General features: G+C 40.4%; 3 protein-coding genes across 3 annotated transcripts; 1 reads left to right on the top strand and 2 right to left on the bottom strand.

Moving 5' to 3' along the window:
• Positions 1-30,152: 30,152 nt before the first annotated feature.
• Positions 30,153-34,081, bottom strand: LOC116507102 (1-acyl-sn-glycerol-3-phosphate acyltransferase epsilon-like). The gene is made up of 3 exons (XM_032215043.1): positions 33,760-34,081; positions 31,922-31,990; positions 30,153-30,216 (listed from the first exon to the last, which is right to left on the bottom strand). Exons 1-3 carry the CDS (start codon positions 33,976-33,978, stop codon positions 30,169-30,171), a joined length of 336 nt encoding a protein of 111 aa, XP_032070934.1. The 5' UTR covers positions 33,979-34,081; the 3' UTR covers positions 30,153-30,168.
• A 26,752-nt stretch (positions 34,082-60,833) lies between these two features.
• Positions 60,834-181,448, bottom strand: MCPH1 (microcephalin 1). The gene is made up of 14 exons (XM_032216569.1): positions 181,095-181,448; positions 179,074-179,165; positions 177,452-177,570; positions 173,854-173,938; positions 173,250-173,364; positions 171,638-171,778; positions 170,105-170,173; positions 165,307-166,260; positions 159,462-159,571; positions 158,016-158,053; positions 155,897-156,059; positions 151,721-151,798; positions 64,727-64,964; positions 60,834-61,896 (listed from the first exon to the last, which is right to left on the bottom strand). The coding sequence occupies exons 1-14, from the start codon at positions 181,126-181,128 to the stop codon at positions 61,835-61,837; spliced, it is 2,298 nt and encodes a 765-aa protein (XP_032072460.1). The 5' UTR covers positions 181,129-181,448; the 3' UTR covers positions 60,834-61,834.
• Positions 101,973-151,705, top strand: ANGPT2 (angiopoietin 2). The gene is made up of 9 exons (XM_032216570.1): positions 101,973-102,736; positions 127,053-127,208; positions 132,540-132,661; positions 135,903-136,135; positions 137,973-138,103; positions 140,642-140,743; positions 142,094-142,260; positions 144,480-144,610; positions 150,578-151,705. Exons 1-9 carry the CDS (start codon positions 102,446-102,448, stop codon positions 150,736-150,738), a joined length of 1,494 nt encoding a protein of 497 aa, XP_032072461.1. The 5' UTR covers positions 101,973-102,445; the 3' UTR covers positions 150,739-151,705.
• Positions 181,449-288,358: the final 106,910 nt, after the last annotated feature.

Here is a 288,358-nt window from a genome sequence, read left to right as displayed (position 1 = left end):
GAAAATCTTAGCAGGCAAGTCACAGCTTTCAACCTTTGAACTTTTCTAAACCAGCCAGATCCCATGGGGAGTTCAGGAGTTTTTATAGAGAGATGCATGTTTTCTCATGAGAATTTTGTTGGGAGTTGAGAGACTCGGAATTGAAATCAAGAGAGATTTATGGGGCTGCAATGAAACTATCATATCTTTCCAATAGTTTTATGAAGTTAGAGAGTGAAGTATGTGTTATACAATGGAGTCCAGCGAAAAGACAGGACTTGATTTGCAAAGATTCCAGCTGCAGACCCAGCCCTGGGCAGCAAACTCCATTGAATCCAGTACGAATGGATTTCTGGGAAAATTGACCACTTTTTCATCACGGTGTACAGAGAAGATTTGACAAAAAGAACATACATTAAATAGGTGGGAAAATTTGCTCAGTCCATCAAATATTATCTTGTTTTCGACCACAAACCATAAAACGTGTTTTCTTGCACTGCACTGCAGGCTACTTCAGCTGACTGCAGTTCTGCAGTTTGGCTGTTCAATTCTCACTGGCTCAGGGTTGACTCAGCCTTCCATCTTTCCGAGGTGGGTAAAATGAGGACCCGGATTGCTGTTGGGGGCAATATGCTGACTCTGTAAACCACTTAGAGAGGGCTGAAAGCCCTATGAAGCGGTATATAAGCCTAACTGCTATTGCTATCTATCTATCTATCTATCTATCTATCTATCTATCTATCTATCTATCTATCTATCTATCATCTATCTATCTATCTATCTATCTATCTATCGGATTGTTGGGGGCAATATGCTGACTCTGTAAACCACTTAGAGAGGGCTGAAAGCCCTATGAAGCGGTATATAAGTATAACTGCTATTGCTATTGCTATTAAAACATGTTTCTCCTTTCATCATCCAGGGAAATATAATATTCTGCCTTTTTAATATTTCCTAAAATATTTCATTTTTCTAGGAGAGAATATATATATATATATAACCTTGTAAAAGGTTCTTCACATTTCCCCTAGACTCTGTCTGTACCTCCTTAAGGGAGGTATACCTTCAGTAACCTCGCTCTAATAACTTGAAAAGTCTTGTGAAACATATGTAACAATACTTGGCTGGGTTTAACTAAAAGGTGATGTCTTCTTTCGGTCAAAAGGATTCAAATACAGTCTCAACACGTGCCAGCTATCCCAATTTCAATCCTCCTCTCATTCAATCTTTTAAATTCACCAGCGTTGACGTCATTCGAATATTGCTTTGATCCACTGTTGCCTTATCCATGCTCCGATGGATGGTCAGCCCTTACAAGATGGACTCATTGAAAGCGCTAAGCCACACGTCATGGTTTAAAAACCAGGATGTCTAGGATCACCCAAAGCACAGAGCCGGAAGCAAGGAAACCATGCTGTGGCTCAACATGCCATAGAGACCCACTCATCTGGTGTGTGTCTATAACCTTCCCAGATCTATTTTTACAGCTTTCAGGAATAGGCGGTTGAGTTGGGCTCATAGGGAAGCCCCTCCCGTCTGCCTCGCTGGAGACAATTTCTAAAGATCAAAGGTGCTTGGAGGAGGGGATGGGAAACTTTTCTTCCACGAACCTCAAGTAAGTTGATCTCGAGATCCAAGTGTTAGTCTTTTAATAAGAATAACAACAAAAGAAGCATACATTTGCTGGCTGCTAACTTTGTCAACTTCTACAGAACAGAGACGGCCTAGCAACCAAGCACCAGTCTTCATTTATATTTGCTTGGACCATGCCAGAAGAAACTGACCCTTGGATTTTAAGGGTTCACCGACAAATGTGCGCTTGACAAAAGCACGCCAATGAAACCACGGAGGAGAAAACCGCAAGTTCGAAATCACACCAACGAATGAGCACGGAAGCGCCCTGACAACAGCGCGCCGACAGAAGCGCACTCTAAACCCTAACCTTAACCCTAACCCTAACCCTAACGCTAAACCTAACCCTAAACTTAACCCTAACCTTAACCCTAACCCTAAACCTAACCCTAAACTTAACCCTAAACCTAACCCTTACCCTAACCCTTACTTTAACCATAATCACGCTTCTGTCAGTGCTCTTTTGTCGGCGTGCCTTTGTGGGTGCACCTTTGTGGGTGCTCTGTTGACGTTGCGGTTTTATCGCCACGGTTTTGTCGGCACACTGTTGTCGGGTGCGCATTTGTCGGGTCACAGATTTTAAGCATAAAGCAAGGGACCTTTCTGCCCTCAAATGTATTGCAACATTCCCCCCTTTCTCCAACACTGATACGTACATTCTTTCAGAAACTGATCTGTGGCCATCTTTAGTGCATTGAAGAACGGGGGAGACAATGGATTTTTAAATATGAATTAATGTTCAAACTGAATTGGTGGAAGCAGTTAAACCTTACTACCCTTTGAAAGTTATCCTGGAGAGCCCTCAACTGGTTTAAAACTCTGATAAACTAACTGGTTGGCTGGCTTAGAGATCCTTCCATTATTATCATTAAATTACTTAAGAGATTTGAAGCTGGGCTTTCTCCATCCAGGAGCAACCACTCAAACGATCATTAGCAAAGTTGGAAGGGACATTGGAGGTCTTCTAATCCAACCCCCTACTCAAGCAGGAGGCCATTTTGGACAAATGGCTGTCTAGTCTCTTCTTAAAAACCTCCAGTGTTGGAGTACCAGAAGTGGGATTCAGCCAGTTCACACCTATTCGGGAGAACCGGTTATTAACTTTCTAAGCAGTTCAGAGAACCGGTTGTTGGAAGAAATCTCCTTTTGGTTTTCCCCACTTTTCAGGGCTAATCCTCTAAGGAAGGCAGGAAGGAAACATTCTGGTGTTGTTTCTAGCCTAATCTTTATTGACCTGCTTACAGAAATTGCCTCTCCAGTTAACCCTTATTACATTGTAACAGCTAAGGCGAAGTGCCCATCGACCTGAGTGACCTTGAGTTGGCCACGCCCACCCAGTCACATGACCGCTGAGCCCCACCTACCCAGATGGTCATCAGGGCAGAGAACCAGTTGTTAAATTATTTGAATCCCACCACTGTGGAGTACCCATAACTTCTGGAGGCACATTGTCCCACTGATTCATTCTTCTGTCAGGACATTTCTGCTTAGTTCTAGGTTGGTTCTCTCCTTGATTAGTTTCCATCCACTGCTTCATACAATGCATCAACTACCAAGGGGAGTTTTCACTGGATTAGTGGAGGCACTTCAGACATTCTTGGGTGTGAGATCTAGAGGGTGGCACACAGCAGGGGTTTTCCAGATTTTTCAGGCCATAGTTCCTATTAGTCAGCAAGAACTTTTCATGGAATCCCCACTGCCTGCCATGCAGACACCCACAATGTGATTAATCATGATGAGAAGAAAGTCCCTCGGGAGAGATGGGGCTCCTGAATGTCCACTGGCCTTGCTCTTTCCGTCCTACTTATAAAAATGGTTAGGGAGGTTCCTGGATGAGTCTGAGTGAACTTTTTTTTAGCTATAATCTCTTGGGAACCTCAGGATTCTGCAGAACACAACTTGAAAACCTTTGGTAATGTAGCAACTTCACAATACTATCCAGCATACCAGTGGTGGGCCCGGCGTCCTCCACATGAACGTGTGTGGTGTGTGGGCACATGTGCGCAGCGCATGCATCTTACCATTCAGTGACACCTCTGTAAGACTCCACGATGCTCCAGCTGCTCGGTGGAGCGTCGCATAGGCGCTGTACACGCCATGCACATGCGCGGAAGCACCAAAGGGTTTAAAGACAGGTAAGGAGCGCGGCCAGGTGGATAGGCATACCTTCCGAGATCTGTTTTAGAAGTAAGTATGTTGCAGAACTTGAATTCATAACCAATTGAATGCATGAGCAGGGATAAAAGAAAGAATAATAATAATAATTCTGTGTTATGTAGTTTTATTCTTTTTGAGAGAAGTCTTGCCAGGAAAATTACTCAGGGTTATGATGATTTTATGGGGTGATTTTGCCCAGAATTTTTCTTAATCCAGACAGTCCCGTATGAGACGGGAGGATAATTCAAGAATACCATTTGCGCGTCTGACCCTGGAGACTCTCATAAAACATCATCCATATCTCAGTGAGACGGGATATCTACAAAACAGATTTTGAAATAGATAACTTAGCTTCTGCTGATGGCTTGCTGATACAAGGTGCTAGTCGTCACTTATAAAGCCCTTCATGGTATTGGACCTGGGTACTTGAGAGACCGCCTGCTGCCAATTACCCCCCAAAGACCCATTAGATCGCACAGGGTCGGCCTCCTCCGCGTTCCGTCTACCAGCCAATGCCATCTGGCTACTACCCAGGGGAGGGCCTTCTCTGTGGCAGCTCCGGCCCTTTGGAACGAGCTCCCCGCAGAGATTCGGACCCTCACCTCTCTCCAGGCCTTCCGAAAAGCCGTTAAAACCTGGCTGTGTCGGCAGGCCTGGGGTCGATGAGTTCCCTTCCCCTCTCGAATCGTGTGGCTGTTGGTTGTTTTTAAATGCCTTGTATTTGTAGTTTTTGTGTCTTTCCCTTTCCCTCCTTGGGTTTGTGCGCCACCCTGAGTCCCGCAGGGAATAGGGCGGCATCAGGGGTGGGTTTCTCGCCCCGTTCCAACTGGTTTGGCGGCGTACTCGTGCACACGTGCGGCGCGCGCATGCGTACTAGCGTCTGTGCGATGCTCCAGCTGCTCCTGGAGGATCGCGCAGGTGCTGTATGCGTCCTGCGCATGCGTGGAAGTGCAGAACTCATCAAAACCGGGTAAGGAGCGCGGGCAGGCGGGTGGGCCCTTCGCCATTCCCAGAAGTTACTTACTTCCGGGTTCGCCGCAAACCGGTTGAAACCCACCCCTGGGCGGCATATAAATAAAATGAAACTCAAACTTAAATGAAACTCAAACAAACCACGTCATTTATTTACCAGAGGTATCTACTTCCGGGTCCATGGCCATATTTTTCTGCAATTTGCAGGTTCTTGTTAGAAAACCAGTTTAGGATTAGGAATGGATGAGGGGGGAAAAGACCATTACATTTTTTTAATTAGTTTACCAAAACATAAAATACAAAGGGAAATAAAAAGTACTGGAAAACTAGGGGAATCCTCGGGAATGTGAAGGTCTAAATAAGCTAATGGGTGAGAGCAAAAAACCTGAAACTTAATCTAAAAAAGAAAGATTGAAGTACTGGTAGGCATTGATTTATAACAATTCACTAAGTGATTGCTCAAAGTTACCACAGCATACTGAAAAAGTGACTTATGGCCATTTTTCACATTTACGACCATTGCAGCATTGCAGGTCAAGTGATCAAAATCCAGGCAGCTTGGCAACTGATTCATATTTACGACGATTGCAGTGTCCGGGGTCATGAAATCACTTTTTGTAACCTTCTGGCAAGCAGCGTCAACAATTCTACAAAGCTTTTTGGGTGATTGTCAAGTAGAAATGTTAACATCTCTTAGATTGTCTTAGATGTTTAATGTTTTTTTTTCTTAGCACGTAATTAACTAATTTGGGACTGAGGAAAGAGTCCTATAAATCTTATTAATAAATCATTGTTTAAAGATGGCTATACAGATATAATATTATGTGGGCCTGTGGAGAGGAGAGGTGAGATAAACAGTAAATAACTTTTAGTCAACTATAATAATAACAAAGAAATGTTAATGGATAATATTTAATGATACATACAGGTGTGTTATGGGGGGGGAATGCTTAGATATCTTACTTAACTGAATTTGTTTCAGAATATGTCATAAAGGTGTAATGTTAGTGGAGATCTATTGAAACTGCAAACGAATGCCAGTAGGTGGTTCTGTTTTTAAATATAAATGATTCTAGATAAAAACATGTTTAAATATTGATAATCAAATGAGAATTGTGGTACAGGGATAGTAAAATAGATATTTTTTTTTCTTTCTTGACTTAAAATGTACAATTTGATTTAAATGAAGTATATGTAAGGATTGTGGAAGAAACGCACAGAATATATCTGTAACCAATCGATACGCTTTCTACAAGATGTAATGAAAGATGATTCTTTTTTTGTGTGTTTTTGCTTAACTAAAACAATAAAAAAAAATTATCAATCCCCCCCCCCCAATTCTACAAAGCTTTTACTTTATTGTCAGGGTTCCAAGTAACACCCCCAACGAAAGAAGACTCTGACACTTGAGTTTCCTCAAAGTTCCATTTTGTTGGGGATGTCATGTTGGCACATCTGGGAAAACCCAAATCTGAAAGCTTCCAGGTTTTCCCCACCCAAAAGAACGTTCAAGTCCCTGCCCAACACCCACATGTCCATCACAGGATCCAATCAGGTTCCATCCAAAACAGGAGATGCCTCCCAGTCCTCTCATCGCAGCTCCAGGGCCAGATGACCTTGACTTCTTGAGAAAGAATGTTATTATGGCTACACATATCACCCACACACTGTAAAATTCCCCTTCCAATTTTCCCACGGTAGAAAATGTGTCAAAAAGGTGGTTTCCAGGTCTGACATCTTTGGTGCTTCAGCAGCTCAAGAGACAGACTGGAGATTTTCTGGGAATGCAATGGGAAACTAACATAATTTAAAGCATGGGCTAAGGATGAGATGGGAGTTAAGGCTGGACATAAAGTTAAGTTGCCAGGGGTTCAGATGTTGCTACAAATTGCCAATGAGGAAAAGCTCTACACCTGACCACAGCAGATATTTCAGGGTTCTTTAACTCATTCAGAGAATCAGTATTATTTTGAAATTTGTCAAATTAGTTGGATGCCCAACTGTTGTGGCCCAGCAGGAGCCGTTGGAGCTGCCACCAGACTCCGACAGCGAGGGGCCCTATGAGTCGGCTTTGGAGGATGTGGAGGACCCTGGACAGGGTTCCGACTCCAAGCAGGGCGCAGAGAGGCTGGTTGGCCACCAGGAGGCGCCTGAGCCTTGGACCAGTGGGGAGGAGACAAGGGAATGTGATCCTGAAGTCATGCATTGGAGCAGTGGGGAGGAGCCAAGGGAGTTGTTCCTAGATGCCCGGCACTGGAGAGCTAATAGGCGTCAGGAACAGTTGCGCAGTTACAGGAGGTAATTGCACTCAGCTGGTGGTAATTAGGCTCCTCTCCAGACTATAAAAGGACTGCTTGTGCACACATGCCCCTTTTGCAGAAGTCAACGCATTAACTAATGTTGGAGAACAGTATTGTGAGCTTGGCAGGCTGGATTGCTGCCAAGGCTTATCTGTGCTGGATTGCTGCCAAGGCTTGTCTGTGCCGGTTTGCTGCCAAAGACCTGTCTGTGTATTAATAAATTCTGTAAAGTATCTTTGGCTTGAAGTGCTTTGGTGTGGAACGAGAGGGGTCAGAACCCCCAACTAAAGTAATTTTTGGGATTGTCTATGGGGTTTCTCAATCATCTAGGTCATGGTTGTCCCAAAGGTGCATTTCCAAAAACAACTGGTCTTTCTTGGGTTTGATTCTTTGAAAACATTTCACTTCTCATCCAAGAAGCTTCTTCAGTTCTGGGATTATTTCAAACATCCTTCTTTAAAAAAAATCTACATTCCATTTCCCCTTTCCTTCTTCTTCCCTTTATGAACATGTTTGGACTGAGCTGTCAGGAAAAAGCAAATTATGCAGCCAAATAAGTAAACATGAAATATGACATGAAATGTTGGCGACAAGATAAGGCAATGAAGATTAAGCAGAGCATGGTGTTCTATTAAAGAGTACAGTAAGTGCATTTATTCTTGGACAAGTCATCTATTTATAGAAGGACCATCTTCCTAATGGTCCTTCTGTAAGGTCAACTGTGGACATAGCACAGGCTTTCCACAAACACATTTTGCTAGATTCAGCATCCAGAGGCCTGATTCATGACAGGAATGAACTCCAGGACTTCATTTTTATATATATATAATACAGAGGTGGGTTCCTACCACTTCGCACCTATTCGGTAGAACCGGTTCGTCAAATGTACCGAACCGGTTAGAAGAGGTTCCACCAGTGGACCCAGAAAGCAGGCCACACCTACAGAAGAGGGTCCAAAATTTTTTGAAACCCACCACTGGTCCTTGGATACGATTATTCTACACTATCATGCTCCTATTTATAAAACTCAGTGCCTCTGTGAAAGGCAAGGATGGCTACTGCGTTTGTGGTGCAATCAGAACATTGCGTGTGTTGAAGTTGTTTTAACGCAAACCAAAGATGCCTTTTCAAAAACAAGTTGACATTATATTCTTATGCATGCCAGTGCTGTGTGGGAGGTAATTTAAGGTGGTTCTGACAAGTGTCGTCGGCATCTTCATATCCGGTCACATGGGTGCCAAGCCACTCCCATCCAGTCACATTGGTGCCAAGCCATTCCCATCCAGTCACATGGGTGGCAAGCCACTCCCACAAAGGAGGCCACACCCACAGAGTAGGTTCAAACAATTTTTGAAACCCACCACTGATATGATACCAGTATATCTGTCCAAGCATAGCTGTGACTATACAGTGTTGAGCACAAATGAAGTAGATCATGGCCCTCACTAAGAGTATTTAATTTTTTTTTTTAAAAAATGGGAATCACATATCACCTTATAAAAATTGTCTCCAAAGAAACCAAGGCTTGCATTCAAAACCGATCTGGCACCAGCAAAAATCGACTGCTTTTAAATGAAGGATGCATCTAGGCTAAAGTATGCAGTGTTTCTGCTTCAAAATCAATGATGTCTAGATCAGTATTTCTCAATCCTGGCAATTTTTAAGATCTGTGGACTTCAACTCCCAGAATTCCTCAGTATCACACTGGCCGGGGAATTCTGGGAGTTGAAGTCCATACTTCTTAAAGTTCCTAAGGTTGATGGTCTAGATCAGGGGTGTCAAAGTCACCGCATCACAGTGGTGTCATGTGACATATCGGGACTTTTTAAAATCTTTGCTCAAATGAGTGTGGTCCTGGCCAGTGTGTGATGCATCAGCCTGTGGGCCAGAAGTTTGACAGTCCTAGTCTAGATGTAAGTAAATCAATGGTAGATGCCAAAAATATTTTTTCAACACACACCACATTGTTGTGACTCAGCAGACGTCTTCTGTGAGTCTTTTCAGGATGCAAGATTAACTATGCAGCTCATTAGGGGCATATTCTGGGGATAAAAGGACGGATGGTGTCACGCCCTGGTTGCAGGAGTCAACGTTCCTTGGTTCGTTCAACATTGATTGATCATCGGTCGTGGTTTATGTAAGATACACTTGGAGAAGTGCTTTGTATTGCCGTAACCCTGATTCAAGGATACACTTGGAGAAGTGCCTTGATTGTAAGAGTTTTTGTTTGGTATTTTGTTATCTCGTTGGAGACTTTATTTACGTTATTTTTGGGCTCGCAGCCAGTCTGAGCCGAGAACTGATAAAGAGAGTTCCTTTTAAGTTGTTTGCCTGTCGTCTGTTATCAAGCCGAGAAGGGGGGACAGAACACCAAATGGTGCTGAAATGCTGTATGGGTGGTTCACAAGATCTGTCACTTCCGTTCATTTAATGAAGAACTAACTATCACACCATAAATTCCTCCAGGTTATCAATGATATTGTTTCCTTATGCTATTTTAAGTTATGGTATACCACTTTCTTCTTAATTAAATCCCTTCCATCCTCAATGGGCTTTTTCTTTCAAATTACTAGTTTTCTGTCTTATATATAGGCAGCTGTGCATGTACAAGTGAAATATTTTTTACATGTTATCCTTGTTCTTTGTCCCTAGGACAAAGATGCAGTTAGGATTTCTCCATATTCAACATAAGTTAAATTTTCAGATACAAGATGTTCTTGTAGTTACCAAATACCCTCATACTCAAAGGCTACTAATTATCCTATAGAGTTACACATCGTGTGGAAACAAGTGTACAGCTTATGTGTAACTTGTAAAAAGTAAAATATTTCCCAGAGCATCTTAATTTCAAGCACAATTTAGGACTGGCTGTAGATGATCAAGTTCTCAAACTGGTTTTTTTACTAGATGATATTGAAGATTAAGACCTGGGGTGGGTTCCAGTAGGCATTACTACCAGTTTGCTTGTGTGTGTGCCACGCGTGCATGCACAGTGCAATGCACACGCGGCACACACAAACACCCCCCAAAATAAGATGGAACTGCCGGATAACCGGTTTGGGGGCATGGCAGGCCTGGGTTGCTGCCAGTTCCAGCAACCCAGGCCCCCAAACCACTAATGGTTAAGCCGAACCAGTCCGAACCGATAGGAACCCACCACTGGTTAAGACTTATATACTATTAACTGAGGTTAATCTCAATATTTCTGGATATCTGTGGATTGAAATAGTTGTTTTAAAGGTATGGGCTTATCAAATTTTGCAAGCTAATAGTGAACAGCGCTGTTGCTACAAAATTGGTTGATTTTAAAAGGAAAAATATGGAACATTGCTAGGAATACGAAAAGCCAAACTTTAGATTATAAAGAACATTGCCAAGGTTGGGAAATTTCACTTGGTAGTGTTGTGGTCTGCCAGTGGCCAATGGAGCTGGCAGCAGATTCGGACAGTGAGGAGGTTGGGGAAGAACATGGGCCAGTCCTGGGGTCTGGGAAAGGCTCTGATGAGGGCTCTGTGTCGGAGGCAGAGAGGGGGCCAGGGCCGTCTGACAGTTATCAGCTGCCTTCAGAGTCAGACATCAGTGAGACAGGCGAACAGCTGGAGTCTGTTCCCAGTGTGCGCATGAGCAGATTTGCCAGATGAAGAGAACAACTAAAGAATAGGAGTCAACTTGGGAGTAAGGCCAGATGACGAATGGCCCCTCCCAGAGGAAACGAAAGAGGAGCAAAAGGGGAGTGGAGTTTGCAGGAGACAATTAGTTTGCTAATTGATTCATTGATTGATTTAATTGATTGATTTATTATATTTATATGCCGCCCTTTTCCCCCGAAGGGGACTCAGGGCGGCTCACAATTCAAATCAGGGAAGGGGGATACAGACAAAAAATAAAAGACAAAACATAACCATACATAATTTAAAAACATACAACAGTCATACCATTCGAGACGGGGGCAACAGCTCTTTAGCCCCAGGCCTGTCGGAACAGCCAGGTTTTAACGGCTTTGTGGAAGGCCTGGAGGGTGGTGAGGGTTCGAATCTCCACGGGGAGTTTGTTCCAGAGGGTCGGAGCAGCCACAGAGAAGGCTCTCCTCCGGGTAGTCGCCAGTCGACACTGGCCGGCGGATGGAATTCGGAGGAGGCCTAATCTGTGGGATCTAATCGGTCTAGTGGAGGTGATTGGCAGCAGGCGGTCTCTCAAGTACCCAGGTCCAATACCATGACTCTCCGAGACGCCACGTTCTGCAGATATCGGCCTGTCAGCTCTCCAAGCCAGATAAGGTCTGGGACTGTAAAATCCTCCTTTGAAAGACTTTGCTGGCTGTGAAGGAGCAGAATTCACAGTCAATTAATAAAAGGGTCGTTTTGTCGGGACAAGGAGTTTGCTGCATGCTCTCGGGAAGCCTCGGTCAGAACAGATATTGTCAACATTTTGAAACTACATGTCCATGGAGCTTCTCAGTCATCCAGATCATGGTTATCCCAAAGGTGCTTTTTCAAGAGGCAACCAGACTTTCTGGTTTTTCTTTGAAGATGTTTCACTTCTAAGCCAAGAAGCTTCTTTGAAAACATGACCCGACAAAACCGCACTGACAAAACCGCATCGAGAAAACCGCGACCTCAAAATTGTGCCCACAACAGCATGATTAGGTTAAGGTAATGGTTAGGGTTAGGGTTAGGGTTAGGGTTAGGGTTAGGTTAAGGGTTAGGTTTAGGGTTAGGTTAAGGGTTAGGGTTAGGGTTAGGTTAAGGGTTAGGGTTAGGGTTAGGGTTAGGGTTAGGGTTAGGGTTAGGGTTAGGGTTAGGGTTAGGGTTAGGGTTAGGTTAAGGGTTAGGTTTAGGGTTAGGTTAAGGGTTAGGGTTAGGGTTAGGTTAAGGGTTAGGGTTAGGGTTAGGGTTAGGGTTAGGGTTAGGGTTAGGGTTAGGGTTAGGGTTAGGGTTAGGGTTAGGGTTAGGTTAAGGGTTAGGTTTAGGGTTAGGTTTAGAGTTAGGTTAAGGGTTAGGGTTAGGGTTAGGGTTAGGGTTAGGGTTAGGGTTAGGGTTAGGGTTAGGGTTAGGGTTAGGTTTAGGGTTAGGTTTAGGGTTAGGTTAAGGGTTAGGGTTAGGGTTAGGGTTAGGGTTAGGGTTAGGGTTAGGGTTAGGGTTAGGGTTAGGTTAAGGGTTAGGGTTAGGGTTAGGGTTAGGGTTAGGTTTAGGGTTAGGGTTATTACCTTGTTTTTGCATTGTTTGTTGATGGCACGCTTTTGTCGGCGCGCTGTTGTCGGCGGCTGTTGTGGGCGTGATTTTGAGATCGCAGTTTTCTCGCCGCGTTTTTTTTTGGCACGCTTTTGTCGTGCGCGCATTTGTCGGTGAACCCTTTGAAAAAGCACCTTTGGGACAATATTGAAATTACAGTGAAGGATATCTTTTGTCAATGAAATAAATTACCTATTTATTGTGCATATATTTATTTATTAAGTATTATGTGCTTCCCACATTCCATCTGTCTCACTGGCACAGTCTTCGAGAAGGGGAGTTTGAATATAACCATCCCAGAATTGAGGAGGGTCTTTCTCTCCCTCTCAGTAACCCTGAGGGCTTACTCAGACAAGCATCAGATTACTTATTCCCACATGTTGCAAACAACTTATTGACCCTCTTAATTTAATTGTGCAAGAGTCAATATTTAACTGCCCTGTCTTCTCTGAAGGCCAAAGACATCAAGAAAGCAAGGTCAGCCAAGAATGTTAACACTTACTGCAACCTCTGTAACCTGGATGCATAAAACTATGCATAAAACTTTCTAGGAGATTTTGAGGTTGTCCTCAGACAAACTTTATATTGCTTTATGTTTTTGGGAACAATTCAGAGCACATATTTTGCTATCAAAGTGGTGGTGGTGGGGGACCAACCCACTCCAAAGATATTTGTTTACACCTTTTTTGGGGTGTCCTAGCCAAAGAAATTTAGTTTAAGAATGCTGTAATAAATCATCAAATGTGCCGCAATGTGTGGGCGTTAGTTATAATTGATAGATTTTTTAAAAAAGAAGAAGAAGGGGGGGGTTGGTTGATATTGAAACAAAAATGTTTGTAAACATTTGTAAATGTAAACAAATGCAGATCTCATTACATACAGTGCACCACAACATTCATAGAAAATATTAGAACTCAGGCTTCATAGACAATGGGTACTTATGATCACAATTGAGCCACAGATTTCTGTTGCTAAGTGAGATATTTGTTAAGTGACTTTTACCCCCTTTTACAACCATTCTTGTCACTGTTGTTAAGCGAATCACACTTCCTCATTGACTTTGCTTGTCGGAAGGCCGCAAAAGCGATCACATGACCTCGGGACAATTCAACCGTCATAAATACGAGTCAGTTGCCAACCATCTGCATTTTGATCAAGTGATAATGGGGATACTGCAACGGTCCTCAGTGGGAAAAATGGTCATATCTCACTTTTTCCAGTGCCATTTCAGTGTCGACTTCGAGTAGTCGCTTAATGAACTGTTGTAAGTTGAGGACTAACTGTACCGGAAAGTTAAGAGCCGAGGTGGCGCAGTGGTTAGGGTGCAGTACTGCAGGCCACTTCAGCTGACTGTTATCTGCAATTCAGCGGTTCAAATCTCACCGGCTCAAGGTTGACTCAGCCTTCCATCCTTCCGAGGTGGGTGAAATGAGGACCCAGACTGTGGGGGCAATATATGCTGACTCTGTAAACCGCTTAGAGAGGGCTGAAAGCCCTATGAAGCGGTATATAAGTCTAACTGCTATTGCTATTGCTATTAATGTATATGTTGTTAACAAGGATTTTTTGGCTTTTACTTAGAATTGCACATTTGCAGGTCATAAAATCAGAGTTCCCAAAGGTGTTTAAATTGATGTCTGCGTGGTGTTATTCTTTTCGTCCTAGTGGGAAAATCAAACTGATTACTCGATTACACTGCAATTCAACCCATGTCATAAAATTGGCTTCCAAAATGTTCAACCCAGTGCAGTGCCAGGGTTTTTTGTTTTTTTTTAAATATCTATGTACTATTTGCCATCAACTTTAGTGCAACATAACCCAGTTTTCCTCTGCACAATGTTTTCCAGATGTGGTCCAGCTTCTGCTTCCAGACCTGTCATGGGTCTTCTTCTAAGGTTTCAGAATTTTGTATGATTTCAATGTTTTATGATTTGGGGTTTTATCATCTTACTTTGTTTTATCCAATTTGGGAACTTCCAACAGAAAGTAGATTACGTGTGTGCATTTGCGCACAAGCAGATGTGTAAGAAAGAAAATGTTTCAGTGTGGTTACATTAGCTATAGTTGACGGAGAGTCATTATATGTAATTGCTATTCTTATTCCTCTTCAGATTCTTTTCTAAGTCAACCTAAAATTACAACAATTAACAGTTGCGGCTGAGTCTTTTTGCGTTTTATGAACATCTAAATACCTTAGTAAAAAAAAGGAAGGGGGCTGGTGAGCAAAATAAGGAAAAAGTTGAAGAGTTCTTGCATTTTCTCTCATTCTTGCAGTTTATTTATTTGATTTGTCAATCATTTACAAAATTATAGGTATAAGAATAAACACGATAAAGGGTAGGAAGGGGAAGGAGAGAAGGGAAAGGAGAGGAGGAAGGAAGGAAGGAGAGAAGAAAGAGAAGAAAGGGGGGTAGGAAGGAGGGAGGGAAGCAAGGAGGGAAGGAAGGAGGGAAGGAAGGAGAGAGGGAGAGAAGAAAGGAGGGAAGGAAGGAAGGAAGGAGAGAAGGAGAGAAGAAAGGAGGGAAGGAAGGAGGGAATGTAGGAGAGAAGGAAGGGGGGAAGGAAGGAGGAAAGGAAGGAGAGAAGGAGAGAAGAAAGGAGGGAAGGAAGGAGGGAATGTAGGAGAGAAGGAAGGGGGAAGGAAGGAGGAAAGGAAGGAGAGAAGAAGAAAAGAAAGGAGGGAAGGAAGGAAGGAGGGAAGGAAGGAGGGAAGGGGAGAAGGAGGGAAGGAGAGAAGGAGGGAAGGGGAAGGAGGGAGGGAAGGAAGGGGAGTAGGAGAGAAGAAACGAGGGAAGGAAAGAGGGAGGGAGGGAAGAAGAAGTAGGACCGTTGTAAGATAAGATGGATCTATGGGATGTTAAAAAAGCAATCTTCAAGTATATTGTCAACTGTTGGGAAAAATTGTTATAAATACATATTATTAATAACAGTTATGAGATCATATAATTGTGAATGTATATATGAAATTGATAAAATTAAAATAATTTTTAAAAAAAGAATAAACATGAGTATGAATGAAATGGGGACGAATAGATGGGGACAGTAGGACAGGGACGGTAGGCGCAATAGTGCGCTTGTGCACATCCTTTACACACCTCTTAGGAATGGGGTGAGGTCAATAATAGACAGTTTAAGGTTAAAGTTATGGGGATTTGAAGATGTAGCAACAGAGTCAGTTAGAGCATTCCAGGCATTGACCACTCTGTTGCTGAAGTCTTATTTTCTGCAATCAAAGTTTGGAGCGGTTTACATTGAGTTTGTATCTGTTGTGTGCACTTGTATGATTGTGGTTGAAGCTGAAGTAGTTTTCATTTTCTCAAGAACACGCCTGGCTTGGAAGAACAAGTAGCTATGTTCTTCAGCAATTTCTCACTGATATTTCCAAGATGGTCAGAAAATACCAGATAATTAACAACCATCTAACTAACTTTAAAAAATTAAGACTGCCCCAAAGGCCTTAGAGCAGTGTTTCTCAACCTTGTCAACTTGAAGATGTCTGGACTTCAACTCCCAGAATTCCCCAGCCAGCATTCGCTGGCTGGGGAATTCTGGGAGTTGAAGTCCAGACATCTTCAAGTTGACAAGGTTGAGAAACACTGCCTTAGAGCATGGGTGTTAAACTCGTGGTGTCACTTGCTGCCAAGTGACATTTTCTGATGTTTTTTCCCTTTGCAGAGCAGGGGTGGGTGTGGCCTGCCTGTGATGCATATAGCAATAGCAATAGCAGTTAAGACTTATATACCGCTTCATAGGGCTTTCAGCCCTCTCTAAGCGGTTTACAGAGTCAGCATATTGCCCCCAACAACAATCCGGGTCCTCATTTTACCCACCTCGGAAGGATGGAAGGCTGAGTCAACCCTGAGCCGGTGAGATTTGAATAGCCGAACTGCAGTCAGCTGAAGTAGCCTGCAGTGCTGCATTTAACCACTGCGCCACCTCGGCTCTTATATAAACCATGGGCCACCAGTTTGACACCCCTGCCTTAGAGGAACATTTTAGTTTCTGGGACCTGAATTACGAGATTTATTTCTGCTCCACTCAGTGAGGTTGAAAAAGGATGCAGAACATATCGAACGCTTAAATCCCTGTTCCTCAAGTACCTATGTAATTTCCTGACAAAATATTTGATTGGCCTTCAGAAGTTGTGGGGGCTCCAATCGTGGAGTTTATTTTTAAAAAAAAGGGATTGGACAACCATTTGCCTGGAATGGCATAGGTCTTCTGCTTGAGCAGGAAGAAGATTTATTTATTTTATTTTTTATTTTATTTGGTTTATTTGTATGCCGCCCTTCTCCAGGAGGGACTCAGGGCGGCGAACAACTCAGAGGGGAAAGGGAACATAAACAACAGTACACATAATTAAAATACACGAAAATCACACCATCATACCAGTCGAGAGGGGAGGGAAACTCATCAACCCCAGGCCTGCCGGCACAGCCAGATTTTGACGGCTTTCCGGAAGGCCTGGAGAGAGGTGAGGGTCCGGATCTCCGCAGGGAGTTCATTCCAAAGGGCCGGAGCTGCTACAGAGAAGGCCCTCCCCCGGGTAGTAGCCAGATGGCATTGGCTGGTGGACGGAACCCGGAGGAGGCCGACCCTGTGAGATCTGACGGGTCTTTGGGAGGTAATTGGCAGCAGGCGGTCTCTCAAGTACCCAGGTCCAATAACATGAAGGGCTTTATAAGTTACGACTAGCACTTTGAAGCGTATCCGGAGACCGATCGGTAGCGAGTGCAGCTCGCGGAGGATAGGTGTAACGTGGGTCTCTCTAAGGCCCCTTCCAAATCTATTCCCACGGATTAAAAAAAAGAGCTCTATTTCTTTGCAACAACATTCCAAAATCTTCTGAATGCTCATCATCTGGGAGCAATGAAGAGTACTTTGACTTACTACAATTCGTTCTTTCTCATCTCCTTTTATTGTTATTCTGCACCGTGGATGTATATGTAAAGTTCCTTCCCTGGGATAACCATCCATGAAGAGGATTGTACCCAACAGACTTCATACTGAAAGAACCGTATCTGTAAAAAAATATTGGGAAGAGCCAGGAAGAATGTGTTTCCTTATGCTTTAAACTAAAACTGGAAGGGGAGGGTGACTGATTTTTAGGATCATAAAGGCCAAGACAACCAATCAAACGATCAGATCGGGAATGGTGGGAAGGAAAAGGAACTCAAAACAGGAGATGCAGGAAACAAATGCAGGGTCATCCATAAAGGATTCAAATGTCTATACACTGATGCTCGAAGTATAGGAACGAACCAGTGGTGGGTTTCAAAAATTGTTTGAACCTACTCTGTGGGTGTGGCCTCCTTTGTGGGAGTGGCTTGCCTCCCATGTGACCGGATGGGAGTGGCTTGCCGCCCATGTGACCGGATATGAAGATGCCGACGACACTTGTCAGAACCACCTTAAATTACCTCCCACACAGCACTGGCATGCATAAGAATAGGATGTAAACCTGTTTTTTAAAAGGCATCTTTGGTTTGCGTTAAAACAACTTCAACACACGCAATGTCCTGATTGCACCACAAACGCAGTAGTCATCCTTACCTTTCACAGAGGCACTGAGTTTTATAAACAGGAGCCTGATAGTGTAGAATAATCATATCCAAGGACCAGTGGTGGGTTTCAAAAATTGTTGGACCCTCTTCTGTAGGTGTGGCCTGCTTTCCGGGTCCACTGGTGGAACCTCTTCTAACCGGTTCGGTAGATTTAACGAACCGGTTCTACCGAATAGGTGCGAACTGGTAGGAACCCACCTCTGGAACAAGCAGGGTGAACTAGATCCTAATACACAAGGGAATGTATAATATACAGGAGTTGCCTAAACTTGGTGGGATTAAACTCACGACTGAAATGTACTGTTGGGAGGATATAAACTATTCAAAGAAACAGATCTAATAAATGAGGAAGTGGATTTGCATTATATGTAAGAAATCACTATACCTCTACAGAAATGCATAAAAGAATAAAAGCCTCCTTGAATGCATATGAGTAAAAGGGAAAAAAGAATAGGTGTTTACTATAGGTCACCAACCAACCAAGCAGAAGAAATAGATAATTTTTTGGTGGTAGTCTGTTAGCTAAGTTGTGCACTGTGCAGGAAACACATCACAGCAGTAACTAGGGGGGGGGGGGGGCTTTAACTATCCTGGCACTAACTGGGAGACAAACTCTGCAGCAAGTGGGTGTATGTTTCCTGCACACCTTAGCTGAGTAGCAAAGACTTTGACTTACAACGGTTCATTTAATGACTATTCGAAGTTACAACGGCACTGAAAAAGACCATGCTTCACACTTCTGCCCACTGCAGCATCCCCGTGTGATTTACAGTCATGCGATCGGCTTTTGCAACCTCCTGACGAGCAAAGTCAGTGGGGAAGCCAGATTCACTTAACGGCGGTGTTACTAAATTAACAAGAGCAGTGACTCGCTTAACAAACGTGGTAAGAAAAATTGTAAAATGGGGCGAAACTCATTTAACAAGTTTTTCCACTTAGCGACATAAATTTTGGCCTCAATTGTTGGTCGTAAGTCACGGACTACCTGTGTTTCCTGTGCTTGATTGGGTGGCCTGTAGTAGTAGAGGTGGCGCAGTGGGTAGAGTACAGTACTGCAGGCCACTTCAGCTGACTGTTATCTGCAGTTCGGCGGTTCAAATCTCACCGGCTCAGGGTTGACTCAGCCTTCCATCCTTCCGAGGTGGGTGAAATGAGGACCCAGACTGTGGGGGCGATATGCTGACTCTGTAAACCACTTAGAGGGGGCTGAAAGCCCTATGAAGCGGTATATAAGTCTAACTGCTATTGCTATTGCTATATACCTACTGAGATCTAATCATACCAAACCGTATCCTGGCCAAGTAATCTGTCAGAAATGTAATCCTTTCTTGCTAAATTCCCCTGCAGCCTCATTTCACTGTGCAGGATGTTCCCCGTGTGCTTGGCTGACTTTGTGCAAATAGCTTTAAAACTACTTGGGAGTTATCTCGTAGAGTACAACCGCTTAACTTTCATTCAAAACAACGGAAGAAACTCCAAGAGGATGAAATCAAGAAGCTCGAGTGAACCGGCTCCTGAGTCTTTGGTAATCAATAAGGCAGCATGGACTTACAATTGGACTTACTCAATTGAATAAGACTTTATTTAAAACGTTAATATAAAACCTAGGAAAGAATTGGATGTGATGTGCACAGCAGGAGAGAAAAGCCACTGCATGAAAGTGCAAGAGTTTTTACACTTTAACACACTTTCATAGTAAGCTCACATATATCCACGTTTCCTTCCAGACTCTGTCAATAGCATCCTGGCAGTCCAGCCGCTTAAAAATAATAAGGATGACAATGTTTTCTGGAGACTTAGTTTTGGTGTGAACGTTTTTCCCAGGGAACTTTATTTCTTTAGAATCTTTTGCATCATAAAATTCTATTAGCAATCGAGGAGCAAGGAGAAAGTTTTTAAAAAATGAGATTTATTTCTCACATACTTTTGGTTAGAAGCTTTTATACAATTCTCTGGTTATTTCTGATAATTTATCGCACATACTTTCCTTTAAGAATCATAGCTTTTGGCCTCAAATTCTTTCTTTCATACATTAGGGATTGAATCTTTTAATCTTCATCTGCAAACAGCATACATTTTACTACAGTGTGCAATTTGCCCACTCTCATTTTTAGGGCTGTACGAAGCATTAAAAGAGGTGTTATACAAAGCAGTTAAGTACCTATGTAGCATCTATTCAAGCAGTCACAACCCGTGGAAGGAATATTGCCAGTTGTCTCTGTGTAGGCACAGACAATTTTGTTAGCAATTCTAATGACAGCACTAATTTTCTTAATGAAAGTAGTAAATAAATTTAAAAAATCAAATGCTACAGATATACCACCAGGCCTTTTACAATTTGACTTGTCCTTGACTTCAAAACAGGGGTGAAATGCTACCTGTTTGCTCGAATCGGTAGTAAAAAAATGCTACCAGTTCACCCGAACCGGTAGTTCTGACGATCAGCTGTGTGACAACCAGCTGTGCTGCATGATTTATATTGGCTAGAAAGCAGGAAATCCTGCTTTCTAGCGAATCTAAATCGCATTTTATTTACCTTTGCAGATTCAGAAAAGACTTAGCAATAGCAATAGCAGTTAGACTTATATACCGCTTCATAGGGCTTTCAGCCTTCTCTAAGCGGTTTAGAGTCAGCCAAGGTGGCGCAGTGGTTAAATGCAGCACTGCAAGCTACTGCTAGATCAGCAGGTCAGCGGTTCAAATCTCACTGGCTCAGGGTTGACTCAGCCTTCCATCCTTCCGAGGTGGGTAAAATGAGGACCCAGATTGTTGGGGGCAATATGCTGACTCTCTGTAAACCGCTTAGAGAGGCCTGAAAGGCCTATGAAGCGGTATATAAGTCTACTGCTATTGCTATTGCTATTGCTATATCGCCCCCACAATCTGGGTCCTCATTTTACCCACCTCGGAAGGATGGAAGGCTGAGTCAACCTTGAGCCGGTGAGATTTGAACCGCTGAACTGCAGATAGCAGTCAGCTGAAGTGGCCTGCAGTGCTGCACCCTAACCACTGCACCACCTCGGCTCTTTTAGCAATAGCAATAGCAGTTAGACTTATATACCGCTTCATAGGGCTTTCAGCCTTCTCTAAGCGGTTTAGAGTCAGCATATCGCCCCCACAATCTGGGTCCTCATTTTACCCACCTCGGAAGGATGGAAGGCTGAGTCAACCCTGAGCCGGTGAGATTTGAACCGTCGAACTGCTGATAGCAGTCAGCTGAAGTGGCCTGCAGTGCTGCACTCTACCCACTGTGCCACCTCGGCTCTCACTTCTTAATCCTTCTTTTTCAGTGCTGTGTGGTAGTGCCTGAGGTGCATTTGCACGCAAAGCAGATGTCAGAGCATTTCATCCCTGCTTCAAAACATTTGTGAAGCCACCTTCTCATAAACATTTGTTCTTCTGGAATGTCTTTTTGTTCAATTCATTCAATACGGATATGAATTCAAGGTACTAATTATGACCTTTAAAGCGCTCCGTGGCTTAGGCCCAGGATACCTGCGAGACCACCTACTGCCACCGGTAGCCTCCCATCATCCAGTGCGATCCCACAGAGTTGGCCTCCTCGGGGTCCCGTCGGCCAGACAGTTTCGGCTAGTGACCCCCAGGGGGAGAGCCTTCTCCGTGGGAGCCCCTTCCCTCTGGAATGAGCTGCCCCCGGAGCTTCGTATAATCCCCGACCTCCGGTCCTTCCGACGTGCCCTAAAAAGTTGGCTTTTCCAGCAAGCCAGCCTGGCCTGAACAAAACAAAACAAATTATTGGTCACTGTTAATTTTAATCGAACTTTTTAAAAAAAATGTTATTGTTAATCTTGGGTTTGTTCTGGACATTCTATTTAATTTTTTAAAAAACTTTTGTAATATGTATTTTTTTTTAATGTTGTATGCCGCCCTGAATCCTTGGGAGAAGGGCAGCATATAAATCCAATAAACCAAAACCAATATGGATAGGAATTTTTGATTTCTTCTTACAAAGAAAGTCTAAAATCCAGAGGAACATTATAAATTATAGTTATAACATGATTAATTTCAGTTATTTGCAAAATTAAAGGCAAACCTATTTAACAATCTTTAAAAACTGATCCATGTTACCTCCACTAAACCGATTAGATCCCACAGATTAGGCCTCCTCCGAATTCCATCCGCCGGCCAATGCCGACTGGCAACTACCCGGAGGAGAGCCTTCTCTGTGGCTGCTCCGACCCTCTGGAACGAACTCCCCGTGGAGATTCGAACCCTCACCACCCTCCAGGCCTTCCGCAAAGCCCTTAAAACCTGGCTGTTCCGACAGGCCTGGGGCTAAAGAGCCGTTGCCCCCGTCTCGAATGGTATGACTGTCGTGAGTTTTAAACCATGTATTGTTTCGTGTCGTTTTTAATTTTGTCTGTATCCCCCTTCCCTGGTTTGAGTTGTGAGCCGCCCTGAGTCCCCTTCGGGGGGAAAAGGGCGGCATATAAATAAAATCAACATTCAACATGTTTGAAGTCTGGATTTTATTTTTTTTACATTGATTTGAAACTGGTTTTGTAAACCACATGGATCACATAAGGCCAATCAAAAAGAGGCATAATCTGCACAGCTGGAGCAGCCTGATGAGTAGACAGGGCCCTTCTATGAAGCATCTTGTCAAGCGAGTAAATGTCTTGATTAACAACCGTTGGCTGCAGCCTGATTTAAGAGGCAGCCTTGAATTATAGCCCTTTATTGGAAACAACTATTTAATCTCTGGCTCTTGTATGACAGTTCATATGAATTATGCCTCTGCTCTTCTGAATCGGCTCTCGGAATCTTGGACTGTTTTGGGGCTATTCTGTGCACTGCGATAAGAGTAAACTGTTCCGGCATGTGTCTGTCAGAGATTCTGTTTTGGTTTGCATGCTTTGGCTGTTATCTCTTTGACCTTCAGTAAACTGAATTAGGTGGGGCAGGATGGCTCAACGGTTAAAGACACTGAGCTTGTCAGCTCTTGGTAGTTTTCATTATCTTTCTTTTCAGCATATGACTGTCTCTATGCGATTACTTTGGGCAGTACTGGATTGTAAAATTCTCCTTCTGGATAAATCACAAAATATATCTGTGGAATTAAACATATACAGGGCAGTTTCATTAAGTTAAACAATTCAGCCTTAAGATTGAGCTTCAATGGGTTCCACCACAAATCTGCGAAGCCCTTATCCGCGGAGACATGAGCGCGAAGACTAATTCGCGCCGTTCAAAGCGCTAAGGAAAAATGCGACCCTACCGCGATGACATAATCGCAGAGGTCAAATCCGCGCATTCCCAAGCACTCAGTACCCTAAACCTAACCCTAAACCTAACCCTAAACCTAACCCTAAACCTAACCCTAAACCTAACCCTAAACCTAACCCTAAACCTAACCCTAAACCTAACTCTAACTCTAAACCTAACCCTGAACCTAACCCTGAACTTAACCCTAAACCTAACCCTAAACCTAACCCTGAACCTAACCCTAAACTTAACCCTAAACCTAACCCTAAACCTAACCCTAAACCTAACCCTGAACCTAACCCTAAACTTAACCCTAAACCTAACCCTAAACCTAACCCTAAACCTAACCCTAAACTTAACTCTAACTCTAAACCTAACCCTGAACCTAACCCTGAACTTAACCCTAAACCTAACCCTAAACCTAACCCTAAACCTAACCCTAAACCTAACTCTAAACCTAACCCTGAACCTAACCCTGAACTTAACCCTAAACCTAACCCTAAACCTAACCCTGAACCTAACCCTAAACTTAACCCTAAACCTAACCCTAAACCTAACCCTAAACCTAACCCTGAACCTAACCCTAAACTTAACCCTAAACCTAACCCTAAACCTAACCCTAAACCTAACCCTAAACTTAACCCTAAACCTAACCCTAAACCTAACCCTAAACCTAACCCTAAAACAAACCCCTAAACCTAATCCTAACCCTTACCTTAATTGAAATCGGCTTTCTGCCGCGGCACCGTTTTAAAGCGCCCTTCTGTTGTCGCGCTGTTGTCGCGGTGGTGATGACGCGCGGTGATGATGTTGCGGCTTTAGCGACGCGATTTTATCACCGCTATTTTGACGAGCGTGGTTTTGTCGTGCCACGGCTTCAATGAGGTTGCTCCAGTCAAAAACATCTCCTTTTTTCTCCCAGCCCTGCATCGTAACACAATCACTTTGTGCTCCTATCAGTTCTCGCAAATATAATTTGTGAAAGGACATGGAGCTCAGCCAGGATTGCTGTACTAAAAGCAAAACCCAGTTTATTATATCAGGCCAATCGTCCATCTCCTGTAACATTTGCTAGTTGTATACTCTAGTTTAAACTAAATTTAGACTTTCTCTCTAAATAAATTTTGCTTAATTTCGGTTAAGAGGTGTTAGCCTAATTTTTCTATACAAACACAGGTGTGCATCTGAATATCAGGACTTTTCCTGGAAAAGAACAAATGTTGAGCCAAGGTGGTGCAGTGGGTAGAGTGCAGTACTGCAGGCCACTTCAGCTGACTGCTAGTTCAGCAGTTCAGCGGTTCAAATCTCACCGGCTCAGGGTTGACTCAGCCTTCCATCCTTCCGAGGTGGGTAAAATGAGGACCCAGATTGTGGGGGCGATATGCTGACTCTGTAAACCGCTTAGAGAGGGCTGAAAGCCCTATGAAGCGGTATATAAGTCTAACTGCTATTTATCCTTCCAGCAACTAAACCAAAAGAACTGCTTACAATACCTGCCTGACTTCGTGGAAGAAAAGTATAAAGCAGCATTTGATTCTGAAAGGGGAATTGACTCTTGAAGTTTGCGTTTGTGGAACCTGATATCACAAATATAAGCATACACACACACAAATACAATGGGGAGGGGGGGGAGAGAACATATATACTGTATAAAGAAGAAATAAAGAAGCTTACTGGACTTTTTGCTTTCATCTTGATTTTCATCTTGTTCCCAAGGTGGCGCAGTGGTTAAATGCAGCACTGCAGGCCACTTCAGCTGACTGCTATCTGCAGTTCGGTGGTTCAAATCTCACCGGCTCAAAGGTTGACTCAGCCTTCCATCCTTCCGAGGTGGGTGAAATGAGGACCCGGATTGTTGTTGGGGGCAATATGCTGACTCTGTAAACTGCTTAGAGAGGGCTGAAAGCCCTATGAAGCGGTATATAAGTCTAACTGCTATTGCTATTGCTATTGCTTTTCATTAAATCTGGCACTTCATTTCACGTACATTCCACTGTGCTACTATATAAACAAGTTGATTACATTTATAATTCTTAACGATGAATAAAGCAGAATACAAAAATAATAACGTAGCAGCATTTTACATGCTGTAAAGCAGCTTTCTGTGCTCTTAAATTTGGCTTTGCAACAACAGGAACATAAAGGTTTGTTTTTATTTTACAATATTTTTCTATTTAAAAAGAAGAAGAGAGAAAAAAGCGCGCATTTTAACCCAAAGACAGTTGACTCTGTGTGGATACGTCAAGGAAAATTTATCTAAGTCAAAGAGTTTCTCTTTGGAATACAAAGCACAGGGAAGTCCTCAACGTGCAAACACAAGTGAGCCCAAATTTTATGTTGTTAAGTGAGAAATTTGTTAAGGGAGTTTTGCCCCAATTTATTACTATTCTTGCCACATTTGTTAAGTTGATCAGTGCGGTTGTTGAATTAATAACTCAGTTGTTAAGTGAATCTGGCTTCTCCATTGGTTTTGCTTGTGTGAAGCTCACAAACGGACACAGCAACCGTCGTAAATTTGAGTCAATTATCAAGCATCTGAATGTAAATCACCTGACCAGAGGATGCTGCAATGGTCAGGTGTAAAATGGTCATAAGTTACTTTTTTCAATGCCGTCGTAACTTTGAACGGTCACGAAACTGTTGTAAGTCGAGGAGTAACTGCACCTCTTAGATCACTTATGTATGTTTCAGCAAACTATTAAAATCAATGTTCACTCGCTAACAATGGAAATGACAAGGAATGTACACGCCTTATTCCTGCAGGGCGCCATTTTTCAAATCATGCCCTATGTTGTCTCATGGCAAAATTTATGAGGGTGAGATCGAGAAAGTTAAAGTCCTGTTCAGTGGACGGGTTCACTGCTGCTCCAACCCTTTGGAACGAACTCCCCGTGGAGATTCGGACCCTCACCACCCTCCAGTCCTTCCGCGCCGCTTTAAAGATCTGGCTGTCCCGGATGGCCTGGGGTTAAGATTGTAGCCCCACCCGAACTGTGTGACTGTTGTGCTCTTTTTTTTTAACATGTTGTATTGTCTACTGTTTGTCTCCCCCGCCCCTTTTTGAATTGTGAGCCGCCCTGAGTCCCCCCAGGGAAAAGGGCGGCATACAAATAAAGGAAACTAAACTAAACTAATTTAACAACCGGTTCTCTGCCCTAATGACTATCTGGGTAGGTGGGGCTCGGTGGTCTTGTGACTGGGTGGGTGTGGCCAACTCAATGTCACTCAGTTCAATGGGCGCTCTGCCTTAGCTGTTACAATGTAATAAGGGTTAACGGGAGAGGCAGTTTCTGTAAGCAGGGCAATAAAGATTAGGCTAGAAACAACACCAGAATGTTTCCTCCCTGCCTTCCTTACAGGATTAGCCCTGTAAAGTGGGAAAAAAATGAAAGGAGATTTCTTCCAACAACAGGTTCTCCCAACTACTTAGAAAGTTACCAACCGGTTCTCCCGAATAGGTGCGAACCGGCTGAATCCCACCACTGGTCCTGTTATATAAGTCCATTTAATAATAGATTCAGTCCAAGTAAATAAAAAGTTTGTTGTGGATTATATACACTAAAGCATTTTTTAATGCTCTAATAAATATTTTGGAAGGGTTTCTCCAAGAAGAATAAAGAGAGAAGCTGTTGAGTTTTAGGAACACCGTTTTCATTTAAAATATTGTATACAATACGGATTTCATGAATACTGCTTTGCATAAGAGCTAATGCAAAGATTGATGTATTAGGATACAAAGAGTTAACATAATTTTTTTTATCACCAGGAGTAGCTGGGGGTCAAAAAGACTTTATTTCTTATTTTGGATTGTTGTTTTTTTTTATGACAGTCCCTCAGATGTTTTGACCAGTCACATTCTATCATGAACTGAGGTGGCGCAGTGGTTAGTGCGCTGTACTTCAGGCTATTTCAGCTGACTGCTAGCTGCAGTTCGGCAGTTCAAATCTCAGTCCAAACCAGGCTCAAGGTTGATTCAGCCTCCCATTCTCCCGAGGTGGGTAAAATGAGGACCCAGATTGTTGGGAGCAATATGCTGACTCTGTAAACCGCTTAGAGAGGGCTGTAAAGCATTGTAAAGTGGTATATAACTCTAAGTGCTATTGCTATCATTATGTTGCTAAGGAAGCCAAACATCTCATGCCAGCTTTATTAGTGTTATAGAAAGCTGTTCTGACCCACTCCTCTGTCCAGTAACGAATGCCGAGACAAGCTTAACTGGAATGTCACAGCACTTTATTAGCAAGAAACCAAAACCTCGGTGGCTGAAAGCCAAGCATAACAAACAGATAAGAACCTTGGCAGCAACTCAGACTTCGACAGATAACAGCTTCTCCAGCGTTAGGAATGACGTTGAATCCTGCAAAACCAGGCTCCTCCCAGTCTCTCTTTAAATACTATCTTGAGAGGACCCTAATTACAATCACCCGGGTCCAATTATCTTTGGTAACTGCATAGCTGCTCTCTACGTCGATCTGTCCGGCATTGCTGGGCATCCAGGACCAACTCCCTTGTCTCCTCCCCACTGCTCCAATGCATGACATCAGGATCACACTCCCTTGTCTCCTCCCCACTGGTCCAAGGCTCAGGCGCCTCCTGGTGGCCAAGCAGCCTCTCTGCGCCCTGCTCGGAGTCAGAACCCTGTCCAGGGTCCTCCACATCCTCCAGAGCCGACTCATAGGGCCCCTCACTGTCGGAGTCTGGTGGCAGCTCCAACGGCTCCTGCTAGGCCACAACAGAAAGCTATTAGGGTGAAGCTTCAACCAGCCTTTAACCGAAGCACTTCTTGGAAGCAGCTTTCTAAAGCAATGTCTCCACAATCTTCTCTGCTCATTCTGCCTTCCCAAAAACAAAGCACAACTGGAACATTATTCTGTGTATCAGCCAAACTTTTTGAATGGCAGTTAGACTAAATTGCCTTCATTGTGGAAAGCACCTCATTTTGGAAGAGATTAGCTGCCCCATAAACGTATACATCAAATATCAAGAATAAGCAAAGCTGTATCTGCTGGTCAATAATAAAATTCCGAAACAAATGAGAAATGTGAATGTCATCGTGTCATTTTCCCACCTCTCTTGCAAAAAAACAAAAGAAGGCTGTCAATTATTACTTTGGTTGAATCCTATAAGCCTGTCTCGTTCCAGCTATCAGTAAAACAGGGAAATTCCAGAGTTATATAGTCTTCAGCTCATAGAATTCCTATCCATCCCACTCTCACTTTTTCAGCCACGAAAGCATGAATATAATAATTTTTTAAAAACCCCAAATGACTCAAACTGTCGCCAGGTTGTTTAATCTGATTTTTGTGTCTGGAACTGGTAATCCGAAACACTGCACAGCTCTCTTAAAAGAAAAAAGAGGCATTAGAGAGGAATGCATTTCTTTTGAAGGGACTACAGGCAGTCCTCAATTTATGATTCGCAACGATTCAAAGTAACAGCGGCCTCTGAAAAAGTGACATATGACCACCGTCACAGTGCCGTCTCATATCACATGATTGCAATTGGGGTGTTTGACACCTGCTGAAGCATTTTGTGGTCACGTAATTTCATTTTTTTTTGTCTAGAACAGCAATTTTCTAATCAAATGTATCAGTAATTGTTTCCTCTTATCTTCGCTACCAATTTGGAACTGGGAGTGTGCTTCTGCGCATGCACAGAGATCAATGATGCTGGGGCAGGTGGGTGGAGGAGCCTCCCGCCACTGCTACCGGTTCGTCCGGACCAAGGTGAACCGGCAGAATACCATCACTGAAGTGTACTGTTTCCCTTATGCTCTGATTTTTTCTTCAGAGAATAGCAATAGCAGTTAGACTTATATACCGCTTCATAGGGCTTTCAGCCCTCTCTAAGCGGTTTACAGAGTCAGCATATTGCCCCCAACAACAATCCGGGTCCTCATTTTACCCACCTCGGAAGGATGGAAGGCTGAGTCAACCTTGAGCCGGTGAGATTTGAACCGCCGACCTGCAGATAGCAGTCAGCTGAAGTAGCCTGCAGTGCTGCACTCTAACCACTGCGCCACCTCGGCTCTTTAAAAAAAAACCAACCCTATATTTGATACATATATGCCATCACTTCATCTACTGTACTCTGTACAGAAGAATTTTTTTGAAGCAATATGAAACTGTTGTCAAAGAATCTTTTTTAAAGATCTGTTATTAATTTTTAAACGTTAACTTATTCCTCTGCCAATGATTTAGGGACCTGTTTTGTGGATCAAAACCAAAGCTTCAGATGTGTTTACTAGCGTTCTTTCCTTGAACTAACATTCTGTTTTTGCATATTCAGAACACGCACACATTCCACAACAGGATGTTTATTGGAGGTAGGAAATATACATTCCATCACAATTCTGTAATCAACTGTCACAGGGAAATTTTACTTGAGTGCGAGTGACATCACTACCACAGCATCAACAGGAAGAAGAGGAAGTGTTTTCGTGTTTATGCAGATCTGGCACAGGGTTCGGGCATAAAAATGAGAGTAAAATATACATATTACTTGGCATTGTAGATTTCTCATAAGCCAGTACGGTATTATTTCTTAAATACCAGCAAGCATGATTTCCAGCATTGAGTTATTAATGCAGTCACTGAGTTATTCCACTTGCATAAAAATATCTTTTTAAAAAAATCTGCACAACATGGTTTTAAAGAAATAAAAAACAGTTTTGTGTCATCATGTACTGTATTAATGGATTGTTTAGAAGATTAATATTCAGAAAAATTAAATAGATAAGGAAAAAATGCTGCACCATTGTTGTAATATAGTTCCTTGTGTAGGTGTGTGTCCCCCATGCCCTAGTTCATACTAGGGCATGCAGAGCCACGCTGAACCACACAAGAGAAAACAAACTCCTAAAACGCCATAACATCCTGATAGTACATAACATAACATTCTGAGATGTGCCCTACCATTGACGTCCAGGATTTGACCATATATAGACTGAGCAGTAGATTAGAAATTGTACTTTTACAGGCTGTCTTTACTCACATGCTATTGCTCCTCCTGCCTTTGTCCTATCTCAATAAAAGGGGCTCTCAGACCCCCAATCTGGGTCGCTCCATCCTGAGAAAGGTTGTCTCCTGTCTTTTCTCCCCATTGGCCTCATGGGCGAACCACGGGAACGTTACACACCATCAAATTCCTTTGTAGCTACAGATATAAGAGAAAAGAAGAAAAAGAATAATGCGGATAATATCATGCATGAAATCAACACTTCCATGTATTTTATAGTACACATGACCTCTACCATTTTGAGGCATGTAGGATATTAAGCTGGTAACAATCAGCAGCAAGTGGACTATCGGCTGTCAGTCAAAGTATGAAAGAGGATGTTGGGTTATATAGAACTTTTGATGTGATCAAACAGCAACATTTGATGTTCTCTACCAGTTTCCCCTTCTGGGAAAAAGACAAGAAATCTTCCATGCAGCAGCTAATTCTATTGAAGCTCCACAGGAGCAAGAGGGATACTGTGACTTCACTTATTGGCCAAAAGAATGCAGAGTTAAAAACTACAGGATTTTGAAAATGAATGACAGAGAGTTATAGGATAGTTATAGTTATTAATTTTTTTAAATCTTTATTTTTTATTCTATTCCTAGAATTGTTGGGAAAGGGGAGGGAGGGAGGGAGGGAGGGAGGGAGGAAGGAAGGAAGGAAGGAAGGAAGGAAGACTATAGAAATAGACCTATTGTGAATATTAAAATAGAGTCCTACTCTTTAGGACAAGGGAAGCCCTATTTATAATGATTAATCGAGTCAATAGCTTAAAATTGTGTGTGTACACACAATAAACAAACAAATAAACAGCCATGTTGCATTTAACAGAATTACAATAGTGCATTAAAATAGAAGAACATTGCTAGATTATCTCCACATAAAAGGGGTTTCATTATTTTAACCACTGCAATTGTAGCCTGCTACATGTATGTTTATAAATTTCAATCACTCTATCTAATGGAACTTTCATAGTTTACTGGAATGAAATCTGCCATCAAGTTTATGTTGAAAAAAAAGTAAGAATATATGTAAGTAAACAATTCATGCAGGATGAAAAATGGTTGTTTATAGTGATAAGAGATCTAATATGGGAATAATCATTTGAATCTTCCCAAGAAGGGGGATCACAACCCCCTAAAATTACAGATTATTTATCCTTATTAATATTGCTACTAAATTATATACCATTAAACAAACTGGGAGCATATTCGACTGAAAAGCAAAGCTGGGTTTTCAACTATTTTTCTACATTTGACCGCTGTTAATATTTGGGATTAACAAGTACGTTATAGCGAAACTTAAATCTGTATTGGCACTGCTATTTTAGCATGGATCTTGGTTTAATGATGGAAGCAAGCGATGGATAAAATTAGGAGGCACAAATGTGGAATGTACCCTTTAATTCTTGTCAAAATGTTTACAAGAATTTCAAAATGAGATGTTCCCTTGCGCATCACCAATTGACGTTTTCAGAAGCGTCAAGCAAAATTGTGTTATAAATAATCAATTATATTGCCATATTTAACATATCCAGCATGTGTTCAACTGTTTTGGTTTCATTCTTCTGTAAGATATCTCTATTTTGTTTTATTGACATTAATGAAATAGATGTTAACACTGATAGATATCTTACACGGGAATCCTAAAATGTTTTTGGTTTAGTGTTATTTAAGCTGATGATACAAATTTGCCTGGCTATAATGAATGCAATGCAGTTTACCTTCTAAATCAGACCCAGTCTGGATCCTATATTATTATTTTATTAGATCCTCCCATGCTATGTAGCTTATCAGGCAGCATTATAATTATTAATGTTACATAAAATGCCTTATAGAGAAACCAGCAATGTTCAAACCTTTACTTGATGATTTGATATATATACCACATTCTCCTTACTTTTAGGCAAATCACCATACAGAATTACCTAGGAAAGGAGAAAAAATAACTTTGTTATCTTAATTGTATAGAAATAAATTTAAAATCAAGCGTTAACTTTTGTTTCTTCTTTATATAGCCCGAAAGTATATACCGTATTTTTCGGAGTATAAGACCCACCGGAGTATAAGACGCACCAAGATTTTGAAGAGGCAAATAATTAAAAAAAAAGTTTTTGCACTCTGCAGACCTCACAAAAACACCCCGTTGGCTGATAAGGAGTCGAGCTGTGTAGCTCAATGGTTAACACATCTGCCTATATATTTCAATTCTTAAAGCTGGGTTATGGCATTACCCTATAACTTTGATATTCAAAGCCAAATTCACTTAACAAACATGTTACTAACTTAACTGGGGTGATTCAGTTAACAACTGTGGCAAGAAAGGTCGTAAAATGGGGCCAAACTCACTTAACAACAGAAATGTTGGGCTCAATTGTGGTCGTGAGCCGAGGACTATCTGTATTTATGCAAAGCTATTATACCCCTCTAAGAATTCACAGCTGATCTATTCCAAACGAGTATGGATAAAATACAACCTATGAGATACAATACTTCACTCTCAAGGTTGACTCGGCCTTCCATCCTTCCGAGGTGGGTAAAATGAGGACCCAGATTGTTGGGGGCAATATACTGGTTCTGTAAAGAGCTTAGAGAGGGCTGTAAAGCACTATAAACAGTGGTGGGTTTCAAAATTTTTTAGAACCTCTTCTGTGGGTGTGGCCTGTTTTGTGGGAGTGGCTTGCCAGCCATGTGACTGGGTGGGTGTGGCCAACTTGTAAAATGTGGTGAAACTCACTTAACAATGCTCTTGTTTAGCAACCAAAATGTTGGCTCAGAAACTCTGGCATTTCAAGCACGCAAGTCTTAAAGCTGTCAAATTACAAGACCCTTGCACCCCTAACCTTTTGGAAAAAATACCCCCAGGGGTGTTCAAACTAGACAGCTTTAAGACTTGTGGACTTCAACTCCCAGAATTCCTCCTCCAGTCATGTTGGCCCAGGAACTCTGGCATTGGAGCACGCAAGTCTTAAAGCTGTCAAGTTACAAGACCCTCGCACCCCTAACCCTTTAGGAAAAAAACCCCAGGGGAGTTCAAACTTGACAGCTTTAAGACTTGTGGACTTCAACTCCCAGAATTCCTCTTCCAATCACATTGGCTCAGGGACTCTGGCATTGAAGTGTGCAAGTCTTAAAGCTGTCAAGTTATAAGACCCTTGCACCCCTAACCCTTTAGAAAAAAAAAACCCAGGGGAGTTCAAACTTGACAGCTTTAAGACTTGTGGACTTCAACTCCCAGAATTCCTCCTCTCGCTCTTCATCTTGATGTGTGGACGGCCGGGGGAGGGGGATGGAGCTGGAACGGTTCTAAACAGCACCGTAGATTTGTGGAACCTCTTCTATAGAAGAGTTTAGAACTGGCGGGAACCCACCCCTGATTATAAAGTGGCATATAAGTGTTGTTGCTAAGTGTTATGGCTATCCTTGGTGGAGGAGAGGACCCTGGACCAGGGAGGCCAATGCTGGCTCTCTTCCTCCTGCCAATATTTGCAATGCTGCTGACTTTGAACTGAGCAAGGTAGGGGGACTCTGCCTCTCCCTACAGACCTTCAACTAGACCCCCCCCACTCAAAGCCTTCTCCTGGGGGGCTCCATTGCTGGGGGGGTCTGGGAAGCCTGCAAGGGCGTCTATCCCCATTTGCCCTCTTTGAGTCTCCCAGCCCCAGCGCAGCCCGTGCAAGCCGCCCTCCCTGCTCACCTGCACGCCGGTGTAGTTCTCGAAGAAGAAGAGCACCATGCTCTGGTAGAGGGTGTAGAGCCGGTCGTCCACCCGGGGGTAGAAGCGGGCGGGCAGCAGGGCCGAGAGCAGCCGCCAGGCCCCCCAGGCCAGGATGTAGGTGGGCGCGGTGCCCAGCATGACGGCGGCGGGCAGCACGTAGCGCAGCGAGTAAACGTGGAGCAGCGCCGACAGCAGCATCTTCTCCTCCTCCTCCTGCTCCGCGGGGCGCGCTTCGGCTTCTGCGGCTCCCTTAAGGGTCCTTCGCACCACCGGCGGCTCCGGCTGCTGCCCAGGGAGAGGAGGGGGACCTCCGCAGCCGAGGTGGAGGCAGCAGGGGCGGGTGGGGAGGCGGACCCCTCGGGCAACACTTGCCGCTGCCCCCCCCCCCCCCACCGCTCACCTTTTCCCACGCCCGGCGTCGGCTGCAAACCCAGCTCCGCTTCGGGCGTCGGGAGCCGCCGAGGAGCCGCTTCCTCCGCCTTTGCCTTTACTCCTCTCCCGCAGGGATGGCTTGTAGGTTTTGCAAAGGTGCGAATAGACGGCGGGGCCGGGACGGAGGGGCTCCGGCCGGCCGGCTGGCTGGCTGAACGGCGGCGCTGCGCCTCGGTCTTCGACAGGCGCCAAGTGCGGAGATGCGCGGCTCGGAGTTCCCTGTTGCGGCTCCCGGAGTAGCCGCTAAAGTTAGGTCAAAGGAGAGAGTAAAGTGGACTTTTAGAGTAGAGCAAAGCAGGAGGAGGGATTGGTAAACAATAGATTGGACTATTGCTTATTATTATATAATAAACATATATTTATTATACTGTATATTGTTTATTATTATATAGGGACTATTGCTTATTATTATATAATAAATGTATATTTATTATACTGTATATTGTTTATTATTATATAGGGACCATTGCTTATTATTATATAATAAATGTATATTTATTATACTGTATATTGTTTATTATTATATAGGGACCATTGCTTATTATTATATAATAAATGTATATTTATTATACTGTATATTGTTTATTATTATATAGGGACTATTGCTTATTATTATATAATAAATGTATATTTATTATACTGTATACTGTTTATTATTATATAGGGACTATTGCTTATTATTATATAATAAATGTATATTTATTATACTGTATATTGTTTATTATTATATAGGGACCATTGCTTATTATTATATAATAAATGTATATTTATTATACTGTATATTGTTTATTATTATATAGGGACTATTGCTTATTATTATATAATAAACGTATACTTATTATACTGTATATTGTTTATTATTATATAGGGGCTATTGCTTATTATTATATAATAAATGTATATTTATTATACTGTATATTGTTTATTATTATATAGGGACTATTGCTTATTATTATATAATAAACGTATATTTATTATACTGTATACTGTTTATTATTATATAGGGACTATTGCTTATTATTATATAATAAACATATTTATTATACTGTATATTGTTTATTATTATATAGGGACTATTGCTTATTATTATATAATAAACGTATATTTATTATACTGTATATTGTTTATTATTATATAGGGCTGCATTGGCAAACAATCGATACAAACTTAATGTAAACTGCTCCAAACCCGATTGCAGAAAATACTTCAGCAACAGAGTGGTCAACACCTGGAACGCACTATCTGACTCCCTTTCTACAGCCTCTAACCCAGGGGTCTCTAACCTTGGCAACTTTATGACTTGTGTAGGAAATTATCACCCAGCCCTCTCCCAGAGAAATGAAATATCCTAGGAAATATTGAAAAGGCAGAATATTTCTCTGGATGTGAAAAGAAAGAATCATGTTTTAAAAGACAGAATAGCTGCCTGTAGCTTCCTGCTCACCCCCACTTTGTCAATCAGCCATTAAAGAAGGCCAAGCTAGTCCACTTTACATAATAAAGGCATCTCCACTTCAGCTACAGGAAAGCATGATAATATTGGCCCCAACTGACCACACGGCATCTGAGAACTCAACCAAACCTGGATTCAAAACACAGCCTGGAGAGTTGCCCCTGCATAGCCCCATGGGAGTCTGACAACCAATCAGAATACATTTCTTACACAGGAACAGGAAACAGAAAGGTGGGACTGAACAGGTTATAAAAAGCCTAGCAAGCCCCCCACTCAGCCCTTCTGTTCTTCTCCACCAACATTGAAGCATGTGGTCACCTTTTCTGCTCAGGGCTCAAGCCACGTGGCCCTGTCCACCAATAAACCATCTTTCCAAGCAGCCTCCATGTCTCCAGTGTCTTCTTCCACACTTGGAGCTAAACCCAGAAGGACATTTCTTTCATCACTTGTGCACTTCAACTCCCAGAATTCCTCAGCCAGCGCATGCTAGCTGAGGAATTCTGGGAGTTGAAGTGCACAAGTCATAAAGTTGTCAAGGTTGGAGACCCCTGCTCTAACCCTCACAGCTTCAACTGTCTACCATGGACCTCACCCCATTCCTAAGAGGTCCGTGAAGGGGGCGTGACGGTGCACCAGTATGCCTACAGTCCCTGTCCTCATTTATTTGTACTTAATTCCTTTGTTCATGTCCATGTTTTATACTTATACCCGTTATCTTGTACATGTTTGATAAACCAAATAAATAAAATAAAATAAAAGAAGCTAAAGAACAACAGTGAGAGGGATTTCACTATGATGTACAGCTTGTCCTCAGCTTCTTCGTTTAGTGGCTGTCCCAAGTTACAAGAGTTGCAGGAAAAAAATGGGACTTAATCACTGTTCCTCACACTTATGACCGTCATAGCATCCCCACGGTCATATGATTAAAATTCAGACGCTTGGCAGCTGGCGTATATTTAGGACAGTTGCTGCATCCCAGGGTTAAGTGATTATTTATTTTATATTTATTTGTTTATTAAATTTATAGGCCGCCCAATCCCGCAGGACTCTGGGCGGCTTACAAAATGAAAGAAAAGAGAAAATGAAAAAATAAAAAATAATTTAAAATTTGCAACACGCATTCGTTCTAGTCGGGGCTGGACCTTTAATAAGGTCAACAGCCCCAGGCCTGCCGGAACAGCCAGGTTTTAACAGCCTTCCTGAAGGCCATGAGAGTGGGCAAGGTCTGGACCTCTGGGGGTAGCTGGTTCCAAATGGTCGGAGCAGCCACAGAGAAGGCTCTCCTCCGGGGACCTGCCAGCCGGCACTGACCGGCTGACGGCATCCGAAGGAGGCTCACCCTGTGGGATCTTATCGGCTGTTGGGAGGTATGTGGCAGTAGGCGGTCTTGCAAGTACGCTGGTCCTAAGCCATGTAGGGCTTTAAAGGTAATGACCAACACCTTGAATTGCGTCCGGAGATCAATTGGTAGCCAGTGCAGCTCGTGGAGGACAGGTGTAACATGGGTGTACCTCGGTACACCCGATATCGCTCGCGCGGCCGCATTCTGGACTAACTGAAGTCTCCGAACGCTTTTCAAGGGTAGCCCCATGTAGAGCGCGTTGCAATAATCCAGCCTTGAGGTGACATCATCTGCAACCTTCCCAGCCAGCTTGGGACACGCAGTGAATGGGGAAAGTCTAATTCACTTAATGAATTTGCTTAACAACCATGGCAAAAAAATAAATAAAAACAACCATCATCATTAGCCGAGGTGGCGCAGTGGTTAGGGTGCAGTACTGCAGGCCACTTCAGCTGACTGTTATCTGCAGTTCGGCGGTTCAAATCTCACCGGCTCAAGGTTGACTCAGCCTTCCATCCTTCCGAGGTGGGTAAAATGAGGACCCGGATTGTTGTTGGGGGGCGATATGCTGACTCTGTAAACCGCTTAGAGAGGGCTGAAAGCCCTATGAAGCGGTATATAAGTCGAACTGCTATTGCTACTGCTATAAAATTGGACTTGACTTACCTAACAACCAACTTCCTTAGCAATGGGAATTCCTAGCCCTGGCATTCTGAGCTAACCATGGCTCAAGTGCAGCAAAATGAAAGAGTAAGAGAGCCCATTGGCATTGAGGGGAAAAAAATAAAATAAAACGTAGGCTAGATGAGCTAATATTTGGGGTTTGGTTTGGTTTTGGTTTTGCCTTTATTTGTATGCCGCCCTTTTCCCTGAGGGGACTCAGGGCAGCTCACAATTCAAAAAGGGAGGGGGAAAAGACAAACAATAGACAATACAGTATGTTAAAAAGAACACAACAATCGTACAATTCGAGTGGGGCTACAATCTTAACCCCAGGCCAGCCGGGACAGCCAGATCTTTACAGCGGCGCGGAAGGACTGGAGGGTGGTGAGGGTCCGAATCTCCACGGGGAGTTCGTTCCAAAGGGACGGAGCAGCCACCGAGAAGGCCCTCCTCCGGGTAGTTGCCAGTTTGCACTGGCTAGAAGATGGAATTCGGAGGAGGCCTAATCGGTGTGATCGAATCGGTCTAGTGGAGGTAATTGGCAGTAGGCGGTCTCTCAAGTACCCAGGCCCACTACCATGAAGGGCTTTATAGGTGATAAGTAGCACTTTGAAGCGCACCCGGAGATCAACAGGTAGCCAGTGCAGCTCGCGGAGGATAGGTGTTACGTGGGTGAACCGAGGTGCACCCACAATCGCTCGCGCGGCCGCATTCTGGACTAGCTGGAGTCGCTGAATGCTCTTCAAGGGCAGCCCCATGTAGAGCACATTGCAATATTCCAGCCTAGAGGTCACAAGGGCACAAGTGACTGTTGTGAGGGCCTCCCGGTTCAGGTAGGGTCGCAACTGGTGTACCAGGCGAAGCTGACAAATGATGGGGGGGGGGGGGAGGATTAGTATCTTTCAACCTAATCCATGTTACGAGGTTATGAGGCTAATGCTGAGAAAATGTCAACTACATCGCTAACGGTCCTTGGTGGAAAGGAAAGACAGGATATAAAAATGTGATGAATAATAAACTATCCGTGGAAGAAGAATCTCAGGAAATGCCAGTTACATTTTTCCCTTGAACATTTTGGCTTCGACGCTGCTAAAAAGCCAGTTGTATAAATTGTTCAAGCTGTGATCGTCCCCACAGTGATCCCCATCTGCTATAAGAAACAGTGTGGCATCTACACAAGCTGAAATTTCCAGAACCAAGTGGACCGTGAGTGACACAACAGCTATATATTTGAAAGCGTATTGATTTCCTTTTTAAGATGTAAGACGTGGGTGCGGCTTTAATTGCCTTACTGCGGCTGTCTTATGTAAATTCTCATCCTCCAAAATATGCAGGATCTGCAATTGAAATTCTGTTTCATCTGATAGTCCTAAACTGCCATGAAGCGTACATGTAAGCAGGACGGACAAAAACTGATCAAGTTCCCTCAGAGAAAGTAGCTAAGAAGGAATCAATTCTTTTAGGAAACGAAGAGAAAAAAACCTCTCACCTGAATCAGATAAAAGAAGCTGAGCCTGAAAAACCCTTCCCCAAGTCTCACCAACCAGAACAGGGGGATAACTTAGGGGGATAAAAAGGACCCTGAAGCCCACAACCTCCAAGTTGTCTTTGTACACTAAGTGTGGATGTGCACAAGTATGTGAAAAAGCAAATAGATACACATTGTAACCAGTAATGTTTGCTTTTATTTTAAATTCATCGGGTCTCCTTTTATTCTGAAAAACTATTTGTGCCTCAATGTTCGGTTGAAAGTGATTTCAAATCACTTTCAGCTGAACACTGAGGCACAAACAGTTCTTTAAAATACAAGGAGACTGTTGTGGCCCAGAAGGAGCCATTGGAGCTGCCACCAGACTCCCAACAGCGAGGGGCCCTATGAGTCGGCTTTGGAGGAGGTGGAAAACCCTGGACAGGGTTCCGACTCTGAGCAGGGCGCAGAGAGGCTGGTTGGCCACCAGGAGGCGCCTGGGCTTCGGACCAGTGGGGAGGCGACAAGGGAACGTGATCCGGACGTCAGCAGTGGGGAGGAGCCAAGGGAGTTGTTCCTGAATGCCCGGCACCGGAGAGCTATTAGGCGTAAAGAACAGTTGCACAGTTACAGGAGGTAATTGCACTCAGCTGGTGGTAATTGGGCTCCTCTCAAGACTATAAAAGGACTGCTTGTGCACACGACCCTTTTGCAGAAGTCAATACATTAACTAATGTTGGAGAACAGAATTGTGAGCTTGGCAGGCTGGATTGCTGCCAGGGCTTATCTGTGCTGGTTTGCTGCCAAGGACCTGTCTGTCTGTTAATAAATTCTGTAAAGTATCTTTGGCTCAGAGTGCTTTGGTGTGGGACGAGGGGGTCAGAACAGAGACCATCAGTCAAACCTGGTAATATACATGTAACAGTAGATTTGGGGGAATGAAATTAGCTATAAAGCAGTGTCGGCGAACCTTTTTGGCACCGAGTACTGAAATGGGAGTGCGTGTGCACAACCAGCCACCTGGCTTTCCAGTTTTTGGCATGTATGCAAGCATGAAGATTAGCTGGTGGGCATGCATGTGCATTGGGAAGATTATCGTCTGGCACAGGCACTCCAGAAACCGGAAGACCAGGTGGCCAATGCGTATATGCACACCGGAAACCGAAAGAGGTGCTCTTCCTATTTCCAGCACTTCTGTGTTGTGGCCCAGCAGGAGCCATTGGAGCTGCCACCAGATTCTGACAGCAAGGGGTCCTATGAGTCGGCCCTGGAGGATGTGGAGGACCCTGGACAGGGTTCCGACTCCGAGCAGGGCGCAGAGAGGCTGGTTGGCCATCAGGAGGCGCCTGAGTCTTGGTCCAGTAGGGAGGAGACAAGGGAGTGTGATTCTGACATCATGCATTGGAGCAGTGGGGAGGAGACAAGGGAGTTGGTCCTGGATGCCCGGCAACGGAGGGCTAATAGACGTAAAGAACAGTTACGCAGTTACAGGAGATAATTGCACTCAGCTGGTGGTAATTAGGCTCCTCTCAAGACTATAAAAGGAATGACTTTCCACACGCTCGTCGCAGGAATCAACGTATTTACTAGAGCTGGAGAAGCTATCGTGGCTAGCTTGGCAAGATGGATTGCTGCCAAGGGCTAGTCTGTGTGTTAATAAATCCTTGAAGTATCTTTGTCTCGGCGTGCTTTGGTGTGTGAAGAGGGGGGGATCAGAACACTTCTGCATCCATGAAGACCAGCTGGTTGGTGCGCTGGGACCTGGAAGAGCAACAGGCGACGGCTTGTGTGCCCGGAGAGATGGCTCTGTGTGCCATTTCCGAAACACATGCCATAAGTTCGCCATCATAGCTATAAAGAAATTAAAGCTAAATCTCCATATAACAATTCTCTACTAATATAATGAATAAAATTGGCCCTTCCCTCTTGCCCCGAGGTAAAAATTTCAATTGCTTTGACCTTCGGAAGGACAAAATATGAAACGGAGAATCTATTCAGGATATTGTAACTGTGCAGTTTAGATTATAATTGTGAAGCTCTACATCAGAAACCATATTGATGTAGAGAGCATTTTATACTTTTTATTGCCAATACATGGAAAGGAACAAAACCAAGGAACAGGAATATGATAACAATGATTTGTATCCAACAAGCACCATCCCATTCATATAATTCAAGTTGCAATTTAATCTTTTTTTTATTAATTACCACAATGTTTGCTTAACTACTGCAAAAAAAAAAATGCTGAAAAATGTGACTTCTTAACTGCAAAGTTTTATGACTGTATGTCAGAATTCAATTATGTTCCTACACGGAGGACTACGGTACTTATAGTATAGTATTGAATGGGGTGCCTTACTGCACACATGTTGCACCTGTTCTAAAGGATTTGCAATACTTACCAGTCTACTATCAAATAGGTTTTGATGTGATGATGGTAATATTTAAGCTCTACATGTTGTTGATTTTATTTATATGCTGCCCTTTTCCCCCCGAAGGGGACTCAGGGCGGCTCACAACTCAAACCAGGGAAGGGGCGATACAGACAAAATTAAAAACGACACAAAACAATGCATGGTTTAAAACACACAACTGTCATACCATTCGAGACGGGGGCAACGGTTCTTTAGCCCCAGGCCTGTCGGAATAGCCAGGTTTTAAGGGCTTTGCGGAAGGCCTGGAGGGTGGTGAGGGTTCGAATCTCCACGGGGAGTTCGTTCCAGAGGGTCGGAGCAGCCACAGAGAAGGTCCTCCTCCGGGTAGTCGCCAGTCGACACTGGCCGGCGGATGGAATTCGGAGGAGGCCTAATCTGTGGGATCTAATCGGTCTAGTGGAGGTGATTGGCAGCAGGCCACATACACACACACACACCCCTTAGCACCTGAATGGAAGGATACAAATCTACTTGGCAAATAGCAAAGAAACAAACCTTTAATTAAACCAATCTCTAAAACATCTGTACTATTCTGGGTAAATCTTGTTCTCTGCACTATAATTTGTACATTGGCATTTGGTGGTCGGGTGAAAATAGGGTTTCTTTATGTAGCCTTATGCAATCTGAGCTGCAAAATTATTGATGGCTATCAGAAAAGACATAACAAAATACTGTAATGCAGAGGTGAGCAACCATTGGCCTTTACGACCCGTGTAACTCCAATCAGAAATTCTGGGAGTTGAAGTCCACAGGTCTATAATGTTTTTCTACCAAAGAATCTGGATTTTTGCAATCCAGATGTGCTATATTGTTTACTTTATGCTAGACTTCTGAAATGACCATTCCTTCTTTGGAGAGTTTGAGTTTGAGTTTGAAGTTTATTTATATGCCGCCCTTTTCCCTGGGGGGACTCAGGGCGGCTCACAACCCAAGGGGGAGGGGGAGACAAACTTTTAACATATAAGACAATACATAATTAAAAACGCAACATTCATACCATTCGGGCGGGTTACAGTCTTAGCCCCAGGCCTGACGGGATAGCCAGATTCTGAGGGCTGTGCGGAAGGTCTGGAGGGTGGTGAGGGTACGAATCTCCACACGGAGATCGTTCCATAGGGGCGGAGCTACCACCGAGAAGGCTCTCCTCCGCGTAGTTGCCAGTCGGCATTGTCCGGCAGATGGAACTCGGAGGAGGCCTAATCGATGAGATCTAATAGGTCGCGTGGAGGTAATTGGCAGAAGGCGGTCTCTCAAGTGTCTCCCATTTTCTGCAGGATATAAATTCGCTATTTCTGACCGGAAGCAACTCCTCATTTCTGCTTTAAGTAGAGTCACCAGATATCTGAACAGGGAACAGAAGTCATAGATAATTGGAAAGGAGGACAAAAGGAGAAATGGGGAATAAATTAACTGTTTAACTTTATTGGCACCTGGGACAAAAATTGCGGCAAAAAATAGCTTAAAAAGTCTACTTAGATCTACAGGTATATGTAATTTTCCCTCACCAAATAAACCTTTGGAAGTCAAGGATGAAGCATTTTGGATAAAACATTATTCTAGCTAAAGCAGCCTTCTTCAGGCTCTAGAGGTTTCCAATTAGGTCTACAATTCCCAGAATTCTTCAGCCAATATGGCATAAGTGCTGTCCTGGGAATTACTGGGAACTGTAATTCCAGCACATCTGGAACACATGAGACCAAGGAAAGCTTCCTTAATAAATGGTGGCGGTGGTGGGGAGATAAAAGAAATATATTAAGTTAGGGATAAATATTCTATTATTATTTCGGTGATGCAACTGAAATTTATTTCTTGCTTAATTCCAATCAGTTCCCCAGGAAGATTATAATTTACAGCATTTAGTATTTTCAATTAGTTTTCTGCTTGCAAACAGTCTCAAAAAGATTTCCATGTTTTTCTAGCTATGAAATTCATAAATAGAGTAAGAAGTTAGACAGCGAAATTATATTCCAAATAACCAAAGTAATTGAGTTAGAATGTAAATATGTGCAGTGAGTTTGAATGTGCGACTGAATGCCCTAAATCTCGTATTCTCTATGAATTTAGCCGTACATTTTTGTTACTCGCCTAATATAGATTTTAGTAATATTGCTCTCATGTAACTCCCAAGAGTATTATATGAAAGGAAGTGGAGAATGTTCTTTCTAAAAGCATGAAGTGGGAAAATTTCAACTACTATTTATAGCAACATTTAGGCTGTGGAAATCCCAGACATTATCTGCCTATTTATAGTGATTTTTTTTTCCCCAGTTGAAAACAAGTTGCCACAGACGTACTGCACTTTTTATCAGTCGTTTAAAATTTATAACCTTTATGTTTGAAGAATAATAAACTCTATGAAACGAAAGAATAACGTTTTGTGATATACATCGTTTCATACAATAAGTGTCAATGTCGCACATGTTAAAAGACCCGATTTCAGAAGTAGGAAGTCTGCTGATTCCGGACTCGGGGAAGGGCACTATGGATATGCTAGCCGTGTATCATCTGATTGGGGGGGGATATTCATTTATATACAGTTGTTACACCTGATTCCAGGGAGTCCTGCTAGTGGAGAAATTATGGGACTTTTGTCATGTGACCTTTAAACTATAACCGTCATGTGGGAGTTTCTCTTTTGAATGTTTCAATCTCTCCCCAGCTGCTGCAATTTCTCATTTCTTGGCCGTTCCCTTGAGCAACTCTCTTTTTTAGGATTCAAGCTATAGACAGGTAAGGAAACAAGGATAGTTGCCTGTTGTGGCTCGGTATGAGCCTTTGGAGCTGCTATCAGACTCTGACACAGAAACCTCCTGTGAGTGGTTTCAGGATGCTCACAGGAGAAGATAACAAGCAGCTGGGGCTCGTTAAGGATCTCCTCCTGAAAGACTGATGGTGCCAAGCCCTAGTTGCAGAAGTCAACGTTGGTTCGTTCAATTCCGTTCTGTGCCTGTCCTAGTCAAGTCTCTTGTTTGTTTGCAATCATCGAGAAGAAGGACTTGGATAAGTGATTTACTTTATATACACCTGGTTTGCTGTGAGAGTTTGTTTTTGCATTTGCTGTTTAACTTTTTGCCAGAGAATTTATCTGTTGTTTATTTTGGGCTCGCAGCCAGCAAAAGCCAGGACTGATAAAATATTTCCTTTGAAGTTCTGTCTGTCTGTCGTTTCTGAACAAACAAGGGGGTGGGTCAGAACAGTTGCCTGGGTCACTTCAGGATTTCAGCAGAAGAGAACTGTACCTTCTGAATGGATTATAATCCCAGAGGAGAACAGAGTGAAACTCATCTGAAGTTTGTCTGGGCTAGTGGTGAGAAACCAGGAGCCTGAGAATTCTAGTTTATCCTTAGACATGCAAGTGACTTTGGACCAGCCACTCTCAGTCCAATAAGAGCCGATGTGGGGCAGTGGTTAGGGTGCAGTACTGCAGGCCACTTCAGCTGACTGTTATCTGCAGTTCAGTGGTTCTAATCTCACCCGCTCAAGGCTGACTCATCCTTCCATCCTTCCCAGGTGGGTAAAATGAGGACCCAGACTGTGGGGCACTGTTCCCTCTAAGGTGCGCGCCTGCGCGGCCGCGCACGTGGCAAGAAATCCCCGCGCAGAAGTTTCTAACTCCCGCGCAGAGATTTCTACCAAAGCAAACGTGGGGAAGTCCTTTGCAGGCGGCTAGAACTGGCCGCCCGCAAAGGACCTCCCCAGACTTGTTTTGATGAGCAGAGCATGGAGCGACTGACGGTAGTTTGTGCCGGCCGCAACCCCTCCTGTTCCTCGGGGCGGCGCTGATGTCTCTCTTGCGGGGCGGGGAGGTGGGAGGAGAGATAGCCAGGGTGCATGTTTGGGTCTTTCTCCCTGCCTCCAGCTCTGAAGATAAACAAACAGCTGCGGCTTCCCAGCTTCCACCCTTCCTTGCGCCTTTTATTACTGTGCGAAAAAAACCTATTACAGTTTTACAAACTGCAATCTGTGGGCTGGAGGAGAATTTCTGCTTAGCTCAGAGGGGGCGGGATAGGGGTCGAAGGGGCGGGGCGAGGGTGAAGACTGGGCGCTATCATTGGCGGAGCGAAGGTACCATCCGTTGCAGGTGCAAATGCTCGTTTTGCCCGGCGCCGCTTTTGCTCCAGGAGCACCGCCTTCGTGTCCTTTGTCCTTTGGGACTGTGGGGGTGAGAAGCACGAGGGGAAAAGGGCGCGAGTCCCTCGTGAGTCTTGCTGGGGCCCTTGGCGGAAAGGGAGCGGGGTCCGAGCCTGTCGCTGCCCAAACACGCGGCGATCCCCTTCAGATCTTCCCCCAAAGCTCTATGGGGCGAAGATGGAAACGATCAGTAGCCTCGCAAGCAAAATTAGCGAGGAAGGCATCGCGGTGGCTGCATTCACACAACCGGGGTAACCAGGACGTTTGAGCACTACCATTGCCAGGTTGTGGGCAACTTCTCCCTAGGAGCCCTCCCTCCCTCCCTCCCTCCCTCCCTCCCTCCAGGGCCCCCGGAAGACAACAAGGGAACAGCGCTCTTTTCTCTCTTCTTCACAACCCGAACCTGGTGGATCTTGTAACTTGACAGCTTTAACACTTGCATGCTTCAATGCCAGAGTTTCTGAGCCAACATGACTGGAGGAGGAATTCTGGGAGTTGAAGTCCACAAGTCTTAAAGCTGTCAGGTTTGAAGACACCTGGGGTTTTTTTCCTAAAGGGTTAGGGGGGCGAGGGTCTTGTAACTTGACAGCTTTAAGACTTGCACGTTTCAATGCCAGAGTTTCTGAGCCAACATTTTGGTTGCTAAGCAGGACCGTTGTTAAGTGATACTGATATTATAAAACACTTTTAATTAAGCGGGTACCTTGAATAAACATAACTTTGAGTTTCAAATAATACTGATTTCGTTGTTGTCTTAGGTGACATCTGTGAAAAAAATTCAGGTGCTCAGGCATGAAAATGTGCCACTCAAACACTATGCTTTTCCGCTCACACTGAAAAAAAATTGGAGGGAACATTGCTGTGGGGGTGATATGCTGACTCTGTAAACCGCTTAGAGAGGTCTGAAAGCCCTATGAAGCGGTACATAAGTCTAACTGCTATTGCTATTGCTATAATCCATCTCACAAGGTTGTTATGTAAGTAGAAAGTTGACCTTGCCCAGGCATTACTGTATTTACAGTGCAATTTACTTCATGGTGTGGCTGTGAGCATAAAATGGGACAGAAAGAATACTATTTTGAGCTTCTTAGAAGAAGGATAAATACGCAAATAGTAAACTGGTGCAAACCAATGGAGTTAGTACATGATTGGCCATACTGCCCTGTTGTGGCCCAGCAGGAGCCGTTGGAGCTGCCACCAGACTCCCACAGCGAGGGGCCCTATGAGTTGGCTCTGGAGGATGTGGAGGACCCTGGACAGGGTTCCGACTCCGAGCAGGGCGCAGAGAGGCTGGTTGGCCACCAGGAGGCGCCTGAGCCTTGGACCAGTGGGGAGGAGACAAGGGAGTGTGATCCTGATGTCAGCAGTGAGTTGTTCCTGGATGCCTGACACCGAAGAGCTAATAGGCGTCAGGAACAGTTGCGCAAGTACAGGAGGTAATTGCACTCAGCTGGTGGTCATTAAGCTCCTCTCCAGACTATAAAAGGAATGCTTGTGCACACGCCCCTTTTGCAGAAGTCAAAGCAGGAACTAATGTTGGAGAACTTTATTGTGAGCTTGGCAGGCTGGATTGCTGCCATGGCTTATCTGTGCTGGATTGCTGCCAAGGCTTGTCTGTGCCGGTTTGCTGCCAAGGACCTGTCCGTCTGTTAATTAAATGCCGCAACTTATCTTTGGCTCGGAGTGTGTTGGTGTGGGACGAGGGGGGTCAGAACACTGCCCTATCTCTCAATCCAAGCATTAACCAGTGTCTATGGTTAATCATTTGCTTTTGAATTGAGACATTGGAAAAGACTCTTGAGAATCCCTTGGATTGCCAGGAGAACAAATCAATTAATCCTAGAGGGAATCAACCCTGGCTGATTTTTTTTTTTGGAAGGACAGATACTTGAAGCTGAAGCTCAAATACTTTGGCCACCAAATTAGAAGAGAGGACTCATTGGAAAAGACCCCTGATGTTGGGAAAGACAGAAGACGAAAGGAGAAGGGGATGACAGAGGACGAGATAGTGTCATTGACACAATGAACATGGATTTGGATGCACTCTGGGAGACAATGTTCAGTGGAGCATTGCATGCTGTGCACTGGCTGCCTATTGGTCTCCAGATACGCTTCAAGGCGCTAGTCGTCACTTATAAAGCCCTTCATGGTATGGGACCTGGGTACTTGAGAGACCGCCTGCTGCCAATTACCTCCACCAGACCGATTAGGTCGCACAGAGCAGGCCTCCTCCGAATTCCATCCGCCGGCCAGTGTCGACTGGCGACTACCCGGAGGAGATCCTTCTCTGTGGCTGCTCCGACCCTCTGGAACGAACTCCCCGTGGAGATTCGAACCCTCACCACCCTCCAGGCCTTCTGCAAAGCCCTTAAAACCTGGCTGTTCCGACAGGCCTGGGGCTAAAGAGCTGTTGCCCCCGTCTCGAATGGTATGACTGTTGTGTGTTTTTAAATTATGTATTGTTATGTTTCGTCTTTTTATTTTCTGTCTGTACCCCCCCTTCCCTGATTTGAACTGTGAGCTGCCCTGAGTGCCTTTCGGGGGAAAAGGGTGGCATATAAATATAATCAAATCAAATCAAATCAATCAATCAAATCAATCAGTCCATGGGGTCACAAAGAATTGGACACAACTTAGAGACCAAACAACAACAGTCATTATGATGCTTTAACAAGAAACTATTATTGGTCAGAAATATACCATCTGGGCACATTGTCCCCTAAATCCTGAGGGTACTTCCCAAGTTCCCAGCCTCTATGAGAGGAAAGAGAAATGATTAAATGGAATCAACATATAAAATGCATTTAATGTTGTTTTAATTACAGGTTTTCATCCTGGCCCCTCCAGCTTTTTTGGCAAGACTCTACGTTGTTTTTTTGGAATGCATCCAAAGACCGAATAAAACCCCTGGCATCAAAAATGTTTAATGCCCCTAATATAAATAATTGTATGAATAGTAAAACAATGTGGTTTCTTTAAAAATAACATTGCCCTAAAAATAACATCACCTATTTTGTACCGCTTTGTATTTACAGTATTGAATGTTCTTGCAGTGTGTTATTATTTTGTGTTTTTAAATAATTTGCTTGATAGGCTTTTTTTTAAAACAAGAAAACAACTAAAGAAAGAAAATCCATGGTATAAAATATATATGGGTGAAGTCAATTACATCCTAAATATATATGGGTGAAGGCACCACATGAAATTTTTACTTTTCTCTTTTTATTTTTAATGCAGTTCTCTAAGCTTTTAAAATATTAGAATGCTACTTTTCAGCTATATTATATAAAGATTATTGTGTTGAAATCTGCACTGAAGTAACGTATAATGATTTACATAGTAAAACATACAAACCAGTGGTGGGTTTCAACATTTTTTCGAACCTACTCTGTGGGTGTGCCCTCCTTTGTGGGAGTGGCTTGCCTGCCATGTGACCTGGTGGGAGTGGCTTGCCGGCCATGTGGAACGAGCTCCCTGTTGAGATCTGGATCCTTACTACCCTCCCGGCCTTCCGCAAAGCCACCAAGTCCTGGCTGCTCCAACAGGCTGGGGGGAGCTGAGAAGCATCTACCTCCACAGAAATTGTGAATGTTGGTTTTGTTTTTAATATGTTGTCTTTGTCTCGTTCCCCCATTTCCCTTGTCTTTTGTGAGCCGCCCGGAGTCCTCTGGGAGTGGGCGGCATACAAGACAAATAAATAAATAAATAAATAAATAAATAAATAAATAAATAAATAAATAAATAAATAAATAAACAAACAAACAAACAAATAAATAAATAAATGTGTTATCTCTCTCTCTCTCTCTCTCTCTCTCTCCTTCCTTTTGTCTCTCTGTCCCTTTTTCCTTTTTTTCATCTCTCTCACTTTTTCTTTCTTTTTTTCTTCCTTCCTTCCTTTCTCTTTCTCTCTCTGTGTGAGTCTCTCTCTGTGTGTGTGTCAGTGGTGGGTTTCAAAAATTTTTGGAACCTCTTCTGTAGGTGTGGCCTGCTTTCCGGGTCCACTGGTGGAACCTCTTATAGCAATAGCAGTAGACTTATATACCGCTTCATAGGCCTTCCAGGCCTCTCTAAGCGGTTTACAGAGAGTCAGCATATTGCCCCCAACAATCTGGGTCCTCATTTTACCCACCTCGGAAGGATGGAAGGCTGAGTCAACCCTGAGCCGGTGAGATTTGAACCGCTGACCTGCTGATCTAGCAGTAGCCTGCAGTGCTGCATTTAACCACTGCGCCACCTTGGCTCTTCTAACCGGTTCGGTAGATTTGACGAACTGGTTCTACCGAACTGGTGCGAACTGGTAGGAACCCACCTCTGATACAAACTTTACGAAAGCACATCACATCTGGAGGCACCAGGTTGGAGGACATGATCATTCTGACTAGTGTCTGAAATAAAAATTAGCTAGAACTGAGCCTTTAATTTGAAATTCCAGAAACGAAACTAAGTCAGAGTCATCATGGTAAATATTAGCCCTCCCATTACCAGCCGTGCACGAAAATGTAGTACCATCTACACATCCAGTGCTACTTGCACATGTAGTATCTGAGTATCTGGAGTCTCATCCTAATGGGACTGGTCCGTCCCATTCACTTCATCAGAAGAGGTCTACTTTGTATCCCGTCTGCCAAAGAATTTTGGCTGGCATGGACCAGGAGAAGAACTTTATTTTACTGTGGTCCCCACCTTCTGAAATATTCTACTACAGGTGAGGTGTCTCCCCCCGCCCACCATTCTCCTGACTTCCCAGAAGGGCCTGAACACCTGGTTCTGCTAGTTGGCCTGGGGTCCCAATAAGGGTTTGCTACATTAGGGGTGGCTGAACGGGAGAGAGAAGATCCCAACCCCCATGTTGCCCATCCTCTCAGTTTTGTTAGATTTCTATGTAATCCTTTTAATCCTTTTGTATTGTGGGAAGTTACCACCCAGCCCTCTCCCAGAAAAATGAAATATCCTAGGAAATATCGAAAAGGCAGAATATTTCTCTGGATATGAAAAGAAAGAAACATGTTTTAAAAGACTGTAGCTTCCTGCCCATCCTCACTTTGTCAATGGGCCATTAAGAAGGCCAAGCTAGTCCCTTTACATAATAAAGACTTCTCCACTTCAGCTCCAGGGGGGGATGGGATTAAAGCATGATAATATTGGCCCTTTACTCAACTGACCACATGGCATCTGAGAACTCAACCAAACCTGGATGCAAAACTCAGCCCAGAGAGATGGCCCTGTATGGCCCCATGGGAGTCTGACAACCAATCAGAATACATTTCTTACACAGGAACAGGAAACAGAGAGGTGGGACTAGACAGGTTATAAAAAGCCTAGCAAGCCCCTCCCTCAGCCCTTCTCTTCTTCTCCACCAACACTGAAGCATGTGGTCACCTTTTCTGTTCAGGACTCAAGCCATGTGGTCCTGTTCACCATTAAAACCATCTTTCCAAGCAGCCTCCATGTCTCCAGTGTCTTTTTCCCCACTTGGAGCCGAACCCAGAAGGACATTTCTTTCATCAGTATTTTTTAATTTTTAATTATGTTGTAAACCACTGATATATTGCAGTTCATAGCAGCAGCATAAAAAATAATTATTCTAACATCAATTCAATACAAAAAATTGTTCAAAACTTTAACAAGCCTGTTTTGTAAATCCTGTGTAGGAAAGTTTCCCAGATCAGCCTTTTGATTTGTGGTTTGTGTAGCCCTTTTAACTACAAATATATCGGCTAGCTTCATTTATATATCCAGTGTAGTATCTTTTTCCATATCATTTTTGTACCCTGTAATTTTAAGGTCCATTTTCAGATCAGTCTCAATCTTGTTTGATAAAACTTGTTCCTCTTCCATAACATATTTTAATTACAGTCTAGAAACAGACACTCTTTAAATTCTGGGTCCATTGCTCAAAAATATCCTTCAATACAAAATGTTATTTTGCTCTATTCTGTATTAGTTAAGTCACCTTTAAGTGAAGTTCTTCTTCTATAATTGTATTGTTGTTTCCTCTGGTTCCCTCTAGTGACCAACCTTCAAAGTCCCATCCTATCCTTTTTTAAACAATTTCAAAGCAAAAAACATTTTTTCCCACGGGAAGGTGGACAACTTTAATTCCAAACTCTTATTTCAAATATATCTGAACCTTTAGTCTGTTTGTAACTTTCCAAAATCAAACCTCTAACCACCCTTTTGCTGTTTGTTCTAGTTTTTTAATTTTAAAAAAACCATCCTTAAACTTGTATTTAAATTGTCTCTCGCTAAGACTCGAAAATAATTTACCCGGTGTTATCAAATGTGTTGATACCGAGGTTCTTAATAGATGAAAAACAATTACAAGCCATTTCCCAGTGATTAGGAAGGGAAGTATATGAACCACGGTCCTTTAAAAAGACGCCCGTGATGTGAGTGAAAAATGACTTTTCTCGGCCAAATCTCTAAACCTGCCAGAGACCATTGTCTTGAAGTCTCCTTGTGAGGACCATCTGTATGGAGCAAGGAGGACTCAAATCCTCTCCTTGTCTGCAGACCAGTGGTGGGATTCAAAAAATTTTGGAACCTCTTCTGTAGGTGTGGCCTGCCTTGTGCCACATAGGGCATTAAAGGGCAGTGACGTGCGGTGAGGTTTATAGCAGGTGAGGCACTGACACAGGGGTTTCAATTTTTTTTAGACTTGTGGAATTCAACTCCCAGAATTCCACAGCCAAGCATGCTCAGTTCCGATTTAAAGCGACAGCATTTTCCCCCCTTGCCAAATAAGTTTTCCTTCATTCTTTTTCTTCTCCCTTCCCCGCCCCCTCCTTCCTGTCTCCCTTCCTCCCCCCCTCAAACAGACACACGCACACAGAGAAGTTAGAGCCCTCACTCACTCACTCACAAACACAGAAGTTGGATTGGATATATTTTCCAATGGATTGAAAGCAGCTCCTCTGCCATAACCCCGCCCCCCATTCCCCTGCTGCCTTCCGATCCGAGCCTTTGATTGCAGGTGGAGCCACGTTGCCTTTTCAAACTTGTAATCAGTGAAGCTGGGCTTATATACTTTTATCCGTGTGTGTGTGTTTGAAAAGGCAACGTGGCTCTGCATGCAATCAAACTTTTGGAATTCCTCCCCCCTCCCCACACACGCACCTTTTCCAGCTGTTTCAGAGAGGATTTCAACTCTGCTCTTGCCTGCCCTCATGAAAAGAAAAAAAAATGTAAAAGGAGAAAGGCAAGAGCTCTGAGGTCAGACTGAGCTCATTGATCCCAGAGAACTCTAAAAAGCCTCTAAAAAACGCCCTCTACAGGAGGCGAGAGAACCACGTGCCTCCTTTGGATAAGGAATTTTTTGCCTTTTAACCCTTGCTTAACTCTGCTCAAGTGCTCCTAAAGATAGAGTAAAGGAGGCACGTGGTTCTCTCGCCTCCTCCTGCAGTTAAGCACTAAGCAGAGTCCTTCACTGTGACTCTGGCAGCAACTACCTCGGCCTTTTTCCTTTTACATTTCTTTTTCTTTTTCATGATGACAGTGGTGAGGCCCTGCCTCCCCTGACTGCACGCCCCTGTTAAAGGGGGTGGCCAGCATCTTCAATTGCACCCAGAAAGAAAATGGAAGCCAACGCAGCTTTTGCAACAGAGGTGTTCCATGGGCAAACCTGGAGCCTCCATTACTGTGCACACTGCTGCATTCTGAACTAGTTGAATTTTCTGGGTAGTCCTCAAGGACAGCTCCATGTGGAATGCATTGCAAGATTCAAGATTTAATGAATTTGTATGCTGCCCAATCCCAAAGGATTCCGGGCGGCTTACATAAAAAACAGTTTTAAAAATACTAAAAAATTTAAAATACAAAGACAAAGCAAGTTAAAAGAACACAACATACACTCAACCTTAGTGGGGCTGGAACTCAATCAAGGGTCAACAGCCCCAGGCCTGCCGGAACAGCCAGGTCTTCGTAGACTTTCGGAAGGCCGAGAGAGTGGGGAGGGTCCGGATCTCAGGGGGTAGATCGTTCCATAGGGCCAGGGCAGCTACAGAGAAGGCTCTCCCCCGAGGAGCCGCCAGATGACATTGTCTAATCGACGGCACCCGGAGAAGGCCCATCCTGTGAGATCTTATCAGACGCTGGGAGGTATGTGGCAGGAGGCGGTCTCGTAGTAATCCAAATGGGTGACCAAGGTATGAGTAACGGTTCCACCACAAAACCGCGTCTGACTAAACCGCATCGCTGACATCATCAACAGGGCAACAACAGCACGGAGACAGAAGCATGCTGTAAACCCTAACCCTAAAATTAACCCCTAAACCTAACCCCCCTAAACCTAACCCCCCTAAACCTAACCCTAAACCTAACCCTAACCCTAACCCTTAAGCTAACCCTAAAGCTAACCCTTACCTTAAGTTGAATCGGCTTGCTTTCAAAGCGCTATTCTTTCTCCGCGCTGGCTGTTGTCGCCCCGTTGATGACATCAGCGACGCGGTTTAATCGGGCGCGGCTTAGTCGAGCGCGGTTTTGACGGGTCACAATGAGTAACCATGAACAAGGCTTTCTAGTCTATGAAAGGGGGAATTAATGCACTAGATGCTGTTTAAAGGCCCTCTGAGCCACGGCTGCCATCTGCCCCTCAAGCAGGAACTGTGAGTCTAAGAGGACCCCCAAATTGTGCACCTGCTAAAATTCAGAATCAAAGATTCTGAAGATGTATCATCTATGACTGACAGGAACTGGTCATGGGAGAAAGAGAACCACTGTAACACAATGCTTCCCATTCCCCAGCCACTAAGGCCAGTCCAGGACTTAACATCTGCTTTCTCTAAATCATTAAACGCACCATAATCTTTCTCCCATTCATATATTTCTGCTGGAGAACAAATATCCAGGCTGCAAAAACATGTGTAGAAATAAATAATGGAGAAAATAGAAACTAATGACCTCACTTGTTTTGGGGCGATTTTAGAGAAGATCGATGTTTACAGACTTTGCAAATATGATCTCATGTCTACCCTACGGTACAGGACATAGGATATTTATGTCTAAATATCAAATGAACAAGCATACTTTATACGGAGGAAACAGCCTGGACAAAGGTGAGCGAACTTCCTTCTTAGAGATATGTCAAAGATTCTGCTAGCATCAGAATTTCAAAATGCACAAACTCACATACGATTTTCAAACAGGTTCCACCAGCCTAGCGCTTAGCAGATTTTGCCTATCCCCGCTGCTCTCTGGGGATGATAGGAATAGTCTTCAAATATATCTGGAGAATATCAGCTTGTCAAAAGACAACAGCTAAAAGTTTGGATCACTGGGGTTTTCCCCTGAAAACTTTTAAAAAGTTTATGAACTTAACACTCACTACACCAGTGTTTCTCAACCTTGGCCACTTTAAAAGTCCTGTGGACTTCAACTCCCAGAATTCCCCAGCCAGCACAGCTGAAGTCCACAGGACTTTTAAAGTCGCCAAGGTTGAGAAACACTGCACTTACACAGTTCAGGCATCGATTAGTTTGTGTCTTGGTCTAGATTTCCACTTCTAACTAAGGCAGTAAAAAACACACAAGACTTGCAACAGGGTGGCCGTAACGAGAGGGGTCAAGCACCGCATCTGTTTAAAATTTCCAGGCTTTATTCCGATAAGCATTTCCTGATTCATTGTCAATTTAAGCTAAATTGGCACTGAAAACTATCATAAAGACAAATAACTTCCATCCGGTGCGGTTCCCGTGAATGTGATTGAAACATCCGATTCCTCCTCCTCGTTTGACGTTTTCAGGCAGGTACGGGGAACTTGAAGGCAATGGAGATTTACTGGGAAAAGATATAGTATGATTGAAAATAGCCTAGCTAGGGAGGTTACACCAGACCCACCCACTGGGAAATTTTATGAATGCATGCCTCTCATTCAGAAAATATTGCCTATAGCAGGCTTGCAATGAACAAAATAAACTCCCTAATGCTAATATAACAACATGCAGATAGATCTATATGTTGCAAGGATCTTAATAATAACCACCTGTGCAAATAAATTGGCTTCTGAATTTTTCATAACAATGCTTCTATATTCCCAGAAAAGCTACTGTTAAATTCAATGATTTTCTCCTCTCCCAATAGTGTTACAGGGTACGCCTCAACTTGCAACTGTAATATCAGCCCCAAATTTCTGTTGCTAAGTGAGAAATTTGTTAAGTGAATTTTGGCCCATTTTATGATTTTTCTGGTGACATTTGTTAAGCAAATCACTGGAGTTATTAAATTAATAATGCGATTGTTAAGTGAATCTGGCTTCCCTATTGACTTTGCTTGTCAGAAGATTGCAAAAAGGGATCACATGACCCCAGGACACTAAATGTGAATCAGTTGGCAAGCATTTGAATATAAATCAATAGCAGTTAGACTTATATACCGCTTCATAGGACTTTCAGCCCTCTCTAAGCGGTTTACAGAGTCAGCATATCGCCCCCAACAATCCGGGTCCTCATTTCACCCACCTCGGAAGGATGGAAGGCTGAGTCAACCTTTGAGCCGGTGAGTTTTGAACAGCCGAACTGCAGAACTGCAGTCAGCTAAAGTAGCCTGCAGTGCTGCATTTAACCACTGCGCCACCTCGGCACATGACCATAGGGATGCCGCAATGGTGATAAATGTGAAAACTGGTCATAAGTCATTTTTTTCAATGCTATTGTAACTTCAAATGGTCAACTGTTGTAAGTCGAGAACTATCTGTATTTGATCAGAGGGTTTAAGGAATCTAAAATGAAGATACACAGTGTTAAACATTTTTTTTTTAAATATGGCTGCCCATTTCATGAAAAGCAACTCTGGGCGATGTGCAACAGTCCAATAACATAGTAAAACTACAAAACATGATCTAAAACCATTAAGGCATTTAAAAAAACCTACAAAGGCAAAACTAAACAAAAAAAAAAGAAAATAAGAGGAAGAGGAATATTAATAATAAGGGAGCCAATTCACTAGTTCATCTGTTCCCTGGATCCCAAGGCTTGCTGGCAAAACCATTATATGGTTCAGGTAATTTTGGTAGTTTCCGCTGGCATTCATCCAAGATAAGAATTTCCATTTTTTCCCCCTAAAATAAATGGCTAAAATCTTCCTATGCTTTAGGAAACCTACTGCAGATGCTGCCTGGATTGGCACTAGCAGAGTTTACTAATTTGTTATCCACCTGGAGGCCTCTGTAACGGAAAAACTATGGTCAATATAGTAAATGGAATGTGAGCTGTACCTCTTATCACTAATTTTGCCAGCAACCATCATCTGGCTGCCCATTCGTTTTTATTAGTAGCCACTGTGGTTAGTTAGTTTATAAGAGCCGAGGTGGCGCAGTGGTTAGGGTGCAGTACTGCAGGCCACTTTAGCTGACTGTGATCTACAGTTCGGCAGTTCAAATCTCACCGGCTCAAGGTTGACTCAGCCTTCCATCCTTCCGAGGTGGGTGAAATGAGGACCCAGACTGTGGGGGCAAGTTGCTGACTCAATTTGCTAAAAAAATCTGTAAACCGCTTAGAGAGGGCTGAAAGCCCTATGAAGCGGTATATAAGTCTAATAAATAAATAAATAAATAAATAAATAAATAAATAAATAAATAAATAGTTGGCTTTAAAGACCCATTTTGCAATGAAAGAGACTTCAGGGCAGTCTGCAAAATTCAAATGGATTAAATGCCTTTGTGCAAATATAACTCCTTTATGTGTATGTTGACATATTAATACAGTCTTCTAATAACAGTTCCACTTTAAAAAATCCACAGTTGGAAGCAGAAGGTTAATATAAATGCCTTCAACTTTTATAGTATGATTTTTTTTTGGTGGCAAATTACTAGGAAGCACTGAAATATCATAATGCCATAATGCTATACTTTGTGTAAACCAGAAGGTTGGGGGGGGGACATTTCTATTTTATTGAAGCAAAAATGTTAATAGAGTCCCAATGTGAAGCTTCTTATGGGCTTGGAGTTATACAGGAATTTAATGGGGACGCCTGGCTTGGCAATAATATGTGTAAACAATGATCTTGTCATAGTAGCTGAATACAAAGAGAATGATAATCACCAATGTGATATGACAGCAAAAAAAAAAGGCAAATGCAATTTAGGATGAATCAATAAGGTATCATTTTCAAACCATAGGAGGTAGTAGTTCTATCTATCCTTCATTTTAAGAATCGTGCCCAGTTCTGGCTTCATACTTTAAGCAGAAGTGGTATTTAGCAGGTTCTGATCAGTTCTGGAGAATCGGTAGCAGAAATTTTGAGTATTTTGGAGAACTGGTAAATACCACCTCTGGCTGGCCCCACCCCCATCTATTCTCTGCCTCCTGAGTCCCAGCTGATCGGGAGGGAATGGGGATTTTGCAGTAACCTTCCCCTGGAATGAGGAGGGAATGGAGATTTTTACAGTATCCTTCCCTTGCCATGCCCATCAAGCCAAACCCACCAAGCCATGCCATGCCCACCAGCCACGCCCACAGAACCGGTAGTAAAAAAAATTTGAATCCCACCACTGACTTTAAGGCAGGCATGTCAAACTGGCGGCCTATGGGCCAGATGGATCACGCACAAGTCACGCCCACCCCCGCCCCACGAAAGGGAAAAATATAGTGAAACATCACGTGATGGAAACGTGACCCCGTGAGTTTGACACCCCCCCCCCTGCATTAAGGATTCAGATGAATTGAAATAGGTTGCAAGAAAGGCAATTGTAATTAAGGAGGGGTGGAATCAATGACCGGAATGATTCTTCCCCTACAATTTCATGGATCCAAAGATGTTTGGATGCGCTCTACATAGGGCAGCCCTTGAAGAGCATTCGGAGACTTCAGCTCGTCCAGAATGCAGCCACGCGAGCGATTGTGGGTGCACCTCGGTACACCCACGTTACACCTATCCTCCGCAAGCTGCACTGGTTACCGATTGGTCTCCGGATATGCTTCAAGGTGCTAGTCGTCACTTATAAAGCCCTTCATGGTATTGGACCTGGGTACTTGAGAGACCGCCTGCTGCCAATTACCTCCCAAAGACCCATTAAATCACACAGAGCAGGCCTCCTCCGGGTTCCGTCTACCAGCCAATGTCATCTGGCTACTACCCGGGGGAGGGCCTTCTCTGTGGCGGCTCTGGCCCTTTGGAACGAGCTCCCCACAGAGATTCGGACCCTCACCTCTCTCCAGGCCTTCCGAAAAGCCGTTAAAACCTGGCTGTGTCGGCAGGCCTGGGGTTGATGAGCTCCCTTCCCCTCTCGATTGTGTGTCTGTTGGCTATTTTAAATGCTTGTATTTGTAATTCTTGTGTTTCCCTTCCCCACTTGGGTTTGTGAGCCGCCTTGAGTCCCGGTGGGAATAGGGCGGCATATAAATAAAACGAAACCTGAAACATGTTCTACAAATCTCTTTTCTGCAAGGGCATTTCACACAATTTAAGTGAAACCCAAGGCGCTGCCCAAGAGGTAGAATATAATTATAGCCGAATTATTTTACTGCAGAAGTATAGGAATTGACTTGGTACCCTCGCATTTTCCCAAATTTTCCCAAATTATCTTATTTTTGTCCATCAGGCTATAGTGCTTTTAAAGGACACTTCCTTTTAATTAAACCTTTCCTATATATAATTAAATTTTAATTTAATTTAATATTCCCTGTATGTCAAAGCTCTGTCCAATTTTGCTGACCGGATAGCCAACCCAGTACTAAACACAATGATCCACTGGCTGAAAATTTTTTCAGCACTGAACAACAAGAATGCTTTGCAGCCCAAGGTAGCTGGTGAACATTTTCTGGAAGCAACTAGGATTAGGCCTACAGAATCCTTGCACTGGAGGCATTTAGGGAATACTGGTGGATGATCTCAGAATTCAGCAAAGTATCCTGAAAGAAGGCAGGATTAAACCATTTTTGCACGGTGGCAGGAAAATTACAGCATGCTTGGAGTCACTTAGGAAAATTACAATCTGCTTGGAATCACCGGGATATGAGAGCTTCCTTTTTCTCGGCCAGTAGCTCTGCATACCTTTCCGGAGATCTACTGACCCTGCGGTCAGATCCCACTGCTTTCCAGTGAAAGTCAAACGTTTGAGCTGTAGATGAGCAATGTCAGTGCTCAGAGCCTTTGTATGTTTCTCTAAGATAGAGATGAAAGGGCTTTTCGTACGGAGCAGTTTAACATCAACAACATTCAAACATATTACAGCTAATCTTTAATTTACAACCATAAGTGGCCATTCAGAGATACAATGGCACCAGTGGCGGGATTCAAATAATTTAACAACCGGTTCTCTGCCCTAATGACCAGCTGGGTAGACATGGCTCAATGGTCATGTGACTGGGTGGGTGTGGCCAACTAAACTCACTCACATCAATGGGCGTTTTGCATCAACTGTTGCAATGTATTAAGGGTTAACCGGAGAGGCAGTTTCCGTAAGCAGGGCAACAAAGATTAGGCTAGAAACAACACCAGAATGTTTCCTTCCTGCCTTCTTTACAGGATTAGCCCTGTAAAGTGGAAAAAAACAAAATGAGATTTCTTCCAACAACCGGTTCTCCCAACTGCTTAGAAAGTTACCAACCGGTTCTCCCAAATAGGTGCAAACTGGCTGAATCCCGCCACTGAATGGCACTGAAAAAAGTGGTTTATGACCATTTTTCACACCATTGACCATTGCAGCATCCTCTTATGATGGATGTGGTGTCCCAGGGTCACCATGATCTTTTGCGATCTTCTGACAAGCAAAGCCAGATTCACTCAACACCTGTGTTACTAACTTAACAACTGTAGTGATTCACTTAACAACAGTGGCAAGAAAGGTCATAAAATGGGGGGAGGGATAGTCACACAACAACTGTCTTGGTTAGCAATGGAAATTTTGGACTCAATTGTGTTCATAAGCCCAGGGCTATCTGTAGATCGCTAGTTTGTACAAATACAACTCCCTGTTTTGTGAATGGAGACTTTTTTTTTGCGAATGACTATCATAGAAAGATACAAAAGAAATCCACTTTGTCAGTACCTTTTGACCACTCATGAACACTTAGAGAAAAGGGTCTCGTCGGAAGCTAAAATCAGAGGCGGTTTTATGCCTAAAACCTAAATTTGCAAAAGTTTTAAGTTTCCTCAGCTGAAAGCAACAATGGACAGACGTTAGCTTTCCAAATACCTTGTTGTAAATATCTTTATTGGCGTCCCACTGTAAAATGTGTTACACATATGCTTTATAAAAATGAACAGCTTTCCCTAGAGAGTCCCCTTATACACAATTTTAAATTTAATTTCTATAGAATTTATGAGAAAACTATTTTGGAATGTTTGGTTACATAAATTAACGATGACAGGTTTTTGTGTGTAAAAACATTTATGAGAGCTAAAAGACCACGATAGAAAAAAACTTTTAAACTTAAGTTTAAACAGCGCTATTTTGCTGTTTACTGGGAACCATGTGTTCACATGTCACTTTTTATTAAAATATTTCTATTTCAGACCATGATATATCGCTGCTTTGGCAGCAAGTTACTTAATAAAGGGGTTCATGTGTTTGTTTATGAAGGATGGGTCTGTTTGTTAAGTAATCCTCAATTGGCATTTTGCTGAAAAGTTCGTAAAGAGCAGTAGAGAAGATTTTCTGTTTATAAAGAGCTTTTTTTTAAAAAAAAAATAGTCTGCTTCATCTATTATGTCTTCACATTTTATTAGCTTTGACTTAATATGTATCAGATAGATCTATTTACTTAGTGTAAATAGCTTAGTGTAACATCCAGTGAAATAAAATAGTTCTTTAGGTTAAGTACAGTGGATGAAATCAAACATTACATGAGCAGTTTCTATCCACGTGACATAGTTTCTGCTCTGGAGGTTAAGGGATCACAGGAGGAATGGGAATTGTCTCAAATTCTAGCTCAGCTGACAGATTTTTATTAAATGTGCTACTTAGTGCCTGTTGACATGGTATTTTTTGCCTAGACCATGTTCTGGGTAGGACTGTGTGTAGATTTTAGAACTGCTGTTCCTTCCCTGTTTCAATATTATCCTTGTTTTTGCAAAACATACATTTAGCTTTCAACCTGTTCAACGCTCACAAACCTAAAACACAACAGTATTAATTGTTCCATTTCTTAGATGAAACCCACAATTTATAGCACTAATTGATCCTTCATGCATATTTAAACCGTGTTCTGAAACAAGTAGTTTTCAAGTGGGCAGATCCTGTACTGGGTGATGGAATCTGAAGAGAGAAAGGAAGAATGCAATTTAGAATGGCAACTGAATCAATAGATTCACAACTTTTACAAGAAAGCAGTTGCACTAATATTTAAGGTGTTACTGCTTAATGACGTCATCTTTGAAGCATTGATTTCTACTCTTTATTCAATCCAGAAAAAGGTGGATTGCCTTTTTAAGTCTTCCTGCTGTTAAACCCGCTGGTTGAGCTTTCAACAGAACAGAAAACAAACAGTTTAAGATTTTAAATGTCTAGACGTTTCAATTTTAGCAATAAGTTGAGAAAAAAAAAATCCTACTCCAAACTGTTAACACAGGAATGTTAACCAGTCCAAAGCAGCTTTATCTGGAGATCTTGCCATTCAGAAGGTGCTGTAATTTATCTTGTTAAGAGTAAGAGACAAGACATTTAACCCACCAAGGCATTTTATGTCAGCTCACACACAGCCTCCTCTCCACCTTCTTTGGCGCTTGCAAAAGCCAGAAGTGACACTTCTTCCCACCCCAAGATCTGAACATTCTTTATCTATCTATCTATCTATCTATCTATCTATCTATCTATCTATCCATCCATCCATCCATCCATCTATCATCTATCTATCTTTCTATCTATCATCTATCTATCTATCTATCTATCTATCTATCTATCTCTATCTATCTATCTATCTATCTATCTATCATCTATCTATCTATCATCTATCCATCTATCCATCTATCCATCTATCCATCTATCCATCTATCCATCTATCCTATCCATCTATCCATCTATCCATCTATCCATCTATCTATCTATCTATCTATCTATCATCTATCTATCTTTCTATCTATCTATCTATCTATCTATCTATCTATCTATCTATCTATCTATCATCTATCTATCATCTATCTAAAAATGGCGGTGTGTGTGTGTGTGTATGTTCCAGCATAACTCTGGAATGCCTTGAGCAATTTCAACCAAACTTGGTACACAGATGACTTACTCTCTGGAAAAAAGTACTATGAGGGTAAGACACCCCTAACAGCCCTAGGGGTGCATGTTCTGTTAAGATACAGCTTGTTGTGCTGTAAAATGGCTTCTACTGTACTGCCGTAAAATGGCTTCTACTGTACAGCACAGTGGAGTTGCCATAGTAATGGCTTCACAGTACTCCACAAGGGGGCTCCCTCTGGTAAGGGGGAAAATCCCAACATTAGAAATTACGTTTAGTCTGGACATTTCCCCCCTATAAATAAATACCCGGGCAATGACAGGTTATCGTCTAGTAGTAAATAATACTACTTCACACATGGTTTTGTCTTTCATTTGTAGATCAGGCAAAATTTGGCACGGATGCTGCCTTTTTGACTCTGTTTAAAACCAAAACAGAAGACTAACAGTTAACTGAAAGTAGGGTTTGGTTAATCTTGCATGCTAATGAGTTTGGCTTGGATGTCAAAGAAGATCCTATATTCAAATAATAATTAGGTCCTGTAATCCGTTTCCTGTAAAAGCAACTCAAGGCTCTTCTTGGCCGTGAGTATAAGCAGTGCGGAACTTCACTGGGGCATTTCACTTTGACAAGTTTGATCAAAATGCCCTTCTGGAGCAACACTCTCTTTTCAAGTGTGGTTTCACAGCAGCTGTACCGCTAGAATGCTAAAAGGCAGAACATCATACTTTCCTAGGACTGTAACTCCATGGTGACTTGGACAAATGTGACTAAAAATCAAATCTTCACTGTCTCAGTGAAGGAAGCCATTTCCATCACTTGTCCATCAGTCACATTGGAAGAGATGGCACAGAATTTATATCTATTTCTGCTTGAGATCTGTTGTGCTCTCTTTCTTTCTCTTTCCTTGCATAGAGACACTTTTGCCCTCTGTTTCTCATGCTTCCTTGAACCATAAGTTGAAGGCAGTTACATGTTTACATTCTCTACATTCCTGCTCTGAGAATCTCCCTGGGAATCTCCTGCTTTAACGCAACCTTGAGACAGAAGTCCTTTTCTATCTCAGCGAAGTGGCCACTCAAATCAGCTTTGCTTCACTTGGACATTTTGCTCTAGGGCATTGAAATGGACAAAATTTTCAAGTCAAGGCAACGCGTCAGATTTGAAGCATGGGAACATCTGAGACTGAAAAGACCCTACTTGGGTCTATGGGTGACATGGGAAATTCTAGAGTAAGTTTAAATTGTACCAGGAAACAGACCGTAATTTGCCTGATTATGGGAGCAGAGAATAATGTTGTATTAAAAAAAATCTTATTATCTATATCTACGTACGACTTAATTGTACACACTTACAGTAGAATATTTGGCCACAGACGCTCAGAAGCGTCCACTCAACCCTTCCCTTCTTTATCTGCCAATACAGGCTTGGAATTTGTTGAAGGGATATGTGGAACAAGGTGTAAAGAAAGGGAATGTGAAATTCAGGAGAGAAAGAAGGAGGGAAGGAGAAGCTACACTACACAATGACAGATTTGCTTCTGCAATATTGGAAGCCATGAAATTTCTGGTGCATGGGTTGAGAACGGCAAGTTTTTACATGCTAATGTTAATATTGGTTAATGCTGTAGAGGCCCATACATTGATTTTTGGAAACACAATCCTGAAATTAAGATAATTCTCACCCCTAGGCAAAAGAAAAAAAAAAAACCTTAAACATATTCCTTACCCCAAAATCTCCTTTCCTGTATGCCATTAATCATAGGAAACCTAAGATGATCCATTTTAAAGATCAATTATTTTGGAGAAAAACAATCTTCCTTTCAGAAAAAAAGTAAGGGTATAAAAGGTATATTTTAGAACGCATACAAGTTATATTTTAGAAAGTAAAAATGTGATCTCTTACCTATAATCCATTTTTCTGATAAACATTGCATATCCACATACTTTCCAACTTTGCACTGTCCAATACAAATTTTAGCTTGACGGAGAGTTTTACATACTTTTCCTCCACAAAGCTGAACCAGCTCACAGAGCTTCTGATAGGGAGGCTGGCTTGTGTGAGATATGAACATTACAGGTTGATTGGCAAACAGTTTTTGATGCACTTTTTCTTTTAGAATGTTGTGCTGAAATCGGGAAATCTGTTTGCAAAAAGGGAAAATAAATAAGAAAGTGAATAAATATAATTTCACCACAGGATGAAGCATTTGGTTTTGGGAACATACTGCTATATTTGACAATTTGCTTGCATACAATTTTTCTATTAGAATGCCTGCTGCTTAAAAGTTAGTGTACGGTTATAATAAAACATCTAGTTGCATCATGAAACGTAGCAGACTTAACAGCCTTAATCTGAAACAAACTCTTACTGCATCAAACCATTTTCTGGGGTTGAAAAATATATTGAATCATAAACCAGCCAAGCAGCTTGGGTTTACACAGAGTACTAAATCACAAATAACTAAGATTTAAAATAACCAAGTTTCACAATAACTAAGTCTTGAAATAGGTAGTTAAGCATGTTGCCTAAGTACAGCCATTTCTTAGATTTCTTCTAGCTGTGAAATAATTTGTACTCAGTTACTGCCAGCTTCTTGCTCCTTTGGGAATTTTTAAACCGAAAGCAGGATCATATATATCTCTTAACACAGAATAACGAAATGCACAACAACAGTTGAATTCCAGAAGGGCAGCCATCTCAAAAGGCAAACCTCAGTTATATTTATTCAGAAGAAAGGCCCTTATATTTAATAAAGTTATATCTAGGTAAATGAGCAACGTGGAAGATGGATATGTAAGAAGTGGAATAAAAATCTGATGATCAAGCAATTTATTTTGATAGGAATGTTTGTACTTGCAACCTTAAGCCATCAGATGTCTAGACTTATTAGGTCAGATGAAGGAGGCTTTTATTACAAACAGCATATTCAATGCCTATGATAATTAAGCAAAAATGAAACTGTAGATGAATAGGATGGAGAGATCAATAATATCTCCCGGAAAGGATGATATGCCACTATAAATGGTTAATTACGCATGATTACTTTCCTTCAATACTCTTACTTATCTCTCATTAATATCAAGAGAGTGGTCTTTATTAAACCCACTAATTAATACAAGGGTTGGGCAAAGGCACGTGCAAATTTAAGAATAAATCAATGGAAATCAAGGGAACTAATCAATGGATGGATTTCAAGAGGATTAACGAGGAGATGAGTAACTGGTTTTCACCTAATTACTATATAAAAAGTTGTGATACAAATTCCCTTCCATATAGCAATAGCAATAGCAGTTAGACTTATATACCGCTTCATAGGGCTTTCAGCCCTCTCTAAGCGGTTTACAGAGTCAGCATATCGCCCCCAACAACAATCCGGGTCCTCATTTTACCCACCTCGGAAGGATGGAAGGCTGAGTCAACCTTGAGACGGTGAGATTAGAACCGCTGAACTGCAGATAACAGCTGAAGTGGCCTGCAGTACTGCACCCTAACCACTGCACCACCTCGGCTCTTAGGCAACTGTGTGCTAAATGTGACCATTCACCCTGGTATGTCTATTTTCCTAGTCTTAAGAATTTTGTTTTTTTCCAGATAGAAATTGGAATTATGAGAATCCTACTCCCCATCTAGCCCTCTAAAAGGATACAAGTTTATAGCATCAATGATTAGATCATGGCCCGCAAATTTGTCTCTTCATATTTCACGGGGGGAAAGATAATGGCACTAACACTGAAGGGATCTGGTGACCAGGATGGAGTGGCCTTCCAGAAGCTAAACTGGTCTGGCCTCTGGTTGGGTGACATATGGAAGCCCTACGTGACATGGCCTTCTGCTCTTGGATGGAATAAAGGCAGGATATGAACCAGCAAAATGCCATCAGAATTCACAAAACAGGAAGTGAGTCAACGTTTTTCAGGAGTCACAAGACTTGTTTACATTCAGTTATTGTGAAGCAAAGTAAAATAACTTTTGGAATTTGATATAAACTGTGAATAATATCATAAGATATGCTGTACTTCTTTTCCAAACAGGCAACGCATAAATCTTTATAGCTTTATCTTGGCATTTGATCCATCCTAGCATATCAGTTAATGTACTGTATCTGACAGAGGAGAAAGCCGAGTTCACGTCAACATTTGACTGTTGAACAGGGGACGACTTTGGCTTTGTCACTGTCTCTTAAACCAACACAGGATTGTAGTGTTGGTTGTTCAGATAAAAGGAAGAACCTCTTGCCAAGTGCACTAATCTGTGCTTTGGGGGAAGAAACAAGATATAAAAGCAACACTAAAAAAAATTAAGTGATGCTTAGTTTGTTGAAGAATTTAGTGACTGTTGAACAGAGGTGGGTTCCTACCAGTTCGCACCTATTCAGTAGAACCGGTTCGTTAAATCTATCGAACCGGTTAGAAGAGGTTCCACCAGTGGACCCGGAAAGCAGGCCACACCTACAGAAGAGGTTCCAAATTTTTTTGAAACCCACCACTGGTCCTTGGATATGATTATTCTACACTATCATGCTCCTATTTATAAAACTCAGTGCCTCTGTGAAAGGTAAGGATGACTACTGCGTTTGTGGTGCAATCAGAACATTGCGTGTGTTGAAGTTGTTTTAACGCAAACCAAAGATGCCTTTTAAAAAACAAGTTTACATCATATTCTTATGCATGCCAGTGCTGTGTGGGAGGTAATTTAAGGTGGTTCTGACAAGTGTCATCGGCATCTTCATATCCGGTCACATGGGTGGCAAGCCACTCCCACAAAGGAGGCCACACCCACAGAGTAGGTTCGAACAATTTTTGAAACCCACCACTGCCGTTGAAGTTAAAATGGCACGGAAAAAGGTGACCTATGACCATTTTTCATACTTAGGACCCTTGCAGCATCAATCTGGGCCTCAATTGTGGTCATACGTTGAGGACTATCTGTATAGTGAACAGATTGCCATTTTAAATTTGCAGCTGTTGTTTGGACCTCAGTGTTTCCTTCCCCTCCAAGACAGCTGTGGATGGGGAAGGGAAAAAGAAAAGTCTCGGAGTCGGGGAAAAAATTAGGGCCTTGGGAAAGGGGCGCCGGCCTCTGTAGAAGTCTTGCAAGTCAATTAGGCCCACAAGCGATTTCTTCCCCGTGCTGAGCCAAATATTCTAGCTCACATGTACTGTTTTTTAACGCTAGAAGTAGGACCTCAGGATATAGATGAGACAAACTTCTCATATAACCCAAAATAGCTTATTTGTTTTATTTTATTTTTACTAATCTCTCATGCCACCCATTGAGGTTAGCAAGTAAAGTCCAAATGAAGAATAACAACCTCCACGGGATATAAATCTAGCCTGGCCATATCTAAAATTAATAATCAAACCCAATTTTAAAAGACCTTGTGCTAAAACCGTCCTGTCGTGGTTGATAGCGTGGAGCTCTAAAGTTTCTAATCTGAAGCTGATTAGAACTGACAAACTCTGTTTGTGTTCAGGTCCAGCAGAGTTTGCGTTTGTTACAAAGAGTTTACGTTAAGCTTTAACTTGATTGTAATCCCGCTGCTTTACACATTTTTGAGAGACATGATTTAAAGAATGCATTGTAGTCCTGCTTGTTCTTTAAAGCTTATAATTGCTGAGGCTATAAAGAAAAGCCATTCTATGCCCGCTGTGGTTCCTATTATATTAGAAATGAGCCTAAATTGACAAGAAAACTATATGAAAAAAAAAGCCTGCTATTTTATAGGTTTACAACAATCAAAATCAGCCAAAACTGAATAGTTCAAACTGTGGAAGCCAAGTTACGTGTTATACTTTTAAATGTGTTATTTTACCTTATTATAACAAATAAAACGTGGATTATCTGAGGTTTGGACTGTTGAACTTCTTTCCAAATGCAGTGTAGATAAGGGTTATTTTGCATTTTTTCCAGTTTGTAGAGAAATAATTCAAATGTAAGCATATAATATATACTTGATTTTACAAAAGATCATACTGTAAAATCAGCGGGATGAGGTCTGAGTAACATATTTGAATTGAGGGCTGGCTATTATATTAGCAGCAATTGTTCCCCCATTGGGAATATATATGTAGAGAACTCTACGTTTTCATGAGAACCTGCAGCTGGAAAGGAAGCTATCTTTGGTCCTTTCCTCATCCTTCATTGTGCTAACTTTGTACCTCCAAAGATGTTTCTGAAATCCACAGAAGTGTTTTCTCAGAGGTATTGCCACCATCTGTTCAAATGCACTTAAAAATAAGGCTTGCAAATATCCATATAAATTCCTTGATATAAGTCGTTGGCCCCCAACTTTTTGGGCACCAGGGACTGGTTCCTTGGAGAGAGGTTTTTCCATGGACCGGAGAGGGGTGGTGGTCATGTGCTGCCTATATCCCGTGGATGGGGTTTTACTTGTTTGCATGGCTCAGTTTCTGGCATGCTGTGGATTGGTGACGATCCACGGATTGGAGGTTGGGAATCTCTGATATAAACAATGGAAGGTAGTATCCAATGTTATTAGTATGTCCTTTTTTCATAAAAGGTTTCCCTTGTCCGGTCGTGTCCGACTCTAGGGGTGGTGTTCATCTCTATTTCCTAGCTCAGGAAGCTAGTGTCATCCAAAGAACTTCTGGGGTCATGTGGCCAGCATAACTATATGCCACGGCGCATGGAATGCTGTTCCCATTGAAGTGGGATCTATTGATCTACACAATTTCCATGCTTTCGAACTGCTAGGTGGGCAGGAGTTGGGGCAAGTAACAGGAGCTCTCTCCATCATGCAGAAGTTGGGTCTTAAACCCGAGCTGTCAGCTTTCCAGTTGACAAACTCAGTGACTTTAACTGCTGAGTCATCACACCTCCCCCCTTTTCTCATAAGTTCATATACCGTATTTTTCGGAGTATAAGACGCACCCTTTTCTTCAAAAAAGACGCTGAAAATCTGGGTGTGCCTTATACACTGAATATAGCATTTTTTGCCTCCTGAACCCCCTTCCCCTCCCTGAAATGGCAGTGCATAGCTTGTAGGAAGCTTTTAGAGAGTTCCTGGGGGCTGGGGAGGGCAGAAATGAGCAAAAAACGGCCAGTTTTTTGCTCAATGTTACCCCCCCAACCCTAGGAGCACTCTATAAGCTTCCTAAAAGCTATCCATGCCCTTTTTGTTGAATGAAAAAGGGCCAGTTCATGAAAAACGGGCTATTTTTTGCCCCCCACCCCTAGGAGCACTCTGCAAGCATCCTAAAGGCTATTTGTGCCTTTTGGGGGGGGGGAGGGCCCATTTTTGGGAGGTTTGCAGAGTGAAAAAACTTTTTTAATTTGCCTCTTCAAAACCTTGGTGAGTCTTACACTCCGGTGCATCTTATACTCAGAAAAATATGGTAATTTGGGATTATTTCATACTGACAAGCATCTTGAACAAGAAACTAGAGTTCTCAAGAGCTGATTGCACTATAACATCCAATCCAAAGTAGAGAATCAATACTTTCTTGCACATATACAACTAAATAGTAAAATAGTATAGTGAAATCCAATAGGCTCCATCCACAAACAGAAGAATGTCTGCTGTTTTCTACAGGTTCCTTGTCTTACCTGTTGCCCAATAACTGAAGGAGTTGAAACTCCCACCCAGTCCCTACCTTTAAGGCAGCAAAACCAAGAATTGACAGGTCCTTGGATCCTCATTCTTTCCAGCTTCATTTAAACTTGTTGGCTCTTTTTTCAGTTTTCCCTTCCTCTCTCTTTTATGAAAGAGATAAAGAACATGGAGGCACATCCAATGTTTGATGACTGGCATCCCAACCCATGTCATCTTGTGGCTTGTCTCATCCCTTTGTAGGCATTTTCTATGAGCCATATTTTAAAGAGGCTAAATGTTTAATTTCAAAGAGTTTAGATTAAGCCTTAGTGGACACATTGGGATTTATATTTTAGTAGACACATATAGGATCTGATTGATGATTATCTGCCATCAAGTCATAAAAACTACCAATTACATAGACAAAATTTCTCCTTTACAATTTATTAATGGCCTGGTTTCTCTTATCTTAATGTATGTTTATCTCTCTCTCTCTAAACGGATTATTTATCTAAACAGGATTATTTACTGTATTTATTTGTTAGATTTTTATTCCATTTTTCATTCAGGAGCACAAGTGGCATACAGAACATTTCCTTTCTTCCAAATTTCCTCATCACCGGCTTGTGGTGTAAGATAAACTGGAGCAGAGAGATGGACCAAAGTCATAGTAAACGTCCAAGGCTGAGGATGGACTTGTGACTGCTCGAAGTTACAATGGCACTGAAGAAAGTGACTTTGTGACAAAATTCACTTAACAACTGCCTTGTTTAGCAATGGAAGTTTTGAGCTCAATTGTGGTTGTAAGTTGAGGACTGCGTATATTATCCTGACTTATATACCACAATTGTCTCTAACAAATGTTCATACCGTATGAGTCACAGCTCAGCCAATTTGTCGTGGGTTACTACAAGTATCTTTTAAAAATCTTTTTTATGTTGTACTAATGCATGTAAGTACCGTGGCCTAAAACAGGGGGGGGGGGGGAAATAAAATGCTGACAATGTGACGTAAACACAGCTTTGCAGATAAACCCCAACTTCTCTCACACACTGATAAGAAAAGTTAATTTCTGCAATTGTCTGAAAAGCAATGTTCCGTGGGAATTTTGTGAAAAGGTTTGGCAGATGAATCTGTTTTTTGGCAGATGTTCAAATTTATACTTGAGAACCACTTTTTTTTCTGCAGTGCAAACATGGTGTCCACCAGGAATAACACTGTGCACCTCTGTTCAAAACATGAGTAAGACAGAGAGCAGATATGAGCTTTATATTAAAGAAGCAAAAATGCATTAATTATCAATTAATAGCTATTTCATTCAAGACGAAAATTGTTATTTTGATTATAATGGTTGGTTGCATAGTCAGCCAGGTATTTAGACCAGATTTGATATCTTTGTCCACCTATCGAGGCCTTCCCAAGGACCTTGAATAGGCAGATATTGTTTTGCAATAAATGAGGCGTTTTCTGAAATAGCTGAATTGAATTACAATTGGAGCAGTGTTTTTTTCCCCTTTCTTGCCCTGAATGATCTATTTCTATTAGCGTTTCAGTTAACCATGTAAAGACTAGGTCAGGAGTCTCCAAATGTGGCCATTCCAGGAGAATGGCCGGAGAATTCTGGGAGTTGAAGTTTATGGGTCTTGTTGCCACATTTGAAGATCCATGGGTTAGGGAAGTGTACCGTGGATCATAAAGCATTACACTTATTTAACATACCAAATGTTATTTTCTTCCCTCGTCAAATAATAAATGTGTCCTAAAGTATAATTTCTGTTTCTTTTTAAAAAGCATCTCTATCAAAACTGACATTTATATTCTCTTGCACGCAGTGGGCCTGAAGGAGACAGAATTCACAATTAGCAATAGCAATAGCAGTTAGACTTATATACCGCTTCATAGGGCTTTCAGCCCTCTCTAAGCGGTTCACAGAGTCAGCATATCGCCCCCACAGTCTGGGTCCTCATTTTACCCACCTCGGAAGGATAGAAGGCTGAGTCAACCTTGAGCTGGTAAGATTAGAACCGCTGAACTGCAGATAACAGTCAGCTGAAGTGGCTTGCAGTACTGCACTCTAACCACTGCACCACCTCGGCTCCTCCTGCTCATTCCAGAAATGCCACTTAAAACAGCTTCTAAAGTGTGTGTAGAATCATCGTGAATGTGTACGTGAAACATGAGTTCCATATAAATGCATATGAAACCTAGATCTGGGGAAATTCAAGGTGGAAGGATTCCCACACTTGAAATCAAATTGTCCTAGGTTTTCTGCATTAAAGCACATTAAAGCCACCTTTTGCAATTGACTGATGATGAGTTTGTCAATGCCAATGGTGTTCAAGTAGTGCTCCAGATATTTTGCGATTGTACCCAGGGCACTTATTTATTTATTTATTTGTATCCTGCTTTTATTATTGTTAGAAATAACCTAAAGCGGCAAACATATCTGACACACCTTTCTCCTATATTCCCCACAACCCTGTCAGGTGAGTAGGGTTGAGAGTGACTGGCCCAGTCACCCAGCTGGCTTTCATCCTAAGGTGAGACTTGAATTCTCTATCACCCGCTTTCTAGTCTGATGCCTTAACCACTTAATCACTATTACTATTGGTACTGTAATTGTTTACTTCTGCCACAATCATTCTATTTCTATTTGAAGTCATTATATTTTGTGATTTTCTAGAAGCCCAATCATTAGCGCTGATAATGTTGCCTAATTTGGGCAATGAAGTGTCTGCAAGAAAACCACCAAGCTCAGAGAGCACCAAGGACCCCTCAACTCAATTATTCTTTCCCCATTTTTCTTGTTTAGTTCCTCGCTTCTAAGCTACCAACTTTACTACTGAGGGGAATGATATTAATAAAATATCTGATTGTAAATAAGAGAATTTGTAGCAGATAATACTTTGATGGATTCCAAAAAGCTCCTAAAGCAGTGTTTCTCAACCTTAGCAACTTGAAGATGTCCGGACTTCAACTCCCAGAATTCCCCAGCCAGCATTCGCTGGCTGGGGAATTCTGGGAGTTGAAGTCCGGACATCTTCAAGTTGCTAAGGTTGAGAAACACTGTCCTAAAGATTCTTTTATGGAACTATTTAGTTCTTTTTCTTTCAGCGATTATTGTAGACCCGTGATGGAGAACTTACGGCTTGCGTCCTGGAAGTGTCACGCAGAGCCAATATCTCCAGGCACACCAGCCGTCGTCCGTTGCTCTTCCGGGTTCCGGTCTGCACATGCGCGCTGGTTAGTTGGTTTTTGCATGTGCATGTATGCCAGAAACCGGAAGACCTGTTTTATAGGTAGGTAGGTTGAGCTGCTCTTTTGGTGTCTGGTGCTCCCCCACACGCATGTGTACGCTTCCGTTTCAGCACTCGGTGCTGAAAAGATTTGCTAACACTTTTAGACTATTACTGAAACTCTCCTTGGAGCAAAGAAATACATCTTATTACAGATAACCTCTACTGTATATTTTGCTCTCAGAAATTGCCTGTGTACAAAATACATGCTTTCCCATTCAAGTAAAAATCCTTCTTGTTTTATAGGTAGGTAGGTTGATTGATTGTAGCAGACAGAGATCTTATTTTAGACCAGGAAAAAAAGGGGGGGAAGAAATCGCCCTCAAATTCATGGAACTAATTTCACAATTCTTTGGATTACAGTAATATATATTCTGGGTCAGGGTATAATGTGATCTTTGTCTCTGCTATACTGAACATTATTTGGATGTTTACTAGTCAGCCGTACTGAAATAATCTCTATTCCAGGAATAACAGTACATTAACAGTATCAAATGGATTTCTGAACCATAAGCCTGGCAAAAAAATAATCCTCTGAAGATTTCTTCTCTAAACAATGCTGCTAGTTCATCATAAATGGTCATTTTTGTTTTATTTTGTTTTATTAAACAAAAATGTGCATTAGATCTTTTCTATCTAAAACAATCTACAATTACTAAAAGCACAGAACATATCCTTTCTTTTTTAAGTTTATTTTTTTTCTGTTTTAGTATATTTTATTTTCATTTTCATACACTCACACGTATACACCATACAGTATTAAACAATAATTGCATCAATTCCCCTTGTCGACAATGCCCCAGAAAATAAAAGCCCAATATACCTCTTCCATTCTCCATACACCTCTTTCTTCCACCACCACCCAACTTTCTATCTTCCCTCCATCATCCCCCTCTACCCTACTTCCCCTCGCCCTCTACCACTCCTCTCTCCAGATCCACTCCCCTCCTTCCCTTTTGCCTTCCGCCCCCACCCTCTCTCCCATCCCTCTCTACCGATCTTTCTTCTTTCCTACTCCTCCTCCCCTCAGTGTATTTCCACTATATGTTAATGTATTTGGCTTATCCTATTTTTAAAGAAAAATTAGAGAAAAACAGTATACATGTGAAGTCACATTGCATTGTGATCTAACACATCGTGTCTAGCCTAATATATATCCCTCCCTCCCTCCCCCCTCCTCCTTCTCCCCCCCCCCCGACTTCCCAGAACCCGTACATGGTATAGATTTTTAACAAACACAGTCTAAAATCTATTGAGAAAAAAGAAATAAAGAAATTAATAACATCTCTACATTGATCTTAGCTTCTTCTTGCTAAGCTAACTTTAAACAATTTAAATCATTCCTGATCTTAAGCATAGGCTAACTGGAATTTCTTGGTCCCATATTTATTTTGTATATAGTCAATCCATTTTTCCCAGTCTCGTTTATATCTCTCATTTGAGTGATCTTTAAGATATGCCGATATTTTAGCCATCTCGGCTAAATTTGTAACTTTCAATGTCCATTCTTGAGTTGAAGGCAGGTCTTCCTGTTTTTTAAGTTTAGATGAGTTGCTGTGAAGGTGTCCAGCAGCACCTCAAAATGTGGCAAGCATCATATGTGTTCCATCTACCAGAATGATTGACAGGCTTTACAATAACTTTTGGGAAAACACTCAAGCTTCTCTTTCACACTCTGCAGCTTTGTTCAACCTGTTTAAGACAAAGTATACCACACTGATCTATCTTCACATTTCAGGTAGATAAGGCTTAAGACTGAAGCAGTTCAGGTTCTCCCCCAAATAAAGACCTTCTTCTTAAAGCTCTATGACTGATGAGAAGAATCTTCATGATCAAGCATCCTATTGCTTTAAAGATACTGAAGGCTATAAGAATACCTTCAAAGATGATGTTCGAATTCTTTTTTCTAAGCTAACCTTGCAAGCAGTGGAGACGTTCAGAGCAGAGGTGGGGTCCTACCAGTTCGCACCAGTTCGGTAGAACCGGTTCGTCAAATCTACCGAACTGGTTAGAAGAGGTTCCACCAGTGGAAAGCAGGCCACACCTACAGAAGAGTTTCCAAAAATCTTTGAACCCCCCCCCCCACACACAGACAGACTCACAGACTCACACAGAGAGAGAAAGAGAAAGAAAGGAAGAAATAAAGAAATAAAAAGAGAAAAAAGAAAGAGAGAGAGATGAAAGAAAAAAAGGAAAAAGGGACAGAGAGACAAAAGGAAGGAAAGAGAGAGAGAGAAAAAGAGAGAGAACACATGGCCGGCAAGCCACTCCCACCAGGTCACATGGCCGGCAAGCCACTCCCACAAAGGAGGCCACACCCACAGAGTAGGTTCGAATTTTTTTTGAAACCCACCACTGGTTCAGAGGATTCTAGAATCTGTATAATGCTGGCATATTTTAGAACAGTGGTTCTCAACCTTCCCAATGCCGCGACCCTTTAATACAGTTTCTCATGTTGTGGTGACCCCCAACCATAAAATTGGCGTCTCGGTTCCTAAGACCATCTAAAATATGTGTTTTCCGATGGTCTTAGGTGACCCCTGTGAAAGGGTCATTCGACCCCCGAAGGGGTCCCGACCCACAGGTTGAGAACCACTGTTTAAGAACATAAAAGTGTGCCTAAATTCCACATAACAAAGCTTATGACTGTAGCAGGTTACCTCCTGCTTAAAATCGAAATTTAATAAATTTGTATGCTGCCCAATCCCGTAGGACTCTGGGCGGCTTACAGAAACAAGATAAAAAATTTAAAAAAATTAAGAATAAAAATACAATTATTAAAATTACACATCATCCATTCTGTCTAGGTGGGGCTGGACATTGGTCAACAGCCCCAGGCCTGCCGGAACAGGTGGCTTTTCGGAAGTGTGAGAGAGTGGAAAGGGTCCGGATCTCTACGGGTAGGTCGTTCCACAGGGGCGGCGCAGCTACAGAGAAGCCCCTCCTCCGGGGGGCCGCCAGTCGGCCGACAGCACCCGGAGGAGGTCCAACCTGTGAGATCTTGTTAAAAAATATAAAAGGGTGCCTAATTTCCTCCTCATTTCTCCCCAAATGAAGATAAAACTTTTTTTTTTATGGAGAGAATGTGGTTATATTCAAGAGTGGATGACTCAACTAGCACCTGAGAATTTTTGTGTGTGTGACTGTTATTAATGGATTGCTGAACTTCCTGTTTCAGCAAAAATACCAAACATGTTGGCTTTCCTTTACAAAGCAGCTATTACATCAAGCCCTGTTCCTACCATTTCAATTTTGTCTGGAGTCCAACGTTTTCTTTGGCAAATGTAAAAACGTTCTAATTAAAGTCCTCACAAAAACAAGCATCATTCATCGCAGACATAGCAAACATCTGAAGAACATTGCACTGCCCGATTCTTTTACTGGATACCAAGAGAAGGACAAGACCATTGTTATGCGCCTGCTCTAGAGGGATAGGCTTGCCCCAAGAGCAAATTATTTGCAATATGATTAATTTCTCGCTACTCTCTTAATTTATAGAGCTGAATAAGAGGCCATCGACAGGCCTCAGTTCGATAATAGGAAATAACAGAGAGAGGGAAGAAGGCAAAAAAAAAGGGGGTCATAAGGCAAAGCTCTTTATTGCATTGTGTTGCAATCTCTAGAGTAGTGTTTCTCAACCTTGCCAACTTGAAGATGTCCGGACTTCAACTTCAGCGAATGCTGGCTGGGGAATTCTGGGAGTTGAAGTCCGGACATCTTCAAGTTGCTAAGGTTGAGAAACACTGCCCTAGAGATAATGCCACCTCCACTATTTTGTAGGCAATATCTTTCCCTCACAAGTTTTCAGCATTTTGTTGTTGTTGTCCAAAACCATGTTTTGTGTGTGGTTAGAGTAAAAAACCTGCTATCTTGGTTACATAGTGTGCTTGTGGAGAAATAGCATTCTGAACATATAAGGTAGATGGACTCAGAAATAGACTCGGTAATGGCTAGTAAATAGAAATTCAATCCAAATCAGAGGTCTTTAATAGCAATAGCAGTTAGACTTATATACCGCTTCATAGGGCTTTCAGCCCTCTCTAAGCAGTTTACAAAGTCAGCATATCGCCCCCAACAGTCTGGGTCCTCATTTCACCCACCTCGGAAGGATGGAAGGCTGAGTCAACCTTGAACTGGTGAGATTAGAACCGCCGAACTGCAGATAACAGTCAGCTGAAGTGGCTTGCAGTACTGCACCCTAACCACTGCGCCACCTCGGCTCTTTACAAGGTCCTTAACAATCTTTCCTACATAGTTCACTACTTGAATATGCAGATTGATTCAGTTTTGTTATGAAAGTTAAGTGATGCCAATGCCAAACAGACTTCTACCAGTTTCAGGAGAGACTGGGACTGAAGATTATTTCCCAGAGGGAAACATTTTTTTTAAAAAAATGGAATGGAATCCATACAATGTATTTTCCAAGCAGGCTTTTCATTTTGTCTTGTGGTTGAAGAGCCGAGGTGGCGCAGTGGTTAGGGTGCAGTACTGCAGGCCACTTCAGCTGACTGCTATCTGCAGTTCGGCGGTTCTAATCTCACCGGCTCAAGGTCGACTCAGCCTTCCATCCTTCCGAGGTGGGTGAAATGAGGACCCAGACTGTGGGGGCGATATGCAGACTCTGTAACCCGCTTAGAGAGGGCTGAAAGCCCTATGAAGCGGTATATAAGTCTAACTGCTATTGCTATTGCTATTGAAGATAATTAACCAAGAGGCGAGAGAGATGCAACAGGCAAAAAGGGATCAACGCTAGCAACCTATATTGAATAGTTTTAGGAGTGGACACAAAGCCAAAAAAGTGTTTTCTTTTGAACTTGGTCAAAGACTTTCAAGGTGACTGAGTACTGTGCAAACAAAATTCAAAACTTCTTATGTGTTTGGTGTTTCATCAGAAAAAAAATCAAAACTTTTAAGACATTTGAGTCAAGCTGAATATGGTTCATTTAACAGAAACGGCAATGGTTGGAATTGCTCATGATTTGCTGAGCTTTAAGACTAATATTTGTTCATCAGGATTGGCATTGTTGGACTTCTCTCTAGCTTTGGACACCCTCAATCCCCAATTCTATAGCCCTTCTCAAACTCTTTAGCTATTGCTGATTGTTTTCCCCCCATCAGGTTCTCCCCTATCTATCCTGTTCCATTTTTTTGCCTACGTGGCATGATTCTTTTTTTTTTAATTTATTTTTTTATTTTATCAATTTCATATATACATTCACAATTATATGATCTCATAACTGTTATTAATAATATGTATTTATAACAATTTTTCCCTACAGTTGACAATATACTTGAAGATTGCTTTTTTAACATCCCATAGATCCATCTTATCTTACAACGGTCCTACTTCTTCTTCCCTCCCTCCCTCTTTCCTTCCCTCGTTTCTTCTCTCCTACCCCCCCTTCCTTCCCTCCCTCCTCCCCCCTTCCCTCCTTCTCTCCTTCCTTCCCTCCTTCCCTCCTCTTTTCTCCTTCTCTCCTTCCTTTCCTCCTTCCTTCCCCCTTCCTTCTCTCCTACATTCCCTCCTTCCTACCCCCCTTTCTTCTCTTTCTTCTCTCCTTCCTTCCTTCCTCCTCTCCTTTCCCTCCTCTCCTTCCCCTTCCTCCCCTTTACTCTTCCCCTCTTCTTCCCATTCCTCCCCTCTTTCCTACTCTTACATTCCCTCCCATTCTTCCTCTGCCTTTCCCTTTCTCCTATTCCTCTCCTTTCTCCTCTCCTTCCTATCTTTCCTACGTGGCATGATTCTTATTCCCCTACCTTCCAATTATTTGTGAGTATACTTTAGTGCTTAGTTTTAGGTTCATTGATATTTATTCAATAATTGCCTTTGGATTGTATGACTTCTCCCGCCCCCCCCCCCCCAGTTTAACTATCCTAACTATGGCAACACTATCCAGATATATTCTGCTCCTGTCATAATAAAAAGCGGCATCATAGCCACAACAACATAATTGGTGATACAGATCTTACTTAGTGTAATCATACTTTAATCACAGATTGGTGTTGCCTTGCCTGGATTATTACAGCAGTTTACTTATAGAGTTTCCTGGGCTTAACGTTCAGGACCTCTTCCAATTGATCCTTATGTTTATTTTTCTCCAATCTTTAAACTGGTTGGATTTTGAGAATATAATTTTAAACTTTGAGTGTTGACTTCCTGGATCCCTTGTATAGACTACCCTAGTCATCTGAATAATTTGATCCTGCTTCATATTCTGCCCATGTGGTTTGACTGCGTAATCCGGGTCGGTTAATTTTTGTACGTTAAAATGATCACTTCAAGTTTGGCTTTTTTTCATCTATCACCTTTGGAATACATTCCATTTAGAATTGTAATTGGAGTTTGAACCCCTGAATTTGTTTTTTAAAAAAAGGATGAAATACACTTTTTTCTCATTAGCTTTATGAGGGTAGAAAAATAACATTGCTTAAAATATGGGTGAATGTGAATAGGTAATGGTTGGCGTAATTGATCATTGTACACTTTTGTTTATATTTCATTCATCCATTCATCCATTCATCTATCTATCTATCATCTATCTATCTATCTATCTATCTATCTATCTATCTATCTATCTATCTATCTATCTATCATCCATCTATCATCCATCTATCTATCATCTCTCTATCTCTCTATCTCTCTATCTATCTCTCTATCTATCTCTCTATCTATCTATCATCTACTATCTATCTATCTATCTATCTATCTATCTATCTATCTATCTATCTATCGATCGTCTATCTATCTATCATCCATCTATCATCCATCTATCTATCATCTATCTATCTATCTATCTATCTATCTATCTATCTATCTATCTATCTATCTATCTATCTATCTATCATCTATCTATCTATCTATCTATCTATCTATCTATCTATCTATCATCTATCTATCTCTCTCTCTTTCTCTCTCTCTCTATCTCTCTATCATCTACTATCTATCTATCTATCTATCTATCTATCTATCTATCTATCTATCATCTATCTATCATCTATCTATCAATCATCTATCTATCTATCTATCATCTATCTATCTATCTATCTATCTATCTATCTATCTATCTATCTATCATCCATCTATCTATCATCTATCTATCTATCTATCTATCTATCTATCTATCTCTCTATCTATCTATCTATCTATCTATCTATCATCTACTATCTATCTATCTATCATCTATCTATCTATCTATCTATCAACTATCTATCTATCTATCTATCTATCTATCTATCTATCTATCTATCTATCTATCTATCTATCTATCATCCATCTATCAATCATCCATCTATCAATCATCTATCTATCTATCTATCTATCTATCTATCTATCTATCTATCTATCTATCATCCATCTATCTATCCATCTATCTATCTATCTATCTATCTATCTCTCTCTCTCTCTCTCTCTCTCTATCTATCTCTCTATCTATCTATCATCTATCATCCATCTATCATCCATCTATCTATCATCTATCTATCTATCTATCTATCTATCTATCTCTCTCTCTCTCTCTCTCTATCTATCTATCTATCTCTCTATCATCTACTATCTATCTATCTATCTATCTATCTATCTATCTATCTATCTATCATCTATCTATCTATCATCTATCTATCTATTTATCTATCTATCTATCAATCATCTATCATCCATCTATCATCCATCTATCATCCATCCATCTATCTATCTATCATCTATCTATCTATCTATCTATCTATCTATCTCTCTCTCTCTCTCTCTCTCTCTCTCTATCTATCTATCATCTATCATCCATTTATCATCCATCTATCTATCATCTATCTATCTATCTATCTATCTATCTATCTATCTCTCTATCTCTCTATCATCTACTATCTATCTATCTATCTATCTATCTATCTATCTATCTATCATCTATCTATCTATCATCTATCTATCTATCTATCTATCTATCTATCTATCTATCTATCTATCTATCATCTATCTATTTGTACGATTTATAGGCCGCCCAATCCCAGAGGACTCCGGGCGGCTTACAATGAAGGAAAAAAAGAAATAATAAAAATGAAAATAAAAACAGGTTAAAAACAACACACATACATTCGTTGTGATCGGGGCTGGACCTCAACAATGAGGTCAACAGTCCCAGGCCTGCCGGAATAGCCAGGTTTTAACAGCTTTCCTGAAGGCCATGAGAGTGGGTGAGGTCCGGATTTCTGGGGGTAGTTCGTTCCAAAGGGTCGGAGCAGCCACAGAGAAGGCCCTCCTCCGGGGAGCCGCCAGCTGACATTGTCTAGCTGACGGCATCTGAAGGAGGCCCACCCTGTGGGATCTCACCGGCCATTGGGAGGAATGTGGCAGTAGGCGGTCTCGCAAGTTACATTGTAGTGCTGCATTGTCTTATTACACACTAACTTCTAAAGTAATAGATTTGTAGCCCATATTAAAAGATGCCTACCAACCAAATTGCATACATTTGGGCATTTTTAAAAATTCCACATAGATAAATATGGAAACACACTACTCTTCTCTCACCAAATCAGATGTGTTGGTACCTGTTATCAAAAAACCCTCCACATCAGAAGGGACAAAGGTCTTTTCAGTTTCTTTAAGTCACCAACCAAGACATTACAGAAAAGGAAAGCAAGCAGTTTTTTTAAAAAAATATTCTTTTCCATACATCTCTCTTGACAAATTTCCTTATGGTTTTTGCATTTTCAGCTTGGTATTTGGGGGAGTTTTTCTTTCTTTTTGCAGTCTGCTTGCCAGGTGCAAACTCAGCAAAAGCAATTCTTTTTTCCCCCCTTTCAAGACATTTCTGCGTGCACTTGAGGTGGCTGCTGGCTGTCAAAATGGAGAGAGACTGTTGACATTTCTCCATTGCATGAATAATGTTAACACTGCTACAAGACACAAGAACATTCACCTCAAACTCCAGTCAACCGTTCCAAGACTTCACTAGCAGTCATTTCCACCATAGCTGGAGGTGATGCAAACTAGCAGGCAGACAGTCTTTTGAATTTATAAAACAGCATCCACCTACCCATCCATTTATATGAACTCATAGCAAGGTTTTTCAAAATACAGCAGTTTACTGCCTAGCTGACAAATGAAACAGCTGCAAGCCATTTTCTCGATAGGAATGTGCTTCCTTTCCCTTAATACTCCATTCCCACAACATCCCCTCATCTAATCTAAACCAGTAGCATCAGGGACCTAATTGGACCCTACTACAGTACGAAGGGGGATGGAAAAAGTTTGGGAAAAAAATCCCAGTTGGAAGTCATGGAACAACGGCCCAAATTTGGTGCCATGGCCCTAACACAGAGATGATGCCATTCAAAAACAAGATTTGTTTCACATTTGGAAAAAAGCAATGTGTTCTATCGTGACCCGACAAATGCGCGCATGACAAAAGCGCGCCGACAAAACCGCGGCGCTAAAACCGCAATGTCATCAACGTGCCGACAACAGCGCGCTGACAGAAGCGCGCCGACAGAAGCGCGATTTAAGTTAAGGTAAGGGTTAGGTTTAGGTTTAAGTTTAGGGTTAGGGTTACAGCATGCTTTTGTCAGCGCGCTATTGTTGGCGCGCTTCAGCGCTCACTCGTCGGGCGCGCTTTAGAACTCGCGGTTTTGTCACCGCGGTTTAGTCAGGCGCGCTTTTGTCGTTCGCCCTTTTGTGGGTGAACCGTGTTCTATTGCATATAGGTAGTCCTTGACTTATGACTGTGATTGAATCCAGACTTATGGCATAAGTCGTACTGGTCGTTAAGCAGGTTGTCATGTGAGCAACTTGATTTTATGACATTTTAAAGTGAATCCCATGATTGGTAAGTTAACACAGCGGACCCATTGTCTACAATTTTTGCCAAAAACTAGAAGTAAATGCTAGTTTTTGGCAAAAAACATTGCAATTAGCCGATTGTGAGGTGTTGCAAATGGTCATAAATGCAGGCTATTTTTTTTTGGGGGGGGGGGGTGTCTGTCTGTTGTAATTTGAATAGTTGTTAAGTGATTGGTCATAAGTGGAGGGCTAATTGTACCCAAAAGGAAAAATACACACGTTGCTTTATGGTCTATGTTATACTCAAAATAACCATTTTGAGACTGAGGCATCTGAAGAGCAAAATGTTTTGCATGTTCTTAATAATTGTAACCAAATGTTAGTGCTACCATTATTATATTTAATATGCTAATATAAAGTATGTAGGAAAATATAAAGAAAAACGTTTCGACATTCCTCCGAATCTGTAGGGATTTCTTTTTAGGATGAAAATGTAAATAAACAGCAGACATTAATCTTTAATTGCAGTAATATAGCCTGTGCAGAATACAGTTCTGTTTTGGGGACATTCTTCAGTAATAACAAGCTAGAGAATTTAGGGAGCATATGCTTTTTGTCTTAAGTAAAAATTTGTCACACGGTTTATAATATCTAATAGTGTACGGAAACAATAGCAAGTCCTTTTCCTATCTAACATTTTGAACAGCTGCACCTGGAAACATAAAAGCAGGATTCACGGACAAATATCTTCTTTGTTTGGAAATGTATAAAACTATAACAATCTATTATACTGAGGAACCACACTGTTAGTTTAAGTAGGAGGGTTTTTCTGGATCAAAACGATAAAGCTGAAAAACAAACTCCAGTGAGAAGTGGCTGCCCAAATGATTACTGGGGGTGCTCATCCTGCATGTTTATTTGGAAGCAAATTCCACGTTATTAAAGATGTTGATTTTCAAAGACATGTGCAGAGGATGCCTTAATGCTAGATTCAACACCTGTTGAGTGCCAATCAAGAGTAGAATACATAGATAACCTCGAAGAAGCTTTGCAGAAACAGTTAAGGCAAAAAATAAAAAATAAAAATCTCAAACTCTATAACTCAGTTGTGGGAAAGCTGGAAGCTAGAGCAAGAGATTTCAATATGGCTGTCAAGCTTTTTCCCCCTGTTATCCCCTACATAAGAACATAGCATTTCTTTATTCCTTGCACTATTTCCTGATCTGTGCCCACTTCAACGGACTGACACTTATGTAGTTTTACCCAACATTATTATAAAATTCTATTACTTAATGTGTGACCTGGTCTTATATTAATTTTTGCATCAAAAGATGCATTAGGGCTTATTTCAGACAATGTCTTATTTTTGGGGAAATATGATAGAACTCCTTGGCTGGTTGGCAGAAACTTCCTCATTATTTTGTTTTATTTATTTAACAAATGTGTATATATCTACCTGTTCTGACCCCACTCGTCCGATACCAAAACACTCCGAGCCAAAGATACTTTACAGAATTTATTAACAGACAGACAGGTCCTTGGCAGCAAACCGGCACAGACAAGCCCTGGCAGCAATCCAGCACAGATAAGCCGTGGCAGCAATCCAGCCTGCCAAGCTCACAATACTGTTCTCCAACATTAGTTAATGTGTTGACTTCTGCAAAAGGGGCGTGTGCACAAGCATTCCTTTTATAGTCTGGAGAGGAGCCTAATTACCACCCGCTGAGAACAATTACCTCCTGTAACTGCGTAATTGTTCCTTACGCCTATTAGCTCTCCGGTGCCGGGCATCTAGGAACAACTCCCTTGGCTCCTCCCCACTGCTGACATCCAGATCACACTCCCTTGTCTCCTCCCCACTGGTCCAAGGCTCAGGCGTCTCCTGGTGGCCAACCAGCCTCTCTGCGCCCTGCTCAGAGTCAGAACCCCGTCGAAGGTCCTCCACATCCTCCAAAGCCGACTCAGAGGGCCCCTCGCTGTCGGAGTCTGGTGGCAGCTCCAACGGCTCCTGCTGGGCCACAACATCTACCTATCTACCCAAGGAACTATGGGTAGCTGGCCTGAGAGACAGTGACTGGTCCAAAGTCACCCAGGTGGCTTTCATGGGTAAGGAAGGACTTAAACTCACAGCGCCCTGCTTTATAGCCTGTTGCCTTAATCACTAGATCAAGGTGGCTCTAGTTTAGTGGTGGAAGATTCAAGGGTGGGTCTCAGACAGATCAGCTCCTTGTCCTGCAAAAGAAGCTCTTAAGATAACAGACATCAATGTAACCACTGGAATCTGGCCATGTTGGCCTTGAGTTTCATCCTTCATCTCTTTTCCAACTCTTGCGTGATTACAGACTTTCTGCCACCCATTTCTTGGCCTTAGATGTTGAAAGCACTTGCAAAGTATAGATACTGGTTGATTTGGTCTCGGATTCCTTTATTTCTGCATTTGCCAGCTTCAGCCCTCACTGGATTCAGCGTAGCAAATAAAATCAATTAAGCCTTTACCATTTTGGCTTTTTAGGATTAAATCTGACAGCTAATTTAAGAGCTCCAAAATCCTTATTCCCCCCCCCCCCCCAAAAGCTGAAGTGTTATCATTTTTATTGCTGAAAATAGCATGCCAAATGAGTGATAAGCAGGACCCAATAAAGATTCCTAAAAAGCAGCCAGAGTCTAACATTGACAAAATATGATTTTTCTCTTCTATGATACAGGGTAACTATCTATAGTACATTCTACAGACTTGTTTCTCCAAGTGTTTCTGTCATCACTACAGTAGATTGTGTGGAAAACACGATTAACAGGACTAAAAAGAATATAAAATGATATAAAATGTAAAAAGGCCCAATCTTCATATCTTTTGAGTCAGAATCTTTTAAATATAACCATGTTAACATTGGTAGCTAACTTAATTTCATCTCATTTATATTAACCTTAGAAAACAATGGCTTATCTGTAAATAATGTGCATACGAGATAAGCGTGGAACTGCTTTCATATAATGAACACTCTGTTTGTCAAATTAAATAAGGCTGTTGGATTCCAGTCTCAGAATGGCACATAATACCAAAATAGCTTAAACTGTTTTTGTTAAAGATTTATACCTTGCATTGGTTCTGGGAAGTCAGGGGGGGAAGGTTGGGGGGGTTGGGTGGGAGGGAGCGGAGTTTACTAAGTTGGAGGAGGAGTGTTGGATTTTAAGGTATTATGATTGTACATGTATACTGCTATTTTTTCTTTTTTATGTATATTGAAATGGAATTATAAATACCATCAACACAAAAGGGAGTTTGCTCAGAAGCTGAAATACACCAAGTGAATGAGAGGAAGAGTGGGAAGCAGAGGAGAGAAGAAAGATAGGAAGAGAGGGACAGGAGAGAGGGTGAAGGGGGAAGATGAGGTGTATAAGGAGGAGTGGTAAGGGGAGAGAGGAGAAGGAGAAAGGAAGGGGAAGTAGAGTAGAAAATGATGGAGGGAAGACAGGATGTAGAAGAGTGGGAAGCAGAGAAGAGAAGAAAGGTAGGAAGAGAGGGATAGCAGAGAGGGTGAAGGGGGAAGATGAGGTGTATAAGGAGGAGTGGTAAGGGGAGAGAGGAGAAGGAGAAAGGAAGGGGAAGTAGAGTAGAAAATGATGGAGGGAAGAAAGGATGTAGAAAGGGAGAGGAGAGAGGGGGAAGAAAGTGTTGGATAAATATGGTGTATGGAGAGCAGAAGAGCCAATAACTGTTTTTTTCTTTTTTTTTCTTTTGGTAGTTGATGGTAAGATGAATTGATGTAATTACTTAATAATACAACATGATATTGACTATGTAATAGTATACATGTGATTATATGCTATGAAAATGGAAAATAAAAAAAAATTCTATGCAAAATAGCACAAACAGTGAAACAATGAGGAAAGAGCAATAATGTCTGGGCGGTGCATATTTAAACATATAAACATTTAATATGCATATCCCCATAAGCCATCTACCTTAGCCCAAGACCTATGGGAAAACCTATTTAAGTTTTGATTGAACAAGAACTGAATTGAAGCCATGAAGTCTCTGTGGAGATGCCATTGCAAAGACAGATACTGCAACTGAGAAGGTCCGATTCTTGCCAACTCCACTTGATTGTATGTGACGGGCTGAAAATAGCAGGGACAAATGGTCACTTTAGGGCCAAAGATGAAAATTCTCCAGGATCTTGTGAGTCAAATATTCAAAACCACTTGATCCTGCTGGGGTTGATCTTGAGTCAGGAACAGAGCATTGATAACAACATTTTGTTAGCCCAGGATCAAACTGATGATATTCAATCCCAAACTATTGGATGACCTCACCCAGTAGGAATTCATTATGTACCAGCCTGGTGTTCAATAGTACTTGTTGGTGGCCAACAAGTACTTAGGATCTGATGATCTAGGGTTGAATACAGGGAATCCTCATCTTACAACAGTTCATTTAGTAACTGTCCAAAGTTACATCATCACTGAAAAAAAAGTGGCTTATGACCATTTTTTCACATGTATGACCATTGCAGTATCTTCGTGGTCACCTGATCAAAATTCAGGCAACTGACTCACATTTATGACGGTTGCAATGTCCCAGGATCATATGATCACCTTTTGCAAAATTTTGACAAGCAAAGTCAATGGGGAAACCAGAGTCACTACTGTGCCACTAAGTTAACAACTGCGATATTCACTTAACAACTACGGCAAGAAAGGGTTTTAAAATGGAGCAAATCTCACTTAACCAATGTCTCACTTAGCAACATACATTTTGGGCTCAATTGTGGTTGTATGTTGAGGACTACCTGTATTAAAAGTTAGAAGTGGGTCTGCTTGTAACTATCTTGCCCTACCATACCATGTACAGCCTGCTGTTAAGATTCCCAGCATACCTTCCTCTGGCACCCAGGACTTTAGTGCTAAAAGTATAAAAATCCATATAATAAAAGCTACTTCTAATAATACGCATAAGTAGACGTTTGATATATTACATGTATGCTTTTATTTCTTCAACAAGCCAATATTCCTGTTATGGAAAGGTTATGGTTAATTGCATGTCAATTACTCTAATTAATTAGAAAAAAAGTGTACCAGTTCTCTGTATTCAGCACCTTAGCAATCAATTAATATTTATAGCCTTTGCCTGAATATCAAAGTTTATTTTCTAAACTCACATAAGAAAACCGCTTATCTACAATCTAATTTAAGGAATTTCAAGCATCAGGGTTTTTTAAATTGCAAGTTCTTTGTTCAAAGCAAGCTCAATACTACTGGATTTGATTTTATCAGATTTTTTTTTAAAAAAAACTACTGTTTTACAAACAGGAGCACCGCTGATAATATTTTAGAGGTTATTTACAAATTAGCCGATTCTTTTGATCAGTGTTTGTGGCTAGTTATTCAATGAAGGTCAGATATAATTTTGAAGAAGAAATAAATATCTGGAGATGGGAAAGGAAACTATTTAGTTATTGTTAATGTTACTTTTAATGTTACTCTTAATGTTTTTGTATTTAATGCTAGTTGTAAGCTGCCCATTCAGAACAGTGAGATGTAAATTTGATGAATAAATATATACTTTAAAAAAAAAAAGACTTCCATGCAATTGGGGTGAGGCATACTACCTCTCTGGAATCTCCTCTCTTATGTTTAGAGTTTAGAGTTTTATTGATTTGTATGCCGCCCACTCCCGAAGGACTCCGGGCGGCTTACAATAAAACAAGGGAGGGGGGATAATACACAAACAACATATTAAAATATACAACAGTCACAATTTCCGAGGGGCTGGATATTTCGAGAGCCCCCCTGCCTGCTGGAGCAGCCAGGACTTAACGGCTTTGCGGAAGGCCGGGAGGGTAGTAAGGGTCCGGATCTCCACGGGGAGATTGTTCCAGAGGGCTGGAGCTGCAACAGAGAGGGCTCTCCCCCGGGGAGTCACCAGCCGATTCTGTGATTCTAGATCCACATATTCCTTTTAGCCACAAACGATTGTGGGGAAAAAAACCCACCATCATTACTAATGAGATTCTAAGATATCCCTTTGCAATCATCTTCCCATTCAGTGCTATTCAACGCAACAGGTTTGTTAGTCATTCAACAATTCAGTTCGGCCAACCAGCTGGGGTGATGGATCTAGGTTATAGGAAATGCATTCATTGTGAACAATACACTAATAGACATCATAATCTACATCAACACTCCCTACAAACATTCGGCTTTCATTTCAAAAGGGGTTAACGTATGACTGCCCTTTTTGTGTGCGAGGGAAACAGATGTCAGGAACTAATTACTTTACTCTTGCCATAAGCATCCTTTTGCTCTAGAACGGTTGTTTATTCCTTTCATGCAAGTTCTCACTTCCTTTTCAATTTTTTTGTGACATCACTTTTTAATGAGCTGCATGACTCCAGAGTTGAGGTAACGTGTATTTATATCCACTGATGAATGAATATCAGCTTAAAACAGGTGGAGAGTTCTTATGGATGAAGTATGTACGTGTGGGAGGGAGACTTCAAAGTCAAAAGTAAGAGTAAACCCTTAAGAGGGTTTTGAAAAGACACACTATATATGCCTGTGAACAATAAGGCATACTTTTTTCTCTATAAATCAACATAACCGTTAGTAGAGAAAACATGATATATAATAACTGTAGATTAAATCAGTGGTTCCCAAACTTGGCAACTTTAAGTGGTTTAAGTGGTTCCCAAACTTGGCAACTTTAAGACTTGTGGACTTCAACTCCCAGAATTCTCCAGCCAGCAGAGTTGAAGTCCACAAGTCTTAAAGTTGCCAAGTTTGGGAACCACTGGATTAAATCACATTAACATGACTAAAATGTCTCTGTAAGACGCACTTCATACCTAATTCTGGACAAAATTACTACAATAGTAGTAATTGAGTAGCAGTAATCATTATCTCGGGAATTTAAAACTATTATACGTGATAAGTCCTTTGAATATGTAATATGGATATATTAAAAATATTCCTAAAATGTGTCATGGCCTTATTTAGGTTATTAGATCTGGCCTGAAAAGATTTGTGCACTTACTAGAGTAAAGCAAATAATTTCATAAGAATAATACTTCCTATATTTCAGTAGAAATTATAGTTCTTTGCAGCCATCCAATAATCATCTAGATTTTTCCCAGGCAGGATCTAGTAATTTGACCTCAATAGCAAGAAGTAAAAGTGTTATATTAACTGAATATAGCCGAAGATTTCCCATTATCAAAAATAAAAGTTACTTAAAGATAGGAAAACTGTTTCAAGCAAATAGTATTTCAAAAACTATAAAAATACAAGGAAATAAGCACTTTCATTGTACTCTTTCTACTTGTGGTTCGGTAATTGCGACCAACTGAAATCCAAAAAGATCTCATGGCTTTCAACTGGACAAGGTTTGATTTCCTGTGAAACTAATGGGATCCCCAAAAGAACACAATGTTGGATGGATAACTGTCAGATTTAATATTGGAATAGATATTATGAGCACGGAAATGTACAAGCACATTCCTTGGTCTTGTTTTAAATATCAAGCATGTCCTAAAAACGGAGCTTTTAGTGGCCCCCCCCCCCCCCCGTGCTATTTGTAGCCTTAAATTATCTTTTCTTTAACGCTGTAATAAAATCCCAATCCTGATCTAGCAGGACGAAAAGGTCGTAGAAGGAAGTTCAAAAAAAGTTGCTTGAGATTTTCTGTTTTGGTTTCATATGTTTTGACTTAAAACTTAAATACTGAAATAGATATATCTCCTTACTAATCTATTTGCTAATCTTATAATTTCTTTTTTAACGTCTGAATCCATTAAGGTTATTTGAGTGAAAATATAAATGTGTCTTTAGTAAAAAAATAATTAAGCCCAAGTCCATTAATCTGGAAGATGTAGAGGTAAAGAAAGAGAATGAAAAGAGCAAGAAAAACCTAGACAATAAATAAATAAATAAATAAATAAATAAATAAATAAATAAATAAATAAATAAATAAATAAATAAATAATGGGGTGAAATATTGTATTTGGAATGTACAGCAAGCCATCTGAGATTCCTATATGAGACAAAGAGCTTAAATTTTAAATTAAATTAAATAAGGAAAACCGATTGCTATAAAGGTTGAAAAGATTTCTTAGCAAGTAATTTTTTTGGGAAGAAGTTTTCTGAGGCGATCAGAGCGAAAGGTCTAATTTAGTCCGTCTGAACAATTTGCAGCATAAATGAACCTTGACTGGCAAGCCTCAGGCTTATATTTTAACTGTCAAAATCCTGGTTCAGAGACCACCAATAAAGGGAGATGAAAGGGAAATAAGCAATTGCTTTGCTACGGCAAAGGAATGTGATGCTGTCGAGAGAAGATGGGAAAAGGAAGCAACTAAAAATAAAGAGTGAGCCGAGGTTACAACTGTTGCTTTTCTCTTTCTCTTTCCTTTTGTATCTTTACTTCTTTTGCATCTTCGGGACCCGACAAATGTGCGCCCGACAACAGCGCGCCGACAAAACCGCGGCGATAAAACCGTGACGTCGACAGCGCACCCACAAAACTGCACCCACAAAAGCGCGATTAGGGTTAAGGTAAGGCTTAGGGTAAGGATTAGGGTTCTTACGTTGTTTTCGCGTTGTTTCTTGATGGCGTGCTTTTGTCGGCGCAATTTCGACATTGCGGTTTTCTCGCCGCGGTTTTGTTGGCGCGGTTTTGTTGTGGGCGCATTTGTCAGTGAACCTTACATCTTTACTTAGAAATAAATCCCTCTGTGCATAGGAGAGGGGTCTACTTTTTTTCCAGTGGTTTAAAAATCAGATTGTAGTATTTCACAATCAGAAAACATTGTTGCTATACAGGCAGTTATAAGCAAACGACCAAAGTGGAGCATAAGCATTAATTCTACTACTGTAACACTCTATATATGGGGCTGCCCTTGAAGAGCACCCGGAAGCTTCAATTGGTCCAGAATGCGGCTGCGCGGGTTGTCATGGGGGCACCTAGGTGCTCCCATGTTACACCCCTTTTAGGTGGCCTGCACTGGTTGCCGGTTGTCTTCCGGGTGCGATTCAAGGTACTAATTATGACCTTTAAAGCGCTCCGTGGCTTAGGCCCAGGGTACCTGCGAGACCACCTACTGCCACCGGTAGCCTTCCACCGTCCAGTGCGATCCCACAGAGTTGGCCTCCTCGGGGTGCCGTCGGCCAGACAGTGTTAGCTAGCGACCCCCATGGGGAGAGCCTTCTCTGCGGGAGCCCCTTCCCTCTGGAATGAGCTGCCCCCGGAGCTTCGTATAATCCCCGACCTCCGGTCCTTCCAACGTGCCCTAAAAAGTTAGCTTTTCCAGCAAGCCGGCCTGGCCTGAACAAAACAAATTATTGGTCACTGTTAATTTTAATTCGATTTTTTTTAAAAAAAATGTCATTGTCAATTTTAATTGGGTTTGGGATATTCTATTTAATTTTTTTTAACTTTTGTATTATGTGTTTCTTTTAATTGTTGTACGCCGCCCTGAGTCCTTGGGAGAAGGGCGGCATATAAATCTTAAAAAAAAAAATCAGGTATTGTCATTCATGCTTATGACTGAGTAGATGGAAACAAAAAGCAACAACAAACAAACAAACAACTCTTGGAGAAGAAATTGCTCTGCATACCAGCTGCAAAAACCTGTAGGATTCTCATAAGCGTCAACCCGGGATTGTGAAATATTTTGGACCTTAATTTCAGGAAACCCTGACCACAAATCATGCCATATTGTTCTATATTTTTTCACTAGGCTTATGCTTCCTCCTCGCAAGCCAGAAATTTTTGCAAAAAAATGTTTTTCTACCTGCCCATCAAATAAGACTAAAGAGCAGGAAATTATAAGTGCTAACAGGTTGCAAAGCTTTTATTTTATTGTTTAGCATTATCTTAGGCCTAGCTACCTAAATAATTATTTTTTCTCCCACTTTACTTTCATTGTATGGTTATTGTTGTGTATGATATCTGAAGGAAGAACTTCAGATTTATATTTCATTCAGTATTTCACCATGATGTTCTAGTTAGGCCTAAGATCTTTTCATATTCCTTTTCCCTAGGTTTTAACAGGTTGTCTGAATGGGGTGTGTAATTAAAAGGCTATCACAAAAGTGTGTCTTACTTATTTTACCCAAGTCATGAAGGGGAAGTCACTAGAGAAAGCAATTATATTTGGAAGAGTTAGTGGCAAAAGGAAACCAAGCCATTGAAGAAGACAGTGACTGGACACCATCCAAGCTAGTACTAGCCAGAGCATAGAACAACTCAAAGTAGTAGTGCAAAGATTGGAAGATGTGGAGAGACCACGCCACAAAGTCACCAAGAGTCATACATGACTGAATGGATAACATCATCAATACTCCGAGGAAAGAACATCGATTGCTTGCAATACATCTGGAAAACTGTACTTTTCATCTTATTTCCTTATTTCCTTCCGTTTCCTTATGTCCTTATTTCCTTACTCACCCTGGACCTCCTGGCATTTGACTAAGGGCCTCTACAGTGATGGTGAATGGCTTCAAAAGAGCAATAGCAATAGCAGTTAGACTTATATACCGCTTCATAGGGCTTTCAGCCCTCTCTAAGCGGTTTACAGAGCCAGCATATCGCCCCCACAGTCTGGGTCCTCATTTCACCCACATCGGAAGGATGGAAGGCTGAGTCAACCTTTGAGCCAGTGAGATTTGAACCGCCGAACTGCAGACAACAGTCAGCTGAAGGCGCCTGCAGTACTGCACCCTACCCACTGCACCACCTCGGCTCTTATGGCAGGGGCCCACACTTTAAAAGGAATAGGAATTTGCTTACTGGATTACATTTGCCTCTTAAAGCTAGTGACTATCACTGCAAATGCTAACACAGGCTTCAAACTATTAAGACAACTCAATAACACCCACTCTACAAGAAGCAACTCATATCCTACCCAGTAAAACAGGTCATGTACCAGGTTGGCCTAGTGCTGGTGGGGAGGGGGAGAGATCCAGTTTTTTCAAAGATTTTTCCAAATTTTGTAAGACAGGCATGCTGAGTAAATACTTTCTTTTCTTCTTCCGAAAAAGGAATAAATTCTAATCTGTACTTTGAACACAAAATGGGCTATCTTAAATTGGTCCCTGGGGAGAAGATTCCGTCTTTTAGTACACAGAATAGACTGTCTGTGGGTGCTGGCTCTTTCCTGTGGCAGGGGTGTCTGGCTAAAATAACAGGGAAATGATGTTGACAGACCCGTCCTCTGATGTTAAGAAGTTACTCCTGCTGCTACCAACGTTACGTGCTAGCTAACTTTAAAATTAGCAATGAAGTTCCAGACTTTAGACAAACCTATTTTGTTTCAACATCTTACAATCAGTGGCCTTTCAGAAGATTCTTTCCGTGCAGTAGGTTTAAATTCAGAATGCCTGTGTGGTTTGTCATTGCTCTTATTTCTGGTGATCAGATTACCTTTTAAATAAGGATATCTTTAAATAAGCATCATCAGAAAGCATCTATTTGGGAAACCGCTCCATTGCCTCTGCATGAATATCTTAATTACCACTTTGTAATGTGTGGATAGTGGCATAAGAAATCACATCCAGGCTCTAATCAGTTTGGGGAGTACTTGGCGTTCTCTGAACTTAGATGTTTTCTTGCAGACATTTCATTACCCAACTCGAGAGCATTTTCAGTGCTACCTAGCTACAATGCCAGCACTGAAGATGTTACTTAGTTGAGTAACGAAACATCTGCAAGAAAACAGTCAAAATCAGAGAGCACCAAGGACTCCACAGTTCAACCCTGAACAACAAATATTCTCTTCTAATCAGTTTCTATGCATATATAGACATTAAATGAGCAGCATTCTTCCGTAAGCATTCATAGCTAAATGTTCTTTCATTTCTCCATCTGCATCCCTACTCATGGGATCTGAGCACAATCATAAGCAAAAATAGAATTCCGTATCCACTGCAGATATTCTACAAACAGTATATTCATTTGAATGTCCAAAATATTAGCCATTTATACCTCTATCTCATGAACTGAGGGAAACAAGAAAAGTGATAACCTCTTTATGAGGCTAAGTCTGCTTCAAAAACGATTTGGATGAAGTGCTACAGTAATTCTCTCCTATTCCTTAAAAGTTGCATTAACTTTAATAAGTTGACTCCTTCAAATAACAATATCTTCAGCTCTAAAATGTCATATTATTTTAATAAAGTGTGGAAAAGTACCGTGCTGTGCTTGTGGGAGGTCCAAGTCACTACTTTTCAAATTCTTTGAAAAATGTGTAAAGCCCTAGTATTTTTATAAAGATAAATTCTAAATGCTGGAAGATACCACCAGCATTCCCGAAAACAGCTACTCATTTGCTGTATGAGCTTTCAGAGATAAGATATATTTTAAAAAGAAGCAAGTAATAGCTATATATGCATACAGTATAATATTTCTGTAGATCAGTAAGAAAGCTTCCATGCAAATAAATGTAATTTTATTTAATGCATTAATGGCATAATGAACATTTCTTGGATGATTTCTGTTCATGAGGTTTCTTCACAGAGAAATAAGAGCGGGCACTGTTTATGTGGGTTCCACTCCTGCCTCATGATTCTAAATAATATTTTTATTAAATAATATTTTTATTAAATAATAATAATGAAACGTAACATAACATATCCACCCATCTGACATATTCATAACCCCGGATGGCTTTCAACCCTAAAGCAATTAAAAAGTATAAAAACCAGCATAAAAACTCCTATCCCCCAAATATCCCCTCATATCCAACAATTTTCCTAGGCTTCAGGCATATTTCCCTTGCAAGGAAGAACCAGGTTTTCATTGCTTTTCAAAAAGGCTAAGAGAGCAGGGGACTGCCGGATCGGGAGGCACTTCAAACGGTCACTCACGCCCTCGTCACCTCAAGACTTGACTACTGTAATGCGCTCTACATGGGGTTGCCCCTGAAAACTGTTCGGAGACTACAACTAGTCCAGAACGCAGCTGCGCGAGCGATACTGGGTATACCAAGATACACCCACGTTACACCTATTCTCCGTGAGCTGCACTGGCTTCCTATTGGTCTCCAAACACGATTCAAGGTGCTGGTCATTACCTTTAAAGCCCTACATGGCCTAGGACCCGGATACCTGCGAGACCGCCTTCTGCCGCATACCTCCCAACGGCCGATAAGATCACACAGGGTGGGCCTTCTCCAGGTGCCGTTAGCCAGACAATGTCGGCTGGCGGCTCCCGGGAGGAGGGCCTTCTCTGTAGCCGCTCCGACCCTATGGAATGAACTACCCCCAGAGATCCGGACCCTACCCACTCTCATGGCCTTCCGAAAGGCTATCAAAACCTGGCTATTCTGGCAGGCCTGGGGCTGTTGACCTCAGGACTAAGGTCCAGCCCTGACCATATTGGGTGCATGATGAGGTTTTAATCTATCTTCTCTGTTTTTTTTTTAATTCTTTATTTGTAAGATTTGTTTCTCCTCCGGGATTGGGTGGCCTATAAATCTATTAAATACAATACAATACAATACAATAGACCCCAGTGTTTCACAATGAAACTATGCATAATGATAGTAAAAAAACCCACCCTAATTTATGGACAAAAACCCTTCCTCCATTTTGTCCACAGTTAAAAAAAAACAAAAGCCAATATTTAAAACTACAATAAATGGCAAAACCGATCATTTAATATTTTTCGGAGCAGTCTCTTTACAAGCAACCACGAGCGTGTGAACCCATGGGTAACAAGGACTATTTGTACTTTTACCGTAATAATAAGTAATCAAGCTTATTTTGGATGCCAAGCAAAACACCCGAGTCAATTATTTAGCGATTATGCAAACACTGCAGAAATTAAACTTACAAGGATCATTATGTGGGTTTATCAGTGGCATATTGGCTCATAATAATTTGGAGAGGTGGAATCTTAGGAGACTTCCTAGCAGTGTGGGCGAAGAAGTACATTTTAGAGCATGGAGACTATGGCAAAGAATTTATCTTCTGACTGTACCAATTTCACCACAGCGGCTCCTGTGGTTAAACTGTATTCTAGGGCTATGTGGGAGATTTCAACTATTCTCCTTCCTTCAATCATTCAATAATGACACCAGTGAGAAAGCAACTGTTCTGGAGGCCAAGATCCAATTAGTGTAACAAATTCAAGAAAGTATAGTTATTAGCAGAAAATTTAATATAGTTGGCCAACCAAAGTATGCTTAATGGAGTATGTTGTCTAAACCAGTGGTCTCCAACCTTGGCAACTTTAAGACTTGTGGACTTCAACTCCCAGAGTTCCTCAGCCAGCTTTGCTTTGTCCACAGGTCTTAAAGTTCTCAAGGTTGGAGACCACTGGTCTAAACTACGGTAGCATTATTGGAACATTTTTTGATTGCTGCTGAGAGAGAGAGAGACAGAGAGAATATGCAAAGTATAGAAAAGGTGTCCAGGATATTCAATTAAATGAACAATTAAAAAGGAAAATATATATATATAGTCAAACCAAGCTCAGGTGAGCACCATGTTCAGTGTACCTCATCATACTTTTCTACCTTGCAAATCACTCTTGCTTCCATCACACTCAAACTCTGCTTCATGTGTTACCTCTTTGGTCTTTAAACTTTTCACCTTTCTCCTAATAGCAATCTCATCAATTCCTCCGACCACGTCTTTTGGTCTTTGTTAAGCTCTCACACCATTTCCTTTCCTCATTATATATTTGTTTTGTGATTCAGCCCTCATTAATTCTCCCTATATGACACACCACTGCAAGATATTTTTCCTACTACTCATCCAATTCTGAATTCAATCCACATTCATCCCGCATTCCTTCATTACCGCTCCTCTTCTGTTTTACCACACACTTCAGAAGTATCCATTGCAATCAAACTTAATCCTATGTTTCTTGGCAATCCTATTTGTTGCCCAATTTGGGGGAAGGTAGGCAGGTCCTCATTGACATATCTGGAGTTATTTCTATTGTTAGGCAAAGAACTGGGGGAGTCCCTTGTTAAGGAGATGTTAAGGTCATCAGGTTGATTGAGGATGAAACATTGAGGTTCCTGTAGGTTCCATTTCTCTTGTTAGGGCTGCCCTTGGGTTGGATTGGGAGGGGGTAAGCAAGGCTTCTAGTCTTTAAGAGCCGAGGTGGCGCAGTAGGTAGAGTGCAGTACTGCAGGTCACTTCAGCTGACTGCTATCTGCAGTTCGGCGGTTCAAATCTCACCGGCTCAAGGTTGAATCAACCTTCCATCCTTCCGAGGTGGGTAAAATGAGGACCCAGATTGTGGGGGCGATATGCTGACTCTGTAAACCGCTTAGAGAGGGCTGAAAGCCCTATGAAACGGTATATAAGTCTAACTGCTATTGCTATTGCTATTTAGACGGAACTCCAAGGGAAGTTGTCTGGGAGAAAGTGAAGGAGAATCAATTTACTGGAGAAATATGACACAATGCACAAGATTCAGGGCAGAAGAACCGGGTGCCTACAAACATCAAAGGTAATAGAAGAGGCATCTACAGACTATCACTAATGTCACAAACTTGAGCTTGCAGGCTTGCAAAACAGCAATTACTGACAGATTGCAAATAGCAATAGTAATAGCAATTAGACTTATATATCACTTCACAGTGCTTTACAGCCCTCTCTAAGCAGTTTATAGAGTTAGCCTATTGTCCCCAACCGTGACCTGACAAAAGGGCAAATGACAAAACTGCGCCCAACTAAACCGTGTCGCTAAAACCGTGATGTCATCAATGCGCCGACAACAGCACGTCGACAACAGCGCATCGACAGAAGGGCGATTTACAACAGTGCGTCGGCAGAAGGGCGATTTAAGTTAAGGTAAGGATTAGGTTTAGGGTTAGAGTTACGTTTAGGGTTAGGGTTAGCGTTACATTTAGGGTTAGGTTTAGGTTTAGTTTTATAGCGCGCTTCTGTCACCGTGCTGTTGTCGGCGCGATTCAGGCTCATTCGTCGGAGCGCTTTAGAACACGCGGTTTTGTCACCGCGGTTTAGTCGGGCGCGGTTTTGTCCTTCGCCCTTTTGTTGGTGAACCGTCCCCAACGTCCTCATTTTAAGAACCTTGGAAGGATGGAAGGCTGAGTCAACCTTGAGCTGGTGAGACTCGAACTGCCAAACTGCAGACAGCCAACAGTCAGCGCCCTGAAGTACTCCATTCTAACCACTGTGCCACCATGGATCATGGTACAGTATCTATCATGTCATGAAAAGTAGAAGCGATTGAATAACTGAGCAACAATTAATACAGTTAAATTGATGACTAGTCAAAAAATGTTTGTAATAAAATACACCTCCCTGTAATCTTCCACTACAGCCCAACTATTGGCTAAAAGGGAAGACAGCTTCCAACCATCCTTTATCAAATTATGCAATTTTATTAGGTTGCTCACAAAGATAGGAATTACTTATGTACAAGCTTGCCCAGGAATATGCTCAGGAATGGGCATCACTGAAGAAGGATTTGAATAAACATATGCAGAAGAGATGTCTACATCTCTTCAGGTTCAAAGGCATAGACATACTGCTTCTTCCCTTCCCTTCCTTTCAGCATACCTCTAGGGATCAATGGGAAGATCTGAAGAAATTGAAATGAATTCAACTGAACATATTTAGGATCTTCCAACTCTGATTAGAAATTCTGCAATGCAGAAATACAGGCATCACACACAAGGATTCTGGGAGCAGGCTTGGTGTGCTGATCCCACCACTTCCTCATATATATATTACAATCCCATTTTATTAACACTACAAACTAGGAACTTTTAAATATTTCTGAAAGTATGTCAATGGGCCATATAAGTCATTCCCTCTTTCCGTTCCAGATTTTTGTTATTTTTGTTAAGGACGAAAAAGAGTCTTAGAAAAGTCTTTTGTAATTTTTGTATACAGTATGTATTACGGCTCAAACCTTATCCTAAATAATACGATGCATGAAGTCAAGAGATATTGATGTCTGAGGTGGAATTCCAAAATACTCTGAGGAAGCCTTCCCAGACCTTGGTAGTTCCCAAATATATTGATTCAACCTACCAGAATTTTTAGCAATAATCATGCCGTCAGAGGAGTTTCTGGAAGTTAAAGGCAACACCGTACATCTGAAGAGTGATTGAGATTTAGAAAGCTTGCCCTAAGAATCAGAAGTTATTGAAGGTGATACATCTGGTTAGGTTAATGCTGACTTAAGAATTCTGGAAATTATAGCCCCAAAGGCTACGGAGGATATCCAAGTGAGCAAGATGGTAAAGAAAAGAAAGTCTGACTTTTTTCTATATTTCTTCTAAAACATTTTTTTACTAAAATATGCAAGAGGAAGTGGAGGAAGACAATCAGTTCTAACAGCTTCTACATCATATTAATTTTAGGGAAAAGTTTAGAAGGAAAAAAAGAGACAGAAGCGTATGGAATGTTATAAATAATGTAATTTGTAACCCTATGGTAACCTTTCACTTGATTTTTTATTTATTTAAGGCATTAGAAGGAGAGAGGGGAAAGGGGCACGGAGGATTTGGAGCGCGGCTGAAGAGAGAAATCCTAAAGCGTCTGTTAGTATCTGGGATGCCCACATGGTTGGTGACCAGGGTACCTGGGGAATCACCTTTTTACAAAGGTCTCTACCCAACCAACTTGACAGATGTTGACAGATCCCATCAGCCAGAAGGTTGGCAGATGGGAATGAGAAGACAGGGTTTTTGGCAATAACCTCTGCTCTATGGAACATCTTCCCTTCAGAGATTAGACTGGTCCCAAATCTTTTGTAAAGCTCTAAAAACCTGGTTATGTTCCCACGCCTGGATTGTTGAATGTGTGAAGAACCATTTCCTGGTTCTATAGCTAACTGGTTAAGTATCTTGGCTGCTATGTATATTTAACCTGGATGTTTTCGGTGTTTTTACTGTTTTAAAATGTTTTTGATATTTTAATTGTAATCTATTTTTGTGAATTGTAAGCTGCCCCAGAGACTTTCTTTAAGAAAGCTTTGGATGGCTGAAGAAATTGATTGATTGGATGAACGAATGAATACATATTTGAAATATAGGATCTCTACATAAATAGGCCTTCGTGAGTTGCCTTTATAAGAGATGGGGAGGAGGGGAATTGGAAGAAACAAGGGAGATCTTCAGCATATGGTTCGTTTCTCCTAAAATTAACTCTCAGCGTTCTATATACTGACCTCTTAAAAGCAGTAAATGGTTTCTTAATATGCTAGGTCAAATATTCATCCAATTCTCTTCCACAGCTAAAGGGAAGTCTGCTCTTGTCGGAAAGAAGGATTCCATTTACACAAAATGTTAAGGAAATCCCACAATGTCGGCAGGATGAAACTCAAGGGGATTTTTTTCCCATCTTCCCAAACCAGACAGAAAGGAATGTTATGTGACTGCTTCTAAAGTATCGAAAAGCATGGTTGTCTTCTCGCTGTAAAACACGCCCTACATTAAGAGAAGGGTTGCGTTACGTCTCGGGGTCTGTGAAAGATGTCGCAGACCCTTGACTGAGGAAGTTTACACTGCCCTTTGCAGCTGATCCCCTGTTCCCCCTGGACAGATTTCCTGCCACTCAGGACAGGAATAAAACAGCATGCTCTGAACCGTCATGCTGCCTTCCAAAGCAGTCCTCAGCAGAAAGATAACACAGACCCGCAGAGAGAGGAGTGTTTGTAGCTGCCCATGCCTCCTGAAGCTGTCTGAGGAGCACTTCTGAAGAGGAGAACAGCGGACTGCTGGTGTACCTACAACATCTTTGTAAAATCTATATCTCTGCGTGGAAAAAAAATGAAAACACAACACCTGAAAATGGAGCACAGATCGAGCAACAGCTGAGGAAAAGAGAAATCTGCCCGTGACAGTTTGCTTTCAGCCACGCTCGGGGTGGGGGAACGCAGGAAGAAAGCCCTTCGCCTGTCTTTGCACATGTCACCGGGGTGCTGATTTGACTGTTCAAAGAGACTCTCTGGATCCATCTGGATCTTTGACAAAGTTCAGCCGGCTGATTCTTTTTCTCCCCCACTTACCAAGGAGAAGATGAAAGTGCCTCTTTGTTTTCTCTTGAGCTGTAATCTTGTTCTAATAGCAGGCTACAATTCCTTTAGGAGAAGCCTGGAGACTCTAGGCAAGAAGCAATACCAAGTCCAGCATGGACTGTGCAGCTACACTTTCCTTCTGCCCGAGATGGACAATTGCCGGTCTTCCTCCACTTCCTCGTATGTCTCCAACGCTGTGCAAAGAGATGCCCCGTTGGAGTACGATGATTCCATCCAGAGGCTTCAGCTGCTGGAAAATATGCTGGAAAACAACACTCAGTGGCTGATGAAGGTAACAAAGAATGATCTTTTCTGCCCTGTGTAGAAGCTCACGTTGAAGAGCACTAATGGGCTTTTCTGTTATATTTCAGGGCAAAGTATTCGGATATTCTTAGTGAGCAACTTTGCCAACAGTTAATAACATTGCATGTTGTCACAGGCATAAGGAAAAAGAATGCAGAGTGAGGAAGCTTATTTCCTGCACAGAGTCATTCATCGAATAATATATTTTAAAATGTTATATATATATATATATATTTTTAAAAAGCTCTGATAGAAGCCTTGTTGCACGTGTGGGTATCTGCATACCTCCATGCCCCTGAGTTATATCTGGCATCACATTTTCAGATATTCGGTTCCATTCAAAATTTAGTCCCGGTTAAATTAGATTTGGATTATAAGCAGGTTGCAAATGGAAAACCTATTAAAAGCTATCTCATGTAGTGAAAAATCAGCATGCAATCCCCACTGATGTGAAGTGAAAGCGCAGTACTTCTACCTGTGCACCAGTTGTAAGGAATGAAAATCAACTGGGTATATGGGGTTAAAAAGCAAGACATGTAACTTCCCTATCTGAGGTTCAAAAACTTTTTGGGTCATAATGTCCAAAATATGAATATCATTGACCATGTTGTGGAATAACAGGTCTATGAACTACGTAATCTGACAGCGACGTTTTAATTTCCTATGCTTGACAAGTAACTTAAGCAAAAGACGATCCCTTTTCAAGGGATACTTACTGAACATTGAACTATATTCTTCTTTTTGGTGAAATAACATTGCGTAGTGAGAAATTACATTTTCTCAGGCTATATTTTTATGCCAGTAACTCGTCTGGTTGAATGCAGGGAAAATGTGAAGTATGCATAATAAAATAGATGTAAGAACAAGGTTCCTGCATAAAAAAAAATGTAATAATTATATGACTAATACTGAAGATGTCTGTTTTACAGCGAGGTTTACTCCCAGGTAGGCACTGATGTCAACCTAAATAAAAATGTGTGGTCACATGATATCCCATGTGCTTTAATTTTAAAAAAAAGGAGTCAGAATTTTTTCAAAACTAGACACTACTTAGGTGTCATTCCGCAGAAAGTTTAATAAGAATTCTAATTTGCTGTTTTATTAGAGTACATTTCTTCATATGTTATATAGAAATCTGTAGCTACACCGTACAATACTGTAAAAGCATCACACATCATTTAATTTAATGTCTAACGGTGTCTGTTTGAACTGTGAATGGCAATTGATAGCTGCTGTAGTCAACGTGCATACAGGAACTGAATTCTTCATGTCTTGTCAAATCAGCTGACTACTGTGTGATGTGAAAATATAACTGAATGGCAACACTGATATTTAATGATGTGTAATAATTAAGCATTAAAGTGTTGCGGGTTGTTTATTTAATAGTCTCCTCCTATACTCGGGAGGAATCCCATTGCAATGAATGAGATATATTCCTAAGCAACTGAGCATTTTGATTGTACCATAAGCTGTATGGTAGATACAGTACAGTATAGTGGAAATGGCAGAGATCAGCACCGTTTGGTTAAAAAAGCAGACTAATGTACATTATTTTTAGGCTTCATTTTTAAATACTAATGTTAATTTCAAATGTGGTCTAACAACATAAATCTTAAAAAAAAAAACACCAAGGAAATTCTGGGTTACATTCAACATTCTCACAGTGCATTTGTCAGCTGAACAAAAAAAACTGGATTAAAACTATTTGGATTTAGCTTCCATTATCTTTGCTTTTCGCTTGTAAATCTCTCTGAAATTATTTATGGCCAGTAAACTTAGCAAAGCCATGAGAACTACAGTCCTACATTTGGAGAGCCACCTTTCCATTTCTGACATTCAGTTCTCACAATTTTTTAGCTTTATATTTGTTTAACTTAGCCTTTTGCAACCTTCTGATCTCTAGTACGTACATTTAAAATCAACACTTCTATTCCAGAAAATCTGATTAATGTAGATTTCTTCCTGCTTTTGTAAACATTAGTTTTGTATTGGGAGAACAAGCACTTTTTACTACTGTCTACATTGAATTCTTTCTAACATCAATTATCTATAACAGTTTTGCTCCTAATGTTGCCCGCATCATCAGGCGGTATTGCATTTCCCATCTTGAATCAATCATCAAAAGGAAGTGTTATGTTTCTGAATGGACAGTGAACTGTCTGAATGGAAGAGACTGAATTCACTATGCTTGCATTACAATAGAAAGCTGGACAATGTCAAAGCTACATCCTGGATACTAACAGAAAATTAACATTTCACAAGTTCCTGGAAAACTACAATCGCGCACTCATGTTCTTACAGTTAAAATGAGATTACTATTATTAGTACAAATGTGTGTAGCCTCTTTTGAGATCTTGCCAAAAAGTACTAATGTTTCTGATATCTTATTAAAACTAAAAACTAGCTCACAATATATTTCAACAAATCTCATTTTGGGATAAAGATAAAATATATGGGGCTTCTAATCCTCTGTACCATACTTTTTTTAAAGTAAAAATCCTGGAATTTCTGTATTAGCCTCACCAATTTTGCCAAAGAATATTAAAATTTTATACTTAACTGTATCTAGGTTAAAATTTAATGTTAAAATTAAATGGTATATAATATTTACCTGTTTCCCAATCCTAACCCCAATTAAATCATCAGTTTTATTTAAAGATGAAAGGTAGTTATCCAAAATTCATTGTTCATTTTAGGGGCTGTGGTATTGCAAAGTTTGAGAATCTCTGGTGTAGGTTAAATAATAACAACTGATTAATGAACGTCTAAAACAGTTAACCAGATAATATAATTCCATTTCTGAACTCAGTTGCAAGCTATATTGTTTTTGTTTTTTGTTAGTTGAGAAGTCGTGTCCGACCCATTGTGACCCCATGGACAATGTTCTTTACCATCCCCCGGACAAGTTATATTAGGTACTAGAAATAGAAAACTAGGGAATCTTTTATATTTAATAAATATTCTATATGTAATAAATATTCTGCAAGCAGGTACCAGATCCAATTTTGCAGAAACAGTTTAACCTATTAGATAGGAGAGTAGAAACAGTTTAACCTATTAGATAGGAGAGTAGAAACAGTTTAACCTATTAGATAGGAGAGTAGATAGCTCCAATGACTTGGTAGCAAAAGTGTTCCATGGTAGGATTTTGAAGTCATCAATGGAAATAGTTACACTTCAATGAATCGTGAAAAAATAATAATCCAAGATTATGCCCAGGCATAAGAGCCAGCCAGCTTGCCTGCCTATCTATCCATCCATCCATCCATCCATCCATCCATCCATCCATCCATCCATCCATCCATCCTGCATAAGAACCATTTTATATTTTATTCGTCTATAGTTACAGGGTGGAAAAACAACATTTGAAGATCTCTCACATAGATGAAACCTACAGATTTTATGCTGTACCTATCCTGATTGAACTGGCTAGCATTTTATTTATTGAATGGTTTAATTGGTTAACTCCATATGTTAGTCAGATATTTAACCCACTCATTAGACTGAAATAGTAACGAAGTATATGGAAATTTTTCATACTGCTTATTTCCACTGCTGATTTCACATGTGCTAACTTGCCTTATCTCTGATGTCTGTATAATCAGTGAACCAGCCATTTGATCATGCAGGGTTCTGGATCACCCAAGTTTTCACACAGGTACTTCAAATACCTAGTTTTCCACACTGCAAATGTCTATACTGAATATATGGATATTGGTAGATTAGCAGCAGGTATGATGTTGGGGATTCAGTTTTGCTAGCATTTAAGCATAGATTCAGCTCAGAGCATGTTAGTGAATTTAACAGAATTCTGCTGATTTGTAGAAGATTCTACTTGTTTTTAAAGTTCACTTTATCTCCATAATGCACAATTGACCTGGCAGTAATCCTGGCAACTTGTGAGCTATACTAGTTTTTATTTATGATTATTCTGCCAATTGCACTGAAGTATTTGCAAGAATGTTCTAAAGATCTTTCTCAGAGAGAAACAACATCTAAGGAGACCGTGAGACCTGCTTTAACTTTCATTCATAGTTTGTACATGAGGAATAACAGGCATGTGGCGTTTATTTGATTACCAAGGTTAACATTCTGGGAGATCAACACATACTTTAGAAAACAGGCTGAACAACTGCTAGCTTGTTGCTTCAGTCATATTGTTGGGATGCAACCGTATGGAGCCGAACATGCAATATTCTTACTAGGGTTAATTGGCAATATTGTCTAGATGTCTCTCAATAGTTTCATAGCATTTTTTTTCTTGTGGATTCCCGAATCCTAAAAATATTGTACTGATTTATAAGTGTTTTCAGTTAAATGGTAGTTGGATTTACTGCAAAGTGGCCTTTGGGTCACTAGACAATGAACTTGCCAGGACAGCAGGTAGGGCCAAAGCAGAATTTCCTTCCTGTCCTCTAGGTAACCTCCCCTTCAGCTGCAAGATTTGTGTGTTATTTTCACTGTTAGTGCTTAGAAAATGCGTAATACAACTAAAAGAACTTATCCAACTTATTTGGACAAATCTAAATGAATGCCACAGTATCATTCAAGAGAATGGAACGCCTGGTGTTTTGTGCTTGGTGCATTTCCTTCCAATATCCTTGGAATATCCTATTCGGCCATCTGATACAACTTGGACATGGTTGGGTATTTAGAGATGAGAATTAAAATTGAATTATGTTGGCTGCTATTTAGACGGCAGATGGAGTTTGTTGACAAATTTGCAGGTGTCTGCCTTACTGACTTCATTCAAAAAATCAGAGGTCAATAGTAGGATGACAAGGATGAATTAATTCCTCACCTACTGATCTCTGCATGCCATTTTAACTGATGTCACAACTGGAGGAAATGTGATGATGGGGCTTCCGTTGATAAGTTCTCCTGCATTTGCCTATGCTGTGTGTCTACAAATAAGTTAATCACTGGTGTTCTTCACTTCTCTGTAATCTGCAGAAATACCTTTGGATACAGTTTCCACTGTCCCCAAAACAAATTATGTTGGCTTACTAGTTGACTATGACACTTGTGGATCCCTTTATGTATTCTACAACTATTGTTGGGAGATTTCTGCCGAGGTTTCAAGCCAAGTTGCTTGCCATTGTACAGTAACTTCTTGGCTCTTGAGCATCCAGATGCAGCATGCTGTTCTGAGCACCAACCAGTTGATGGAAAAAGGTGATTTTGACCACCTGAAATAATTCCTTAAGTGAGCTGCTCAGATTAACTGGAACTGATAATTGGATTGGATTGGATTTATTACATTTATATGCCGCCCTTTTCCCCGAAGGGGACTCAGGGCGGCTCACGATTCAAGTCGGGGAAGGGGGTACAGACAGGGGATAAAAAAAGACGAACATAACAATACACAATTTAAAAGCACACAACAGCCATACCATTCGAGAAGGGGGCAAAGCTCTTTAGCCCCAGGCCTGTCGGAACAGCCAGGTTTTAAGGGCTTTGCGGAAGGCCTGAAGGGTGGTGAGGGTTCGAATCTCCACGGGGAGCTCGTTCCAGAGGGTCGGAGCAGCCACAGAGAAGGCTCTCCTCCGGGTAGTCGCCAGTCGGCATTGGCTGGTGGATGGGATTCGGAGGAGGCCTAATCTGTGGGATCTAATCGGTCTATTGGAGGTAATTGGCAGCAGGCGGTCTCTCAAGTACCCAGGTCCAATACCATGAAGGGCTTTATAAGTGACGACTAGCGCCTTGAAGCGTATCCGAAGACCAATAGGCAGCCAGTGCAGCTCGCGGAGGATAGGTGTTACGTGGGTGAACCGAGGTGCACCCACGATCGCTCGCGCGGCTGCATTCTGGACCATCTGAAGTCTCCGACTGCTCTTCAAGGGCTGCCCCATGTAGAGCACGTTGCAGTAGTCCAGTCTAATAATGGCCCATACCTGGTTGGTCCTCTGATAGAAACTGATTAACTGGACTCAACCACCAACGGGAAGATAGGAGATATGCTCTGGTGGCAATTTGAATCTAGGAAAGCAACAAGAGACATTGTGAGCTTTGGGGATAGATGCATCCCCACGAATTTAATCTAGGCAAGCCATCATTTTCTATAAGCATGTTAGTTTTATAACTGTTCCTCACTTCTCTGTAATCTGCAAGAATACCTTTGGGTACAGTTTCCACTGTCCCCAAAACAAATTATGTTGGCTTACTAGAAGATCAGTTTTATTACCTTCTGAATTTTTTCTACATGTCCTGCAAGAAATAATATGTTTTTTTTCCTTTTGTGTGTTTATTAGGACATGTCTATGAAGTACTCAGTATAAAGCTGTGATTTTCCAGGCAACTCTGATCTGGGTGTTGATCTTTGGTAGATCAACAAAGCATGCACAGATGTGCATATCCTGAATTGTCAGATTATTTATGAATGTAGCCATCACTTTTGGTATAAACACTCTAGAGATTAATACCAGAACAATCTGAAGGGGTCTGAACTGAAATTGATTGCTATTATAAACGATACTGCAGAAAATTATAGAAATATGGAGGTATGTTTCCGACACGGTCTACCAGTGCCACAAAATTGGTCTACTGTTGCTCTTAGTCTCATTCTGAAAGTTCTCTGTTTGATGAGATGCTGGATAGTCAGAATTTCTTTCTAGTTCCAGCTCTTTGTGGGAATGACTAAAAAATGGAGAATACTTCTGAGAAAAACTGCCAAACAAAAAGGGGAAGATATCCTGCTTCGGCTCCAAAAGACTAGTTTGTCCAAAGTAGGACAAAGACTACTTTGTGGTCCCTGAACTCATCTTTCTTATATGACATAAGCAAGACCTTTTTTTTTGATGATCTCTATTAGCACTGGATCTAGTACCTCACTCAATAGTTAGCAACCCCTTTCCAGGAAGGGTTTCGATAAAAAACTTAGCTTTGGACTTGTGGTCTACTTCTTCTTCTTTGTGCCACAATTCCTGACAGACAGACATGCCAGATGCCATGAGAATTGGATGATGTATAAAGATTGCAAGATTGATGGCAGACTCCACCTCCCTTCCCCCTCTTTATGCTCTACTCTTTTGGGGTTATCATACTGATATACAGTAGTATTATCTCTGTGTTCCTTTGTCATTGTTTATTTAATGTTCTATTATTTTACTTCTGTCTTGTTTACACTCCTTTCCTTTTCCCCCCTTTTTATAAACTAGACTAGCCCCATGGTGAGATAGGCAGCAAGTAAATTTAACAAGCAAATGCCACATACCTCCCAACGGCCGATAAGATCCCACAGGGTGAGCCTCCTTCGGACGCCGTCAGCCAGTCAGTGCCGGCTAGCGGGCCCCCGGAGGAGAGCCTTCTCTGTGGCTGCTCCGACCCTTTGGAACCAGCTACCCCCAGAGGTCCGGACCTTGCCCACTCTCATGGCCTTCGGGAAGGCTGTTAAAACCTGGCTGTTCCGGCAGGCTTGGGGCTGTTGACCTTATTGAAAGGTCCAGCCCTGAGTAGAACGAATGTGTGTTGTGAATTTTAAATCATTTTTTTTATTTTCCTTTTTTCTTTTTCCTTTTCCTTTGTAAGCCGCCCAGAGTCCTGCGGGATTGGGCGGCCTATAAATTTAATAAATACAAATACAAATAAATAAATGATGCCTATAAATGAGCTGACTCACCAGTGGGTTTTTTTAGCCCTTCTCTTATATCCCTGGCCTTTTTTGACTGGAAGGCAGGTACTGTATCTGTATTATTGAAGCTTTTCCCACAACTGAAGCACTTGTTGCTGTCCTGATTACTAGAGATACTATGGTGGATCAGTATGCTCTCACTCGGATCTATGAAGATTGATTCTTTTTTTTTTTTGGCACTATGTTCATGGAGGATGGTGCTACAAAGTCATCTGTTCATTTGCCCTCCAAGTGGGAGAATAATTTGGCATTGCCTCCATTTCCTTATTAGCTGCAGCTGGCATAAACATTGCCCCTTTCTTTAAGGAGCTTCTTATCATCTTTGGAATATGGGATTTTAGAGTTTAGAGTTTTTAGAGTTTTATTATTATTTATTTTATATATATATATATATATATATATATATATATATATATATATATATATATATATATATATATATATATATATATATATATATATATATATATATATATTATTTTCCAGGTGTAGCTGCATTTCTTTAGAAGGCAGCGACAAGAGTGAAAGGGTTTGAGAGCAGCAAATGCTTTTTTGGCCATTCCTTCCTGCCAGTAGAACAGTTAGACAAATAGTATCTTATTGGCCCCATTGATTCAGTGGTCATGAATGGCCGGTTGGAAGCTCTGCCATATTATTTTACTGGATAGAGGGTACAAATAAAGTCTGTTCATACTGTATCAATGACTATTTTTAAATCAGCAGAGTTATGTGACTTTGGAGTACAGAAGACTCTACGCCTAGAACAAGTGTTAGAGGGCATCGAACCTTAGCATCCTCATTACACATAGTGTCAGAAAATATTTTGCCAAGTGTTGGAATCCATTCCGTGTGTGTGTGTGTGTGTGCAGGGCGGGTTTTGCCTGCCTGAAACACACACACACACACACACACACACACACACACACAGGGATGGAGAGACATCGTACCAGAAATATCTTTCCGACCTAAACGGTCAGGACTCATTACGCAGCCTCATGAACTATGTGAGCCAACTATTCCCACACCTGCCCCTTCTCCCCCCTATGCCATGCAGCTTGTAACTTTCTATTCCCCGTCTCCCCTCCCTCTGCTAGGTTGTAACTTTCTATTCCCCCTTTGCCCACCCTTTGCCATGATGTGATTTTCTTTTGGTTTATTTGTAGAATGCTGTGAACTTTTCATTAGTTTACTTGTACCGTGTGTGATTATATATGCCTTCTGATACGCTTCTTTTGATGACGCTGTAACTAACTTTTCTAATAAAAGAGACCTTCGATGTTCATTCGAAGCTCGCTCATCCCGAGGAATTCTGTCTGGTGTTTTCCTTTCAATTCGGCCAAGGACACATGAGCGGCCCTCCAGTGTGGCAACAACGCCGCAGCCAAGGACAGATAATAGGCAAGTATTAAGTAACAAGTTGAGAGGAATTCAGTATAAAGGTAGAAGACATGCCTCATCCACACTTCGTTGCATATTTAAACCTCAGTTTTCCTTCTAAAGAAGTTAGGAAGTAGGGAAGAACCTGGAAAGCCACTGCAAATCAAAGCAGACATTACTGGGGTTAATCAATCATTGGTCTGCCTCCCAGGGTACATTCATCTGTGTTCAGAATGGCATACTTCTTTTTCTACAAGTTGAGAAGATTTAAATGTTGCTTTTCCTTTTCAAAAATATGAATAAATAACCAGGAACGATGTGTTTCTCTTCTAATAAAACACAAAATGATTTTATCAGAATTCCAGAGGGATAGCTAGGTTTGCCTGTTGCAGCAAAAAGGCCATTCTTCTGGCCCTCTGAAAGCACATGTGCTATGATACAGCAACTCCATGGGTTCTGCCTACTTGCATAGAAAAGTAGAACAACATGTTTCTAATTGTCTTTTACATGCTGAGGCAACTGGAGTGGTGAATGAATAAATGATTATATATATAATGTGTGTGTTGTATTTGTGCTGATAAATAAATAAAAGGAGACTAGTATAGATCTATTTCAAGCTATTTAGCTCTCATCAGCTAGCCATACCCTTACTGGGATTCGAACCTGTGCTGTATTGCATCTTAGGCAGATGTGTTAACCACTAAGTCACAGAGTTCGACTCCTTATCAGCTAAGCCAGGGTGATAGGTATCTAGTTAGAGTTATATTTGGGCATACCAGGGGTTGTAACTCTGTAACTAACTAACTAACTAACTAACTAACTAACTAACTAACTAACTAACTAACTAACTAACTATCTCTCTCTCTCTCTCTCTCTCTCTCTCTCTATATATATATATATATATATATATATATATAATATTTGTGCTGATAAATAAATAAAGGGAGACTAGTATAGATCTATTTCAAGCTATTTAGCTTGATATATATATATATATATATATATATATATATATATATATATATATATATATATATATATATATATATATGGTATTAAACAGTAATAGTAATCAGTAGAGTCAGAAGTAAATGAAACAGTACTATTAATAAACATTTTGCCTTGCAGTAAGATTTGTTAAACTTAATTTAATGGAATAGACAGAAATGTTAAATAAAGTGTACAGTATGTGGTGTTTTTTTTAAAGAAAAGGTATATTTATTTTTTATTTAAAAGATGCCCATTACAAAAGTTATTTTGGATTATGCTTATTCCCATCCCCCCCCCCCCCGTGGTTTGTAAATTGATGTAAATTAAGCAAAGGGGAAAAAATCCAAGCCTTTCAAATCCTTTAATATTGTAATGATTATGTATCATACATATGATAGTTATTAGACCTGTTATGGTAATGCTTAACAGAAACTGTAGATTTTGTCTGGAGCTCTATGCTGAAAGTGAAAGCAACCAAGTCTGACTTATTTTATTCAAATGTATCGTTACCTGATGAAATCACAAGACGAGATGAAGGAAACCCTGGGAATGGAAGATATTAGCCAGGAGTGGATTGGAATTGGTGTATCTGAATGATGAAGCAACCATGGAGTTAGTCTAAATCTGTGTTTCTCAACCTTGGCGACTTTAAGTCCTGTGGACTTCAACTCCCAGAATTCCTCAGCCAGCTTTGCTGGCTGGGGGATTCTGGGAGTTGAAGTCCACAGGATTTAAAGTCACCAAGGTTGAGAAACACTGGTCTAAATAGAAGTGGATGTTGGAAGGCCCCGTTTGATTCTTTTCTCACTACTAATCTATGGTAAAATTTAGTTCTCGTGATATTAATATGTCTTGCCTTGATAGCAATATATTTCCCCCTTTGGCTAATAAAATACAACATCAAAAGAATCCTTTGAAGATGTAGATTAGCCAATACAAAACCAATAGCAAATATTTAGAGCTCTCTTAAGAGAGAATATATCATCAGATATATTTACCTACACATTTCATATTAATGAAACATGATATTCTACCCCTGTTATTTACCGTATGTATAAGTAACTTATAACTAAAGATAGGCATGAATTAAGATTTATCTAGTTTTTAATCTTAATTCTTTGGGCAGTAAATATGGTCCCATATATTTCAATGCATCAGCCTCTGTCTTTATAACAATGAACAAGCAGCTTTATTCAAAGCGTTATTTGTCTCCTGCTAGATCTGGATGTGGTGTTTATATTCTCAAGTAAACCAAATGATTCTAATGATTCTTTTCTTAGCCTGTTCAAATAGTTGATGGATTAAATTCAAGACACAAACCAAAAAGGACAGATACACTTAGTGCGAGCAAGTTGCTCCAAATTTCTCTAGTATAAAAGCCTCCTTCATATTAGAAAACAGATGTCTATCCTTAGCAGAAACCAATGTACATGGAGATATTTCTCATTAGCTCATGTGGAACTTTGTCATGCAATTATGAATAGTTCTGAACTGTTTGAAACAGGAGCTTAGCATCTTCTGATGTGTTTTCATGGGCTGCAAGCTGGGCTATTCTTCCAGAATACATTATTTCTGAAATCAATTTACTTCATAGTACTATTTTATTTTTTGCTGGCTACGGCAATTAGCAGAAGGGCTACTCTTTGGAAATTATAACACAAGCAGTGAAAAATCAAAAGTACTAGTTTTTGCAAAATCCAAAATACTAGTTTTAATTGCTATGTATAAACGAAGAAACAATTCCGTTGCTTTCAACACTAGAATGTTAGGCTCATTAGTTGAGACCTTAAGGATATAAATGTTCTCTGCAGGCAGCATATAACCCCAAATACCTACATATATGAAGGCTAGTGCTTCCAATTAGATATTAGAGCTTGTATACAAAGCTTCTAAGCATGAGCTAAAAGCTTCTCTGGGGATATTTGATTATAAGATTTTTGGTCAGTTTCTACTGACTTGCAATCACTTGTATTCCGTGACCCGACAAATGCGCGATAGACATATGCGTGCCGACAAAACCACGATGTAAAAATCGCGCCCACAAATTTGCGACGTCAAAATCGCGCCGACAAAAGCGCAATGACAATAAATTCAAAATTTTTTTAGGGTTCGGTTTATAACGTACGTATGCGCAATTTTGTCATCGCGCATTTGTTGTTGCGCTATTGTCAAAAATCAATTAGCGATTTTGACGTCGCAGTTTTGTCGTCGTGGTTTTGTCGACGCGCAGATGTCTATCGTGTATTTGTCGGTGAAACCTGTATTCCCACAAAGCTACTCCAGAGGTCAGGGAATTACCTAGAAAATGTATCCCACAGACTATCTATTCGAATATTATACTGTTGTAAATAGTACAAAATTCTGCAACAATCCAAGGCAACAAACTGCCAATTCCAAAATGCCATCCAAATCCTTATGGCAAGCTATATTTAAAAGGAATTAAGAAGACTTATATTGAATTACTGTAACACAGTTTTCATGATAGAATGTACTGAGATAAATTTATTGCAGACTTCTAAAATGCTTGAATTATGGGATTGGGATTCTTTTTTTCTTTTTTTTTTTGCAGTTCCATACAATTGTTATTTGCACAGAATTCTCTTTTCTTGGCCTTTTTTTAAAAATTAAACCAAAAACAAAATACTGAGACAAAAGAGAGAAACTTTCATTAAATTAAAAGACTGGCAAAGAGCTAAAGGAGGTCTGTACGAGTCATGATTCTCTGTGAAGACAATGGACCAGGGGCTACAAACACTCATAAACTGCCTCAGTCTACTTAGCAATATGCAAGTCTTATGATTAAATCAACATACTAGGAACAGTCTTTGATTTGTTTCTTCTCAAACAGAAGTAAACGAGGTCAGAAGGCATGAAATATCAGGCAGACGGGGCTCTGACTGAACGATGGGACAACAAATATAATAAAGAACGCATTGCTCTTTATTCTGAAGTTTCGCCCGCCAGGACAACTTGAAAGTAGGCAAGCAAGAGATCAAGAGAAAAGGCATGGGAAAATTGAAATAAGAGAAGGATGGTGGACGGGAAAACAAGGGAGAGTGCCGGGCACCCTGTAGGACAGAGCACAAGAAGAGGATGTCATGGGAGGCAGCAAGAAAAGAAGAACAGAATGACTTGGGGTAGAGAGAGTTGAGGAAAGAAGGAATGATCAACTGGACGCTCCCCACTGTACAGAGGGGACATTTCTAGCACTTGCACTTCACTGAAAGAGACCACTGAAGAGAGAGGGAGGAGGTCAGGGGAGGCTTCTCCCAAGAGTCTGCACAGCCTAGCAGCGGCGCCTGCCTCCTTTAAGAGCAGAACATAAATATAAATAAAATATCCATATACCACCTTATATTTAATTGCTGCACATTTTAATTGTCTCAGTTTGCCTAGGCCAGTGATGGCTAACCTTTTTCTAAAGGTGTGCCAAAATTGTGTGTGGGCGTGCTATTGTGTATGCCCCCCACCTGCGCATGTGCACACAACCCCCCCATGCACGTGCGACACCCCCCATGGGGGAGTTTTTGCCGTCCCTAGGCTCTGGAGGCTTCCTGAAGCCTGGGAAGGGCAAAAATGGCCTCTTCAGGTCCTCCAGAAGGCCAAAAATCAACTGGTTGGTGCGCGCATGTGCGCCACAGCTGAGGGGTGCCATGCAAGAAAATACGGCTTCACGTGCCATAGGCTCATCATCATGGGCCTAGGCTTTCCCTTGAGAATGCTATGGAGCATGGGCTCTCTTTTTCCTTTTGTAATCAAATACATTGAATTTTGCCATTTTTCTTGGTAACATTTAATTTTGTATTTGCAAAGCACCTTTGGATGACTAAATATGCAGCAGGCTTAAATCATTTTATGAGCACTGAAATCTGTCTTGAATCTAAGCAACACTTTAGAAACAGGCCAGAAATTGTATATGGAAGGCATAGCACAAAGGCATTAAAGACATTTAAAACAAACTACATAGGAAACATCTATGCAGATTGTAAGATCTGATGACTGTGGAAGAAGAAGCAATTGAGATAAATTTAAAGCATATCAAAATATGGACTTAGTACTATTATTAACATAAGGGTTTTCATTCTTGGTTTTTTTTTTGAGTTTTGATGGTCTCTCAAATTTCATTCAAGCCAATCTTTTATTGTTATGAATTAGCTCATTCATTTTACTTGAGAAAAACGTCAACCACTATCTATTTGATTAACTATTCAGCACGTTTAGTTGTATATATTCTGCACACTAATGAGGTACAGGCAGCCCTTGCTGCCTGTTAAACAATTATTCAAAGTTATAAGGGAACTGAAAAAGTACTCTTAGTCCAATCCTCGCAGTTATGACTGTCGCAACGTCCCTACAGTTTTGTGATCAATGTTGTGTGCTTCAGTCAGCTTCTGACAAGCAGAATCAATAGAGAAGCGGGCAATAAAATCACAAGTCGTGGTCACTTACAGTGAAATATGCCACTATTGAACAGGTGTGAATATTATGTGTTTGTATGACTGCTCTTTAGAAGGCCAGATCCTGAAGATAAAACTCAAATACTATGACTACCTAATGAGAAGGGAGGACTCAATGGAGAAGAGCCTCATGCTGGGAAAGATAGAGGGCAAAAGAAGAAGAAGGGGACGGCAGAGAAGGAGGTGGCTGGATGGAGTCACCAAAGCAGTAGGTGTGAGCTTAAATGAACTCCAGAGGATAATAGAGGACAGGAAGGCCTGGAGGAACGTTGTCCATGGGGTCGTGATGGATCAGACACGACTTTGCAACTAACATAAAAGTTAACGAAATAACTAACTAATACTTCAAAGAGAAAGATTGTAGCACCAATAACTCTTTATGTGAAACTGGGAAGGAAAGATCTTTGTACGATAGGGACCACCACAGAATTTGCTTTCCCTGTTAAAAAATGCATTCTGCCAAAAATATACAACGTGCCTACTACCAAATCCAGGAATCGTTGTTACGTGTTGTATAGAGAAAGCTGTGCAGCTAATGATTTGTAATACTGGAGACAGCATAATTGTGCAAACATTTGCTAATGAAATCCAATTCTCATTTAAGGGAAGGTCATTTAGCTTTCAATACATGGCATATGCAAAAAATACGCAGTGAAGATGACATACTTGTCTGTTAGGAACTGCTTGATTCTCACAGTATTTTGTTGAAGGGAGAATATAAATGACACATTCTAAATGTGTGGAATGCTGTGAAAATAGTGTAAGATCATGATTTACCCTATGGGTCCTGCGTTAGAAGACTCTTTCCAGTTCTTTCTGCCTGACACCATTTGAGTGGGTCAAATCTGTCAGCAGAATTGAATTGCGAAGGGTGTGTGTGTCCTTTTTCTTTCCTGGGGGTTGTTAATCCTCCAGGCAGAAAATGGATTGGGAAGTCACTGCTTGCCGCAGGAAAAAAAAAGAAATAGGGAATTGTGTTATCACTTGTGCAATACTGGATTCTGAACCATAATAGCAATAGCAATAGCAGTTAGACTTATATACCTCTTCATAGGGCTTTCAGCCCTCTCTAAGCGGTTTACAGAGTCAGCATATTGCCCCCAACAACAATCCGGGTCCTCATTTTACCCACCTCGGAAGGATGGAAGGCTGAGTCAACCTTGAGCCGGTGAGATTTGAACAGCCGAACTGCAGAACTGCAGTCAGCTGAAGTAGCCTGCAGTGCTGCATTTATCCACTGCGCCACCTCGGAAGTGTTCCTGTATAAAATTGCTTTCTATTAAAATCTATGGAGGCTACATTATTAAACTATTTCCCATGGGCTGTTGAAATTATTTTGGCTCGATGCTCAATGTAAATTTTGCTTTAACTCTGCTCATCTTTTTATTTATATCCTTTTATTTCAAATACTGATTCAGATGAATGTTATTGCCCTTTCTGCATGAACATTCTTTTGATTTCAGAATTCACTTCTAGGAAGATATAACATATCTGTTTATTCCGAAGAAATGTACAGCTGGTGAGGAGTTCAGTAAAATACAAGTGGTTTATTAAATTTGTTGGATACTATCTTGGTTCAATTGCTTTCTCAGAAACTTTCTCAGTTTCTCAGTTTTGAGATTAGTGCTCAGGTTATTGCAAGTTCTCATTTTTTAACAGTTGCTGGAGATTATGATCCTGATAACCAAGAAAATTAGCGAATGATCATAATTCCAAACTTAACCAGTGACACAATGACATTGTTCTTATTTCTTGAAAAAAAAACCAGCAGTGCAATATACACTTTCTCAGCATAGCAGGGATAAAGTATGAAAAATGGACAGAAGTTACATTTAGCATAATAGATTGTAGAAAATATTGATGAAGGAGATTCATATTAGATCAAAACAAAAACCCATTTACTCCATCCCTATTCTTATTTAGTTGTCTAGCATATTTTAGGGAATACACATATTTTTAAAGATCTTTACGACCTTTAAACAGTTTTGTATTCTGACATTTATTGCATTTTGATTGTAAACTCCCCAGTGGCACTTGTTGAAAGTGATTGTGTTGAAAGACAAGTATAAACAGAACAAGCACACATACCTCTAAGTATGAAAGCTTAAGAAACTCTCATGGTAGCTTTTGATCTACAATGAGGACAATTGTTTTGAGTGAAAACCACCATTTTCTGCTTCAGGCAAATATTGCTAGTGGCGGTACAAAACCTAATAGGTTTGGATTCACCCAGGATCCTTGTCCATAAGGCCCAGGATGGAGTTGTACCAATTATCTAGAATCAGGAAAACCAGGCTAATTTTTAAAAAGCCAGTGAGAAATAAGTTGCTATGTTTGACTTCAAAGGCAGTAACATTCCTTTTCATTACGCACACAAATGGTTTTCATTAAATGAGATTTCTTATCTTGCAATTTTGGTTCCCACCTCTACTTTCAGGAGGGTTTATGTGATGGGCTTCTTGTTCTGACTATTCTCTAATCTCTCTCGACTTAGCTGGGCTTCATTTAACCACTTTCACCTTAAAAAAAAAAATTGTTGACAGGAAAAAGAGATAAGAGAAGCAAGCTTAGCTGGAGGTCTGGACTGACAGGGCTGCTCACAGCAGGCTGTATATAAAACTAATACTGTAGGCTTCCCAAGCATTCCCATCTGCATTCTCAAGAGGATTGTTTTTTCTTGACAAACAACAGAAATCTACGGGGACTTCCTGCCTGAAATATAAAAGGCTGCAAACCACTTTTGAGTCTTTTCCAGACTCTAATTATGTACTTGGTATAATGCCTTTTCATTTTCCTGCATATTCAAAATATTTAAATCCTTTTTACTGGAATCATGTTTTTAAAGAAGTTGTAGACGGGAATAAATTCTAAACAGTCAAAGAGCATAAAACAAAAATGGGAAAATAATATTAGTTTTCCCAATCAAAATGATTTGAACGTGCAATCCTTTGAAAGTTAGTTTTATACAGAAGGGAATCTGCATGAATACTGTTGAATTTTGTAATTGTTGTATATTATATTGATTTTTTAAAAAATTCAGCGTTCAATTACTGGGAAAAATAATGTAAGGCACAATGACGTTTACAAATTCTGTGCCCTGGCTTAAATTAATTTTAACTCAGTGATGTGTCCTGTTCTTCTGAAACAGCAAAGCTAAAGGGACCATCACAACCTTTTCCTTTTGACTGGAATCAAATGCGGACCTTTCATAATTTAAAAATACATATTGATCTTCAATGATTAGAAAATAATCAAAAGGATATATTGAAGAGAAATGTCAAGAAAATATATTGAGGATAATTATTATTGTGGTGCCACCTGAATAATTATTATTGTGGTGTTACCCGAGCTTCTTTTTTCATAGCAAATTTTTGTTGGCTGCAGCTGCAGTTAGAAAAGTTATTTCTAAAATGTGGAGTTTCCATTTAGAGCAGGTAACTCAAAAATACTGAAGCAAGAACTTTTGACAGCCTAAGAATATGTTGAGATAAAGTGGTTGATATATTACTTCTGTCAAAGTAGTGCAGACATGCTGGAATTAGTGCCATAGAACAAGTGAGAAAGACAGAAATAGCCACGATCTAAATCTATGGGCATCTGACACAGTTTTCCCCATCTTCTCCTTTATTTGTCAATCTCTCACAATAGAAGCTGATTCACTTTTCATATCTCAAATTCATATCTCATCTCGGAACTTCTCAAGCCAATACATTTCTTTAAGGCAGGTTGCATAACAAATCTCTGGTTTTCAGAAAGATCTGTTGCCCGTGTGAATTTATTCACGGTGGTAATGCTTTGCAGCTCTCTTTTTTTACATTTCCAGAGCCACTAATTCCCACACTGTCTTTAATATTAGAATCTTACAAAAGGAGTCCAGATCATACATTTTCCTTTGGAAGTTTAACAGCAGTATAAAAGAACAAAATGTCACATCTGCTACTGCTCTGTAAGAATCTTAGAAGGCAAATTAGGCTGAGAGATCAGGTCACATAGAGACTTTGTAGGTAAGTGGGGATTTGAATGTAGATTTTCCTATTCCTAATCCAACACATTAATTGCTCTACCCGATGGAACATTGGGAATTTGCACTTAATTTGTCAGTTGTAAGATGACTGCTCTCCAGTTCTTAACTGGACAAGAGGGCATGTGGAAAACAATCATGCTACTTCTGGAGTTAGACCAAGGAACAGGCTCTCAAATCAAAAAGCACGGAGAGGGTATGGGTAGGGACGGATCAGAGAAAACGGGGAAAGCATGGTAAAAAGCTCTCCCGTTCTGTAAACTTTCCTGATTTTGACTTCCGATTCTGTTGCACATGTTTACACTTACAGCTTCTCTCTCTGGGATTTGCATTAAAATAAAATAAACAAATAAACTAAAAAGCAAACATTGAAAGAAGACCAACACGTTTCAAATTCTAGCTAGAAGGGATTGCAACTATTAATGACTGCTTACTGATTTTACCATGATAATATAATCCTGTTAAGGGCTTGTATATTCTGACTTGAAGATGTGATTGACACCAGGCTGGGAATGTGGGAACTCTCAGGTTTTCCTCATTTGTGGGATAGCTGAGTCCAATAAAAACATTTCTTGGCCAGTAGGAAGCCTCCATTTGTTAGAGGAGGGTGGAAGAAGATGCCAGGGGCCTCCATTTCTTATCGGCTATTTATGAAAATCATAATCTGAATGTGAAATATCTTTTGTTCTCTTTTGTACCACAATCACACTTTTTTTTTAATTGAATTTTTTTTTAAAAAAGCCTTTACAAATGTTTACCTCCCCCCCCGAACCCCCCCCCCCGGGCTTCCCAGAACCAATACAGGGTATAAATCTTTAACAAACATGTTCTAAAATAAACTTAAAGAAAGTTAGTATCATCTTTCATTTGAGCTTTAACTCCTCTTTTGTTAGGCTAACTCTAAACAGATTATATCGTTCCTCGCTTTTTCAGTCATAGACTATCTGGAATTTCTTAGTCCCATATTTATTTTGAATATAATCAATCCATCTTCTCCACTCCAGTTTATATTTCTCATTTGAATGGTCCTTAAGATATGCTGATATTTTAGCCATCTCTGCTAAGTTTGTTACTTTTAATGTCCATTCTTGAATAGTAGGCAAATCTTCCTTCTTCCAGTATTGCGCCACCAACAGTCTTGCTGCCGTTATTAAGTACAGAATCAAGTTAGTCTCTATAACAGTACAATCAGTAGTTATACCTAACAGGAATAACTGAGGGAATCACACATGGTTTTTGTGGGACTATAGGGAGCTGCACCAATTCATAAAACTGCTAAATTAGACAAGTGTCCTTATTGAAAGCGCATTAATTATAGGCTATCACTCCAAATAGCCAAACATCCCAATGTCAGAACAAGTTCCAAATAGTTCACTGGCTTTGCTAGGAACACCATGGCCAACAAATAATTTGGCAAATGAAAGCTAAAAAAAAAGGGGGAAGGACAACCAAATATAGATGCATGGGAGATTATGACATGTTCACAGAAGAGCAAAACTGTGAGCATCCATCAGCTTGGAGCTAGGCAGTTCTAGTTGAAGAGAATCATCTGGAAAAATGGTACAATTCCTTTTAAAATGATTATTTTTGAGAAACATACCTCGTTTTAGCAGACTAACTATTCATAGCCATTCTTACTCTGAAATAAGTCTTGCTGTGATACTGTAGATGCACAATCTTGTTTAAAAATGTAATTCCCTGTGTGAGACTTTTTAAACTTTTGGTAGTTAACTTTTTGTTATCTATTGGGAACTTAACCCCCAGCTTTGCATAAGAAAAAAAAGAAGGCAGCAGAGAATGCTTTGAGGTTATATTAGTATTATCCAGACCAAAACCTGAAGGGATTGTAAATTCTTATTTTCTAAATCAAGATTTTATAAGGCACACAACTTGTTTATATCCAGTAAATCCATGCTCAGCTTGCTGTATCAAACCTATTGCTGTAGCACACTCTCACAATATACAACTCATCATAATAATATATAGAACAATGTTAACACATTCATATTTTTACTATAACCTTTGTTCAAGTGCTCTAAAAGTCGATCCAAGGAGAGACCAAAAAACACATTCTAGTTCTTTCAAAAAAGCTTTTTTTAACTTCTTAGATAAACCTGATTGGCAAGGTACTAGGGGCAGTCCAAAGTCCTTGTCATGAATACTGCTCTGATTGTTAAGTGTTTCTGATTTAAAAAAGCCTTCATCCAAAGAAACACCCTTCTAATTCTGCTGTGACAACCACAGCCTTTTCTGACACACATAGTAGAAGATTATTTTAAAATGCTTAGACTTCTGAAGCAAGTCTATTCATTTAGACTATATAATAATTTATATAGTTGCCCGTATTACAACAGAGACTATTACAATTGACAAAACACAATATAATAATGATATTAGTTTGTAACATATGCCCAGGCCTAAAAATTAAATATTGATTCACACAAATCCAGCAACAATAGATCTGATCATGCTGTCACTATCAGCAGTGGCCATTCAAAGTGAAAAATTTCATTGCACCTGGAGTCTGCATTTACAGGTAGTCCTTGCTATAACAACCATTCATTTAGTAACTGTTTGAAGTTATGACAGTTCTGAAAAAAGTGACTTATGACCGGTCCTCCCACTTACGACCATTGCAGTATCTCTGTGGTTCCATGATCACGATTGCTTAGTAGCTGTCATGCATTTATGATGATAGCAGCATCCCATAGTCATGCTTGGGATAGACCCATGTTTATCATTCAGTTAAAATTAGGGAATAACAACAATAAGAAAAGCACACAAAAACTCAAAGGGAGGATTTGATGGACCACTAGGACTTTTTCTGCCATCAATTTTCAATGTTTCTATTTCTTTTCCTTTTAGCTTTATCTCCCCATTTTTTGTCATTCAGGTTTCTTCTCTCCACATTCATTTAATCTCCATATAGTCTCTATGGAAAAGCACACACATGTTGTTTGAATACATGTACATACAGTCCCAAATTTGCTATCCAAGACAAACAGGAACCCTAATTCTTCAAAGTAGATTTCTTAGTCTTGGCCCCGAGCTGGAGATTGAACAACTGATTTCATGTGAAGGAGTGAGATTTCAAACATGACTTTGAAAAGCCATCTGACAGCAGGAGATCTACTGTTCAAAGAAAATGCAAGCTTTCCAATTGCAAACTCTTTGGATTTTCTCTAGTTCATTGCCTTCAGGCCACAACCTTTTTTCGGTGTAACTATATATTAATGTTCTGGCTAGATATTTCTTCTACAAAATGATTTGCATCATGTATTGTAACATTTACATATGTTCTTCATAAAGGGTAGCATTTAGCAGGCAAAAATGGAGAATTCCATATAATGTCATTACTGCCAAGTACAAAAGTGCCTGGTGACATTAATAAAATACTAAGTCTTGTTAAGGAGGAGGTTTAGTTATTTTGCACTGAAGTGGAATTATAAATCACATAGATGAAGAATAAGTAAAAATATCTGGGAAAGCACAGCCAGTTTGCTAGTCTAGCATTTGATTTTTTCCCCCCTGTGAAATAGATGTACACCAGATTCAGGAACAGTCTTATTTTAAAGAGGAACTGGCAAATCTTTTCTTTTCAAATGATGGATGAATGTCATCGAGACTGGTGCTCAAGGAATGATATTGCATTTAGTCAAAAAGTATTTTTATATCTTTATTAATTATATGCACTCTTTTCCCCACAACATTTAAATCTTAGGCAGAAAACACTTTCCTGAATCAGAGCTACATTTTACAAATATACACACCTCCTTTGAAAATGAGGGGGCAGAGGATTCTATTGTAGGAGGATAGGGGAGAAGATGTTAATCTTGGGAAAAGCAGATTTGGGTTGGTAATTAACATAAAACAGATGTTTTAAGCTTAGTGGACACCTTTTAAATTAAATAACATTTAATTTACATTTTTGGCATTTGTCATGAAGTGTCATTGAGGTGATTGTTGTGGGCCTAATCTCTAGGCCACAGACTACACATTGTTCGCTCCTTAAATTAAGACTAAATGTCTCACTAACGTTCTTCCAAAGAGAAACAGTCAGGTCAGAGAGTTTGAATTTATTCTATCAGGCAAAATTCAAAGAAAGAATTGATGAATGTTCAATGATGATAAAAGTAAGTCATAGGAAAAAAAAATGGAATTAATGCTGATTTCTTCAAGAAGATTGTAGATAACATTAGTTAGGGTCTTGGTTTCAACAATGCAAGAAAATTCACAACTCCTTACAGCCACTTGGTTTTGGGCTAGGATGAAAAAAATTCAGACTTAGATACTGAAGCTCACAGTATAGATTTGGGCCTATCAATCATTCTTTCACATGCCAAACCAACACACAGAATTCTTATAGGGGGGACGGACACACACACAAACCACACACACACAGAGACACAAACACACACAAATAGATGTAAACAGAAATAAATGTGATCATAGGAATATTAAAAAATAATTTGTATATTTATTGATCAAATAAAAATACATATGTGCTATTATCTGGAATAAATACAATTCTCAATTTTAAGAATAATTGAATCTGGAAGATCCAGACAACTCTACCTGGATGACTGAGAATCTTTGTTGAAAATTATTGAATTAAGAGACTTAATACATCTGGAGGGCTAAATTACATCTAAATTAGGAAGGCTGATTTGAGGAAATAAAATTAGAGAATGTTCTCTATTGGGAGTGAGTAGTGAGTTGAATATTGTATGGAAAGAAAAAAGGAAGGGACATAATTTAAAAAAAATCAAGAATTATTTCCTATTACGAATTAGATTTTAACTATTTTTTGAGTTGAAGGAAATTTAATGATGAAAGGTGATAAGAAATCCAACAACTGAAATGTTGACTGAGGACAATAAAGTTTTAAGGCCTGTATTAGACATAAGAAAAAGGGACTGTGAGAAAATTAATTTTCAAAGAATTTGGGATCTATAAGAAAACACCCCACCAAGCAATTTTTAATATAAACAGCGCCTTTAAAAAAAAAACATTAAATCTTGGAATATGATGTTGGCCACACATGCTGAAACATTTATGAGAACGTGACCCAAGATAATTTTGAAATAGTTGTTATTTTGGCATTCTTTGAAGAAAGATATTGTTTCTCACTCTTTTTATGTTTTGTTTGCCTGAAAGTTGAGTAACAACGTACAAATAACATACCAGACTTCTTGTCTAATCTCAGCAACGTAGGTTTGTGATATTCTTACATATTTGAACTTGATTCAGGAAGATGACTAAATTGTTGAGCCTTTGTCTAAATTGCTCTCGTCTTAAACAAAATGCACAACGATCCAATGCCACAAAAGGTGACAATAGTGGGAAGCATCCGGGTAGATATATACTCTCCAACATCACATGGACAAAAAAGGGACACACTTGTATCACAATGTTGAGTCACATCATACGTCGTATCTAAACTCTTTTCATCATTTACTTTAATTCCTTTAGACAATCTGTCTCCATTTTTCTTAAGCAAGAAATGATGATAAAGAGTTTCCTTGAAAGAAGACCAAAATAATAATTAATGTTTAATAGTCTATGTTATATTAGAGCCAACAGTATTTTATTTTAATTTTATCTCTTCTCTTTTTTATATTGGCTACTGGAAATACAAGATGTACTAGATTTGGCTCAGGAAGATTAAGGATGAAAGTCAGTTTGTGTGGTTTACAACACACTTCCCCATTTGGTTTACCTTTTAAAACAACAACAACAACAACAACAACAACAACAACAACAACAAAAAAGAAGTCAAAACTGTGTCTGGATTGTAAGGTAACATATCTTCTCTTTGTTCTATATGCAGATTGAGAATTATATCCAAGATAATATGAAAAAAGAAATGGTTGAGATTCAGCAGAATGCGGTTCAGAATCAGACAGCAGTGATGATTGAATTGGGCACAAACCTATTAAATCAAACAGCGGAACAGACCCGCAAATTAACAGATGTCGAAGCACATGTAAGTACAAGAGCACTTATGTTTTGCCAGCTAGAGTAATATTTTTGCCCTGAAAAAGCATTTAATCTGCAGTTTCATGAGAAACGTTTGGCTAATACAAAGGAAAATGCTCAACCTTGGAAAAATAAAACTAATGAATTTGAGAAGACTGTAATTAAATAATCTTTCACCTCTCTTCTTGTATACATTCCAGCATTGGAAATATTAGACTGAGCATCTGGCTCAGAATAAACCATGTTTTTTCTTCCTTCCCATATAATTTTATATACATATAGAATGTGTGTAAGGCTATACTAATACTAGATTACTAAACTCAGTTCAACTGTTCTTTCCAAAATCACTCATTCCCTTGTTATGAGAGAACAGCCTCAACTGGGTTCATATGAGCATTCACTGAAATCTTTTGCCTTGATCTATTTGCAATTGAGTTGGAAAGAAATGATGAATTGTTAATTTTAATCTAGTTTTTAAAATTTTATTGTTAATATTAATTGGGTTTGTTTTTGGATACTTTATCCAAAAGTACGGGGGGGTCTACCCCCAGAGATCCGGACCCTCCCCACTCTCGCGGTCTTCCGAAAGTCTATTAAGACCTGGCTTTTCCAGCAGGCCTGGGGCTGTTGACCTCTTGAATGAGATCCAGCACCACTAAGGTTGAGTGCATGTTGTGTCTTTTTAACTTGCCTTGTCTTCTACTTTTTAAACTTTTTAGTGTTCTTTTAAATTGTTTTTATGTAAGCCGCCCGGAGTCCTTCGGGATTGGGCGGCATATAAATTTATTAAACATTAACATTTATTTAATTTCCTTTTAAACTTTTGTAATATGTTTTTTTTAAATGTTGTACGCCTCCCTGAGTCCTTTGGGAGAAGGGCGGCATATAAATCCAATAAACAAACAAACAAACAGACAGAGAAAAGAATCTTATGTGTACGTGCCTTAGAAAATTAAGGATTGTGTTTGATAGCTGCATGTCAGCTCTCCTCCATTAATTAACTAGGAAAGAAAGACCACCGGACTCCATGTGTGGAGAATCAAGTGTACTTTTACTAATTAAGAATGGTTAAAAGGCAAAGCATAGTGAAGTCTGATTAATTAGGCGCGAAAGCAATTGATATATAGAATAGCCCATTCCCCACCCCTTGGCATCATAGTCTCAGTCCAATCATAAGTCTTCCAAGCGTCAGGTGTGAGATAACTTCAAAAGGCATCACAAAGATGGAATGTCAGTGCCGTTAGTCCTGGCGGGAAACACCCACGCATGCGTAGTCTGATCAGCCGGTGAACTCCAGAACATTCCTCCAGCACAATGAGTAACCCCTCCCAAATACCATGCCCTCCCTCCCCGTTTCATGGCAGCTGAAGCGATAGCAAAGCAGAAGCTGACATCGCAGCATTAACAGTGGTTGGATTATGAGCAAAGAAACCTGGAAGTGAGCAAGAAGGATCTGACTTAACATCGAGCAATGTCTAATAAAGGCATTGTACATTACTGGAAAATATGACTGTATTCTACTCTTAACATCAGTGCAGCTTTTGAGATTTTAGCCCTGGAAATTGTCTCTCTGCTTATAGAGCACTTTTGAAAATGTTTCTTTGAGTCTCATTTTTCTTAACATAAAAAGGAACTGAAACCGAAGAGACACTGACTGGAACCCAAATCCAAATACAGATTTTTTTTTAAAAAAAAATCTGCTACAGCCCCTCAAACAATGCAGAAGCAAATCGTAGAGGGGCGCAAATTATGTGCTTTTATCTAAGACATCGTATGTGAGGAAATTGGGTAAGCATTAGTATTTCAACAGTTATGATTTAGCTGAAGAATAAATGAAAAGAGTAAACTTGAGTGGGAGAAAGGTTAGGGGATAACAGGAAGTGCCAAGGAAAAATAAATGGTCACATTTTTTCAAGTTGATGTCCAAGTCCCAAATCAATTGTGGTTCCTTAAAATTCCCATACTCAAACTCGTTCTTTCTCTCTCTCTTTGTATCCCTTCATTAGAGATCACAAGTCAAATTTCATCCAGAACTGTGGTTATTATGGAATAACCACAAATGATTGCATTTACAGAACAAACAATATAGAATTCTTGAAATAATAAATTCATTTGAAACTTCTTACATACCTCACGATAAATGAAAAATGTTCGCGAAGTATTAGTATCCAGCTACAACTGTTTTTGAAACATTTATCTTGAACAGGGAACCAAACTGTTTTGCTGACTGTTTTAAAAGAGCAAAATTTTTGAATGCTTTGGAAATTTTTGTATAATTTACAAAGCATAGAACACAAAGCATTCGAAACATGATGTAAAAGGAAAGGGAAATTAAACTACAGATGGTTTTTCAAATGTTTATAGGTTCTTTTACAGACCAATTTCTCCAGAAAACAGAAGATTCCCATTAACTAAATCAAATTTTGAACATGATTTAATAAACATAGTAAGTTGGTTAACTAATCAGGAGTCTTCAAACCTGTTTATTAAAAAAAATAAAATTCTCAGAATCTCAGTTCAAAAGGCAAAAATGTAGTGATAAATATTGGCTGCATTAAGAGTGATTTTATAAGTTACTTCAATATCCTTCTGACATGACCAACTTAAAAGATGGTTCAGAAACTTCCATAAATAAAGACCAAGTTTTATAGTGTTTCATTAGTTGTCTGTTTCCTTCTAAGGATAATGTAAGCTATTGATTCTTGCTAAAATGGCCTGGGCCACAAATAGTTGAAAAATTACTTCCTCTAGTATCTTGGCCTTGGTATAAGGTCTTAAAAAAAGGGGAAAAAAAGAACCTCTATATCAGTCTCCTTATCCTTTAAAATCTGAAATGCATAGATACAGTATAGGAGATACGTACCTTGCTCAACAGTAGTAACTGTGAGAGGGATGTTGGAGTCCTAGTGGGCAACCATTTAAATATGAGCCAGCAGTGTGCAGCAGCTGCAAAAAAGCCAACACAGTTCTAGGCTGCATAAACAGAGGGGTGGAATCAAGATCACGTGAAGTGTTAATACCACTTTATAAGGTCTTGGTAAAGCCACACCTGGAATACTGCATCCAGTTTTGGTCACCACGATGTAGAAAAGATGTGGAGACTCTAGAAAGAGTGCAGAGAAGAGCAACAAAGATGATTAGGGGACTGGAGATATGGACATATGAAGAACGGTTGTAGGAACTGGATATGTCTAGTTTAATAGAAAGAAGGACTAGGGGATACATGACAGCAGTGTTTCAATATCTCAGGGGATGCCCCAAAGAAGAGGGAGTCAAGCTATTCTCCAAGGCACCTGAGGGTAGAACAAGAAGCAGTGGGTGGAAACTAATCAAGGAGAGAAGCAACTTAGAACTGAGGATAAATTTCCTGACAGTGAGAACAATTAATCAGTGGAACAGAAGTTGCCTCCAAAAGTTGTGAATGCCCCAACACTGGAAGTCTTTAAGAAGATGTTGGATAGCCATTTGTCTGGAATGATATAGGGTTTTCTGCCTACGAAGGGGATTGGACTAGAAGACCTCCAAAGTCCCTTCCAACTCTGCTGTTGTATTGTATTGTATCTCTTAGTGGAGTTTTTGCAAAGATGTTCTTTTTCTCATTGGAGAGAGTGTTTCACACGTTTATGAAATGCCCTCATGAGATGACTGCCAGATACTCTACTACCTATCAATTGAGGGCATTACATGATTTACTAATGTAAAACTACTACTAGTTTTACATAGTAAGTTTATTTTTTTTCTTTGCATTTGTCTTATGCCACATAACACCCGAAATCTGATATCAAAACAGACAATCCTAAGAATCTTTAAAATAAATAAATAAGTAAATCTTTGCCAACAATTTGGAAATACACTTAAGTGTGAAATCATGTCCTGAATGATTGTTCAACTTGAAGGATGTGAGTAATAAATTCATCCTGCCAACTGAAGCCAAATCTTGATGAATTAAAACTTTAAAAAAATACACAGTGAGAAACACAATAAGAACATGTAGCAGAATAGAACGGAAAACGAAGCTTCACATGACAGTTCTGTTTCCTCATTCTTAAAAACAGATGTCATTCCTGAGACTTAAAAAGGGGGTAAGAAGCAGTCATTGAAGTAGCATATTAAAACCGAAACTATGGTGTCATTTTGGCAAAAAGGAACATGGATTCTCACTGCATGCACCCATAAAACTTCTCTGTGATTACATAGAAAAAAGACATTCCCAATATTGTTTTTTTAATAAAAATTTTAAAAAACAAACTTTTACAAATATTTACTTCCCACCCACCTCCCTCCCCCCCAATACAAGGTATACATCTTTAACAAAAACATTCTAAAATAAGCTTAAAAAGAAAAAAAAGTTAATAACATCTTTCACTTGAGCTTTAACTCCTCTTTTGTTAGGCTAACTCTAAACAATTTATATCATTCCTGGTTTCTTTAGTCATAAGCTATCTGGAATTTCTTAGTCCCGTATTTATTTTGAGTATAATCAATCCATCTTTTCCACTCCAGTTTATATCTCTCGTTTGAATGGCCCTTAAGATATGCAGATATTTTAGCCATCTCAGCTAGGTTCCCAATATTGTTTTTAAATAATAAAGAGGAATGACTTGAACCATGAAATACTTGATGACGTAGAGAAGTTGATTTTCTACTGCTGATTCCCAATATTCCCTTTCTAAAATCTCATTTAAAGCATTTAAAATAAGAATTACTCTGCAAAAGATAGAGGTTTGACATTATCATCAGGATAGAAATGACCTTTTATTGACAGAACATTGCAAGCACAGCTGAGTTCAGCTACATTTGGGCAAATGCTTTATCTCAATCTATAATTTGGAATTCATCTTAATCACAGAAACAACTGAAAAGAAACTACAAAAGCATTCTGTTCTAATCTACTAATTCGCAATCAACTCAGAAATGGTATTATTTCACCAATACGATCATATGGTTTTGGTTGTGGCTTTTATATCCCACTCTTTTTTCACCTTTCAATGTACGATATTACATGGAAGGGTTTCCATTCATTTTGTCACCCGTGAGGTAGACTGAAAAGTGTCCTAAATTAATTCATATCAGAATTAACTTACTGTCGCTTCTACATATGCTTTTGGTTGTGTATGAGACCCTTCCTAAAACAAAAGTTATTACAGGTGGAACATACTTTGGCTGCATAAATTTCATGTATCTTTATGACTGTATAGCAACACACATCTCAGAAAGTGTTTATTTTCTGCTAATTTAGGTACTTTGGGATTATATGGTAATTATTTTTACAATATTGATAGTCATTTATTTCAAATGATCAGATATGCTTCATTTTTTTCCCCTCCTCCAAATGTAGGTGTTAAATCAGACAACACGCCTGGAGCTTCAACTGCTGGCCCATTCTATCTCAACTAACAAACTAGAAATGCAGATTTCAGATCAAACCAATGAGATAGGTAAACTGCAAGAAAAAAACAGGTAACCGTTTTTTTAATTGACTCATGAATATAGAAATTAATTTATCGTTTTCCTACAGGAAGTGTATAGTTAATAATATTCTCTAACATTACTTTCGAAAAGAAAATGAAATAAAAACAAAACTGTATTTAGCTCAATGCATAAAAATAGGCAAAAACTAAAATAGATAATAATTTTGTGTGCGTGTGTTCACTGAATTTCCATCAACGCCAAAACATGAGGGATTTTTTATTACCAAGCCAACTATTTTGTGGAAAACAATTCACATGTCCCTAGGTTTGCTTAAACAATCTAACAGTAAGGATAAATGGATTTCAATTTATTTTACAATGTATTTTCAGTTACAGATAATCCTTGACTTACAACCGTTCATTTAGAGCCCAGGGTAACAATGACACTGAAAAAAGTGATTTGTTGTTTTTCATACTTATGACGGTTGCAGTATCCCCATGGTCACGTGATCAAAATTTGGGCACTGTGCCAGGGTCATGTGATCACCATTTGTAACCTTCCCAGCAGGCTTGTGACGAGCAAAGTCAATGGGGGAAGACAGATTCACTTAATGATTGCACAATTCACTTAACAACTGTGCCCCCCCCCAAAAAAGGATAATGGAGCAAAACTCACTTAACAAGTGCCTTGTTATTAACTGAAATTTGGGGCTCAGTTATGGTCGTAAGTCGAAGACTTCCTGTACTAGGAAACACCCCCCCCCCCAGTTCTGTGAAATTAGTAGAGTGATTTCATTGTTAGTTTGGAAAACAATAATAGTAAAACATTCTTGAGTGAGATACTTCCTTAACATGGTTGTGGCGCTTGCGTGTTCTGTGGAATTGAAGAACTATGTCGGACACGCATTCCTATTGGATAGATCTCTTCAAAGAAGCCAAATGAAGAATGTCACTCCCAAGATGGTAAGATGCAATTTAGCAATAGCAATAGGAGTTAGACTTATATACCGCTTCATAGGGCTTTCAGCACTCTCTAAGCGGTTTACAGAGTCAGCATATTGCCCCCAACAACAATCCGGGTCCTCATTTTACCCACCTCGGAAGGATGGAAGGCTGAGTCAACCTTGAGCCGGTGAGATTTGAACCGCCGAACTGCAGATAGCAGTCAGCTGAAGTGGCCTGCAGTACTGCACTCTACCCACTGCGCCACCTCGGCTCCTACAGAAACCTAAAAGAGATTGGCCATTGCCAGGTTTAACAGGACCCCCCCTCCAAGACTTTGAATTCCTGAACATCTGGTGAAAAATGGGCTACGGGACTGACTGTCGGCTGAGCAACTAGGGCCAGCAGCTGCAGGGCTACGGAAGAAAAGGTGCTTACCTATCGTAAATATATAAAGATTGAAAACAAAAAAACCCCTGATCTGTTGTTACAAATCAACAAGAAAAGGATGTCTGAAAAAAATATATGCACCAGTTCTGGAAAGAACAACATCCAGAGTCAGAAATAACAGGACAGAGGCTAGCAGATCAACGTCAATTTATAAAACAAAATATTCACAAAAGCAGAATTGGAAGAACTGCAAAGGTTTACCCGGGGCAAATAAAGCGAAGCCTTGCCAAAAGTAGCTCAGACTGTACAGGGGGAGTCAGCAGTAGAGGAAGCCAGCATATTGAATAGTTTTTATTTCCAAACTAGGCACCATTGCTTCTGCCTTCCCAGAAAGAACAAAGCTCTCTCTCTCACACACACACAAAAACATTGAAACAAGGACTAACCGAGCATCCGAAGAGCCCCAAAACAACAGAATAAAGTTGCCTACATCGAAGCTTGTTCCAAAGGAAGAGCTAGCACAAAACGCCAATACTGTAGTATCAAACATTGGTATTGGTATTGGTATTTTATTATTTGTATGCCGCCCTTCTCCGGGAGGACTCAGGCTTGAATACCATAATAGTTGGATATTATGAGAGCAATTGTGTAGGTAGTGTTCTAGGTAGATAGGGATAACCATTGGCACAGGACCTTTAGGGTAAGCATATTTTTGGCAACCAAGGCTATATTAGGCAGGGCAGTGAAGGCTTATATCATATAACTGGGCATGGCTCAGATTTTAGCATGATGCAGCTGTTGGATGGTGGTGGAAAGTTTTAAATTGCATTGGATTGTGTTCAATCTAGCACCTTAAAAATCAATCTGAATCATGCTGATTCAAAGTGTTCTGTAAATTGCAGAGGGAGGGAGGGGGAGAGATAGATAGATAGATCAGCATGGCATGTGGTCTCTCCTGTTGACTATTTTAGAGGCATCCATAATGCTAAAACAGAGGTCCCAGGTCATTGAAAATATTCTTAATAGGTATCAATATTGACCCAAGCTCAACTGTAGTTATCTGGAAGTGGCGTATACTGTACAGAGGTATGTACATATAACAGTTCTAAAGTTGCAGAACTTAAAGAGATCATTTTGGCCACTTCATTTCGCAGTACTATATTCAATAGACTTGTACAATCAGTACTCTAAAACAGTGGTTCTCAACCTTTCCTTCACCACGGACCTCCTTGAATTACCTTAAATCATAAAATTTCTTCAAGCCTTTGTGGATCCCCTGTGACAAAAGCCCCCACCCCTGTCCATGGACCATAGGTTGGAATCACTGTTCTAAAGCATTCTCATCTAAAAGAGTTTATGTGTCTCGGAGGAATACAAACCTCGGAATTTGAATGCAGAATTCAGTGTCCTGAAAACTTTACTATTCGTTTTCTAAAGTATCCAATGAAGCAGTCTTTAGAGACAGGAATTTTGCATCAATATATATTCCAACTTTTTTTCCATTTTTCTATTAAGATCAGCATAAATTATACAAAACAAGAACTATTGTAGATTTACTGCATATTAAATAAAATAATACATAATTGTCTTTATTTTACATATGTTATAAAGTTCGAACATAACATTTTATTTTTCTCCAGAATAAAACACATAAAGCACTTTGGATCACACTGTTGTGGTATCTCTCCTTTATTTGGTGGGAGGAGGGAAGAATCGACAATGAAAGAAATGATGAATTCAAATGATCCCAGTAACTAGGATCTGAGTTTATTTTGCCCCTGCTAATAAAGAGATGTTATATATGGGGGTGGGGGAAGCAGGATGTCATTTCTGTAAGTTTTGATCAGACTCTATATTTGATCACCATGGGCACTTTCACTAGCTCAGATTCATTTATTTATTGGATTTCACGTGCATAAAATATTGCAATAACCAAATTTGATTTTTCTTTTTGCTAGCCTTTTGGAAAAAAAGGTCCTTGAAATGGAAAGCAAACACGTATCCCAACTACAATCAATGAAAGAAGAGAAAGATAAGCTTCAGTCACTTGTTACTAGACAGAATTCCGTAATAGAAGAATTGGAGAAACAGTTAGTCAACGCTACTGCTAATAACTCATTCCTGCAAAAGCAGCAACATGATCTGAGGGAAACGGTGCAAAACCTGTTTGCTATGATTTCTACGCCACAATGTAAGTAAAAAAAAGGAAGACGGGGTGATTATTATCCTGATGATGTAGAGTACACAGATGCCATTCTTGGATTGCTAGACCAGTGGTTCCCAAACTTGGCAACTTTAAGACTTGTGGACTTCAACTCTCAGAATTCTCCAGCCAGCTCTGCTGGCTGGAGAATTCTGGAAGTTGAAGTCCACAAGTCTTAAAGTTGCCAAGTTTGGGAACCACTGTGCTAGACAATTGAAGACATTTCAATATCCAAACTAGGTAACATCATCCGTGGGTAATGAAACATATGCAAGAAAACAACTAAGCTCAGATAGGATCAAGCACCCCTCGTTTCAATTCTAAGCTGCAAATATTTTCCTTAATTGCTTTTGGTTAACATTTTCTGTTCCCTGCAATTTCCCTCAGCTTCAAAATCTTCCTTTCCCACAGTCACCCTCAGTTTCTTTCTTAATATAAAGCCTAATTATATCACATTTGTATTGATTTGGGAAAGTTTTATTCCCTACCTATTCCCTAGCCGCATGTTGGGAATAAAGGAAGGATTAAGAGTGGCCAAACCACCCTGAGTTTGGCACCAATGTTAAATCTTGGGAGTCCGCTTCTATGTGTGGGTGTTAAACCTCATACCATACTAATGTGGAAAAGAGTAAGTGGGTCACTCAGAAGGACAGAACAAGCTCTAACACTATGAGAATGTAACCACGGAGGGCTGAATTCTGCCAAATGCAATTATCTCTGTTCTCCAATATCAGAATTAATTGTTTGAAGAGTCAAAAATGATTCTTTCTAGCTTTGTGTGTTTCGCTATTTCAGCACCCTTTCGAAATAAAATATTTCCTCACCAAAAAGATATGCTATTTTTTTTTTGCCAAAATTACTTGACTAGGTAGTTAAGTCTAATAGATGCAGATATTGAATGAGGATCCAGAATTCAGCAGGAGGGAATTATCAGCAGATGTATGGCCTCTTGTAACATCTGATCCATTATAGAAATCTTAACAAATGAAAACCACAATAGTCAGCCGGAACTAAGCAAGTTCATCAGTGGCAGGGCATCCTCAAAATATAATAAAGATATAGTAAAAAAGAGAGAAAAGTGTGATCCAAGTTTGTCTGCTTTTTACATGGGATGAACATGTGACATGCATAATAAGCAGGTAGAGCGTTGTCTGCATTGCCATGGCTACCATCTTGATTTTTTAAAAATACCTTTCCTTAGTGGGCAAGGAATGGTGGGCAAATGATTTAGGGCAGGAGAGCAATGATATAGGGGAGCAGAATATAAGAAAACATTCTGAAGGAAGGTAGATCTGATTAAATGACAATCTGAACAAGAACTTTCCACCGGTTACCACATTGTTGAGGATCTGGCTGGTCTTTATAAGCATTCCACAATCAATTCATAAGATATTTGTTTTGTTTAAGGAAGTTGATTCTGTCCAATTAAGCTTACAGCTTTAAAATAGTTTGAGAACTTCTGAAACTGCTAATGTTTTTGCTGATGTTATCTCTTAAGTAGCGCACAAACAAGTAAACAAGCCATACTGGCTTTACTGCGATGTGGAAAAAATATCCTGAACATTTGCCAGTGTCAAGAGGGCTAAGTTCTAATGATCAGAGAAGTGTGGAAAAACAATTAAATGACTGGAAACAAACTTGTATTGAAAGGAAACTAGATTTATAGACCTTACTTAAACAGTAAACAGATTAAAAAGGCTGGAAAAATGGTAGAGATGGGGCAGGTGGAGAAAATAGTATATAGATCAGATCTCCATTGCAACTGAATTTAAGAGATTTTTTTTATAAAAGCTTTCTTAATATGTTTTTGCATTTTGCTTTTTAGCATCCAAGAATGCCTTGGTCCCGGCAAAAGAACAGATCAGTTTCAAAGACTGCTCAGAAGCATTCAAAATGGGGTTTACAGCAAGTGGTATTTACACCTTACTTATATCTAACACAGGAGAAGAAAAAAAGGTATTACACTCTCTCGGCTATATTAATCAGAATGGGAAACGCTTTCAGTATCAGAAACATTTTTGTACAAGTTAGAAGTTGTATAAGTTAAAACACTTAATTGCTCAGTTTTCAAGGTTAGAAAAAGGAGAATCTTACTTTCAGGTAAACAGAACATATTGAAAGTATTATCTTAAGTCCAGTTCTGATCAGAGATGCTATCTTTAGCATATAGTAGAATATGTCAACCTTATGCATTTCAAAGTATAACTGGGTTTTTATATTAGCACTATACTCATATATATATATATATATATTAAAAAAAAACTGTTTCAAAGTGAGGTCAATGTTAGGCCAACAATTAGGCAGGATGATTGATGGGACAATTTTTATTCCCAGACCTGCTACATGAAATAGAATGATTTCAGTGTTTAGACTGCCATCACCCGCTTTATTTGCAGGAGTTTAATGGATTATCCCAGCCTTAGGAGTGTAATCCATCAAACACTATTACCACTTAGCCTTCATTAATTTTGATGCAACTTGCCTGGAGTCCCACGTACTACTCCCGGAAACCTGAAGCTCTGCAGAAACAGTCCTAGGGGATTTCATTCTGCCCACCATAACGCCAGAATTACTGTCATTACCTTTTTAGGGAAAATATTGACAGCCTTTTTGTAAGACGGGGATTTACGGTGCTATTGATGTTGCTTTACATTTTATTTTGGGCAGAGAAACAAAATTGCCTTTTATTTGCCAGACTTCAAGCTGTTTATGTTTTGATCTTTTCCTGTTAATGCACACTCTGGCCTCTCGAGGGACTTATAAACACCGCAGCACAATGAACGTTGCTAATCTTGTTTTCTTCCCCCTGCAAGCTTTCATTAGGAAGTGCAATGCAAAGCTGACATGAGTGCTTTCTTGTTGAAGATATACTACTGTGATATTGTTAACATCATCTTGCTTTCCCTACTTCTTGCATTACAAAATAATGGCTAAATCCCTTGTCTTTTTTGTATGAAACTCACGAAGACGTATAAATGGTGCAACGTGAGTTTGTTCTTGAAATGGTTGGCCTGTATGCCTTTCACAAATACCTCAAGATGCAGAAACTGTTAGCTCTGTGGGGTGGAGGATTACTGTTGAAAGGTGTTCAAAATCCAATTGGACACCCACCCACCCACATTCTGTTATAATGGACCACATTTACAGTGCATTCATAAAGGATTCAGACCCCCTTCACTTTTGTAAATTTTATTATGCTACAGACTGATTCTAAAGTTGTTGAAACTCATTTTTTTCTCTCTCAGTCTACACTCAATACCCCGTGATAAAATGAAAACAGAATTTTAGAAATGTCTGTAAATTTATTAAAAAGGAAAAAAAAAATGAAATATCATATTGGCATAAATGTTCAGACCCTTCACCCAGTACTTTGTTGAAAAACCTTTCGACAGCAATTACAGCCTCGAGTCTTTTTGAGTATGATGACAGGCTTTGCACACCTGCAAAGTTTGGTATAGTTGTGAATGTTGTGTAAAAGGAGGAGACCCTCTTGCACTTTTCAACTGCTAATCAGGTCTTTTAATAATCAAACAATTCAACTCTAACCAAAAAGCCTTATTAAATGTAATTCCTTAAATATCTTGTTAGAATTAGCAATGTATTTCTCTTTTTTTGGTCACAAATTTTTATTAGTTTATCAAAATATAAAACACAAAAACAAAAAAAATGAAAATAGGAAAACAAAGGAGGAAAAAGGGAGGAGGAAAAAGTATAGAGAAAAAGAAAAAGCATTGACTTCTGACTCTTTGGCATAGCAGAATAAGTAATAACGTACAAACCACAAAGTTTTTTCTACTTTTACGTAATAATATATACTCGCTATTTCTCTATCAACAAAGTTATCAGCAAAACCCGAATCAAAGTTTCGTTTTTTTCACCTCGAACACAAAGCCCAGAAGCGAGAAATGGATTTCTAAAGATAGCATGCTTTATATGCCATTATATTACTAATGGAAAGCTTAATTCTACGGATTACGCCTGGTAGACATTCCCCCAAAGGAAGAACAACAAGAGGTTTCAAAAACAGAAATGTTTTTTCTATTATTTCAAAAACAGAAGTGTTTGGAGAATCAAAACTGGCAGCAAAATACAGGATCTGCTTGATGGAGAGCTAGACAGCATTCACATCACTTCAGGAACATGTTTTCATTATATGTGCTCATATAAACAGACATAACACTACAGGTCCTGACAAAGTTTCCTAGTACTGTTCAAACTGAACACAAAGGGAAAGCTGACTGCTTGTTTGCATGCAAGAACTGGTGGAGTTCATTGCCATACTTATACTGTCAGTTCTGTTTCTCTGCACAAGGCAGAACACTCAAGTATAACATGATTATGGAAATTGCATTTTTATATCACATGGGAAGTAAAAAAAATAATGAGTAAGCAAATTTTCCCTCCCATAAATAGGCATGGTTTTGTTAAATTTTTTTAACTTGGATAAAAATCAATTACGTGAGTAACAATTTCTATATCTATGTCTCCTGACAGACATATTGTGATATGGAGACGGCGGGAGGAGGCTGGACAATTATTCAGCAACGCTTAGATGGCAATGTAGATTTTGACCGAACGTGGGCAGAATATAAAACGGTAAGAAGCAATGTGATAAGCTTTTGATTATATATCTGAATATATATCTCCTTGGTGGTCTAAGTCAGTGTTTTTCAACCTTTTTTGTGCAAAGGCACACTTTTTTCATGAAAAAAATCACGAGGCACACCACCATTAGAAAATGTTAAAAATTTTTAACTCTGTGCCTATATTGACTATAGGCGGGTGTTTTTCCCACGGCACACCTTACACTATGTCACGGCACACTAGTGTGCCGCGGCACAGTGGTTGAAAAACACTGGTCTAAGTGACATAGTCTCACTCTGTTCAAGTTATAGTTTTAATTTTTTTCCCCAGCATTAACATCCAAGAACTTTTTTTTTTTTTACTAAAGAAGCCAGAAAGTTAAGCCTTTTGCTTGTTAGGCTATGCAGATAAATATTGCATTCAAATATTCTAGACTGGGTATCTCAAAATTCTATCATTTATCCAGGGATAGGGTTTCTTGAATGCGGTCACAATGCAGCCTTTTACAGTATCTTCATTCATTTGCAAATATGTGTATGTGTTTTAAAAATATGTAAATAAAGGACTACAGTACCAATGCACAACAGATAGTATTCCCCTTTCAGATTTGTAGAGGACCCATCCATGCTAAAAAATTCATACACTGATATTTTCAGTATTTATTTTCTCTCTTCCTCTGCTGTCTCAATTGAACTGCTTTTATTAAAAAAATTGAATAAAGGCCTAATTTCCCCTATTGCTTCTACCAACTTGGATAAACGTAGCTGAATTATATCTACCCATGCCCTGTGTTTTCCTTGTTACTGGACTTGAGTACTACCACCTGATTGTTAACAGCTACTAATAATCTTTTGTCAAGACGTATTGTCTCAAGCAATGCCATCTGATGACATAGCTTAAAACTTTGCAGTAACAAAATCGGAGGAATCCCAAGAATCACTTCAACCATCTCCTTCCTACTTACTATTTTATCTCACTAAAACTTGACTACTATTTTCTATCTATGGAGGAAAATACATGTGCTGTAAAATGAAACATAGACTAGAATAAAAAATAATTTTTTAAGGGAAAAAATGAAACATTTCATCTGTTGTACATAGATTGTCTATTAACACAATCATGTTTAATTTACAGTCATTTAAAAATATGTATAACCTTTTTTATATCAATTTTCTCGAGAGCGAAACAATTAATGGTTCCACTTGGTTCTCCCATCTCTAAATGTGTGTTTGAACAACTTCACTTTCCCAAATGGAGAAATTCAGAGGGTTTGACTCAATTCAGATGACTTATTAGTTTTTTGAAGTGCTGACATCAGAATGAAACAAAACAATATATTTAAATATCTAATTTGGATTACAGGGATTTGGGAACCCCTCTGGAGAATACTGGCTAGGAAATGAATTGGTTGCTCAGCTAACCAACCAGAAGCAGTATGTTCTGAGAATACAGTTGAAAGACTGGGAAGGAAATGAGGCATATTCTTTATATGAGCATTTTTCCTTAGCAGGTGAAGAACTAAAATACAGGTAAGTTAACACAAACAAGTGCAGAGTTGTTCTTCTATGGTATTACTTAGTAATTACATTAATTCCATTTGCATGCTATACTTGTGTTATGCATAGAAGTAGGAATGAGGGTGATCTGTTTTGTGGAAAATGTGTAAACATACCTATCCTGTATACCAGTCCTCTACTCAAGAGCTTGGCATGATTATTTGTTTTAAGAAAAGTTGAAGGAGACAGTTGTCATTTCACCTATCCTTGGTCATTGGTACAGAATTTTCCAAACAAAACCACCAGCAATCAATATTTTGAAAAGTCCTTTAAAAAACTTACCTTTGCATTTGCATCAACAAGGGATTTAGAGCAGTGTTTCCCAAAGTGTGGTACACGTACTCCCAGGGGTACGGGAAGAGTTTGGTGGGGGTACACGTTGCACCGGAGTTTGGTGGGGATCACGTGGGAATATCACAACAGGAGAAGATATCTTTAATGTTATGAATACATTTATGCAAGAGAACAAAACTGATTGGAATAGATGTGTTGGAATAAGCACAGATGGAGCAAAAAGTATGGTCGGAATTAATAAAGGACTCGTTGCAAGAACTCAAAATGTTGCTCCAAATGTCATATCCACACATTGTTGCATGCACAGAGAGGCTTTGGCAACACGTAAGATGCCCGCTGATCTACAGAAAGTTCTGGATGAAAGCGTGAAAATCATTAACTACATTTTTTTATATAGTTATGAGGGGTACTCAGCGTTTTTTATGAGGGGTACTCAGCGTTACGAAAATTATAGAAGGGGTACACATATGTCAAAAGTTTGGGAAACACTGATTTAGAGTATTATGATAATGTTAGTAAGTGTGCTACAAACTACACTTATCACAAAATAATTATATCAGCAATTCTTGTATATTTTCATATTAAATTAACTCTTCCAGGAAGAGACGACTGAAAACAGGAATATAGCTACCAGATATCACTAGATGAGCTTTATGACTAAGAAGCAAAATTAAAAATCAGTTTTACTGCAACCTAACTATTTCCTCGTCTGGAAATAGCTGGGTTGTATAACAGAGCTTATGTTCATGAAGGCAATCTTTGCAAAATAGCTTATTATTCCAAACCTTTATAACAGTGTTTCTCAACCTTGGCAACTTGAAGATGTCCGGACTTCAACTCCCAGAATTCCCCAGCCAGCATTCGCTGGCTGGGGAATTCTGGGGAGTTGAAGTCCGGACATCTTCAAGTTGCCAAAGTTGAGAAACACTGCTTTATAATATTAACAATAATTTCTACACATACACATGCAAATACACTTCCTTGTAAAATGTAACCAAATCTCCCTGCTCCTCATCCACCACCTTAACCTCTTCACTCTACTTGTACAGACTTCCCCATTTTCATATGTAAAGTCTTCCCCATTCTCCCATGTATTGTGAACCTTAGTGGTCCTAACTGGAAGTTGCTTTGTGGCAAAGTGGATGGCAAATGAATTTAATATAGAGCCGAGGTGGCGCAGTGGTTAGAGTGCAGTACTGCAGGCCACTTCAGCTGACTGCTATCTGCAGTTCGGCGGTTCAAATCTCACCGGCTCAAGGTTGACTCAGCCTTCCATCCTTCCGAGGTGGGTGAAATGAGGACCCAGACTGTTGGGGGCAATATGCTGACTCTGTAAACTGCTTAGAGAGGGCTGAAAGCCCTATGAAGCGGTATATAAGTCTAACTGCTATTGCTATTGCTAGTAATAAAAAATAAATAAATAACCAAAGAAATATAGGTCACTGATTTGATCCACTCTTCTCTGCTCTCACTTTTGTATGAATTCCAAAATGATAAAGGATTGATACGATATGTATAAGAGGAACAAAGTAAAATCAATTATAAAAGTCTTTATCAGTAATTTCTTATGTATAGATTTCAAAGTGTTTTCCTGTACAGTATATATATCATTTTTTAAATACAGACTTCCATAAACAACTGATTTAAGATTTATTACCTCTAGTTATTATTGTTGCTATTTTAAAGCTAGTTCAACAAATATATTAATCTTTTTTTTTTCACAATAACATATGCTGTTGACAAAAAGTCCCTGGCATACTCTCCAAAAGGCAAACCGTAGATTGTTAACCAGAGAAGGGAACAGGATACTTCTTGGAAAATATTTCCTCTCTACAGAAAAGCCAGTGCAGCCACTTTAAGCTTGCTAATAATTTGTTTCCCATTTCGCTTGTCTACAGAATCAACCTTAAAGGGCTTACGGGTACAGCCGGCAAAATAAGCAGCATCAGTCAACCAGGAAATGGGTTTAGCACAAAGGATGTAGACAACGACAAATGCATCTGCAAATGTTCACAAATGTTAACAGGAGGTAAGAGCGGCATTTTCTCTTCTCTTCCTATTCTCACACTTTTCTATTTCTGTTGGCACTTTGTTTATCCATAAAGTAAAAAGCAGATACATTTGGCCGCGCCAGCTGTTATAATAAAATGGAAAGATCAGAATGACTTGTGTAAGTAAACTAAGGCAAATCTATCAGGATACTATATTAGCAAGTTGCAGTGTTGGGCATGGTTAGTACTTGGATGGGAAACTACCAGCACTAGATTGGGAAGCTGAAAGACTTCCCAGATGCAGTGGCAAAAATCTTCTGTACTAGGCAAAGAAAACTACACAGACATGGCTGTGAAGATATCAGGAGTCGCGCTCCACCAGAAGGAGACTTTTTGTTTAGACCAGCTCAAAACATTATAATTGAAAAAGTCATTTTTCAATATCTACTCTGGAGCAGTAGAGAAAATCTGAAAGGATAAAGGAAGAGGCAAGCATAGTCTCATCAGTGCTGTTTTCACTCTCTTGCACCAACGCAAGACTAAATCACAGCACGATACCACGAGAATGTCATCTAAGATACAGAGAAATGACTCAGGAAATTGGTGAGAATTTAATGAGATCTCAGAATTAGCACACTGGTCCTGGCTCCCTGCGTTACCTTCCACATGACTGTCTTTAACGAGATCCATGAAACCCCACAAAGGTTTCACATCAACATCAGCAACTGAATGAAATGCAATGAAAAATTAAACTGATTTGCTTGGAAAAAGTGAGGGCAACAATATAATCTGGGAAAAGTACAGATGTTTTATGATCCTCTCTACTCATATTTACTCCACAGTATTTCTATTAAAGAGTTAGAGCCTAATGTATTTAACTGATGGGTGTTTCCCCCAAAATAAGACAGGGTCTTATTTTCTTTTGGCCCCTGAAATAAGCGCTTGGCCTTATTTTAGGGGAGGTCTTATTATTTTTGAGGTGCAGGAGACAGCGAGCATGGTCACCTCATGGCTGCTGCTGTGTTGCAATATTTTTGGAGAGGGCTTATTTTAGGGGGAGGACTTATTTGAGCGCATGTGCTGAAAAACCCGATTGGGCCTATTATCCAGGGAGGTCTTATTTTCAGGGAAACAGAGTAGTACTTCTAAGATTCATACCAGCATTTCTCCGAATAATTGTTCAGTTAAATCTTTTGGAACAGGTTCTGCTGGAATTGAGGGAAGCCCCCTTATTTTAGTTTACAAGGATACTGAAGAGCTATCTATGCATTCAAATTTTTAGTTTGGGTGTTTTGTTTTTTTCTTTTAACAAATTACACACATGATTTTTAATGTTTGTATATTCGTGCTGTGAGTGTACAGAATAATTTGGAAGTGGGTAGCATATGAATTGTTCAAAACTAAAATAAAGAAGAAATAGGCGGCTGTATTTTCCATAGCAATATGGGTGATTGGGGATGGTGGGCTAAACAGGCATTTGATCTAATCAAGAAGATTGCATTTTATATTTTTTTACAAGGAACTAAGCCAAGGGTTCACAGTCGTAACAACTTTAAGATGCATGGACTTCCCATGCTGGCTGGTGAAATTTGGGAGTTGAAGTCCACACATCTTAAGATTGCCAAGATTGGGAACCTCTGAACTAAGCTATATTTATAAAACTGGAGAGGGTGCTATTACGGATAGCAATAATAAACAGACTATAATTCTAATATGACAGAGCATTTTTTTTTCTTTTGATAATTGTTAATGCAGATTTTTTTGTATTATGTTAGTACTGTAACATGAAAATCAACGGACCAGTTTGGTATAGTCATTAAAATACTGGACTAGAAACTGGGAGAATCAATGAGTTCTAGTACTGCCTTAGGCACAAAGCCAGCTGAGTGATTTTCGACCAGTCTTTTTTTCTTCTTTTCTTTGCCTTTTGGATTATTTTTTTACATTTTATTATACTGTAAGCATCTTAAAAAAATAAAATGAATATATATCTTCATAAAAGAAAGAAACTACCGCTAGTGATAATTTATTTATCTTGATGACTTTCATAGAATTCTTTCTGAGATTTAGACAACAGATGGTATCACTGCAGATGTAATTTGGACTCATACAAACCATATACTGTATTTTTTGGAGTATAAGACGCACCTTTTTTCCTCAAAAGAGGAAAATTTCTAAAAAGAGGCTGAAAATCTGGGTGGGTCTTATACATCGAATACAGCATTTTTTGCCTCCCGAAGCCAGCTCCTTCACCAAAATGGCTGTGCATAGCCTTATGAAGGCTTTCAGAGAGGTCCTGGGGGCTGGGGAGGGCAGAAATAAGCAGTTTTTTGCCCCCTCAGCCCCCAGCAGCACTTTATAAGCCTTCATCAGGCTATGCATGAAATTTTTTTGACAAAAAACCAAGCCATTTTTTGCAAAAAATGGACCATTTTTTGCTCGTTTTTGCCCCCCTCCCAGGAGCACTCTGCAAGCCCCCCCACGGCTATTCATGCCTTTTATCTGAAAAAAATATTGGGTCTGTTTTCATGAAAAACCACCATTTTTTGGAGGTTTGCAGAGTGCAAAAATCCCCCCCCCCCCGATGGGAATTACATTGATCAAGTGCTGTGCCAGCAGAAACGAAGTCTTAAGGTTTGTCAGCATTTTCTCCAGCACATGGATAAATACACCTGGAAACATCTACCTACCTGCCTACCTATTCTCTCTCCCTACCTATCTATGGCATTTCTTGCTTTCTATTTCTTTCTATATATCCCTCTCCCTCCCTCCCCATACTCTCTCCCTCCCTACTGTATTTCTCTCTATATATATTCCTCTACCTACCTACTCTCTCTCCCTACCTATCTACTGTATTTCTCTCTCTCACTATTTCTCTCTCTCTATCCCTCTACCTACCTACCTACACATTCTCTCTCCCTACCTACTGTATTTCTCTATCTATATATATATATCCCTCTATCTACCTACTCTCTCTCCCTACCTATCTATGGTATTTCTCGCTTTCTATTTCTCTCTCTCTATCCCTCTCCCTCCCTCCCCACACTCTCTCCTTCCCTCCCTACTGTATTTCTCTCTATATATATCCCTCTTCCTACCTATCTACTCTTTCACTCCCTACCTATCTACTGTATTTCTCTCTCACTCTCTCTATCCCTCTACCTACCTACACACTCTCTCTCCCTGCCTACTGTATTTCTCTGTCTGTCTGTCTATCTATCTATCTCTATTTTTCTCTCTCTCTCTATTCCTTTATCTACCTACCTACTCTATCTACCTACTGTATTTCTCTTTCTTTCTCTCCCTCTACCTACCTACCTACTTTTTTTAAAAAAATTGCCTCTTCAAAACCTTGGTGCGTCTTATACTCCAATGCGTCTTATACTCCAAAAATACAGTATATTATTTTTCATAATATTTTTATTAAAGTTTACAAAGAAAAAAAAACAATACAAACTAAGAAAAATATAAAAAGCAAAAAAATAAAAATAAAAAGTGTGTACAAAAAAAAAAACAAAAATAAAGAAAAAAATCATACAAAAACAATTTTCCTTTTCATCAAAGCAAGTACAATCAATTTCTGTGAGTTATTGCTTTCCCTGATAATTCTACACAATATCTTTTTCCCCATATCTCATCTCTTATCTCAAAATACATTATAAAGCCTTGTTAGTCAACCCAAATCAGTAAAAGTCCATTAAGAGTTACCAGGAATACAACACATATATTTTAATCTTAACCAAATAAAGTAGTTTTATGTTCCTTTATTTTATAAGTTAGCAATGAACTAAAAAGTCTCTTCTTCCCATATCTTACCTTATATATAAAGAAATCTTTAAAGCTTTATCATTCAGTTATAGTAAAGAAAAGTCCACCAACAACTATCAGAAGCAACGTATGTTTTTAACCTTAATCAAATAAATCAATTTTGTATTCATTCCATCTCCTTTAAAGACTCTTGATATTTAGTCCCTTTAGTGTCCTAAAAGTCAACTTTGTACCATTTTGCCTGATAGAAACTCCTCTATAGGTTTAATATATCTCTTTTGTAAATCCAAAATAAGAAAGTTTTCCATGCCATTCTGATTAATAATGCTCTGTCCCCTTTCATTATTAACATATCATTTGTATAATTTCATTTGTAAATCCAGTGTAACATTTTTTGTGTCATTCTTGCAGTCTGTCATTTTAAAATCCACTTTCAGAACATTTGAATTAGTTCTAGTTTGTTTTATCCAGTAAAATCTGTTCCTCTTCTATATTATTTCTGAATCCATTTTTATAACGGCACACAATTTTAAGAGTAATTTGTGATTGCACTGTTCCCAAATATCCTTGAATTCTTTTAAGATCAGATATTTTTTGCTTCATTCTATATTAATGTGTCCCTTTTCCTTTAATTATAGTTTTAGTTCTTTCTGGCTCCCTCTGGTGTCCAACCTTCAAAATCCCTCTTACCATTTGTTTTTATTAATTTATTATTTATTAGATTTTTATCCTACCTTCATTACTTTATAAGTAATTTAAGGCAGTGAATATACAGAACATAGCACTCCTCCCTTCTTCTCTTTTCCTCATAACAATAACGCTGTGAAATGAGCTGGGCTGAGAGAGAGTGACTGGCCCAAAGTTACCCGGGTGGGTAACTTTTCAAGACTAAAGTGGGACAAGAACTCAATCTCTCAGTTTCTAGCCTGGTAGACCAATCTGTCTCTAAGCAACAATTTCTAATGGGAGACTTTCTTACAGTTAGTTTCAAAATATTTCCCCTTCATTCATTTAGAACTTTTTGAAATCAATGTTTTTAATCACCCTTTTGCTGTTTATTCAAAAATAAGATTTTTTTTAAAAATCCACGCATGAAACTCTTGTCATCAAGTTTAGGAGAAAACTCACCTGGTGTAATGAAACTTGCCTTTCTGAGGATTCTTCGTATCAAAACAATGCATTAACAAGCAATTCTGAAAAATGATTAGGAAAGATATGCAAACCCATTGTCCTTTTGAAGGCCCTGAACTGTGCTTTGGACAGATATGACTTTCTTTCAGCTCCCAAAGCTCTAAAACTGATCAAAGATTTGCTGTCTTACAATTTCCTCATGAAGAGCCATTGTATGGATCACGTGTAGGCAATCCTGGTCCTCTCCTTGCTCCAGAGGGGAATTTCAAATAGCAATCCATTCACTGGCTCTTCGCTGTACTGCAGTTATTGGTTTCAGTCCCGCAGAGAGTTTTTAGTGTGCCATGGCTTCCCTGGAAGTCCCCGGGAAATATTATAGACATATTATGATTTAAAGCAGGGTTGTCAAACTCAAGCCCCATCTGGCTCACGGAGTGCTTAGATCTGGCTCACGGGGCCTCCGCCAGCAAAAATGGGAGCTCATGAGGGCCACATGAAGGTCCTCCTAAGCTCTGTTTTCGCTGGCAGAGGGTTGCAGGAGGCTGTTGAAGCCGAAAATGGAGCTCGGGAGCCCGCTTTCTCTGGCAAACCACCACAGGCGTCCCTGACATAAATGACATCAAACTGGCCATGCTCACCCTGGCCATCCCACTCCCCCCCCCCCGAGGTCACACACAACCCTGATGCAGCCCTCAATGAAATTGCGTTTTACGCCCGTTTTAAAGAATGTTCAATTTTGGAGGCCTAGATACATTCACTCTGCTTAATTAGCCGAGTGCTTACAGTCAATCACCATACAATGTAGCTCATTTGAGGCATAAGAGATAAGCAAGGATCAAGGTGGCTTCTATAATACCAAACACTGGTTTTACGTTGCCTCTTTCACAAGGCTTTTCATGTTTAGCCCTTTAAAATGGTTACTGTCGGAAGGGTGCTCTGAATTAGCAATTGGAAGGTGAAGATGAGATGGCAATGTGGGAAAGATGTCAATTATGTGTGAATATTCTAATTAATTGTTTTAGAAATGAAATTGTATGTCTAGTTTACAAAATATAAATATGTGGATCTGTTCCTCTTTCCTATTTCCTTTTATTTTTATACCACAGGATGGTGGTTTGACGCATGCGGGCCCTCCAATCTAAATGGTCTATACTACCCACTGCGACAGAACACAAACAAATTTAAAGGGATTAAATGGTACTACTGGAAAGGAGCAGGCTATTCTCTAAAGGCCACAACTATGATGATCCGCCCAACAGATTTCTAAAAAAAATCTACACTTTGATGTTGGAAAATTATGTTGACATAATTTTAATATACTCTGACAATATGGATAAACTACGAGCAATTTTTCTGCCTGAACAACTTGCATATGCATCCTATAGGAATCAATGCTTCTACTCCTGATTTCAGCATTTTTTGAATTTCATCACAGTTCAGTCATGTAAGAAGAAATAAAGCAATAAAGATTTTAAAGTAAGAACATTAGAAGGATTCTGCAGGACCTCAAGAACTTTGTTTCCATGAACATTTATGAAGTGGGTGCATAACTGGAACTGTGAAATATATTGTATCTAGATTATCTAAAATTTCTTCAGTCTTAAACATTACTTTATATCTTACAATTGAATTATCAATTGCTATTTTAAAAAGAGCACTGCTTTGTAAACTATATTGTATCTTATTATTCATGCTGTTCCTTGTAATTATGTAAATATTTTGTAATTAATATCTATATCCAGATTATTGCCTTTAGTAGTCAGATATTCAAGGATATTTGGTAGCACATAGTATATTTAATAAGAGTGTATAAAAATATTTCTATATTTTACATGTCTTTTCTTTAAAATCCAATACTGAGTATATAACAGACCACTATTTTTATACCTGGCATATCAGATATTTTGTATAGGTATTCTAAAGCTTGAAATACCTTTGCAATTTATAGAACTCTACATGTGAACTCAGTATAATGTATAAGAATATTGGACTGTTGTTTTTTCTTCTTGTTCTCTGTTAAAATAATACTTCTTAATTATAATTTCTGAGTATTTTGGACAGTTTAAAAGATCTGCTTCTATTTACTCTAATTTAAAGGGAAACCGATAATTAAAAGTTTGAATATCTCTTGAGGAACATTGATTTGGGATTAGTTGATATACATTCCCTGTGAACTTTCTCCATTGCTTATATGACAATCAAATCATTTTCATATTCTATGATAAATTAAAAAGCAAAATGTTACTTACAGGAGCTGCAGGGAAATCCACTGACAATTCAAATGGCTCTTCAGAAATCCAATAGCCATATTCCAGAGACCACAAAACCTAGGTCAGTGATGAAACCACTGAGAATTAATAGCTCTATTTGAATTGTGTAAAGTAGCCAGTAGTAGGAAGATCATTAACAGTGGAATAGTTAGCATATTCAAGCTCTGTTTCATACAGCCCACATAACTATGATTTAGCTGTACACTGTGTACAGCATATTTTGCTTTAAACCTCATCAGAGGTTTAGCCCATAAGAGAAAAGGATTCTAAGTTTGTGGACAAAGCTCGGCCTTAAAACAGATGTTTAAGGACATAATCAACAGTGTAGGGAATTTGAATATATTTGTATGCTTGGTTCAGTCAACAGACCTTAATCACACTTAATCACAAAGCTTTTTGGAAGCAAATTTGCTGCATAAAGAAACAGGAAGTGCAGCCCCAATGTTCAATGTTGTTTGAACCATCTGAAGTTGTCAATTTTCTTCTTTATTAAAATTTCCTGCAGTAGCAAATCTATTCGTCTCAGAACAGAATTCAATCAATAAAACAGCAGCTTTTAGAATATATAGGATCAGATCATGAACTTGGCCCCAGAGGGTTGTGAAACAGAACATCAAGTTGATTTGACAGTTTTGACTAGATGAACAGGAAATATTTGAGGGAGCTGAAAATCTTAACTTGCTAGTTGGTAAATCAACCTGCATTAAACTACTGTTCCCGTGCCATCAGAGAAATTGATTAAAACCACATGTATCCAACGGCAAGACTATCAATACAAATGTTTTTTCTTATATAGCCCACTCTATCTGCCCCAAAGTATTCCTCATGAGTGAATTAGAGGACTTTCCAAGTCTTTAATCATAATGGATACATCTAGGGAGGAGATCTGATGGAAACCAGAAATTTCTCAGTGCATAGGTTGAAGTGCCGCCCACTTTTCTCACAATTTCTTTAGACAGTTGCCAACATTTATAACTGCTTGGCCTAAGATTAATTTGTTCTGGAAATTGCTAATTTGCTACAAAATAGTTCCTTCACAGAACAGTTGAAATACACGATATATATCTCAATAGTCTCTCGGGGATAGGGCGGCATACAAATTGAATAAATCCAATCCAATCAAGAACAGTATTTCTTGTATGAATCTCTTTTAATAAGTTCCAGATTCTCCACTCCCAAATACATTCCTCAGTGCTAAACTGTACATATGCAAAGTAAGAGAAACAATTAATGCTGTTCATCATTTGATCAGTGGTCAACAGCTGGTTCAAAACAGTGATTTAATGTGCCCAGTCCCGGAAGGAACATTACAAAGAAACTATAACAAAAGATCAAAAGAAATGCAGTTTAAAACCAGTCAATGACTTTTTCCACAGGAACAAAATGACATCCTCTGTGGTTATCTACTTAAATGTGCCATTTCCTCTACTAGCCCCTCTTTCAAAAAATATAGTTTAAAGGGTGAGTGTCCTCTTTCATATTTTTCACCTGTAAAAATATTTAATACTCTTATTATCAGAAGCAAAATATTGTCAAACACTTGCTGCATCTCCTTATATTTCCCATCAATTCATACTAGAATGAATGGCCCAGAAGCATTAAATATTGGATAAGAAACTGAAATATTCTGCATATAATCTTGGTGTGGTTTTATATATATATGTATTGTGTCACAACCCCTGGTATGCCCAAATATGGGAGGAAGCCTACTGCTTCCTTTCTCTGTCTATCGGCTCATCACAAGAGACCATCCAGTCTGAAAGCCATTATTTTTACTGTTGCCTTTGTTACATTTGTGTTGCATTTGTGCTGATAAATACAGGGAGACTAGTATAGATCTATTTCAAGCTATTTAGCTCTTATCAGCTAGCCATACCCTTACTGGGATTCAAACCTGGGCTGTATTACATATTGGCCTAGTGGCTAATACAGCTGCCTAATATGTAATACAGCCCAGGTTCGAATCCCAGTAAGGGTATGGCTAGCTGATGAGAGCTAAATAGCTTGAAATAGATCTATACTAGTCTCCCTTTATTTATTTATCAGCACAAATGTAACACACAGACACACACACAGTTATATACATATTCCTTAACTGCAGTATATCAGATGACAAAGTGTTTATAACATCTTAATAGAATTCTAAGAGGTAACTTGAAAAACCTCTCTTAAATTCTTTCCTCCATCATATTTTGGGATCAGCTGCCAGGAAAAAACAAGGCAATATGCTTTTCCTCTCAACTTGGCTCTAATAGAAAATATATAACTTATTGGAATAGATACATTTTCCCCCTGGGTTTTATCACAAAATCTCTGGGACCTCTCTCCATTCCACTTGAAATTAAGTTTCTCCCTTACATCCCTAATATCTTATAGCATGACTTCTCCAATACTACACATTTTTATTTCAAAAGTTGTCAGCTCTATATCTTGTGATTGGATCATGTCCCTTTAGAACAGTGTTTCTCAACCTTGGAGACTTGACGTCCTGTGGACTTCAACTCCCAGAATTCCCCAGCCAGCACAGCTGGCTGGGGAATTCTGGGAGTTGAAGTCCACAGGACGTCAAGTCTCCAAGGTTGAGAAACACTGCTTCAGAAATTCCAAGTCAGTATGGATATTAGTAATAAGAAACTTGTTAGTGAGAAAAATACTCAGCTTACAGGTAATACAAATAAAATAGGCAAGGCAGAATTGAATAGGTTAAACACCACACTATATAGTCCACCTCTTAAAAAAAATAAAAGATCAGCTACAGAAAAGTTGCAATTTAAAAATTATGCAACATACAATAACGGACAGTGTGACCAGTTGTATTTACAATCCTGGTTCAGGAGAATCTGAATGCAGATAATTTCTTTGAATATGATTACGGAAAATACGATCCATCTGTGAGACAAATCCCTTGGCGTTAAAGGCCTTCCTGTTTCTGCAGCTGCACTTGATTCCTCCCCAGTCTGGGAAAGATATTACAACCTTCTGCTTCTATTACTTTGAAAATCAATGTGTATACTTTGGATACAAGTCTATCATTAATTTGAGTGCCTGTGTTACTGTCTTGTTTCAGTAGATATTTTGTAGAAATGGCAGGAAGGCTAAATCTCATAAATAAATACATTTTCTTTACAGGCAGAAGAGGGATTTTCAATGATCATACACCAAGTTGAAAATATAAACAAAGAAGGCATCCAGTTGTACATTTTAGTAGCCAGTTTTGGAGCCTCAATTTTATTTGTAAATTAATAATCCAAGGAACATATATAATCCAGGAAAATGTAAGCCAGCCTTTATTTTTTGTCAAAGAGGTTTTCTTATTTCCTCATATTTCTTGTACCTCCAGTATACTTTGGCCTGAGAGGGGGAGAACAGAAGAGCTTGAAGGATCTGTTTAGGAAAAATATATCTGGATTTTAGCCTTTTAACTGCAAAATTATTCTAGTGCAGAGGGTTCTCTCTAACCTTGTTTATGAATTACCAACATTCAGAATATTTTTATGAAAACTGCTCTGGGCAACCTGCAGTCCCAAGTTTAGAGCTGGCACCAGGAAATTTTTCCTATATTTGGAGCCTCTTCTCTCCATGACTGATGACAATTATAGGATAGTTTTCCAATCTTGCGAATCCATGGATATGAATTTGAATGCCTCAGTCCCATCTACAAGTATTCATGTGGTCAAATTCACTTTGCAAGCTTTCCACCATCCACAGCAATGGTGGCTTCCGGATTCCGTTACAACTTCTGAATGTGCATGGCGGAGCGTCACACAGGCGCTGTATGCGCCGTGCATGTGAGCGCCGAAGAGTTTAAAGACAGGTAAGGAACGCAGGTGGGCCCTCCGGAGCACCATACCCAGTGCTCCGGGTAGGCTCTAGTACGCCCGTACTGGGGTGTACCGTCTGCAACCCACCACTGATCCACAGAATGTGAAACGTGACCAAAATATTTCACACTCCTGGTTTATAGGAAATATTCTATTTTTTTAAAAGGTGGTAAATGTGCATTTATATGCTTATTTTTCTGTAAAAATTAATACTTAATGAACTTATGCAATCTTGATTAACAGGAACATGTTAATATTTCACACTGTGTACCACATATATTCATTTACCATTAATGTCACCAGATAATGAAAAAAGAATTACTGTATTACTTACCCAATCATAACAGACAATCCAGCAGCCTCGAGCAATTCCCATAAGTATATTTAAAGTCCGTCGGGGGCTCCCTGCAATTACATGACTTGTATTTTTGCATACTTCATTAGAAGTCAGAAAACCACCCAGCTTCTTCAGCACCTGCAGGGTTATTTTCTGCATCCTTTAAGAAGAAACAGAGACCAGACCTTAATAACTTGTTACACTTCTACAGAAATGATTAATTTGATAGTTACAATATAAACATTATTATAAGAGGTACCTACAAAAGATTAAAATGCCCAAAAGGTATGTTTATTTTGGGTCTACTTCATGGAAAGTAGACTGACCTCAGCAATGAACTATTTCTAGCTGTAAAATGGAGTTTGGGACAGCCCTATTTGATGTTGAGATATTTCTAATGAGGTTGGAACAGATGTTTCAGGAGTCAGAATGCTCCTATCGTTGAATGTTTTGCACATATTTACTTAATCAGGGGTACAATAAAACTTCATGGTAATTTATCACCTTCAAGCTAAACTTATATCTCTTTGAAAATGAATCAAATCTGAATCTAGCAGCCTACCTATTATCAAATAAGAATTAGATGACACTCATCTTCTGAAAGCTATACTGTTTTCCGATAAAGATTCTGGATCAAATTCAAAGTCCTAGTTTTAAATCAGATGGCTTGGCTTCCATGTGTCTCCAAGTAGAAGCATCCTATCCATTATAAGTAGTACGCAGCTCTCATCTATTCTCCCCAGGAAAGAATGTTTAAGGTGCTCATTTTCATGATGCATATTAAGGGGTGGTGGTCTCGAGATTAATGTTTCTCTCTGGAGGAAATAACACTCTCCTGTTGGCGTCCATTTTGCTCCCATGGGAAAACCATAAAAATGGTAAAAATGGTATTGAGAGAACATGTGGGATTTGATGGTGACTACTGAGACAGGATAGCAGAATGGTAGATGCTGTTATTAATTTGATATTTGAATTGTGTGTGTATGTATGTATGTATGTATGTATGTGTATGTGTGTATGTGTGTATGTGTGTATGTGTGTATGTATGCATGTATTGTGTCACAACCCCTGGTATGCCCAAATATGGGAGGAAGCATACTGCTTCCTTTCTCTATCGGCTCATCACAAGAGACCATCACGACAGAAAGCCATTATTTTTAATGTTGCCTTTGTTACATTTGTGTTCGATTCCCAGTAAGGGTATGGCTAGCTGATGATAGCTAAATAGCTTGAAATAGATCTATACTAGTCTCCCTTTATTTATTTATCAGCAAAAATGCAACACACACACACACACACACGAATTTCATTTACATAAATAAGCTGTCTTATTCCATACGGCAATTTGAAGCAGAGTTAATAAGGAACAGCACCCAGTGAATGCAGTTCTGAGTAAGCATGCATTATTTCATCATACAGCAGATTGTAAAAAACTTGTTCTGTTTCCTACATATAGTATCTCTATGCTAACAATATTTTACTCATTCCTCTTACATAAAAATGATTTCAGGTAATTAAAATTATTAATATGATGTGTTTTAAGACACTTAGAAAATGTATACTAAATATCCAAAGCAGGGGTGGGTTGCTGCCAGCATCACTGCCGGTTTGGGGCGGGTGTAATTTTGCGTTCGCGCACTCTGCGCACATGCAGTCAACCATAAATAGGTCTGTGCATGCGCAAAATGTTAAAAAGGAAAAAAAATGTTCTGTGTATGCGCAGAACTGAAAAACAAGATGGGAACACGGGGAACCAGTTCAGGGGCATGGCAGTCTTTGGTTGCTGCCGGTTCCAGTGATCCATGCTGTCAAACCACTACCCATTTGGCTGAACCGGTAAGAACCCACCACTGATCCAAAGCTAATTTGAATCCTAGGGATTGAAGTCTGTCTATGTCTATATTTTTCTGATAGTAGCATACAAATATAAGCTATTAATGGAAGTGTTGTTTCCCAAATGTTGCCAAAGGCCTGTATTAGAGGCCACATTGGCTCAGATTTTAGGAAGTTGAAATCCAAACATTGGGGGATACTAGACGAAGAAGGCAGTTTTATGGATGACAAAGATATGAAAATATATGTACATAGAAACATAATCACAATACCTGGTACTTACTCAGGGCTCATGCTTGTCATGACTAATGTTCTCAAAGGCTAAAGATTTAAAGAAAGAAGGAAAAATAAATCAACATATTTGTTTGTCCAATTCTGATGAAATCTAAATCCTGCAAAGATTAAAGCTTTTTCATAGATCTCAACATTTAGAAAGCAAACTGTAGCTTCTTGTCGTAAACACACTTGCATGAAGGAATCCTTTGTACACATGAAGGGTATCTTCATTTATGGAATTCCTGAGTAGTCCTCAATTCTCTGCTGCAAAGTTAGAGAGGGTACCACTGTATATCTCTCATTGCTAAACATAAAAAACACTTCTATGATCCTTGAACATATTTTCTTCAACATTTAGTAGGGAAGAAAGAATGTTGTAAAAAGAGTGTATTATAAAGATGGCAGGGTCACCTGAACAAAAGACTATTGCTGGAAAATAGCTTTGATGGTCTAGTACTTTTAATCTATAGCTATCTAAGATAATTCAACATGAGATTGCCATGCTTTAACTGCAAATATTTGTGTCCACGATTTACAGAAAAGATTCACCCATTCTAATTGAATATTCTAAATGCATCAAATAGAATTGGCTTTCTGAAATTTGTAAAATCTTTCCCCATATGTGAAGCTCATTTTATTTTATTATTGTAAAATGATGCGCTATATCTTCCGTAACTAGACTGCTGAAAAGCTATACAGAATTCAGTACATGCAAATTATAGACATGGCATTTCTTCAATAATAACAGTAGTTCTTCCAACTACTCAAAGAATACAATGTTCTACCTAAACACACTGCTTAGATTTCAACCATGTGGAAAGGTCTGTATGGTAAATAAACAGATCATTTGATTGACCTTGAGAAGAATCCACATACTACGGTAGAAGACGAAATGTCTTGTGACAGATGCTTCTTAAAAATTTGATGCTACTCATTGGAGAGTTTAATGAATTTTTGTTTCCATGAATTAGACAGGAGAGTGAGTGGATGGGTGAAAAGACAATCTTTAGTTTAGGTGAAAACCCTCCTGCTATTAAGGTGGCTGACGATGGCTCTGAACACTCCAATACTTGACTTACAGAAAAATAAAATGATTATAAAGTATAGGATCCATTTCATGGCTGTAGCATGGCACACTGTGTTCTGCTAAATCAAATGTTGGTTTTACAAATATATTTATCCAGAAAACTTCAATTCTAAGAATATGTAATAAAATGCTGCAGAGTTCAGAGTAGCTTATCCAATCATGTTCTCCCTCTGGGTAGATTAGCTATGCAGTGGTTTGCTATGATTTTGTGTCCACTAAACATTAGATTTTATGGTTCCCATCTACATCGGCAGAATGTATGGTCGGCCCAGACCTGACACAAAAAGACATCACTGAACCTGGGAAAAAGAATAAATGATAGGCACTTCCTTCTGCTGGTCTTACAGCCATCCTGTACCAACTCACCTTTTCAATTCTCCTAGTCATCTTTAATTTCCTATCAGGCTCATTCACATGGCTCTCCAAAGGTTCACAAGCAGTGTTTTTGGCATCAGTCGTTGAAAATTTGGCATTATCTAAAAACCAGATCCATTCAGAATTAATCCTAATCCATACTATGAAAAATGTAAATGCTGTCCAGGTATTAAGACAATTGCATTGCAATTAAGACAATGCATTGTTGCTGTATATTTTTCATAATCAGGCACAGTTCCTTGTTTTTTGTGTTTTCTCTACATTGTATGGCTTCTCTAAAAAAAGAGTACCGTATTTTTCAGAATATAAAATGCACCTTAGTTTTGGAAAGGAAAATAGGAAAAAAAAAATTCTGCCTACCAGGTAGCTTCTGGCTAGCATCCTCAGCCTGGTCAGCTTCAGCACATAGGTTTGCTGGTTTTGAGAGCGCATGCACACACTTTTTATCCTCTGGTTGGGGATAAAAAACAGCTTCTAAAGCACAGCTGATTGTCGGAGAGAGAAGCAATGAGAAAAGCTGGGGAAACCCGGAATATTGCTTCACTCGTTAGTGCCTTATTAGGACTGGAAAAAAGCTTAAAAAAAAAATTCATTCTGAGTATAAGACGCATCCAAATGTTCAGCCTCTTTTGGGGGGGGGAAGTGCATCTTATACTCCGAAAAATACAGTAATTACAGTTCTAAGTAAACATTTTAAAAATCATTTTAGATATGTAATCTCTTTCAAAAAGTCACCTTTCATATTGATTTTTTACAGATCCTAATTTGAATTTTAAAAATGAATATTTCCTTTTATTTATCTTTATGGCAAGCAAACCAGCAGAGTTTTCCACAGATTGCACCAAGATTATTCTCACAGTTTATTACATCTTCAAAACTTTTCATGGCAGAACTCTGTTAGATTTTCATTCTGCAACTTTACACTACTAGAAGCAAACTCCCTTGAAATTGAAACAGCAGTGACGGACAAAGTATTTTAAAGTTGAATTGTTTACAGTTCAAAACAACTATTTAGATCTTTCTGGAAATGTTTCTGTTCAGTTTCAAACCAAATCTACTTCAAAGCAACTTATTCAGAACATTTTATAGAGCTACACACCTCTATAATACATATCCTTCACATGTATTATTTGAATTCTAAGATGCCTGCTCTTAAATTCATACTTGGTTGCTCACTATCTTCAGGCCATATTCAATCTTATTTCCATCAACTAACAGATAAAACATAATTATTACAACATGTAACATGACAGTAGCCTGAGCTTTATGGAATATATAATGAAGTCTTTGGCTGGATGGGAAAAACTGCTGTGAACATCAGATTTCCTGATATAAGATCTCTTGGCACAAAAAAGGGAGGTATGTGCCCTAATATACCATGAAGTAAGAAAAGTCACTCTACTCTAGCTATACTGTAGATATTTTATGAACATATCTGTAGTATTGTTAAATATCTATTCATACCTATGAATATCATCTCGGAACAACTTTTTTTAAAACTCAAATATGTATTAAGCACTTCTATAACTACCCTTTTAGGCTGCAAGAAAATGGGGGAGAAAGAAAATAGGGGAAAAAAGCTTATATTTTACATGGATATTCTAAGATTAGGATGGTATAAATGAAGGGATCACAGCCAGTGAAAACAATATCAGTACTATGGCATTTTCTAGGCATGATTTGGCCACATTAACTTTTAAGAGTCTATTTTGGAATTGCTTTCCCAAACTCCAAGTATACGTTGATTTTTAATGCAAATATAAGCAAGCTTTAAACACTGAGATATGCTTCACCTCTACAAGAAAACTCTTATATAAAAACATAGTTGTTGATAAAGTGCTAAGCTGCATCTGGGAACTGGCGTTTTTCAAATTCTAGCCAAAATTTGATATTAACACTGTGCCAAAAAGGAAATGCATTATTAATCCTTTAATGGGACTTTGTAATATAAAGAAACATGGAAAAACATGTCTCCATTGCTGATCACTATAAAATGTGCCAGGTAAGTCTCTTACAATCAACCTTGGTAATGGCAACTATAGCTAATGAGGACATTTAATTCACACATAATCTTGTGAACTGATACTAGGGCAATGATGACAAATAAATGACGTGATTTAAAGTCCTACTATTGTGATTAAAAGACTATTAGATTAGAAATGAAAAACCTAGACTCCAGCAGGCCCACAAATCATGTACAGATGTACATATTAAGTTGTAGTTTACTGAATTTGATATTACATTGACTAAAAAGTACATGCTCAGCAAATAATGCTACATGTAGAGTAATTAAAATGGCTTATCATAAAAACAGCAGTACTTCTCTCCCAATGCATGATGCGTTTTTTTAAAATATCCAGAGCTGTCCAGGAAAACAAATCTATAACATAATTGGAATTTAAACTTTGGCTTCAGTGATTATAGAACCCATTGCCCTGGATTTGCTGGTAGTAAAGACAGCATGTACATTCTCTATAGTACAATAATGCACACAGTTCAAATAAACACATTTCCCATCTATACTTTTATTAATGCAAAATATCTAAATAGCAATACACTACATAGAAAATAAATCACATTTTATATCCAAGTAGATATTTACAAAATATTTATAATAAATTTATAAATGAGTTAAAATATTGGTGCTCCTGGTAAGGAAATAATTTATATTTTATGCCCAGACTGCATAGTAACACATGTATTAACCATGCAAAAAATAGTTCAGAAGTATTGCTTTAAAATTTGCACAAGACACCACTTCTCTACTACTTATTACAGAGCTACAGTATCTCTCCCCCCCTCCCCAAGTTTCTATAGCCTAAAAGAAAGACGTGGCTGCTTTAACAACCAGATATATTATGCTTGTGAGAAGCCTGTCTTAATTTTGTTTGAAACATGAGCAGCAGTATTCTATCTTACATATGAGATTCCATGCAGTCATAATATGTATATTAGATCAAGTATTACATATACAGAATGGAGCTCTTCTGCCACTCCTGGTTCTGTGTATTCAGTCCAATATAAAAAGTTACGTGTCTACAATTCTTCTAGAATGATATGTGAAGAAATCCTGAGGTCAGTTTTTATTACATTAAACTAAGAAAATGCATCTAAAGTAAACACTATAATCCTGAATGATTATTGGTTCCTATACTGACCAGAATAAATGTATTATTTTCATAGTTAAAGGTTACAATCAGTGTAACTCATAGCAATAGATTGACATTAATAGATAAAACAACCAAGTTTTAATTTCCATATGTAAATCAGATTTCAATTCTGACTAACCTTTGGTTTTAGATGAAATAGAACCTAGCTAACTGAAGACTCATATAATCCAATCTGTACTTATTAACTGATCTATGTCAAGATCCTGAGTTTAATTTAGTTTGAATAAACATGCACAGAATTAGACTATAACATTACAATCTGTTGTAGTCCTTGGCTCAGTTATGTGGAAACATAATATATTTCAACACATAACACTAAATTTTGCAGCCCGTGGAACGCTGAGCAATCAAGTGCATAAGCAGTGAAGAGCTTTCTCCTTTAAAGGAATATCACCAAATAGATATGTTTGACAGCAAGACTTTTTTTTACCAGACTCCAGAAATCCACCTGAAACCTGATGTCGCTAATCTAATTATTAAACGCTTCGCATCTCTTAGACAAAGATTGAATATGAAATGAATTCTCCAAAAGCTGAGAATGCTACAGAATAAAGCTATCATTTTATAACAGAGAACCTACTTTACCAGTTAATTCCTGCAGAGAACCAAGATCATTCAATATGTAACTGAATCAAAAGAATACAGTAATTCTTTTCAGTAGATCGTGCCTTCATATATTTTTATTGAAAATTATTTAAAATTTTATTTTACTTTCTGAACATCAAATAAGACTTCACCATAGTTTGTGCTTCATACATCTATACACACACATCTTTCTTGAAATTAAGGCATTGTAAGACACTGTATTCACAGATCATTATTTTAGATGCATCAACAAAAAGACATTGTTATATTTAGGAAGCCAAACATGAGTTATTCTCATAATTTATTTAACATCTGTTAAAAATAAACCTGAAATTTTTGTACATAACTTTTTTCTAATACTTTATAAGTAGATTTTATAGAATGAACCTTTTTAATGAGTATTTTAAGATGCAGAATATATTTACTAGACAGCAGCATTACTATTGTAAAAAAAATCACATCATCAGGTATGCTTTCCAGTAATGAAAACCTCATTGAGTCTACAGACATATTAAGCCTATACTGCCTTTGTTTCAGTGATTTTCAGGAATAAAATAACAATATTCACAAATTTTCAGTATACTCATTTTTGAGATTCTTAGATAAGATTTTAAGAATTTAAAGTTAGAATTTCTAATTTTCATTTGTTCAGCAAAATGTCCATAAAACTTAAATGTAGTCTTCTTCATATGAATTGTCCTTCTTTTAGAGCTGTAAATTTTCAAACTGTATTTTTTAAAAAATTTCCAGTTAATAACTTCGTGGCTGCAGTAAAATTTTGCTATACTGTATTTCAAACAGGTACTTTAAAATTCTTATTAACACTGGTTAAACTGTGGCTACATGGGGAACCAACATGAAATTATATGGATAAAATATTAAGTATTCAATAATATCCTATCATCAGACACATATAACAATTTTTCACTATTTTTTTCCTTCCGTATATTTAAACTGTATCTTTGGGTTTTTTAAAATAAAGTTAGAAAAATATTCTATACATAGAATAAATATTTTTATGCATAGAGTACCGTATTTTTCGGCGTATAAGATGCACCAAGGTTTTGAAGAGGCAAATAAAAAAAGTAGGTAGGTAGATAGAGTGGGAGAGACAGAGAGAGAAATACAGTAGGTAGGTAGGGAGAGAGAGAGAGGGTGTAGATAGGTAGGGAGAGGGATAGAGAGAAATAAAGTAGATAGGTAGGGAGAGAGACAGTAGGTAGGTAGATCGAGGGAGAGAGAGAGAGAGAGAGAGAAATACAGTAGGTAGGTAGGGAGAGAGAGGGTGTAGATAGGGAGAGGGATAGAGAGAAATACAGTAGATAGGTAGGGAGAGAGACAGTAGGTAGGTAGATCGAGGGAGGGAGAGAGAGAGAAATACAGTAGGTAGGTAGGTTGGTAGATGTTTCCAGGTGTATTTATCCATGTGCTGGAGAAGGAAATCACTGACAACTTGCAGCACCTAAGACTTGTTTCTGCTGGCACAGCACTTGATCAATCTAATTTTCATCAATCACTCTAACTAAAGAGCTTTCTGAAAGGGGAAAAAAAGTTTTTACATTCTGCAAACCTCTCAAAAACGGCCTGTTTCTTTAAAAAAAAGAGGCATGAATAGCCTTGGGGTGGCTTGCAGAGTGCTCCTGGATGTGTGTGGGGGCTTAAAACGACCAAAAGAATTGCATGCATAGCCTTATGGAGGCTTATAGAGTGCTGCTGGGGGCTGGGTGGGGCAAAAAACGGCCTATTCTTTGCTCATTTTTGTCCGCCCCAGCCCCCAGGAACTCTCTGAAAGCCTCTATAAGAGCTTTCTTGCACATCCATTTTTGTGAAGGGGGGGGGGGGGGCTTCAAGAAGCAAAAAAAATGCTGTATTCGGTGTATAAGATGCACCTAGATTTTCAGCCTCTTTTTTTGAGGAAAAAAGGTGCGTCTTATACTCCAAAAATACGGTATTTCCTTTTTCTAAATGAGATTCTAAAAATACCTCTGTAGTCAATTATATTTTAGAATGAAGGTTTTCAGACATTTAAAATAATTCTGGGTGTTATTTTGCTGGACAATTATCTTTCAATAACAACTTACCAGCTGTAGAACTGGTTGTGATCTGTTCCCGAATGTTAGAATTTAAAAAACAGTCTGTGTTTCCATTTTCAGTGTTTGATGTACAATTTACACCTGTTTTTCTCCTTTGAAGAAATGTAGATAGCTTGGGCTCACTAACTGCATCCTCAGTAATTTCAGTCACTCTTCTCCTCTTTCTGTTGTGACTTGTATTTCCTGGACTAGAATTTTGGCACATACCTTCTAATTTGCTTCTGGGAGAATTATACTTAATTTCCTTGTCATTCTGTAACTTTTGCTGACATGGAAGAAGTCTTATTTTATTAGTAAAGTTAGAAGATGAAAAACAATCTTCAAAAGAAGGATCTTGATCTTTAGCAGACTTAATCGGAGTAAGCAATGCAACTAAGAAATCATTCTGAGGTTCTTTATCATGTGATATAGAAGACTTCAGTCTAAGGCTTGATTTCCTTCTATATTTTCGTTGTTTGCAAAGAGAAGAGTCTTTAGTCGTTACTGGAATATCAATTAGATTAACTGAAGAAAAGTCATTCTCAGAACTGTTGATATTTTCAGTAAATTCACAATGGACCAGATTTTCAACAGAAACTGAATGGTCCACATTTTTCACCTGAGGAAGGGGATTATCAGCAATGGCTAAAAACCAGTCAATACCATCTTTGCATTCTGGAGTAGAAGGCATATCAATTATTGACTTTTTGACAAGGAAATCACATCCTTTGTCATTAGGTAGGATTGAATTTTTATGTAAATCTTTACCACTCAATTGCTTTAGGCCTGTGTGTTGAGAGTCACTTGGGGAATCAGAAGAAGTATATAATTCAGCTCTGGAAACATCCATCACATTTTCAGTATTAGCGAAATAGTTGATTGATTTCTTTCCAAGGTTCTTGGTTTCAGGACTTCCAACCAAATTGGCAAAACTTGAATTTAAAAGGTGATTATTCTCAAGTTCTGTAATCAGAAACAATTCATTACTGAAAAGCACATCTTATTTTTTAAAAAAGTGAATATGAATAAAAAAAGTAGAGTAAAATAAAACATTTGAAATGGACTACCAGCAAAGAGAAGGGAAATGGCTATGCATACATATACAGGTACTTGGGAACAGAACATCCCCTGAAATATTTCTACAAGGTTCCAAAGATATAACTTGTTCACTGGTTTGAAGAGAGGTTCATCAAGCACTCTGGCATACTTGTGAAATTCCCTTTGCAAATATTTTGTCAGTAAAAATAAGATTGTCACATTTGATTTGTTCTTCCATACTTTGGCTACTCTCAAGTAGAAATTAAGGGACTCATAGTTAACGTTCACCACTTCTGTGGAGCATTAGTGGGTGAATATTACATTATTTACATTAATTGTTTTTCTACAAAAATAAAAGTTTTCTATGTAACTGTAGCAGCATATTTTTGTTTGAAATAAGCCCAATTAGTCCTGAAATATTTTTGTTTGAAAATCAAATATATATCGATATATTTAATTAAAGACAAGGGATAACGATAAGGAGTTCAGCATAATGAATTGAATCATTTATGTAATTTTATCAACATTGCAATAATTTATGTAATTGTTTTTTAAAAATTGAACAGCTGGGACTCCTCCCCAAGATGGCTGTTGAATGGTAAAAACTTTTCTTTTTCCTGCCAATGATTTATTGATTTTGCTATCAAAGCTGGTTCTTTGGCAATGCTGTTCCCTGGATTTGAATGGGAGCACTTAGGAATTACTCAAGATGGTTTTTGGATGGTTGTGTACCCATTTGAGAAAGGAAGTATTGAAGATTCCAGTTCCCTGTGGGAGCCGGGGGAAAGTCATCAGTCATTCATCTTTCTCTGGGCAATTCTGTTTTTTTAAACATGTCTGGGTTTTAACTTCACTTTATGAAGCTTTTGTTTCCATTTGCTTTCTATTTTTAAAACTTGACTGGCTGGTTGAATGCAAAATTACTGTAATCCCATTGGACTTCATTTGTTCTCCCTCCCCCCCCCCTTTTGTTTTTGTTGAATAACTTTTCTCTTCCGTTAGGAAAACATGGCGTGTTCCTGAGTAGTGAAAGTGCTTTCATTTGATTTTCATCTACATTGGATTCTCACTACATATTTTTTTTCATTTTACCAATTTGCAAAATGTTTAGAGGTTAATTTTTATTTTAATTTTGGATTGAAATATCCAGAAAAACTGTTGTTTCTTTTTCTATTTGTTCACTTTGAAGAAATATTACTTCAATGCTTGTGTTCTCTTATCTATGGTTGCTAAGTTACATAGAACAATAATGTATCAGATTACAGATAAGTAAATGTGACTGACATCTGAAAAAAGACCATTTGGTAAAAAAAGTTTGATGAAATGATAATGGCTGTGGAAAATATTCAGATGCATGTAGCTCTAGATAAATTACTCACAAAAGGAATGTGATCTGAAAGCAGCAGATATGGTGGACAGAAATATGGACCTTACAGACTTAGAACTAATTGCACATGCCTCCTGAAGTTCAAGCCTGCATTTTTTTACAACAGCAGAAACTTGACTGAGTAAAGAAGAGATAAAATTGGTTTTCCCTAAGCAGGAAAAGGTTGGGGACACATTTCACTGGAAAACAATTTCATCTGGACTTTTTTGGGAAGATTGACTGATTTTGGAGATTGGATTACATTTAACCCAACAACAATTGTTAAGAGATGGTATTAAGAACAAATGTGGATATTTGAACCAGGACGAACCACAGTTAACTTCTGATGATTGGGATAAATAAGATTCCATGATAAATTTTCTACAAATTGATTACAATAAGAATTGTAATCAGAAGGTTTTGAAACTTCAATTTATTAAGTTTGTATGCCGCCCTATTCCCGAGAGACTATCTATTATTATTATTATTATTATTATTATTATTATTATTATTATCAACTACTTTGTCATTAATAGAGTATATATATGACAGATTAATAAACTTGTAAATAGATACAGCAGCTTTTCAAAAATTGGTGTGTTTCACAAGAGGTAGAAAACTGATGTAATATATTAATCAGTATTCAATTAGAGGGGATAATATGTGTATTATGTTAGGTTTTCAATATTTTTCTGTTTAATTTGGGGGGGGAAGTTTTGTATTTGCATTTTTTAAATATAAACTTCAAAAAAAAATCACCATATTTTTCAGAGTATAAGACGCACTAAGATTTTGAAGAGGCAAATTAAAAAAAAGTTTTTGCATTTTGCAGACCTCCTCAAAATGGCTCGTTTTTCACGAAAACGGGCATGAATAGCCTTTAGGCTTGTAGAATGTCCCTGGGAAGGGGGTGAAATGAGCAAAAGACACCCCATTTTTTGCAAAAACAGGCCTGTTTTTTGTCAAAAAAAGGGCATGCAAAGCCTTTAGGAGGCTTATAGAGTGCTGCTGGTGGCTGGGGGCAAAATTGAGGAAAAATGACCAATTTTTCGCTCATTTCTGCCCTCCCCAGCTCCCAGAAGCACCCAGGAAGCCTCCTAAAAGCTATACATGGCCATTTTGGGGAAGGGGCAGGATTTCAGGAGGCCAAAAATGTTGTTTTCAGTGAATAAGACGCACCCAGATTTTCAGCCTCTTTTTTTGAGAAAAAAAGGTGTCTCTTATACTCCGAAATATATGGTATAATATGGTATAGGTATACAATATGTTGACAGTGCCACCAATTGTTTTCTTGTTTACATGACCCCATACGAAATTTATTAATACAAAGGTTAGTTATCTGAATCAGAGTAAACTTCCAGTTTCAAGCAGTCTTGGGTTCTAATTGCCTATGGTTACATAATGCTAACAATATGTTAATGAGACAAAGAATTAAGGGCTTTGAAACTGGCTTATGCCTATACTATAACTAATTTGTTTAGGTTCGTGCATACAAATAATGGTGACTTCAGAACAGAAACTTCAATTTTCCTTCCTTCAACCTTGAAGACAGAAGAGAAGGAACCAGAAAAGCCAAATAATTATTTGCCAATCACTAAACTATGCATATTGTATAGAAAATAAGATCAGCTTAGTTATTACACTGCTGTAGATTGTAGATTATTCAATTAAATTTGGATGTTTTCCTTGGTATTTTGATATTTTAAAATTATTCTATTTTAAAATATCTTTAAATGTTTGTAAATAGCATATTTAAATGTTTTTATATATTTGCAGATTGCCCTAGGGAAGGAACATAGTTCCAAAACTCATTGGGCAGAAATAAGACACATATCAAATAAATCTCCTTGACAGTCCATGAGAACTGCTTTCTTTTGTCTAACCCTGCCGTTAATGTCGTCCATCTTTTTTTGGTGTTCCTCCAAACTGGGCAATCAGTTTCCATGTTTGGATAAAATAGGAAGCTTTAGTTAGCTGAAGAATGTGAGTGTAATCATTCCGCACCATGAAGAGAAATAGGGAGAAAGTTCTGTCCTATATGTCTAAATGGTACCAAGATTTAAGTCAAGAAGTGATTGCCAAGACATCAATTCTAGATCAGCAATCATGATCCCAAGAGTTCAAACACAGAACTGAAAACACATGTCCATGTTCTAATAATTATTGTATTAGTAGTGCTATTTTTAATAACAATACTAGCAATATCAAAACAATAAAACATACTAGGAGCACTAGCACTGTTTACAGCAGCATCTTTCTTCAATAAAATATTCCATAGATTCCTTATCTGTTAAGAGAGCACTACAGGGTCATTCAAAATATTTATTTTGTATTATCAATTACACATAACCGCTGGATATTTTTGAATGACATTTAGATTTTATTTCTAAAGTTTTGTTTTACCTGAAGTCAATGTTGAAGTTGTAGATACAACAGCAGGATCAGCGTCAGACATCTGAGATAACTGTGAAGCTAAAATATGAATTATTAGATTTATGTTGGGTTAGCAATTTCTAAAGGCATTTAAGGCCAATATTAATATGTAGTTTCATATTCAATAGAGTCAACATTTCATTACAGTGCTTTTATTATTTTGGATGCTTTAGTATTAAAAATCTACAAATTCTGAGGATTGCATTAAGCCATCATACTAAGCAATGGTTAAGAGTTCAGCACGCTATAGCTAGGAAAATATCACACAAAAGAAACGATAAGTCTTCAGCTTAATATATCATCTGAGTGATACATCTCCTCTAATCAAAATTGTCAGGGTTTTAAAAATATTTATTTACGGCTACATTCATTTGTTAGCTTGATAAATTCCGATTTCAGGTCAATAAATTCAAATAAAGTCCAAAATATTGAAAAAAAGCTTTTCCATCCCAAAGATTGTATTGTTCAAGTTATCACGGAAATAAATAAAAATTCTTTCTCAGAAATAAAGAATTTTTTATTTTCAGACCTTTTGCAAAAAATTTTAAGATTAACAATATGAACATTTTTAATGCAAAACAATATACTACATTTCCTTTGAAGACATTTTAACAGATGAAAAGTGCAGTCACCTTCCCCAATTTATAGCAAACATACATGATGCCTGATATAAATGAGCAGTAACAAAATTCTTCTAATTGTCAGATACCGAATTTAGCCTTTCTATACTTTTAAAAAAGTATATAGTTACATGAACAAACCACATCTATATTTTAATACTTCTCTATTTTCCTATTTTCTTCTACAGTGTTACATTTTCTAATGTTTTTACAGCACTTATGATTTTTTTCATAATGTCTGCTTGAATACATTTATAGTATTCCTTTAAATTCCATTCTTTAAAATATCAATATAATTCCATTTAACTATCTAAAATGTATAGAATTCCAGCATTCCCCCACTAATGTTTTATATAAAAGCTTTTCAATAGTTTATTTCTAATTTCCATTTCTTCTGTTGAGAATTTCTGGTTTTTCATTTTATTAGAGTAGTGGCAGCCAGAACTAAAGCAACCTTTATTTAATCAATCTATATAGGCAATCAGTTCAACAATGACTTTGGACAGTGATAAATCTATTACATCCACCCTGTGTCAAAAATATATGTTTGATTATAAAAACCAGTAACATTAATTTGTTAGGTCTAAAGAAAAAAAACACATTCCAGCATATGGTTATCCTATTGTTTCAGAGATTTTATTTATAATTGTTCAAATAATGACTGAAGCAAGAGACCAAAGTAAGTCTGAGGGGAAAAATAAGATGCATTTCTTCATGAATAATATATAGATTCAATTTCATTTTAACAGTCTATTCTCTAACAAGGATGTGAGGATGGGAAAGGGGAACATTGGCAAATGGAACCAATACTGATAAAAATCCAGTGATAAAAAGAAAATCTAATTCTGCATCCTACAAATGGAACACAACATTTATATCATACCAGTAGGGGAAACATTTTCTCTCTTCTCCTTCATGTCCTTTATTCTTCTCTCCATTACACTGCACTGATACTTTATTTTACTTGCTGGGCTGTACACCAGTGAACCATCATCTTCAAATAATAATACTGGTATGTCGGTTTCTAAAAATCAATATAATTTTACATTTATGAAGAAAGAATATATACAATATTTTGAAAGGGTAACATTTGGAGCTTGGACATTATTGTAACATTCTGAAAGCTTAAAATTAACTTAAAAATAGATCTACATTAAAATGCTGCAACATACAAGGATCTTCCAAAAATAAAGCTTTTGATCATTTCTAACCAACTCGACAGAATAATCTATTCTTTTTCCTGTAATGGACCCTTATAAATTCCTAATTTATTGTAGTTCAATAAAGCCATTTTCAACCAGATGCTCTTATTTTTTCAAAACAACCACCATTGGTTAGTACTTCTACAAACATAGTCTTATTTTTTTTATTTTTCATAGTAACCATATACTATATTTATTATTGACATCAGCTGCCCAATATTTGGAATCAGATATAATATTAATGATTCACATAATCTGCAGAATGGAAATTTACTTTATACATAGATTGCTTCCAGATTGGTGTAACACTTAAAAAAAAATGAAAAACATATTTCAAATATGTTACTTGATTTGCAATATCCTACAGAAATCCACCTTATGAAAAGGTTTAGAGACTAAATTGTGGGCTCTTAAAATTTGGAGAATGTCTTGAATATCACTTTTTCCATTCAAAATTAATGTTCTCGATAGTTATGTATAATAACCTTTTTTCTGTCTGCAAAAAGTATAAAAGATTAATGTTGTTACTGTATCTAAGTACAACTGAAGAACTTCTTCCCCAAAGAAATTTGGAAAGAGTCAGCACACTGTCTGACCCTTGATCTCTCCTCTAAGCTGAGTCCTTGACTTATGACTGGTCACTTAAAAGCCATTTGAAATTACAACAGGCCTGTAAAGTACTTCTGGTTCTCATAAATTGTTGTGCCATCTCCTTGTAGTCACGTGATCATATTTTAGGGTGCTCGATAACTAGCTCACTTTACTACTGGTTGCAGTGTCCTATGATCATGCAACCATAAGTTGCGACACTTTTTTCCAGTTTTAGCTTCCGGCAAATAATTCCTATTCAAAAGAATGGATTTGCACTTATAACCGCAGCATTAATGACTGAATTTGCTTAATGATCACAGTGATTTGCTGCAAATAATTTGTTGTAAAGTCAGGCAGTCACGTGGATGCCTCAACTTACAACCATAAATCCAGCTGCAGTTGTAAGCCAAGGACTACAATGAGACTCGGGAACTGATGAGAAAAAAAAGGTGAGGTGTGCTTTCTTTGTGTCAATCTTTCCCTCCCGTAAAATATTTCAGTATATGGAGGCAAGAAAGAAGGTTCAAGAATACCCCCTTTCCATGTTTTATATTTCTCTATGCATTTTAGAGTGATCTTCCACATTTTAACATTAGCTCAGAGACCTATTATAAAAATTGTGCTCAAGTGTTACCATATGATAGCAATATTTTCAGTGCAAAGGCTAAGAGAGTTAACAGTGCAAATGGATCATATACTTGCTTGTTGCTGCTCTTTGCATTTCTAATTCTTTAACCATAGTTTCCATTCTTTTTTGTAATCTACGATCTTTCTCCGGAGTTTTCCCAAATAAATCTTTGGGCTGCATGCATTTGTGCTACAAAATAAAGAGAGTCATTACATTGATTTGTAAGCATTGAAATAATACTTTAATATAAAATACTAGATTTATCCTTACTGCACCAATTCTACAAAAATAAAAAATACTTTTTACACATCACTGTAATATTTGTATTGAAATATCTCCACATGATGCAATACATTTTCAAAAGAAAATCTGGGTCTAAAACAAAGGTTGAGTGGGATTATGGCAACCAATAGCTCCTTGCCTACTTTATCACATTTTTATACATAAGTTTGTTATTATAATTTATTACTATAAATAATTATAATTTTTTACTAGAAAATCATTCCAGGTTAAAACAACAAATTATTTTAGTCTTTTTTGAACGTTATATCTTACATCAATACATTGGGATATGAGATAATACTTAATCAGTTTTAATCCTTTAGTCACAGAAGGCTTTTAATTAAGAGCAACGTGACTGCACTTAAAATAATAGGAAGTCACTATGCATATACAGACCTTTTTAATTAACTGAGGTAACCCTTGATCAGTATTTATTGCAGGATATAATGACTCATCAATATGCATTCCAACTTCTCGGCATCTGAGAAAATATTAAGAATACACATTTGGTTTAGTATTACAGATTTACTATTATTATTAATTGTTCTAAGTGACTGAAACCTTTAGTATTTCTAACAAATCATGTTCAATTTCATACCATGTATATTTATCTTTACCTTATTTTTATCTTATCAAGATCCCAGAGAAGCAAAGCTTGCCTAGAAAATCCAGGTCAACAAATAAACCACTTGTTTGCTTGTAAAAGTCACATTACAAATGCCATGTTATATTCATATTTAGATGGTTGAAGATAGAGCACACTATTATAAAAGAGCTAGCAGGCTACAAACTAAAAATATGTTAAGGCAGAGGTCACATTCCTCAGTTTTGCTGGCAGACGGAGCCTAAGACCAAGGCTTTATAGCAGGACTTAAAATGTCAAGCAGGTCAGTACTTTACATTCTGAGAAATGAAGGCCTTTGCTTCACTATGATCCCGCCCGTGAATGTATCAAAATTTCAGTTGCAGATAACAGAACAAACTATTCCTTGAGTTGACAATTTTCTGGCTCAGTACCTCAATTCTAAAAACTCAAAAACATGGAATCACCCAGTTGCCTACAGCAACCACTTCCTGCCAGGCATAACTGGAAATTCATATTTATAAGCATGCCAAGAAGTTCCAATCCTCTGTCATGCTTGATCTAATCAAATCAGCCAAGGCAAATTTGAAATCTGAACATTAGTCAGTAACAGAGAACAAGGCAAAATAACTGCCAAAGAGATTTTTCGATTGCTTTCCATAATCTTTCCCAAGGATCCATAGCCTGCTTATAGCAGTTAATATAATGTATGGGTGACTTATAGGACATCTAGTCAGACTATGTAGTATATAAGTATAAAACTTCGAAATATAAAGTGACACTTAAAATAATTCTATAGAGCATATCTAGATATAAATAGCATCTGAATATTTGCTGAAATATTGATTTTTACTGTGATGCAGAACAATATTTTTCAAGAAAAGCATGTCTCAATTCCAGAAATCTGAAACAATACAACTCCTCACTTACTATTTATTCAGTGATTGTTTGAAGTTATGACAGTGCTGAAAAATAACTTTATGGACCATTTACAACTTTTGCAGTGTCCTTCAGTCACATGAACACCATTAGTCAGTATCCCTAGTCCTGTGCCTGACCTATGTTTTTTCTCCCCTTAAAGAGCAGGGATATTGGAAAGTAAGGGATTTTATTTATTTATTAAATGTGTTCGCTCACTGTGATTGCAAGAAAGTAAACTACAAATCTACACATTGAAAACATGCAATCATACTGGCAGCCTGGGCTGGGAGCTACAGACATTCTATGCAAACAGCTTATAGTATTCTCTTGAAATCTCTTTCTCTCCAATCTCTGTATTTATGGGAGGGGGGAAAGAAGTGAGAAAAAAAGCAAGCAGTTTATGTAGGAAATCTGTCTTTGCCTGACCCTTTTTTGCTTTTGGCCTGATCACATTGCTTCCAATGTATAGACGAGGAAACAGTTTGTTCTCTTGAAATCTCTTCCTTTCCAATCTCTCTCCAATCTGCTGGTGTGTGTTTTGTGTGTGTGTGGTGGTGTGTGTGTGTGTGAGAGAGAGAGAGCTACAGTACTTTATTTTGTTTACAAATACAAACACATTTCTTATTTACATTTATTACACATAATTTGGGTTACTTACCAAAATACCACTTATTCAGTGGTATTATAAAGATACATTCATTTTACAATATTCTCATTTTTATTTAAATTAATAATTGTTAGTTTGTTTGTAACATTTGCCATAAACTGCTCAACTCTAATGAATATTACAACACTTCATTTTGTCTACTTAAGAGAAGCAGGGAGGCAAAGAGTGAATACTGGAAAAAGAAGAAACGAGAGTATTAGTAAAAGAAAGAAAAGTACAATGTTATTCTCTGCCATATCAAGAATAGAAGCCACTAATAAAAATGAAAAAGCGCTCAGAATGCAAATTCAAAGTCTTCCTAATATTCTTTCCCATCTTTTGATATGTTATTTCTTGAATTGGTATACTTCTAAATACAGACTTATTTCTTTCACAGGAAAATATAGTTAATCCTAAACTCATGAACATAATGGGGACCATCCTATGATTGGCATTTGCAATTTTCACTTCTAGATTTGACAAACAAAATCAAATGGCAAGAGCCAGCAGGAAATGGTGATCATACAAAAACACAAAGATGCTGCAATCATGTGGGATTCACCTAATATTGGCAACTGAGACTGCAGTCATGTGTCTATGCCTTACAACCATGTGGCTTAGTAACAGAGTTGCCAATCCCAACTGCCATTTGCAAACAAGGGCTATCTTTAAAACTATAAAAATATGAAATTGCAATGAAAACATTCAAAGACACTAGCAATGGGATTTTAGTGACATCTAGTGATCTTACAGATGAAACAGTATATGGCAATATTACATAAGAAATTTGACATACTTTACTAGTTAAGATGAAAGCTTATATTTATTTATTAGACTTATATACCGCTTCATAGGGCTTTCAGCACTCTCTAAGCGGTTTACAGATTTTTTAGCAAATTGAGTCAGCAACTTGCCCCCACAGTCTGGGTCCTCATTTCACCCACCTCGGAAGGATGGAAGGCTGAGTCGACCTTGAGCAGGTGAGATTTGAACTGCTGAACTGCAGATCACAGTCAGCTGAAGTGGCCTGCAGTACTGCACCCTAACCATTGCGCCACCTCGGCTCTTATATGCCACATAAATATGGGTCTCAGGATTTTAGGCACAATAAAAGTTCAAATCATAATTCTAAACAGAGTTTTTGGTAATTCTAAACTGAATTGGTTTTTCTTTCTTGTATTTTTTTGTTAAGCTCCATTAAGGTATTACGTCTTTTATCAATAGGATGTGTAATGCACAAAAAAGGATAAATCACTGCAATATATTACTAGTATAAGAACTCTCATAAATCAAACAGAATGGAAAGTTAAGCTAATTCTAGATCACTGTAATGCAATTTAAGAACTTCAATAAATATTATGGAAATTCGTCTTTTTAACTATGGCTACAATATCCTAGTATTTTCTTAGAAGATTAGAAGTTTAAATGCTATATTTAAAACTTATTTATAATTAACATCAATTCTACTATAATTCCTCAATGGCCAGCAATATATATTTATTGAAGCTCCTACAGTAATTCAGTCCATTGCTTCATTTCATCCATTAATAGCATTGCTTATTTATTCCCAGCCAGCAATTCTTCAAGATCTCTGGCAGCTTTTTACTCAGTGTTTCAAGCTAGACTGAATTTAGAACAAGCATACAAACAACTAATGACCTAACATGCCCTCTACAATGCAAGTCAATTTGAAGCAACTTAGATTTGAGCCAATAGTTTTTCTTGCATTCTATTCAGATACAACATTATTATATACTGGGGACATTTGACACCCACATTGATTGTACCAATATTATTCTTGTAATATTTTCTCCCCTGGTATATTTCTAAGCATCAATACTTACTTTTCTACCCAAAGTACTGACACTAGTTTAATTCCAGCTTTTTGAGCTCTATTCCACGTAGATAGGAATCCATCTTTAAAGATCACATGAGTAACTTGTTTATTCAAAGTCTTAGAAATCTACAAAAGATAAAAGAATAATGCATTTTAAAATGTTATCTATATAAATGGTCTCTGAAAATATTTAAGATTCTTCATTTCTACTGAAAAGTCACATGTTGTTTTGTGCTTTAAGTAGGTAACCAGGGAATTTGCAGATTCCATCAGTACTCTACCTAATAAAGAGATTTTTTTTAACTATTTTTAGAATGCTTACGGTACAGAATCATTTGAGATTAGAAAGGATCATAAAGATAATCTTGCCTTGGGTTTCAAGATCTGCGATAAACCTAGCTCTAGTAAGCTGACTAATAAAGAGGAGATGTCTTTTATTCCTGAATATTCATTAAACTGCAAATTACAGCTCATGGAACACAGCCTTTTATCTGGATTAAACTGAGATCTACATATCTGGGTCTGATTGTGATAAATTGTAAGGGTGACTCAGAAATATGATATAGAGCTTCACACACTTGTGCCCGCCGTTCATGCAAATGAAGCTGGGAGCCCATGTATGGTCACCGCTTGTGTGGCCTGGTTCCGAACAGATCATGCCTTGAGAGTAGGCTGCAGCCCAGTGGTTGGAGACTACTGATATGGTGTGATAATGCACTAAATTTAATTAGCTTTTATTTTCTATTATCTCCTACTTTTTTACCACTACTTATTCCTTTGAGATGCGCATGCTGTAGCTTACCTGTTAAAGAATAGCCATGGTGGATTTCATTATATACCTTATGCAAAGTATATAAAAAGTAGTTGGAATTAAAAAGAAACAGACAATATATAAAAAAGGAATGTGAAATTATTTAGCCTTAGTTGCAGTTTGGTGTTTGGAGCAGGTTGTAAGTCGAAGATTTCATGGAGGCACTGTAAAATCAAATTAAATATTAAACTATCCCAGATCTTTGACTAGTGTGCAACCATGGAATTTTAAGAATTCTTTATCAAGCAAGATATTATAAATCCGCAGCAACAAAAAGAAGGGAACTATTTGCTTTTTTGTATCTCCAGTATCTGGGAGATGGTGGAACACCACAAAAGCAAGCAAGTAAAACAAGTGATGGAGTTGCTTTGCAAAGGAGTTTTTCAAGGCAGCTTTACTTGAAGTTTAGTGAAGTGAAATATCACAGCAAAACTTTCTATAGCTTTTAAAGTGATCTGATTTGGGTTCAATTAAAAAAAACACCTCAATTTCTATTAATGTAGAAATTGCCTATTTTCTCTACAGCCACTGAAAGATTTTACCTGTTGGTGAAAAACTATTTTGGCTTCTTCATCTCAAGAGACTGGAGAAGGCACTGGTGAATTCTGAAATCATTTTGGTATCTGCCTATTTATATCCTTCATATCAGTAGAATTGAAATGACCTATTCACTCATACATTCGGCTACAACATAATTTTCTTGGATTAAATTTAGAGTTTTAATTCAATCTCTAAAGTTTCAGAATCATGCCCCATATTTATGCATGTTGTGCTTTATTAAAATAAAGGTTTGTATACCAACCAGGTTAGTTACTTACTTTTGCTCCCATATCAAGGAGCTGTTGAGTAAAGGCTTTTGAGTAGTTTTCTGTTCTGCTGGATGACCATACTTCAACATATGCTACGACACCTACACACCAATTATGAGAAAAATATTAACAGATCAATATTTTCTTGGGAGTACCATTTTTTGGGATCAAATCTTTAATTATTTGAACGACATACTTCATTTTCTCATAAGCATCAAAGCCAAAGGTGAGGCATGTTAAATTCAATGTAATTTTAACCCAAATAATAGATTACGGAATTATATTCTAGTATACACCATAGTTATTCCAAAACCATTTTCATAAAGACTAAACTGGATTGATGATAATGTACGGTTTTTCTAAGTTTTTGTTAAGCACTCCATTTTTGGCTGTTGAAATCATGTTTAAGAAACAACCTCCACATTTTTGACATCCAAATAGTGAAGGGTCTCCTGTATTTGGATTTTAAATAGATTGCCTGCAGATGAGGCTGTCTGGGTGGGCATGTCATTCTGCCTTAATGTTAAGGGGGAAAAAAATACAATTGGTGCTCCAGCTCCAATACCAAAGATTATTATTGCTTTAAGAGCAGTCAAGAAAAGGACACAAGCACTCTTTTTTCCCCACCAAATGCGTACAATCTTCCACACCAATTTGTACTTTTACAACCCAAAGAATTTTTAAATGATTAATAGTTGAGGGACAAAGAACATTTTTTTTTAAAAAAAAGTGCATTTACATGTACCTGCATTTTCCCCCTACAGAAAACCTAACACCTCCCCCACCACCCAGGAAACTTCACTAATCTGTGGCCCTAGAGAAGGATGGAGGCATCTCAGATTATAGCTCAGGTCCACCGTTGAACATTTCTTATGCAGGATGAAATCCTCGTGCATTTAGGAAAACAGTAAAAAAACAAAAAAAACACCAACTACTTGGTGCTACATTAGCTTATTTCATACCCACTTGAGGTCGGTGGGGAGGAAGGACGAGATTCATTTTTTGTAACTTTGTGTATGCATGTTGTGCTATACCAGGGGTGGGTTCCTGCCAGTTTTAACCTCTTCTATAGAAGAGGTTCCACAAATCTACAGCGCTGTTTAGAACCGGTTCCAGTTCCTTCCCCCCCGCCCATCATCAAGATGAAGAACAAGAGGAGGAATTCTGGGAGTTGAAGTCCACAAGTCTTAAAGCTGTCAAGTTTGAACACCCCTGGGTTTTTTTTTTCTAAAGGTTTAGGGGTGCAAGGATCTTATAACTTGACAGCTTTAAGACTTGCACACTTCAATGCCAGAGTCCCTGAGCCAACATGACTGGAGGAGGAATTCTGGGAGTTGAAATCCACAAGTCTTAAAGCTGTCAACTTTGAACACCCCTGGGAGTTTTTTTTTCTAAAGGGTTAGAGGCGCAAGGGTCTTTTAACTTGACAGCTTTAAGACTCGCATGCTCCAATGCCAGAGTTCCTGAGCCAACATTTTGGTTGCTAAGCAAGAGCGTTGTTAAGTGAGTTTCACCACATTTTACAAGTTGGCCATGCCCACCCAGTCACATGACTGCAAATCCACCCCCACTCAGTCACATGGCCATCAAGCCACTCCCACAAAGCAGGCCACACCCACAGAAGAGGTCCTAAAATTTTTTGAAACCCACCACTGTGCTATACTTAAAAACAATAATCCTAAACTAATCGGTTTTCAACCTACTGATGAAATGGTACGACGACCAGAGAGAGCCCCTCTATGAGGGAGATGGGCGGTTAAGAAGCTCGGCATATAAATAATCATCCTGCCTATTAGGTCTCCGTCCCCGCCCTCCTTATAACAGGGACTTGTTAGCGTGGCCCCTCAGCCGTGTGGGAAATGAGGGGCTGAAATGCAGACTCAACGCGCGCGAAGACCCGGCTGAGGAAAAGATGAAGACGCGCACCGCTTAATTCCCACAGAGTTATAACTCTTCCCTTCCCACATTCCCCTCACTTTCCCTTCCAAACCCGGCAAACGGCTTTCTTCACTCGCGCCCGCCTCACGTACCTGCTAAAACGGCTCGGCCGTTGCTAAGGTCCATTCTAACCCCAACGGTTTAAAAATAACGAACGCCACGCTACTGTTTAAACGTCCCTCCGCTACGGGCGCATGCGCAATGCAAAGTCAGGCCTTCTCCCCCCCCTTTCCCTCCCTCCATCCGGTTCCACGCTACTGTTTAAACGTCCCTCCGCTACGGGCGCATGCGCAATGCAAAGCCAGGCCTTCTCCCCCACCCCCTTTCCCTCCCTCCATCCGGTTCCACGCTACTGTTTAAACGTCCCTCCGCTACGGGCGCATGCGCAATGCAAAGCCAGGCCTTCTTCCCCCCCCCCCCTTTCCCTCCCTCCATCCGGTTCCACGCTACTGTTTAAACCAGTGTTTCTCAACCTTGGCGACTTTAAGTCTTGTGGACTTCAACTCCCAGAATTCCCCAGCCAGCTATGCTGGCTGGGGGATTCTGGGAGTTGAAGTCCACAGGACTTAAAGTCGCCAAGGTTGAGAAACACTGGTTTAAACGTCTCTCTGCTACGGGCGCATGCGCAATGCAAATCCAGGCCTTCTTCCCCCCCCTCCTCCTTTATCCCATCCGCTTCTGCGATCGCCTGGTGAGGCCCATAGATATAATAAGAGCGAAGGAAGTAGACTTTTTCCTAGCTCTATAGCGAGAGTGACGTAGTTCCAACCCACCGGCGTTGCTCTTTAAAGCGACGCATGCGCTCCGCTTAAAAATTGAGGTGGGTGGGTGGGGCGAAACACAGCCCGCTCCTCTGGATTGGTCCCCGCGCGTGGGAAAGAGGCGTGGCCGTCCCATTCATTTTAATTAATGTGAAAACCTACATTGACAGATCCTCGTGGTTAAATTCACACGTGCGGCTTTTAACAGTTGGCGCAGTTTTTTGCCATCCAGATTTACGGTTCGCGTATGGTTCCCTGGACTTTATTATTACCAATGGATTATGGGATCGTTTCGCTTTCGCATATGCAGCTAGTCCTCATATAAGCAGTTCATTAGTGACTTCAAAGATACAGCGGCAGAGAAAAATGTGACGTCATCGTTTTTTTCCTACTTTTTAAAATATATTTCTATGGTACAATTTTCTTAATTGTGTATAAAATTTCTACATTCACAAGACCATCTGGCTACAATCCCTACAATGTCTATTGAATACAGATAGTAAATCTTATACACCCAGTAGTTGTAATTATGGTTCTCAACACCTATTTATCTTCATTTGTTGAAAATGTTGTGTTATTTTTATTAAGCCCTCTCTTCAATTTTATCTATAATCTCTTAATATCAGAGCCGAGGTGGCGCAGTGGTTAGAGTGCAGTACTGCAAGCTACTTTAGCTGACTGGTAGTTCGGCAGTTTGGCGGTTCAAATCTCACCGGCTCAGGGTTGACTCAGCCTTCCATCCTTCCGAGGTGGGTGAAATGAGGACCCGGATTGTTGTTGGGGGCAAGAGGCTGACTCTATAAACCGCTTAGAGAGGGCTGAAAGCCCTATGAAGCGGTATATAAGTCTAACTGCTATTGCTATTGCTATCAAACATTATAAACATCAAGTAAACACATGTATAACCATTAATTTCCAAATAACTTTATGGTTTACTTATCTTAATTATTCAATGTTCATTATTCAATTGCACAGATCACTTCATCTTTGTTTACATATCTAGGGTTCTAACTTCTGCTATTATTTTATACCCATTAATAGAATAATTCCCAGCAGTGGTGGGTTTCAAAAATTTTTCGAACCTACTCTGTGGCCTCCTTTGTTGGAGTGGCTTGCCGGCCATGTCTTTCTTTCTTTCTTTCTTTCTTTTCTTTCTTTCTTTCTTCTTTCTTTCTTTCTTTCTTTCTTTCTTTCTTTCTTTCTCTCTCTCTCTCCTCTCTCTCTCTCTCTCTCTCTCTCTCTCTCTTTCCTTTTGTCTCTCTGTCCCTTTTTCCTTTTTTTCTTTCATCTCTCTCACTTTTTCTTTCTTTTTTCTTTTTTTCTTTTTTTCTTTCTTCCTTTCTTTCTCTCTCTCTCTGTGTGAGTCTGTGCGTGTGTGCGTGCGTGTGTGTGTGTGTGAGTGGTGGGTTTCAAAATTTTTTGGAACCTCTTCTGTAGGTGTGGCCTGCTTTCTGGTGGAACCCCTTCTAACCGGTTCGGTAGATTTGACGAATCGGTTCTACCGAACTGGTGCGAACTGGTAGGAACCCACCTCTGGTTCCCAGATTGAAAAAGTAATCTTTTCCCCATTTCTGATTTCTATCTTTATACCTATTCATCTTCATCTTCACTTATCCTTATTGAAAATTTTACATCGTTTGGTTTAGGCCCTCTGTTCAATTTTATCTAGCATCCATTAATAATATCAAACATCTATAAGTATCCAATAGGCATCACACTTAGAGCCAGTTTTTCTACTTAGGATCATTGCAGCATCCCCATGTAGTCATGATCAAAATTCAGATGCTTGGCAACTGGTTCATATTTGTGATGATTGCAGTGTCCCAGAGACACGTGATCCCTTCTTGCGACCCGACAAAGTCAATAGGGAAGCCAGATTCACTTAACAACCATGTTACTAAACAATTGCAAAGATGCACTTAACCATGCCAAGGAAATTTGTAAAACGGAGCTAAAACACACTTGACACGTTTCACTTAGCAACATACATTTTGAATGCAATTGTGGTTGTAACTCAAGGACCAGGTGTAATTTTCCTCTTAACACATGCAAATAAAGCAATGTGTTCCCGTGTATAGATAGATATACACACACACACACACACATTCTCAGAAACACACGTACACAAACAGGTGTTTGAAGGCATCAAATCTATTAACTTCAGACTAACCTGAATTGATCTTGTAATTGTGGCTTATTCTTTTATACTAAAGTTTTGAGTCACCTGTTTATAGTTTCACTTGAACAACCTGGATTAATTACAATATATTGCCCTGTTTTTAAATCGTGTTGGAGAAGACTCTTGAAAGTCCCTTGAACTGCAAGGAGGTCAGATCAGTCAATCAATCCTAAAGGAAATCAATCCTGATTTTTTTTGGGGGGGGGGAAGGACAGATAACTTCAAACTGAAGCTCAAATACTTTGGCCACCAAATGAGAAGAGAGGACTGCTTGGAAAAGGGAAAGATGTTGGGAAAGAAAGGCAAAAGGAGAAGGACGGCAGAGGATGAGATGTTTAAATAGTGTCATTGATGTGTCAATGAACATGAATTTGGACAAATTCCCAGAGGAGGTGGGATTGGTGTGCTATATGGTTCATGGAGTCCCAAAGTTGGATATGACTTAATTGCTGGAAAACAATTCCCATGTTTTATAACATTGCCAAGCACTAATTTCCATTCTGAGCTAGAGCCCAATTTAAACTCTTGCTTCTGAAGTTGACAGCTCTTTATTACCTTTAAAGCCCTACATGGCTTAGGACCTGGATATCTCCGTGACCGCCTCCTGCCACATACCTCCCAACGGCCGATAAGATCGCACATGGTGGGCCTCCTCTGAGTACCGTCGACTACGCAGTGTCGTCTGGCGGCTCCTCGGGGGAGAGCCTTCTCTGTAGCTGCCCCGGCCCTCTGGAACGATCTACCCCCTGAGATCCGGACCCTCCCCACTCTCTCAGCCTTCCATAAGTCTGTTAAGACCTGGCTGTTCCGGCAGGCCTGGGGCTGTTGATCTTTGATTGGACTTCAGCCCCATTAAAATCGAATGCATGTTGTGTCCTCCTTTTAACTCGTTTCTGTTATGTATTTTAAGCTTCTTTTAAATGTTTTTAAACTGTTTTTATGTAAGCCGCCCGGAGTCCTTCGGGATTGGGCGTCATATAAATCTATTAAAATTGGAAATTGGAAATTGGAAATCTCTGATCACAGTCCCCAATATCAGTTTTCCTTTATTTTGCCATGTAACCTGGGTGGTTCTTTATTTCTTATTTGTGTTTTCCTGATCCAGGAAAAGAGAATCTAAAGTTAGCTTTGTGGCTTCAGGGACTCGGTTCTGGGATTCCGAATTCAGCTGCCTTCTTCCCTTCACCTCCGTGAAAATCTGAGTGCCTTTGAAAGGGATCTACGGATCTTTTCTTTTCACTAGTGTGTCCGTGTGGGCCCTGAGTATTTGACTCTGCCATCAAAATTGCTCGCAACCATGTATTTATTTTACAGTATATTAATTGTGGGTGGGTGTACACTCTTCGGGGATGAGAGGACACTTTTTGAAAGCTACGCATATGGTTGTCTTAGATTTGTTTTGATTGCAAATAGTTTATCTTGGTTGTTAAATTGTGAACTATTGCATGGAATTATACAGCTATTATTTTTCTTTTGATTTATACTGGGTCTTGGCAAAAATGTGTCATCACCACCTGCTTCCCTTCCTTTCCTGGAATGCTTTTCTTTATTGCAAGAATAACTTCTGGTCACTTTAAAATGTTCATCAGTACAGTAGATGGCACTATGGCACAACCTATTTACCAATATTTTACTCTGAGCTAAAAAGCCTCTAAGATTTCCAAAGGTATTTTTTACCTTCTAGTTTGCAGCTGAATGTATGTGTAACATATCCATAAATACAGTATTTCCTTTCCTTTAAAGTCTTAACTTGTAAAGCAATAAATATGAGATATAAGACTGATGTTTTCCTTCCCTTCCCTATACAGTTGGACAGAAAGGCTTTAAAATAATGCTTCACAATTTTTAGTGAGTTCTCAAAAAGATATTACAAGGACTTTTGAAGTACATGTGCACTTACTGTCATCCCAAATGCTCACAGCTCATCTTAAAAAAGATGGAAACAGTTTCATTCGCGGAGAGCTTAGAATCTGCCCAGGGTTACTTTTATAGCCAGCCTATAAATTTTATAAACAAATTTTATGAATAAATAAGTAAATCTGCTTGAATGCTCTTGCTTCAATTGTGCCAGTTACATATTTGGTTCCACCACAAAACCGCGGTAGACTAAAGCGCGCTCGACGAAAGCACGTACGTGACGTCATCACAGCACGACGAAAACATCGCGCTGTCAGCGGTAAATTTAAAATTAAAGCGAAAACCTTACCCTAACCCCCCCAAACCTAACCCTAAACCTAACCCTAACCCTAACCCTTAACCTAACCCTAAACCTAACCCTAAACCTAACCCTTAACCTAACGCTAAACCTAACGCTAACCCTTAACCTAACGCTAAACCTAACCCTAACGCTTAACGTAACCCTAACCCTAAACCTAAACCTAACCCTTACCTTTATGTGAATCGGCTTGCTTTAATTTTATTTTAATTTTAATTTAATTTATTTTTAATTTTTTTCGTCGCGCTGCTGATGACGTCAGGTACGCGCTTTCGTCGAGCGCACTTTAGTGGACCGCGGTTTTGACGGGTCACGACATATTTTGCATCCTGATCATCGTAATATAATTTTACAGAAGAGTATGCAATGAACCCTAGACTAGAGGAATAAGGAAAGATTAAAAGTATCAACAGGACTTTAAATTAGGGCATTTCTAACTTGCAAAACTGCAGCTGGACTGTGCTTATACAATCAGAATTTATTTTTCTTATGGCAGTAGCTGCAGAAAAAAGCGGGACACATGGTATTTATATTTCTCCTGATTCAGAGTCCCCAGTTCTGTTCTCTCTTGCTGTACCTATAATTTTAAAAAATTGCCCCTTCTGGATTTGACTCAGCTGCAGGTTTATTTTTGAGTACTTGGAAGCCTGATAATAGGATCATGTCACAGACTTTTCACCATTAGGTCACACTGTAAAAATATACCCATTTGGCATTGCATTCGGTAAAGAGTCAAAATGACCAGTTGTTGGGGAGTGGGAGGAAAACATTGTGAGTGCTCTAATATTTCTGAAATGGATGTCACAATAAATCTTAAAAACAGGACTACGTACCAGATTATGAGACATTTGGGTGTGTTGCTTAGCTGCAAATTAATCCAAATTGTTTCTTACAGTGATCTTGTTAAGATGCAGTTTAGTCTCTAGCGAAACAGTTTTACTCAAACAATTTTTCAGTATTCCTGGTGTAATAGAAACTAATTACACAACAGCCACTTTTCTGTGTCGGTAAATGCATATAGGTAGGTCTCAATTTGTGGCCAAAACTGGGACCAGAACTTCCATTGCTAAGCGAAGTGGTTATTAAATGAGTTACATCCAATTTTATTATGTTCCTTTTTTGCTGTGGTTGTTAAGTGAATCCATAGTCGTTAAGTAAAATTGGCTCCCCTTGGTGACTTTGCTTGTTGGAAGCTTCCTGGGATGTAAGTACAGGGATTGTTTGGAAATCACCCTTCACCCTTCGAATGGTTTGTTAAACGCATAATTACAAGTTGAGGACTACCTGTATTTAACAAGAAAAAGTGTACCATTGTTACATAGTGAATAAAGGGATTACATTTATGTTGTGGCCCAGCAGGAGCCGTTGGAGCTGCCACCAGACTCCGACAGTGAGGGGCCCTATGAGTCAGCTCTGGAGGATGTGGAGGACCCTGGACAGGGTTCCAACTCTGAGCAGGGCGCCGAGAGACTGGTTGGCCACTAGGAGGCGCCTGAGCCTTGGAGCAGTGGGGAGGAGACAAGGGACAGTGAGTTGTTCCTGGATGCCCGGAACCGAAGAGTTAATAGGTGTCAGGAACAGTTGCACAAGTACAGGATGTAATTGCACTCAGCTGGTGGTCATTAGGCTCCTCTCCAGACTATAAAAGGACTGCTTGTGCACACGCCCCTCTTTGCAGAAGTCAACGCAGGAACTAATGTCGGAGAACATGATTGTGAGCTTGGCAGGCTGGATTGCTGCCAGGGCTTATCTGTGCTGGATTGCTGCCAAAGCTTGTCTGTGCCAGTTTGCTGCCAAGGACCTGTCTGTCTGTTAATTAAATGCTGTAACTTATCTTTGGCTCGGAGTGTGTTGATGTGGGACGAGGGAGGTCAGAACAGACATGTATCGCAATATACCCAAAGGCCCCAACTTGATTAAGTTTCATTACTCAGCCAATTAACAGAATTTCCCAGCCTTTCAGTAAACAAATTTAAGGGTCAGATTGTTGCCACAGTCACTGTGAAAACATTCACAGATTATTGTTTTTTTAATATGGAGAATATCCATCAAATGCTAAAACAAGATAAATATTTTATATTTATTTCATAACTGACTGCAAGTATGCATTTCTTTTTTTTAAAAAAAACCTTGTATTTTAGAAATAAAGCACCGGTCCTTTCACATCTCAGAGATGTCACTGAGATTTAATGGAGGTTATCCGTAAGTAAAGAGATGGAAGATAGAACTATGATTGATGATGACATGATGAATATTAAACAGGACTTCGGATTTTTAATGTTGCTGCTGTAACAAAACTTTTTACAACCAGGAGAAGGTCTTTCTATTTCTGAGTTGCTCATTCATAATGTTTCTGCTTCCCAAGTCCACATAAAAAAAAAATTCAAAATCTACCTGCAATCATCTTCGAGTTTTTCTTTATAGATGTTCAACCTTTGCAAATCTGGTGTTTTCAGAGAACAGCCAGTTAGTATTCATCTTGCGTCTCTTTGGCTGATCAATAAGTTATTGCAACTTCCTGCCCTCAGCCTTCCCCCTTTATGTTTTTATGTTTGTATACATTTATCTTCTATTTTGTGAAAGAATAGCCTGAGAGATAGCTATATGGGAACACTCTGCAGGATAGATTTTAAAAAATGTAGATAAAGCCAATGAAATCTGCCAAAATATCTTGTTCCCCTGGCATCAATTCATGATTGGATTGAAAAAGAAAAGATGGAATAAGAATGTGCCAGCAATTTTGCACTGAGTTTTTATTTTATTTTATTAACAAACATGTAAAATACACACACACAAAAATTAGACGCACACCACATTTATACAATACAGGAACTTCCTGTTTTTTATAATAGCAATCATCAATCGATACCGCTCACCTTAGATTATTTCCCCTTCTATTGTATTTCATTTGGATTTCACCATTCTAAACCCTCTTATTTTACTCATAACTATTATTTTTGAGTTTTGTTATATTCTTTTATTGATTTTTGTTTCTTTCCTCCATCCACCTATACCATATCTGGTAGAATTCTGATTCTTCCTTTCCCTATATTTCTTTAGTTAGTTTATTTATTTCGGCACAGTCCATAACCTTTCTTATTATTTCATCTTCATTTGGGATTAATTTATTTTTCCATTTCTGGGCAAAGGAAATCCTTGCCACTGTAAGTATATGTAGTATTAAATACTGGATTTCTTTTTTGTATTTCACCAACATAATTCCTAATAGAAAAACTGTTTTTTAAAGTATCCCTAAGAATGGTGGCATGTATGGGTGAAGGAGAAATAGATTTTGGGAGCAGGAGAGTAAAGAAATCTCCAATCTAAATAATGCTTATGCCAAGAAACAAGCAGAGGGAACAAGAAACTGGACCATGGGTTGGGGATATGATGAAACATCGCTAGACTGATTTGAATTTCATAAGCTCAGGCTTGATTTTGCTTTATTTTCCAGTAGACTGGAAATAAATCAGAGTCAGAAATAAATTGCTTCAGCTCCGCAAAATTGTAAGAACAGTTGGATCCATCACAAATACCAGGGATGCAAATCTTCTGTCTGGAGATGTTTTACATTATCAATAATGATCTTATAGTGACATAGGCAGAGTTAATTTTATGGTTCACCGACAAAACCACGAAGCCCTTTTCCGCGCCGACATAACTGTGGAGGGCAAATCTGCGCCGTCCGAAATGCTAAGGAAAAAGGCGATCCTAGCGCGCCGACATAACCGCGGAGGGCAAATCCGCGCCTTCCGAAGCACTCAGCAAAATGCTTTTACTAGCATTCAAAAGCTAACCCTAACCCTAACCCTAAACCTAACCCTAAAAATAAAGCTAACCCTAACCTTAACGCTAACGCTAACGCTAACCCTCACCCTAACCCTAACCCTAACCCTCACCCTCACCCTCACCCTAACCCTAACCCTAAACCTAACCCTAAACTTAACCCTAACCCTTACCTTAACTTAAATCGGCTTTCTGTCGCCACGCTGTTGTAAAGCGCCCTTCTGTCGCCACGCTTTTGTCACCGCGGTGATGATGTCGTGGTGATGACGTCGTGGTTTTAGCTACGCGGTTTTGTCGGCGCGCTTTTGTCGTGCGCGCTTTTGTCGGGTCACGAATTTTATAGATCACTGTTTATTGAATTTTTTTCCTCTCAAAGACTCTTTCCTGCTTTTAAAAATTATGGAGGACCCTACAACAGCTTTTGTTCGCCTGGATGATATTTATAGATTATTTACCATACTAAAATTAAAATTGATGTATTTGCTGCAGCTATCGCTTCTCACAATTGTTTGATGGCAAGTTTTAATCTTGAATTATTTTTCAACAGTCTGGAAAATATTTCTTTGATTTAATGGATCCCTGAGAGAGTCTTGGGAAACCTCTGGCGGGGGGTGGGTGGGTGGTCCAGGGACCATACTTTAAGAAACACAGAGACATATTTTGTTAAAAGGGCATCATATAGCATGAATAGAGCATGTTTTTTTTTTCCTATCATCATTCATTTTCATATTTAAATGCCCCTAATCTATTCTTACATTTTTCTAAGTTGCTTCTTAACGTGTTCGTATCTTTTCTCAAAATTCATGCATTACAACTGCATTGCTTTCATTTTGAAGACGAACTGCTTTTTAAAAAAAAAAAAAAAATTACGTGTGGGAGCCTGCCTAGAAAGCCCTATTGGTTTGACCCCCCACAACAATCCCAATTTCTAAAGTTGACCCTTGGGAAAATTAATTGTCCACCCCTGTCTATGGATATTCTCAGTCATCTGTTGTGGCCCAGCAGGAGCTGTTGGAGCTGCCACCAGACTCCGACAGCGAGGGGCCCTCTGAGTCGGCTCTGGAGGATGTGGAGGACCCTGGACAGGGTTCCGACTCCGAGCAGGGTGCAGAGAGGCTGGTTGGCCACCAGGAGGCGCCTGAGCCTTGGACTAGTGGGGAGGAGACAAGGGAGTGTGATCCGGATGCCAGTAGTGAGTTGTTCCTGGATGCACACCATAGAAGAACTAATAGGCGTCAGGAACAATTACACAATTACGCAATTACAGGAGGTGATTGTACTCAGGTGGTAGTCACTAGGTTCCTCTCCAGACTATAAAAAGCTACTTGGGCACACGGCCCTCTTTGCAGAAGTCAACGCAGGATTGAATGTTGGAGGACATTACTGTAAGCTTGGCAGGCTGGATTGCTGCCAAGCCTTATCTGTGTTTATTGCTGCCTGAGTTTGTCTGAGTTGCTGCCAAGGTCCTTATCTATTTGTTCTGCTTGGCTTTCAGGGACCGAGGTTTCGGTTTCTTGCTATTAAAGTACATTCCAGTTAAGCTTGTCTCGGCAGTCGTTACTGGATGGAGGAGGGGGTCAGAATAGTCATCTAAATCTTGATTGTCCCAAATGTGCTTTTTCAAAAGGCAACTGGACTTCTCTTGGATGAGAAATGAAATGTCTTCAAGGAAAAATGAAGTCCAGTTGCCTTTAGAAAAAGCACCTTTGGGATGCCCACCCCTGCTCCCAAGGTTCACTATAGTTTGGTGTTCTGATCCCCCTGACCCACACCAACAGACACTCCGAGCCAAAGATAAGTTATGGCATTTAATTAACAGACAGACAGGTCCTTGGCAGCAAACCGACACAGATAAGCTTGGGCAGCAATCCAGCACAGATAAGCCGTGGCAGCAATCCAGCCTGCCAAGCTCACAATCATGTTCTCCGACATTAGTTCCTGCGTTGACTTCTGCAAGAGGGGCTTGTGCACAAGCAGTCCTTTTATAGTCTGGAGAGGAGCCTAATTACCACCAGCTGAGTGCAATTACCTCCTGTAACTGCGTAATTGTTCCTTACGCCTATTAGCTCTCCAGTGCCGGGTATCTAGGAACAACTCCCTTGGCTCCTCCCCACTGCTGACATCTGGATCACACTCCCTTGTCTCCTCCTCACTGGTCCAAGGCTCAGGCGCCCCCTGGTGGCCAATTAGCCTCTCTGCGCCCTGCTCAGAGTCGGAACCCTGTCCAGGGTCCTCCACATCCTCCAGAGCCGACTCATAGGGCCCCTCACTGTCAGAGTCTGGTGGCAGCTCCAACGGCTCCTGCTGGGCCACAACAGCTATCATGAATCCCCTCAAGTCTTTTTTCCCCTTAAGCTAGGCTTAGTTCCCTTAACTGTACATCATATGATTTAACCTCCAGAGCTCTTATCATCCTTGCTGTTCTTCTTTTTACTCTTTCTAAGATCTCAGCCTCTTTTTTTGTATTGTGGTGACTGGATTTGAACTCAGTATTCCAAATGTGCCCTCACAGTTAATATACGAACTGTACCATTCCTACCAGTTCGCACCTGTTCGGTAGAACCGGTCCGTCAAACCTCCCAAACCGATTAGAAGAGGTTCCACCAGTGGACCCGGAAAGCAGGCCACACCTACAGAAGAGGTTCCAACCTTTTTTGAAACCCACCACTGACTCACACAGAGAGAGAAAGAGAAAGGAAGGAAGGAAGGAAGGAAGAAATGAAAGAAATGAAAGAAAAAGGGACAGAGAGACAAAAGGAAGGAAAGAGAGAGAGAGAGAGAGAGAGAGAAAGAGAGAGAGAAAGAAAGAAAACACATGGCCGGCAAGCCACTCCCACCAGGACACATGGCCGGCAAGCCACTCCCACAAAGGAGGCCACACCCACATAGTAGGTTGGAAAATTTTTTGAAACCCACCACTGAACTGTACTAACTATTAATGTGCTTGCCAACTACCTATTAATGTTTTCAACAGTTGTTCCTTTTTACACTTTTGTTCCCAAGTTTCAATTTGGTTTCCTAAGTGGGAGCAAAAAAATATCCTTGTGTTTAACTAGGGCAGTATAACATCCTTATGTCTCTTAAAGCCAGTTGCGGACACACAGCAATGATAAAAGCAATGGTAGGGCTGCCTGCTAAGAGGCAATTTGGCTGGCTGTCCCTAATTCCTGACACAGTTTCTTTATTAATTGCTCCGTTGGTGTAAATGTCTTTCAGAGCGCTAACCACTGTTGTTAATGCATAGGGGACTAATGACTGTCTCCTTCACTGTCACTACACTAGTTGAAAACAACCAACCCAGAAAGGTTTAGCCACAACCTATTTGCGCTCAAATGAATGCAAGCAGAACTCTCCTTCAAGCTTCCTTCTGCAATGGGAAGAGTTTGGGGACCTAAAGAGATGGGTGAGGGCCAGTGGTGGGATTCAGCCGGTTCGCACCTATTCGGGAGAACCAGTTGAAATTTGAAATTGAAATTGAAATTTGAAATTTGAAATTTAATATAATTTGTATGCCGCCCACTCCCTTGTGACTCTGGGCGGCTTACAGACAAGATAAAAACATTTAAAAAATTAAAGGTAAAAAAATACAGTTGTTAAAATTGCACACCATTCATTCTGTCTGAGTGGGGCTGGATATTGATCAACAGCCCCAGGCCTGCCGGAACAGCCAGGTTTTGGTGGCTTTTCGGAAGGCCGGGAGAGTGGGAAGGGTCTGGATCTCTATGGGTAGATCATTCCACAGGGCCGGTGCAGCTACAGAGAAGGCCCTCTCCCAGGCAGTCGCCAGCCAACATTGGTAACTTTCTAAGTAGTTCAGAGAACCGGTTGTTGGAAGAAATCTTCCACTTTTCAGGGCTAATCCCGTAAGGAAGGCAGGAAGGAAACATTCTGGTGTTGTTTCTAGCCTCATCTTTATTGCCCTGCTTACGGAAACTGCCTCTCCGGTTAACCCTTATTACCATTGTAACACCTAAGGCAGAGTGCCCATTGACCTGAGTGACATTGAGTTGGCCACACCCACCCAGTCACATGACCACCGAGCCCCGCCTACCCAGATGGTCATTAGGGCAGAGAACCAGTTGTTAAATTATTTGAATCCCACCACTGGTGAGGGCCAACATGTGGAAAACTATATCTTCTTGTTTTCTTCTTCAGAACACCTGAAGAATTATAGAGAGCCAGTTTGGTCCAGTGGTCAAAGAACTAGGCTAGAAACTGGTACACAATGAATCCTAGTTCCACCTTAGTCATGAATGCCAGCTGGGTGACTTTGGGCCAGTCACGCTATCTGTCAGCCCAGCTCACTTCACAGGATTGTTTTGTGGGGAAAATAGGCGGAGGAAGAAGTACTAAATATATTCTCCATTTTGGATTATTTACAAAAATAATAAAGGAGGTGTAGGAAGTTATCACCCAGCCCTTTCCCAGAAAAAAATGAAATATCCTAGGAAATATTGAAAAGGCAGAATATTTCTCTGGATGTGAAAAGGAAGAAACATGTTTTAAAAGACAGAATAGCTGCCTGCAGCTTCCTGCCCATCCCCACTTTGTCAATGGGCCATTAAAGCTTGAGCTAGTCCACTTTACATAATAAAGAGTTCTCCCCTTCAGCTCCAAGGGGATGGGGTTAAGGCATGATAATATTGGCCCTTTACCCAACTCCCCACATGGCATCTGAGAACTCAACCGAACCTGGATTCAAAACGCAGCCCAGAGAGTTGCCCCTGCATGGCCCTATGGGAGTCTGACAACCAATCAGAATACAAGCTCGAGATCAAAGGCCAGAGAGGGCATAAAACCAGGGACTCAGCTTCTCTTCCTCCCTTTTTTCCTTCTCTTCTCTTCTCCACCAACATTGAAGTATGTGATCACCATTTCTGTTCAGGACTCAAGCCACCGTTAAAAACATTTTTCCAAGCAGCCTCTGTGTCTCCAGTGTCTTTTTCCCCACTTGGAGCCGAACCCAGAAGGACATTTCTTCCAACAGAGGGATATACAAAAATAAAATAAATATGAAAAAGAAAAGATTCATAAGTGGTCAACAGTATGTCTCTACAACTCATCAATTTATTCTCTGTGGAAAGCAACATGTATTTGCCTCTTTGCCCAAACATCACAAAGATTACATTCTAAATATATTTGTTTTGAAGGCCCATTAAGCAGTAACAAGTACTGCGTAAAAAAAAATTTAACAGCACTTTGTCAACAAGAAGTAGAGAAGTCAGCTTTTTGAACAAATAATGTTGGCTAGAATCTTAGTTACTGAGGTCACCCACCACTGTGAAAGGGGTTGGATGAAGCTTGTCTAACAAGCCAATTTTCAAGTAGGGCAACAGCAGCTTTAGCTTCTAACTATTTTTAGATTTAGATTTTTTTAGATTTTATTAACATTTATAGGCCGCCCTTTTCCCTGAGGGGACTCAGGGCGGCTTACATAAAATAAGGAGGGGGGGGTACAAAACAATAAACATAAAACAATACATGAGAGTAAAATAGTACACAACATTCATTCATCATCCGGGTGGGGACAGGTTGTGGTCTTTATCCCCAGGCCTGACGGGCTAGCCAGGTCTTGAGGGCTGTGCGGAAGGTCTGGACGGTGGTGAGGGTACGAATCTCCACGGGGAGATCGTTCCAAAGGGTCGGAGCTACTACTGAAAAGGCTCTCCTCCGCGTAGTTGCCAGTCGACACTGACTGGCAGATGGAACTCGGAGGAGGCCTAATCTGTGCGATCTTATTGGTCGCAAGGAGGTAATTGGCAGGAGGCGGTCTCTCAAGTACGCAGATCCACTACCATGAAGGTCTTTATGAGTGGTAAGTAGCACCTTGAAGCGCACCCGGAGATCGACAGGTAGCCAGCGCAGCTCAATATGGGATTTGAGCCGAGGTGGCGCAGTGGTTAGGGTGCAGTACTGCAGGCCACTTCAGCTGACTGTGATCTGCAGTTCAGCAGTTCTAATCTCACCGGCTCAAGGTTGACTCAGCCTTCCATCCTTCCGAGGTGGGTGAAATGAGGTCCCGGATTGTGGTTGGGGGCGATATGCTGACTCTGTAAACCGCTTAGAGAGGGCTGAAAGCCCTATGAAGCGGTATATAAGTCTAACTGCTATTGCTATTTGACTGTATATAATATATTTATAAATGACAGAGAGAGGAAATTGAGTGATACTATTGGAGTATTCAACCAATGCTTCCACCTCAAGCTTGAAGAATTCAGAATTTGTGAGCCTGCTGGCTGTAGCAATAGCAATAGCAATAGCAGTTAGACTTATATACTGCTTCATAGGGCTTTCAGCCCTCTCTAAGCGGTTTACAGAGTCAGCATATTGCCCCCAACAACAATTTGGGTCCTCAATTTACCCACCTCGGAAGAATGGAAGGCTGAATCAACCCTGAGCCGGTGAGATATGAACCGCTGAACTGCAGATAGCAGTCAGCTGAAGTGGCCTGCAGTACTGCACCCTAACCACTGCACCACCTCAGCTCTGTACGCTAGCTGTCCTGCTTCACGAACCCAAAATGTGATCCAGTAGGGCCAAGTTGCTAATCAGTATTTGTCCAGCAGTGATTATAGGTGGAGTGGGGTGCCTTGTCTTTGCTGACATAGACCATGAAACAAAACGCGGCAAAATTCCATGTTGCTTAATTTGCATTTAGAGTGCATTGACTAGCAATTTGTTCAACAGGGGGAAGAGCTGTTTCATGTTGCTTAATGTCAAAACCCAATCATCATGGCCTTAGATTCTCACCTGATTAGGCCATTGCCTAAAATGAAACATTTAATTTCAGGGTTGCGTGGCTAAAAGGATCGATGTTTTTATTTATGACAAAATTCTTCCAATATTGATCGACACACACACACAGCCACTAACGTCTATTGTTATCCAATGAGGAGTGGGCTGGATGAAATTCCTCAGTGTCTTTCAATCCACGTTCCAGCAGTTGAAAAAAGTAAACACTGAATGAGTCACAAGGAGTAGGACGGGATTATGTGAAACGTTCATTTGGCAGAGCTACGTACTCTCTGATTGGTTGATGACTTTTAAAAACTGGCCTTAACTTAAGGTCATGGGAGAAAATCATCAAAGTGGTGGGTTTCAAAAATTGTTCGAACCTACTCTGTGGGTGTGGCCTCCTTTGTGGGAGTGGCTTGCCGCCCATGTGACCGGATGGGAGTGGCTTGCCGCCCATGTGACCGGATATGAAGATGCCGACGACACTTGTCAGAACCACCTTAAATGACCTCACACACAGCACTGGCCTGCATAAGAATATGATGTAAACTTGTTTTTTAAAAGGCATCTTTGGTTTGCGTTAAAACAACTTCAACACACGCAATGTTCTGATTGCACCACAAACGCAGTAGTCATCCTTACCTTTCACAGAGGCACTGGCTTTTATAAATAGGAGCATGATAGTGTAGAATAATCCTAACCAAGGACCAGTGGTGGGTTTTGGAACCTCTTCTGTAGGTGTGGCCTGCTTTCCGGGTCCACTGGTGGAACCTCTTCTAACCGGTTTGGTAGATTTGATGAACCGGTTCTACCGAATAGGTGCGAACTGGTAGGAACCCACCTCTGAAGCCCATTCTGAAAATTAAAACTACTTTATATAGTTACGAGCATCCTTATTACTGGGTAAGTCAAAATTTGCTGAAGTCTGCTAAGACAAACCATGGTTCTTAAACTCATGAACACAAGTTCATTGTCTGAGCCTACAACAGTAGGGTGGTTAGCTCAAACTTGCAGCCAGTAATAAAATCATTTTCTGCAGCCTACAACAAACTTTGTATGTGCTTTATATACTACTCAGCCAAGACCATGATGCTACGTAGCCCTGCAGACACATAGCTTAGACCTGGATCACTGGCTGGGGAATTCTGGGAGTTGAAGTCCATGTCTTAAAGTTGCGAAGATTGGGAACCTATGGCATGGGTGCCACAGGTGGCACGGGGAGCCATATTTGCCAGCATGGCAGCCCTCAGCTCTAGTGTGCATACGCGCACCAGTCAACAGATTTTCGGCCTTCCGGAGGGCTGGGGGAAGCCGTTTTCACCCTTCCCAGGCTTCAGGAAAGCCTTCAGAGCCTGGGGGGGGGACTCGCCCCACATGGGGGTGTCATGCGTGCAGGTGCACAAGGGGAGGGTGTCATGCACACATGTGCAGGTGGGTGGGGCACACGTGTGCGATAATTTTGGCACGCCTTTAGAAAAAGGTTAGCCATCATTGGAATAGACATTTTGTGAGAGTCTCTCTCTGCAGGACAAGGAGTGGGAAAATTTGCTGGGCAACTGAAGGAAGAAGGCAAGGAATAGGAAAACGAATGAGAAAAAGACCAGAACCAAGATGGATTTCTCTGCTCGGCTCACCCTCGTTTTAAAGTAGGACGTAAAGTGAGATTTGGATATTAAGTGTGAAACCTACTGGGTCAGGCTGGACAGCCTCTCGGGCCCCATTTACTTCTATATGAAAAAGCCACATAGGCAGAGTTGGAGCTTGCAAAAGAACCGGGAGCAAGTGCCTAGCCACAAGATGTTCCAGCCAACGTCCCTATGTCAAAACCTATGTCAAAAGTCCAAACCACAAGGTTCAATTAAAGTTCGTTAATGACACGTAAGCCATACCTGAAACAAAAGGAGAAGTAAGACCCCCATCTCCTTATAAGGCTTCTCTCCTCAAGGTAACCACTAAGAAATGAGTTAAGTGTTTCCGTGTTACGCTGCCTTTTTGAATGTATAAGAACGTGTGCTTCGATAATTAAGGTTGTTCAGAACAGTTCCACCACAAAATCGCGGAGGACAAAATCGTGCTCGACGAAAGCGCGCATTTGACGTCATCACAGCGCGACAAAAACATCGCGCTGTGATCGAAAAATGTAAAAATAAAGCAAAAACCTTACCCTAACCCCCCCAAACCTAACCCTAAACCTAACCCTAAACCTAACCCTTAACCTAACCCTAAACCTAACCCTAAACCTAACCCTAACCCTAACCCTAACGCTAAATCTAACGCTAACCCTTAACCTAACGCTAAACGTAACCCTAACGCTCTAAACCTAACCCTAACCCTTAACCTAACCCTAACCCTAACCCTAAACCTAACCCTTACCTTTATGTGAATCGGCTTGCTTTAATTTTATTTTTATTTCAATTTTTAATTTTTTTTGTCGTGCTGTGAATTTTTTTCGTTGCGCTGTGATGACGTCAAATGCGCGCTTTCGTCAAGCGCGATTTTGTCCTCTGCGGTTTTGACGGGTCACGGTTCAGAACTTGCAATGCTAAGCCATGGGCTAGCTTTCTGAACCTGGCTGCCAAATAAACTTTTCCTGTATCCTGAGAAGTCTCAAGCCTGTCATTTTCTGCAACAGGTTCCTAACGCCTATGGTAGTAAGGCATTATTTTTAAGGTACATCTTCTCTCTCCCACTCCAGTTACTGCAGAAACATACAAGCGTGGTTACAGCTATTGGGAAAAGTGGCTGGTAGCATGTCAGCCATTCTTGCAATCCATTCAACGGCACAGCTTGCAAGAGATTTGTCAATGCAGGAAGAACAGCAGGGTCTTTGTAGTCTGCTGACATTTAGAGCAATTGACCAGATTTCTATTTCCCCCTTTTCCTTCGGCAAAACACCAAACAAATGCATACAAAATGAACTGAAAACCTAAAGGGTAGTGGGGGTGGGGTGGGGTGGGGGGAGAGAGAGAAGGCTGGAAACCAGCCCTTTACTTCTCATGCGTATGGAAGGGAAAGTCTAGAGCAGTGTTTCTCAACCTTGGCAACTTGAAGATGTCTGGACTTCAATTCCCAGAATTCCCCAGCCAGCGAATGCGACCGGATATGAAGATGCCGACGACACTTGTCAGAACCACCTTAAATGACCTCACACACAGCACTGGCCTGCATAAGAATAGGATGTAAACTTGTTTTTTAAAAGGCATCTTTGGTTTGCGTTAAAACGACTTCAATGCACGCAATGTTCTGATTGCACCACAAACGCAGTAGTCATCCTTACCTTTCACAGAGGCACTGAGTTTTATAAATATGAGCTTGATAGTGTAGAATAATCATATCCAAGGACCAGTGGTGGGTTTCAAAGAATTTTGGAACCTCTTCGGTAGGTGTGGCCTGCTTTCCGGGTCCACTGGTGGAACCTCTTCTAACCGGTTCGGTAGATTTGATGAACCGGTTCTATCGAATAGGTGCGAACTCGTAGGAACCCACCTCTGTCTCAGATACTAGGGCAACTTAGACAATGTCTATTATTTCTTTGAAACTCCTATTTGGGAATCCTCTGCCTTTTCAAGCTAGTGATGGTGTTCTGTCTGAAAGTTCATAAAGGTATTGGTTCTAATATAAAGGCATAATAATTTATTACTTAGAAAAGTGAATCAAAAAGCAATATATTGCTCCCTTAGTAGTAATTTGTGGACTTCCTTTCTGAGTAGCAGCAGTAAAGAATTATACTATTGGGATGTATGTGATTATCAACACGTATGTTCTTGGTTGCTCTCTAATTTTTCCATTTACTACTTCAACTTCTCTTTAGTGCAAATTAGAATCTTGGGAGCAAACAGGAACAGCTTTAGCACTACATAATGAACACTGTCCCTTTGTGGCACAATCCTATTTGGTTCCAGCTGCTATGAGATGCTTTAAAGAGCAAGAACAGGATTGAAAGATGCCCCCTTAATTTGACCTTTTTTTGGGGGGGGGAAACCATGGTCAGTCAGATCAGGAACAGGTAATCAGGTGACTCTGGATCATTGGGAGGAAAATGGCAGTTCGGACTGGCATTTCCATTGTTAAGATGCAGTCATAAACTGTGGCCACCAGGGGTGGGTTTCAACCGGTTCGCGGCGGTCCCTGCAAACCGGTTGGTCGGCGAACCTGGAAGTAAGTAACTTCCGGGAACGGCGAAGGGCCCAGCCGCCCGCCCGTGCTTCTTACCCGGTTTTGACGAGTTCTGCGCTTCCATGCATGCGCAGGATGCATACAGCGCCTGCGCGATCCTCCAGGAGCAGCTGGAGCATCGCACAGATGCTAGTACGCATGCGTGCACCACGCGCGTGCACGAGGACGCCGCCGGCCCCGTTCCAACCGAACCGGTTGGAACGGGGCGAGAAACCCACCCCTGGGTTCACATTGCTTAGTGAAGGCGATCCCTATTGGTTGCTGTCCTTAATTGAATTCCACAGTTGTTAGGTGAAGCAACTTCCTGCTGACTTTCCTAACTAAAGTCATTGGGGAAGCCGACAGAAAATTGCAAGTCCCAGGTCCTCAAGTGGGTGAGTTGGGGGAGGAAATGAGGGTGCGCACAGCATGGTGTGGCATGGGGAGAGTGCGCAAGGGTGCATGGGAGGGACAGTGTGAGGGAGTGCATGAGAGCATAGATGAGGTTGGAGAAAGTTTGCAAGTAGGTACACGAGAGGGACAATGTGAACCCACAGTTGAATGAAGGGCTAGTAAGTAGACGAGACTTTAAATAAAGGACTACTTAATAAAGTCCTCTGGACAGGAGAGGACCTGAGATTGCCCACAGACAGCTGGTCCTCAGGAAGAGACCCTAAGACAGTGATTCTGGTGGATTTAAAGGTCTGGGAGGTTGAAAGGAATGCTCAAATGCCCTTTGAACGTTCACATGCTTACTAATCTTTCAGAAATAGCTTATTATAACCTCTGTTGCTTTATTTCAGTTTAGTAATTTTAAAGTAGGACGTAAAGTGAGATTTGGACATTAAGTGTGAAACCTATTGGGTCAGGCTGGACAGCCGCTCGGGCTCCATTTACTTCTATATGAAAAAGGCAGAGTTGGAGCTTGCAAAAGAACCGGGAGCAAGTGCCTAGCCACAAGATGTTCCAGCCAACGTCCCTATGTCAAAAACTATGTCAAAAGCCCAAACCACAAGGTTCAATTAAAGTTCGTTATTGACACGTAAGCCATACCTGAAACAAAAGGAGAAGTAAGACCCTCATCTCCTTATAAGGCTTCTCTCCTCAAGGTAACCACTAGGAAATGAGTTAAGTGTTACCATTTCCTTTGAGAATGTATAAGAACGCGTGCTTCGATAATGAAGGTGGTTCAGAACTTGCAATGCAATGCCCTGGGCTAGCTTTCTGAACCTGGCTGCCAAATAAACCTTTCCTATATCCTGAGAAGTCTAAAGCCTGTCATTTTCTGCAACAATTCGAAGTAACTTTGATAGCTTGGAGTAGCCGGACTAGAATGGAAAGTATAGTATTCAAAATTGGCCAGATTGGGTCATTCTCAGATTCCTGTGTAGCCCTCTAAGAATAATTGAGAAGAGATGCTCCTGAAGAGTTTCATCCCGGTACCATGGTTTTGGATATAGGAGGGCTATTCTCCTACAGAGCCGAGGTGGTTAAATGCAGCACTTCAGCTGACTGCAGTTCTGCAGTTCTGCAGTTCGGCTGTTCAAATCCCACCGGCTCAAGGTTGACTCAGCCTTCCATCCTTCCGAGGTGGGTAAAATGAGGACCCGGATTGTTGTTGGGGGCGATATGCTGACTCTGTAAACCACTTAGAGAGGGCTGAAAGCCCTATGAAGCGGTATATAAGTCTAACTGCTATTGCTATTGCTATTCAGAGACAGAGGAAACTAAGTTACAAACAATAGTGGTGGAAGATACACAGCTGATACAAAACTGCAACATATTTTATGTCCCCCTAAGTATTCACTAATTACCCTGACAGAGAAGCTCTTATCCTGCCAACCGTTAATTTTAGGCACTCGCTACATCTTTCTTCCAGCATCTTCCATAGCCTCCACCCTCTTGGACCCTGAGCAAGAATGGATTCCAGCAATTTATCGTCTCCAGCTGCTCCCTAGAATTGGTAGCTTCCAGCAATACCGTGACAGCCAACTGAGGTTCTAAGTAATTGGGTCCTCAAACTATGACCTGCGGGTCACATGTGGCCCGCCAAAACCATTAATCTGGTCCGTGCAGGACCACAAGGCTGCCCCGCCCACATTGCCCTTCCTATTCTTCAGCTGACCGCAGGACTTACCTTTGCGAGCCCCTGAAAGGTAAGGCCAACAATTTTGGCCTGCAGAGACTTCTGGTGGTGGGAGAGGTGGAAAATAGGATGCACAGATGCCCTAGGACAGTGGTCTATAGCAATAGCAATAGCAATAGCAGTTAGACTTATATACCGCTTCAAAGGGCTTTCAGCCCTCTCTAAGCGGTTTACAGAGTCAGCATATCGCCCCCACAGTCTGGGTCCTCATTTAACCCACCTCGGAAGGATGGAAGGCGAGGTCAACCTTGAGCCGGTGAGATTTGAACCACTGAACTGCAGATAGCAGTCAGCTGAAGTGGCCTGCGGTAATCCACTCTAACCACTGCGCCAACTCGGCTCTCCAACCTTGGCAACTTTAAGACCTGTGGACTTCAACTTTGCTGGCTGAGGAACTCTGGGAGTTGAAGTCCACAAGTCTTAAAGTTGCCAAGGTTGGAGACCACTGACCTAGGAGGCCAAAAAAATGGGCGAAAAGGGCCCATTTTGGGGCAAAAGCGAGCTGTTTTTGCCTGTTTTTGGCCTGCAGAATGGTTCTGGAGGTGGGGTGTGTGTGAAAAATAGGATGCACAGATTCCCTAGGAGGTCCAAAAATGGGCCGTTTTTACCCAAAAAAGTGGTATGTTTTTGCCTCTTTTGGGCCTGTAGAATGCTTCTGGAGGTGGGGTGTGTATGTGTGTGAAAAATGGGGCAAACAAACACTCCAGGAGGCTAAAAAACTAGTGAAAAATGGCCCATTTTTCACTTTCCCCACCTCTGGAAAATAGATAAAGAGAGATGGACACACAGAGAGAGACGGATATATATATACATAGTCCATATATATAGACGGATATATATAGTCCACCCATCTAGTCACATGATCTATCTGTGCCCACCCAGTCACATGACCACCTAGCCACACCTAACCAGCCAGTCCCCGCCCCCCAACAGTCTGAGGGACCGTGAATTGGCCCTCTGTTTAAAAAGTTTGAGGATAGGACAAGCTGAATATATTGACATATAGTAGAAATACACCAAAGGGAGGAGTAGCGGGATAGAAGAAAGGGGGGTAGAGAGGGTGGGAGAGAGGATTGGAGGGAGGGTGAGAAGGAAGGGAGGGAGTGTATCAGGAGAGAGGAGTGGTAGAGGGGGAGGGGAAGTAGGGTAGAGGGGAATGATGGAAGGAAGATGGAAAGTTGGAGGGGGGGTGAAAGAAAGAGGTGTATGGAGGGTCGAAGAGGTGTATTGGGTTTCTATTTTGGGGGGCATTGTCGACAAGAATTGCTGTGTTTATTGTTTAATGTTGTATGGCCCCGGATATGCACAGTATATATGTGACTGTATGAAAATGAAAAATGGAAAATAAAAAATACATTTTCAAAAAAAAAAAAATTTTTTTTTGAGGACCCCTGTTCTAAGATCTCCTGCTAATCCTGATTCTGAAAACACACCTGCATCTCATCAGGACTCATCAGAGAAAACAGGTCAGAGGGAGAAACACAGAAACAAGCCCTTCCAGTATCCGGTAGAATATATATATTTTTCACCAGGGTCTGTGATTAAAAATTCTTGCATTTTCCCAGGAACATCTCTCTTTGTATAGCATGATTGTGCAAATATTGTCTCCATTCCTCAGTGGAAGAGAATACCTCCTCTAGCTAGGGATCATTTCCTTATGCCTCAGTCTACCCAAAAGTAGGTTTCTCGTTCTCCTACGGGGGTGATGAGGCAATAAAAGAGTATAGAGGATGTTTTTTTTTTTTTAAGTGTTCCAATATATGTAAAGCCCTTGCAAGCCTCCTCAATTGTTCAGCTGGGAAACCCTAAAAGCTTTAACCTCTTTTGGAGCAAATCAGATGCCGATCGCCCCACTCTAGCTATTTGCACAAATTGAAGTGAGTTCATAATGCGACTCACACAGTGCCCTCCACGTTTGCTGTGCGGCTTTCTCTTCTGTCATCTCCCGGGTTCGCTGTTTACATTTCTAAAATGTAGCACAAGGAGCTTGTTAATACAGGTTTCTGTGGGAGGTTGACTGGAACAGGTCAACCCACTTTTCCTGATCCAGCAGAAGGACGGCGGTAATTCACTCTGAGCAATTCTACGACAGCCTCAAAGGAATAAGTACTTGAGTGAGTAATTGAGCATAGCAAGGCACCAAGTGGTGGGCTGGGCTAGGAGGGGACCTCTGGCCTGCTTTCAGGCTGATTTTATTTAGCTTTCTCAGAAGTGCTAGTTTTAAAGAAAAGCCAAAGCAGCCTCAAATTATTGCTCTGTTTTGCATCCATTCGTTTCTAGGCGATATGGTAAATGCCGTCATCTTTTATTAATGGGAGCAGAATGCATGTGGGCTGTGAAATTTGATGGATCACTCAAAGATGACTGGCTCATTATTTTGGTATACATACCCACCAGTGATGGGATTCAAATAATTTAACAACTCGGTGGCTTGGTGGTCATGTAACAGTTGGCGTGGTCAACTCAACATCACTCACATTGATGGGCGCTTCGCCTTAGCTGTTACAATGTAATAAGGGTTAACCAGAGAGGCAGTTTCTGTAAGCAGGGCAATAAAGATCAGGCTAGAAACAACGCCAGAATGTTTCCTTCCTGCCTTCCTTACAGGATTAGCCCTGGGGAAAAAACAAAATGAGATTTCTTCCAACAACCGGTTCTCTGAACTGCTTAGAAAGTTACCAACCGGTTGTCCCGAATAGGTGCAAACTGGCTGAATCCCACCACTGATCCCTACCCTAGCAGAAGATCCTGAATATAGAAAGAATTGCTTTACAACCTATAAGGAAACAATCCATCCCCACAAAGGGAAACCAGGTATCCTTCATGGTATGAAGTCGTTACGGACGCATTGCTAGAAAGGAAATATAATAGCTTTGATCTATGAGTTGAGCCAAGGCTCCAACTCTTATTGGAACCAACGGATAGCAAAAGCACTTAGACTTATACACCACTTCACAGTGCTTTATAGCCCTCTCTAAGCAGTTTACAGAGTCAGCATATTGCCCCCAACAATTTGGTTTCTCATTTTACCCACCTTGGAAGGATGGAAGGCTGAATTAACCTCGAGCCTGGTGGGATTTGAACTGCTAAATTGCAGTGAGCAGGTAGTCAGCAGAAGTAGCCTGCAATAATGCACTCTAACCACTGCGCCACTGAGGATTCTGCATTTGCAGCAGAAAAAAGAGAAGAAATTGAGAGGAAGGGCAGGAAATATGCATGAAACCTTTCAGGCTGTGACTTCTTTTTTTTTAAATTTTATTAATTTCATATATACATTCACAATTATATGATCTCATAACTGTTATTAATAATATGTATTTATAACAATTTCCCCCCCTACAGTTGACAATATACTTGAAATTGCTTTCTTACCATCCCATAACTCCATCTTATCTTACAACATTCCTACTTCTTCTTCCTTCCTTCCCTCCTTCCTTCCCTCCTTTCTTCTCTCCTACTCTCCTTCCTTCCCTCCTTCATTCCCTCCCTCCTTCCCCCTTCCCTCCCCCCTTTCTTCTCTCCTTCTCTCCCCCTTCCCTCCTTCCTTCCCTCCTTTCTTCTCTCCTCCTCTCCTTCCTTTCCCCCTTCCTTTCCTCCTTCCTTCTCCCCTTCCTTCTCTCCTTCCTTCCCTCCTTCCTTCCCTCCTTTCTTCTCTCCTTCTCTCCTTCCTTCCCTCCTTTCTTCTCTCCTTCTCTCCTTCCCTCCCTCCTTCCTTCCCTCCTTACGTCCCTTCCTCCTTCCTTCCCTCCTTCCTTCCCCCCTTTCTTCCCTTTCTTCTCTCCTTCCTTCCTTCCTCCTCTCCTTTCCCTTCTCTCCTTCCCCTTCCTCCCCTTTACCCTTCCCCTCATCCTCCCTTATCTCCCCTCTCTCCTACTCTTACATTCCCTCCAATTCTTCCTCTGCTTTTCCCTCTCTCCTATTCCTCTCCTTTTCTCACCTTCCTATCTTTCCTCAGGCTGTGACTTCTGTACAGGTAGTTCTTGACTTATAATTATGATTGAGCCCAAATGTTCTGTTGATAAACAAGGCAGTTGTTAAATGAGTTTTGCCCCACTTTACGACTTGTCTTGCCACAATTAAACAAATCACTGCAGTTAAGTTAGTAACATGGTTATTAAGTGAATCTGGCTTTCCCAGTGACTTTGCTTGTCAGAAGGTCACAGAAGGTGAACACATGGAACTGTCATAAATAGAGGCCAGATGCCGAGCACCTGATGTTTGACCAATGATATGGTGATGCTGAAATGGTCATAAGCGTGAAAAATGGTCATCGGTCACTTTTTCAGTGGCATTGCAACATCAAACGTCAACGACATCACTAAAGAAATGGTTATAAGTCGAGGACTACCTGTAACGTATAAATAATCAGCAGGAACAGGTTGGCAGATGAATAAAACTCCCATCCCCTAAAAGTTAGCGGAACCACAGCCAAGAGCTGATAAAGAAACATACACAATATGTATACGCAATTGGTGCATATACAACTCACTCCAACAATATGCAAGGCTAGATAAGGTCTTTGGTTTGGCTCCGTGGGGTTCTTGACAGACGTGATCCGTCAAAACCGCGCTCGACTAAGCCACGCCCGATTAAACCACGTTGCTGACGTCATCAACAGGGCGACAACTGCCAGCGCGGAGAAAGAAGGGCGCTTTAAATAGTGCTTTAAAAGCAAGCCGATTCAACTTAAGGTAAGGGTTAGGTTTAGGGTTAGCTTTAGGGTTAGGTTTAGGGTTAGGTTTAGGGTTAGGTTAAGGGTTAGGGTTAGGTTTAGGGTTAGGTTAAGGGTTAGGGTTAGGTTTAGGGTTAGGTTAAGGGTTAGGATTAGGTTTAGGGTTAGGTTAAGGGTTAGGTTTAGGGTTAGGTTAAGGGTTAGGTTTAGGTTTAGGGTTTACAGCGTGCTTCTGTCTCCGCGCTGTTATCGCCCTGTTGATGACGTCAGCGACACGATTTAGTCGGGCGCGGTTTAGTCGAGCGCGGTTTTATGGTGGAACCCTTGAAGGATTGACTTCCACATTTTGCTAAACCTTTGTCGTTGAAATACTGCCTCAACCTGAGGATGGGTGCATTAAAAATAGCACAGGATGCAGAGGTATTGGGAGAAAGACAAATGCCTTTGTAATCGTATCTTTGAAATCTCTAGTCACCGTGATTGATTCCTTCCTCAGGGCTCCCCTTGGCAGGATACATTTTCTTCCAGTGACTGATGGGGTTCCTCTTCAGCCCCCGAGTGTTGGCAAGTGTTGGCATGTACCCCAAAGCCATTGGTATTCAAAACGGTTTCAGGCATTTGGGAAGTTTCCATGGCTGCCTGTCAGGTTAATCCAAAGAAGGAATAGGGATAAATCAAGTTCGGTGGCAGACAGATGCTTGGGACTGTCATTCTCAGAAATGTTTCAAGGCATGAGCCGAGGTAGCGCAGTGGTTAGGGTGCAGTACTGCAGGCCACTTCAGCTGACTGTTATCTGCAGTTCAGCGGTTCTAATCTCACCGGCTCAAGGTTGACTCAGCCTTCCATCCTTCCGTGGTGGGTGAAATGAGGACCCAGACTGTGGGGGCGATATGCTGACTCTGTAAACCGCTTAGAGAGGGCTGAAAGCCCTATGAAGCGGTATATAAGTCTATTGCTATTGCTATTGCAGGAGTGGCAAGACCGGCTGAGGAGTCGAATATGAGAATGAGTTGGTTGACCCAATAGGTGAGGAAGTTTTGGTATAAGTGCATTTGTATGAAGGCTGCAGTTGAACGGAAATGAAGGCAGGCTGCTGAAGGAGTGTCCAACTTTGACAGCTTTAAGACCTGAGGATTTCAACTCCCAGAATTCCCCAACCAGCCATGGATAACTGTTCCCTGGGCAGCTTCTTTAAAACAAGAGCAGGCAGTCTGCTTGTTGGGGTAGGCTGGTATGCTAGGACCACCAGCCTCAAAGCTGATATCCATTTCTAGGCCCAATTCAAGGGGATGCTTTTAACCTTTAAAGTCCTCAAGGCCTTAAGACCACGTTAGCAATAGCAATATCAATAGCAGTTAGACTTATATACCGCTTCATAGGGCTTTCAGCCCTCTCTAAGCGGTTTACAGAGTCAGCATATTGCCCCCAACAATCCGGGTCCTCATTTCACCCACCTCGGAAGGATGGAAGGCTGAGTCAACCTTGAGCCGGTGAGATTTGAACCGCTGAACTGCAGATAGCAGTCAGCTGAAGTGGCCTGCAGTACTGCACCCTAACCACTGCGCCACCTCGGCTCGTTACCTGAAGGAGCACCTTGTCCCATAAATCTTCTGCCAGCTCCTCACCAAAGGAGGGAACGTGGGTCTCTGCAAGGGAGAGAGCCTTTTTGGTGATGTCACCTCATTTTTGGATGGTTCTCTTTAGAGAAGTGTGACTGGCACCGACAATACCACCATTCTGGCACCAAGTAAAACATTTTTTTTTGTGTTTTCCCATGCTATTTCATTGTATTTTAACCACATTTTAATTCATATTATTTTAAATGAATGGCTGCTGCCTAGTTTATACGGACTGCTTATTTATTTATTTTTTAATTTGATTTGTTGACATGCTTTAATTCAAATTGTATTATATTCCTTTTTTCTTTTTGTATGTGTATCATAAATCACCCAGAGACCTTCGGCTATTGGATGGCTTAGATTTTGCTTAATTGATTTACTGTTGTAAATACTTGTATATGATTGAAATAAATCATCTACAGTATATTAATATAAATTGCACAAATTAAATTGAGTAATATTATGTCACTATGTATTCATAAATAGGCCTCAGTTAGAGAGAGGGAAGGGGGGGGAGAGAAAGAGAGATAGAGGGAGGGACGGGAGAGAGAGAGAAAGGGAAGGAGCAAGGGAGGAGAGACTAGGCTGAATATAAGGAAGATATGGATAAGGATAATCCATGTGTTTAGAGAAGGTCATGCTCCAGATAGTTTGACCACAATTCCCATAAATCCCACCTAGAACAGCCAGCAACAAAAAAATATATGAAGAGCTCTGGAACAATTTATTTCCCAACAGCTTCTTGAATTTATCGCCAGATGAAAAATGGGGAGTTTCTCCCTTTCCCAAGATGTACATAATAAGCAACTTCTGAAGTCCAAAATAAAGCCAGGATATAAATCTATAAGTTTTCTGTTACAGTGAATTTGGTTTATAGCTTAAACCAAAAAAAAAAACAACCAGCCCTGGCTGATTCTTGGTGTACTTTTACAATATAAATTATACAAATTATAAAAGTAGGCAGATGTTGATCAAATGGATGGCAGTAAAAGTGATTAAGGGCTGCTGGAAAAGATTAAGGCATTAGACATCCATAGTTAAATAGGAAGTAAGGTGGTTATGGAGCCCATTTCTATCGGCCCTTGAAGCATATCAATCTTCCCTAGTAGAGAGACCAGACGTGGGTTCCTACCAGTTTGCACCTATTCGGTAGAACCGGTTCGTCAAATCTACCGGACCGGTTAGAAGAGGTTCCACCAGTGGACCCGGAAAGCAGGCCACACCTACAGAAGAGGTTCCCAAAATTTTTGAAACCCACCACTGAGAGAGACCAAGAAGTTGTGGTAAAACTAATGGAGCATCATTAGCAGTTATAAAGAGAGAAAAACCAAAAGAAAGAAAGAAAGAAAGAAAGAAAGAAAGAAAGAAAGAAAGAAAGAAAGAAAGAAAGAGTAGTAGAGGAATCCAAAAAAGTTCTCCGGGAAAGAAACACGTGGAATGGTTCAGTAGCTTCGAAAAAATCCGAAAGCTCCATTAATCAGAAAATTTAAGCCATAGTAGATTAAGCACTAGAAAATGTACTAAAGACTATAATCCTGCTTTTGCAAACAGATGAGCAAAATCACCCAAGACATGGTCACTCCCTGGAAAAATATTCATGTTTGTCTATTAAGAAGAAGATGCATGATGTTGAGCAAGGCCGGGGCTTATGATAATTAGTGTAAATTCCCTGTATTTATTACAGTGAATTTTGGAAAGCAAACAAGTGTTAAGATGTTAAATGGTAAATATCAGAGGTTAGAAGCTGTGTCTTTCTCTTGCAGACACAAAATGGATTTTCAAGAAACAAAATTATGCATAAGGGTGATATTCTAGGATTGCTGCTCACCAGACAATAGTTAAAACACTGACCTATAGAAGAATTTTAGACCCTAGAGATTAGTTGGTCAAATGAGGTAAACAGAGAAGTGGGAGATAGTAACTCGTTGTTCCCTAATACAAGTTGCTTAACTGCTTTAATTGGGACTATCAAGTGAGACAGTCATTAAGTGAAACATCACATGATTGCAGAGGTGGGTTCTTACCAGTTCGCACCTATTCGGTAGAACCGGTTCGTCAAATCTACCGAACCGGTTAGAAGAGGTTCCACCAGTGGACCCGGAAAGCAGGCCACACCTACAGAAGAGGTTCCAAAATTTTTTGAAACCCACCACTGGTCCTTGGATATGATTATTCTACACTATCATGCTCCTATTTAAAAAACTCAGGGCCTCTGTGAAAGGTAAGGGTGACTACTGCGTTTGTGGTGCAATCAGAACATTGCGGGTGTTGAAGTTGTTTTAACGCAAACCAAAGATGCCTTTTAAAAAACAAGTTGACATCCTATTCTTATGCATGCCAGTGCTGTGTGTGAGGTAATTTAAGGTGGTTCTGACAAGTGTCGTCGGCATCTTCATATCCGGTCACATGGGCGGCAAGCCACGCCCATCCGGTCACATGGGCGGCAAGCCACTCCCATCCAGTCACATGGGCAGCAAGCCACTCCCATCCGGTCACATGGGCAGCAAGCCACTCTCACAAAGGAGGCCACACCCACAGAGTAGGTTCGAACGATTTTTGAAACCCACCACTGCATGATTGCCACGCTTTGTGGCAGAGCATTGACTTCACTTGTGGGAAGGCTACAAATGGTGCTCTGGGGATGCTGAGATTGTTGTGAATGTGCAGCAGTTGCCAAGTGCCCAAATCAAATGTTAGAGTAGCAGTGAGCTAAATGAATCCCTCAAGAAAGCTTCCCAATTTCCTAGAATCAGAGCGGGGTTCAGAAAACCTATCAGCAAACTTCTTACTTTAGTGGATTTAACTGCCGTTCACTGAGATGCTGGCAACTATTTTTCCCTCTTCTTCCTCCTCCTCGTTGTTGCTAACAGCTCATTTGCCCCTTGAAAGCCACAGGTCTTTCTTTCTTTGAATGGTTCTGAGAAAACATCGGGAACATAACAAAACAATTGTCGGGAGACCAAAAGACTAAATATTAGAAGTTAACAGTACTAAGCTTTTATAAGGAAAAATCAGAATTGAAAGGAAAAGGTGTTTTTGGTTTTAAAAATAACTCACAAAGCCCGTACAAATGAGAGCTTGGAAAAAGTCAGTAGGAGTTGAACAGCACAAATTATTTCCTGCTGTGCTCTAAACTAATTTACTATTGTACCATTTTGTTTGCTCATAAGCCTACCAACATTTAAAGAGGATACTTTGTGGAGGATAAAACATCTGCTTAAAATCTCTCACAGGTTAATAAATCTTGTAAGCAATCAGTGCAGCTGTGGGTTCAAAGGGAAGGACAGAAACAAGGGGACACCGTGTCTCGGTGCCAAAATCATCATCATATATTAACATAGTTGGAAGAGACCTTGTAGGTAATCTAGTCCACCCCCCCACACACAAGCAGGAGACCCTATACCCATTTCTGATAGATGGCAGTCTAGTCTCTTCTTGAAAGCTTCCAGGGAGGAAGCTCCCACAACTTCTGAAGGCAACTTCTGTTCCATTGGTTGATTGTTCTCACTGTTAGAAAATGTCTCCTTATTTCTAGGTTGAATCTCTCCTTGTTCAGTTTCCATCCGTTCCTTGACTAGTTTTCGGGTGCCTTGGAAAATAGCTTGACCCTCTTCTCTGTGGCAGCCCCTCAAATATTGGAACACTGCTATCATGTCTCCCCTGGTTCTTCTCTTCACTAGATTAGCCATGTTCCTGCAACTATTCATGGTAATAATCGATGATGATAATAATAATAATAATAATAATAATAATAATAATAATAATAATAATAAACTGGTAATAATCACCATTACCATCAGCTCTATCACCCTCTTCATCATTATCACCACCAATGCCATCATCATCCTCTTCATCTGTGATGTTCCCGTGGTTCGTCCATGAGGCCAATGTGGAGAAAAGACAGGACACGATCTTTCTCTGGATGGAGCGACCCAGATTGGGGGTCTGAGAGCCCCTTTTATTGAGATAGGACAAAGGCAGGAGGAGCAAATCAGTAATCAGCATGTGATTTAAGACAGCCTGTAAAACTACAATTTCTAATCTACTGCTCAGGGAAGTTCTGTCTATATATGGTCAAATCCTGGGCGTCATTGGTAGGGCACATCTCAGGATGTTATGTTATGAACTATCAGGATGTCATGGAGCACTATCAGGATGTTATGTTCTTTAGGAGTTTGTTTCTTCCTATGTGGTTCAGTGTGGCTGCGCATGCCCCGTTATGCACTGGGCCATGGGTGACCCACACCTACACAAGGAATTATATTAGCATTTTTTTTTTAGCATTTTATTAAGATTTATAGGCCGCCCTTCTCCCTGAGGGGACTCAGGGAGGCTTACAATCATGAGGGAAGGGGGTGCAATAATAAAAGACAAACAATAAGTGAACAAAATAAAATGGTAAAACACAACATGCACTCAACAGTCAACACTCGGGCGGGTAGATTGGAAACCTATCCCCTGGCCTGCTGGGAGAGCCAGGTCTTGAGGGCTGTGCGGAAGGTCCGGATGGTGGTGAGGGTACGAATCTCAACGGGGAGATCGTTCCACAGGGTCGGAGCTGCAACAGAAAAGGCTCTCCTCCGTGTAGTTGCCAGTCGACATTGACTGGCAGATGGAATACGGAGGAGGCCCAGCCTGTGCGATCTAATCGGTCGGAGGGAGGTAATCGGCAGAAGGCGGTCTCTCAAGTAATTATTATTACAACATTCATCTTCATGATCATTATCTATATCATCATCGCCATCCTTACCACCATTCTCATCTCTATCACCATCCTTAGCATAAAAAGAACGAACCTGACTTTTCAAAGGAAAACTTGCCTTTCTAGAAACAAACTTTCTAGTAACCAAAATAGTTGTGGCAGAAGGCCTTGTGTAGAATGAGTAACTCATCCCATTATTCACGTGCTTCCCAAGGCAAAGGTATCATCCATGACTCGTGCCCTTGTGACCTCTAGGCTGGAATACTGCAACGTGCTCTACATGGGGCTGCCCTTGAAGAGCATCCGGCGACTTCAGCTAGAACAGAATGCGGCCGCGCGAGTGATTGTGGGTGCACCTCGGTTCGCCCACATAACACCTATCCTCCACGGGCTGCGCTGGCTACCTGTTGATCTCCGGGTGCGCTTCAAGGTGCTACTTACCACCCACAAAGCCCTCCATGGTAGTGGATCTGGGTACTTGAGAGACCGCCTCCTGCCAATTACCTCCTTGCGACCTATTAGATCACACAGATTAGGCCTCCTCCGAGTCCCATCCGCCAGTCAGTGTCGACTGGCAACTACGCGGAGGAGAGCCTTTTCAGTAGTAGCTCCGACCCTTTGGAACGATCTCCCCGTGGAGATTCGTGCCCTCACCACCCTCCAGACCTTCCGCACAGCCCTCAAGATCTGGCTATCCCACCAGGCCTGGGGTTAAAGATTATAATCCGTCCCCTCCCGAATGATGAATGAATGTTGCTTCTATTTTTAATTACGTACTGTCTTTATATGTCATTGTGTGTACTCCCTTCCCTATATGTTGTAAGCCGCCCTGAGTCCCCTCAGGGAAAAGGGCGGCCTATAAATAAATTTATCTATCTACATCTACATAAGACTTTGCCACAAGTTTACACGTTTGAATCAGCACATAGATATTTTCTGGTTTATTAATTTATGTTTCCCAACCCCAGTCAATTTCTATAGAGATGTGGATGTGTCCTGGGTGTTTATTTTGCTTTTTTTTTCTATTTCTCTTTAAAAATGAACATCGCTTCTTTTTATGCACATGTTATTTTCTTGCCCTCTGCATCTCTTCCCTTGGAGGCTTTTCATATACCTTTCAAAAGCCTCATAAATGCCTATATATTTATGTGAAGTGAATAATACATCAATCCATGCTTTGCTGAATGTGATACTGTGCTCTGCATAATACCTTTCATTAATCAATATGGCACAAACAGTGAAAGCAAGTCGATATGGTTAAAGATAATTAAGAATTGATTGGTCCCTAAGTGTTGAATGAATAGACATGTTGGGATGGGATTTTTTTGTTTTAGTGCCCTGTACAGGTATGTGAGAAAGACCTTGGGAGACTGGATGAAGAAATGCTCCCTGGGGAATGGTCGGATAAGAGATAGCTTAGCCTGCAGCTTCAGAGTGGGTGGAGCAAGAGGCTCAGAAAGGATTCTCCCCATGTTCTTGGGCTATAATGGTTCCAGTGGAAGAATTGTACTTCCAGACTTTTAAGATTCTCTTAATGTAGCTTTACAATAAAGTAGAATTAGTTTATTGATTGTGTTTCCTGCCCGGTCTAGCTGGTAAGACTGACATGTCCCAAGGTGGCAAATTGATGAAGGGAGGCATGAATCTTCCTGAAAATGGAAATGGTTTTTCGATTAATGTCATAGATGTCTCTAAGCACTGTCATGAAAGAAAGATCATTGTTCATTTAGCACATAATAGAATCAGGTCTGACCCAGGAACCTCCCAGATCTTTTGATATAGTCTGGAGGATCCTAAACAGAGGTGGGTTCCTACCAGTTCGCACCTATTCGGTAGAACCGGTTCGTCAAATCTACTGAACCAGTTAGAAGAGGTTCCACCAGTGGACCCGGAAAGCAGGCCACACCTACAGAAGAGCTTCCAAAAGTTTTTGAAACCCACCACTGGTCCTTGGATATGATTATTCTACACTATCATGCTCATATTTATAAAACTCAGTGCCTCTGTGGAAGGTAAGGATGGCTACTGCGTTTGTGGTGCAATCAGAACATTGCATGTGTTGAAGTTGTTTTAACGCAAACCAAAGATGCCTTTTAAAAAACAAGTTTACATCCTATCCTTATGCATGCCAGTGCTGTGTGTGAGGTAATTTAAGGTGGCTCTGACAAGTGTCGTCGGCATCTTCATATCCGGTCACATGGGCGGCAAGCCACTCCCTTCCGGTCACATGGGTGGCAAGCCACTCCCACAAAGGAGGCCACACCCACAGAGTAGGTTCGAACAATTTTTGAAACCCACCACTGATCCTAAGGTATCGCTTCCATTGGATTTACATCAATTTCAAATCCTCTTCTGCTAAAATTGCATTTCCTCTAATCAATCATTTTTCCAACTAATCTTTACTTCACCTATTATTTGAAAATGTTTCTTTTCCATTATAATTCACTTTTTATAACATTCCTGTGCTATTTGTTAACTTGTGGGGAAGAATCCTTCATAGTTTTTACCACCTCATACATATATGGTATACTTTTTGCATTTATGTTTCAGCCACTACACACTGTTAACTCTTTCCAAGAATCTTGTAAGTGTTGCTGTCCAACTAATATTTCTAAATGGAAGAACTTTGCATTGTTTCTGTGAAATTTCAGCTGATTTCTTTAAAACTTTCAAGACACGTTTTGCACATTAATTCTGTTTATATCCTTCCCAATTTTACTTAGAACACCTGCAGATTCAATAAGCATTTCTTCCATCTTTTTTGATCCAAGTTATTAATGACAATGTTAAAAAAATCACAAAACTGCCTTAATTTGGGCCACCTTAATTCATATCACATTCTGGTTTGATAAGGAATTGTTGAAAGCACTCTTTGGCACTTACTTTCAAGTCAGCTAGATACTCACATAATTGTTTTGCCTTCCAGTCCCACTTAATTAGCATGCTCATTAGAATGTCACAAAGTTCATCATCAGATGCTTTTCTGGAATCAGGATAGAGCCGAGGTGGCGCAGTGGTTAGAGTGCTGTACTGCAGCCACTTCAGCTGACTGTTATCTGCAGTTCGGCAGTTCAAATCTCACCGGCTCAGGGTTGACTCAGCCTTCCATCCTTCTGAGGTGGATAAAATGAGCATCCAGACTGTGGGGGCAATAATGCTGACTCTGTAAACTGCTTAGAGAGGGCTGAAAGCCCTATGAAGCGGTATATAACTGCTATTGCTATTGCTATTTTGCACACATCTACATATATACGTGTTCAAAATTCCCACAATCTATAAAAAAGTTACCCACCAGAAAAATGAGGTATTGTCATCACATAAGTCATTGATTCTGAAGGTGAAGAAGCTGTTCCAGTAGAACCCATCTAATGTCAGCCTTTGGACACATGCAGTGTAGAATAGTTCTATGAGTTTCCTTGCGAAACATGGGTGTTAATCTCTTGATTAAAGACAGCTAGCTGCAGCCTGATTTAAGAAGACAGACCTACCCATGATTATTCATTAGAATCAACTGTCTGATCTCTGTCGTGATGTATATTTGGACTTGTAGAATTCTGACTTCTGGACTGGCTGACATACCTAACTTGGCTCTCAGAACTTTGGACTGGATTTTGACTATTTTTCTGTGTGCTCCTGTTAAAAGCAATCACTCAGACAAGTTCTTTTGAGAGACTCTGTTTTGTTTTCCATTCTTTTTCTGCTGATTTCAGTGGCAACCATGTGTGTGCCTTTGAAATCAGAAGCAGGACAGGTATATTTCATATGGCCTGGTTTATTTTTCATATTTTTTTTCCTGAATGGTTAGATTCCTGTAAGGTTGCCTATAAATTAATCACTTTATGCTGTAAAATATTCTCAAATATTGATGTTAGGATGATTAGCTGTCATTCTATATGGTAGTACTTTCTATGCCAGTGTTTCTCAACCTTGGTGACTTTAAGTCCTGTGGACTTCAACTCCCAGAATCCCCCAGCCAGCTGTGCTGGCTGGGGGATTCTGGGAGTTGAAGTCCACAGGACTTAAAGTCGCCAAGGTTGAGAAACACTGTTCTATGCAATCAAGAATTTCTCATGGCAAGAAAGTTTAAAACTCATGTAACTAAGCACAAAACAGGGGTTTTACTAAGCTGTGGAAAAGTGAGAAGGGGAAAGCCCCAAGTTTAAATCTAAGACGAGCCTTCATTCTGGCAGTGAGTGATCAAGTGTTTATCAGTGTATTTCCAGTCATCTAGCACTTCATCTATTTCCTGGGATTTTTCAAAGGTTACACATAAAAGTTCAGCCAGGCCATCAGCAAGCTCTCTGAAATTCAGTTCATCTAGTCCTGAAAATTTAAACTCCTAAGTACAAATCTTTCTTTTCAGGAATACTGAGCAAAGTAAAAAGAAAGCTGGATAGTTATGTTTTGTTAACATTACCATGTTCACCTATGGTGGGTTTCAAATTTTTTAAGAACCTCCTCTGTAGCCAATATCCTGTCAATATAACTTGTAGGATTCAATCAGTCTTGCTAGCATAGCAAACTATGGAAAAGAAATCAAGCAAACAGGTTGAGTAAAATGTGGTTGATAATTAATCTTACTTGTATCTATATATCACAAGAATGTATTTGCTGCATTTTATCTTATGTTACGTATTATTGTTTTTCCTCAACATTGGCCAATATCCAATGAAGCATGTCTGACCCGACTAGTTCGATGGCTATTTGACAATTTGACAGTCATTTTTTGGTGGTGATCCTAGTACGGTGCAGCAAAAATATTACATGAAAAGCCATAAAGCTCTTCTAGGATGTTACGTATCGTCTACAAAATTATTCTGTACGCATTCACGGAATTCTCCTATTATTTCTCAATTTGAGGTCAGAATGTTTCTGCTTTCCCAGACTCCAGTTTGGGGCACAAAAACCTTGTTACATTCAAAGAGACAAAAAGAATTAAAGCCAAGTGGGTGTCAAATTGATTGTTACAGCATCATCATGTTCCATAAGCCGAGATTTGTTAAAGTTTTTAGAATTGATCTATTGTTCCTTACACTGACGTTAGGCAGCAAATTGATTTAGCTCTTTCAAGCAAAAGACGCTGGCTATTGTTTACTAAGTTCAATCGTCCCTCCTTTCCACTTTCCCTGGTGTGGAATAATCATATGCGCAGGAAATAACTATTTTCTGGAGGCGTTCCATGAATCTTTCCATCATTTACAATCTTTAGCAATTACCGATGGCCTTTAAGATAGCACAGCACTAAAAAAAAGTCTCGGTGGGTAATGAATAATGGTTCTGCATTAGTCTCGTGCGTTCAGCGAAGATCAGTGCCAGGAAGAAGCAGCCAATTTGGCCCCAATTCAAACAAAGATTCTATAATAGTCATAAGCCTTGAGGGACAGGGACAGTACCTGCAGGATTAACTTGCCAGATGCACACATTTTCAAATTTACTTTTTGACACTTCAAGTGTTTTGGCTTTAGGCAACCGATGAATTCAACAGTGCTTTCCCCACATGGGTTTCCTGGGGAACTGAAACTTTGATTCATATTGGAAGAAGTAAAAAAAAAAACAATTTTGCTCTACAGTAATTAGTTGGTAGTTCTGATTTTCCAGTGACTCAATACAGCTTTCCAAGTTCACGGGTGTTTTTTTAAGTGTATTCATATTCTTAGGTACTACTGTTATATTTGCTTATTTATACGAACCACCAAAGATCTTGTGAATATGGCATGATGATAGCATGGATACCTAGCTAGATAGCATGGATAGATAGATAGATGGAGGGATGGATGGATAGATAGATAACATGATTTTAATGAGGCCAGGAACACTATCAATCTCCATAGACAACGCTGTATAAAGTTATCCCATTTTAACAAAATCTTTCCCTCCATTTTGACTATTATTAGGAAGAAGAACAATTCATGTAGTTAAAATAATCTTAAAAATCAAGGAAACACCTTTCATCAGAACAGGGAGGGACATTTTCACCCATTGTTATTGTTCAATTTACAAAACATATGAACCCAGAAACTGTTTTAAAGCAGAACTGTAGCAGTAACTAGCAGGGAGCTGGGGCTGAGTTGCTGTTTTAAGATTTATATTTCTCTTTTAGGAGAAATATTCTATGTTGTCTTTTTAATGTTGCTTAGAATATTTCAGAATGCTAGAGAATTCCTGGAAGCCTGGCACTCTGGCAAATCGGTCATCAATAGATACATAAACAATATCTACATACAGATGAGACAATTAAGAAGCCAAAAACGGAACAAAACTGACCGCCAGCAATCAACATCCAAGTCAGCATAGATGAACACCAAGATTAACATCAAACCAATTATCAAGAAATAAACAGTGCCCCAATCAAGGAACTGTCAAGCAAGCTAACAGTAAACAGTCCAACTAAAGAACTTCTAAGACCATCCCCACCAACACTGACAGGACAAGCCACTAGAATATAAATTGAGAGCAAATCCCATTACTTATTAGCACTGATGATGTTACCTAGTTTAGTAATGAAATGTCTCAAAAAAAAAAAAAAACCCACCCCAAGTTCAGGGAGAACCAAGGACATCCGTGACCCGACAAATGCGTGCTCGACTAAAGCGTGCCGACTAAACCGCATCACCAAAACCGCGACATCATCAATGCGCCCACAACAGCGCGGCGACAACAGCTCGCCGAAAGAAGCGCGATTTAAGTTAAGGTAAGGGTTAGGTTCAGGGTTAATTTTAGGGTTAGGTTTAGGGTTAGGTTTAGGTTTAGGGTTAGGGTTAGGGTTAGGTTTAGGGTTAGGTTCAGGGTTAATTTTAGGGTTAGGTTCAGGGTTAGGTTTAGGGTTAGGTTCAGGGTTAATTTTAGGGTTAGGTTCAGGGTTAGGTTCAGGGTTAGGTTTAGGGTTAGGTTCAGGGTTAGGTTCAGGGTTAGGTTTAGGGTTAGGTTTAGGGTTAGGTTTAGGGTTAGGTTTAGGGTTAGGTTTAGGGTTAGGTTTAGGGTTAGGTTTAGGGTTAGGTTTAGGGTTAGGTTTAGGGTTAGGTTTAGGGTTAGGTTTACAGCGCGCTTCTGTCAGCGCGCTGTTGTCGGCACGCTTCATCGCTTATTTGTCGGCGCGGTTTAGAACTCGCGGTTTTGTCACCGCGGTTTAGTTGGGTGCCCTTTTGTCGGTCGCCCTTTTGTCGGTGAACCAAGGACACCTATAAAGATTTTCCATGCTTCTTCTGTCCTCCAGCCTGCATTTCTTATAATTTGGTATCAATTTTGCTACACTAGTTGAAAAGCCAAGAAGACGGTGTTTGATGGGAACTGGACCTACTCACTTGATCGAGCACATGACATTTTTCAGAGCAGTATTTTATCACTTGATAAGTACTTTTGCCAGTGAGTGATGTGAGGTATGAAAGTGACAGGTAAATTTATGGGACGGGGGGCTAATCTTATTTGCGGTAATCCCAAAATCTGGGATTCTGGCGCAACCCCAGAATTAGGGGATTGAGTGATATATTACTTTTTATAATTAAATAGCTAAACCTGATTCTGCTCTGTATTTCATCTGATTAATTCAATTTAGGTCTGGCTTGGGGCTGCAGGTGTACATGCGTTCAGTATTCCATCTTCCTAAAATCTCAAAATCCACATTGTAGTGAAAACTTTAAATGCCCTGATTCCTGGATTTGGTATCTTTGGCACGAGGGGAAGAATTAAATCTGTACTTGCAGGATGCATTAGATATTATAATGTAAAGGAGAGATCAAAGTTTGATTAAACTTCCAATAAAAAATTCCTAGAGAACGGTGCGAAATACCCTACAAGCTGTGAGAGTCACAATGCAATCTTTTTTTGCATAATTGTTAAGAATATATTCAAGAGGGTTTACTGCCAAGGAAGTCTATTTAGCATCAGAGCACTTCTAAGTTCGGAGATGTCATATTAAAGCTCAGAAATGCACTGCCTTTGCTCCTTGTTACACATGGGATCCTCTTAAACCACTTCACCATAGCAAAATGAATGAGAGGGAAACGGCTGCAAGAACTCTCTCTGATTTTCCCCTCCTCATTTTCGGCCACAACAATCCCAGACATATTTATTATATCCCCCTTACACCTAATTCTCCTCCTCTGCCCTTGATGCATCGGGGGCCAACCGTTTTGTAACAGAAAAGAAAGAATTGGCAGAGGAGAATTCGTATGTTCCATTTCCCGTCCTCATGGAGCACTACAAAGCAGTAGGACATAATGCATTATGTGAGGACTTAAAAGCACCAAGACGGATCGGGCTCAGCTACGATAGGCTTTATTGTGAATGCAGCCATTGTGAACCATAGCTTACCATGCTGTGCGAATCCAGGCAATTTCAGAACATTCAGTCAACCATGGCTAAGAAGCCCATGATTCAACTCAATATGTTAACCGTGAACCTAGTTGCTGAGAAGGAAGAAAAAAAGCTCATCTTTTTTTGCTATAGTAATTGCGGAAGGCTTTCAGATGTGGATAGTTCTTGTATTTGTAGAGCTATTATGGCTTATCCTACTGGCTACCGCTACTACTGGTTCCTCCAATCTGGGCCAAACTGGGAGCAAACCACCTCTGGTACATCATGTATACAACAAAATTGGTTTTAGCCTCACTGGTGTAATCCATAACAACAAATACAAACAACATAAATAGTATAAAGAATAATCCATATGCAAGAAATTAGGAAAAGAAAAAATTAGTCATACCTTTCAGTGTGTGTGTGTGGAGTGATTGTGGTTGTGTTTAAGAGTCTGACAGTCCAGGGATAAAAACTATTTTTAAACCTATTTGTTCGGCTGGCTATGCTTCGATGTCTTCTGCCTGATGGTAGAAATGCGAAGAGACACTGACCAGGGTGTGAATCATCTCTGAGTATCTTCCTTACTCTGCTAAAGTAGCGCGATCTGGTGATTTCATCCTGTGGTGTTAGAAGGCAACCAATGGTTTCTTCTGCTGAATTAGTTTAGTTTAGTTTAGTTTATTTGTCTTGTATGCTGTATTGTCTCTTTATTTGTCTTGTATTTATTTGAATTGTTCACTCTCTGTAGGGCCTTCCCGTCCGCAGCAGTTAAACCAGCATATCATAGTATAATGCAATATGTGAGGACACCTTCTATCACGGACTGATGGAAAGAAGTAATCAGCTGTTGTTCCACCTGATTTTTTTTTGCAGGACTCTAAGGAAATGAAGTCTCTTTTGGGCTTTGCCAATCACCAGGGATGTGTTGTTTACAGGTGGATAAATGATATCTCTGGCCCAAGAGACAAATGTCTAGGAATGAAGCAGAATGATTGTTTGACAGAAGTATACTTCCATCTGGAAGTATAGTTCCTCTGGAATGCTCATTTGCACAGTGAACCAATTTTGATTGAGGTCACAGATGCAATAAAGAAGGATAAGAATGCTGAATCGAGCTATGCAGAACATCCTTCTTTCCACTCTCCAGCTTGGCACATTGTGAACTGCTGACTTCTCACATCTATGCATTTGACCTTGTTTGAAGACCCAGGTTGGCACCAGCTGCCAGAATTTTGAGGGATGTGCGCAGCATTTTTGAGCCATTCCCAGAAGTTAACATGGTCTAAGTAGAACAGTTATTAAGATGATTATAGCAGAGAGCAAAGCCGTAAATAGGACTTGATAAGGCAAAGTGGAATGGCTCCAACATTATGGAACGGTGGAGTGATACGACATTCAGACAACTTGGCATATCGTAGGTTACTTGTTCTCCTATCACAAGAGAACAGAATCCACCTCACTCTTCAAGGAGATAATTTCTTCCTCGTGGGTTTAGACAGGGACATCTCAAGTCCCTTAAGTAAAATAATGGGAGAATGATGTGTATCAGGAAAAAGAGTATCTTTTTGGTGTTGAATGGGGCAATTAAGTGAGGAGGTTAAGACCAAACCTATTTTAATACTCTTAGTACATGTGTTTCATACTATATATACTACCCATCTCAATCTATCCCATTCCATCCCAGCTTAACTAGACTTTGGTTAGATCAAAGACTGGAAAATAACATGATTGTAACAGATATTGGCTAGAAATACTTGCTTACCTAGACTCAAGTTATATCTAGGGCTAGAAAGCTTCAGGAAAGAGTTCCAATACCACATAAATAATTATGGGTCAGCAATTGGCTCCCTGCTCATGCACAACTCCATTCAAAATACAATTTGTAGAACAGACTTCTTCCTTTCTCATAAGTGATGGGAGAAACACCTGACTATATCCCCAGTAATCTGATTTCTCTTTTTGAACAGAAGACTCTTCCCAGTTACAATAACTTGCAGAACTATCTCAAGATTCTTCTAGCAGTGACAGCCCATGTTTTAAAAAGTTAAATTGGAAGGCCAGAAAGAATGTGGGAATGCCATCTAGAGTGAGACTGGAATAGTTGGCCCTTTGGGGGAGGAGGAAGAGTTTGCTTTGGGGAAGGGCCAGAAGGAAAAATAAAACTTACGATAAGCCTGGCATTATGTGCATTATTTTTTTAAAAAAATACACACACAAATATATAAAATTGATATCACTAGCCCTTGAGATTTTGATGGTAATGAATGGCCTTTGACAACCCACTGCACATATAATAGCAGTAGCAATAGCAGTTAGACTTATATACCGCTTCATAGGGCTTTCAGCCCTCTCTAAGCGGTTTACAGAGTCAGCATATCGCCCCCACAGTCTGGGTCCTCATTTCACCCACCTCGGAAGGATGGAAGGCTGAGTCAACCTTGAGCCGGTGAGATTAGAACCGCTGAACTGCAGATAACAGTCAGCTGAAGTGGCCTGCAGTACTGCACCCTAACCACTGCGCCACCTCAGCTCTTCATGGCACGCATCTTTGCTACTTGAAGGACTACTTATCTCTGAATGTTTACCCCCATTCAATGAGGTCAAACAGGATGGATGTGATAAGGCTTCTATTGATTAGACCAAGGGTCTCAAACACACAGCCTGCTGGGTGGATGCATCACATGCAGGCCACGCCCATCCCAGCTCCACAAATGGGAAAAATGTCATGAAATGTCACATGACAGCAATGTGACACTGAGAGTTTGGATTTGATGATGTTATGTTTTGGGACCCAGGAAAGGTGTCCTCTTGGTGGTGGCTCCTGCCCTCTGGAATGATATTTTTGAAAGATTTGTACTGCTACTACCGTAATGACCTTTCCAAAACTATTAAAAACCTGCTGCTTCTCCCATGCCTTGGGACAGGATGCTGTGGAGCCACTAGATTTTATTTTGTTTTGGAGTTTTGTGTGTTGTGTGTAATATTGAGCCAACCTTTTAGGTAGGTAGGTAGGTAGGTAGGTAGGTAGGTAGGTAGGTAGGTAGGTAGATAGATAGATAGATAGATAGATAGATAGATAGATAGATAGATAGATAGATAGATAGATAGATAGATGATAGATGATAGATGATAGATGATAGATGATAGATGATATGATAGATGATAGATGATAGATGATAGATGATAGATAGATGATAGATGATAGATGATAGTTGATAGATGATAGATGATAGATGATAGATGATAGATGATAGATGACAGATAGATGATAGATGATAGATGATAGTTGATAGATGATAGATGATAGATGATAGTTGATAGTTGATAGATGATAGATAGATGATAGATAGATGATAGATAGATGCTAGATGTTAGATGCTAGATGCTAGATGCTAGATAGATAGATAGATAGATAGATAGATAGATAGATAGATAGATAGATAGAAGAGCCAGCTGTGAACAATATCTTGCCTAGTCATAGCCTAGCATAGAAGACTGACGGTTGTGTTAGTGCGGATGGATAACAGTCATAGGTATTTTCTGCACTTTGTAGAATTTTGTAAAGGCTATGAATATTTCCACTGAGCCTTCTGGGGTGAGAGAACCAATTATGACACGACTTGCTTAGCTTCAAAGGTTGTGTGCCACCAAGCATTTAAGCTGATGATTAATATGTGCTGGATGATAGAATGAAACATATTTTGCTGCCATCTAACTGTAAAATATACTTGTATCCAGAATTAGACATGTAATTAATGCTAAGACATGGCACTGGCTTTCACATTGGTGTAAATTCTTGCTTGGGTCTTAAGCATTTTAAAATATTATTACTATTATTGCCAGCAGATTATGCATGATTCTCATATCAGCTTAAACTTTTGAGGAGACTATTAAGTAACAACCATAACAGCTGAATACAAATGACAAGGAATTGGAAAGACACCTTCTCCTCTAAATTCTGCTGTAGCTCTGCTATAAAAGTAAACTGCACTATAACTTCATGTTTCAAGGACTAATGCTAGGCCATTGTCCAGGCCAATATAACTTTTTCCCTCCTTCCCTGCCTCCCTCCCTGATGATTACACCAGTTAGAGAACATGAGGTAGCAGAATTGGAGTGACCCATTAAAGTAACTTGATGTCCTTAGATTTAACTGACACTCCATCCATTATTCTGTGCATGAAGAACCTATTTTGACCATATGTCAAGCAAAACGTCTTGATATGGCCTTGAATCTGGTATATGATATTCAGTGAATTATCTGGTACATTTAATTAAAAGAAGCATATCTGAACCTGATTGATTAATCCTGTGCCATCCAATTATCATATCAATCAATATATGTCATCGAGCCATCAAGAGATGGCTCAGTGGCTAAGATGCTGAGCTTGTTGATCAGAAAGGTCAACAGTTCAGTGGTTCGAATCCCTAGCGCCACGTAATGGAGTGAGCTCCCATTACTTGTCCCAGCTTCTGCCAACCTAGCAGTTTGAAAGCACAAAAAAAATGTAGACAAATAGGGACCACCTTTGGTGGGAAGGTAACAGCATTCGCTGCGCCTTCAGCGTTTAGTCATACCAGCCACATGACCACGGAGACATCTTCGGACAGTGCTGGCTCTTCGACTTTGGAACAGAGATGAGCACCGCCCTCTAGAGTCAGGAATGACAGGCATGCATGTGTGAGGGGAACCTTTACCTCTACATTCATGTGCCATCAATGACCTAGAAGAATTTTCTCCAGGAGAATCTGTCCCCAACCTTTAGGTCTTCCAATGATGTACTGTAGCTGAGTCCATCACACTATGATGCTGATCCTCTCTTCTTCTTTTTCGTCCCATCTTTCCCAACATTACAGATTACTCAGGTGAGCTCTATCTTCACATAATATTTTTGAAATATGATAATTGGAAGTTGTTTGTGCCATAACTGAGAACCCTGGATTTAACCTCTTTGTTTTCTTGACTCTACGTGGTATTCTAAGGAATCTTCTCTAACACCAATGTTCAAAGGGTTGCTACTCTTCTACCCTAATTTTTAAAGTGTAACTTTGGTTTTCATGGAATGTGGAATGTGGAAAGCCATTTCTTCTACCGTTCTAAATTTTGTTGGTATGGACATAGCTGACATCTAGAATCTTTTCCAAAACCTTCATTGCTACTCCACCAAGTGCTAGTCTTCAGCCTACTTCTTGATTGCTCTTCAGTTGCTGTTAGATATTCTCTCTGAATTGTTAGGGAGGATTGCCTCCGCCCTTTTCCTACATACCAATGACCCCAGGCTTCACTGTCTCTGTGCTCTCTGGGAAAGAGCCCCTCCCTCCTGCAACCCTGGACTATATTCCATCCAGAGGTGGGTTCCTACCAGTTCGCACCTATTCGGTAAAACTGGTTCGTCAAATCTACCGAACCGGTTAGAAGAGGTTCCACCAGTGGACCCGGAAAGCAGGCCACACCTACAGAAGAGGTTCCAAAATTTTTTTGAAACCCACCACTGGTCCTTGGATATGATTATTCTACACTATCATGCTTCTATTTATAAAACTCAGTGCCTCTGTGAAAGGTAAGGATGACTACTGCGTTTGTGGTGCAATCAGAACATTGCGTGTGTTGAAGTTGTTTTAACGCAAATCAAAGATGCCTTTTAAAAAACAAGTTTACATCATATTCTTATGCATGCCAGTGCTGTGTGTGAGGTAATTTAAGGTGGTTCTGACAAGTGTCGTCGGCATCTTCATATCCAGTTACAAGGGCGGCAAGCCACTCCCATCCAGTCACATGGGCAGCAAGCCACTCCCATCCGGTCACAAGGGCGGCAAGCCACTCCCACAAAGGAGGCCACACCCACAGAGTAGGTTTGAACAATTTTTGAAACCCACCACTGATTCCATCACATTTAGACAACATGTTGAATATTGAAGGTACAGTGCTCACTTTGTATAACCAATAAACTAAAGTTGGGTTGCTTCATGGAAGATTGTTGAAAAGAATGATCTGGGACAATTTTTTTTTTAACTCTAGAAAACTCTTGGTGAAGCCAAAGGAAGAAAAAACCCCCAAAGATTTACTTGATAGAGAAAACCCAGCAGAGTTGTGGGTTCAACTGATGAATGAATGCAAACCTGTGTAACTTTAAGCCCTTTCTCAACTTTCTTAGATAGTAGTACCGGGTAGTTCTTATATTTAGAAACATCCAAGTACATAGGCTAAGTATGCATAGATAGGTAGTCCCCGTCTTACAATCACAACTGAACCCCAAATTCCCATTGCCAAGCAAAACAACTGTGAAGTGACTTTTGCCCCATTTTGTGATTTTTCTTGCCACAGTTGTTGAGTGAATCACTGCAGGGTGATTCACTAAAGGGTGACCCCTGTCCAGAATGTCGCTGTGCGGCTTATCATGGGGGCACCTTGGTGCTGCCATGTTGCACCCCTTTTAGGCGGCCTGCACTGGTTGCCGGTTGTCTTCCGGGTGCGATTCAAGGTACTAATTATGACCTTTAAAGCGCTCCATGGCTTAGGCCCAGGGTACCTGCGAGACCACCTACTGCCACCAGTAGCCTCCCATCGTCCAGTGCGATCCCACAGACTTGGCCTCCTTAGGGTGCCGTCGGCCAGACAGTGTCGACTAGAGACCCCCAGGGGGAGAGCCTTCTCTGTGGGAGCGCCTTCCCTCTGGAATGAGCTGCCCCCGGAGCTTCGTATAATCCCCGACCTCCGGTCCTTCCGACGCACCCTAAAAAGTTGGCTTTTCCAGCAAGCTAGCCTGGCCTGAACAAAACAAAATAAATTATTGATTATTGTTAATTTTAATCGATTTTTTTCAAATGTTATTGTTAATCTTAATTGGGTTTGTTTTGAATATTCTATTTAATTTTTTTTAACTTTTGTATTATGTGTTTCTTTTAATGTTGTACGCCGCCCTGAGTCCTCGGGAGAAGGGCGGCATATAAATCCAATAAACCAAACCAAACCAAACCAATTGTTGTTAGTAGCACAGTTTGTAAGTGAATCTGACTTCCCTGTTGACTTGGCTTGTTAGGAAGTCACAAAAGGTGATCTTATGACGCTGGGACATTGCAACTGTCATAAATACAAGCATTTCAATTTGATCACATGACCATGGGGATGCTGTAATGGCCACACGTGTGAAAAACATATAAGTCACTTTTTTCAATGCTGGAGTAACTTCAAATGGCCACTAAACAAGTGATTGTAAGTCAAGGGATACCTGTATATTCGTGGCCTGACAAAACCACCCTCGTCAAAATAGCGGCGATAAAACCGCATCGCTAAAGCCGCGACGTCATCACTGCGAGGTCATCATCGCGGCGACAACAGCGCAGCGACAGAAGGGCTCTTTAAAACAGTGCGGCGGCAGAAAGCCGATTTAAATTAAGGTAAGGGTTAGGATTAGGTTTAGGGGTTTGGTTTAGGGTTAGGTTTAGGATTAGGTTTAGGGTTAGGGTTAGGTTTAGGGTTAGGTTTAGGGTTAGGTTTAGGGTTAGGTTTAGGGTTAGGGTTAGGGTTAGGTTTAGATTTAGGGTTAGGTTTAGGTTTAGGTTTAGGTTTAGGTTTAGGTTTAGGTTTAGGTTTAAGGTTAGGTTTAGGGTTAGGTTTAGGGTTAGGTTTAGGGTTAGGTTTAGGGTTAGGTTTAGGTTTAAGGTTAGGTTTAGGGTTAGGTTTAGGGTTAGGTTTAGGGTTAGGTTTAGGGTTAGGTTTAGGGTTAGGTTTAGGGTTAGGTTTAGGGTTAGGTTTAGGGTTAGGTTTAGGGTTAGGTTTAGGGTTAGGTTTAGGGTTAGGTTTAGGTTTAGGTTTAGGTTTAGGTTTAGGGTTAGGTTTAGGGTTAGGGTTAGGGTTAGGGTTAGGTTTAGGGTTAGGTTTAGGGTTAGGGTTAGGGTTAGGGTTAGGGTTCGGTTTAGGTTTAGGTTTAGGTTTAGGGTTAGGTTTAGGTTTAGGGTTAGGGTTAGGTTTAGGGTTAGGTTTAGGGTTAGGTTTAGGGTTAGGGTTAGGGTTAGGGTTAGGGTGCTGAGTGCTTCGGAAGGCGCGGATTTGCCCTCCGCGATTATGTCGTCGCGCTAGGTCCCCTTTTTCCTTAGCGCTTCAGACGGCGCGGATTTGCCCTCCGCGCTTATGTCAGCATGGATAAGGGCTTCGCGGTTTTGTCGGTGAACCCTGTATATTAACATTTGTTTATTTAGGACTGTCCTGAAAATCCAAGTTTCTGTCCCAGCAGAGGAAAAAAAAATGTTTGTTAGTTTTGAGTCAGGCTGTACCTGCAAAAGAATGTAAAACAATTAGGGAGATTTGGAGCTGGGGATGGGAAGTTATTTAACTGTTTTGATAAAAGCAGCCTGAAATTGTTCCTTACTCTCTTTTAAGTGAACGAATAAGGGGAAGGGGGAGGAACCCTGGAAAGCTATGTGATGCTACTTTTTTCAGTTACATTACTTGAACAGATGAATAAATGAATATTTAATAAACAAATAAATGAATAAAAATATGAGTAAATCAAATAAACATATGTATGCACCTTATTGCAAGGCTGTTGATTTGCTATGGTGAATTCCAGCTACAGATGGCCCTCACAAAGCCGCAAGTGTTTGATCACCAGTCCCTTGTTTCATCACCAGGCACATTCAAACAAACTTTTGTTCAGCTTCCCCTTAATTTCTTTGTAATTTTTTAGAGTGGAGATCCGTGAGATGGCACCCTTAATTTGCACTCCAATTAACACCAAACTCAGACATAAATTAAAATTTAAGTGGCCAAATCTTCTGAGATTTCTAACTGTTTGCGTGGTATTTGATGATCTCCAAAGATTGTAACCATGTTAATCCTTCTTTCTTTTTTAAAAAAATGATGTCCGTATTGCTGCTATCTGGGAAAGTGATCTCTTGGTGGTGTAAAGCAGGGGTCTCTAACCTTGGCAACTTTAAGCCTGGTGGCTGGGGAATTCTGGGAGTTGAAGTCCACCATGTTTAAAGTTGTCAAGGCTGGAGACCCCTGGTGTAAAGGGCCTTCTAGTGCAGGGGTGTCCACCTTTGGCAAATTCAGGACCTGTGGACTTCAACTCCCAGAATTCTTCAACCAGCATGGGGAATTCTGGGAGTTGAAATCCACAGGTGTTAAAGTTGCCTAGTTTGGACAAGCCTGTTCTAAGACATCCTATTTGAGTCTGAAATAACACATTACTGCATTATGACTTTACTTATTTCAATGAATGAATACATCTATTTTATTTATTAAATTTATCATAGACCTCTCCCTCACAGATCACCTGCCTTTCCAAAGAGCAATATAATGTATCTACTTACTGGTACATAATCCTTATTGCTACATGAAAAAAAAAGTCTGAATCTTTGGCTTTAATGAATGATTTAAGTCTCTTCGCCATTAATAGTTGTGTTGCCTTAAGATCAGAAATGATACAAATTGTTTATAGTTAGCCTAGCAAGGAGGAGCTAAGCTCAATTCAAAGACGTTATTAATTTTCTACTTTCTCTTTAAGTATATTTTAAACTGTATTTGTTAAAGATTTATACCTTGTATTGGTTCTGGGAAGTCAGGGGGGGGGAGGTTGGAGGGTTTGGGGGAGAGGGTGGGAGGGAGCGGAGTTTACTAAGTTGGAGGAGGGGTGTTGGATTTTAAGGTATTATGATTGTACATGTATACTGCTTTTTTTTTTTTAATGTAAATTGATATGGAAGCATAAATACCATCAACACAAAAGGGAGTCTGCTCAGAAGCTGAAATACACCAAGGGAATTAGAGGGGGAAGCAGAGGAGAGAAGAAAGATAGGAAGAGAGGGACAGGAGAGAGAGGGAGGGGGGAAGATGAGGTGTACAAGGAGGAGTGGTAAGGGGAGAGAGGAGAAGGAGAAAGGAAGGGGAAGTAGAGTAGAAAATGATGGAGGGAGGAAAGGATGTAGAAAGGGGAAGGAGAGAGGGGGAAGAAAGTGTCGGATAAGGTATAAAGTTCAGTTCAGTTCAGTTTATTATATTTATATGCCGCCCTTTCCCCCCAAAGGGGACTCAGGGCGGCTCACAACTCAAACCAGGGAAGGGGGATACAGACAAAAAAAAACAAAAAAAAAAAACAAAACAAAGCATAACAATGCATAATTTAAAACACACAACAGTCATACCATTTGAGACGGGGGCAACAGCTTTTTAGCCCCAGGCCTGTCGGAACAGCCAGGTTTTAAGGGCTTTGCGGAAGGCCTGGAGGGTGGTGAGGGTCTGAATCTCCACGGGGAGCTCGTTCCAGAGGGTCGGAGCAGCCACAGAGAAGGCTCTCCTCCGGGTAGTCACCAGTCGGCATTGGCCGGCGGATGGGATTCGGAGGAGGCCTAGTCTGTGGGATCTGATCGGTCTATTGGAGGTGATTGGCAGCAGGCGGTCTCTCAAGTACCCAGGTCCAATACCATGAAGGGCTTTATAAGTGACGACTAGCGCCTTGAAGTGTATCCGAAGACCAATAGGCAGCCAGTGCAGCTCGCGGAGGATAGGTGTTACGTGGGTGAACCGAGGTGCACCCACGATCGCTCGCGCGGCTGCATTCTGGACAAGCTGAAGTCTCCGAATGCTTTTCAAGGGCTGCCCCATGTAGAGCACGTTGCAGTAGTAAATATGGTGTATGGAGAGCAGAAGAGCCAATAACTGGTTTTTCTTTTTTTTCTTTCTTTGGTAGTTGATGGTAAGATGAATTGATGTAATTACTTAATAATAAAACATGATATTGACTATGTAATGGTATACATGTGATTATATGCTATGAAAATGGAAAATAAAATTTTCTATCGGAAAAAAAAATAGTTTTGTTGCTATTGGTTGCCTTTTCTCCTTCTCTGTGCTTTGATTTATTAGAAATGTTTTCTCCTTTTGGATTCATTTTCTGTTAAATGTTGAGGTTTGTTAACATCTCGCTGCAAAAGTGTCTGCAGAGGTTACTGTGTAGCTTGTGATCTGCTCCCAGTATAATTTTTATATCATGCATATATTAATAGAATTGTTCACAGACAGCCAAAAAAGCAAACGTCCCTTGTTGTGTTTTATTAAACAGTTGGCGTGGAATGGGGATAATTTCCTCCATGAGGCAGATGCTTGCACTTCTGCTTCCTGCAAACGGTTTGCCAGGCCCCTGCCTGCAGATATAGTAGCTTGATCTTCTTGGGCTGTGCAGATCTGAGACTGAACGATCCGTTGTTTTTCAGATCACTTCTTCATTTCTATAGTAGGTCTGCAAAGATTAATTCCAAGCGTTGCTCCCACTGGATTTAATTTTCAGCTCATTCCCTGAGCCAAGCCTTTACAGTAAAAGAGAATTGGATAACTAGACAGATTATTTGGGCATTAAAGTTTCTTGACCATGTGGAATTGGGAAAAAGGAATGATTACCCTTAAGATTAGTTGTTCTGTTTGCTTCACCTAACTAAAACAAGTGAAACAGGATATTGGTACCAATACCCCCTGTGGGGAGGTAAATGAGTAATGAATGTCATGTCTCTGTTTTGGGAGATTGTATATGAGGTCTACGTGACACAGGAAGGCCAGGTAGTTTGGGATGATCGGTATCAGGGGTGGGTTTCTTGCCCCGTTCCAACTGGTTCGGTTGGAACGGGGCCGGCGGCATCCTCGTGCACGCGCGCGGTGCACGCATGCGTACTAGCGTCTGCGCGACGCTCCAACTGCTCCTGGACGATCGCGCAAGCGCTGTATGCCTCCTGCGCATGCATGGAAGTGCAGAACTCGTCAAAACCAGGTAAGGACCGCGGGCGGGCGCGCCCTTCGCCGTTCCCGGAAGTTACTTACTTCCGGGTTCGGCGACCAACCGGTTTGCAGGGACCGCCGCGGACCGGTTGAAACCCACCCCTGATCGGTATGTTGGCTAAAAGTATAAAAGACTGTAAACAACTGCCCTTCGGGGTTCAGATTTTGCTTGATCAATCGCTACTGAACCTTTGCGCAAATAAACCTCTCCCTCTGACAAAGAGCTGGTCTTGTCTGATTTTCTGCTACAACAGAACTTCGCTTCCAAGCAATGCAACAGGCACTGTTGATGCATTTGTAATAACATACAGAGGGAGGGATGATCTGACCCATTATTTATTACGTTAAATGCTGTAAGCTGCCTGGAGTCGCCTATGTGTGAGCTGGGTAGCTATATAAATTTGTTTAACAAACAAACAACAACATGGCAAACTTTATCAGGAATCCACAACCAAATTCCATACACTCTTGATAATCTAACTGAATCAATCTAGTTTACAAGGAAAAAAAGGTGGGTTTTTTTTGCTGTTGTTTGATGAAGATAAACATGTAACAAAACAAGTCCCACTATTTGCAATGGCTGCAGGGAAAATACAAGAGCATATCCTGACAAACAGCGCTGTTAATATTAGAGGGGATGCATTGAACTGACACAATTGCTGTAATTTCAAATGCATTTTGGTTGGAAATAAAATGTTTAAATAGAAAAGAATTCAGCAATATTCCAATCATTACAACTTAAAAGATATTTTCTAGTTGTAGCATATGCTGTTTTTATTCAAGTTTTACCTCTGAAATCATGTTGTAACTCTGCTGTCATGTAAGTACATCTTTTCAGTCAGATTTCCATGTATGACTGCCACATCCATCTATCTATCTATCTATCTATCTATCTATCTATCTATCTATCTATCATCTATCCATCCATCCACCCACCCACCCACCCACCCACCCACCCACCCACCCACCCACCCACCCACCCACCCACCCACCCATCCATCCATCCATCCATCCATCTATCTATCTATCTATCTATCTATCTATCTATCTATCTATCTATCTATCTATCTAAGTCCCTCCGGAAATAGGGCAGCATATAAATGCAATAAATCCTAAATCCTAAATCCTACATCCTACATCCTACATCCTACATCCTACATCCTACATCCTATCTTCCTATCTATCTATCTATCTATCTATCTATCTATCTATCTATCTATCTATCTATCTATCATCTATCTATCTACTTTCTCCGTGCATTTTCAGTGCACTTGTGTCATATTTATTATTTTAACTCATTGTTTTATTATTGCTTATACATTGGATTGTTGAACTGCTCTGAGATACTTCATAAGAAGTGATATGTAAATATTTTAAATAAATAAGAATACCAAGTAGGTTGCCAAGAAACTTTAGGTCTGTGCTACAGTGCAGAGGATGGGATTCAGTTTTAGAATTCTTAATCCAAACAATATAATCTTATAAGCTTATTTGTAGCTTGTGTGTTAATCAAAGTCATCTCCCTCGGCTGCTTTTGGCAACATTTTTATCTGGGAATGTATAATCTTGCAGAGATTTATAAGCTGTGGCACCTACATATAATATGATCAGGCTACCAATTGATTCATGATGCTCACAGGAACAATTTCTCCAACTATATAAGAACATCAGTTATATCAACCTGATGTAAGTTGATAACCTGATACACTGATATATAGTATAAAAGCAAAGATTCAGAACTTAATTCTATTAGGTATTGATTGTACTGAAGAAAATATGGCTTGGTGCCTGGTCAGATATTTACTTCAACTTAATGATAATTGAGCTACTTACTGGGAATCCCTTTCATAATTTCAAATGAGATCAGTAGTATACGCTTCAAGGCGCTAGTCGTCACTTATAAAGCCCTTCATGGTATTGGACCTGGGTACTTGAGAGACCGCCTGCTGCCAATTACCTCCAATTACCTCCACTAGACCGATTAGATCCCACAGACTAGGCCTCCTCCGAATTCCATCCGCCGGCCAGTGTCGACTGGCGACTACCCGGAGGAGAGCCTTCTCTGTGGCTGCTCCGACCCTCTGGAACGAGCTCCCCGTGGAGATTCGAACCCTCACCACCCTCCAGGCCTTCCGCAAAGCCCTTAAAACCTGGCTGTTCCGGCAGGCCTGGGGCTGAAGAACTATTGCCCCCGCCTCGAATTGGTATGACTGTTGTGTTTTAATTATGCATTGTTTTTTTTATGTCGTTTAAATTCTTGTTTGTATCCCCCTTCCCTGTTGAGTTGTGAGCCGCCCTGAGTCCCCTTCGGGGAAAAGGGCGGCATATAAATAAAATCAACATCAACATCAACGTTTTCCATAGGCTAGCATAGTGAGTATATCTTTCCCTCCCTCCCTCCCTCCCTTTTTCCAGGCAAAGAATAATACAATAGCAGAAAATATGCCTAGCTGTATATGTAGAGATTGAATTAAGCTAACAAACTGACATATTTACAGCTGTTAGGATTCTTCCTTTAATACTCACTTTAGTATTAATGAAGACATAGAATAGTTTCTACAAGCCTAACACATTCCTCATTATCCATAGCCAGTCCTGGTTAACATGATCCTACTCCAGTGCTAGTTGGCATGATCTTTATCTGGCCAAATTCCATTCCCAGCACCCCGCAGCTGCTTGCACAGACAGACAGACAGACAGACACACGCACACCATCTTTCCTTTTATCTTCTTCAAGGCAAACCTGTTTCATAATCTGAGGATGAAAATAAGGTGCTGGAGGGATGTACACTTTCCAGCATTTCACAGGCGACAATGCTGATACTCCTGTACATTTGCAGATAATCCAAACTCATAGGTGCCTGAGATAGAAAGAACAGGAAGAGCTGAGAGATATGTCAATCAAGCCCAAAAGCAAAGTCAGTGTATTTTAAAATAGACACGCGTGTCCTTTTATTGCAAGAATTTGGAGGACGTTTGTCCCAGGTTTGCCAAATCTAGACTCTGAAAAAGGCAAGAAAATCACGTGACATGCTTTTATAAGAAAATATGGGATGGGAAGAACATTTTCTTGCCTTCATCTGATAAAACACATGATTCATTTCTCAAAGAAAAATATTTCTGCTTCGCTCTCTGGCCTGCCTATTGTCATCAGCATTTAAATAGATCCATCAACTAGGATGTGTATACTAAGGCAAAATATGTTTTAAAGTATGATTGCATCTACTGTAATATATAACATAGCTGAAGTAAAATTGAAGCTTTGAAAGAAAGATAGAAATCAACTAGGTACAAATTCACGGCTTTTTCCACAGCATTATGTATCATTGAATGTATGCATTTCCACTCATTCTTTATTTTTCTTGGAGGCTTTTTCCTTATTCATATTATATTTTATTTGGCTGTTTTGAACTTCCCAGAGCCGTTCTGGAGTTGGGCAATGCTTTGCCTGCAGTACAATAGGGGTAGATACAGGAGAACAAGGTATCAAAAATTAGAAAAACAAAAACATATTCAATCCCAAAGTAGAAGATCAGACTCGAGGCCAAAATAAAGAACTTAATATCAGATGCAAGTAATTTCAAGAACATAAAAACAAAAAGTGAAGAATGGAAGGATCAAGATAAGCATAATAAATTTTTTTTGGCTTAGCAGCAGAAAAAGTGAAGAAGTTCTGGAAAGCAACATATAACAGTAATAGTTGGAAAATTGAACACCACGAGGTATGAATCATCCGATTTAAACAAAATAGTGAATTCAATCACACCAGAGGCGATTCTACTGAAGTATAAAAAGTAATAGAATTTCTGAAAATGAAAAACCAAACAAAAAGGAAACAGTTCAGATTTGGAAAGATATTTGGGAACGAACAACAACACCCCCCCCCCCCCAGTAAAAATGCTGAATGAATAAAGAATTTGAAGGTGATTTTTTTAAAAATCAAGTGGAACAACTAATAATAACATTGGGAATGATTAAAAATGGAATGAAAGGTATTAGAAGCCGGACATCTCCTGGAAATAATCAGTTGCATGGCTTTTGGCTCAAATGTCTGATTAGCTTACATCTAACCATAGCTAAACAACCTAATAAAGTATTAGAGAAACATAATTGACTTGTTAATAACTGGATTCAAAAAAAAACCCCAGTGAAAGGGATTCATTAAATATAAATGTAAGCATAAAATATGTAAGGAAATAAGAGAAAACTATAATTCTTCATTTGTCTAGCAATGAATGTACTTATTTTTGTTAGCTTCTGAAATTCTAACAATTCTAATTCAGGAGAATCTGGTTTTCAGATCTGGAGTTCAGTCTGCTTCAGACAACTACAGTGAGTTGAATCATCTCTCCAAGTAATTGACTTAGATTCCCCCTACATTTTCTTTACCCTCCTAACGGAAAGAGTTGAAAATTCAGTTATTCACAGACGTGTAGACTGATTTCTCCAATTTACTGATATCCACTGAAGGATAACATCATAAAAATGGATGTTCAATACAATCCTGTTAAAATTTATGTAGAAATGGGTCTTACCATCTATAAATATATTAAGGATCTGGAGGGATAATAAGGATGGAAAAAGAAGGATGTACTTCTTGTTTCTTTTAATTTTTTTTTTAAATATACTTTTTTTATTTTCCATTTTCATAACATACAATCACATGTATACTATACATAGCCAGTATCCTATTGCATTAAGTAGTAATTACATCAGTTCCTCTTGTCAGCAATGCCCAAAAAGATAAAAACCCATTATTAGCTCTTCTACTCTCCATACACCTCTTTCTTCTACCTCTCTCCTACCTCCTTTCTTCCCTCCATCATCCAGAAGATTAAATTAATAGAAAGAAAAAAATGAAATTAAAAAAAAAAAGAAAAAATAAGAAGGATGTACTTCTGTGTGGTATATAAAATAACACGGATCACTTATGATTTCTCTATTTACATCCTGTCCAATAGCTGAGATGTGAAAGAGCATATATGCTGTGGCAAAATGCATGATTTTGGGTAGAGCATTTACTTTTGGGATAATTTTTGGATATTATACAGAGAATGTAAGAAAATCAACCAAGTAATTTCCATTCTTTTCCATACCCACATTTTTATAAAGTTGAAATCCATTTTATTTTATATTAAATATAAAGGACAGGTAATGTGAAGCCTCCAGCTATTTTGAACTACAGTTTCCACAAATCCATGCCATTGGCCATATTGGCTTGGACTATGAGAGTTAAATTGCAAAACATCTGGAAAACACCAGGTTGTTTATACTGCCATCTGCTATGCCAAAGGACTTTTTTTCCATTTTACTCTTCAGTGACTCATTTTATTTTAGCTTTAGAATTCATATCCCACTCTCATGAAAACAGATGTTCTCAGCGTGATGGAAAGTAATAGAGAATACAGTAACATCTATCAATAGAAAACCCAAAAATAATTTAAAAATTACTCAATATTTTAGGGACACTTGGCAATGCCGATAGCATGAAGGTTGCCTGGACAAACAGATGTGTTATCGGTTGGAGGAAACATTCCATTTTTCACTTCGACAATTTAGAGTAAATAACCATTTTAAAACTACACAAAACCAAATATAAAGCATTAATATTTAAAATAGAGGATAAATTGAAAATTGAATAAATCTGTAATATTGTGCCAAACAAGTTTTTGCATACACAGAATACATGACTGTTAACACAGAATATTTTTATGGCTTAGATACCATACCTGAAAATAATATTTTGAGGTTAAGTAGAATAATCTGGGTGTATGCTACACCAACCGATGGATATTTTTCAAAGCGATTTGTGAATTCCCCTCTCCCATCTATGATAATTTAGTTTTAAAATGATTTTTGTTTTACTTATGGACAAACTAATGCCTTTTTTTTTTTAAAAAAAAATCTTTTCTTGAGAGAATTTCTTTAATATTTGGACCAAAAGTGTATAGCAGCTGCCAAAAAAAGCTAACACACTCCTAGACTGCATTAACATACTGATGGAATCAAGATCACATTAATTGTTAGTACAGGTTGTTAAGTGAGGATCTCACATGACCACGACTCCCTCGCTTCCCCTTTCCTTGGTAGAGTGGGGTGCGGAATAGCCTTGTCTTAACTCTTGCAGAAACTTCAAGTATCAATTTCCCCTTCAAGACTCTCCATGCTTAAAGTTTGAGTAACGGCAAGAAGCTGAGTTCAACGTAGAGACTTTACTGACTTTTTTTAAAAAAAATTTCTTGGTTTTAATATATTTCAGACTGTGTTTGATAAAAAGCTATACCGTGTACGGGCTCTGGGAAGTCGGGGGGGGGGGAAGGGAGGTGGGGTCCTAGGGGGGGAGGGGGGGAGGGGGGAAATATAGTATGTGCTGGATTTTAAAGTGATTAATATGATTGCACTTGTATACTGTTGCGTTTTTAATTCTAGTGTAAAAATAGGAAGCTGAATATATTGATAGATAGTAGAAATACACCGAAGGGAGGAGCAGAAGGAAAGAAGAAAGAGGGGTAGAGAGGGTGGGAGAGAGGATCGGAGGGAGGGTGAGATGGAAGGGAGGGAGTGTATTGGGAGAGAGGAGTGATAGAGGGGGAGGGGAAGTAGGGTAGAGGGGAATGTTGGAGGGGAGAAAGGAAAGTTGGAGGGGGGTGAAAGAAAGGGTGTATGGAGGGTTGAAGTGGTATATTGGGCTTGTATTTTGGGGAGTATTGTTGACAAGGATGGCTGTGTTTATTGCTCAATGTTATATGGCCCCGGTTATGCACAGTATATATGTGACCGTATGAAATGAAAATGAAAAAATGAAAAAAAAACATATTTACAAGAGAAAAAAAAAGACTCTCCATGCTTACTAATAAATTGGGATCATTTGGAGCCTAGCTCTTCCAACTTTTAAAATATGAACATGGCATTCAAAGTTCAGTGCAACCTTTGAGCCAAGTGGTGGTAGATAAACTAGCTGTTGTAGATGAAGGAAAAACCATCTCTCAGGAATTTAAACAAAGTATTTGTAGGGCAAGAGCCAATTCACTGTCTGACTACAATTCCAGTTCCTCTCTTTTTCTTTATCATTTACCAACTTACTGTTGATGCAAAATGCAAAAGATGATGAGCCATCAGTGAGAAAAGCATTGGAAATCTAATTGACACAATTAGTCTGTAGACAATAACCATTCAGAATAATTTCAATAAGCTGATTACAAACTAACATGAAGAATAAATTGTCATTCTACCTAAATGTGTCTGTGATATTATGTAAAATCTAATGTTTGGAGGTAAGCTTTCCTATTTCTACAATTCGCTGTATTGTTTCTCATTAATTATATGATTTGCCATCTAGAATGGGAATTACCTACAATTGTAGTGAAAGGGCATAAGATCTAAAAGGGAAAAATATGATCATGGGAAGAGACACGTTAAAGGAGGAACTCTTCTTTCAATATCTAGAGCTGTACTTGAGAGAAGTGGTTATAATTGCTATGCAAGTAATCCTTGATTTATAAGCACAATCCATTTCCATTGCTAAGCAAGACAGTTGTTAAGTGAGTTAGGCCCTATTTTAAGGTTTTTCTTGCTATAGTTGTTAATTGAATCACTGTGGGTGTTAAGTTAGTAACACCGTTGTTACCAGTTGCCACATGTCTCAATTTTGATCATGTGACCAATGGCTGCAGGTGTGAAAAATAAGTCAATTTTTCCAGTGCCATTGTAACTAGAAATGGTTACTGTTGTGGCCCAGCAGGTGCCGTTGGAGCTGCCACCAGACTCTGACAGCGAGGGGCCCTCTGAGTCGGCTCTGGAGGATGTGGAGGACCCTGGACAGGGTTCTGACTCCGAGCAGGGCGCAGAGAGGCTGGTTGGCCACCAGGAGGCACCTGAGCCTTGGACCAGTGGGGAGGAGACAAGGGAGAGTGAGCCGGAGGCCAGTAGTGAGTTGTTCCTGGATGCACGCCATCAAAGAGCTACTAGGCGTCAGGAACAATTACGCAATTATAGGAGGTAATTGCACTCAGCTGGTGGTCATTAGGCTCCTCTCCAGACTATAAAAAAGACTGCTTGTGCACACACCCCTCTTTGCAGAAGTCAACACAGAATCGAATGTCGGAGAACTTTGTATGAGCTTGGCAGGCTGGATTGCTGCCAAGCCTTATCTGTGTTTATTGCTGCCCAAGCTTGTCTGTGCCGGTTTGCTGCCAAGGACCTGTTTGTCTGTTAATTAAATGCCGTAATTGATCTCTGGCTCGGAGTGTGCTTTGGTGTGGAACGAGGGGGGTCAGAACAGGTTACTAAACAAATAGTTGTAAATCAAGGACAACCTGTATTACCGATATAAGGTTCTGTCACCAGTGGATTCTTCCAGCTATTTTGATTTGGTTTCCCTTTTCTGTAAATTTCCCAATGTTGCTTTGTGGCTCAAAATAGAAAAAACAAACAAATCTCACTTTAATGATTAATGTGGATGGCCCCATGATTTCAACTACAAAAGCAAAATGCCAGAATATAGACGATCTTCAAACTCCCTTCCAACCCTTGCGTTCTATGAGTGTAATAACACATTCTCTATTATTCTAATGATGTAAGAATGTAAGAATAGCAAAGCAAGGCTATTTAAATCAATTGCTGCAAGGGGTAATAATTTCGGTTGCTCTAAATGTTACATTTAGTTGGGTAAATGGTATGCGGGTGTGACCTTGGGAGACTGAAAAAAGAGATTCTGATAATACGGTAGAATAGAATAGAATATTCTTTATTGGCCAAGTGTGATTGGACACACAAGGAATTTGTCTTCATCAAATTATAGTCAAATAAGTCAAATTATAGTCAGACAATAGACAACATCGCCTGCAATTGGATAATGCAAGAGGCAAGAGTCTCAGAAGAGACCTTCCCTAGTATCTCAGGCTGCAAAGGAGACAGGGGGATGGACAATTATATTTTCAGACTTGCAATGTATTTATTTATTTATTAATAACATTTATAGGCCGCCCAATCCCGAAGGACTCCGGGCGGCTTACAAAAAGAAGAGAAAGAAGAAATAATAAAAATAAAATAAAAAAGACAGATTTAAAATCACAAACACATGCATTCGTTCTGATCGGGGCTGGACCTCAACAGTGAGGTCAACAGCCCCAGGCCTGCCAGAATAGCCAGGTTTTAACAGCTTTTCTGAAGGCCATGAGAATCCGGATTTCTGGGGGTAGCTCATTCCAAAGGGTCGGAGCAGCCACAGAGAAGGCTCTCCTCCGGGGAGCCACCAGCCGACATCGTCTGGCTGACGGCATCTGAAGGAGGCCCACCCTGTGGGGTCTCACCGGCCGCTGGGAGGTATGTGGCAGTAGGCGGTCTCGCAGGTACGCTGGCCCTAATCCATATAGGGCTTTAAAGGTAATAACCAACACCTTGAATTGCGTCCAGAGACCAATTGGTAGCCAGTGCAGCTCGCGGAGGACAGGTGTAATGTGGGTGTACCTCGGTACACCCAATATCGCTCGCGCAGCTGCATTCTGGACTAACTGTAGTCTCCGAACACTTTTCAAGGGTAGCCCCATGTAGAGCGCGTTGCAGCAATCCACTCTTGAGGTGACAAGGGCTTTACAATCAAGGCCATCTTTACAATCAGTAGTATTGGCTCATCTGGTTGTGATTCCTGTATGGTTTACCCCACGAGTTGACAAGTAGGTGCTTAAAACCACGAACCAAACTTTTATGGAGCAATTGAAGCAAATGGAATACATTTCATGCCCTACTACATCTTTCTTTGACTACTCATTTTGATATCCCTTAAATATGAAAATTGGCTATTTCTAAGAAACAGAAAAGGCAGTAATGTGACATTTCTTGCACCTTCTAAATGGGCCGAGGGAACTTTCAGAACAGAGGCTGAAGGATCCATTTATTCTGCTTAGCCATGTGTTACTTGCCTTGAAAATTACCACAATAATAAAAATTCACGGTTACTCACTAGAGGAGGAGTAAATGTTCTTCAGTGATGTGTATAAGAAAATTGATAAGTCATGAAAGGGGGTTATTTTGGAGGCTGTGGCGATGGGAGAATGAATGGTTTATAGGCTAAGCACAGGTTTGTCTGCAAAATGATTTCACATTGGCAGGTACTTTAAGATACAGCGTTTAATGCAAAACCCACATTGACTTCAGCCACATCTTAGGTCACAGAAATGAACCAGTTACTAATGGAAACGAAAGCATTTATCAGAAATACTGGAAAACTGACATTGGTTTAGGCAAATCAGATTCCTTGCAATTTAAAACCATTTTTTCCCACTTCTGTAACAACTCTGATATCCCTATACAGATAGGCCTCGACTTACAATAGTCCATTTAGTGACTGTTCAAAGTTACAATTGCACTGAAAAAAATGACTTATGACTGTTTTTCAGTTACAACCAGGGGTGGGTTTCAACCGGTTCGCGGCGGTCCCTGCGAACCGGTTGGTCGGCAAACCCGGAAGTAAGTAACTTCCAGGAACGGCGAAGGGCGCACCCGCCCACCCGCGCTCCTTACCCAGTTTTGACGAGTTCTGCGCTTCCACGCATGCGCAGGACGCATACAGCGCCTGCGCGATCCTCCAGGAGCAGCTGGAGCATCGCACAGATGCTAGTACGCATGCGTGCACGAGATCGCCGCCGGCCCCATTCCAACTGAACCGGTTGGAACAGGGCGAGAAACCCACCCCTGGTTACAACCTTTGCAGCATTCCCATGATCATGTGATCAAAATTCAGATGCTTGGCAACTGGTTCATACTTACGACCATTGTAAAATCCCAGGGTCACTTTTTGCAACCTTCTGACAAGCAAAGACATTGGGGAAGCCAGATTCACTTAATAACCTAAGTTACTAACTTAGTGGTCCATTTAACAATTGTGGGAAATGATGTAAAATGGGGTAAAACTCACTTAACAAAGTCTCACTTAACAACATAGATTTTGGGTTCAATTGTGATCGTAAGTTGAGGACTAGCTTTCTAAGCGATCATCTTCAGATACTCAGATAGTTGTCTCTGTATAGTTACAGATGGGTGAAACCTACTGGTTTCAAACTGCACGTAATTAACTTAAACTAATTCAACTAATTATTCTAAGTAGGAATGTATTAGATTGCACACTATTTTATTTTATTTTCCGGGCAATCCTGACTAAACACAGATTAGAGAAAGAGACAAAGAGAGGGAGACAGAGAATTGTGATTTCAGAGTTTATGGAAGTTTACACCGCTAGTTGGGGAAAATTTGGTGGCTGCAGCCTTTCCCAAGTTTTAAAGAAATAATTCCGATTCTGGTTTTCACAGAATTGGAACACAAGCTAGAACTTCAATATCTGTAAGCAGGATATTATTCTCATATTCTCTAATGGCATCCAAGAAGTTAAAATCTCTGAATTTTGCATAAGAAAGAACAGATGTGAGGGAGCACAGCAAGTTTTTCATGCACGTTTTAGTGCAAAGAAACCTAGGGTGAAAGCATACATTTTACAGGTTATTTTTCTATTTGCTTATTTACAGTTTTGACTTTTATGGCTTCCCACTTGTACATGAATTTGGACAACTAAAAAGGGTTAAAACATTTAAAACTGTTGATAGTAGTTTCCTTGGCAGCCTTTTGTTTGACATTTTCAGTCCAACCACCACCATATCCTTATTTGTAGAAAGAGATAAATAAATGCATATATACAAAGCCAAATTTAGTCAAAACACAAAAGCTTTGTTCCCGCTTCAAGATAGGTAGAACAATTTTACTATTGCTTTGTTGTAGGAAAAGACAGGACACACAAGCCAGCTCTTCGGAGAAGGAAAAGTTTATTTGCGCAGGTTCATAGCAAAGAATAAATGGCCTGAACACTGAGTGAAATTCAGGAACTTCCTTATATAGTTTATCACTTTCAGCTAAAGCCACCTGTTTCTTTTGGAAACACCCCTCAAGATTTGCCCTTGAGTTACAGAAAGTATGTCTACAGGATGTCATAATACATGGGTCAGCCAACGAACATGCATAGCTCGTATTTTGAGGAACTAACAATATATGTCTCCAAACAGATTAACAGCCAAGCCAGCAGATGGGCTAAAATAGATGTTTTACTTCAGCATATTTCATGTGCAGACTTCCTTCTAACCCATGTCTAACCACACTATGTCCTAAAAGCAAACCTTGCAATTTCTATGTGAACAGTTAAAGCTTACTATTGTGAAACCCTAGTTTGGTTCAGGCTTGAGGCCTACTTGGTTCAGCCTGCCACCTTAGCTTTGGCTCAGAACTAAATAACATTATCTAACTTTTTGTCTTGTAGCCTAGCTACTTGAAATATAATTGATAGCTGGTGGCTGTGGGTCTTCCTGTTTTAACCAATTGGCCATTTATAATATATGAACGTTATGTATTATAAATATATATTTATCCTGGGGTCCATGCTGAAGAGGAAGAGGGAACTCAAGAGTTGATCTACCCAAGATAACCCTCCTAGAAAAGGCCAGTGATGCCCCATTTTCTTGAGGTGAAAGGGGACCAGGAAACAAAGAAACCACGTTTCTCAGTCATTCTACTTGCACTGGCCTGGTTGGTGATGTCCTTCAAAAATTGGTCAAAATAGATTTCCTTGGGAGGATACTAAGAAACTTACAGTATATGGTAACCATCTGTGTTTATTTTGTTATAGTATAATAGATATGTATCATTTACTTCCTACTGTGGATATTTTTCTATTGCATTGTTTTTTTTTAATTGTTTTATAAGCCATGAAGGGTCTAGGAATTTTTTTTCTGGTCCAATAAATACAATAACATGTGAAAAATAACTCCTCAATTAAATTTATACCACTGCTGTAATAAATGGTCTATGTTCAACACAATTTCCATTACAATATTGAAGTTAAGCCTAATTACCTATCTCAATAAGGAACTACAATAGGTATTTTACACAATGACCAAATAAGCATACATATTGTTCTGACCCGCTCCTCCGTCCAGGAACGAAAGCTGAAACCAAGGTAAATGAGAAGGTTTCTTTTAATCAGTCAAGACTCTCGTTGGTTGCAAGCCACATAAACAAAGAGATAAGCACTCTGGCAGCAAGTCCTACAAAACTTGGCAGCAATGCAAACAAACTCTGGCAGCAATCCAGCCTGCCAAGTTTGTTTCTGGTTAGTCCTTAATGTTGACTTCTGCAAAAGGGCGTGGCACAAGCAGTCTCTTTTATAATCAGGAGAGGATCTTAATAAGCATCAACTGAGCGTAATGATCTCCTATAAGTACGCAGTTGTTCCTGCCGCCGAATAGCCCTTCGACAGCGTGCATCCCGAAACAACTCACAAGTGTTTTCCTGATCATTACCTCTGATCCAAGGCTCCAGCGCCACCTGGTGGCCAACAAGTCTCTCCTCGCCCTGTTCAGAGTCGGCACCCTGTCCAGGGTCCTCCACCTCCGGGGCCGACTCATAAGACCCTTCGCTGTCAGAGTCTGGCGGCAGCTCCAACGGCACCTGCCGGGCCATAACACATATAGTACTTAGTAACCATTCCAAACATAGATACAATTATGAAATAAATGGTTCACTGACAAAAGGGTGAACAACAAAACCGTGCCTGACTAAACCGCGGTGAGAAAACTGCGTGTTCTAAAGCGCTCTGACAAATGAGCGCTGAATCACGCTGAAACAGTGCGGCGACAGAAGTGCGCTGTAAAACTAAACCTAAACCTAAATCTAACCCTAAACGTAACCCTAAACCTAACCCTAAACCTAACCCTAAACCGAACCCTAACCCTAAACCTAACCCTAAACCTAACCCTTACCTTAACTTAAATCGCCCCTCTGTCAACTGAAATCGCCCTTCTGTCTGCGCGCTGTTGTCGCCGCGCTGTTGTTGCCGCGTTGATGATGTCGCGGTTTTAGCGACGTGGTTTAGTCGGGCGCGGTTTTGTTGTTCGCCCTTTTGTCAGGTCACGGAAATAAATAATGACTTTTGAGTAGGTATAAGCCCGTAGGAATGTGTAGGAATTTCTCCCTTCAGTGGAGACATTCATATGTTAAGATAAAGGTTGTGTGTTAGCGTTATTGCTTCTATTCTCAACAATAACACATTTTCAGAATTGTCAGGGATTTATGATCTCACGTATTATTGATAATGCAATGGTGAAACCTCTTTTGCAAGTATCAGTGTAATTCCAGAATTCTGAGCCAAATAACATTCGTGACATAAGTTGAAAGAAATCTCATTCCGTTCCTCGCTTGTCAAAGGGGAAAACGGTGACACTTCTGAAAGATCTCTAGCGGAAAGGAAAAGACAGACAGAAATCTAATAGCTTTTGCTTTTGCACCTTTAAACATCAAATTCAAGACTTCAAGGTCCTCTACAAATGCTGCATATTATTATTAAGCCAAATGGGCGACCTTAATCAATCCAGTATATCTTTAGTGGAAGCAGAAAGGTGAAGACTGAAAAAATATATCAGAGAACCTGAAGTGTATTGCAGGAAAAGAGCAATTTCAAAATCCTGGGGTCAAATGCTTAGATCCATATATAATTGCCTTCAAGATATATTTTAGATGTAGAAAACTAGTCAGCATTAAAGGGAATGAAAAAGAATTATGCACTGCTTGAAACCTTGTGACATGACAAGCTAGGGTTTTCGATTCAAGAAAAAGGGAGGGTAAATGATATAAAAACATATATTGTTATAATTGGAAATAGATGAGTCAAATTTTAGATCGAATACACCATTTCCATATATAAATGACAGACAGTATTTATTCTGCTCTTATAACATTTCAAATTGTAAATTTTGAAAGGAGCAAAAAAAAAGGAGCAGGGAATTAGGATGTTAATGGGAGACTAAAGCAAATTATTTTTTAAAATCTAATTTATATTCAGAATAGAATCAGGCTTCGGGACTAAAACACATTCTCTTTATTAAACTTTTATCTTTTTCATGTTAAGTTACTCTTCAAAACACAATTCCTTTGTAAGCAGCAGAGTTCCCAGACCTATCCGCACTGCTAATGGGTGAAATCCAGGACTGTTCCACAGTACTCAATACAATTGACACTAATGGCATGGACTTTAAACATTGTTAGATCTGGTAGCTTATGAAGAGTTGAATCCAATTCTCACATTCAGATTCTGTGTCCGTTTGCCTACTAAAAAGAACATCAAGCGTTTCCTCACATTAACTTTTCATGTACCTTGGGGAAACGATGTTTGAGTTATAAACAAGGCTGTTTCTGGAAAAAAGCATATGTTTTGGCCACAAAAAGGCCTTTTGCCACACTTTATCCCTATCGCTATAAACATTTTACCACGTAGGGATTTAGAAGTTATCCAGCGAACCAAGGAAACAAAGATTGTTTCTGTGACCACACATGGAAATAGAAACATCATTTTGATTGCGCTCTTGGCTCCTGTGATCACAGCAGGCTCAGCGGCTAGCAAAAGAGACAATGCAAATGCCCCATGGTACTGACATCTATCAACTTTTGCTTTCACAAGTGCCACAGAAAATGATCTTATTAAAAGCTACCAAAAATAAGTTTTCTTCTGGTCTCAAGTCAAACAAGGGCTACCTTGAAGTTTCATATGTGCGCACATGAGTCTGTCTATAAGAATAAATTCAAAGCTAGCATATCTAAGTTTAAAGTGTATCTGTATTATGAGCACTGCAGTGGTGGGTTTCAAAAATCGTTCGAACCTACTCTGTGGGTGTGGCCTCCTTTATGGGAGTGGCTTGCCACCCATGTGACCGGATGGGAGTGGCTTGCTGCCCATGTGACCGGATATGAAGATGCCGACGACACTTGTCAGAACCACCTTAAATTACCTCCCACACAGCACTGGCATGCATAAGAAGAGGATGTAAACTTGTTTTTTAAAAGGCATCTTTGGTTTGCGTTAAAACAACTTCAACACACGCAATGTTCTGATTGCACCACAAACACAGTAGTCATCCTTACCTTTCACAGAGGCACTGAGTTTTATAAATATGAGCATGATAGTGTAGAATAATCATATACAAGGACCAATGGTGGGTTTCAAAAAAGTTTGGAACCTCTACTGTAGGTGTGGCCTGCTTTCCGGGTCCACTGGTGGAACCTCTTCTAACCGGTTCGGTAGATTTGACGAACCGGTTCTACCGAATAGGTGTGAACTGCTAGGAACCCACCTCTGGAGCACTGGAACATTAAACATCAGGATTCTCTGTATTTTCCATTCCATAAAATTAAAATATGGCCACTCATGCTGGCATGGATATAGGTTTTATAAATGACTGTGGAAATTACCTTGGTAAAGGCTGGTATAGGAATGTGCTCATATTCTTATTTTGGAGAAATCTGTCAGTCACGTATTTAGTGGACTGTTAGCTGTCGTTGGTTTAGTTGCAGAAATGCTGGCTCTCTTGCAAGAGAATTATTCTTTTCCAATTCTGATTCACTTTGGCTGTCAGCCATCCATTGTGTCAAGCTGTTAATCTTCTCTCACGCCATAAGGCAGCCCATATCTTCCAGCTCTCCATCACCCCTTTGAATTCCTGTCTGCTCATCTGGGTCTTGAAAAGAAAGTCTTACCTTTTCATTTCAGTTCAAGAACAGAGTACTGTGCAAATCATTCCACATACTCCCATTTCTCCCTTTTTTTTTTAATTAGTTTTTCTTCTTCATAGGATGGAAAACCAATTGACTGGATCATCTAAAACTTATCTTCCATCTTTCTCCTCTCTCTAACACAACATCTAAAAATTACATGCCATTGGGGCTAAAGATTTTGTTGGCAAGTACAAAATGGATGGAGCTTGTTACAGAAATTTTGCCTCAGAAGGTCCCATCTGGTTCCCTCTTGATTAAAGTCTCAACAGGCTTTTGATAGGTTTCTTCCCTCGAGGAATATAGCTCATTTTAATTTTGGTTTCATTTTTTTTTTTAAAAATGATAATGTGAATTACCTCAAAACCCAGTGGAAATTCTAAAGACATGGCAGATATACTTAAAATGTTTTACAAGCAGTAAATACTGCAGCACTACCGGTAGTTCTAGGTTCATTGTTTTGGAAGTGATTACAGGACAAAAGACTAAAGTGATATCTCTATAGGTTTGGGAAACATTCTCATTGCTTCTGCTACTATCATATATAAGGATTTCCATAGATATCTGTTCTGACCCCCCTCGTTCCACACCCAAGCACACTCCGAGCCAAAGATAAGTTACGGCATTTAATTAACAGGCAGGTCCTTGGCAGCAAACTGGCACAGACAAGCTTGGGCAGCAATAAACACAGATAAGGCTTGGCAGCAATCCAGCCTGCCAAGCTTCTAACAATGTTCTCCGACATTCGATCCTGTGTTGACTTCTGCAAAGAGGTGAGTGTGCACAAGTAGTCTTTTTATAGTCTGGAGAGGAGCCTAATGACCACCAGCTGAGTGCAATTACCTCCTGTACTTGCGCAACTGTTCCAGATGCCTATTAGCTTTTCGATGCCATGCATCCAGGAACAACTCACTGCTGGCGTCCGGCTCACTCTCCTTTGTCTCCTCCCCACTGGTCCAAGGCGCCTCTTGGTGGCCAACCAGACTCTCTGCGCCCTGCTTGGAGTCGGAACCCTGTCCAGGGTCCTCCACATCCTCCAGAGCCGACTCATAGGGCCCCTCGCTGTCGGAGTTTTGTGGCAGCTCCAACAGCTCCTGCTGGGCCACAACAGATATCCATGTGGGGATTTAGATGTAAAGACCCCCCCCCCTCCAAATCCGGAATGGATCAAGGAACTGTTTATCAATTGACCATACCAAATCTTTGAAGATAGATACTGTAGGTAGATAGAGTAGATAGACAGATATTGTTTTTAGTTATATATGGTGTCTCTCTCTCTTTAGAAGAGCCGAGGTGGTGCAGTGGTTAGGGTGCAGTACTGCAGGCCACTTCAGCTGACTGTTATCTGCAGTTCAGCGGTTCTAATCTCACCGGCTCTAGGTTGACTCAGCCTTCCATCCTTCCGAGGTGGGTGAAATGAGGACCCAGACTGTGGGGGCGATATGCTGACTCTGTAAACCGCTTAGAGAGGGCTGAAAGCCCTATGAAGTGGTATATAAGTCTAACTGCTATTGCTATAACTGCTAACATCATTCCCCTGGAGATTAGAAAAGCCTCCACTCTAATACTCTTCTGGGAAGCGCTGAAGACCTGATTCTGCCAGGACTGGAGAACCCAGAGAGGGATGGAGCCCGTTAAATGGCTCATGTGATTGGCTGTCGCTAGGGTGGGAGGTAGGGGGTGATTTTATTATGTTAATTTATTTGCTTTTTAATTAGGTTTACTGTTTTGAGATGTGGTTTTTTAATATTCTGTAAGCCATCTTGAGTTGCCATGGGCAAATCGGTGGCAATATAAATTTAATGATAAACAAATAAAACAAAATATCAGTTAAAAGTGAAGACTTCTTGGTCAAGACTATGTAATTTTCTTAGAAAAAAAAAACCAGAAAAGGTTTCCAGGATAATTTTTCAGATTTTTGACTCTGGCTTATATTCAGTTTCTCCCTATGCCAGCCAAGAACTAATGAAGTCTAATTCTCTTTAGGTTTTGGGAATCAGCCAAGATTGACTAAAGGATACAACTTGCATGGGCAAAAGTCTCTTTCAAATCAAGTTTGAATCATGATGACTTCTTAAATAGATCCAAATTTTTCTTCACATTGAGGAGGAGTTTGTTGTGTCTTTTTCTGAGATCTTTTAAAAAGTGTAGCTTATAGCCCTGGTAATCCTTGTGATTTCACATCCAGGTATTAACCAGGTTTGACCTTGTTCAACATTTGTGGATCAATAGTAATTGACTAGCTACTACCACAAATTGTAGGCATAGCTGAGGATGAGGATAAAATTAGACCATGGAAAGAGATATATGTGGAAGTATGTTTACAATGAAAATGGGGAGAAAAAAACAGAAGAAGTGACAGAGATGATATTTCAGGATTAATCATGATCTAATTCACAAGAACCGAGAGCACAATAAACTTACAAACCAAACATTGCAACAATTCTTGGCCTTGTACCTATAATCTATAACACTTTTTTCCCCCTAGCAGTGGAAAGGTGAGGAGAAGTAAAAGCAAAGAAGAAAATGTATCATTATGAAAATAACGAGACTAGTCATTTGGACAAAGATAATTCAAATTGGTCTCTATCAGAACGAAGCCAATGTCCGTTGGCCATCATTAATTCTCCTTGGTCACCTGGAGGAACGCAGGGGTGTAATGGTCCTTGAAACATCACCAGAGAAGAGAAAGCTCAAAGGAAAAAGCCACATAGTCCTCCCTCCTCACATTGCCTGGAAGACATTTTCTAAGAAGTCAATAGCAGTAGACTTATATACCGCTTCATAGGCCTTTCAGGCCTCTCTAAGCGGTTTACAGAGAGTCAGCATATTGCCCCCAACAATCTGGGTCCTCATTTTACCCACCTCGGAAGGATGGAAGGCTGAGTCAACCCTGAGCCGGTGAGATTTGAACCGCTGACCTGCTGATCTAGCAGTAGCCTGCAGTGCTGCATTTAACCACTGCGCCACCTTGGCTCTGTCAGAGAGGACAAGGGCTTTCTCTAAGGCCCCACATGACAGAAAGACAAAAAGGAGATTGCAGATGGCTATCGGTAACTATTCAATCAATAATCCACCTCAGAACAAGCCTGTTAAAGAAAGACTTTCTGGCTGCTGAGGGTTACATACCATGCATAACTTCTGCTTGAGCTGGGAGTTATGTGAATTCCATTTAACGGTAAGACGATGCATTTTCTAAACAGAACAGTGGCGGGTTTCAAAAACCGTTCGAACCTACTCTGTGGGTGTGGCCTCCTTTGTGGGAGTGGCTTGCCGCCCATGTGACCGGATGGGAGTGGCTTGCCGCCCATGTGACCGGATGGGAGTGGCTTGCCACCCATGTGACCGGATGGGAGTGGCTTGCCACCCATGTGACCGGATGGGAGTGGCTTGCCGCCCATGTGACCGGATGGGAGTGGCTTGCTGCCCATGTGACCGGATGGGAGTGACTTGCTGCCCATGTGACCGGATGGGAGTGGCTTGCCGCCCATGTGACCGGATATGAAGATGCCGCCGACACTTGTCAGAACCACCTTAAATTACCCCACACACAGCACTGGCATGCATAAGAATAGGATGTCAACTTGTTTTCCAAAAGGCATCTTTGGTTTGCGTTAAAACAAAATCAACACACGCAATGTTCTGATTGCACCACAAACGCAGTAGTCATCCTTACCTTCCACAGAGGCACTGAGTTTTATAAATATGAGCATGATAGTGTAGAATAATCATCTCCAAGGACCAGTGGTGGGTTTCAAAAACTTTTTGGAAGCTCTTCTGTAGGTGTGGCCTGCTTTCCGGGTCCACTGGTGGAACCTCTTCTAACCGGTTCGGTAGATTTGACGAACCAGTTCTACTGGATAGGTGCGAACTGGTAGGAACCCACCTCTGAAACAGAAAGTATACATCTGATCCCTGGAAGCAATCTACAAATCATTGTCCTGTCACAAAAAGAGAAGTTTCAAAGTCATTTTTCCCTCAGAAAATTGATGTAATGCAGGGAGGCAGACAAATAATGAATGCCTACCATCGTAAAAGCATTTTTGACAAAGACGGGATGTAATTGGCATCTTTGTTCAGATTAATCTTTTAAATGGATCAGTTTCCGTGCGCACCAGGTAGCCAGCAACACAGCCGGTAGATGTTTCATTGAACGTGAACAAAAAAATCCCTCTTTCCTTTTAAATAGGAGTTTGGCTCTCTACAAATGGCGGGGCTCAAACCGTTGTTTCAAGGAAGGACTGACAAGCTGGAGATAACTCCGCAAATGATTGATATTGCCAGCGAAGGGCCTATTATTTGGCGCGTCGAGTGACTTGTCATATGTGACAAGCAACTCCTTTATGAAGATGGCATCACAGACAGCCCATTCCTGAGGATGATTTTTCTCACTGAGGAAACAAGGACAAATAGTTTGTGGGCAAATCTTAAGCACTTTTAAAATTCAACGCCATCTTCCCTCTGTCTTTTAGAAATCATAGTGCATTTATGTAAGGGCAAACAATCCAGAACTGACTGAGATCTTCCACCCTGGCTTCCTTGTTGAGTGTTACTGATGCAAAGTAGAGTAAGCAGAGACTCCTCCATCTAGCAGTTGAGGAGCACAATCCTTTGCTGTTTGCCTCGTTTTTGTAAAAATAACAACAATGTCTCTCTGTCACTGTTTCTAACTCACCAGGAGTTATTTTGAAATAACTTTGCAGATTGCCCAATTTTGTATTATCATTTGTTGTGTTTGTCCTACATATAGTTACTACTATAGTTACAATCAAGTATTTTGGGTAATTTCATTGCATTTTTAAAATTACTTTTATAATAATGAAGGTCTATGTATTTTATTGTTGTGCTTTCTAGCCCAGGGGCGGTAATAAAGTTTTGATTTGATTTGCATATTAAAAAGGATATATAGGATATATTAAATTATATATATATATATATAATTTAATGTATGTATGTATGTATGTATGTATATGTGTGTGTGTGTGTGTGTGTGTGTATATATATATATATATATATATATATATATATATATATATATACACACACACACACACACACACACACATACATACATACGCATACGCATACGCATACGCATACGCATACGCATACACACACACACACACACACACATATTAAAAGAGCAGCAAAACTTCAAAGGAAGAGGAATACAGTATCAACATAGCAGATAAGAAACCCCGCATTAAGGATTTACAAAATATATAAAAAAAATTCCTAAGAATTTACAAAATGTTTAAAGAAGGTAAACCCCCCCATTATTATTTTTACATTAACTTGGGACAGATAAGAACTTTTAAGAAGCTTTAAGAATTAGTATTAAAATCAAATTGGAAATAGCCTAAAACAACCAAAAATTTAAAGTATTTATCAACTTCATGTTTATAATAATTAACAATAATTTTAGCTAACTTGAAGGAGTCTCTTCTTTGTGACCAGGCAGATTGGAGTTCAAATAAAAACCATAGCAGCTTATTTTTAATTATTTTTATTCTATGCAAAAGTAAGTTTGATATTAGATCCTAAAATTGCCAACTTAGGATCAGTAAGATCCAAATCTCCAAGTAAGTAAAGGCAAGATCTGTAGTCATAGCTCCCAGATATCTGCATACAATCATTTTATATGCTGCACATCCAAGAGAGCTGAAGCTTTAATGGACATGGACTCGGTGGTGGGTTCTGGCCGGTACGTTCCGGTGGCAGCTGGGAGCAGTGGCCACCGTACCAGAACGGTGTTTTGGTGGGCCCACCTGGCCGGCCGCGTTCCTTACCTGCTTTTAAGCCAACTGGGCCATTTGCGGACTCGCGTGCAGTGTACGGTGCCTGCGCGCCCTCCGCGAAGCAGCTGGAGCATCACAGGGAAGTGAGTGCACATGCGTGCACAGCCCGAGATGGACGCCCAGCCCCATCGCAGTGTACTGGTTGCGGCGGGATCCAGAACCCAGCACTGCATGGACTCCTTATCATATAGAAAGTATAACCGCAAAAATGCAGATTGGGAAGCCTATCTAGACTTATCAGGATTTTTCTGGGCTGATTAAATAAGACATTTAATGATTTCTCCACCAGTGATTTAGTGTCTTCTAGTATCATCCAGCCGGCATACAGCTTCATGTCTCTCATATCAACACAGTGATGAAATTAGTTGTAAAATTGCTTGGGCCAGAATGGGTTGCGTGGAGAGCAGAGCTTAATGGCAGATTGCAAACAGAATACTCATCTCTCTCTCTCTCTCTAATGCTTAAACGCCATCACAGCCTGGCAGGATTCCCATCATTTGTTAATTTTATTTACTCAGCCTTGTATGCCACATTAATCTATCGACCTCAGGCAACTTACAGTACAACATAACACAGTCTCTGCAAAGACCGTGCAACACTGCCTCACTTCCTGAGTTGTGACCCACACCACTTACAATTGCCAAGGTTGAGAAACCCTGTTCTAGATGAAACACACACACGGCCATCTTCTTATAAAGGCTTCTGTTTGTTGTTATTGGCTTCCTGAAAATACATAAAGCAAATGCAGTTTTGAAAGTGTGTAGCTGCTTAGAGCCATGACGGTTTACTGGTTTACTGAGGTGGCGCAGTGGTTAGGGTGCAGTACTGCAGGCCACTTCAGCTGACTGTTGTCTGCAGTTCAGCGGTTCTAATCTCACCGGCTCAAGGTTGACTCAGCCTTCCATCCTTCCGAGGTGGGTGAAATGAGGACCCAGACTGTGGGGCGATATGCTGACTCTGTAAACCGCTTAGAGAGGGCTGAAAGCCCTATGAAGCGGTATATAAGTCTAACTGCTATTGCTATTGCTACTGGTTTACTGGATTTACATGCCACCCTTCTCTCAAGGACTCAGGGCGGCACACAACATTAAAAAAACACATATTACAAAAGTAAAAAAAAAATTAAATAGAATATCCAAAACAAACCCAATTAAGATTAACAATAATATTTTTTAAAAAAACATTGATTAAAATTAACAATAATCAATAATTCATTTTGTTTTGTTCAGGCCAGGTGGCTTGCTGGAAAACCCAACTTTTTAGGGTGCATCGGAAGGACCGGAGGTCGGGGATTATACGAAGCTCTGGGGGCAGCTCATTCCAGAGGGGATGGTGAACCTATGGCACACAAGCCAGAGGTGGCATGCAGCGCCCTATCTGATGGCATGCGAGCCCCAGTTCAGCTCTGCCGCGCATGCATGCAAGCCTCCTGCCGGGCAGCTGACCTTCGAGTCTCTGTGCGCATGTGCGAGGGGGGTGCATGTGTGTGTAGGGGTCATGCAGAGGGGTGGGTCACGTGCCAGGAACTGCACGTGCATGCACAGGGAGTCACACGCGGGGTTCACGCTCATATGTATGGTGGTGGGTCACGTGTGGGGGGTCACATATGCATGCGTGGGGCAGGGCACATGCACAGGGGCGCACATTGCATTTTGGTGGTACGGGTGCGCACATGGACGCACTTTGGGCACTCAGTCTTCCTATTCTAGCCTAGACGTAGCAATAGCAATAGCAGTTAGACTTATATACCGCTTCATAGGTCTTTCAGCCCTCTCTAAGCGGTTTACAGAGTCAGCATATCACCCCCACAGTCTGGGTCCTCATTTCACCCACCTCGGAAGGATGGAAGGCTGAGTCAACCCTGAGCCGGTGAGATTTGAACAGCCGAACTGCAGATAACAGTCAGCTGAAGTGGCCTGCAGTACTGCACCCTAACCACTGCGCCACCTCGGCTCTTTTTAGACTTCTGAATCTCTTGGTATCTTTTCTTTAGGCAGTTTCTTCATGTTATTGGAAAACCCCACTATAACTTCAAATAAGGATTTGGTAAGGTTTTCGTAGCCTTACTCCCAGTTTAAGCCCCAAATTGTTCCCTTTCCAAGGAACACAACTAAAGTAGAGACTGAGTTATGCCAGAGTACTCCGTAATATCATGCCCATTCTGTCTATTTTTCCTGCTTCACTTTCCTTCACTCTCCCTTTCTCCTTACAGCATAATGTTCTGCTGATAATGCCAAGGACATTCCCCTTCCTCTCCCTTCCCTGCACATTATTGTCATAAATTGTGATGGTCATAAAAATGATTTAAAGCAAGATATTTTGCAATGAACATTGAGCAAATCCATAGTCATTGAGTGAACGCCATGGTCTTAAGTGAGCCAATGGTTTGCAATGGGCACAGTTTTAGCAATAGCAATAGCAGTTAGACTTATATACCGCCTCATAGGGCTTTCAGCCCTCTCTAAGCGGTTTACAGAGTCAGCATATTGCCCCCAACAACAATCCGGGTCCTCATTTCACCCACCTCGGAAGGATGGAAGGCTGAGTCAACCCTGAGCCGTTGAGATTTGAACAGCCGAACTGTAGATAACAGTCAGCTGAAGTGGCTGCAGTACAGCACTCTAACCACTGCGCCACCTCGGCTCTTAAGCTTTGCTGAGAACTGGAAATAATTACCTGTTTTTTGGCAAACATGTTGTAAAATGCAGTCATATGAGCCGAGGTGGCGCAGTGGTTAGAGTGCTGTACTGCAGCCACTTCAGCTGACTGTTATCTGCAGTTCGGCTGTTCAAATCTCACTGGCTCAAGGTTGACTCAGCCTTCCATCCTTCCGAGGTGGGTAAAATGAGGACCCGGATTGTTGTTGGGGGCGATATGCTGACTCTGTAAACCGCTTAGAGAGGGCTGAAAGCCCTATGAAGCGGTATATAAGTCTAACTGCTATTGCTCTAACTGTTATATGACCAAGGGATAGCAATAGCACTTAGATTTATATATTGTTTCACAGTGCTTTACAGCCCTCTCTAAGCAGTTTATAGAGTCAGCATATTACTCCCAACAATCTGGGTTCTCATTTTACCCACCTCGGAAGGATGGGAAGGCTGAGTCAACCTTGAGCCTGATGAGACTCAAACTGCCAAATGCAGTCAGCCGGCACTCAGCAGAATTAGCTGCAGTACTGCATTCTAACCACTGCGCCACCATGGACATTGGATTGCTACAAATGGCTGTAAAGGTCAAGGTTCCCCTCGCACATATGCGCTAGTCGTTCCCGACTCTAGGGCGCGGTGCTCATCTCCATTTCAAAGCCGAAGAGCCAGCACTGTCCGAAGACGTCTCCGTGGTCATGTGGCCGGCATGAGTAAACGGCGAAGGCGTACGGAGCGCTGTTCCCTTCCCACCTATTTTTTCTATTTACATTTTTACATGCTTTCAAACTGCTAGGTTGGCAGAAGCTGGGACAAGTAACGGGAGCCTAAACTAGCACTTAAAAAAAAAAGAAAACCGTCCCTTGAAGAAAGCCATAGGCAGCAATTTCCACTTTGTTGCTAGAAAACTACATGACTGTCTCCTTTTTTTTAAAATTAAAAGTTTTAAAAAAGTTTTACAAATATATACCTCCCTTCCCCCCCCCGAACCCACCTTCCTCCCCCAACCTCCCCCCCCAACCTCCCAGAGCAAATACAGGGTATAAACATTAACAACCATATTCTAAAATAAACTAGCATCATCTCTCACTTGTACTTTAACTCCACTTTTGTAAAGCTAACTTTAAACAAGTTGTATCATTCCTTGCTCATTCACTCATAAGCTATCTGGAGTTTCTTAGTCCCATATTTATTTTGAATATAATCAATCCATCTTCTCCATTCCAGCTTATATTTCTCGTCTGAGTGATCCTTGAGATATGCTGATATTTTAGCCATCTCTGCTAAGTTTGTTACTTTCAATGTCCATTCTTGAATAGTAGGCAAATCTTCCTTCTTCCAGTACTGCGCCACCAACAGTCTTGCTGCTGTTGTTAGGTTCGGAATCAAATTAGTCTCTATAACTGTACAGTCAGTAATTATACCTAACAAAAATAACCGGGGAGTAAACTTTATCCTCTTTTTAAGGATATTTTGCATAACCCACCATAATTTATGACTGTCTCCTTATAGCTGCCATTGAATCCACAGGAATTCAGCATGTGTGACCTTATCTTTGTTTAGAAAAATCACCTGGATTTTTATCTTTGGGTAAAGTAGTTTCCTTCAGCCAAGTAAGGCAGCAGTTTTTTATAGATATTCTCAAGGCAAGCCTGATAACTGATAACCTATTAATAGGGGCAAGGTTCCATCAAGACAAAGCAGGGAGCTTATTGAGTGTTTTAAAGCAAGTTGTTGACTCTGCCCCATTTGTCTAAAGAAGGATGCCAAACGATCTCTTAAGAGTTCAGTCCTGCTTGCATTGAGATATGGAAAATAATGCTGACGGACGCAGCTCTTCTTTAAGCCACCCTGAAAATGCAACTGTAGGCAGTCCTCGATGCCCAAGATTTCTGTTGCTCAGCAAGGCATTTGTTAAGTGAGTTTTGCCACCGTTCTTAAGTGAATCACTGCAGTTGTTATCTGATTTCCCTGTTGACTTTTTTGTATCAGGAGGTTGTAAAAGTTGATTAAATGATCCCGGGACACTGCAACCATCATAAATATGAATCAGTTGCCAAGCATTTGAATTCTGATCACGTGACGACAGGGGCTCTACAACGGTTGTGTAAAAAACAGTCATAAGTCACTTTTCCCCCCAATACCATTTACGGTTGTAAATTGAGAACTACCTGTAATCTTTTAAAATAGTGAGTCCAATGTAGTTGGGGAAAAAAGCCTCAATTTATCATTGATACATTTCTTATCAAATTTATCTTATCTTTCCTTTTGGGAGAGATTTAAATATTTCTCATCCATGAAGCCACAGTGTTTTTTTTTAAAGTATGTGGTACAACTGATATACTTATCAGGGAATTCTAAAAACAAAAACAAAAAATAGAGTGTCAGTTGCCAGAATCATTTTTTCACATGATTTGGCATTACTAGAGCAACATTACAATAGTTGTTTATGCCCAGCTGGTTGTAAAGAAGTGATTTATTTGGAATTAATGTATAATAGACTTGCATCCAAAAAGGAAAATCCATTGTGAAAGTTACTCTTTTCATATATGAAAAGGGCTGAAAACCTTCTGCCAAAAACGGGAGAATACCAAAATCAGATAACAAGAATGATTAAAGGTCTGAAAAAAGCAAATTAGAATAGGAAAAAAGGAACCGTTTACATAATGTGTCCTATCTACAAGGACAAGGTATGTGGGCTGTTCCTACACATGTCCATCATAATGGTTGTGCTCAGGAAAAGCGCCATCACTTTGGAGGGGGTGGGGAGGAAGTAGGAATCAAGAGAAAATGGGAGAAAATCTCTAAATGGCATGGGGTGCAGGCTCTCTGAAGAATTGTCTCACTCCTCCAGGATCAGCCGATCTCACTCACACTGGCAGACAGAGCATGGTGTGATCCCCATTAACTGATGGGGTCCAGGAGAACAGCCTTTTCCGCCATGGGTCCTGCCCTCTGGAACTTTGTGCCCCCTGAGGTTAGATTTGTCCTTACCCTCTTGGTCTTTTGAAAGAACCAGAAAACTTGGCTCTGAGAAGTGGCTTTGGGCCCCAATGGGCTGTCCCACCTGGAAGTGGGTTAGTAGCAATAGCAATAGCAGTTAGACTTATATACCGCTTCATAGGGCTTTCAGCCCTCTCTAAGCGGTTTACAGAGTCAGCATATCGCCCCCAACAATCCGAGTCCTCATTTTACCCACCTCGGAAGGATGGAAGGCTGAGTCAACCCTGAGCCGGTGAGATTAGAACCGCTGAACTGCAGATAACAGTCAGTTGAAGTGGCCTGCAGTACTGCACCCTAACCACTGCACCACCTCGGCTCTTAGTACATTAGGAGAAGGTTCCGCCTCCACCTTGTTTACATATTAGCCCCCTTTTATTCTATTCTTGGTTAATTTTAATATTTCAATTTTTTTTTATAATTTTTATTTATTTATTTATTTCCAAAACAAACATATGTTGTAAAAAGTATATCAGCTGGTTACAAAAAGCTTTTGTGCATCTCTTCCACCGTCATCAAATATATAATTCATATTAATTCAAATGTCTTAACTCAAATATTTACTATATTAACATCATCATACCTCCGCTTTTATTTGACTACAGTTATTTAAACATCCTTCATCCTTAAGTATACCAAGATTCAATCCATAATATTTCAATTTTTAATGCAGAATGTTTTAAACCAGGGGTAGTCAACCTTTTTATACCTACCGCCCACTTTTGTATCTCTGTTAGTAGTAAAATTTTCTGACTGCCCACCGGTTCCACAGTAATGGTGATTTATAAAGTAGGGGAGTAACTTTACTTTATAAAATTTATAAAGCAGAGTTACAGCAAACCACCCACCGCCCACCATGAAAGCTGGAACGCCCACTAGTGGGCGGTAGGGACGAGGTTGACTCCCACTGGTTTAAACATTCTTGCCATTTTATATTGTAAGCCATCCAGAGTGAGGTGGGCAGCATATGAATTTAATAAATAATAATATGGAGAAGATAACAATATACAAAGATCTGGAAATAAAAATAGAATAACTGGCGAAAGAAAACAATAGTAGTAAGTACCAGTAGTAGTAGATGCCTTGGGTGCAATCACAAACCGGAACACTTCTTTAATATCATAGGCATCAATACATTTACCACCAGTCAATTGCAAAAAGGCACTTTTACTTACAACAGCTTACACCTTGTTGTGGTTACCTTTAAGACTATCAGATATCTACATCTGTCTATCCCAGGTCCTTGCCAAATGCTAAATCCAGTCTGAACATCTGGCTCACTATGGAACAATCTCCCCGTGGAGATTCGTACCCTCACCACCGTCCAGGCCTTCCGCACAGTCCTTAAGAACTGGCTAGCCCGTCAGGCCTGGGGATAATCTTATTTTTGCCCCTCCCGAATGTTGAGTGAATGTTGAGTTTTACTGTCTAATTTACTTTGTGCACATTTCTTTTTGGTATTGTCCTACACCCCCCTTCCTTTTTGATTGTAAGCCGCCCTGAGTCCCCTCAGGGAAAAGGGCGGCCTATAAATAAATAAATCAAATCAAAATCAAATCAAATCAAATCATTATGCGACAAACCATAATAATAAATGTAGCTTAAAATACCACCATCAGTGGTGGAATTCAAATAATTTAACAACTGGTTCTCTACCCTAATGATTTCCTCCAACAGCCACTTCAGCAAACTGCTCGAGGTGGCGCAGTGGTTAAATGCAGCACTGCAGGCTACTTCAGCTGACTGCAGTTCTGCAGTTCGGCTGTTCAAATCTCACCGGCTCAGGGTTGAATCAGCCTTCCATCCTTCCGAGGTGGGTGAAATGAGGACCCGGATTGTTGTTGGGGGCGATATGCTGACTCTGTAAACCACTTAGAGGGGGCCGAAAGCCCCATGAAGCGGTATATAAGTCTTATTGCTATTGCTCAGAAACTTAACAACCAGTTCTCCTGAAGTGGTGAAAACTGGCTGAATCCCACCATTCATTATATATCTTCATATCTACAGCATCTATCATCGGAAACCATCCCTGTGTCCATCTTGCTCCATTTATATATATGGGTGGCACCAGGGGTGGGTTCTGGCAGAGACTACTGCTGCTTCACTTAGGGGACACCCCGCACGTGTGCTCGATGCATGCTGTGCGTGCATGCGCAGTACAACTAAAATTGCTCTGTGCAAGTGCAGAAGCAAAAGACAAGATGGCTCCCTCTTACGGTCTGGTTTTTCCCCAGGTTTAGGCCAGGAGGAAAAAAACAAGCTTGGCATTTCTAGTTTTCTGATGAGCCTGTTATGGTCTTTTTGAATGTCCTGCATTGCTGTTTATTTTTTGTTAGCCACCAAGAGTTATTTCATATACTACGGCAGAGGTGGGTTCCTACCAGTTCGCACCTATTCGGTAGAACCAGTTCGTCAAATCTACCGAACCGGTTAGAAGAGGTTCCACCAGTGGACCCGGAAAGCAGGCCACACCTACAGAAGAGGTTCCAAAAATTTTTGAAACCCACCACTGGTCCTTGGATATGATTATTCTACACTATCATGCTCCTATTTATAAAACTCAGTGCCTCTGTGAAAGGTAAGGATGACTACTGCGTTTGTGGTGCAATCAGAACATTGCGTGTGTTGAAGTTGTTTTAACGCAAACCAAAGATGCCTTTTAAAAAGCAAGTTTCCATCCTATTCTTATGCATGCCAGTGCTGTGTGTGAGGTAATTGAAGGTGGTTCTGACAAGTGTCGTCGGCATCTTCATATCCGGTCACATGGGCGGCAAGCCACTCCCATCCGGTCACATGGGTGGCAAGCCACTCCCACAAAGGAGGCCACACCCACAGAGTAGGTTCGAACAATTTTTGAAACCCACCACTGTTACTACGGGCAGCCGTCTCAACCTAATTAATTAATTGTTTTCAGGCACGCATGGTCTCATTGTGGATTGGGACCAAAATATATATTAAAAAATAGCCACGGGTTTGAACAAGCCTGTGTTTCTCTGCAGCGATCCGGCTCTTCTTGGTATCTTTCCCACTTCGTGCATAGAAAATAGCAGCCAGGTAGAATGTAATTTTCAGCAAGAAATCCTTTGTGGGTTGGCAATCTTGAAGAGGTCTCCAGAGAAAATTGAAACCTAGGCCAGAAGCCTTTTCCAATTTAGCTAAAGTTGGTCAGATCCTTTGGGGCACCGTGCTATTCAAACTGTATCATAAATACCTGGACAAAATAAGATGCCCTTATTCCAGTCTGATCTGTGATCGTAATGAAATTTTAATGAATGAAGACTTAATTGGAATAGTTTTGTTGGGAGCACATACAGAAACTGCAAGAAATTGGAAAATGATTGAAAGACTCTTGATTAGGAATCGGGCTGTTGCTTTAATGAACAAATTAATGGATAAATGTTAAAAAGGACTGAGCGAACCAGGGTCATTTATGAGAAAATGGTAGCTTTTTATTAATAATATGCAGGGAAAAAGTGCCCACACTCAGAATGTACTTCTGGAAGTTTAAATTGGCTATATTCTGACAAGATAAAATCCAAAATGTTTTAAGAATCCTGGCTCTAGGAAATTAATGACCACTCAAATCAAACTTCTCGCTCCTTTTTCTTTTCTTATTTTACATCAGACCACAGACAGAAATAACACAGTAACCTATGCTGATTTCCCCTTTGCCAACCATCCGGAGAAAGATTGGCGAGGAGAAAGATTGGTAAATATTCTGAATGCATTAAACAAATCCTTGCAGAAAAGAATGGAAGCAACACTTATGGTAAGTGCAAAACACAGTGGTGCATAAATAGCAATAGCAATAGCAGTAGACTTATATACCGCTTCATAGGGCTTTCAGCCCTCTCTAAGCGGTTTACAGAGAGTCAGCATATTGCCCCCAACAATCTGGGTCCTCATTTTACCTACCTCGGAAGGATGGAAGGCTGAGTCAACCCTGAGCCGGTGAGATTTGAACCGCTGAACTGCTGATCTAGCAGTAGCCTGCAGTGCTGCATTTAACCACTGCGCCACCTCGGCTCAAATACACACATATAACTGGATTTAACTGTATTGACATACTTTGTTACAAAGGCCTGTAAAAAAAACACAGTGCATATCATATGTGCAACCTACACTATACATCTAATTTATCTGTAATTTATAATTTGGTGAAAGACAACTACAGTTTAGCTGTATAGCAGAGAGGAGTGTGTTTGTCTGGGCTGGGATCACTAATCCAGAATCTCCTCCATGTAGATCAGCGGTAGTCAACCTGGTCCCTACCGCCCACTAGTGGGCGTTCCAGCTTTCCTGGTGGGCGGTAGGAGTTTGCTGTAACTCTGCTTTATAAATTTTATAAAGTAAAGTTACTTCCCTACTTTATAAATCACTATCACTGTGGAACCGGTGGGCGGTTAGAAAATTTTACTACTAACAGAGATACAAAAGTGGGCGGTAGGTATAAAAAGGTTGACTATTCCTGATGCAGATGATATCTCAATTAGATATAACAGAATAACAGAGTTGGAAGGGACCTTGGAGGTCTTCTAGTCCATCTCCCTGCTCAGGAAACCCCCTTCTTAGAAAACCTGCTTGTTTCACTGCTCAGGAATCCCTATACCATTTCAGACAACTAATTTCATTCAGATTGGTTGTCCAACCTCTATATGGCTTTAGAGTCAGTATAATCAGTATGACCTAGGCAAGCTGGGGCAGAGGTGAGTTCGTACCAGTTCGCACCAGTTCGATAGAACCTGTTTGTCAAATCTACCGAACCGGTTAGAAGAGGTTCCACCAGTGGACCTGGAAAGTAGGCCACACCTACAGAAGAGGTTCCAATTTTTTTTGAAATCCACCACTGACACACACACACACACACACACAGAGAGAGAGAGACAGACAGACAGACACAGACAGACAGACTCACACAGAGAGAGAAAGAGAAAGAGAAAGAAAGGAAGAAAGAAATAAAAAAGAAAAAAGAAAGAAAAAGTGAGAGATGAAAGAAAAAAAGGAAAAAGGGACAGAGAGACAAAAGGAAGGAAAGAAAGAGAGAGAGAGAGAGAGAGAGAGAGAGAGAGAGAGAGAGAGAGAGAGAGAACACATGCCCGACAAGCCACTCCCACCAGGTCACATGGCTGGCAAGCCACTCCCACAAAGGAGGCCACACCCACAGAGTAGGTTCGAAATTTTTTTGAAACCCACCACTGTCAAGGGGCTATGAATTAAAGTGGTGCAGTGACTCGAATTTCCAGTGTTTATCACTGAAGTGTTGCTAGGACTTAGTGGGTGGGACAAGTGGCTGTGTACATCAGCCCTCCTCCAATGGCAGGTCAGGAAGTCCAGATCAGGGACTTTTAATATAAACTATCTGGAGATGAATGAATCAAGAGAAGAGTAAAGATATGAATGAATGGGTAAATAAACAAATAGGAAGTTTATCTCAGGGAAGGTAAGTTGGTCTACCAAATCAACATCCAGGAGAACACCATCCTAGACATTCATTCACAGGCTACAGGGCAATTAGTCACAATTTCAATACTGCTTGCTCAGAACAGGAGCTGATTCCTCTTCTAGTTATTTAAGCTCACTCAAACACCATGCCATGCTATCTTCTAAGATAACAGCACCACCTTTCTCTTTGTCAGTGTTTCAAACAGGAAGTGAAGTTGATTCTGAATTTAGGCTTCTGGATGGAGCCTCTGTTGACTGTCCTACCTTCTTCCCTCTGGTTATATCCAGCTTCTTCCATCTGGGCCACTTCTGCAACCAGAAGATCTCTCTACTTGAGGATAGAAGATATTATCCTTATCCTTTTTTTCTTATTTGAAAAGTACATCTATAGCTTTCAGCAGCAATTAGCATGGCGGCATTCGTGGCTTTTGCAAGAGCCACAGAATAGGAAATGAGGCTCATGCAGGAACTGAAATGGTAGCTCCTAACAAACATGGGTGCTGAGGTATGTTTAGAAATGTCCTCCAACCTGAAAAAATGTGTAAAGGGGGAGAAGTGATTTAATATTGTCCTACTAATCCTGCCCTCTGGCATTAGTAAACTCTTCCACACTTATTCAATGAAAAGGATGGTATAGATTCAAATAAATAAATAAAATAGATTTAACAGTGTTGTGGCAATTGCAAATATTTGATCAGAAATGCAAAGTTCATATCTGAAAGGTAAACCTCAAAGCTAGTTCAAATATGCAAAATAACTTCTGTTTTGCAAATGTGATTTTATCACAAAAATTACTGCTTTATTTCTCCATTATCTCTTCATTTTTAAGGCATACATTGGTTCTGTCCATTCCTTTCCTCAGCTTACTAATAATTTATTTCACAATTTCACAACTGTGCTTTCATTTTCAGTGCTTAATCTCTGAGCTGTTTTGACTTTATTCCTAACTTTTATGATATGTCACAGAGGATAAGATTAATACTGAACAAAGATTTGTTTTTGTAATTAGTAATAAGAAATTAGGTTTTTAAAATCCTGAGTATAATTGTTTCTATCATTTGTCAGATTCATGGCAGTACAGTATAGCTTTCAAGATTTTCATTAAGTATTTTTCAAAGCCAGCAGAAATTACTCATTCTCCATCTCCCTAGGATCATTCGTGAGAGAGAAAGTTTATTAAATGAGAATTTCATTTGCACAGCTGTTTTCCTGATGATATTTTAAAAGAGAAGGCAAATAAATAACAAGTGGATCAAACTGGAACTGTGTGTCTGCAGCTAGTGGAAATTGTTTGGATGATGGCAGTTTTCCTAGCAATGTAATAAGTGCAGTTATCCATCCACAGCACCAACAAAATAAACACTGCATACAGTGAAATAAAAAGGTATTCTGTAGAGAGAGGAAAGGTTCAAACTTATCTACTCTGCTCATAGGGTGTTTTTTTTCCCCAAAGTGTTAGACAGGAATTCTTCTCAAGCCACTTAGAGATTATTTAAAATGAAGATACCAAGTTTGATGTTGGTATCTTTTCATATTCATCAACACACGATATCTGGGCAGACACAAGGCAGCCCTTGAAGAGCATTCGGAGACTTCAGCTTGTCCAGAATGCAGCCGCGCGAGTGATCGTGGGTGCGCCTCGGTTCACCCATGTAACACCTATCCTCCGCGAGCTGCACTGGCTGCCTATTGGTCTTCGGATATGCTTCAAGGCGCTAGTCGTCACTTATAAAGCCCTTCATGGTATTGGACCTGGGTACTTGAGAGACCGCCTACTGCCAATTACCTCCAATCGACCGATTAGATCCCACAGATTAGGCCTCCTCCGAATTCCATCCACCGGCCAATGCCGACTGGTGACTACCCGAAGGAGAGCCTTCTCTGTGGCTGCTCCGACCCTCTGGAACGAACTCCCCGTGGAGATTCGAACCCTCACCACCCTCCAGGCCTTCCGCAAAGCCCTTAAAACCTGGCTGTTCCGACAGGCCTGGGGCTAAAGAGCTTTGCCCCCCTTCTCGAATGGTATGGTTGTTGTGTGTTTTTTAAATTTTGTACTGTTATGTTCGTTTTTTATCCCCCTGTCTGTACCCCCTTCCCTGACTGAATTGTGAGCCGCCCTGAGTCCCCTTCGGGGAAAAGGGTGGCATATAAATGTAATAAATCCAATCCAATCCAATCTGCCTAGGAGTGTCCAAATGTTCAAATTCACTATTCAAAATTCAGCTGATTTCTGTCTGCTTTCTTTATAAATGTCAACCGCAAATCATAAGGCCCATTTGCTTCCATAATTCAGATGATGAATAACTGAGCGAAAGGAGAAAACCTTTTTTTCTGCTCTTTCTTCTTGCATCTTCAGTGCTGTGGGTTTTCATGGCAAGGATGCAGAGGTGGGTTGATGCGGGTTCAGCCCGGTTCAGCCAAACCGGTAGTGGTAATAGCAATAGCAGTTAGACTTATATACCGCTTCATAGGGCTTTCAGCCCTCTCTAAGTGGTTTACAGAGTCAGCATATCGCCCCCACAGTCTGGGTCCTCATTTCACCCACCTCGGAAGGATGGAAGGCTGAGTCAACCTTGAGCCGGTGAGATTTGAACCGCCGCACTGCAGATAACAGTCAGCTGGAGTGGACTGCAGTACAGCACTCTAACCACTGCACCACCTCGCCACTGCACCACCTCGGTAGTGGCGTGAGACTCCGTCAGCCCACCCGAATGCTTATGTTTCAAGTTTCAAGTTTAATTTTATTTATAGGCCGCCCAATCCCGGAGGATTCCGGGCGGCTTACAGAGAGGGGAAATAAAATAAAATAAAATAAAAATAAGATAGACAAGTTAAAAAAACAACACAGATACATTTATTTCAGTTGGGGCTGGACCTCAACAATGAAGTCAACAGCCCCAGGCCTGCCGGAATAGCCAGGTCTTAACAGCTTTTCTGAAGGCCATGAGAATGGGTGAGGTCCGGATTTCTGGGGGTAGTTTGTTCCAAAGGGTCGGGGCAGCCACAGAGAAGGCCCTCCTCCGGGGAGCCGCCAGCCGACATTGTCTGGCTGACGGCATCTGAAGGGGGCCCAATCTGTGGGATCTTACCGGCCGCTGGGAGGAGTGTGGCAGTAGGCGGTCTCTCAAGTACGCTGGTCCTAAGCCATGTAGGGCTTTAAAGGTAATAACCAACACCTTGAATTGCATCTGGAGACCAATAGGTGCATTTATTACATTGTGAACAAGCACGTGATCGAGCATGAGAGATCCGGTAGTAAACCCACCACTTCAAGGGTGGATTATCGGTTATATGAGTGCAGCCGTGGTTTAAAGTCCTTACAACGGAATGGGGTACCATCAATATATTCATTCTTTGAGATATCTATGAAGAAAAAAGAACATCTTCAAACTGCTAAGGTTTCATTTATAGCAAAAGAAAAGAGGAAACCAATGGATAAGTGGGTGATAGGAGGAAACTTAGAACAGAAAGATTCCTTGGACAGATTTCCAGGATCAAGAAGAAACATATGAAGGACTTCAGACTTAGATCAAGAAAAAATTGAATTTACCATTACTGAATTAATTTGGTTACCATTGTCACCTCGGAATGAATTCAAGTAGCAAAGCTTTTGGGACACTGAAGTTTTAATCAACGTTGTCTGCTCTTTATGCATTCACCGAAACTAGCTTCTACACTACTAATGTATATCCAGGTGTGACCTTAGGAAAATACACATTACTCATCTAATTTAGAAAATTTTTATTCTAAATGTTTATTTAGAAAATTTATATAACTGCCCATCTAAGAAAAAGTGGCTCTGAATGGCTTATTAGCTAAATAACAAAACCATCACAGTATAAAAACTTGCAGATATAAATAACACTAAAAATAATACATAACAACCATAAAGGAACATTACTGTATCCAAATTGTCAGCAGAACAAACCGTGGTGCTCTGTGATGCCAAGCATCATTCTGAGACAGAATGCAGCTGTCTAAATTATAAGACAAGTATATTTCCTATTGCTGACTCTGTAAGTACGGAATTGCTCAAGCGATTAGAATTTATAGCATAACAACTAGTATTTCTTTAACAGGGTGGTGGAAGAAAGGAAATGAAGAATGGAATATTCTGATGCATTAACCATTTAAGGAAAGCCTTCAACAGGTTGAAGAAGGGCCAGATTCTAATAACCAGATAAGCCATATTTCCACCCCCTCTTCTTTGAACTGTTTAGGCATTCTTACATAATTGTTGTGGCCCAGCAGGAGCCGTTGGAGCTGCCACCAGACTCTGACAGCGAGGCACCCTATGGGTCGGCTCTGGAGGATGTGGAGGACCCTGGACAGGATTCCGACTCCGAGCAGGGCCCAGAGAGGCTAGTTGGCCCCCAGGAGGCACCTGAGCCTTGGAGCAGTGGGGAGGAGACAAGGGAGTGTGATCCTGACGTCATGCATTGGAGCAGTGGGGAGGAGACAAGGGAGTTGGTCCTGGATGCCCGGCAACGGAGGGCTAATAGGCGTAAAGAACAGTTACGGAGTTACAGGAGATAATTGAACTCAGCTGGTGGTAATTAGGCTCCTCTCAAGACTATAAAAGGAATGGCTTTGCACACGCTCGTTGCAGGAATCAATGTATTTACTAGAGAAACTATTGTGGCTAGCTTGGCAGGCTGGAGTGCTGCCAAGGTTAGTCTGTGCTGGATTGTTGCCAAGGTCTGGTCTGTGTGTTAATAAATCCTTGAAGTATCTTTGTCTCAGCATGCTTTGGTGTATGAAGAGGGGGGTCAGAATACATAATCATAGGCCCCAATCTGTTCTTGGCTTTGCAATTGCACCAGAGAGCACAAGATAGCAATGGCTGCTGCTCTTATCGGTTTCACTTTCTTGGCTTCACTCTTCTCCTCAATCTCCTTAAGATCGCTCTTATCCATTTTTTTTCGCTCTTTTTGATAAGATTAATAAGGTAATTTTCAATTTTATTTACTTACTTACTCTCTCAGACCAATGGTCTTGGATAAGATTTATTCCAGGAGTTAAGTTAAAGTCAGAAAACAGAAAAAAATAAATAAATTTAATAGGGTTGATTATGAAAAACTGATCCTGACGGCAGATCTGTCTTCCAAAAGAACAAAGAAATGGCTGTTTCTCTTTCTGTAATTCCAGTCACACCAACATTGACAGTACTTCTAGATGTTTCTATTGACAAGTCAGCTAATAGAAAAGTTGCATTTTCCTCATCCAATCTACCAAATGCTTGGCTGTCTGAGGCATTAGTGAGTTGAGATGCCAGGCTTGATAAAATGGGTTCTACTGTCAGGGCCGGATTTAGATGAAAAGAGGCCCTAGGCTATTCCACTTATGAGGCCCTTTCACCTCCCATTTTTAAGTTTGTAAATTGCATGAGAGACAATAAAATACATCATTACTGTGATATATATCAATATATATCAATATATATAGCTGGCCTCCCGACGGAGGGCGGCTCTGCTCTGCGGCAAAGGCAGCGAGGCCAGCCGCCTCCCCTGCTGCGCTCAGCTGCCCGGCTCGGCCCCCTCGCCCTCATCTGCCTGGCCGCTGGTGGGCTCCGCGTCGACGGGGCAGTTACTGGGAGCGGCCGCGCTTCTCGCCCGACCGCCGGTGCCGGGAACGTGGACGGGCTCCCCAATTGCCGCGGCACTGGAACGATCTTAAGCAATACATTTTTATGTTTGTTTATTAGTCATATGCGTAGAATTTCTCCTTATTTTCGGTTCAGTGTTTTAGTGTTCACTGTTTTTAGAAGAGTGTAATTTTAATTTTGCTAACAATTTGAATGTAGGCCCCTCTTGATCTTGAGGCCCTAGGCTGAAGCCTAGTTAGCCTATAGGAAAATCCAGCCCTGTCTACTTTTAAAACAAGGGCCATTGACTTGATCAGCCCTCTGTAGAAGCACAAAGAGAATTTTGTGGGGGGGAAAATTGATTATATCCTGCTTTTAAAACTATAAAAAAGAAAATATTGAATCAAATGAAGAAGAAAGCTCCAATGCTTGGGAAGCAATTGGCAAGGATAAGAGGTCTTTTGAACAAACCACCTACTTAATGACAGAGAGACGCTCTTTGATCTTTCTGGAGGTCAGGATTAAGGAGCTGTTATTTTAATTGAAACTGGCTATCTTTCTTATCAACTGCCTTATTAATCTTACTCAACTGGCACTTATTTTTTTAATAATTCTTGTCTTCTCAGGACTTCCCTCCCCCTCCCCATAGATCTACTTAATGGCAGCTCCTTTGGTGGAAAAGCGGGATTGTTTTAGCATTATAATATTTCATCTGAATGCCAAGTATATCATGTCTTGGAAAAGATGAATTATATTTGGGGTGTATGCAGTACCAGCTGCTTCTGTCTAATAAAAGCATCTCGTTTTTAAATTTGTAAGTAACTGGAAAAGTTATCTGACCATGCTAAACTAGTACCTGCTTTTAAATTACTGTGGGATGAGTAATACAATACAATAGCAGAGTTGGAAGGGACCTTAGAGGTCTTCTAGTCCAACCCCCTGCCTAGGCAGGAAACCCTACACCATTTCAGACAAATCTCTATCCAACATCTTAAAGACTTCCAGTGTTGGGGCATTCACTACTTCTGGAGGCAAGCTGTTCCACTGATTAATTGTTCTAACTGTCAGGAAATTTCTCTTCAGATCTAAGTTGCTTCTCTCCTTGATTAGTTTCCACCCATTGTTTCTCGTTCTGCCCTCAGGTGCCTTGGAGAATAGTTTGACTCCCTCTTCTTTGTGGCAGCCCCTGAGATATTGGAAGACTGCTATCATGTCTCCCCTAGTCCTTCTTTTCATTAAACTAGACATACCCAGTTCCTGCAACTGTTCCTCATATATTTTAGCCTCCAGTCCCCTAATCAACTTTGTTGCTCTTCTCTGCACTCTTTCTAGAGTTTCCACATCTTTTCTATATTGTGGTGACCAAAACTGAATGCAGCATTCGAAGTGTGGCCTTACCAAGGCATTATAAAGTGATATTAACACTTCACGTGATCTTGATTCTATCCCTCTGTTTATGTAGCCTAGAACTGTGTTGGTTTTTTTGGCAGCTGCTGCACACGGCTGGCTCATATTTCGATGGTTGTCCACTAGGACTCCAAGATCCCTCTCACAGTTACTACTATTGAGCAAGGTACCACCTATACTGTACCTGTGCATTTCGTTTTTGTGTATGTGAAGTAAAAGCTCTGATTCCTCTTTGTATTCTTTGCAGGTCTAGATTGTAATAGATAGATAGATAGATAGATAGATAGATAGATAGATAGATAGGTGATGGATGGATGGATGGATGGATGGATGGATGGATCGGTGGGTGGGTGGGTGGATGGATGGATAGATAGATAGATAGATAGATAGATAGATAGATAGATAGATAGATAGATAGATAGATAGATAGATAGATATGGGAGGGAGCATACTGCTCCCCTTTTGCCTTTCAGCCCCACTCTAGGAGCCTTCCTGGCAGAAAAACCATTCTCTGTTGCATTTTTGCTGATAAATAAATGAAGGGAGACTAGTATGCATCTATTTCAAGCTATTTAGCTCTCATCAGCTAGCCATACCCTTACTGGGATTTGAACCTGTGCTGTATTACATATTAAGCAGTTGTGTTAACCACTAAGCCACAAGGTTCTCCTCCTTATAAGCTGAGCCAGGGAAGTAGGTATGTATTTAGTGTCACAACCCCTGGGATGCCCAAATATGGGAGGAAGCATACTGCTTCCTTTCTCTGTCTATCGGCTCGTCACAAGAGAACATCACGACAGAAAGCCATTATTTTTACTGTTGCCTTTGTTACATTTGTGTTGCATTTGTGCTGATAGATAAATAAATAAAGGGAGACTAGCATAGATCTATTTCAAGCTATTTAGCTCTCATCAGCTAGCCATACCCTTACTGGGATTCAAACTTGGACTGTTTTTAAATATTAGGCAGTTATATTAACCTCTAAGCCACAAGCTCTCTTCCCCTATCAGCTGAGCCAGGGGAATGATTAAGTGTTTTTGTCAAAGTACCTGGTATGCCCAAATATGGGAGGGAGGGAGCATACTGCTTCCCTTTTGCCTTTCAGCCCCACCCCAGGAGCCTTCCAGGCAGAAAACGTATGTACATATACATACATACACACATACATACACACATACATACACGCACATTTATTTGATTTCCTAACTTAAGTGGGGCTAAGGGTACCCTGGCGATAGCTTCTGTTTGAGAAAATTCCTTCCTCTCTCCATGACTGAGACAGCTTTAAGTCATTTTTCAATGTACCGATATTAATGTAGTATTTACCCCTTATTACAAATCCATCCAGGAAAAGCTACAAGATATGTTGAATCTGTTAGGCTTTGTCATAGATTATCTTGCAATGAAGTCAAGGGTCTTAGCATTAAGTTAGCATATCTTGATGGGGGGGGAATCCAGATGATCACTAGATAACAATGAAACGTTTTGCCATTTCATTTCATTTATTAAATTTCTATGCTGCCCAATCCCGAAGAATTCGGGGCAGCTTACAGAAATGAAAAAAGATTAAAAAGAATTATTGAAAACAATTGGACACAACAAGGTTAAAAAGGGAAACACAACAAACACCCAATCAGGAGGGGGCTGGACCTCAATCAAGGGGTCAACAGCCCCAAGCCTGCCGGAAAAGCCAGGTTTTAATGGCTTTGCGAAAGGCCATGAGAGTGGGGAGGGCCTGGATCTCAGGGGGGCAGCTCATTCCATAGGGCCAGAGCAGCAACAGAGAAGGCCCTACTCCTAGGTGTCGCCAGTCGGCATTGTCCCGGAGAAGGCCCATCCTGTGCGATCTTATTGGTCTGGAGGTATGTGGCAGAAGACGGTCTCGCAGATACCCGGGTCCTAGGCCATGTAGGGCTTTAAAGGTGACGACCAGCACCTTGAATCGTGCTGGGAGACCAATGGTGGAAGTAATTCTAAAGGATTTCAAAGATGAATTTTTCTAACAGTATTTTTTAAACGATGGAGACGTTAGTGGCTGAAACTTTTCTCATGCAGGTCCTACTACTGATCTACTGATCAGAGCTAGAGCAACTCCAAGGGGATGATTCATACCTATCAATGAAACCATCAGCCCAGTTGTATTCCATTCTCATTCATTTTTCAAATTACGGGAGGAAGATTTGAATAACAGGTGCAGATTTTGATTGGATGAATCCAAATTAGTAGGTGTTCAAGCGCGTGCCTTAAAAATATTGAAGAGAACATCATAAAAGTGGCAAAGGCAAGCCAATTTGTAATTAAATAGAAATAGAAAATAGTAATTAGTAAGTAATTAGAAAACCTGAACGTGGAAAAATAATGTAAGGCTGATGACCAGGTATGATGATGACCTACGAAAGGAATCATGGCTAACTTCAGAAATATGGAAGACACATGGCTCTCATCGAAGTCTTTAAAAAAATAAGAATTATCAGCCCCTTCAGGAAAATTGCTTCAAACCTGCAAATCCAAACACTTCCCCCATTTCTATTTCTGCACCCCACATGTTCTGTGCAATCAAGATTCCTGCTGAAGATCTTCTATAGGCAGTAGCATTTCTTTATACAGAGACAGATGATTTTTTCTTTTTTGGAGCAAAAATAATCCGATATATTTCAATGAAAGAGAAGTGTTATATGCCTGGAGAGCCTCATTCCAAACCCAACTTTGCGGGATTTTTTACATTTAGAAGAGCCTCATCCAACTTATTCAGAACGTATGTATAGTATGAGGCATGGTGCTTATTATTCAGATGGGAATTGTCACCATCTCTTCTCATCACCCTGAGGCAGAAGTATCATCAACACATGTAGTCTTTACAGATGTTCAGTTAAAGATAAAAAAAATAATACGCTTAGGACAGGGAACATGACTGCATGCACCAGCAGGCTTCTAAATAATCCTACAAGAGCTTGTTCTTGCCTAAAGAGAGATCCATGCTGATATACAAGGAGGGAATGTTTATATATAATATGAAGGAATAAATTACTGAAAACCTGCTGCTCCTGAGTTATTGCTCCCTCAACTCATTCTTGCATTTGTCATAATTTTAGCAAGCATCTCTTAGGAATGTGGAAATCAGGTCTTTGCATCTTAATGTTAAAGTAAAAGACAGCAGAATCTGGTGTTTTTATAGGGAACTTGTAAATGCTTGAATTTTGCATCTTGGTTAAAGTGACCAGATTTTAAGATGGGTAAAGCGGGACACCATTGATGGGGGGGGGGGAGCTCGGAGCACCTGAGCTGTAAAAAAAAAAAGCCTTCCCCGATTGCCTTCCCCCAACGCCCCCCAACCCTTTCAAAAGCCACCCCCATCGCCAGCCTCTCCCAACCGGATCTCCGCCTGCCTCCCCTCGGCTCACCCAGACCAGGTTGCTGACGGCGGCTTGCCCAGCATGGCTGCAGGGAGAGCAGCACCCGAGAGAAGCGGGGAAAAAAAAACTTCCGATGGCTGAGCCGCTTGGCCCGGGACTGAGCCTCCTCCTCGCTGTGCTGCCACGGCCGGAAAGCCCCCCCCCCCTGCCCAAGGCCACTGGACGGCTGTTGCAAAAACGTCATGCGTCAGCGCATGCACGCGCAGGACGGGAGGGAGCCTCGCCCCTCGTCGGGTGCTTAGAACAAGCTGAGCAGAGGGAGGGAAACCACTGTCATCTAAAGGCCACATCGGAGACTACATTTCAGAGAAATAAAAACTTTTTTTAAAATGGCGTCCTTTTTAAAATTTATGATTCAGCGTCTTTTCTTTCTTTAGGAAAATCGGGACTTTTTGAACGTGCCACGGGACAAATTTTGAAAAATCGTGACTGTCCCGCCAAAAGCGGGACCTCTGGTCACCTTAATCTTGGTATAGGCCAGAGATGGTATTCAGCATGTTCTGACCAATTCTGTGGAACTAGTACTGGAAATTTTGAGTAGTTCACAGAACCCGGTAAATGCCACCTCTGACTGGCCCCGCCCCCATGTATTCTCTTCCTCCCAAGTCCCAGCTGATTGAGAGGGAATGGGGAGTTTGCAATAACCTTCTCCTGCCATGCCCACCATGCCATGCCCACAGAAACGAATCCCACTACTGGTTTACGCACAATACAATAGTAATTATTATTTTTTTCCTTTCTCCTTCAGACAGACAAGGGAAGCATGGGCTTGAGAACCCAATCCTTCTGCAATATGTTGCTGCATTCGTTTAATTGCTTTAGTTCAGCAAACTGACCAGGTACAGGTATTTTCCATTCCCCATCCACAAACCCAATCCTACAGTGGTGAAGATGGGGAAGCAAACACAATTCATAAGGTTCGTTTTTATTTTCTATCAAGAACCAGGCAACATTTTTTTCTAATTGAAGCTGCCACATGACGTTATTATGTTAATATTCAAGGATTAGGCTAAGGCCTCCTTAGGGCACAGTGGCGATGGGATAACATAAGCATGATGGATGAGGGTGGGATTTTTAGCCTTGTTTCTCCACGTTTGGGGAGTGGGTGTGGGATTATTATTCATAGAGGGTAAATTTTCTGCAAAAAATTAAAGAGAAATTGTTCTGCTCTTATTTAGTGATTGCTGCTACATTGTGTTGGCACAATATAGTGGTTTTCTATGGAGAAGAATTGCTCAGAGACGGCACTTAACTATTCATTGAATATCTCTGTCTTAAAACAAAAATCACAGTGCAGATGCCCATGAGACAAAACACATGATAATGGTTTGAAAATGAAGAGTCTTTCAGAAGCATATCTAGTTTACTATGTATTTTAAGTCAGCTTTTTAAAACTGACTTAATGAGCCACGGTGGTGCAGTGGTTAGAGTGCAGTACTACAGGCTACTTCTACTGATTACTGGCTGCCAGCAGTTTGGCAGATTGAATCTCACCAGGCTCAAGGACCCAGATGGTTGGGGGCAATATGCTGACTCTGAAAACCGCTTAGAGAATGCTGTAAAGCACTGTGAAGCAGTGTGAAGCACTGTGAAGTAAGTCTAAGGGCTACTGCTATTGGTATTCTTACATTCAGGTAAATCCTGAATGTAAGAGTGTTCGAAGACTGCACTGAAGAGTGTTCGAAGACTGCAGTTGGTCCAGAATGCAGCCGCGTGAGCGATACTGGGTGTACCTAGATACACCCATGTTACACCCATCCTCTGCGAGCTGCACTGGCTCCCTATTGGTCTCCGAACGCGCTTCAAAGTGCTAGTTGTTACTTTTAAAGCCCTACATGGTTTAGGACCTGGCTACCTGAGAGACCGCCTCCTGCCACATACCTCCCAACGACCAACAAGATCTCACAGGTTGGGCCTCCTCTGGGTGCTGTCGACCGGACAATGCCGGCTGGCGGCCCCTCGAGGGAGGGCCTTCTCTGTAGCTGTGCCAGCCCTGTGGAACGATCTACCCGTAGAGATCCGGACCCTCCCCACTCTCCCGGCCACTAAAGCCACTAAGACCTGGCTGTTCTGGCAGGCCTGGGGCTGTTGACCAATGTCCAGCCCCACTTAGATAGAATGGGTGGTGTGTAATTTTAACAATTGTATTTTTTATTTTCTAATTTTAAATGCTTTCTATCTTGCCTGTAAGCCGCCCAGAGTCCCAAGGGAGTGGGCGGCATACAAATTTTATTAAATTGAAATTGAAATTTTTTTTTTTTGGGGGGGGGGAGCTTATTTATTTTTTCCCTCTCCCAGAGAATGAGCACTTGGCTCCTCTCATGATACTGGCAGGCAATAAACTAAGACAGAGGAAAAAAAAATATTTCACAGAATGAACATTAGGTTTAACAGAACTCATGGCTGCATGATATAATGATGGCCATATCATTTAAAAAAGAGGACTGAGAAAAAAAACGTAGATTTATGGTTATATTTATGTGTACTGAACTTAACAACAGAGGGTTTAATTTATATTGTTTGGATGACTTTGTCCCGATTAACTGCTCTTGGTGAATTATGAACGCACATTATAGCTTTGGGAGTCTTTCGTAGTTCATGGGTCAGAATGCTTCTTTGTGTTCAGAAGAGCCAGTAAATTATCCAGTGATGGAAAAAACATGGGATATTATGTTCCCTTTTGCCTGGTTCCTTCTCTTTCTTTTCTCTTTACTTTATTCAGACTAAAAGTGAACCATCTTTCTCTGAAGGTTTCATCTTGGGGAATAAGAGACACCCAAGAGAGCAGTGGTGGGATTCAAATTTTTTTACTATCAGTTCTGTGGGCATGGCATGGCTTGGTGGGCATGGCAGGGGAAGGATACTTGAGAGACCACCTACTGCCAATTACCTCCACTAGACCGATAAGATCGCATAGATTAGGCCTCCTCCGAATTCCATCAGCCAGCCAGTGTAGACTGGCAACTACCCGGAGGAGAGCCTTCTTGGTGGCTGCTCCGACCCTCTGGAACGAACTCCCCGTGGAGATCCGGACCCTCACCACCCTCCAGACCTTCCGCGCCGCCCTTAAAATCTGGCTATCCCGGCTGGCCAGGGGTTAAAGACTCTAACCCCTTCTCGAATTGTATGACTGTTGAGTTCTTAAATGATGTAGTGCTTTTATGTTGTAAATTGTTTGTCCTCCCCCCGCCCCTTTTGAACTGTGAGCCGCCCTGAGTCCCCCCAGGGAAAAGGGCGGCATACAAATAAAGTGAAACTGAAACTGAAACTGAAACTGAATATTGTAAAATCTCCATTCCCTCCCCACTCCAGGGGAAGGATACTGCAAAATCCCCATTTCCTCCCAATCAGTTGGGACTCGGGAGGCAGAGAATAGATGGGGAGAGGGCCAGTCAGAGGTGGTATTTACTGGTTCTCCGAACTACTCAAAATTTCTGCTACTGGTTCTCCAGAACTGGTCAGAACCTGCTGAATATCCACCTCTACAAGAGAGGCACAATCTCAACTGGGCCTTTATCAGGCAGGTGAAAAGCTTTCCAGATTCAACCTAATGGACAAACTGGAAAGTCTCATCCTTGAATTTGGACAGTGGAACAAATCTTTCCAAATCTACTGCCTTTATACACTCTTGCACTCTTTTACACTCTTCCAGAAGTATCTCATGAAAGCAAAATAAATCTCAGAAATCTGCCTTAAGACAACTAGGCTTTGCTTAGGCACAGAATATATTGTATCTTTATTTACATCCTGGGTATAAAGCATACGTTTTGATTAAAAATGCTAAAAGCAAAGGAAGTTTAGATCCCTGTTGCTATTAATATAGAGCCGAGGTGGCGCAGTGGTTAGGGTGCAGTACTGCAGGCCACTTCAGCTGACTGTTATCTGCAGTTCAGCGGTTCTAATCTCACCGGCTCAAGGTTGACTCAGCCTTCCATCCTTCCGAGGTGGGTGAAATGAGGACCCGGATTATGGGGGCGATATGCTGACTCTGTATACCGCTTAGAGAGGGCTGAAAGCCCTATGAAGCGGTATATAAGTCTAACTGCTATTGCTATTGCTATTGCTATTGCTATTGCTATTGCTATCTATCTATCTATCTATCTATCTATCTATCTATCTATCTATCTATCTATCTCTATATCTCTGTCTGTCTATCTATCTATCTATCTATCTATCTATCTATCTATCTATCTATCTATCTATCTATCTATCTATCTATCTATCTGTCTGTCTATCTATCCATATCTCCTATCTATCTATCTATCTATCTATCTATCTATCTATCTATCTATCTATCTATCTATCTATCTATCTATCTATCTGTGGTTATGGTGCAGCACTGCAGGCCACTTCAGCTGACTGTTATCTGCAGTTCAGCGGTTCTAATCTCACCGGCTCAAGGTTGACTCAGCCTTCCATCCTTCCGAGGTGGGTGAAATGAGGACCCAGACTGTGGGGGGCAATATGCTGACTCTGTAAACCGCTTAGAGAGGGCTGAAAGCCCTATGAAGCGGTATATAAGTCTAACTGCTATTGCTATTGCTAATATGCTATTATTAAGCAAGATACCCACATAATAATACATTCAGATTCAATACTCTCACTGCAAGACTATTCCCATTAAAACAAACAAGGCCAAGCTCTTTAGGGAATGCAAGATTCTGAAAAAAGATACATTTTCTTGTCATCCTGTACCAGAAACCTGAATTTCCCAATGTGAACACAGCTGAGTGATTGGTGTTCGCTTGTCTGCTTGATTGGGTGGTTGGTCTTCGTAGCCTTTGATCCCTCTGAGCTTTGTAGAATGGTTATTTTGCTGATGATGAACACTTCAAGACATTTGAAAGGCTCACTGCCAAATGGAATAGTATTATAGCAATAGCAATAGCAGTTAGACTTATATACCGCTTCATAGGGCTTTCAGCCCTCTCTAAGCGGTTTACAGAGTCAGAATATCGCCCCCACATAATCTGGGTCCTCATTTCACCCACCTCGGAAGGATGGAAGGCTGAGTCGACCTTGAGCCGGTGAGATTAGAACCGCTGAATTGCAGACAGCAGTCAGTTGAAGTGGCCTGCAGTACTGCACCCTAACCACTGCGCCACCTCGCCACATATTAATACATTGTGCGCTGCTTCCTTTGCTTCGTGCCTGTTAAATTTGCATTGAGTAGAATTCTTTAGCCATTTAAAAACGACTCACCTCGTTTCTTAAAAAGCTGTTTTCTTAAACATGTTCTAAATCTGCCTTCCAATTGCCTAAAAGGATTTGTCCCCTGAAAAGAGTCTTGATTAAAAAATAATAATAATCCCAGGGAGCTTTAATTTTTTTTCCTTGTGTGAGTTTTGAGCTTACTCATTTGTTGTGAGATAACTGACTGTGTTGTTGTTTTCCATTATATTTCTCTCTCCGTCTGAATGCCTCCTTGGTTGTGCTGAGTCCATAACCAAACAAGCGTGCGGCGAGTTCCTTTAGGATGTTTTTCCTTAAGGTTTAACAACTACATGAATAAAGAAAGACAGAGCACCGAATCATAGGTCTTTTTTTTGGTATTTCTCTTGTCATTGAGATAAATACAAGAGATTTACCTATTTTGTCATCTTCTTTGCCAAAACAAGAGAAAAGAAGGGCTATTCCATCAAAACTACAACGAATAGCTGAAAAAAGTGCAAGAGGACATTTAAGCAGAGAGCCGTTTTTCACATAATTGGCATCTCCTGGGTTGGAAGACTTTGGTCTTCTCTGTGGACTGCATGTTTGTAGATAACATTAAAATAATGTTCTGCTACAGGGTGGTGATGAGTATGCCTTGTGAAGGTGATTCTCATGGTGACATGGGACTTCTTAATCTCCATGAGTGTGGAAGCAATAGATCTGGGTTGTTTAAACCTTTTAAAAAGTTTTGGCTAATAAGGTTTACCTTTCAGAGAACCTAGCTACTGTTTAGTATTATTGGGTCTGGTGAATTTCTCAAGCCTTCTCTTGAGGGTGTAGTAGCATAGGGTGCACTGTAAGGCTGAGAGTTGTGCAGAATGTCAGATCTGGTTGCTGAAAGTCTTCAGGAGCATGTTGGAATACACACACACTATCTCTTTGCAATATCTTAAAGCAGCTGAGCTATGCCTTTGCTTGAGTGCCTACAATAGTTGTGAAACATAGTGTGCTGTTCTGACACCCCTCGTCCCACACCAACACACACTCCGAGCCAAAGATAAGTTACGGCATTTAATTAACAGACAGACAGGTCCTTGGCAGCAAACCGGCACAGACAAGCTTGGGCAGCAATCCAGCACAGATAAGGCTTGGTAGCAATCCAGCCTACCAAGCTCACAATAATGTTCTCTGACATTAATTCCTGCATTGACTTCTGCTAGAGGGGCGTGTGCACAAGCAGTCCTTTTTATAGTCTGGAGAGGAGCCTAATGACCACCAGCTGAGTGGAATTACCTCCTGTACTTGCGCAACTGTTCCTGATGCCTATTAGCTCTTCGGTGCTGGGCATCCAGGAACAACTCACTGCTGGCATCCGGATCACTCTCCCTTGTCTCCTCCCCACTGGTCCAAGGCTCAGGCGCCTCCTGGTGGCCAACCAGCCTATCTGCGCCCTACTGTCCAGGGTCCTCCACATCCTCCAGAGCCAACTCATAAGGCCCTTCACTGTCGGAGTCTGGTGGCAGCTCCAATGGCTCCTGCTGGGCCACAACAGTGTGCAATTCAGGAAAATTCAAGAAGTTGCTGCTTGAAGATGTTTCAAATAGGAGCCACGTTTACGCCTGTAATGTTCCGGACCAACTCTGGAGTGGTTCATTCTCATAGCACCAATTGATTATGGGTGTATTACTCAATATTTTTCTACAGCCTTATTTTTTGCACCATTTGGTAACAATTTTCAGTTAACTTTGCTTTTGCTCCTGAGGACAAAAAAAAGCCCTTTCTCTGTATCCACTGCGACCCATCACCGGTTTAGAGTTATTGTGAAAAGTGCCTGGTTGCAAAAATCCCTCAATGTTATCCTTCCATCATCGCTGTGAGTAGAAACTTTTGAAGAGACATAGAAGAAATAGAGCTTTCACAGGGCTTATTCTCATAACTATTCTTTTTGGCTTTCTGCAAACAGCATCACAAATAAACACAATATCTCATAAAAATGGAGTTTGGAATGGATTGGAAGGAAGAAAGGTTTCCTTGAAACTGATTTCCTTTTTCGTCTATAAAGGTTTTTTTTAAGTTTTTCCTCAGAGAGGTGGGGTAGTGCTTTAAGTCTCAGTTTTCTTAAAAAAAAGAACCTCATTTGTTGTTCATTTGAAAGAAAGCCGATTGGCTCGTGATATATACTATGTTCTCGATCCTCTGAGGCTGACAGCATTGAAAGTGATAGCAGATTGACATAAAACTGGTTTGTGAGGAACAGAAACGAAGTGAAAACTTCATTTCTGGAAGTGCCCACCCCAAAAAAGCGTTTCCAAATGCTTTTCACTTGGAAAAAGGCTAATAACAGAGCAGAAGTTTCATTGGGAGTAGCTACAGAAGGTGAAAGTCTTATTTCAACGCAGTTCCAGTGATGTGCGGTGAGCTTTATGGCTGGTGAGGCAGCAATTTTTTTAGACTTGTGGACTTCAACTCCCAGAATTCCACAGCCAGGCATGCTCAGTTCTAATTTAAAGTGACAGCATTTTTCCCGCTTGCAAAATAAGTTTTCCCATTTTTTTTCTTCTCCCTCCCCCTCCTTCCTCCCTCTCTCCCTCCCTCCCCCCTCTCTCAAACAGACACACGCACACAGAGAAATTGGATCCCTCTCTCACTCACACACTCACTCTCAAACAAACACAAACACAGAAGTTGGATTGGATATATTTTCCAAAGGCTTGAAAGCAGCTCCTCTGCCATACCCCTCACTTCCCCTGCTGCCTTCCGATCAAACTTTTGGAATTCCTCCCCCCTCCCCACACACGCACCTTTTCCAGCTGTTTCAGAGACGATTTCAACTCTGCTTTTCCCTGCCCCGCCCTTTCCTCTTGAAAAGCCAGAGCTCTGAAGTCAGACTGAGCTAGTCGCTCCCAGAAAACTCTAAAAAGCCTCTAAAAATGCCCTCTACAGGAGGCAAGAGAACACGTGCCTCCTTTGCATACAATTTTTTTTCTTGTTAACCCTTGCTTAACTCTTAAAAGGCGAAAAATTGCTTGTGCACAGGAGGCCCCTATTTCTCTCGCCTCCTCCTATAGTTAACACTAAGCACTGTTCCAAGTCACTGTGAATCTGGTAGCAACTACCTTGGCTTTAATTATTTTTAAAAAATTCTTTAAAATTCTTTCCTTTTCCTCATGACTGGTGAGGCCACGCCTCCCCTGCCTCTAGTGACTGCACGTCCCTGCACAGTTCTGTGAACAATCTTTCTAACAAATTTTCCTATCATGAAAGATTCAGATTAGGTTGCTTCACATTTTGGGCTTGAGTATCTATCAGGTGAGCCCTGTGTCGTTCTTTAAGCAATCACACCTGGTAGTTGTGGCAGGGGTGGGATTCTACCAGTTTGGACTGGTTCAGGCAAACCAGTAGCTCAGACGATCAGCTAGGAGCAAACTGGTTCACTCCGATGATCAGCTGGGCCCGTCCACCCGCCGTTGCATTTTACTGACCTATATCCTCTCAGCTGAGTTGCACAGGAGAGCAGATTGGCGCACGTCAGCTGTTTTCCTCCCCAGCAGTAATGCGGAAGATAAATTTTCTCAAAACTGCGCGCGATCACTGAACTGGTTGTTAAACCGGTAGGATCCCACTGCTGAGTTGTGGTTATTGCAAAGAACTTGTGACTAAAAAGAAAACCCTGCATAATCTTGGTGCTATGCAAACAGATGCATTGTTTTGAGATTTAAATATGGGAAACTAGGGAGCGCTATTGGCTGCTAAAGAGAGAATTGCATAGCAAAGAGGAAATTCATACCTATTCCCTTGGACATTGTGTAATTAGATTAGATGCAAATTCCCCCCCCCACACACACACACTTTCTCCCAGAGGTGAAATCAACTTATTTTCGCTACTGGTTCGTAAATGTGAGTGTGTGTGGACCTTCCGCGCATGTGCAGAACGTCAAAAATGGGGACGTGATGACTTCCGGCTGGGCGAGCGGGGCCTCCTGCCACCACCGCACCCGTTTCGCCCGAACCAGCTGAAATGCACCACTGCTTTCTCCAAATTTAGTAATTCCAGCAGAATTTTGGTGGTGTTTGTCTCAAAAGAGGAAAGTAATCAATTGATTTTCCACCCATTAAATGGGAATATTAGAATGTTTGTAATAATTGGCACGGCAGTAACCTCAGCTGTACATAGGAACTGAAGTCAGGGAAGGTTACAATTCTAGTACAGCAAGGGAAGACATTTTCACCTGATTGTCTGGACATGTCCTAGCACACCAGTGAATCAATGTTTGACAAAACACATGAAAAAAAATATGGGTAAGAGAAGCGTGTAGGAGGATTTGTGACATTTGCGCAGCTCCCAAAATTGTCTTATTTTTCTAAAGTAAAAATGGTGCCTTACACAAAGTTGGCACAGCATGATATCTAACAGCTTACTCATTGCATCATTTATCTGAGATACCAAACGTAGTTGCCTTCTCTGTATCTCCTATACCTTAACACTGCACTCAAATCTATTTTTAAAACAGAAAATTTCAACACTTCTTGCTTAAAGGTTGACTTGGTAAATGTAAATATGTTTTATGTTTTTCATAGGGGATAAAACAATGTTGCCAGCACCTATTTATTCCCCCCCAACCTCTTGATGTAAAAGTAACGAGTAATGGCTATAACCATTTTAAACGTGCAATCTAGAAAAATAGTTTGGAAAGTGGAGGGTGTATAATGTGCAATTAAATTTCATGCCCATGTACCCACCTGTCTTTTAAAATCCAGAATTTATGTCCTGGTATCAATAGGTGTATTGTGTATAATTTAAAAAAAAAAAACTTTACAAGAGAAGAAAGGAAAAGTAATGCATGTATCTCATTTTGCACATCCCATCTTTCTATAGCTTTAAAGTCAGGTTATCATGCCTTATCTTCAAAATGGGGATCATCATCCTGGTTGCTCTTCTCTACACTCTTTCTGGAGTCTTAACATCTTTTTTTTTATAGTGTGATGACCAAAACTGGATGCAGTACTCTATAGCAATAGCAATAGCAGTTAGACTTAGTTCCCCATTTATTCCTTCATCCAAATTATTAATGAATTCCATTACCGGTTCGGCGAAACCAGGCGAAACCGGCAGCAACCCACCTCTGAAGTTATCCCAAAACCTGTTTTACACAGAAGCAGAAGGTATGCCTAAAATATAAGCATTTCACAAAATTGTTCTTGCAGATTTTCAGGGAAATAAGGCCCTATTATAAAGTCAGGCATCTTCCAGAAATGTCAGAAGGTCACTTCAATCACCTACAGCCAGCAAGGCT

The sequence above is a fragment of the Thamnophis elegans genome, chromosome 4 (genome assembly GCF_009769535.1).
Source record: "Thamnophis elegans isolate rThaEle1 chromosome 4, rThaEle1.pri, whole genome shotgun sequence".
NCBI lineage: Eukaryota > Metazoa > Chordata > Lepidosauria > Squamata > Colubridae > Thamnophis > Thamnophis elegans.
Note: the sequence above shows the minus strand (reverse complement) of the source record. Positions and strands in the feature narration are given on the sequence as shown.

Coding starts and splice junctions, on each gene's coding strand:
- LOC116507102 (XM_032215043.1), bottom strand. CDS start 33,978: ATGCTGCTGTCGGCGCTGCTCCACGTTTACTCGCTGCGCTACGTGCTG. Junction 31,991..33,759: donor AGAACTACACCGGCGTGCAG/GTGAGCAGGGAG, acceptor CTCCTTTCCTAG/GTAATTCTGTATGGTGATTT. Junction 30,217..31,921: donor TATCAAATCATCAAGTAAAG/GTTTGAACATTG, acceptor TTATATCTGTAG/CTACAAAGGAATTTGATGGT.
- ANGPT2 (XM_032216570.1), top strand. CDS start 102,446: ATGAAAGTGCCTCTTTGTTTTCTCTTGAGCTGTAATCTTGTTCTAATA. Junction 132,662..135,902: donor AAACTGCAAGAAAAAAACAG/GTAACCGTTTTT, acceptor TCTTTTTGCTAG/CCTTTTGGAAAAAAAGGTCC. Junction 136,136..137,972: donor TATGATTTCTACGCCACAAT/GTAAGTAAAAAA, acceptor TTTGCTTTTTAG/CATCCAAGAATGCCTTGGTC.
- MCPH1 (XM_032216569.1), bottom strand. CDS start 181,128: ATGGACCTTAGCAACGGCCGAGCCGTTTTAGCAG. Junction 179,166..181,094: donor CGGCCGAGCCGTTTTAGCAG/GTACGTGAGGCG, acceptor ATTGGTGTGTAG/GTGTCGTAGCATATGTTGAA. Junction 158,054..159,461: donor TGACTAGGAGAATTGAAAAG/GTGAGTTGGTAC, acceptor TTAAATCTTTAG/CCTTTGAGAACATTAGTCAT.